This window comes from Motacilla alba, chromosome 3, assembly GCF_015832195.1.
Source record: "Motacilla alba alba isolate MOTALB_02 chromosome 3, Motacilla_alba_V1.0_pri, whole genome shotgun sequence".
Lineage (NCBI taxonomy): Eukaryota > Metazoa > Chordata > Aves > Passeriformes > Motacillidae > Motacilla > Motacilla alba.
The window spans coordinates 12,965,409-13,253,766 of NC_052018.1; the positions used below are offsets into that span (position 1 = coordinate 12,965,409).

A 288,358-nucleotide genomic window follows, 5' to 3' on the forward strand; every position below is an offset into this window, starting at 1 on the left:
CCAGCCTAGTCCTTGGCTGTGTGACAGACCACTTCTTAGCACAAGAGGGAATTTAGTGAGTCTTTCAAACAGCAAAACCACACACAGAGCCAGCCAACTAACCTGCAATTTAGTTATTCACATAAGTTCTTGTCAGTGTGCACAAGTAGTGTTATCACCTATAATTGACTAGAGGACTTCAATTACGCTGGTAAATTTAGCAATAATTACACATCTTTGCCACCATTCAGGAATTACCTCTCAGGGCATGGAATCTGTTTATACTCACTTCCAACACATTCAGCCTTGACGTGTTTGCTCAGCTACATGGGTTCAACCAACCATAACGATCTCATTCCTTACATGAAGTGCTGTACTCCAGGAAACAGCATCTTGAACCACACCGTGGTTTCTCAAAGAAACCAGTGTAACTAAAGGACAATTTTTTTGGCGCAGAAAGAAAAGCACCTTTCTCCTCCTGACACAGCAGAACTTATGAAAAAAAGCTTCCACTGGCATAGGAAATGGGTTTTGTGGTGGATAGAGTGGATGCTCAAAGAAATCCAGAATCATCTTAAATTTGCTCCTTTCTTCATTATGCTCATTATTTCTAAACCTCATCCTTCCTGTTTGTTCCTTCAAAAGAATGTTTTTGAGCCCTAGAGTCCATATCATTCCCTTCTGGGAGAGCAGCGAGGAAAATGAGCCACTCTTGACAGGTATCAAAGGTATCACTTCAGGAAAGCTCTCGTCAACCACAGTGGCAAAACAAGGGCTTTAGAAAAATAAAGCAGACTGCACCATGTGATTCACCATTTTTTCCCCTAGTCAAACATAGAATGATTGACAGCACCATTCCAGTACTGCTCTTAATTTTGCCCCTTCTTAGGTCTCATGCTAGCAAGTCTTCTGGGAGGAATGTTGTCCTGTTGTACCCTCCTTACCTGGCAGATATCTTTGGTCTTCCCTTGAGCACATCCCCTAAGCCGCAGGTAAGTGACAGCAATACCACAGCACCTGGCACAGGCAGGGGAACCAAGAATGTGATGCATCATGCAAAGGGAAGTCTGAAATAGGGTCAGTTCATAAAAAAAGACAGGGCTTACTTGTGACACACAGGTGGGTGTGAGCAGAACTCCAGGTAAAAACTTTTCACATCACTGTATCAAACTAAGCCTTGGATGGGCTGTCCTTGCCCACTGCTATCTTCCCCCTCCAGTTTTTTTCTTGTTAAAGGAACAGATAAAATTAGTAAAACTAAGGCAAATTCCTGACATTGGTCCTATAAAATGATACATATATAATACTTTTTAATACAAAAACTTTGCAGAATAAAACATTATAAAGTCTGTATGGCAAACAAAACAAAGTACTTTCTACTAACACAAAAAAAACCAAAACAAAACAATATAACTAAGATAAGTCAAGAACACATGATTGCTTCTCATAGCAGCAGCACCTCTGGAAATCAAATCCTTCTTTAAAACTTTCTTTCTCCACATCAAACACTTGTCGGGAGTGCTGTGGCTGCTCTCTTAGGAAACAACCACCTCTGCAAGACCTAATTTCTGTCTGAAGGTTAATTAGTTTAATGCAGGAAATAGTCTAGTGGAGTTGGGGATTTCTTCTTCAAATAAATGAGTTAGAGGTTTGAATTTGGTAAGTATTGCCTGAGAAATTGTGGCTGTTGGATGTGATACTTTGAAAAACAGAGCGTCACTATAGAAAAGGAGAAACAATAGCATTCCACAAGTTCTACCTGAGTTGGCAATTTGTTAAGTTTTTTATTAAACACTTAAAAACACTGGAATAGCCTCATTTGGGGGTGGAATTGCTTCCTGCTTACATTTGTTACACCCTATATTGTTCAGTACAAACCTAATGTGAACCAGAACATAGCTGAGGTTGGGATTTGTGAATGAGCTTCAGAGATTGACATCTTGCTGAAACACAGATGCTGCAGTGAGAGGATTTTTCATCATGGCACATCAAACCACATTACTTTAATTTGCCTTCAACAATAGCACTATGCAAGAGAGTAAAGAGAATTTGTATTTGCTGTATATTGATTTGCACCGTCAAGCTTATCACAAGGATTAAAGATTGTGAGACACTGATCTCTGAAGATCATAACCTTAAAACCAGAGCATGTTTGGGCACCACAAACCTAATTACCCCAAATCATGTAACTTATGGAAACACTTATGTAGAAGATTATTTTCAAGCTGGCAATTTAGGTCTCAATCAGGATTTGATTTGCATTCCTTCTTTAATTTATGGAGTTTGCATTTCTTCCTTATCTTACCCTGATACATTTTCTACCCAGCCCATAGTTGATTTTCAAGAACTGTAAACTAAAAGCCACCATGGAAACAAATCCTGTTGATATAGGAATAAAAGTTAACTCACTTTTCATCATCAGGGTAACAGGAGAGGCAACTGGATGCACACAGGGTCTAACAAGTAGAAAGGTCACTTTACTGGATGCCTTACAAAAAAGGAGACAACTTTAAAGGGGTATTATATAGGCTTGATGAAAATATTTTGTATACAAACCCATATTTCTGATTGTTTCAGTAGCCTGTGCAGTATTTACTTGGACAGTTTCCCAGGGATTTCCTGCTTTTTTAAGGAGACTGCATCCTGAAGCACAGCATTTACACAAGTTACCTACACGATAAATGAGATAAGTAAAACACATGGAGGAAGCCTCTGATACCATAGGCATTATTCAGGAGAAAACCCCAAGTTTAATATGGAAAGATTAACAACAAACTTTTTCCTCCTTTTGATATAAAGACTATTTTTAACCCATCAGGAAAAGCTATTTGAACATACCATAGAAAAGTTAAATCTTAACAAGAAAATACAGAAAAAGTAGATATATTTACCATATACTAAGCAATACATAGTTTTAGAAACTTGGACTAAATAAAGTCCATAGTTAAAAGAATCATCCGGCAACAATGGCTGTTGGCAAAACTCCTAACCAAAGTTCAGGCTGCTGACAGAAAACTACAGATGACCAGACTATTTTACAATTTTTAAACTGAATTTAAATTCTGTTCTCACTTTTTAGACCATCAGAAATACCACAGAAGATCAGTGTTTAGAGGTGAACAGACTATCTTTTTGTGAAACTTACTTATTTTTAACCATTTTAGCCAAACACAGCTTAAATTCTTGTTATAAGGAAGAGCAATGGAATTTGTTTTTTTTTTTTAAAAAAAGGTTGAGACTCAATAAAAAACCCAGAAACCTATTACTGCATTTGGTACAGGGCTGGTGAAAGCACAACTGGATGTGCTGTATACTAACAATTCTATACTTCCTATTTTGAATCACTTCATTAAAAATGCCATTATTGTTCAGTGGAACTGCAATAATGAAAAAACAATCAAAAAGTTTTTTAGTAGAATAGAACAGAACACATTGCTTAAAACCAAAATAACAGAGTGGCTACTTGTCATACTGATAGACACCACAGAGTCAGAAATGCCACTGAAAGCAATTTGGATGTAATTTCTAATATTATTTTGTTATCCTACTTGATATTCTTTGTTACTCATACAAGAAGTTTAGCTAATTCTAAAACAATTACAGCTCTGGTTAAAGGGATGCTGGTTCCCAACAAGGCATCTGTGGAAGGATGGTTTTAATTGATACCATCCAAATCTTCTATGAGTTTATCTTCTATGAGCAAAAATCAACAAAGAAAGAAGTTACCACAGGCCAATCCACAACATTTTAGTGCTCTTCAAAGACAGCAAGCTGAAGAGGCAACACAGTTTAGGAAATGTAAGTACAATGATGTTTCCATATGTGCTAGAGTTTTAAAATTCAGCTCTATTTTACACAGAGGATGGTTTAAGTTGTCTAAACACAAGTTCTCCATGCTCTTTAGACAGCGTACCTAAATTTTCTGTCCAGCAGTGGCAAGTCCAACTTAACACCTACAGAAAGGAGACTTGTAATTTCTGGAAAGGCAAGATTATCCTGTCACCTACAACAGTGTTAGCTCAATGTTAGCTAGAATCTGAATTCCAGCAATCTGTTCTCCCTGTATTAAGTTAGCTGTTTGTATTTTAATTTTTTCTGCTAAATAATAAATCAAGAAAATCCCTTCAGGACAAGGGAAGTTTTCTGCTACACACCCTAGGCACTCCAGTAAGCAGCAGTACTCAGCAGTCATGGGATACGCTTCATGAATGTACCTTTATGTTCTCCCATAATAACAACCATTATGAAAAAGACTAATTCATTCACATGCTGAGTATCTTGAAACAGCATTTAACATATTATTGCTGCAAAGATATTATGACAATTCTTGCTGGTCTTGGCTGACATTCAGCAGATTGCTACATCTCTTTACCTCAGTTTTTCCATCTGTGGATCTGGACACATTTTTTATAAAATAAGATACAGAGAAAAATCACTGCAAGAAGCACAGTGAGTTTTAGGCAAATTTTAATAAGAAATTATAAAGACCCTGCTCATCATTGATTAAATGCATCACTTACTGCAACAAGTAGCAGCTCTGAGAAGTAGCAACTTTTTGCTTTTAAACAACGCATAGAAAAAGCATTATTAGAGAATTCCTTGCACAAGACAGGTTTTTAATCCCCTTATCTCTTGTATAACTTCATTTTGTCAACAGGCAAGGGGTGGTGCAATTGCAGCAATAAAGGGTTGATCAAAGTGTCCCTAGCTGTTACACTTTACCCTACAGACGGGAAGGCAGCAGGCTACACTATTCTTGGCAAAGTTCATCCTTTGAATCTTCCACCCATTTCTCCTCTTTCTTACACATACCTAGTCTACTTGAGATGCAGCTATTTTGCTAACTGGCTTAAGCAGGAGCCCAGCTTACTGCATTATATGGATATTCACATATGGTAGTGACCACAGGCCAATTACCTCTTCAAATAGACCAGGCACGTTTATTTGTATGTGTGATTCCATAAACATGAGAAGACTGAAGTACAAGTCTGTGTTGCCAGCAGCAATTTTGTCTGCTTTCACAGTAGCAAAACAGAACCATACTTAAAGCGTAAGAGACCAGCAAACTCCTCCTGCCTTTGGAGCTTGCTAAAAGGGGGCCCCAGCTCAGCAGTTTGGACACTGAGTGGCAAACACCATCTGTATCCTTTTCCCTTCCATAAAAGGAACCTTTATAGGAGTGTAAAGGAAAACAAAGAAAGATTACTACTAGAAGTTATAAATGAATAGTTAATCATCCAATAAGAATGTGAGTTCTCTCAAAGACATTGTGCTAAAGCAAATTAGTCAGAAATACAAAGCTGTTGAATAAGGGTGCTCCAGTAGGCAAGTGATAAACTGAAGAAACCAAACAAAAATATCTCCCTAAGCCAACTTTATAGCTGTTATTAAAATATAACTAGTAAAAAAAGAGGCTAAAACTAGAATTTGTATTTTTTTCATTTTACTCAGGCTCATCTTGAATTTCCCATTCCTTCCTTTTGGTCAGAAAAGCTGAAGCGCAGCAAGAATGCCTACATGGGATTTGCTTCACAATTTTAAAGCCAGTAAATTGCAACAAATATTGCCAGGGACACTGATGAAAGCCTATTTTTTTGTTTCTGTTTTCAGTTCGCAAGCCCTAGAAATCAGCACTGAGAAGAAAAATAAACACAGTTTTGACATGTACAGTAACAAGAATTAGCTTTGTACCCAGACAAGGAACAAGCCCTTTAAAGCAGAAGTTAGTGGATTAGCAATCTGAGCAGCTCCCACTGCATGTTTATTGAAACTGCGACAAGAAGTCAGGCAGCGAAGCAAGGGCCCTGCATTGTGAGTTTGCGTTCCACACAAACAGCTCTAACAGCTTTAAGTTCTTTTTAGTTTAGGAGTTTGTTTGTTTCTAAAGAGAAAAAAAAAAAAAAAAAAGATAGGGAGAATGTAACTGACCCAGTTGGAAGCAGCAGGCTGGTGTAGGAAGGGGCATACGCGAGACGTGAGCACCACCACGAGGCGGGCAGGACGGAGCGGAGGGCGAGCGGCCGGAGCAGCCCGGGAGCGACACCCCGGCCCAGGCACGGATCACACGCGTGCCCAACAGCCCACCGGGGCAGCTACGTTTAGAGATGCAGACAAAAATTAGTTAAGTTGATTTCTACGTGAGATTTTTTCCCCCAATCATTTGGAGCATTCCGGTGAGATGTACAACATCATCTGATGCTGAATTTTTTTTTCCTTGGGTATCTGTTGACTTTTAACATTCAGTACAAAAACACCGTCATAGCTTTGACTGGTGTGAAAGCAAGTCAGTGCTTGGTTCAAGAGAGGCATTTAAAGCTTTTAACTGGAATCATGCCAGTCTATCTAGATGGGGCATATCACTTCCTGTAACCAGGTGTAAAGGCACGTTCATTCCCAAATAAAAATAACAAGAGGCAGGGAACATCATATCAAAATTGTCTGAACTTAATTCAGTGTAATTTCATTTGACTTTTTTTTTTAATAGCCATACTTGCTTCCTGGAAAAAAAGTCAAGTTTTCTAGTGTCCATCTTAGTGGTTTAAGACAGCAGTAACTGGAAGTAATATAAAAACCCCAGGCCAGATCCCCCAAAACGATTGCTAACTTATGTGCCATTTGATCTAAATACTTTTCCTAGAGATTACTGATTATGGCAGTGGAGATTTTCTGCCCTTTAGCACAAGACACAGTTAGGTTTTTGACATCTCACAACCTTTGAAGTCTCTCAACCAGAAACTGCCCCATACCTTTCATGCTACTGCACTTGAAGGCATATCAGCAAAACTCTTCTGAAAGCAAGTATACATCAGGCCATTGTAGTAATTTCAGCTCAAGCACCAAAAAAATTTTTAAGTAAGAATTGGCATGCCTAAATTGTATGCCTAAAGTAATTTTCATTTTTAGCACCATTTTTTTTTCAGCCCTAATTAGTCATGATTTGTAACTTGGATACCCAACAGCAAATCTTGAAAGATATCAGCACTTGTGGAATATGTAGCAAATTTACAATGTCCCATTTCAACAAGATCAACGCTCCTAAGACTTTGATTCCATCTATCCACCATTTCCCTGTGATTTAAAAATATTTCCCAAGATGTATGTCTAAACTAGATGAAACCGATTTTAATCTCAGCTTCAACTGGCAAACATGAATGATTTAATTCCTATTGCATCTAAATTATTTTAGGCATTACAATAAATTAATTTTGATTGACTTAGGATTGACAGATTTCATTACTTTTGTCTGACAAGACCAACGCAACACAATAGAACTTTTCTTCCCAAGTTCTAATGATAAGCATCCCATGTAACCTCCCCTCTCCTTGGGATCAAGTAGCATCACTAATTTCTGTAAATGCAATACTTTGTTTAAATTAATGAGAAATCTATATTTTTTATTATAATTCCTGGGTCTCTCAGGCTGCCCTCTCCAGGTAACACTACAAATCATTCTTTGCTCAACCTGAGTTTAAATTGACTGTCACAGCTTTTTCAAGGGGATGGGACATTCTGAGAAAAGATGACTTCACAAAGAAGACAGAAGTTAACTTGGATTTGTGGGTGTCTGGCATTCCCAATGACCTGAGATATTTGGATGACAATTTGCAGGCAAAGTCATTGAAATTGCTAATTATCATTAGAAGAGTCACTGGAGGAAAAAAAAGCTAAAAAGAAATTTCAAGCCAGACTGCAGTTAACATCAACTGAACAAATTCAACCTGTCTGAAAGCAGCACAAGAGGCATTAAATATTTCAGCCTATACTGCTGCATGAAAAAGCTTTTCCTCCAGTTTTATGAAATGCTTTGATATTCGCATGGTATTCCCCTATGAATTCAAAAGTATTGTAGAAATCTTTGTAACAATATTGCTACAATATTGTACAATCCATTTCAAAAATTTAAGACCCATTAACTGTGAAAAATCTAAAACTACAAAATCAAAATGCAGCTATCAGCCTAGATGTAGGGTTTTAGGATAACAAAGAGCTTCAAATACTACTTGAGATCTGGGTTTTTTTCTCATTTAGTAAAATATAAACAGCTGTCTGAATGAATATTAATCTAGCTTTAGTCAGACCAGCATTAAAAATTTACAGTACACAAATAATAATTTTAAATATAAATAAATAGAAATATAAAACTCTCCTCCCATATTTGCCTAACTACCCTTGTACTTTCAATAAATTAACAAACCATGCAAAGAATGATTCTGCAAATTAATCATTTAAGGCAAAAAAAACCCAAACAAAACCATTTGATCTTTGACTTGTTTTATTAGGAGAACAGCTTACTCAAAGCTAACAGTGCTGAACACTCTGTTCCTCATGCAAGAAGTATATTTAGTTTTAATCGCTTTCTAACTACCTCTACTCAGAGACAGTGTGGGATTTCTGTATTTGCAGGGCAGAGCATTTATTAACTCAAGCCTTCTCTCCAGTGTGGCACAATCAGAATGTTCTGAACAGCTGGTTAGGAAGATAGCCAAGATGCAAGAAAGACGTCTGAGCCTCCTTTTCAAGGGCAGCCAACTCTTGTACTGTAGGTGCCAGAATATCCACATGGCCTTTATACAGTCCACCTGCCAAAAGAGACACAATCTAAATTATGTGTTCAAAGCCATTTTTCAGCAGAACTAACAATGCCCAACCACAGTAATTCAGAAAGTCAATTACTTTATTAAAAAAAAAAAGCACAAAAAACCAGAACAGGTATGCACTTACACTTGTCACTTGCAACCCATAGGCTGCATGTAACAAATGAAGAAGACAGCAAAGAGCTAGCAGCTTTTTATAATCCATTTATTTATAATCTATTATTTTTTTATTTATAGTCTATTATTCTGTAGAGACACAGGAGACAACCAGGAAACTGAGCACTGCATCGCAAGGGAACTTGAGAGTAGCTCATTCTTACCACCCAGAGCTCTTTTCTGCCCATATGTAACTTTCCCATCAAAATCATCCACTGGTACTTTTATGTCTGGTTCAACTTGGGCAATAGTGCAGTTAAGGTGCTCTTCAATTTCCCCCAGCAACTAAGAGAAAAAAACCCAAGAAGTCTTTAAGTACTCTTATGGTCTAAGACCTAGTCAAACTAGTGCTCTGAACAGTCACATTTGAGTAGTTTGAACAGGAATGGTACACAAAACATGAACAAAACAGTTTGGTCACAGATACAGATACAGAAGACTAATACATTTTTATTATCTCAGACTACACAAGTTTATTTCCAGTTTTATCCGACCTAGAAGTCTTCATTTCATACACTACCCTACTTGTATGAATGAGGCTACTTTATAACAGAGCTCATAGTCCAAGCTAAGTTTACCACAGATGAGGTGTATTTGCCCTTCTTTATTAGAGAAAGAGGGAAGTATTGCTTTTCAACATGCATTCATAGCTGGTATACAAATCCCAATGAAAATCTACTTAAGTGACAAACTATTTCCAGGTTAGAGAAACAACCGTTTTAAGTGACAGTTTTACAACAAACCATCCAAACACAAGTGTATCATTAGCATCCTCTGAATCTTAACAGACTTTGATTAGGAAGACTATAAGGAAGCTGCAAGTAAGACTCCAACAACATTGGCTGGGAATATTAAAATAAGCTTTTATAATTGAGCAAAATATAGAACGTATAACTTGAAAAGTCTTCTAATTTCTTGTTTAAATGGGAATCAAAGGTTACAAACATTCTTAAGACTGGATTTGTACTTCAACTAAACAGCTGAAACAACAACTTTATTCCTGAGTCTTTTAGAGGAATTGGGGAACATTTAAGCAAAATTCTTACCTGCATCTCATTGTACCATATGGTACAACCTCCTTCTTCCTTCAGCCTAGTGTTGTAACACCCTTTTCCACGACTACTGCATACATGATACCAAACCTAGAAATAATGCAAAACGACTTCTAAACTTTGTTTTGACTAATTATAGCAGGAAAAAGAATTCAGGAACCTGTTTAAGTTCTTCAATTAAGCAGGGACAAAAAAGCAGTTTTTCAATGCAGGATAACGTCAGATATCAGATGGGGACAGAACCTCAGTAAATGTCTGCTAATGCTTGCTTTGGGGTACAATTACCTTTTCTTTTTCTTTTGCCACGAGGGAGATTGCCAAACCCATCCTGAAAGATTAGGAGACAAGGGAGGGAGAAATATATTTCAGTAACTATTGCCAACTTGTGAAACCACAACAACAAATATCAAGAACAACTGGTGACTCTCTGAACACACACATACCTCTCAGCTCTGCCGACTCTCCCGATTCGATGAACATAGTTCTGTTTTTCATCAGGGAGCGTCACATTGATAACTGTGTAACACAGTTCACAGAGAACACAAGATTTTTTTTAATGTATGAGCTAAGGTCAGAGATCAGACACCTAAAATATTTTGATTGCTGCAATTACTCTCCTTAGCCTTTAGACTTTATAGTCTATTACAACAGTTACAGGTGTAACATGTAATACCTGCAATAAAGGTTCTCATTCTCAAACTGCTTTCTCCCTGATTACTTTTTGGCAAGAATGGAAAACCAAATTATCAATTTCCAAAAATGCAGAACATCATCGAGTATTTGAGAACTTATGAACAACCAAATTAAATATTGCCTAGTTTAAGCCTTTAACATCTGTATCTCTTAAAATTATGCTATAGATCATATATTTATTTTAACTACTGGACAGGACCACCAATATATTGAAGCTCCAGTGCAATTCAACGGGTTAAGTTTAAAAAACTATGTCTTACCATATGGAACACCATGAATATCAATTCCTCTAGCAGCAACATCTGTGCAGATCAGGAAACGGACATCTCCTCTCTGCAAAAACAGAGTTGTAATGAAGTGTTGTGCCAAATATAGCAACAAAAATCCCAAGCAATGAAATCAGTCCTTTGCACTTCACCTTGAAGTGTCTCTGTACATTTAAGAACACTGCAAATAAAGCATGAATAGTTTGATGAATTTACATCCTTGTTTCTTTCCCCAGCACCATAAGGCAAGCAAAAACCAACAAACAGCTTAATCAAAACTAAACTTTAATATTCAAACTTTTTTTTTAAGTGACCAAGTAAGACCTTAAAAAAGACCTTAAAGACCTTAAAAACCAGTGCAATTACTATAGAATTTAAAGTTAGGTTTTTATATCAGAATTCAAACTCACAAATGTCGTACTGATTACCAGTACAGACTCCCACAGACAGAAAATGTGCCTTACAATTTCAGGAAGTGGGACATCAGGCATTTGAATGCAATTTAATTTTAAGAGAGAAATAGGAACACAAATTAACATACAAATTCAGATATTGGGAGGTGAGGAAAAAGCCTTCAAGAATGTGCTGCATCACCTTAAATCTTTCCAGGTTTTGCTTTCTTTCTTGAGGTTTTCTATCACCATGCAGACAGACACATGAGAACTGATGTCCCTTCCTATCAGGGCCTGAAAGAATTTATATGCATTAATGACATCACATATAAGCTATGACACAGAACCATATAGAACTGGAAAAAATTTCACAGGCATTGGGGTGGAAAAAAATATGCAAGACAAGCAGTAAAACAGAGTTTCTCCCTCCTCCCAAGACCACATCTGTGCAGGCATTTTTCCTTACTCCTTTTGCTCTAAATTTCCCCATTTCTAAAAATGTTCATCTTCACCTTTCTCCTCACACATCCCTTTCACTGTTCCTGTGTTTTCTTTCACATTTCTCCTATGTCTTTTTAGGTGTGAACATCTCTTCCCAAGTCTCTTGCCCTTACTGACTATCAATTTTACTAGCATGTTTCAGCAGAGGCACCGTATATCTTCTCACTGATTCAAATTTTGGTACATGATGGGTTTCCATTCATTTTTGAACTATCTGGAACAGATACAGTACAGTTCATTGCCTTCTTTGACAAAGGCCATCCCTGCAGCTGCCTGCTACAGAACTCTGAATTTTATGCCCAGTCAGTACATAAAATTGTGCTTCAGTTTTTTTATTTGTGCTGTGTCCCAGTACTGGTGCTCTATCATGCAGATTTGGTGTTGAAAAACACAGAAGTGAGAAAAGCAAGCTGAGTAAGGTTGACATGAAAACATTACCTCCACCCTGTTGGATGAAGTATTGCTCCATATTATCACAGTCTATTTTAGTCCTGCAGAAGATAATGGCTTGATCCATCTTATGCTCTTTGATTGCCCGAACAGTGTATTCTCCTTTTAGAATTTTAATAGCTTCAGACCACATTTCTAAATAAAAATAAAGAAGTAATTTCACTCAAATTGTTTAAAAACATGAAGAACCTTTGAACTGCATATCTCTGAAGTTCTCTAGCCTTCAAGTAGACAGTTAAACTTTTATTATTAAAGCAAGTAGGCTAAACCTTCAGTTTCTACCACTCCCTTCCATGCTCCTTTTCTCCAAGGTGATACAATACAGGAAGAACAAAAACACTCAGAAGTTTCAGGTTTCTTATACACACCAACGACCACTTGTCTACAAATGTGAAAAATATATATTCATATCTCTTTCCCACTTCCCAGTTACAGAAACACATTTCTCTTCAAGACTGTGAGAATGTAGAAATAAAACTTTGCAGGAACATTACTCAAGGCCAGTATCTACTACAATTTACCTTTAATTCAAAACATTTACAAAAACGTCATGATTTCTTAGTGTTGCTCATTACCTGGAGTGTTAGCACCAGGTCGTGTATTGTCTTTTGCATGTACTTCATCAGTCTAGGAAAAACACAAACAAAAAAGCCCCTCAAGTCAGTAGTCTACTCTTCACAGAGAAATACTTAACTCCATTAACTTGTTACTAGGAAGAAATAAAAGTTTAGAAGTCATCTTCGCATTCTGTTCTCCCACCAGCCATGTTTACCTATCCTTAGCTAAAGGAAAGTCTTGTGTTTAAGCATACAAAATTTATTCATAAAAAAGGGCAATAAAACTATTTATGTAGCCACTGATAGGAAATACCTTTGAACAAAGTGAAGAATTGAAAACATCCAAACAAACCAGAATAAAAAGATTTTGTAAAATATGGTTAAATCACACAAACAACAATTCCTTATCTTTTCCCCTATGCTTGGCTGAATTGGATATAAACTTAAAATCCAAAAGAAATTAACTCATACTAAGACTTAATGAAAAGGTACTAACTCATGACAAACAGGGGTTCCAAAGACAAAGAAAAGTAAAGAAAACCTATAGATCTGTAACTGCATCAGAGCTGCCAAGAACAAAACATGGTTTCAGGTTATTCAGAACTTGAATACTAAAGATCTGAACAACCAACACCTTCTCATGTGAAAAGGTGTCAGGTGAATGTAGAATCTGTACTCTCAAATGCAGTCTGATATGAAATCCATTCCTGTAAAAACTGCTCATCTCACATGGGTTGGAGACAGAACTACCTTACACAATGATCCATCTTGGCAGGTTTTTTCCCTCCTGCCAAGTCAGAAAAGAGATACTAAGTACAGTTAGGCCATGGATCATTAGCTGTGAAATGAGTGAAAGAGCACAATGCCATTGTTCTCTAGTGCAAATCAGACTTACTCTATCAAGCTCCTCCTCAGTCATGTTTAACACTGAGCTGTTCAGAAACCATGTTATGACACCACTGATATGATGCTGACCACCATGGAACAAACCATTTCAGATTAAGCTGTTTCAATAGCCAGCAAAGATCCTTCAATATTAGGCCCCTGTTCTGAAGGTTAAATAAGTAAACATGGACAAATAACCTCAATTTTCACTTACTCTGATATGATTTTTGCCAAGCCTTTCCCAGAGTTTATCAGCTTTTGGATTTACAGGCACAACTACATGGTGTACAGTTTCAGGGACAGAATCTTCTCCTTTCAAATCGACCCAGGTGGGAAAATGCATGATTTTTTCGGATAGTTTTTTCACATCAAAAGAATGCAGTGTTGCAGAGCACACAATCACCTGAAAAGAAGAGAGTCACATGGATACCACTGAAGATAAGATCCTCCCATTCCAAAAAGGTGGGAGTAGAACTGTATGAATGTTATGTAGTTGAATAGCATAATGTAGCAAAACAGAAAGTCTCTGGATTTGCTCATCACAGGAACCACTCAGCTGGCAAGAGTCAGGACACAAAATAAAAGTTGCTTAATTATTCTGTTACAGAGACTCAAAAAATTAGTACGAAGAATGCAAAACTATTGAAAGTTGATGAATCAAGATTATTAACACATTAGAAATCATAAAGTATGTGTTCAGTCACGTTTGCTAGATTTATATATAAATAATTAAAATTAAATTGAAAACTCCTGAACACTAGGCTTCAACATTTAGAACGGTAAAAATATTCTTCACGGGCAATTACTGAACTCTCTGAACACATGCTAGTTTTGGACAAGAGCTTTGGGGAAATCCAAAGAAGCATGCTCTATGCCAAATAATAGTCAACAACTGAAAGTAGAGCACACCACACACTCCCAAAAATATTTAAGCAAAAAAACCCCCAAAAAATCCCCACAACAGAAAAAAAACCAAACCACAAACATTTTATACCTGAAGTCTCTTTCCATCTGAGGTTATCTGAGGAATTTGACTATGGATCCTGTTTATGAAATCTGAATAACCTTGGAGGAGAAGGCCATCCTGCGTGGGGATGAAATAAAAGAGATGAAGCTGTAAATCTCTCTCATTTCTCAGTCTTTATACATGAGTTAAATAAGCAATACACTCCTAGTCTCAGAAGTTCTTGCTTTTAATTAGCTGGACAGGTCAATGCATGGCAGGGATATTATTACTAAGGAGAAAAAACCCCAGTAACTTACACTACCAAAAACCCCCAGCACTTACATTATAGCGGCTGAGAAGCTCAGCTGCTACTCCTAGCTAATACCTCAAGGCATTTGATCTTTGTGAATATTCAGATGTACTACAACAGGCCATAGAGACGCCCTTATTTTACAGTATATTGAGTACAACATTCACTGGCCTAAAGACCTGCCAGGTTAACTAACACTTATATTTTGTCTTTGTCCTTTGAGCTCCCTGCAGTGGCAGGGACAGATTTCAGTACCTTGTAAATATAATTTGAAATACATTTTCCTATCAGAAAAATTCCAAACAGATTCAACAGAGAGGCTAGGAAGGTGGGAAAAAAACAAAGTAGGTTACTATGGTTGCAAACAATGAAACAATGAGAGGATTAAGGTGGAACAGTCTACAGGTATCTAACTGTTCCAATGAATTATCAAATACTATAGAACAATCATGTTTCACTTTTTTGCAAATATCATATTGCATTTAAGAACAGAATTTCAGTAGCACTTAGTTCTCTACATACAGCTTCATCCAAAACCAGGAATCTAACTTGAGATAAATTTATCTTCCCTGTTGAGACCAGGTCATCCAGCCTTCCAGGAGTTCCAACAACAATATCCACCTATGAAGTACATAAAGAGAGTGAGTTGGTCCTGTAACTAACTAGAGACATGAAAAATTTTATCTAAGCTTAATATTATGAAACAATTATCAGTATAATGCTTTATCTTCTATTAATTATAACTTCATAAAATCCTAGAGTAATTTGAGTCTGAGGGATCTCTTGAGATTATCCGGTCTCCACTCCTCACCTTCACAAGCAAATCAAGGACAACTGCTAAGTTTCTCTAAGTAGTTGCCTAATACAATTTTCAGTACCCTTCTGGAAAGGGATTCTACAACCTCCTCTCTAGGCAACCTGCATTTTGGTTCTACAGTCACTTCATTAGCAAAATCTACCTTAGGGAGAGAGCCTTCCCTTATTTGGGAAGTGCTGTGCCCCGTTTTCCTTGCCTGAACCCCAAGCTGCATAATCTTGTTATCAAAAGCCAACAAACAGATTTGTTTTTCAACGTGTTTTGTTCGTCAAATTTGTCTCATGGTGGAAGGATACAAAGTCTATCAACTATAGAAATAACTTCAAATTTTGCCAGACAGAAAGGTTGACAATCAGGAATTTAGCATTCACATGGAAGTCAAATAATCTTCCAGTTCAAGTAGGCTTAACAGAAAATTTTTATTTTGGCAGCTAAAACCACTAGAAAATTTATCAATAGTGATGTGCTTTCACTTCCAAAAGTGAGTCTTAAATAAAAAACATGGCCTTGTGACTCTGTTCTCCCTACAGTGAGATTGAGTCAATTGTACATTACATGCTGCTGAAACCAGACCACTTCCTTCTATGTAGGACTGGTTTGTAGTGTAGGTTCATCTTGATAACTACAGACTATTTTTATTCACAAAAAAAGGACACAAGTTAATAGGAAAACTGTCTTGTTGGTTAAGGACAAATGGCAAACAATTACACATTTATTTTAAGATCTTCAGGAGCACTCAGGCTTCAACAGAACTTGACTAAGTAGCAGAGGTACTTGTATTGACGTGGAAGTAAAGGAACAACTGCTAGACTGGTACAACATGAGCTTCCTAGTAACTGTACATTTTCTTTTTAACACGTTTATTATTCTTATTACATGAGTTACCACCATTAATATCCTCTAGCAACATCATAAATTACTTGTAACCCAAACTAATAAATCATATGAAAAAAATACAACTTACACCTTGTTCCAGTACAGAGAGTTGATCTCTTGCAGCAACTCCACCAATAATAAGCAGTTCCCTGAAATCACATCAATATATTCAACATTTACCCATTTATTATATTCAGAAGGTATACTTAGAACCAGTCTTCAGACAAATGTTTTTATTGATAGTTGACAATTAACAGTTCTGAATAGTAATTTCAAGAACAAAATAATAGAAAAAAACTAATTTTCAAACTCATTCTTTCACACATAGTGTTCAGTTCAAGTGAAAACTTTGTTACCAAACTCTATTTGAATGTGTTTACTTTATCACTATTGTATTAAGCAAATTTGCACCTTAACAAATTTAATCTTACAAAAAATGTTTCTTAAAAATCTCACAAATAATGTAACTTAGTTCAATAAAGTTTCCTGTGTCCTTGAAAGTTAGAAATGCAAATAACAGTAAACTAAATGAGTATTTCATTGTAGCTTCCCCATTCCTATTGCTTGGTCCCAGCAATTCTAGTAAATCAACTTTTATAAACAGATTGCAGCTTAGAATTGGAAAATGTTTAAGTTTTAGAGGCACAGTCAAAGCAGAGACAACTTAAAACCAAACCAACTTATAGATGATTCATCTTTTGGAATTGCACCTCCATGATAATTTGTCCTGTAAGCACACCCTGTATACAACTATTTGATGGAGATGAAAAACAAACAAAATGAGGGGGTAGACGGAGATGGGGGCATAAGAAAATGTTTAGGAAAGAAGGGCAGTAAGCTGATAATATTTTTAGTCAAGAGAAGTATGTGAAGTATCACAGCAGTTATTGCCGATAATTAAAAAAAAACCCCTACCCACCATGAGAAAGGCAGTCCACTGATAAAACATTCCCAAAACCCCCTAAGTGGTCTAATTGCAGTTGCATAGTCAGAAGTTTGGTTGGTAGCAGGTTATTACTGATATTATTATCATCAGTAGCACTGCATATTATGGTTCATTTAGCTACAAAGTGGAACCTACGCCCCCATCTCCCCATGAAGTTAAAACCACGGAAAATACCACAAATGCAGCTAACAAATTCACTATTACCTTAATTTGGGATTATCAACATATTTTTTGAACTGCTTCACATTGTTCAATGTTTGCTCTGCCAGCTCTCTTGATGGTTCTACAATCAATGCTTTTGGAGCATTTGGAAGGTTCTGTGCTTGACCCACCTGCGCACTTCCTAAGTGGAAAAAAAATCACCATTAAGACAAACTACATTCCTATTCTGGAATTTTTTACTGGAAACAGATCTGGATTTTCTATTAGTAATTAAAACCTAACAATTCTAAATGCGCCATTGAAAGGTGAAGTGATTGCTCTCTCAATTATGAGTAACTTCAGAATAATGATCAGAACTTACAAGTGGATGTATGGGCCACACAGGATAACTCATTCCATTGTGGGGCATAAAGACCCACACATTTTTATGATAACACTGTTGAAAAATTTAACTGGACTTCTTTTATCTGATGTACTTCTAAATTCAAAATATTAAAGACTATTGGTGGTTTAACAGTAAGAAAAACTGGTATACTTTCAAAAAAGCATCAATATTTCTTCATTACTGCTGTATTTAAGATCTTTCTGATTGCAATTAAAGGGATCCAAAGATGCTCTGTAATACAACCCGAATATAGAAACAAGAGAAGTTTGTAAAAATCAAACCTACCTGAGTGTTGTGATTTTACAACACTACCCTCAGGAGCCTTGCAAAGGCCAACATAGCCATCTTTTGGTGGAAACTTGAAATCTTCTTCACCAAAATTGAATTTCAATTCAGCATTCTAGGTTTCAACGAAGTTGTGTCATACACACAGATTCAAGAGACCACATAAAATGAGAAACAACTCAGTAATGAAAAAAACAGATCAACAAGGAGATAGGGAAGGTCTTTTCTTCTCCCATCTTATATACTCCTCTTCCCAAGTTACTGGAACTTAAAAAACCCCAACCAAACACACAGAAAAAAGCCAACAAAAAAATGAAATCATTTTTTCTGAAGCTGCACATTTCTCTAACAACTGAAATGTTTTGCTAAAATCTCTACTGCTTGAGTGATAGACTCAAGAAGACTAACTCAGAAAGACATACTACTACCTTACAGTAGAGTTCAGAACAAATGAAACAGGCTGACTTTCAAGGTATGTGCTTGTATCAGTCGAATGGCAGTATACCACAGTTTAATACACACAACATAGCTCTGTTACTAGGAATTACTTATCCATGCTATTCTTCCTATAAATTCAAGATTAAAATTTTAATTAAAACATTTAGCTTAAATGGTACTCAAAGCTACGTTATTACTTTAGTAGTGAATACTGGTAAACCAAAGAAAACTGACTTTACATGCACAACTGCAATAATTGTAAGTGGCTATGCAAATTTTATACTTAAGTAGCTCATTAACAAACCCAGAAAAACTATAATAATCTTGGATATCTGCAATATTCCTGTTACCTTCAGTACACAAGCTGCAAAAAGAGCTTGGTTCCTTATATGTGGTGGGATTTCAAATGCAAGGCCAAGGTCCTTCCCTGAAAGTAGGGTTGGTTCAGTCAGACTCTGCAAGTGTGTGCATTCCTCTCCCCCCCTCCCCGCCAGTGAAAGCATCCAAATAAAATTCCAAAGAAAGACAATAAAACCTACCATTTTTGGAAAATTTTATTTGTCCTTTTTCTGTGTCTAGATAACAGCCAATTGTATCATGCATAGTGAATTCCTGCAAAAAAAAACCAAACAAAAAAAAACAAAAAAAAAAAGTTTGTGAAACTAAGACTTCTTCAGTGCATTAAGACATCTTAGTGCTTATATTCTGCCAGCTTTTAGTTTTCTCACCTCTCCCTAACAAATGCTGGTTCTTGAGAGAAGTCAAGCAAGTTCAATTTATTTCAGTCAGACCATTGTAAATAGAAGATATCTTTTTATTTGATTACAAGTCTTCAGTAAACTGCCCAATTGATCTTAGATATTTAAACATTTATTACAGCTTAAAATTTACTTCAAAGACCAAACACAACAATGATATATTTAAGTCATTTACCTAGAAGTAGTCTGCATTATGGAAAAGCACATTAGTCACCTATTTATTAGCCAATGTAAATCTAAGCTTAGAACACCAAACATGACATCAGAAAACTGTATTTTGACTATAATAAAAGACTAATTCTTGAAGATGATGCTATATGCATTTATGCATACTTAAGTGCTTTACTAAAGAATCTTGAGATCTGCTAGTTTTAAAGGTATTCAATAACATACATTATATATTACATATATTATATATTATATATTATTAAGTGCTTCTAATCAACAGCTCAAGAGTCACTATTAAGCAATCTACAGTAGTCATAAAAGTTTCAGGTTTTATGACATTGAGTTGTTATTATTAGCACAAAAAGACTTGAGTTTTTGCTTCAGTACTCATTTATTTATGTTTAAATATCTCAATTCCACTGCCACACTACACAAAAACCATTAAAGATATTCCCAGCAGACACTTCAGAAGTGTACATTAAGGTAATGGCAAACCCAACTAAATAGCCAGAAATAGTGCACTCCAACTATGTCTTAATAGCAATTAATAATGCATTTTGACAGATTACAGAGTTGTGAAATTACTTCTATTTTAACTTCTAGTAAACAGAATACGATGCCCTCACTTGCACGTTCTCAGTGTATACATATGGGTTGATTTATTCAAGCTAAAGATGAAGTAAGTCAAGATAAATCTCAAGAGATCAGTTAACTTTTAACCTGTAACACACAGCAAAATTTTAACTTCTAAATAAGAGTCCATATAATTGCAGTATAACCACTATCATGTCTCACGCTTATAACTGCTTTTGTTGAATTTTTAATAAGCTTTTATGCAAAAATGCTTCAATGTTCCATTGCCCTTTTGCCCGGTGAGCCTCCCTTAGCAGTGAGCACTATTTCAAAAGACAGTTGACTGTAATAGCACAAAACTAACATGTAAAAGTTTTAATAGTATTTCTACCAAATGCAATTCAAGCTTACCTCACCATAGCTGTCAAACTGCTTGTTGTGAGATTTCTTACCAGTGCCACCAAATCCAAAGCCAAATTTATCAGTGCCTGAAAACAAGACAATAGGCTTTTATGTTTTGGTTGACAGGTTACGCTTTTTCCTTCTGGTATTAGCAACTGAAATTTCCAACACTACTACATAAGCAAATAACACACAGTGCTAACTACAGATTTCTGACCTGGATGTACACCAAACTAGTACTTTTGCAGCAGTACATTTATTGATTTTACCAGTCTCCAGTCAAAAAAAAAAAAAAAAAAAAGAGACATAAAAGGCAGAAAGCCACAGAAGACAGGAAAACACTGACACCAAAGACTTCCCCTTACAGGAAGTAAAATACTTATACAAAACATTTTCAACTCCCCAATATTGGGATCCTGCCCAAGAAGTCCATTCTCTGCAACACTACAACAGCACTCTACCCATTCCATGTCAATATTAAAACTATCTATAGGTTCTTCAGAAGGAAACTCACCCAGATCCAGTGAAGCCTGCATAGTTGACCAACCAACTCTGCACAAGCCTTGGTCATGACAGGAAACTTCATAGTAGTATTTCCCTTTAAAAGAAAAAGAAAGGATCTAATACAATACTCAAGTTCATTAATGTGGTTCAGTCTTGCTACTTCCAAGACCATACAAATCTAACAATCCCAGTCCTGCTGCAAGTGTCATAGAATCCCCTACACTGTGTTTGTGTGAAAAGGTTGTGTGTATACCTATGTATGGAATGAAGAAAGAGCAGGCAAAAGAGACAAAGTACACACTGAGGGGTAGTGTGAGAAAGGCTCCAAAGGAGTGACAAGCAAAGAGAGAAGTGGTCCTACTCAATGCACAGGAACTGATAAAACTCAGGACACAAGGTTCTGCAGAATCAGTACCAAACCACCAGCACGCCCTAGCATCAACAACTACTTATGTCACTTGAAGAATATCCAGCTGGCTGTTATGTACATACAGATGACAGAATTATCTGCACACACCATTAAAGGAGACTGTTTAGGGTCTTTCTGAACACACACCCAATACCACTGGAGTATCAGGATGACTCTGCTTCTGAGTCAGGTTTTAGGGTTGGCCTCTCAACATTGCTACAACCACAGAACCATGAAATTTTTGCTCATCAGGATGAACTCTGTAAGGAAACAACTCAAAGTACTGTGTGCATAGCCATTTTCTAAAAAAAATGCATTCTGATGAATATTAGTTATGATTCTGCCTCCTGCAACTCAGTCTCCTATTAATGCCTGAAGATTTTTAGCTTTCTATGTATACTTCATGTATTTGTAGCTTAGTGGACCATTAAATGCCTAGGTATAACTTCTAGTACTTTTCCAGCTCTCCTTATCACAGTGAACAAACTCGTTGATACATTCTTAAACTTTTGTTTAGTCTTGCTTGTTTGTTTGACAAGGACATTTTATTTTGTACCACATATTGTAGACATAATAAAGGTAGAGTCTGAGAACCAGGGGGAGGACTCCAATGGGGCAGAACCCAGGGGGGAGGATTACCTAACCGACTGCTCCTCTATCTGAACAATATTGGCTGGATAATCTAAGTGCCTGAGCTTATAAAATGGTAGGAATCTAATTTACGGCATGGTTTTCACCATATTGTGCACCCGAAGGTTTTCAAGTAAATGTTTGCTTTACTATTATCATTTTAAGGTTGTTTGGGAAGGTTTTGTTCTACTTTCAGGCATCACTATCAGGGAAAAGGTAATTTACAACACAAGGAGAACCAAACAGAGGTATTTGTCATTTCCAAGTCTTAAGCTACTAAATTTTGTCAGATGGATAGAAAGTTTTTATTGCAACCATCTACATTAACAACGGCTGACAAGCAGGCATTTCAGCTAAAACTCTTCTAGAAGAGTATTAAAAACACATCACTTTATATGTACCTTTAGTCACTCCTCTAGTTGCTCTGCATCCATGCCATTCTTTTATCTCTCTGCTTTGGCAACACAAACCATCTGATCCAATTGCTGAAAATTACAAGACAGTTTTAGTTAAAAGAAATTGCCTAACTGCTTTTAAAAGAAAACTTCATGCATTCTTTCCTCCAGCTTATTCTTTTTTACCAAGCAAAAATTCTCAAGTAAACAGCAGGACAACTCACCAAAAGCTGATCCTCTGTCATAGGGGTTCATTTGCCATTTATTGAGCACTAAGTTTGAAAGACAGTAAAAGAAAAAGCATTTAATCAACAAAGCAAGCCTGAGAAACTCAAATTAGAAGATCAAATTGTTTCTACAGTGTTTGGCTTAATTTTCTGGGGAAATAGCTTTGTTCCAATGAAATTCATATAAGCTCAAATGAAGGCCTACAATCCAAAGGATTCTGCATTTGCTTAATGCAAAGGTATTCTATGGAAGTTTAGATTATTCCATTAAGAACAGATTAAGTTACTTAAAAATGCAACTGCAAACAATGAAGACTTTTATAAAATAAGGTGTTTCACACAATCACAATCAAATTCAGATAGAAAAAAATCCAAAACTGTATTAAGAACAACAAATCCGAAATGCACTATTTGCCATTTCTGTTCCAAGTTTACATTAAGGTTTTTACAGACTGTAAGTTAAAATGTCATTACTAAGGAGGTAAGATACATGCACATAGAATTTCTGACTTCATTTTTCATATGCCCAATAACATGCTGTAATAAAATCTATACATGATTTAAAAAAAAAACAGATGTCATTTCAATTAGGCTTACTGAGTGTATTTACGTTCTCTCAAGAAGGATTTCATTTAAACTTTTTTAAAGTTGACTTTACTGTCACCAATGTAGCAGGCAGTTATAATGATGACAACTTCTATAACATCTTCAGAGTGTTGTTTGTGCAAATACCATTCACTTCCATAAAACCCAATCTTATCAGTACCACAGACTGGATGTGGTTATTGGCTTTACAGTTCCAAGCTTAATTAAATGGATGCATAACAGACTATCAAATACTGCGAGGATATTATCATGGTTACAATCCATTTCATATAGCTAAGTTTCAGCCCTGTGCATTTCCTGCTCAATTCTATGTTTACTAGAACAAACAAGATATCAATTATTTAATTCCAAACCTAGGCAGTTGCCAAAAGGAACACAACAGATCTACTCAGCACACCAGAACGGAAAGATCCTACACTGTTACCCCAGCCACACAAAAATAAGTTTGAGCCTGGAAGAGCTTTCTGCTCAAGCTCACTTAAGAGGCCCAAACCAACTTCATAGTGTCATAGCTGGTCTCACCTAATCCTGCAACGGAAAGATATTTTTTAACTCCTTTTTTTAAGGTGGACTCCACCACCACTTCACATCTTGCAAAGCATTAACCTAGTACAGCTTTCAGAAGAATACTGGAAAGCCAGGTGTGGATCAGCCAGCCTCAAGCTGAAAACAAGAACATTACTAAGAGTCTGCAGTCATATGCACACCAGTTCTTCCCAGGATTCCACCAGTAAATGCATATTCTCTGTTTAATAAAACACTGAATGATGATATTCGATTTACATTATCCCAAATCATGGAAAAAATACTTATCTAATGGCAGGCTAACTTTACTTTTAAAAGTGACAAAATCAACACAAGTTAGCAGAGTTTTGAATTTAAGGAGTGTGACATATAAAAACTTACCTGCCCCTCCAGTTTTAATGGTGGCTTTTCCTTTCTTGCCTTCCATTTGGTCTTTCAGTGTCTCATAAACAATCTGGATAACTGGAATGCTGAAAGCCTAAAATGAAAAGTCACTTTCATTCCACAATTTATACACTTATTTCCAGCCTTGTTTTTGGGTGCAATACCCTCAGCCAGAAACACTGAAATACATTCCTACATATACTATTACTTAATGCTTAAACACATATAAACATTCTCTGCATATATGAAACTACTTAAAGACTTTTACTTTCTCACTTCTAAGCATTTAAAGACTTTTACTTTCTGCTAATATAAATTTGATTACTTACACCAGTTTTTCCACTCCCGGTTTCAGCAGCCTATAGGAAGAAAAATACAAGAGTTTTACCAGGACTGTAAGGACTGTTCTAGAATTCTGTTTTGATACTAGGTTTATTTTTTAGGAAGTATTATTTCGGTTTATGGAATGAAGACCACAGAGATCCATAAAATACATGATGAACAAGGCATGCTAATCTGATACTTTCAAGGTTATTGATACTGCAGCATTGGCTTGGGCAGTATCAGCCATGTTCCAAGAGCTGTGTCAAGTATTTACAGTCAGAAGGAGAGCAGATGAGATCAGACAGCCCTCATTCATGTGGCAGTGCCTGTCAAGAAGTCAAAAAATAAAGCCTAATACTCCCAGATTTCATCTGCAAGAACAGCTGGAAACACACTAGTAACTTTTACCTGAAGAATATCCTTTCTATTGAAGTAGGACAGGAGAGCTAGTCTAACTATGGGCCTGTCTGGAAAGCACAAAATTCACCACACAAACAACAATTGAAAGACACGGGATTTCTACGAATAGGGCTATCCTGCCTACATACCATGAGCACATCACCACCTCCTAAGATCAACGGGATGGATTCTGCTTGGATATCTGTAGGGAGACTACAGGAAAGAACACATTAACACAAGGCAATGTTCTACATCAGTAGAGAAAGAAATTTTTACTTATATAGAAATTGAGAGAAACCACAGTCATCTGCAAGATAAAGCAGGTAACTATTCCTCCTGGCTTGCAGTGGATTCAGCTGCACCTTGGTAAGAGCACTACATCTCACATCATTATGTTAAACTATATAAAAAAAAAGCTTATTAACTATATATTCCTTGTCTTCCTTTCTTCAAATGAGTTTTTCTTGAAAGTCACTTATGCTGACCTCATTTACATGATTCCTGTTCAAAACTGGAAAAAAAAAGTAAAGATAACTAAACTCAAACAGCATTTTCAGACAATCACACCTAATCAATAGTCATATGAGAAGAATTACATACATTAAGTTTGTCCATACTGACAACTTTCTGAATAATAATTCAAAACAAACTTTGAAGTAAAAACATGTTGGCCAAACAAGTACCCAAACACAAGAATAACAACTTTTTTAGAAGAGTGACACACATGCACTAAGTTTGAAAAACACAATCATAGACCACAGTCTGGAAAACACATACTACACTAGCGTCAATTATGTGACAGTATTTCATTCAGGAACTCCATGATACATATAAATAAACCAGAGGCACAGAGCCTTTTGTGAAACAAAAGAAGCAGTCATGCTCTGCCTGTCCAAGTTTAAATGTTACTGCTGCAGTCACAGTTTGTATTCTTCAGTCTTTCACACTATAGAGCAGTGCGTGAGATGCAATGACAGTAAAACACACACCCACTTTGCTTTAATGTCACAGCAGAGGTGCTTTAAGAAGCATGTCATACATTGCTGAAAGGTAAATTAGAGTTTGCCACACTCCTACTTACAGCCAGTCCATCTCCTCCACTGCTTGAGCTATCTCAGGCATAACACCCATTTCTGTAAGACAAGCAAAAAAGGATCAAGCAGTGTTATTAACCTCACATTGCCCTAAGACTGCCAAGCGTCAACACTTCCAGCTACAGCCAGAACCATGGAAAACCACTCCTTTGGGCAACAGCATGGTCAGCCTTCACTCCAGCACCCACTGATGGAGACATTCTCCCTTCCTCACAAGCAGCTTTGAGAGTTTCCCCACTCAGAGCAGAGTAAGTCAGGCATACGCAGGGCAGGGGCAGGAACAGACACAGCAGCAAAGCGAACACACTGGGAACAGAGCACCATTTCAAGGGCAAGGTACTTCTCTTTGCACTTTTAAGGAAGTTGCCTATGCAGACAATACGACAGACTTTGTTAATTACAAGCACCCAACTTTCTCTACAGCTGAGGTGCAAACAGTAGAAAAAACCTGCATCCTGCAAGGACTCTAGTTCACCAAATCTTGCCTGACAATAAGACAACAAGGCTTTGATTTTGATCAAGTTATTAATTACATCCACTTTTTAAAGTTTTTTTCTTGGATACCCCTTCTGGCAAACTCATATCAAGGTCTGATGGTTGTACCTCAGACACAAGTGAAATAGGGAGCAACGTGCTTCTATGCTGATAAACAAATCCTCTGTATTTAAAAAGGAAAACAAAAGAAACCTACAGGTATTTAATACAGCCAAGAGGAAAGCAGGTCCTAAGCAACCCAAATGCTGGTAGCGCACCATCAAAATTACAATTTATCTGTTGTTTATCTCCTTGGGTACATAAGCTTACTCTAAATCAATTCCTTCAACATGCACCTTTCCAAGCAGAGGTCTCACACACTGGCCTCTGCACTGCCACAAGCTGGGGCTCAGACACAGCACGCACGTGCACACACGCTGAGCTGCGCTGCTGCAGGTGGATGTGCACAGCCAAAAATTATTCTTCCACTTGCTATAATACCAAGGCTGTAAGAAACGCGTTTTATTTGTAATGTGGTTGCAGGAAGCTTTAATACTTTCAAGTGCTGGACTCTAATCCTACATAAGTAGACAATTCACACAAGCAATAAAATCAATAGTAATCAAAACCGATTTCTACTAATTCCAAGTTGGAAACAAACCCATAATTTTTCCCCATATACTTCCAACTCACACAGTTTAATTCAACATAAAGTACAAAAAATTTAACCAAACAATGACACCATGACATTTTCCTCAACTACATCCAAATTAATCCCGCTACCTAGCATCCAAACTGATCTCTAGATCAGTTTGAAGAAGCTTCAGCAGTTCTCCCCATGATAAGATGCAGAAAGTTCATTTAAAAGGAACAAATTAAAAACACCATCTACATTAAAACTTTACAGAACTTTGATCTTGGCTAGCTGCCTAGTTCTACAAATACCTACATGGGAAAGGGGACACAAAGAGTGATGCTTCTGCGTTTAATAGTAAGCTTTTGGATTACAGTTTACTGTTATATACACATATATAGTTTGTAAAATATATATATAGTTTGCTAAACCGTATCACCAAGCAGAGCTTCTCTTAAAAAGCCAGTTATTATCCACTGCTATACAGGAACAGTTATGATAAACCTCCTGTTACTGAAAGCAGTCAGCATAAGGAACGAGCCTAACTTTTAAGCAGCCCCTTTGCTAGATTCACACATGCACTAAAACCTGCAAAACCATTCCGATAACCACTTCTCACAACCTACAGAAGCCCGAGGACACGGGGAGAGGCACCTACACCCCCCGCAGGCCTCGCAACCTCCAGCCTGATCTATGGTCAGCCACACACTACCGCGAGCCAGGCTGGAAGGGCGGCCGAGGAGTTTCCCCCGGCGCCGCAGGGAGCCAGGGAGGCGGCGGGCAAAGGCGAGCGGCCCGCTCAGGGCCGAGAGGCCGCAGCCCCCGCGCCACGTACCCGAGAACGCCGCCATCTTCGCCCCGGGAGCGCCGCGAACAGCGCAGGGCGCAGGCGCGCGGCCCGGCCGCCGCTTTCTGGGGCCGGGTGGGCGCAGGAGCCGCCGCGCCGCGCGTTCCGCCCCAGCCCGTGAGCGCCGCCGGGTATGGACGGCCCCAGGCGCCTCAGAGAGTCAAACGCACCGCGCTGTGTGTCAGATATACGCGAACAATGATACTTTACTCTCCAGTTTTTATAGAAGCTTCCCCAAATTCCGCACCATCTTGTTCTAGGGTAACTTCTAGTGACATTAAACGGGAGAACCTTCGGGGTTTTGTAAAAGACAAAATGGGATTGCAAGTGCAGAAGTGCGGCGTCTACACTAGTTACAACACGAGCCAATGGGGCATCTGGCCGCTAAGTGGAAGGCACAGCATAAACTATTGCCTACTGTTTTCCATTGTGAAACACAGCTTCAATCTTTCTGAAGGCAGCATGAGATAGAGACACATCTGGTTCAAAGGCCAAAAAAATCCCCAAAACAACTATCTCTGACGATGTAGCTCTCTTGAGTACTGTGTTGCAATTTGAATACTTGTTTTGTCCCGGTGGTTTGTTTCAAGATTTTTTAAAAAACTTGCTGAGCCCTACTAGCTGTTGACTTACACTGTAGAAACTGGTGTCATGCAGAGAAAAATACAGCAGGGCATTTTATACCCTTCATACCAGGCTGTTTGCATTGCAATGGTTTCTCATGTATTAATAATTCCTTTGGGAGTATATTCCTTTGATGTGCCTCTTTTCTTTCACTATTATTTGCTATATCTGTCAATCATTAGTTTGCTTGCTTTCAGATAAATGACAAAAGTAGTGATATTTTAAAGGCACAGATATGAATAATGCACAGATTCAGCCACGTCTCTTAAGAAAACCTGTTTGTAGGCAGACCTTGATATCAATATATAGTGCTGCTTGTTGGTGTGGAACGTGAAGCGTAATTTACTATACCTCTCCCACAATTCTTTGAAACTTACAAACATGTTGTTATACTATTTACTATTGCTTTACAAGCTACATTGTCAAATATAGTTAAAAATATAGAAACAGTAAAAAGGTATTTTTTCTCAGTAGTTGTTTATTCTTGAAGTCTTTCCCAAGCATCCAACAGAGCTTTCATATGGCCCTGAATCCCTAGTTTCAAAATTTGAATTTTTGTTTAATCTAATTCTAGGCTACACAGTTGCCTATAAGAGCTTACTACCACACGCGAAAATTAGACTGCAGGAGCAGAAGTGTCAGGGTCTGAAGTAATTTTATTTCTATTTTACAAATGCTTTATAAAGTTGCAGGAAAGAGGCTGAAACATGAGTTCTTCATAATTATTTCACAGAACCAGGTTGGGTAAGACATCCGAGATCATTGAGTGCAACCTGTGATGGCCCAGGAGTGCCAGGTCCAGTCTTCCCTTAAACAGCTCCATGGACAGAGACTCCACCAACTCTCTGGGCAGCCCATTTCAATATTTAACAAGTCCTTTTGTGAAGAAATCCTTCCTGGTGAACCTCCCCTGGTGCAGCCTAAGCCTGTCCTCTCATCCTATGGCTTCTTGCCTGGGGGAAGACTGATCGCAGCAGGCTCCAGCCTCCTTTCAGGTGCTCGTTCAGAGTGTTGAACCTCCTGAGCCTCCTTTTCTCCAGGCCAAACACCCCCAGCTCCCTCAGCCGCTCCTCAGCAGACTTGTGCCCCAGACCCTTCCCCAGCTCCCTGTCCTTCTCTGGACACGCTCCAGCCCCTCAATGTCCTCCCTGATGTGATGGACCAGAACTTACAAACAAGCTCATTTTATCTGCTTGAGAGAGCTGAACGCTAGGAACTCATACTTGTAGGACTGAAATATTTAGAAGTCCTACGCAGCACCATTAAAGGTGGAAGAACCACTCGCGAGAAATCCTCCTTTTCCCTTTTTGCCCATTTTTTGCCCCTATTCGGTAAGGGCTCAATCCACATCCCGAGGTCTCGCCTGCACCGGGCGCTCCCAGCCCCGCGCGCCCTCCGCTCCGGGCCGGCGCCGCGCGAGTTAAAGGCGGAGCGGTTTGGGCCCCGCCGGGCGCCGTCGCTGTGGCGGCGCGGGGAGGGCGGGGCGGCCCGGCCCGGCATGGCCGCCACCGGCGGGGACAGCGGCGGGGCGCCCCGGGAGCGCGGCATGGCCGGCGCTGGCGAGCAGGCGGAGGACGGGGAGGAGAACATCCTGTACGACCTGCTGGTCAACACCGAGTGGCCTCCGGAGACGGAGGTGCAGGTGCGTGTGGCCGCGGCACGGCCGCGGGCGGGGGAGGGGACCGGCCACGTTGGCGCGGGCGGGGACGCGGCGGCGCCCCGGGGGCTGCGGGCTGCGGGGGTGCGCTGGTGCCTCCAGGGAGGCTCAGCGGGATGCCCGCGCTGTTCCTGGCGGGCACGCGGGGTGTTCGTGCGACCATTGTCCCCTTGTGCCTTCGTGTCACTTAATTCCCACCGGCGCTTGTGCCGCCTGGGATGCCTTCTAGGGTTTCCTGCTTATTGAACTATGTATATCGGGTTTTACTGTTGAGCTGGCACAAGCGAAGCTGCGGTGAATGGAGTCCAGGTCTCATCTCTAGAAACTACTGTACGGAGAGATTTGGAGTCTGTGCTGGTGAAAATAGGACCTTCGTTGAGTTTACCTTGTATGAGGAACATTAGGTCCTCTCTCTAGACTCCTGTATCAGTACAGTTGTGTCTCTATTTGCAGGAGTGGGGTAAAAGGGAAAAATACTTCACTTTATGTCCACAATGCACACAATTATCCATTTCAGATTTCTTAAGCCAGCGCTTAAGAAATCAGAAAACATTGTTCTTGTACTGCAGGTTTTTTGTTATTTCTAGCTGTTCTTCCTGGGTCACCAGAAAGGCTGAGAAGCTCTTTCATCTTCTCTTTTTCATGTTTTCCTCTGCAATGTGCTGAGCTTGCTGCCTCTATGTCTGCTCTTGACTGACTTGGGTATAGAGGATGCAAGCAATGTGTTTTTATTTTTTTCTTGTAGTGGCTTTTAAGTCCACTGACATTTTTAATGCATTTCCCACTGAAAGTTGGTAATAGAGGCATTTTAGCAAAGTTTTGTGCTTAATGAGAACAACTGAACAGAAAAGATGTAAAAACATAACAAGTGGAAGAATGTACATGTTAAAAATTACATGAGGCATGCTCAAAAAAGTAGGTTTTCATTTATCAGATTTTTTGTTGTTGCTCTTGATCTGTAAATCCTCAGTTGCAGCAACAGGTATGGATGTTTGGAAAACACAATTGCAGTATTACCATTTATTAGCTTAATAAGTTATTTGTACAGATGAATTGATAGTTGCATCTATTTTAATTCAACTGTGTTTTGAGAAATGGTAAATAGTCTTTTAGTAGCATATGGAAACAATTTTCCTGTTGCAAACCATGAGGAGGACTTATACATAACATAAGGCTGTGGTTCTTCTACAGCTGTGTTAAGGGGGCGCATTTCTGATAAGTGCCTTTTCTGCTGCCATTAGTGTTCTTGAGGTTGTATGGTAAGTTGATTAAAGAAGTGATTAGTCTGAAAAACAATCCTGTTGTTTCATCTCCTTTTGCTAAGTGGTCCCTTTAATACCCCTGTAGGTACCAAGGGGGCTGTGAACAGTATGTCAGTGAGGTGACACCTCCCTTCAGTGGCAGGACATGGGGATGCCAAGTTAAAGTGACTGTGTAACCACAGTCTGAGGGTCCTCATCTGCCCTGGTAGTCAGAATTTCTAAGCATTGTTGAATTCTGCTTGTCAGCTTAAGCAGATGGTGCTGGTTATTTTAAACTTGGTATTTCTTGCCTATTTGTTTTAAAGATAATACCTGTTTTCAATATCAGAAGTTGGAATGTTTGAAAATACTGTGCTGTATAGTTTGCTTGGATTTACATTCTCCTTGGAAACTGTCAGTACTCAAGGACACTTCTGATAGTATTTTTACCATTTTAGCGGGAAATTGATTTTATACTGACAACATAGGCAAACAGATTATTTTGTCAGTATGAGTCAGTTTTGGCCTTAAGGTGTCCTAACAGTGATATTACTTAGATGGTTGTGCTAAGTGACTAAGTGTCCTTAGGTGACTTTCCCTTTGGAACATCTGTCTCTTTTAATCCTGTTTTTTTCGCATTGTTCAGAAAAAAATCACACCCTACTTTCTTGTAGAACTGAATCTTTTGGAATAGGTGAGGTAAGGAATGGTAGAAAAGGAAAGAAAGTTGAATGCTGCCCTGGGAAATGAAATTAGTTGCCTTCCTATGCAGTAATTTAGGTTACAAAGCCAGACCTTAAACTTTCACACATATTTATTGACTTCATCTTTCTGTTATTTCATTTGGGATTATTAATTTTTAATTGCAGATTACTGGAACTTACAGCTCTAATTATTGGAAGACGAGTCTTTTGATGAGCATATAAAATCATGTTAAATTAAAGACATTGATTAAATTGGCATGCATCTCTTAAGTTGAATGCCCAAATTTGCTTTAATTCTAATTCTTGTCAGTATTGTCATTCTTACTGCACTGAACATTCCAGTAAGAGCTTTTTGGGGGAAGAAGAGGAGGGGCGGGGGGGAGGTTATAGCAGTTATTTGTGAAGGAAACACACAAGGAATTGACTACAGCAGAGAAGAGAGTGGTGTGGAAAACAAGCAGTCTGTGTTCAGGATAGTGATGTCATTGTATATAATGCACTGTTGGAGAACACTGAAATATATAATGAGAATAAAAGGAATTACTGAATAGTAGATCCATGAAAATAGTGAATGAGGCAGTGGCTGTGGGCAAGGTTGCAAGAGAAGACTTGTGAAATGATTTATGGAAACATAGGCTGATTGAACTCTCTTCTTCAATTTATTTTCCAAAATGTATCACCTGGTCTTGTGGGTTTTTTTGCATTACAGTCTGATGTTTTGAGATTTCCCCAACACCCACCAGCTGCTGTCCCCCCAGTAAGCTTGCAGGGTATGCCGAAAAAATCCAAAACTAAGTGGGTGTCTTGTCAGCAAGAAAGTTACTTAGATTTTATTTCTGGAATACTGTAGGGAAGGAGAAGTTGAAGTTGTTTTCCCAAGAAGGAATGAATTTAAAAAGAACTACAGCATATCTGGTAACCATTGCTACAGCTGAAATTATAAGAATATATTATAAAAAGTAAAATTCAGGTCTTCAGGATATAACAGATCAGTTTTGTGAAGTGTTGAAGATGTGTGGAATAGCAGCCTGTAGTTTAGGCTCGGGAGCAGACACTTAAAATATTAAAAAAAATTCTAAAGAATTCTAAAGAGATGAAAGCAGTTTTAGGAAGTGTTTTTTACTGGAAACTTTCTCATAATCCAAAAACTTTAAACAAGCTCTGCTTTTAAGGTCCCTAGGAAATTGCAGCTCTCCCTGAGGTACTAGCGTAGCTGTAAGAAATAATTTATGCTCTCACTTATTTTACTGTAATGCCTTGTTATTTCCTAGCTGATCAACCTGAATGTGGAATGTTATCTGTTAGTACAGCTGTGTTTGCTTATTACATGCTGTGAGATGACAGCCTGGTTATTTGAAAGACTGTTTATGGATTGCCAACTTTGCCTGGAAAACTAATCTTTACTTTAATAATTTAAATTTGGGAGCCCAAATATTATTTTTTAAGCATAGACATACTGCAGAATGTTGATAAATTTGTATGTCTTTCAGTGTTTACTGCTCTGTAACTTGGTGAGGTCTGAATATTTCAGTTAATGAGAAATTTGGTCTATGTATTTTATATTGAATGGAAGAGAAAATTCAGTCATTGCCTACTCTAATGCTCAGTTTGTGGTGCTCTAATATTCTCATTAGAAAGGCATAAGCATGATTGCTTATTTTGAGGATTTGTTTGTGGATTTGAGGATTTTGAGGATTTGTCCCAAAAACTCATTTCCTCTCAAACCACGACACCTTCCTTATTGGTTTTCCTTGTTCTCTTATCAGTTTTGTATCTTTTTTCTGCTTATTTCTGGCAAATAATTTTATCTCCTCTTCTAGATAAGAATATATGTCCTGTGTTGTTTTGTTTCTGTGTTTGGAGAGTGCTTTCACTTGTGTAGTGACTGCAATTGCTCCCTCTGCCTAAACTAAAGCAGGGCAGGTGGAAAGGTTCTGTGAGATGGTCTGGAGTATAGGTGATTATCTGAATGGCCATATTACATAGTACAAATTGATGTAAAACGGGGGCTTTTTTTTCAGAAATAATTTGTTTTTCTTGATGTTTCTGAAACTTTCATGGGCAATCTTTAGGTAGCTTAGCACTTAGATATTAGCATAATATGTTGCACACCAAGTACTTTGACTGCTAGGCATTACAGATCATTGTGGCATTTATTTGGCATATGAAGAATGCTTTATAATAGCTTACAGGAGAACATAATCAGAAGGCAATGTCTTTTGCTACTACCCAAAGATTGAGGCAAAGCTGAATCAATAGACAATCTGTAGCACATTTTGTTTATTGCATCTTGGCATTTAAATTATTTGGCATTATAACCAGTTTTAGCTTATGCAGTTAAAGTAGACATTATATGAAGTGGTGAGTAATAGAAAATACATAAAGAACTTGAAGGCTAGGAGCCAACTTAAACTTAATCAGTGAATGTATGTATGAGTATTGTATTTAAGTTAAAATGTGTGACATGCTGTCTGATGATTATTATTGTAATTGCAGCCAAGAGGCAGCAGAACACATGGTGCATCATTTATCATCACTAGAGCAATTGCAGGTAAATATTACTTGTTCCTACATTCATGACTTCTAGGACTGTGTGAATTGCTTGTAAATTTTACAATTCATGCCCTTTAGAGTGCCTAATGATGGAAGTAGAATACAGCATGTGTTTTCAGGAAGATGTTTTCTGATTGTGAACATGGCTGTGTTATTTTTATGTCAATTTTGTGAGCATTTTTTTCTCCATTAGTTTGTTGGGACAAACTAATAAACCATACATCTTAGAAATAACAAGCTCTGTGTTTTGCAGAGCTTGTTTTGCAGAGCTTTTTTGTATTTGTATTTGAGCCTTTTTTTTCCCCTCTCTTAACATCTCTTGCGTTGGGTTGTCGGCTAGTTAGTTCTATGAGGAAGTTTTAGTTTCTGATGATATTACATTGCATAGACCAAGTGTTAAATGGCAGTGACTGAATTGTATTTTCATCCAGTAGGAATTTCTCTTAGAATTTGAAAAAATATGCAGATTGGTTTTTTTTGTTTGTTTAGTTTGTTTTTTATTTGCCATTTGCATTTATTCTAACATAAGAATTTGTTGTCCATGTATAAAAGATTTTTCCCTCAATACCTTTCTCTTTAGTGAGAATTTGAAATTCCCTGTACAGTAACCTGGAGTGGGTTTTAAGACTACTAGAGATGTAATTTTTACCTCTTTCCATTATAGGTCCTGCATTATTTTTGCTTCGGTACATCTGGTACAGGTAGGTTTTACAAGAATACCTCAAAAAATATTTTGTAATATTTTTAAAGCTTTTTGATTTGATGGAAAGCAATTCCTAATGGGAGTAAAACTGAACACTTGTTTAGAGTATTGCCCAAGGAATGCTTAGAATAGCCACTTTTCATAAATTGAGTTGCAGCTGAAGTCTACATAGAAGAAGACTGGTAAGTACTAGTTTGACTTTGTGCTTTTATCAGAAGCTGAAGTAGCATTGCAGTTGGAACATGTTTCTCCAAACACAAATTTGTCCTTTCCACTCCCAGCTGAGATACTGCAAAGGACGCTCTTGTGAGGTTTTTTCTTAAGCCTCAGTGACAGATAGGATGGCATGACAGGGTTTGCTTCCTTTGGAGTAATAATTATGAATTTTTTTTCTTTGACAATTCAAACTCATATGAAAAGCTTGGTAACTATTTGAGCAGCACTCATGCCATTTGTAAAGTTTAGTTTTGATTCAAAAAACCATGAAACGGTCCCAGAAATTTATTGGGGTAAGTACAACGTTTCTGGAAAATTTCAGCTCAGTCATTATATGGCTCAGCAGGTTTGAAAATAACAAGGATAATCTGTTATGTGGAAAGGGACATTCATATGACTTCCTGTGAAACAGTACTGTGCTTGAATTTGGCAGGGAATGCTGTTTTCCCTATTGCTAGTGTTCTTCTTTATTTTTGTGCACCTACACCCCCCCACCCCTTTTCTCATGAGGGGGTGATGTTTATGGCCAACATACTGTCATGTGAGTCTGGTTGTAAGAATTCATTTGTAAACAGAATTCACTTACTTTTCTTCCCTCCCTGCAATAGTCATAGTTAAAAGGTAATTTCAAGCTTTTATAATTTATTCTAGTTGCTATTTTTATGTATTTGATAATAGTGTTTTGGAGGGAGCTTGGGAGGCCTCTAGTTTACAGTCCCACTGAAAGCAGGAGATCACTGAATTTTGACTGGTTTCCTTGGGGCTCTGTCTATCTAGGTCTTGGAAAGGCTGAAGGATGGAGAACCCAGAGAGTCTCTGGTCAGCCTGTTCAAGTGCCTGACTGTCTTCATGGTGAAAAAAATCTCTTTTTAATGTCATCTTGGAACCTCCTTGGTTTTGAAATTACAGAGACATTTGGGTTGGAAAGGACCTTTACAGTCATTGAGTCCAGCTGTTACCCCAGCACTTCCAAGTCCTCCAAAGGGTTGATCATAGTTTCTTGTGCTTCAGCCATGCACCTTGTTGCTCCTGTCTTCCTGGTATCAATGAGAATGCTGCTGTATTGTCATACTGAAGCTTTCCTTTCTTCAGGCTAAACAAGTACAACTCCCACAGCATCTGATTTATTGTAGGGCAAGTACTCCAGTCCCCTGATCATCTTGGTGCCCCTCCTGTTTGCTGGTGTTCTTCTTTCAGTGGATGTACCAAAACTGGCTGGTGACCAGAGTGTAAAGAGTGATAAATGAATGATCAGTTCCCTTAATATGCAGTTTTGTTCTGTTAGTAAAAACAAGGCTGTTGTTAGCCTTTGTCGTTGGCAGGGTGCAGTGTTGATTCATGTTCAGTTGCCAACCCTCAGGTAATTGATGGTTGCCTTGAAGCTGAGCTGTCTGGTGTGTGTATCTCAGGTGCTGCATTGGTTCTTTGTGAGTTCTGATTGAGCCTGATGGTTTTGGTATTTCAGCCCTGCAAAGTTTTCTCTGCCTGCTGGACTGGTTCGCCTGGTTAGTAAGCAGATCAACTGGCATCTCGTACTTGCAAGGTAACCAGCTCCCATGCTTTGCCATTTCTTTCTAACAGGAGTAAATGTATTTATGCCTCCTCTGCTCCCCCACCATCCCCACTCAGCCATGCTGAGTTGGTATGGTGCTAAAGATGTGCTATTCTTTCTGTTCAAGAGAAATAGTGGAGGCTCTCACAGGTGGCCTCAGTGTGCTGCCTAGGGGCTTCTACCTGCTTCCCTTCACTTAGTGCACCTCTCACTCAGGGCTGAATGTCTGTCTAGCTTTTGGGGCAAAGTGGCTTGCAGTGTAGTCATTTTCAAATTCAAGTCCTGAATTTGGTTGATTAAAGACTTACAGCTTGGCAGGATATATAGTTTTAAAATAAGCAATTTATATTTGTGGGAAGTGAATGCATACCCTCAAGACTTGTCTGCTATTGCATACACAGAGAAGTGAGAGTTCCAAGGCTAGAACCAACTGTTCTGCAGGAATTTTAGCAACATCAGTGAGATCACTGGCTTTTAAAAGTAAGCACAGAAAAATGGTTCAGTGACATGTTTGCATGAAGGTAGTAGGGAAGCTTTTAGTTTGTGCTGTATGCAAAGACCCATAACTTACTGAATTGTGATAGTTGTTTATACCAGATAAAGCAACACATAGTTGTGTACATTGCTGTTGTAAAATTATCTGACTCTGACATCCTGTACAGTGGCATTTTAGACATTGGGCTGTTTTCTTAGTGCTGCTGGAAAGGAGTGGCAGATAGATTTCTCTGAAATGAAGGGTATATCATAGTGTGGATATTATTTTCAATAAAAACTGATATTTCCCATTTTAATTTTTTTTTAATTTTTAAATGAGGCAATTTAGATCTAACAATAGAGAAAAGTGCCTAGGACTCTGATACACATTCTGTAAGGAGTGGACGTCAAATGAACTTTCACATCTGTTTTTTCTTTCAGCAATGGTAAATTGTTGGCAGTTGTTCAAGACCAGTGTGTAGAAATCAGGTAACTTCGCATTATCTGTTACTTCAGGTCTGGAGTTCTGACAAAGTGTTTCTGGTCATTTGCTGGCAATACTTTTACCAATTTTTTGTTGTTGTTGTTTTGCAATGTTATATATTGTGAAATTTATCCATGGAATGATCATAAAAGCAGGAGCCTTCTGTTTCTTTTTAGTTCTCAGCCATCCGTCATTGAAAAAAAACCAAAACCCAAACCCAACATAAAACGTCCTTGACCCCCCCCCCCCAATTTGTATATCTGTATCTCTCTGTTTTCAAGATGTGAAAGAAAAACAATCAAGATCCTCAAAAAGACTCAGCACAAATCATGGTCTTTCTAACCTTTGCCTTTCTGTCCCCTCTAGAAGTTCTCACCTAATAAATGGGACAGGGAGCTAGTACGTAGTGTTCTTCTCTGTGGAGTAGCTGCCATGTATAATACTTCACCTTATTTTACAAGTGGTGTGGATTGCTGTAAAGACTGATGCTTTCCCTTTTTTTGTGCTCTCTTAAGAACAAGCTCTCCTTTGCCAGTTCAAGAGCACATTTAGCTGTAGAACAGATCTTGATTGAGTGTGTTTACTTGCTTCGCAAAAATCCATTTGCTAGAAGGTCAGACCTTCCATTTATATGTAAAAGAAGCAAGTGTATGAAAATTGTTCAATCAAAAGTGGTGTGAGCACCGTAAACGTCAGCTTAAAGACTATAAAATAAATCTTGTGTTTCAACTGTATTAATGTAACTATATTCTTGAATTGTTTCTAAAATTGTAACCTAGAGAATACTGACTAGTTGGGTTTTTTTCCTAAATTTACATGAAGCACTGAAATGATGCTGTCGTATTTTGTACAGCATTACAAATAAATGAGGGATGTTGGTATTTATGCAGTTGGAGGGTCTGTAAAATGTTATTGTTAGTTACTGTAGCTGCCTAGAGGGTGAAAGTTACTATCTACTTTTTTGAACAAGTAGGTAGAGGCATGCAGGCCTTCGAATTGTGCATTGGGAATATTTTTCTAGTGTTCTGTTACAGAAAATTGAATAGTGGGGTTTTTGTGTCTAAATTCATGAGTCTTTTTCTGTCAGGTCTGCAAAAGATGACTTTGTATCCATAGTTGGAAAATGTCAAGGTATGGCAACCTCTTCATTATTACTTAGTGTCATTGTTGTTATTCATACATTGCTAAATGGTGGTGTTGGTTTACTCTAACTTCTTAAAATCATTGGAAAGAAACTTAGTAGTTTTGCTTTGTGATCCATTACCCTCTCTCTGCCACTTCTTTCTATGATGAATGTATGAAACCTGATTTTGAAATGAAATTATAGTTAGAATTAATGACTCTGGGAGACAGACATGGTTTTTCTTTCTTTACCCTCCTCTGAGATAAGCTTGTAATGCTGGTATGCCCCCTGCATTTTTTTGTCGCAATTGACTTTCTGTTTTGTTTAAGGGATTATATTTATTTTTTCCTGTTAATAATTTTATTCATTTTTCATAGTGCCAAAGGATCCTAACCCTCAGTGGAGGAGAGTGGCATGGAGTCATGATTGTACATTACTTGCTTATGCTGAAAGCAGTGGAACAGTCAGAGTGTTTGACCTGATGGGTAGCGAGCTTTTGGTCATTTCACCGGTATGTGCTCTCTTGGGTTATATACAAATATAGTAGAGCCTTTTTTAGGGATCATGGATAATTTCCACTTTTTGACCTTTTTGAAATCATGGCTTAGTTAGCTATAAGTGCTTACACTATGAATACCACACAGAAATGGACCATAAAATGTTACACTATAATACATCACCATCCAATCAACAAAAGTCATGTGTAGCCCTTACAACAGCATAAAAGGGTATGTTTTACATCTGTCCTAAGTTGTGGTACATCTGTAGGTGCATCAGACAGTGGGAGTATGGAATCACCACAATAGATGGAGTAATAGATAATAAATATGTACTTTGTATGCAGAGTCAAAGTGTAAACCAAGAAATATTTCTGCCAGAGTACTTTGCTGTTGACAGGCCCCACACAATATATTTTGTACTTTGTATGTTCAAAGGGCGTATTGAACTGGTTTGTGAAGGTGGCTCAAGTGTATTTCCCCAGTATATTGTCTTTGCAATTTTTGTAATGATACAATTTCTTTATAATCAAGATAAAATGTATTTAGTTTTAACTAAAACTTTATTTTTTTTAAATACAATATAGTTAATTTAACTTTCTAGTTGTTTCAGTAACAAAGACACTTCTTTAAAAATCACCTTTCTCTCTCAATGTCTGCCCTCATTTTTGGGTAAAGACAGCAAGTTTTCCAGGCGATCTGAGTTACGCTATTGCTGGATTGATCTTTCTAGAATACAAAGCAAGTGCCCAGTGGTCAGCTGAGCTCCTCGTTGTTAATTACCGTGGAGAACTGAGAAGTTACCTTGTAAGGTAAGCATAAATTTTGACTTGCTTTGAGATGGCATAGTGAACTTCAAAGGAATTCTTTCTACTCTTTAAAGAAAATAAATCTCAACTAATGCATGTATTTTTTTTTTCCTGGCATACTTAGTGTTGGAACAAATCAAAGCTTTCAAGAAAGTCATAGTTTCAGCTTTAGCAGCCACTACACCCATGGGATAACAACTGTCATTTATCATCCTGGTCACAGGTAAATGTTGTGTTTGCTACCTGACATTGGTATGTAAATGATGAACAACAAGTGGCAAAAAAAGCATTGAAGTGTGTTGGATAGGGAGGGGGAGAAAAATCTATTCTTTCTAAAATTGGTATTTAGGGCATCAGTAATAATAACTCATGTCTCTTTCTACTATGAAGGAGGAACCTTAGTTCATCTCACTTGACTTTCATTATTCCATTAGTAAAGTTATGTCCTTTTCTGTTTGAGTACATTGTGTAAGCAACATGCACTTTTTAGAATGTCAGGAATAGTTTCAAAGGAGGTTTCTGGATCTGGTGAAAGATGGGTAAAGTTGAAGTATAAATTTAGTTGATTTTTTTTCCTTCTTTTTGTTTTGGGGTTTTTTGGTGTGGTTTTTTGGTTGTTTTTTTTGTTTTGTTTTGTTTTTCTATCTGGAATTCATTGCTGGTCTTGTTGGCAAGCCCATTTTCCCTAGTGTTCTGAGTGGAACTGCCAGGCTTTGGTATTTGGAGTTGTCTTGTGATGTGTTTTCTCTAGTAGTAACCTGTTGAGTACAGAAACTGGACTTGAATGTGGACTGACTGCCTGCATACTCTTGAATCTAATGTAACTGGAATAGGTCCTGGTTAGCCTATTACGTATGCTAAAAATGGGTCTACTTTTTTAGTATCAATTTGTTATGTACCAGGATGAACTCAGCAACTCTATTTCTATTACTCTTCAACTGTAGAAACTAAACTTCGTTCTAGATGTTTTTCTTGTATTAGATCTGCTAGGATTGAATCTTGTAGTGCAATGTCATATCACTGTATTGTTTTAAATAGAAATTAGACTTGGCTATAAAATACCAGAAGAAACTCACTTTTGAAAAACTTCTTCTCATTCTTCAGTATTAAGTGAGCTGTCATATCTCTCGTAGGAAAATAAATTATTATTAATGAGATGTAATGTTCTTCTAGCTTATTCTTTTGAGAGATTAATTTTGTATATGGCTTTTTCTTTCCACCTAATTCATATTTAGTAATTTCACATAATTAATACTCAGTATACTAAATTTACAGTTTTGAGGTAATAGTTGTGGGTTATGGAGCTTTGGTAGCGCTACATGACCAGACAGCAAAACCAACTCATTGCATCCTTTCATCAGACCAGGGTTAATGGTTGTAGTAGTTCCTGCTATGTGCAGCCTGTTGAGTGGCATAGTAAAGGTGAAAAATTGACACTTGAAGAAATGGACAACTGGATGGAATGGATGGAAAACAACCAGTGTTTTGCCTGTGATGGATGCAAGTCTTTTCTGTTTTTGAATTTAGTCTGTGGGAGAAAGCTTGTAAATTTGACATTGTGAAATTCTAAATTTGTGGGTAGAGTCTCTTGCTGAAATTTTCTTATCCCAAAAAACCCTAGAAGGGCTTGAACACAACTACTTCAAAGTTGTGCATTAAAGAAAATTGTTGATACACCTTGAAGTTTTAATTTTCAATAATGTGTTTGATCACTTAACACAAGTTCAACTTTGTCATTTTGTGCTTTCTTGCATTTTATTTAATCGCAGGTGGTGAAATTATACTGATCTCTCTTTATTGCTTGTAAGGCTTGACTTACACAGTAATACAGTAATGCAGTATTTTCTCATGACCCATTATAGTGCAATAAAATAGCAGTTAAGAACTTAATTTACTTTTTCAACTAGATGTATGATAGTTGCAAAGAGAAGATGTCAGTAGGGAGTGTTTCTGAATCTGTAGGAAAACTTGAAGCTATAGCTTTGGGAAAAAATCCAATAATGACTTTAACTGTTTTGGAAAAGTATTATATAGCTTAAGTTAGTTACCTAGTGCTGGTGTTCTCCTTGTGATCCCGCTTTCATCTAGAGTGGAATTTATAGTGCATTTTAGTAGACAAAACTTAAATGTCTGCTTCAGTGTGAGCTCTTTGTAAACTCAAATCCAAGGTTCAACAGCTGCTTGTTTTGTTATCTTAATCTGGAATTGAGTGTGTCATTTCTGGGCTATCTGCAATCGCTGCAGAATACGTTTGATACTAAAGTGTAAAGTTTGCAATGAAGGGCTTGTGATGAAGGAGTTGGAGGGTTTCAGATTTATTTAAATTTTTTGTACCCGAATTGCTAAGTAAAGAAGGGCATATCAAGTTTTTCTTGGATACCTCAACTGAGCTTGTTCTCGAGACAGGTGTATTACACTGGTTATCTTCAACCCAACATTTGTGTAAACCTGTGGAGTGGAGTACAATTGAGATACTGCAACAGCAGACAGTTTTTGAGACTGGAGGAACCCTTGGAGATCATCTAATCCGTTCCCCTTCACTTCAGGGTCAGCTAGAGGAGGTTGCTTGGAGCCATGTCACTGCAAGTCCAAGACCTGCACCTCTGTGTCCTCGCTTAGGAGTATGGTCTGTAAAGACCTCTGAGGTGCTCCAGAGGGTGCTGGAGACTGAGCCTGGCAGCACATCACTGTGATTTTTTTAGATTATACACAAAGACAGGTTCTGGCCATCTTTTTCTGCAAAATGCTGGACTCTAGGCCTGGCATGTACATAGATCTTTTTCCAGGTTTTGTTGAAAGGGTTCCTCACCCCTGCTAATCAGATGTCCATCTGGAACAAAAGCTCAAAGTACCCTTTGGTTAGGAGCAGCTGGCAAACCTTGCTAAAGGTTTCTAAAGCATGCTAGCTAGCTCTTCCTGTCAATGACAAATATTGTGAAGTTCCTCGAAGGCTTTCCAGGAATTCTCTGATGGTCTCAGGAGTATGTAGATGTTTAAGAATCTAGAAATGAAGCCTGGAAACCACTGCATGTTGGCTGTGCTATGTGTAGAACACATGTGCAAGGAGAAAAAATTAGTCAAGTTCATGTCTCCTGTTGCAGTTTTTGCTAAAAGTGACTTCTATTTTACTGCTGTAGGCTATTATTAACACCACAGAATAACCAAAACTCTTGAGAACTTTAAGCATCACTCTCAAGAGAGATCTTGCCACTTTCTACAACTACGTGAAATGTGATTGTAGCCTGGTGGGGTCGACCTCCTCTCCCAAGGAGCCAGGAAGACCTAGAAGAAGATGAGGCTTAAGCTGTTCCAAGAGAGTTTCAGATTGGACATCAGGAGGAATTTCTTCACATTAAGGATGATTAGACATTGGAACGGGCTCCCCAGGGAAGTGGTGGAGTCACCATCCCTTGACTGGTCTACTTGACATGGTAGTGTTTGGTCATAGGTTGATGATCTCAGAGGTTCTTTTCCAGCCTGATGATGTGATCCTGTCATTCATCCATCGTATAAAATCATCCTGCTGTATGTTTGTGACTAGCAGGAGACCTGGCAATACTACATAAGCTTTACTGATGTCTTAAGAAGGATTAAATGTGGAAGGAAATTTTTTTCCTTTATTCTTTCTTCAACTTTTGTAGGTATAGTTTTGGCATCCCCAGCAGCCAGAGCTGTGCTGTGCGAGCAGCAGCCACTGCTAGGGGCAGAGCACTTTGGGGATGGTGCAGCCTCAGGAAAGGGATAATGCAGCATTCCCAGGGCAGAGCTTTGGCTCCTGCAGTTGTGTCTTTTATTGTAGATACTTTACCTTTTGATGGGTGATTCTTGATAAAATGAAGCATCATCTCATTCAATGATGCTTCCAAACAGACACCTTTTCTCAAAGTTTTCATCAAAGTAGTCATCAGTTTAATATAGAAGTGCATAAGGTGAAGGGGCTTCAAGGGCAAATACTGTGATACAATTTAGTGGTGATCAGCAATAGTTATAAGATTTACATAAAAGGTTTTAAAATGCCACCTATGGTGTGCAATGGAAGTATTACATGCACATGTATAATTGGTACAGTGGCTTTATAAAACAGAATTGACAAGCCTTAATGTGTTCAGTTCTTCAGTGGAAGAGAAGTAGCTTTCGTACCACATCTGAATAAATGGGAATCTGATGCTTAAATTGAGTGATTGGAACTTGTTATACACCTAAGCAGTAATTTTTTATCATTTTTGGGGGTAAGAGGGAACCCAAACTTGTGGCCAGACTTACTCTGTTCTAGATGTTGGGAATTATGACTTAACCTGGAAAGCTAGGGATGAGAATGAATAGGTATACGTGCTACAAATAACAAATGTTAATTGAATGTTTTTGAAGTTTTTTTTAGATTTCAGGGTATTTACTCACAGACAAAGTTCATTGGGCTGTTAAGTGTCTTGGTATATTTAGCCTTTTGTTACTTTAAGCAAACTGCTATAGATTTAAGAAAATTAAAAAATATATAGCAGTATAGGAGCTCATAATGCATCTTTATATATATTACAGACTTCTCCTTGTAGGAGGCTGTGAAACAGATGAAGATGGAGTGTCTAAAGCAGCTGGTTGTGGAATATCTGCTTGGAGAATTCTGTCAGGCTCTCCCCATTACAAACAAGTCACTAGTTATGAAGATGATGTTAGAACAGTAAGTTTGTCTCCTCATTTTACTGGATGAATATTGTCACTGGAAGCTCAATAAATATCTCTTTATGAAAGATTAATTTAATGGGATGTTTTGCTATTTTCTAAGCTGTGATACATATGTCTAAACAGTTCTCTTTTTCCCCAAAGCATCTGTTTTTTGCTTTTTCTGTAGTATGATTTGAACTTTAAGTTCTTAATTATCACTTGTGGTTTTAAAACCAAAAACAAGAAGAAAGGAAAATTTCTGTAAATTTCCAAGCTACAATATTTTTTGCTCTTAGTTGTACATTGGGATATGTTACCTGTCTTTGTTGGGAAAAAAGTTAGAGTTTGTGCTTCTTCAACTTCAGAACAAAAGGCAGCACACCTGAAATAAATATTTCAGTTTAATTCTGTTTCTTGATTTCTTTTGCTTCTAGTAGAAGTAAATGTTTGATTTGGTAACAGCTTAGTTATACTGAAATAAATTTACAATATTCCCGGATAAATTCCAGTGTTTACTCTTATGTAGGTATTGCTTAGTATTACAAGTGAGTTGTTAATTTAATTGCAAATGAGGAGTGCTTTTCTGTGACATGTATACCTACTGAAGTTGACAGAATTAAGCAAACTGGATTTTATTATGCTTGCATTATTTTAAAGTAGGCAGTCTTATGGAAGTTTAAAAGTAGTAACATCACAGAATAAGCTGAGTTGGAAGAGACCCACAAAGATCATCGAGTTTAACTCCTGGCTCTGCACAGGATACCTTGAGTCACACTGTGTGCCCAAGAGTGTTGTCCAAACATCACTTTAGCTTGGTCAGGCTGGTGCTGTGACCACTCCTCTGGAGAGCCTGTTCCAGTGCCCAGCCACCCTTTGGGTGAAGAACCTTTTTCTGATATTCAACCTAAACCTGCCCTGACACCCCTTCAGGCCATTCCCTCAGGTCGTGTCACTGTCACCACAGAGCAGGGATCAGTGCTGGCCCCTCCTCTTCCCCTCCAAGGAAGCTGTTACTGCAGTGAGGTCTGCCCTCAGTCTCCTCCAGGCTGAACAGACCAAGTGACCTCAGTCACTCCTCTCATGGCTTCCCCTCAGGGCCCTTCACCATCCTCATGGCTTTCTTTGGGAATGCTGATGGCTTAATCTCTGTCATATATTGTAGCCCTACTGGCTCATTCAACTCACTGTCAACCAGGACCCACAAGTCCCTTTCTGCAGCACTGCTCTCCAGCCTCTCATTCCCCAGTCTGTGCACACAGCCAGGGCTACCTCAGATACACAATGTGGCACTTGGTCTTGTTAAACTTCATATGGTTGGTGATTGCCCATCTCTCTAAGTTTTCAAGGTCTTTCTGCAGAACCTCTAAAGAATCTTGCAAAGTTATTTTAGTATTTAAATATGACTTAATTTTTGGTGCATGAAACTGTAGGAGATTGTTTTTCATTGTATGATTTGTTTCTGTTCTTACAGGCACAGAGAAGAGGATTATTAAGGATTATGAATTTAAGATTTTACAGCAGGCGAGGAACAGAACAGGTATTAAGATCTAGGTCTACCTCAGAAATATATTTTACTAACATAATGGTCCATTAATGACTACCTGAGAGACTGACTGCAAGTAGGTGTTAATTTATGCAACTGAGGAATTAACATTCTATTAAATTAATCAAAAAGCTTTAGCATTAAATGGAGTAGCTTGCCACTTATTTGGCTTTCTTAAAAATCCAGTTAGTTCATTTGCTGAACCATGAATCACTGGGTTTCAGGAACAGGTCTAGAGATATAGAGTTCAATATTAAATGTAAACCCTTATTCAAAAAGAAAGGTATAAGAAGCCACCTAATTATTTGTTAATGAATGTGATAATCAGACCATGTTAGATGTGTTATATATTCTACCAGAAAAAAAGTAGATTGTGATGATGTTTCTCAAGTATATGCCCAAGAGATAAAGAATAAGAACAAAACTCAGCCTTCTGCACTACACATATCCCACTAGAAACCAGCAAAAAAACTTCAGCCCACAATTTTCACACCATGTGGGGAAGAAAAAATGAGTGGATTCAAACTAATAATTTATGGCTTAAATAGAGCAGACACAAGGACTTTATTTTTACAGTCTGAGATACTATAGAAACATTTTGCTAAGTAGCTTCAGAAGTTTATTTTGGGTCAGACTTCAACTCCCAGGACACATGTGAACCTAATGAAACTTCTGATCAGAACCAACTTATTTGTAATAAACTCTGGGTATGGACCTTGTGTTCTCCTCTGCCATCAATGAGTGTTAAACCTTGAATGTCGTGGTGAAGTGTAGGTGTGTGCTCTCTGTATTTCTAAGGTGTTGTACATGGTGCTCATGGCTTTCTTCTACATGCCTTAGGAACTTCCCATGCAGTACTGCACTTCCTTTCCTTATCTCTTGTCTGCTCATCACGTGTAGCCTGGGTTTGATTCCTTTTTCTATCCCCCTTTCCCTTGTAAAAGAGTTTATTTTCCCTTCTTTTGCATTACAAGGATAGAACAGTAAAGAATCTGTCTACCACCTTTGCTCCGTGTCCTCCTGAGAGGAAAAAATGTCTGATCAGAGTTGGAAATGACCTTAATAAATTTTTGGGAAGTTTTAGATGCCTGGTTAAAAGAGGAAATTGTCTGCTTAATTGGAAAGGGAAAACAAATCTTTCTCAATCTTTCTCAAGGGTGGAAAAGGGAGAGATTTTATCTCCTTCACTGAAAATGCTAAAGATAAAGCTAACGAGCTTTTTTAGCTGAAAAGCTTGTATTGCATGTAGCTGTACTAAACTTCAACTTCATTGCACTTGCCAGTACTAAATTAATGAAGAAATATGGAAACTTATTTATCCTTGAATGTTTTGATTCAATTTCAGAGATTATGGCTTAAATATATAAGGTATAGTTCTTATTCCTAGTGTGAAATTAACATCATACTTAAAATATGATAGATGCAGCAGCTAGAGGACTTGTAGATGAGAACTGGCAGCACTGGGATTTGATTCTTAGTGTTGTTAAATGACACTTAAAAATGTGAAGTGCCAGCCTGCTGAGTTTCTCAGCATCTTCTTTTGCTGTTCCCTTAAGCTGATGAGCTGTTTACAGGGGCAGCATTGCCTGCTTTGGCGAAGGACTGATTAATTTTTATAGATAACAGGGCTTGGGTGATAAATTCGAGTGTGTTAATGGCCACCCAATATCTAAATCTCACAGCCAGAGAATTATTACTGACTGCTGAGTAAACATTTACCTCCTTTCAAGATCTGTAATGTATACCACTGATCACTTATCTGAACAGGTTATATATTTTACCTCTATGTTTGAGTCCTTTCACAGTCTTTTGTTCTTTGTCCGTTGTGCAGGCAAATTGACTTGTAAAGAGAGAAGGGCCATTAGAAGGCATGTACAATTCCTGGGCAAATTACAGCTGAAAGTGCAGTACTGCAGCTGCCTAAGAATATAGTCAGAGAATATGAATTTTTTCTAGTATTTAAATAATTCTTAATGGGGTTAAAAAAACCCCTTAATGCTCTCCTTTTCAATTAAAAACACATTTTAGGTATGGATTTTAAGGAGTGCTCTCAACAGCTGGAAGCCATTGTACAACAGTAAACATTTCTTGATTGTTACTGCTTCTATGGCATGCCTAGAACTTTAAAAAGGCTAAGAAATAAAATGAAAATAATAGTAAAAAAACTCCCGAGTCTCAACAAACACACTGACCTGAAAAGAATGTTTATCTTCAAATAACACCTACCAGTAACATTCTGTAGAAATGCCATTTAAACTTCTTAATTGATGGATGCCAACTAACCTTTCTGTGCTTTATTTGTGTTGGGGTATTTTCTGAGAGGGGTGGTGCTGGCCTAAAAAAAATTTGTTACCTGCATACTTGGAAAAATTTAACTGTGAATCTTTCTTAAAAGGTTTTTTAAAGTGAGCTAACAAAATGGAATTTTATGAACAATGTAATTTTTGGGAATCTGGTTCCTGCTGTCTTTCAGGGAAGATGAGACACTGAGAAATGAATGGTCTTTCTGAAAACATAGAATTTTGTGGGGAAAGGGGTGAATAAATGTAAAAAATATTTTCAGAAATTGTCATTCATTGCCAGTGTCACTAAATTTGACTTAAAAATTTAAGTGTGTATTTAGAGTGTCTTGTGGAAATAGCGTACAGATCCAGTTGTAAATGTGCTGGATTTTGTGAATCCCTAAGAAGGTATTTTGTTATAAGTATATTTTGCCTCTTCAGGTGTCCAGAGCTGATGAAAAACTTAATCCAGGAGAATTTTTGTAGCCCTAAAGAAGTTAATGTACAAATATTGAATTATTTTATCTGTATGGACTTAATCTGATATTTGTTATGTTACTACTTGGTCTCTTGTCACTCAAGAGGTTCTTGGATTCTGATTCAGTGTCCTGAAATGAACAGTGTGCTCCTCTGAGATCTCTTATTGGCTGTATTTCTTGTATCACTTTTTTGTTTTCCTTTAATTTAAGAATTTAATTTGTAATAATGCTCACGTATAAGTTTACTCTCAGGGAGGAAGAGTTGTACTGAGCTGTGGTTTGGTAGTAGTCTTTCTTGAGGACTGTTAAGGAGCAATTGGGACCAGAGAGTCAGGATAGTAGAAAACTGAGGCTGCTGGATGTTTTTTTTGTCAACCTGCGGTTTTCCCTCCAAGCAGCTCTGCATTGCTGTCAGGGTGTTCTCTTAGGAATGCTGCACTTCCAGCTTTTATTTGCCATACAACAACGTGATACAGAAGTTTACATTCCTAAAGATTTATTCATGCTAAGATAGTGCTGTTCCTTCATGCGGGTTATTTTTATTTTTCCATGTCATAACTGATCTCTTACCTTTTTCTTTTAGAATAAGGGTTTTATGTTTGATTTTAATTTAAGGCATGTTAACTTTTCAGAGTAGAAGGTTGTACAAATTTTTGTTTCACTAAAATATAAAAAAAAAACATTTGGAGGAATTTTTGGGTTATTCCTTGGTGTATATTTTTATTGTGTGTGTTTGTTTATTTGCTTGGATATCATGTTCAACAGGATGGAGTTTTCAAGATGAATCTTTCTCCTGATGGAGCTCTTTTGGCAGCTATTCATTTCTCAGGAAAACTGACGATCTGGTCTATTCCATCTCTCAGACAACAAGGAGAATGGGACCAAACTGCTCAGGTAAGAAGAATGTACATGTTTAGAAGCTTGAGTTATATATCTTACTCCTCTGGAATTGTGTATTTGTAGGAGATGAGAGGAGTTCAGGTAACTGTGTTAGCTACACACTAGCTTGCTTCCCAGTCAGTTCCATGTTTTTCAAGAGCCTGATGTCGCTATAGAGCGCGACACGGCGCAAGCACCAAGACTCAGATCAGAAGGCTGTAGAGGGCTATTTATTAAAGCAACCTGTTCCCTTTATAGTTTTACAGGATATTTACATTTGCTTAAGAAACACATACACTGCCCATTGGTCATGAGAAAGAAACAAAACTCTCAATAGGTGAAAAGGAGGCATGTCACTCTGTGAGCCAACTAAAGTCCGTATCTTTTGACTTTCTCTCTTCTTCACATTGTCATGGTGATAGCCTTGGTATCTTCCTTGAGAGAGGCTTTCCTTATCTTCAGGAAGCCTTCACTGGCTCACAAGAACAGTACAAAAATGTCTTTCCTTCACCCTATACTTACATTTATTGTAATCTTTCTATGTTATGCCCGTAAACTGTGAACTTGAAAAATTACGAAAAAGAGCCAATTATGTTGCAATGAATTTTTCATGAGGCATTTTGGTACCAAGTAGGTAACTGTTGAAATTAGACTACAACGCCATTAGACTGAAATGCAGTCACAGAAGAGAAGTAGAGGCTCACATGGCTCAGTTTGTTTCACTGGTTGAAACTAAATTCTGGATTTCTTAGTGTACTCTATTCCTCCCTCAAAATTTACCATACTTGGTTCCAGATGATGCTGTAGAATATTTTCTTAATCAGTTTGCTGTTAAGTCCAATGCTTTCTGCAGGAATTGTTTGCAAAACTAAGTAGAGGAACTTACATTAGAAATTGCTCAGACACTGGCAAACTTTTAGTGACTTGTGTGAATTTAAACACTGGGTATTTAAAGCTAAATAGTTTTCAAAGAAAAAAAAAACAACCCAACTTTATTTTAATGAGGAAATGCATTCTGAAAAGTGAGAAATCTGAAATGATGCACACTAGTATGTGAAGTGTTCTGATTTTCCTCCCATTAATTTCTTGACTAATAGGCTTTTCACTGGGAGTACTGTATGTTATGTTATAAACCTACGAGACATAAACCAATATCTGTTCCAAGCAGGGTAAACAAATGGGATCGAAATGTAATTTCAAGCTTATTTAGAAAAGCATTTTTTAAACAGCAACCAAAACAAACAAACGAACAAAAACCTCAAAGAATTTCTGCTGTAGTGTTGGGATAAGCATTGTGTCTATATATGCATATCTATTTATCTCTATTTTTACTATAAACTTCAGACAAATTTTGCTCACGGATGCCTGCAGTGAGTTGTATTTTTTCTTTGTTTTTAGCAATAATGAATATGTATTCTGAAGAAGCATTCTGGACTTCATATTCAGTGAGGGTGATATAAAGGAATATTTAGTGCTTGACTGTTCTCAAAAGTTTTTTTATAGGTGAAACTGGTGTCCAAATATAATGTGTATTTTCCTAATAGGTGTGAAATTAACTTAGAGTGGCCTCATGTTTACTTTTAATTAGTAGACTTTCCTCTTCCTACTGAAAAATCAAGTCTGAAAAACACCTTCTGCTTTATCCAAATGTGCTTCATTTATTTCAGCTTGCTGTATTTCAACTGCATTGCACTGGGGGGCAGGATTTCTGTCACTGCTAAATCAGGTTTAAAATAACAGCAACAAAATTCTAAACCTTGCGGTGCCTCAGTTAATAATGCTGCTGCTTTTCTTGCAGTAGTCTTGAAAGGGGCTTTATAATTGTGAAAATAGCTGGGGAAAATACTTACAGAACTGTGCTAGACTGTCACACAGGACCACTACACAGACTATCTTGGAAATTATTTTATGTGCCTGCAGTCCTGTGTATAGACATTAGAAGCAAACACTATGCTTTTGATTGCTGGAGAACCTTTATTTCAGAAATCTTTAGGATATGGTTACTGTTTAAAGCTGGTCAGGCCATGACTTGTGGTTTTGTTTTTATTCTTTTAATTGTCTGTAGAAAAGTCCAGTGGTACTGCAGCAGTTGTATGTTTATGCTTGAGAAGAGTTTGAATTTATAGAGAGCATTTTAATTGAAAAATGAGTGGGTCAACAACAGAGTAAATAAATGGATTCTGTGTTACAAAGATGTACTTGCATGTAATTTTTTTTTTTTTTTTAGCCGGGCTATGATGAGCTTAACCCAGACTGGAGACTCTCTAGTGAAAAAAGAAAGAAAATAAAAGGTATACAGTACAGTGAGATCATTATTTTATATCACTGGGCAGTTAAAATAGTAATGCAAATAAGTGAGTTCTGAAATAGCTGAATTAAATCTCAGTCAGGGTGCCAAAATTGCATTATTTGAATTTGTAGCATGGTAGATCTAAATGAGTGTCACAATAGGGTTTTTTTTTTTTTCAGATTCTCTTTTAGGAATGCTTTTGTAGCTGTAAAAAAGTTAATATTTCAGTTAGCACAGGATTTCATTTTTTCTTCCTGTAAATGTCTAATAAGTCTTGAAAGCTACTGTAATTTAAAGATACCAGTTAAAAATTCTAAAAACAATTCTAAAGCAATTTTGTCTAACTGGATTTACCTTATCATACTCTGTTATTTTCTGAAAGCTCAGGCCAATCTGAGCAGCCATTTAGCACCTGGTTATTGCATGGCTGTTCCAAGAGTGCAGAGATCAATAGTCATTCCATGATCCATTTGCTGCTGCTTATACACATCTATATTATTAAAAATTTCCTGCTTCTTTGTATATTTTCCTTGGAGATTCTGTCTTCTGGTTAATTCATCTGACCTTCATAGGTAGGCTGCTGGTTAAGCACTATTAAAAAAGGAATAGTCTGACCTGTTTCTTAGTGCTGTTTGGGGAAAGGTTGTTTTCATCAGAGGAGTGGGAAGTGACATGTGGGGAGCAGTATGAGCCCACTCTGTGATGAACATTTTGTCCCAACACCCAGTTACCATAATCAAGACAGTGACTGGAAATGCCATAGCGTCCATCCTCAGTCCTAGAGCCTTTCTTGTTTATTTGCTTTTTTTAGTTTAATATTCCTAACAACCTCCTCTTGGAATATGTTGATATGTTTATTTGTCCTCAAAAGCAGTGTAGTCTTTTCTGATTTTCATTACTATTAGGTTTGTTGTCATGTTGAGGATGGCCTGGTAGGTAATGAAGTAGATCTTTATCTTAGATGAAGAGTCTGTTTTCGTGAAAGCAAATCAGTTTACTGTGAATTTTTTCCAAATAATTTATATATATTATATTTGTAATTGTGAGGGTTTTTTTGTTCTCAACGGCTTTATTTAATACAAAAATGGTTTAGTAAAAGATAACTGATATAAAATACAGACTTAGTGAACTAAGGTTGCAAATATAACAATAAATATCTGTTAGATTACACTGTATTTCTTCATAATGGCAGTCTCCTTTGTTCTTACCTGAGGTTTAACATTATCTTTCTTTATATGGTGCATTCTTATTTTAGATAAAGAATCCTATTACCCATTGATAGATGTAAATTGGTGGGCAGATAATTCTGTCATCCTTGCTCGCTGCTCTGGTGCATTGACTGTGTCATCAGTCAAGACATTAAGAAACCTGCTGGGAAAGACGTGTGAATGGTTTGAGAGTTCTCCTCAGGTCACCTCGGCTCACGATGGAGGATTTCTAAGTCTGGAGGTGAGGAATGTGCACAAGCAGGTATCCTTTTGGATTGCAGTTTGCTTTTTTATATGTGATCCTAAGGTAGGGGGGCTAAAATAAAAGCTGTTACTACTAATAGGAAAAGTGATTCTTCTTCCTTATCTGTAGATAAGCATTGCAGGGGGATTCTGAACTTGCTGCAGCTTAACTGTGCTAAGAAAAACTTGATAAAACAATAAATAACTTGTGGAGGGTAGAAGCAAAACTCCTGAAACGTTGAGTCTCACTGAAAGGAAAATGGCAACAGAAAAGAATTTGTGTTGACAGTAACCTTGCCTTGTATGTTAGTGTTCTGAAGAACACTGCAACCATCCCTCTTCCACTTGGAAATACATGGCTCATAAAGAAAGAGTGAACACATTTCAGTTAGACATGAGAAACACAGTGAAAGCAGAGCCACATAAGAGATACATTTTTTGTTAATTTTTAGTCGGATTCCGGAAGGGAGTAGATTAAAAAATCAACCAGTAATTTTCTTTAAAACAGAGAAAATGACTCTTTTCTAAAGCTTATACTGAAATAGGTGTTAAACATCTTAATCAAAAGTTTTAACATTAGAATCAAAAAATCTCAGTACAAAGCTTCTGTGTATGTTTTTGGAAAAGTTTTATTATTCTGGAAATAATATGTAGAGCTAATGACTGGCATACCACAGCCTAAGGATGTAGTCTTGAGATTGCATTGAATAGAAAACCTTGATTTGAGTAGCTGAGAGTTGAAAATGCTCCTGTATGCTGCAGTAAGCTATAGAAAGTGTGGGAAGATGTCTCCACTGTTCTACCCTGTCTTGGCTGGTGCAGGAGGTGTAGGATAAAGGCAGGTTACTAAGAAGCCTTCACTTTGGTAGGTGAGGGATGAAACCTCACATCCAGGAGACACATGCAGTCAGGGTTTGTGGAACAGGTTAAGCAGACTGAGAAACAAAGTGTTTAAGGGAGAGAGGGCGGAAGGATGTTGATTGTGAAATTTGAAGTGGAAGATTGCTAAACTAGTTAAGGTGTACTATGTGTATACTACTTCTTCATGTTTTCTTGCAGTGTGAGATGAAACTCGTTCCAAAAAGACTGCGCTTGGAGAGCAGGCCTGGTGATGAAGATGAGGGAGATGATGACTCGGACTCAGATGAAGAAACTTCTGCTAAGGACAGATACTTCAGCTACCTAAAGCAAGGCCTGTACTTTGTAACAGAAATGGAACGATTTGCTCCTCCGCGGAAACGACCACGTACTATTACAAAGAATTTCCGCCTTGTCAGCTTAAGATCCACGACTCCAGAGGAACTGTACCAGAGAAAAGTAAGTCTGGAAGGAAAAGTCAAATCTTTTTTAATCAGCTTTATTTAGAAATACCTTTTTATTTTTCTTTTAATTCCTGATGTGTTGACAGAAGGATTTAGGATTTATTTCTGAAAATCTCTTAACTGACAGTGTTCTGTGTCACCTGATCAAAGGGATCCTTTTTAAAAACTAGCATTATAGTAACTGAAATGATGTGGTGTTTCCACTGGGAGACACTGTGAATCATTGGCTTGGCTAGACTTGGACGTGTACTCATGTGTTTGTATTTAGTTTGAGACTTGGCACATATGTTGAGTGAAATGGGTTCGACTTGTTGTTGGTCCAGGAGTGGGTTAATTTACAGTCTTTTGTGAGTGTTTTGCATGTTTTTTCAGATATATGTACAGATTAGGCCTCTGAGTCATTCTTACCAAGCAGATACTGCTCTGTTTTTATGGATCTTGGACAGACTGCTTTGTCTAGGCCATTCCAGTTGTTCTCATGGTAAACCAGCCTGCTCTGTAACTGTTACAGTTCCCAGGGAGTGCTGGTGTCAGACTAAATATGATGTATAACTGATATGATGTTACCTAAATAACATCTTCCTTTTATTTGAGGGGAAAAATCTTTGATTTTCCAAAGGTCAGATCTGAGTCTTATCTGTATCTTGAACCAGTCTCTTTCCTACCTGCAAATGCATACCCTCAGTAATTATCCCTCTGCCTCTTTCAACACAAGAATTAACAATTCATTGTTCAATATGGAAAATCAGATGACTTTCATTTTCATGTGTTTGCTTTTTAGATTGATAATGAAGAATATGGGGAAGCATTATCTTTAGCTCAAACGTATGGCCTTGATTCTGATCTTGTATACCAAAGACAGTGGAGGAAGTCGGCGGTTAATGTCGCTTCAATTCAAGACTACTTGGTGTGTTTGTGTTTTGTGATTTTTTTTTTTTTTTTTAGACTTTCTTGTCAGACTGTCTGTGTTATCTTTACAGAAATGGAATTCTCAGTTGTGTTCTGATTTATGCAATGTAAATTGGTGGCAGATTGAAGAATTGTTCTGAAAATTCCATTTCATGTCACGTGTAAGAGAACAGTTTAACTGAAGGCCTGATCTAGAAACCTTGGCAGTTAATGAAAGTCTTTTGGGATATCTTCTAACTTCTGTTAATAGCAACACACTTCCTGTGTGTAATCTCTTCCCCCGCATGTAGCAGTAGATTATTGCCTGGCAAATGAAGAATAGTAATAGGAAATATCAACTGTTTATACTTCAAGTTATTATAGAAAGTAAACTGGGAAGGTGAAGTTGGTATCAATAGCTGCATCACAAAGTTTGAATAACAAAATATACAGTGAACTGCAAACTGTAACTGAGCTTTTGAGTAGAATTCAATATGGGGTTTTTTTTGGCTTGGAACAAAGAGTGCTAACTCAGCAGAAAAATGGTGTTGAAGTTGTACAACCTCATGGTTGTGTTAAACTATTAGTAATAGAAATATAATAATACTATAGAACAGTAATATATAGTTTAGTATTAGAATAGTAGATAGAGTATAGTAGTAGATAGAATAATATAGGTATATTAGTGTGTATATATAGTAGTATAGATAGGTATCTTAGTCTAGGCTAAAGTATTACAAGAGATCAAGAGAAGTGTATTCTGTTGTTTTTTTCAAGTCAGATATTGACTGAATGTCAAAATTCAGCCATTCTGTATATGATCTGTAATGTCAACCAAAGATCAGCAGATAAGGCAAATCTATTTTGTAATTCTGGTGCCTTTTCTGTCACAGAATCTTAGTGCTTATGAAGAGGATGGTATTGAAAATTACTCAAGTGCTATTGTGGAATTTATACACTTGGTTTGTAAAACATGTATTTTACCCCTAAACCATCACATTTTATTTAGTGCAAAAAGGAGTAAAGTTAATTAGAAAGTACAAATAATAACTTCTGTTCCAGTTGTTGTGGAAGTTCTGCTGAGTAATTTGGTATTTCCGTGCCCTTTTCTGCCATGTATATATTCCCCTCTGAGGGAATTGTGTTTATTGTGTTCTCATCTCTTTTTTTGGTTTGCACTGTCAGTCACCAGGGGAGCTTGACATTTTCTTAAGTGGAAGAAATACATGAGAACTTTAGTGTGATCTCTGGTTCCATTGCTTTGGGTTGGACCATGTAACGTTGGCTGTGCTCTTGTTCTTGGACAGAGCAAAATCAAGAAACGTGCCTGGGTTCTTCATGAGTGCTTGGAAAGAGTTCCAGAAAATGCAGATGCTGCTAAGAAGCTGCTTCAGTATGGCTTGAAGGGCACAGACTTGGAGGCTCTTGTGGCCATTGGAAAAGGAGAGGATGGTGGCAGGTTTGGGAAGAGTATTTTTTTTTTGTTTGTTTTCTTTTTAAAGAATGGGGTATAAAGTATTTTATAGTGACTTGGTAAAATTCTTTTCTTATCAACCACTAGTGAAAGTACTGAGAAGCTTTTGCAGGACATAAAGCAAGGTCATGCTTTGACTCAGACTATTCTATAGATGTCCATAAGGTACCTGTAGATTTTATCTATGTATGTATATAAAATGCAGTGTTCATTGTAAGTACATGCCCTGTAATGTCTTCATCAGAGGGAGTTTATGATGTCAATATTTTTCTATGAGAATTTATTTCTCTTGCTGCTTCTGAAAGCTGCAACTAACCCTATAAATGTATTTGGTTATGTCTTAGTTGTATGGATCAAGCAGAAGCAATAGAAACACAATAGAGACAATTCTCCTCAGTGTTCAGTTTCTGATGGTAGAAATAGAAAGAGGCTGTTCTTTCTTTGTGCAGTCTTGTGCTGGAGAGCTGCTGCCAATCCAGTTGCTGGCTGTGGAATTTAGAAACTTCTATCAAGTTTGGTTTGTTTTGTTTTAGGGAGGGAGTGGAAACAGGAGTTGATGTCTCTTGGCTTGGGAAGAATCCCTGTTTGTTTAAAACACAAAAATTCAGTATTTTTCTACAAATGTGGAGATTTTTAGTCAAAACATAGACAAAAAGCTGTTTTAATATGTCTCTTCAAAAATGATTTCACTTTTTTTTCCCCTTCATTGCTTAGATTGTTGATTTTGTCTTCCAGATTTATCTTGCCAGGGGAAGTGGACATTGAAATTCCTTATGAAGACCTTCTGTCACCAGATGAAGAAATGGATACTAGAAGGGAAAAGGAGGCCAAGAAGCGTCAAGAACTGCTATTATCAATAAACTTCTCAAAGTAAATGAAATGTTAAGCCATGTTTTATTCAGAATTATAGGTTTATAATAACTACACAGTTGCAAGAACATAATTACTCTTGTATATTATTCCTACTAGAAAAGTGGTTTAAATTTTAATTGGCATTATATTGTGTCACAGTTCTCGGTTTACTTAATTTCTTGATATATCCCAGTGCATAAGGTCATTAAAATGTGTAACCTTTGTCTTCACATGCACGTGACATAAAATACTAATGGCAAATGTGAAAATTCTTGTTCTGAACACAGGCTGACCCTGGAACAGAAGGAGCTCTGCCGCAGCAGGCTGAAGCTGTTAACTTACCTTGATCGCCTTGAGACCTATGTGGTGAGTTCTTCTGAGTTCTCACACCACAGGTATTCCTGTAACTTCTGCATCACATCATCTTACCCTTTTTTGTTATTTATTGTGGTATTAATGTTTATAGCCTTGTTGAAAGGCTATAAACTCCAGTCTATCACTGGAGAAAAGTAAGATGTTTTCTGTTCGAGTCACGGTGTTACTCCTGCTTCACTGTTTCAACAGGACAGCTTCTAGTCTTGAGAGGTGCAGTTGGGCAAAAGCCTGCTTTGAGCATCCTGTGTCTGCAGGGAATATATGCAACTACATGGCATATAGAGTTCAGGCAGGGTTACTGTGATGTCCCTGTCAGTAAAATTGTCAAGTTCTGTGCAGGTTCTCTAGCAAATCTTTTTCTTCCATGAGTTTATGAAGGTGTAAGTTTTTGGAATGTCAAACTGTATTTTACTAAGTTTTTAAATTTAAAGTTTGCAGTTGTTAATGCACACACTCCCATTATGGCTTTTACCACATCCCTGTAATTAATGATGTCTAAACCTTAATTAAAATAAGGCAGAAAATTGTTTAGCTTATCAACCAAAAATGCATCTGTTTTTTTTCATACTGAAACAAAAAACCCAGCATACATTTCAGCATATATCTCATACTTACTCATCCTGGGATAAAAAGATGTGTGGACTTTTTGATGCTTTTGTAAATCTTGTATAAAAAGCAGTCTTTTATTTTTTTGAAGGAAATCCTTGGAGGGCCTCATGCAGCTGAGCATTATGATGGAGAATTCTTTAAGAAGTTCAGAAATCAGAATATTGTCCTTTCAGCAAGAACTTATGCTCGGGTATTAATATTTATGTTGCTCGAATCCAATGTTGTTTTGATACTGCTCTTTGCACTAAAGTGCTTTTTCCTCCTCCCTTTGAACTTGGTTGAATCTCAGTAGAAATTTAAGAGGTGGTATCTTTGTTTGATTTTAAATAAATAAATGCTGTGACCCTGACCTTGTTTTTTTTGTTGCTAAAGAAAATTTTAAAATGAACTGCGTTGTATGACCTAAACTTTCTTACTCATTTTCAGTCTAAATCAGTCTTAAGCTCTGCAGCTTACTGTTCTGTTCTTCAGGAAAGCAACGTCAGAGCCCTGGAAATTTTGTTCACTTTCCATGGATCAGCTTTACTTCCACACAGACAGGCAATTCTCTCGAATTTCCCAGAGACTACTTCACCACATGAGTATGCTTTGCTGTTACCTGAAGCTTGGTAAGGGTGCATTGATAGATACTAAATCAAAGAGAGAAGACTTCTAGAGTAATACGTAAATTAATTTCCATGTATGGCAGTCTGCTATTGGTTATTATCTGGAATCAAGAGAGCAATTTTGTCTGTGTGGGACTTGGCTTTGCCAGTCATCACTTTCTGCTTTACTTTGTGCCATTTGTAGAATCCTTTTGGTCATTAACAGGGAAGTAGGGAACTTAGAGGTTCTTTGCTCTATTGCATATCTAAGAGGGAACATGGACTTTTCTGACCTGAAACTGCCCTGATTTTCACATGTGTCGTACAGGTCTTTAATTGGTTTGTGATAACAGCCAGTGTTAGGAAAGGAATAATACAAGTGTTTAGGTCCCTGGAAGCAAATACCTTTTTCTGGATTTGTTTTGTAAAGTAATTTAACACTTAAGCAGTCAGTAACTTCAGAATAATTAATCTTCTTGATACTGATTCTTGCGTAACTTGGTAAGGTAGAATTATGAAAAGCTTTAAATACAGATTTTCCTGCTGTTTCATTTCAGCAAAAAATGTTATTTTCTGTAAATTTCATCTAAATTTTTTGAGTCTTCCTTAAACATCATAATTAAGTTCTGTATATTAATTAGAATAATTTTTTGCATTTAGAGTTTCTTTTCGACACTTCAGTTATGATATTAGTTTGGAAGCGTATTGTTCAGTGCTCATAAAGAGATGGACAGATTTCATCATTTGGTATTTTACAATACGACTTTGAAGCCTTACTTAAAAGGGAAAGTTTTTGGAGGAGCTAATAGAATTTTTTTTGTAGTCTTCCATTATTATGTTTAAGCTTTTCACTTCAAGGTTTTGCCAGTCCCATTTGGGCAATTCTCCTTTTACAATAGGGTTTTTCAATTAATCAAGTTATTCCTCTGAAACTTTTCCTAACTCAAAACACTTACCAGTTTTGTTGTCCCTGAAGAGAAAGAACAGTCTTTATTTCATGATAGCTAATGCTTCCCTTTTTATTTGTTGGTAGTATTAGGAAGACATTTAGTGATTTAATTAAGGTGTGAAAACACTTGTTTTATCCTTTTCTTTAAAGTATAAATTAGGACCATGAAGAGAAATTATTGAAGTGTTTACAAAATTGGTAAAACATATTCCAATTTTTCTCCTTTTTTAAAGTTTAGAATGTGAGACATAGGGAAGAATGGTCATCTTAAATGTGGCTATGATCCATTGTTGGTCATAAATAGGGTCCTTGTGTTTCTGAAGGGTTATTTGTTCTTGGTTTTGTTGTTTTTCTTTTTTTAATTTTTTTTTTTACTTTGTTGTTTGGTTTGTTTACAAAACTGACTTATGTGCCAAGAGACAAGATGACATCTAAAATAAAACATTTCACTAGTGATCTAGTAGTAAGGATGTGAAGTTATGGGATAAGAACTTAGTTTTGTCTGCTACTGAAAAATGAAAGTATATATTTTGAATCCTTATTCTCATAGCAGACAGAACTTTCTAGTGCTAGGATCAGGTATGTGCAGATTCGCACTTTTTATCCCCCAGATTGCAGAAGAGACAATACTATGTGTCTTGAAGTTTTTGTCTTTGGACAACTACAAAATGAGGATGAGATGAACACAAATCCCGTATACTTACAAAACCAAAAATATACTGTATATTTGATATAACCTTTTTTCTAAAACTGTTTCTCTGCTACAAAACTGATTGCTCACATAATATTGTTAAATGTACTCCCTAAACCAGTATTTTAGTAATGTAATTAAATATGTACTGGTGACAGTATCTATTAATGAGACTAATATACAAATGAAATAGATTTAAGTTGTATAAAATAAAATTTTCTTACTATTTTAAGGAGGCTTCTGGCAATTCTTGTTTCACATGAATTGAAGAGAATTTAAGTTCTTTGTAATTTTTTGGTAACTTTATTGTCCTTTTAGCGCTGGTGGTTGTTTTTTAGGGAGTTTATTAGTATGGTAAAATTACTGACATTCTGTAGATATGTTGTTATTGTTGTGAAATGTCATTAAATAAGTATGTTGTTTAGCTTTCTTTGTGTTAGAAGACAGTATGTAGGCGTAATTTTCTGTAAATTAACTGATTGAGCAAGATGATGATACAATTTATTAATTCCCACAAACATAAAAAAGTTGTAAGTAGTGACTGTAATTAATATGCTTCTGAAGAAAACAAAAACATTGCAAAAATATAAACCCGATGTTTTAATTGGTAGGAAAAATGTTGCAGCATTGCCACACAGTCTCTTGCAGCTTGTAATTACAGGGGTCTCAGGACAAAGAGTGAGTCAATCTATTGATGAACTTTGACTTTAGGCAGATAGATTCTGAATCAGAAAAGGACTGTCTGATTTTCCTTTTGAAATTTCACACTGATGTAGTTGGGAAATAGGGTGTATCCTTCAGGAGGTGAGTTTTTTTCCTTTCAGTTGCAAAAAAGGCTGCTCTCTAGTGATTTCTTTTAGATCCTTGTTTTTTTCTGAAAATTTTTGATTGCAATATTTGTACCAGCAGATTTCAATAGGGTGTGTGGCCACTGTGGTGCATGTGATGAGACCACTGACACAGATGAGCTGATGTCATGGCCTGTTTAAGAGTGCAGCCTGATCCAGTGGCTTTGCTTAAAGAGCACCTTGTTCATACCTTCTTGATGCCTTTGTTGCTCAGTTTCCTGCAGCTCAGACCCCCTGCTGATCAGAAACGATTTTGGTGGAGGTGTCTTCCGTGTCTACATATATGGCTCTGTGTGTGTGTAGGAGGAAGTACTGTTTTGAATTTACCATATTGTGTCTGTGTACATTGCACACTTTGAACAATAAGGGGGTTGATTCTCAGCTGGAGCTCTGTGAGCTGACACTCATCCCTATGGGAATTCATTACATTGCTCTATGCTCACTTAGTTCTTCCATCTCTAGGGGAGTCTGGCAGAAGCAGCACATGAGATTGTGTAGCAGGTGCTGCCTTGTTAGTGCATGGAGCAGGTGAACTGGGTAAACAGGCACCTCCATCTACAGCCAGGGTAAGAGCACTGAAACAGTTGCTTGCTGTGCACCCCCACCAACATGAATACACATTCAAGTGCTATAAATGAAGAGCTTCCTAACCTGTAAGAAATGTTTTTTTAAAGGTGTTACAACTGTTCATCTGCATCCTCCAGTTCAGCTGCCAATAGTAAATTCTGAGTACCTACTGAAAGAAAGGCTCCTTTGGTTAGTGCATTCTGTAGGCATAAAGCAGGTGTTTTTCTTGTACCTGGACATGTGATTTAAAGGGCATTGTCACAAAAATTTGAGGTCTTTTCAGTCAAGGAAGAGCTGGCATAACAAATGGAGAAAAAAAGTAGATTTTTTTTTCTCTTTTGTGACAGGTTATTAGGAAGTACATACATTTTTTTCCTGTATCTGCTTGTAAAAAGTCTCAAATGGTAGATATATTTTTGTTTCTCATTTTTGGAACGTATTTTATAGCTTAGCATCTTTTGGGGTTACTCAAAACAGTTCAGGAGTTCTGTGTCTAAGCAAGGAATTAATGTATTCATGAGATTCCTGCAAAAGTCTGTGTTTTAAGTAAGCTCAACAGCTCCCTAGTTGAGAAGGAATCTGAAATACTAAGACACATTGCTGTCTGCAAATGGTATTGACTTCAAATTGGTATTGTGATAGATGGACATTACTAAGTAATGTGTTTTTGCAGAATTTGGATTGTATTGTTTTCCTACTTCTTTTTGTATTATTTCTCATCTTCTTTTATGTTGATGGCTCTTTTGTCTCTGCTGTCTCTTATTGGGATTCATGCTCCTTCTCAAAGATCCATCAGATGCACAGACTACATCTGTTAGGACAACTAGAATGAAGGTGGTAAAAGTTTAGGTATTCAAAGGAGCTGATAGCTCTTTTTAATCTCTGTTTTAATAGCTATAGCTAGTGTTCTTAAACTATAGTTAAGACTGTTGCCCTGAGGTTTTTAAACGTGATCTAGGAAAACAGTGTTTCACCGCCATTATAAATACATAACCACAGTATTTTTCCATTTTTTAAAGTTTCTTATCTTTTCTACTAGGCTAACTGCTGTATTGTAACATTACTGCTCACATTTTCAACTCATGGAAGTCTGGAACTTCAAATGTATGCTTCCCTAAGCAGCCATAAGTCTGCTATATTGCACATTATGCTATAGTAAAAATCTTCCCCCTATAGCAACTTTTTAGGTTTCTGTGTTTTTGCTTCTTAACTTTCTCAAATAGTGGTGTTCAGTTGTGACATAAAGCGACTTTTTACTACAGAGTTCTGGATGAACTCCATTTGTCTGATGAACTGGGATGGGAATGTGAAAGTATCTCCTGAAAACTTAGTGAAGGTTTTAAAACCTGAAAATTTCCATGTAGTTGACTTTCGTCTATGAATGAGTAAGTACTACTAGGAGTTCATAAGCAGTTAACTTTGCCTTTCCATAATGATATCTTCTCCTGAACTAGGTTTTTAGTTATTGCCTGTGGCACTGCAGTTTCAATAAAGCTCTTAGAGCTTCATCTCATCCCTTCCTTGTATGTGCATGTAAATAGGCTTGATAGTGGAACGTTTGCAGAACTGTCTAATATATAATCCCCTCTTTTTCATATTATTTTTTTTCTTTGGAAGCTAGACTGCATTTGTTTTTAGTGTAATTCAGAGGTGTTCACGTTAAAAGAATTAATCTCATGGTCAGTTCCCTTTTTGAATTTGCTTGAATTCATTTGTTTAGTGCTAGAATGAAAATAATAAGGGCCTGTGGTTTATGTGCATGTCTTTTTTCTTTGAACTAACAGGAAGAAAAAAAAAAACAGTTCAGAGGAAGAAATGTAGTTAATTTCAAGGATGTATTTGGTAGAAAAAAAAAGCAGATTTTATCTTTTACTATGAAGTAGAAAAAATAATTTTTGAGAGAAAGATTAGCTTGTCATGATGACACTTATGCTCTTGTCTGGATTGACTTATGGTAGGGGCAGGGAAGGTTCTTGTCCATGTAAAAATAAAGCAGTGGTTTGGAGGGAGAGAGACACTCTTCTGCAAGCTGGTTGTGTGCAAATCTGTGATAACAACAGGAATAGCTCATTTATAGCCGGGAGGCTGCTGCAGTGAGCTGGCAAAAGTGCCATAAGATTGTTGGTTGTGAGGAGTTTTTGAAGAAGAGAATCAGTGCTTGAAGCCATGAGGGAGCTGTGGAAAACATGAACTGTCAGGGAGGAAGGAGCGAAGATTCACAGAACCTGCTGTGCTGCAGCTGAAGCTGAGGTGTCATTTAGCAGAGAGAGCTGAGTATGGCCAGCATGGAGAAGGTTTCAGACAGGCCAGTGGCAGCCTTCACATAACTTCCTGTAGCATGTGAGTTGAACTGTGGCTGTACTCTTGATCCACAGAACATCAGCAGGATTTCCTTTGTATTTTTGGCTAGTTAATGCCGGACTTGTCCTGACTTCATCTACCATGTATGTCTTTTGCCTGCATAGTCCTGAACTAGAGTTTGGCTTGCCTTGTCCAATCTTCTGATAAGGTGTTCCGCTGCCGTTGTCTCTTCTCTTCATTGTTCTTTTACAGGGTACAGAATAAAATTTCTCTCAGGAACATTCATTATGCTTTATAAATGTATACTTCTGAAGTAGTATTTCATGATTTGGTGGCAGATGGCTTTGATCTTACATGGAGTTCAACATTGTCTTTAAAATAGCTTTCACAAAATCAAAATGGGCTATTGCCTCATAATTTTAATTGTATACATGACAAAAAAAAAAAACCACAGTGAGCTTCTGAACTGTGCTTGTGTGGTGTTAGCTGACTTTTCTGATATTTGGATTATTCATTCTAGGTTGCTTAGGAGAGAAGAAAGTTTCCCTCTCCCCAGATTTTATCAGAGGTTAACCACATCATTAAAACATAGCTTGATTTGTTTATATGAAATCAGTTATAACTTTATCCTCTAGTGGCAGAGCTGCTTCAGAAGAGCTGTCACTGCAGAGTGCGCAGCACAGGGATTCTGAAGGTTAGCTAACTGTGGTGGCCAAAAGCTGTGGGATACCTTTTCCACCGGTTTATGCAGATCAGCTTTTCCAAAAGGCAGGACGTTTTAGGCAGCAGCTGCACTTCAGTCTTGATAAATTTGTCATACCCTACGGATATTTCTGGTAAATGAAGCACTTCTCTCTCTGCCCACCACTTCTGATCTTGTAGTATATTGAGCAGTTGGAAACCTAAAAATACAAATAATCAGTTCTGTAGTTGCATTTACTAATTCAGCGTTCAAATACTATAAAGAAAGAGAAGATTGTTTTCATGCAATATGAGCAATGCAATGCATATCACAGCTGTTTGAGACTGTGTATCTGGGATGCCTTTCTTGTATTTCATCCTCAGCTGTGGAAAAATTGTGACATAACAAAACTGTTTTAGAGACATAAGGATTGCAGAGCAACAGAAAGTGGTGTTGATTTCCCCATTGCTATTTGAGAAGATACAGACTTTGGTCAAATGAGTTTCTAAATTAAATGAAAAAGAATAGTTTAGTTATTTTATGTATGTAACACACATGCTTATGAGGAATAAATGAGTGTTTCTAAGTATTTTTCAGACAGGGAGACATTATGAAAAAAGACAGCAAAGATTAATCTACTTCCAAAATGCCCCAAACCTACCTCTAAAAACATCAGTATCTTTCACCAAAAAGATACTGTTTCATAAATGTGTTGGGGCAAATTGCACTTTGCATTCAATGTGGATGAGTTTACAAGGGAAAAGATTTAAAGAAAAAATATTCTGAATTTTCAACTCGAAGAGTCCTAGAGACAGACCTGTTGTATGAAATGCTTAAAAGGGAAAAAAAAAGCAAACCCACACAATTGGTATTGGTAATTGAGTGAATTGGAATCTGACCTTAAAACTGAGTTAGACCTTCCTCTTTTGAAAGCCTGTTCTTGGAGAGAAAATAATCTGCAGGTTTCAATAAATGCAGTTGGTATGATACAGAAACGACAATAGCATAGACTTCTTTTGTCAAAGAAAAGAATGGAAAGAATTGCCAAGCCAGTGTAAACAATAGAGTGAAAAGAGCAATATGGGAAAAGTCAGCTCTTTTTGAAGAAACAGAGTTGAATACCTCCATAATCAGTGAATTTACTGGATTCCAATCATATTTATTCTACTGTTGAAAAGAGAGAAGGTTAAAAGGTGGAGGAGAAGCAGTGGCTCAGGAAAAATAAAAAATACCCCACAGCCATGCTAATATTTGCATACAGTTGTAGTATGGCACAGCTGATAGTTTTGTTAGTTGGGAAAGAAAGCCCCTTGCCTTGGTGACTGCAGTGATCTGTCAGCAGCTGTGTCTGGAATTCCACGTGCATAGGAAAGAGGCTTAACCTGCAGTGTCTCTGACCTCTCTGGGGTTTCGGTTACAAGAACAAACCTGCAGAGTTGTGTAGCACAAAGAGAATGAGCTCTGGATCCAGTGTACAGTGCATATACAGCAGGCTGTCTGTGCATGCTGAATTCACCCTTCAGCCCTGCTAGATCTCTCTCTGGTGTGCAGGGCGTGTGTGGAGGTTCTGATTTGCCCCCATTCAGCTGCATTTGCTGTACAGGTGTTGTAAACAAAGCACTGTAGAAAAATGTGAGTTCTGCCTCTTCTCAGATACATGTTCACGTCTGTACCTCTTTGTCCCATCTGTATGCATGTTTTTGAATTTTCAGACTGCAATGGTATTTTGACACCTGAAGACTTTTTCAACTGACTTGCTTCCATTTTAACAACTACTTTTCCAGAGTTTGGTTGCTCTCTGTTTCTGCATGAGTCACTGAAATTACTGAGAATAGAAGTCCAAGGGAAAAAATGGTCTGTGCTAAATCATAAGTATCAGTTAAGAACAAACCTTGTGATAAATGTTGAGATAAATACAGCATTCTAATCTTTGCCTTTATGGAGGCAAAGGTACAGGGATGTCTCATCCTTTGTTTGTGTCAAGACTGGTTTATTCCAGTCCTTGTATCTAATTTCAAATACAAGAGTTTTTATTGACTCTTCAGAATGAGGAGAGATAGTAAAGACAGTTGGATACAGTCATGTAGGGAGCAAGAGGAAGTTACATATTTTATTAGTATTGTTGAGAAGGTGAATGGAGTTAGGAGTCATCTCTGAGTGCTGTGGGTTCTTTTTTTGTGTGGGTGTTTTGGGCTCACCAAGAAACTTACCTGTTAAGAGTGACTTTGCATAAAGCTGATTTATACTAGGATGAAAAATCTAAATATCTTGCAGCTGTGTCTTTATTGGTGGTGTTTTCTTTAAGCATTTATAGAAGAGGATTTCTAAATGCTGCTTGACTCTTGATGAGAATTTAAAAATCTAAAATTCCTCTCTCAGCTTTTTCTAGTGGTGAAACTGAATACTTTTACAAATGGAGCCAGAGCAGAAAATACTTTAAAAAGTATTTTCCATGGCTTATGCATACACCTGACTTATTTATCTGTAACTTTTCCTGCTGTGAGAAAGGAAAAAAGATAAGAGGTAGACATTTTGCAGTCAAGATTGCACTGCATGACAGTTCTTTCCCATGAAATGAAAAATCTTTTCTTCTTTAGTGTTTCACAGTGAGGTCTGTTAATAAGCTTTTATGAAAGACTTCTGAGGTATGCTTTTAGCACTTCTGGAACTGAGGTGTCTGGACGACTGTGGGATTCACTCCTGCAAAACCTTATGCTGAATCATGATATTGGTCTTGGTAGATTTGGCCACAAGGCAAATGGCCAACAGTAATTTTCAGGAGAGGAAAATAGGTACAGGCAAGCACACTGCAACATTTACTTGAAGTTTCTCAAGTGAGAAATAACATACATCTATAACATATGGCTCAAATATCCTCAACTAGATATTTTCTAGATGTAGTAAATTTTCATGAGACTTTATTCCAGGAATTCTTTCTAATTTTGAACCCAAGTACATGGTGGTTTATCTTCTATACTATGCAGCAGGTACTTAACAGCTCGGCTACATATTGTGTAAAACTGTATTGCTGCTTATTGTAAATGAGGCCCTGGTCTCATCAGTATTTACAGTATTGTCAGAAGTAAGTACAGTGAAATATCATTTCCTATTTAAGTGAAATGATAACATGAACGACATGGTATCAGTCTTGGCATATTGTTTCTTTCTTCTAGGATTCTTCAATATGCTCTGGCATTTAGAAAAGGGGCATCATACGCGTCTTGCCTCTAGTTATTCATATTGCTTGTCTCTGTACTTTTCACCTTTATTTTTATTGCACTCTTTTGAGAAAACAGCCAGAGAGACAGTTGCACATTGCTTTGTCCCTTGATGGATTTTGGAGTTGCAGGTAGGGAAGGAAGGGAACTTCCACAGAGGGCAAAGCCTGGGGACATGAATTGAGTGAGATCTCTTTTAACCATTACTTTTTTAAAGCATTAAATCTTCAGCTTCCGTTGACACTATAAACCTGGGATGTTAGGGAAGTTATTTTTAACGTAGTCTGTAAGTAATTAATGACTTCTGCTATTTGTAAAGGATTCTATTTTAAAGTCTATTTAAAAAAATATTTGAAACAGTTGGAATTTAGGGGCAAACCCAAGTGGCTTTTGTATTATAGGGAAGGGGAAGAAAGGGATAGGGAAGAAAGTATAAATTTTTAGCTGTGAAGAGGGAAATGCAAATTATTTTCTGAAAATATTAGGGATATGGGGTAATTGCATGTCTGCAAAAAGAAACATTTGCTAAGAACGGTTGACTGTGGGCCGGGGTAAGTAACGTTTGCATAAAAATTAAACTTTTTAGTCTCTAATAGTTGTATATCTGAGTGAGTAAAGTAACTCAACTATGTTATGAATAATTAGAAACAAGTAATTTGTATTGTTACATAATCCAGTTAAAAATATACAAGTTTTGACAAATTTAATGGTAAGCCTTTTGTACTACTGAATCTGTAAAGAAATGACTTCTTATTTGGAAGTATATGTCCTGGATGTAACTTCACCACATCTATGGCAAGTAAGCTGGATGTGACAGCAAAATTATGAAGAATGTGTTCAATGTGGTATTTGTCGTGGGCAGTCTTGGGCCAGTAGAGTTTTCTATAATTTTTTTGGTGTTTTTTTTTTCCCTTTCCAGTCTCATATGGAGGGATCGTACCATTAGGGTTGTGTGTGTGTGTTTTGTCTCATTCATGCAGAGGTGGTTTTAAATTTGCATTCTAAACATCTGTGTTTGTTTGTTTGTAGTAATTTTCTTTTTAAATAATTTTTTAGTCTAAAGAGGAAAATACTGAAGTTTAAATATCTATTAAATGTATGCACCTCTTTCACCTATTTTGCATGACTTCTTTCTCTCAATAACAACCAAAGCAACCACTGGAAGAACAGCCAAACCAAAGAAAATGTCCTCAAATTTTCTTCTGTGCTTCTGAGATTAGATAGGAAGATTTATTTAGGTGGGAAGCTCTTACTTAAGAGAGTCATGAAAGTGCAGGTGACTACTGGGAACAAGACTTTGCTTTCAGAGTAAATACAACAAGTGACATGTGCTGCAATTTTCTTAAGGGGTCTTGCTGTAATTATTTACTTACTGTGTAAATAATTGCTCTACTGTCAGGTAAAGGCATCAGAGACTCTTGCAAAAGCCAGATTTTGAAATACAGGGCTAGGGGCACAGTTTGTGTTCTCTTTAGAAGAATAATGGTATAGTTTATGTTGGAAAAGACTCTTAAGATCAAGTCCGGCTTCAAACCTAACACCGCTGAGTTCACCTCTGAACAATGTCCTTAAGTGCCACACCTCCAGGTCTTCTAAATACCTTCCAGGGGTGGAGACTCAGCCAAGAGGTGAGTGAGAGAAACTGAGAGAGGTTCAGACCTTGTTTTACAGGTTCCTTGGTACTCTTTGGGCTGTTCTTAGTGGAGCTGTGGGTAGGAATGGGACTAAGGGAAGGGCAGGTTCTAGTGCACATTCTTTGCTTTCTGATTCTTCAGCCTCTGAAACTACTCAGGCCCTCAGGCTGCTTTTAGAGCTTCTGTTGCCAGCTGGTCCTTGCCAATAGCTGATTATCTTCTTGCCCCTGTAGTTTATTAAAAGAAGCAATTGCTGTTTTATTGTTTTACTAATAAAGAAATAATCTCAAATGGGCCTGTAGGACTTGACTACTTTAAATAATTTTAACAAAGTGCCTTACAAACTTTGGGGACAGAATAATGGTTAATACATTACTATGTAAGCTAATGTTGGAGGAAAAAGCTATCTGTAATGTGAACTTGGAGTTGTTGCCTGAAAATATTTTCTTAATGTTATCTTCTCATAGTAGTTCTGCTACAGTTTTGCAGACATTGGAAACAGCTTTTGAAATGAAACCCTCCTCTGTTGTTTGCTGTATAAAAACACCTTTTTCCCATTAAGAAGGTGTGTTAATATTAGAAAAAATCCTCCTAATTCCTCCTAAAAAGAACAACATCAACAGAAAAACCCCAAACCCAACCAACCAACTGAAAAAGCAAACAAACCCCCTGTCACATGAAAACAGGAGGTCTTCTCAAACCCTTCATGTTTGATTAGTCTGAGACCCTCATGTCAGACCAGTCTGTCAGTGTCCCATTATGGAGACTCTTCATGGAGTGATGCTAGGTTGGAGGGCAGTTCTGTGCCAGAGACTCCTCCTAGGCCTGCACACCATTATTCAAGTGAGTTCCCCACTACCAGTGGCTGCCAGCCCCCTTGAAGGACTCAGGTTATGGAATGACACTCTTTATTAATAAAACTGTGACAGGTTAAGGTTGAAGGACTGCTGGTGGTAATATCTGACTGCAAAAACGTAATCAAAGCAGTAAGTATTACATAATGTAGCTCTGCTGCCTAGCAAAAGTTAGCTCGAGGTTCTCATTCGGTGTGCACAGAACATGGTTCTTACCCAGTGGACATCCCTGTGGGGGAGAAGACAGGTTCAGCCCATCACCTGATCCCAGAAGTTGTGATGGAGTCTTTCCTGACTTCTTCGATTCTTAACTTTTATACTATTTTTTTACATTTAAATGAAGAAATTAGTATAAAAGTAAATACTTTTATGCCTGTTCAGTGAGGGTTGGAGGTATCTTGGAGGCAGGGAATGTTGGTATAGTATCTGATATAACATTGGGATGGGAATACGCACTAGTCCAAGGAGAGTGTTTTTGCCACGGTTGATGCCTCAACAGCAAGACATCTTCCTTTATCTCCTTTGAGTTTTAGCTGCTCTGGGATTTATCATCTAAAAAATACTGCTGAATTCCCTCCTGCAAGGATTTCAGCAGAGCCTGGCCATGGTGTCTCCACTCTGCTCCACCCTTCATTTAGGCCCCCTTGGCACGTATTGTGTGGCGGAAATCAGGCACACTGACCTCATTCCATGCAGGGAGGAGCAACTGCATTTTCCTCTATAATTTCCATGCTGTTCAGCTGTGTCTATAACTTTCCACTTTTCTTTAATTTCCCCCCCCAGTCTTTTCCCCACCTTCACACCCCCTGCTTCCCCAAACAAAATAACCAACCAACATTTCCTTGAAATGTCTTCTTAAGCCTACTGGGAATGGGAAAAAATTTGCTAAGATATGAAATTGTCTTAGACAAATTTTGGTCTGCTTTTCTGTAAAATAGAACACAGAAAAGGAGAGCATTATCATTGAAATAGTGAGTCCTGCTTGTACTGTCTTGATTTTATATTTTGGAAGACATTATTAATCACACTTTAGTTTTTCTGGTATTTGACATTTCAGCTGATAAAGAATATTTTTTACAACAAACTGGGCTTTCCATAGTAAAATTTTCAGGTATGACATTTGAAATATGACTGTATTAATTTAATTTATGAAGTCAGTTTTAAACATTAAATTATTGGTAAATTATGTTATTTAAGATTTAAACAACTACAGCACCCCTTATCTCCAAAATGTATGGACTGATGATGAATCTTTGAAAAATAAGAAGGTGGCTTTATTCCTGTTTATACAACAAATGTTAGTTTGAAGTTTTCTTTCTGAATTATTATTAGTGATGTTGCTACATGGTGCATAATTATAAAGGCAGCCACAGAGTATCTTGTTCAGGTGAACTAGAATTGAAAGAAGGTGTTGCTATAGCTCTGGCTCAGGAGTTAGCAGTTTTCATCCTCAGCCCTTCATTTGTTTGACTTCTGTAATCTGCAAACCTGTCTCTACCATTTTACTGCTGGATTACTACAGCATGTATAATTTGAAAGGTTGGAACGACTGTGTTAAAACACAAGGTGTTGCTGGCTTATGCACAGAGGAGGGAGAGAAAAGAGTGGCCAGTGTTCTGGGTGAGATGTGTATGGAGCAGGGCAGTTTATGGGCATGCCTTGCTTTGTTCAGTGAGTTTAATGTCTGTTGCTAAATGAGATGGAGGTACTGATTTTTAGCTTTTTGTTTCAACTCTTACTATATTGTGAAATTGATTTGTTGGTTGGAGTTCTGTTTATTTTTAAGCTACTGAGTTACAGTGCTGCTCTTGAAGGGATGAGAAGGTTGTGTCAGTTGTTAGTTTATAAATAGGGATTGTCTGTGTAGTATAGCTGTTGCTATTTATTTTCAGGTTCAGGAAAAAATAAATTTAAAATAGCTTATTGTTTCGGTATGCTGCACCTCTAATGTGTCTACTTTGTACATGGTTTGTTTCCTATTTCTAAAAGTGCCAGAACCTATAAAGTTCTTCTCTTCCCCATTGGTTTATGTTCTGCACAGCTTAACATGGTTTTCTAGTGTTTTATGCTGCATAAACAGCTAGCCTTCTACACCAAGCCATAACTAATCATTCTAGTAATAATCCATGGTGTTCTTAACCTGCATCTTAAACAGTTTTTTTTTTTCATTCAACCTCCGTATTTAGTAGGTGTTTCATTGTAGAAGCTTGTAGTCAGAAACTCAGATTAAATTTGAGATCAGTGCAGCCGGGCCTGTGTAGTTTCAGTATGAAGATTTATGCTAAAATTTAAATGATTTTATTTTTGCTTTTCAAGTTGTGAATATCATAGGTTTTTACTCATTTCAGGCTTTTGTGACAGCATATGAAGTTAGTATACTTGTGAAATGGTAAAAACTCTGAAAGTATATAGTGAGTTTTTTTCCCTTTGTTTAAAGCATGGTCAGTAAGAAAATTTATTAATCTTTTTTATTTGCTCTTTAATGGTATAGGTAGAATATGGGTTTGTATGGATAACATGCAGGGAAAACCACACCTGTAAAGCTGCACTAACAAGTAATGAATCTTAAGTAATTGATATTGTAATTGACTGACATGCTTATCATGAATTCACTGAAATAATTTTGTATGCTTTATATTCCATTTATTGAATGCCATAACAAATTAAAAAGACATAAAATTATGTAAAGCTTCTCTTTTTTGTCATACCAGCTACAAGAAGGGGACATTGAAAATTCTTCCTTGGAATGAGCAGAAACATCGTGAAGAAGACTGGTGTGAAAAACAAGAATGCAGGTAAGTATATATAAAAGTGAAAATACAAAGAATTTATTTACTAATTCTTAAAAAAGCAAAAATATAAAGAATTTGTTTACTAATTCTTAAAATGTGGGAATTGACCCAGAAAGACTCACTTACTATTTTTGTGCACACTAACTTGTGTTTTCAGCTTTCTTAGGGACACTGACTGAGCCAAATGGAAAGCAGAGGTTGTGCAAACCTGGATCTTCAGTAGAGAGCATTCTCTTTCATGATCTGTCACATGTTTGAAATCTCTTACTAGTTCAGTAGAGAGGATTCTTTCTTTCATGATTTCTCTCCTGTTCAGAATCTTTTAGTAGTTCCTTTGCTGACAAAAACTAACACTCACTGTGGTAGGTTGATTGTATAATTTTCTTTCAGAAGTTTTAGGAAAAAGACTGAAGTTAAAAAATAGAGATAGATAAATACATACTTAACCATATACTTTTTTTTTTTTTTTTAAAGGATGGTTATTGAACCAACTTTGCAAGATGAAGGCCAGTTTCTGTATGAAAAACAACCTGAGTTACTGAAGTACAGGACTACTGACCTTTCTGTAGATCTCGTCACAGATTGGTATTTGAGCAGAGCACAGGAAATTGAGGAATATGCCATGCAGGTGAGAATAGCAGTGAGGAAGTGGTGGTGGCTGAGCAGCCTTCTTCAACAGAATCCTTAATAGTCTTAATGCGTATAATAGGACACTTTTCCCTCAGTAGTGTACACTCTGTCTCAACTTCATTATGGCTTTTGAAGTACTTGTTTTTATTCTGCAGTGTACTTAGGCTTGCTCTAAAGTTTATTCAGCCAGATAATTAATCCATATAAATAAATAAGGAAGCCACTAGATTCTGGTTTACCATAGCGGACAGTTGCTCTTTTGTAATCCATGAAAAGTGTTTACCATGGCATTTTATGTTTGTAACTAAGGGAGGGAAAGTTGTGCACAGTATGTTGGGAATGTGTTTTATGACCTGTCACATGCTGCTGTGTTATGTATATTGATACATGCCTGTCACGCATGTCACTGTCATGTCAGTAAATGGTACTGTCATGATTTATTCCTGGCAGTTCTGTTGTGTGTCTGTGGGACTACTGTGCAGCTTATTTCTGCTTGATTTTCTTTATATGTTAGAAGTGTTTGAAGCCTATTGCACATAAGACCAGAGTTCATCACTCTTGTGCTCTGGTATTTTATTGCTTCTCAAGCCAATTTAGCTGTATGAAAAGGAGGGTGACTGGAAATATCACTATAGGTTAGTTCTGATTATTGAGTTCTTCTATTCCACAAGTCTGCACTCCACCAGGGCTCTTTTTAATCATAGTTGCCTGTGATCTTAACAACCATTCAATAGGTATGGAAATGAAAGCAACTTCCAAGGATCAATGAAATTATATAACATACAAATTAAGTTGCATTCTGCTCTTCAAAACTTATGTCTGCCTCACTGAATATTTACAGCCAGTATTGTGTTCTTTGAAATCAAAACAGAACCTTTCATACAAAGGTAGTGTCAGTCACTGGAGAAAGACTGTCATTGGTTTTTGTGACTCTGTCATGGTTAGCTAGAAAAGTCATATTGTACGTCAATTACCTGATTGTTTTAGTTTAAAGCAATCCTTCATATTCCATGAGATGAGCTGTGTGTGATCTCCAGAAGGACTAATGTTCTAATTTACATGCGTCTATATGATGCATCTTGGTTGAAAGTATATAACAGTATCATCCCCTAAGATTAAGCATTTTGTGTGATCTTCATAAAACTGCGAAGGGCAATCCTTTTAGGAATATGCAGTCCACAAAAACTTCTAGGAACTTCAAATTACTTATTAAGCAACAGGGGAATAAAATAGATGCACAGACTGGACTCAGATTGAAGTTGGTGTTCGGCAAACACTTGTTCAGCAGTGTTTTTTTAATTATTTTTCAGGTTGACTGTGCTCTGTCCCTTGTTCGTCTTGGCATGGAGAGGAACATTCCTGGTCTGCAGGTGCTTTGTGACAATCTGATCACTCTTGAGACAGTGGTTTATGAGACTGATGGTGATCGAACTTTGACTTTGAAGGAACTTTTAGAGATGAAGGACATTGAGAAGCTGAGACTGTTGATGAAGAATGTAAGTATTTTGAATAAGTCAATAAGTATACCTTGAAATCCAGTAACTCAGATTACCCTGGATCCTGTGTATGTAAAGATGCTCATTTTTCTGTTGAACCTCCATCTTTAATTCAGTAAAAATTCCACATTTTCACTGTTCCTTTTTTTTTTTTTTTTGTGTTAGGGTTGTTCTTTTTGTTTCGTTTTTGTTTCTTTTTCTTTCTAACAAAAGCTAAATTTGCTGTTTTCTCAAAGACCTACTTTATCCCTGGCTGAGGACTCAACGTTAGTAAATTTTACTTGGAAAGCTGTGAATTGCCTTTTTATTGGCCTTTTTTGTAAGGATCTTCAGTATAGCTCTTGATGATGCTGCAGATACAACAACATGGAATGTGTTGCTTGGATGTTTTTTGGTGTCTTTAAATATTGTCAAGAAATTTTTATATTTGCCTCTGCACCAGATGTGTGATTTTGTCTCTGTATTGAGCTTGAGCATGGAATTTCAGAATAGAAGACGACCTCTTGGAAGGGTTGAAAAATAGCTAGAGATGGAACAGGGATCTGAAATTCAGTTGAAGAACACATAAGCACCAGAGGAAAATAGGAGAGTACTCAGAAATTAAATATAACTGTTTGGGATTTTTTGGATGGGGGTGGGTTGGTCTTTTTTTGTTTGGTTGGTTTTGGTTTTGGATTTATGTAGCCACTCATCACTTGTTTTTCTGTCTTGCATTCTTGCTGAATTACTGAAAGCAGTGCTACTCTGACATGCTTGCATGGTCTTTCACTCATTCTGAAGCTGCAGGAGGAAGACAGGCTTTCCTCACATAATGGGCTTTTCTCCTGTTCTGCTCAGTTTCCCCAAGCCATTGGGTAGCAGAAAGATTGTTTCAGTGCTTCATGATGTAGTGATCTGTTTGTGATAGGTGAAGGTAACTGTTTCAGTTATATTGATCAAAAAAGGTTCCATTTTTTTTTTGTTTTTCCTGCTTGCTTTGGACCTGTTCTTATATTTCCTCTCTGAACTCTTTGTGCTTTCCAGTCCTCAGATGAAAAATATGTGAAGAATGTTTATCAGTGGATGATCCCTTTTCTCCACCGCTGTGAAAACCAGTCCCCTGGTCTTGCAAATGCCCTTTTTAAAGAATACTTAGTAACATTGGCAAAGGAAGATTTGACTCTACCTCTGAAGATATTTCAGAATTCAAAACCTGATGTAAGTAAAGAGCTCTATTGATTGTACTGGTTTCTTTGGAAATTCTTGTCCTGAAGAGATGAATTCAGAAATAGTTAATCTAAGTCAGATCATCCTTCTAATCTTTCCTTTTGTCTTGGACCCAAGATTTGTTATGTTTTAGAAAACATTAATTAGAAATTTTTTTATCATAAATTATAATGCAGCTAAACTGTCTTTGATGACGCTGTCAAATTAATGTAATAATGATTCTAGCCTAGTAGAATAAAAATTGTTGAATGGATTCTTCTGCTAAGTAATTTCCCGGTGACCTGTTTAAAGTAAATTCCTGGCATATTTCCTTTATAAAAAGTAGATATAAAAGAGTTTAATGATCTCACTTTTTTTCTTGAGGAATTTTACTAGGAGTAGATTTCAAGTTACTTCCCCCTCTCCTGCCTTCCACAGCAAATGTAAAGAATAAATTGGGGGCCATTAGAATTGAGGTGAGAGTTGAATGAGTAAGGGTTGTAGTTGCCTTCTGTGTGAGGGTTTCATGCTCCTTCTTTGGCTTAAATAATTATTCCAGAGCACACAGGCACATATTTGCATGGTATTGAATGTTCTGAGTGTATGGACAGGAATCAACCAGCAAAGCACAACCACAGCTCTTTTATGTATGTTGATAATGTTGTACATATTAAATAAGTCTGACAAATGTTTGCAGCAGTTGCCTTCCTCTGTCCTGCACCCTTTACCTTTTCCACTTCTCAAATACAGAAAGGGTAAAATGGCATATCACTGTTCTTTCAAGTGTCTGCACTGCAGAAAAATAGCCAAGATAAGTTTCTGGTTGTAACGTTACCAGGTTGTTAGCAAGAGACATATTAATTGCACCTGAAGACGATTTATTTACTTGGAGTATGCATATTTTTATATTCAAAAGAAAATTAACTGTTGAATTAAAAGCAAGAAATAAAAACCAGTTTACTTTCTTTTCTTGTTAGTGTCAGCCAAAAATTATTCCTGATCAAGACCAGCTTATGATTACAGCATTGGAGTGTATTTACAGCTGTGAGCGAGATGACCAGCTCTCTCTCTGTTATGATATTTTGGAATGCCTTCCACAAAGAGGATATGGGTAAACATTTTCAGCTAGTTATTTGTAAATATTTTAGAAATATTAAATATAGTTGTTGATTAATGCTTTAAAAAGGGTTGCTGAATTACTAAAGGGCAGACAGAGTTACTGGAATATTCTGTTCACCTCTGAGTTGCCATGACTGTAGTGTGTGTATCTATAGACTTTGGCTGTGTACATACTCTTCCAGTTAATGCAGCAAAACAAGAGTTAAAGTAGCAGCCTAGACCAAGGCTTCTTTATTGTTTCTTAGACTTTTACAGTCTGATGAGTTGAGACCCAATGTTAGTGCTGTCTTACTAGTTTTGTTTCAATAGTGGTATCTTGCACTTAACTTAAAAGCAGCAATATGTCCCTGTGAGAGAAGGAAGATAGAAAAGCCTATTGAGGGACAAGTAATGCTCAAGAAAGTGAAAGCTTGAAGAGGAGATATCCTGTGATCTGTGAGGTGCAAACTATTCTTCCAGTATCTTTTACATGAAGGAAGGAGAGAGCCTGAGAAAAGTCTAAGGAGGAAGGGAGACATCTGCTCTTGGGAGACTGAGGGACCCTCTAAATTTTAACTGTCTTTACAGCAAGAAGCCAAACAGTTTTAATATTTGCAAGTAAACAGATTTTTTATTTTAATCAAGGAGTTTGTCAGACTGCTTATCTTCATAACTATGTAATACGAATTACAAGAGAAAATTATAAGGAGTATGTGTGTATGTATATATTTAATTGTGTGGTGTCATTGCAGGCCTGCAACAGATAAAACCAACACTCTTCATGATGAAGTAGACGAACTGGAACAAATTCTTAGGTATTTAATTTTGCTAAAATAAAAAGTCTATTCTTACAGTAATCACTAGGCATAGCCAAGAACTCTTTATGATAAGAAACCAGCAAAAATATTTGTCTTTTTTTAATGCTGTCAACAAGATTATCTGTATGTTTTTTTATATTCAGAACATAGAAATTTTGAGTGGTTTTATCAATTTGACTATTATAAGTCTCTAGAGATACTTTTATTCCAAGAAAAGTATGGGGGTTTGTGTTTTGTTTTTTCCATTTTCTTTGGGGTTTCTTGTGGGGGTCTTTGTTGGGGATTATTTTATTTGTTTGGTTGGGGGTTTTTTGGTTTGTTTTATTTTGGTGGGTTTTTTTTTTTGTGGGCAGCTTTGTTGGGGACTTTTTTTTTTATTTGTTGAGGATTTTTTGCTTTGCTTATTCTATTTTTGGTGGATTTTTTTTTGGCGAGCAGGAAGAGGGTTAACCTGAGGAATTTGTTTTGATCTTGATACTCTATAATGCTTTGAGTGATTAAAGACTAAAATTGTGAAGGTGTGTCATCAAGTATTGGTGGTATGTGTTTACCCTACAATATTATTAATATACATATATTTTTAAAAATGTAGGTAATGTTACTCTGGTTAACCTATACTGTAAGAGTTTTTTTGGGACGGTTTGCATTTGCAGTGCATATTTTGAGAGAGCTTTCAGAGTCCTGCTGCAGCAGCAGTAGCTGCACAGCTGTGCCGGGTTCTGAAAGGCTGGCTCTGTTTGCAGTGTGGCAGAGCTGCTGGAGAAGCACGGCCTGCAGAAGCCGGTTTTCTTTGTGAAGGACACCAAGGACAGTGCAGAGGAGGCTCGGAAGCTGATGGTCAGGCTGACCAGGCACACAGGTCGCAAGTTAGTATTCCAAGGGGAGTGGGGGAGAAGAGGGGAAGGGCAGTGAGGTAACAGAGCCTGCCTGCCTGCTTCCTGGCAGCAGGGAGCTGTGGTGTTCACCCTGCAGGCAGTGTACATAAACACTTTTGTTCAACTGATGGTTAATGTGATTAATGTTCTGGCTGCATTCTCCAGAGTCAAAAGTCTCTGCCTGCCTTCAAACCTGCTTTAGTATATTCATGTGCAAGTAAACAAGCTTCAAATGCATACTGGCTGCAAAATACTGCGGGATGATGAACTGTGAAAGTTAACATATTGTAAAAAAAATCCTTTAATACCTATTGAATTTTATTGAGAGTGTAGGATTTGTAAAATAATTCTTGGTTTTTTTGGCATGTTTTCTTGGAATCCTTATAATAGGGTAATTTATTGATTTTTAGGTATTGATTCTACCCATAGACTATATTCCCAGTATAATTTTTCAATTTTTCTAGTTTAACTCGTCTTTCATTTAACTTATCTTTCAAATGCATATGAACTATTAAATGGGTCTTGGTACAAGCAGATAAAAATTTTGAATTGTGGGAAAGCCAGCCATAACTGTGGGTGATTTGTCTTTCTTATTTAAAGCAAATATACACAACAGTTTATCCATGATGATAGAATGGTATTTATATTTTTAGTAGTCTGAAAGCTTTTTAAGACTTTTAGAAACCTCGCTTTAGAAAGATCAAGACAATGCCTCTGTAGGAAAAATGTCGATTTTTCCACTTCTGTTGGAGACCTTTTGTTTTGCCAAAGTAAAAGCTAATGCCACCTGAGAAAATCACTGTTAGCTGGAATTAGCTTGTGCAATTTAAAAAGGTCTTTTTTTTTAATCTGAAAGGCTCAAGATAATGTCAAAAAACATTCATAGTGTTTTTACTGGTGAAAGTTTTGCTAGAGCACAAGAAGTTGAAGTTTTGTGGATAAGCAGAGATCCACAGATCCAGAGAGTCAAGAATCTAAATACCACTCAATTTTAAGAAACAAAATCAAGTTGCAGCTTTATTCTCCTGTGATTGCATGCTATTGATTAGTCCTTTGAGATTGCCTGCAATGAACAGCAGTTTAATGATCCTCAGTTGCTGTTACAGACTTGGTTTTGACCTGCAGTTCCCAGATCAGTAGGAAGATAGCCCTTCCAACTTCCTGATGTATTGTGGAGCATTATCAAAACCTACTTGGGGGATCTTGAGAAATATTGCTTAAATCACTGTCTTATCCCACAGAAAACATAAAAAGAACTTTGGGTTCTGCATTGTTTTCAAACCATTTTATCCCACAGATACTGTTTTAATATTCATTAATATTAAAAGCCTTCTGTCTTTGAATCACTTCTGGTTAAAACTCTAATTAAATACTGAAATAAAGTTTGAGAAAACTTTTATTTTTGGTGATGGAAATCTACTGTTTTTCTTTAAAATTGTTGGGGAAGAGAGTATTTAATTTTAAAAAATATTTGTAGGCAACCGTCCGTTGGTGAGACGCAGTGGAAGGAGTTGCTCCAGGATATGTTGGACATGCAGCAGAAAGTGTATAAGTGCTTAAATTCAGATACTTGCTATGAGGTGAGTTTTATGTCTTCTTACTGACCTATGTCCCAAGTAAGCTACACATTCTTATTTCATATTGTTCACAGGTGCAAATACATTTTTCTGTGTTGCAACTTGGTTGTCTACTGCCTTTTTTTTCCACAGTATTTTATTTAAGAAAAAAATTTATGGTGGTTATTCATTTTATCTAAAGCTCCTCTAATAAATACTGTATATATCTTTTATTAAAATTCAACTTTTTCGAAATTGAGTCACCTTTGTGAGATTTTCTTACATAGCCTGTAATTCTTTGTACAAATATGTTTAGCAATAAACACTTCAGACTAATGAAAATAAAATGTGATCTTCACTCAAGCATTTCTTAAACACAGAGTTTTGGTTTGATGATATTATCCAAGATCATTATAGGATTATGGACTTTCTGCTGCTTGCAGTTGAAGTAAAATTACGTGAGATGAGAAATCTGATTTGAATGAAGGTAAAAACCCTTGCATGTGCATAAAGTCCAAACCCATGCCATTAGTATTTGCAAAAGACAGCTGTTAGACAGATGTAGAATTTGCTGTGACATATATTGTTTATTTACATTTTCACTTCAATGTACTGCAGTTTATTTCAGATGCATTACTATGTCACCTATAATTAGTGTTTATATCTATACAGAAGCCGGTTTTATTGCAGTTTACAGAATTAATTGCTTATGTCTACCCCTCTGATTAGCTCTTAGGAGAAGTTTTAAAAGCAAATTAGAAAAGAAAAAGACAATGCTATTCAATTTCTATATGAGAAAAATCACTCCTTTTCTGCAGCTGTACAGCTAGAAAAACTGCAACATGTTTAATAGCCATGATTTTGTGGTGGGCTACAACTTAGTGTACTTAATATTTTTTTTAAGTGCATGTTAACAAATTGTAATATTAGAGCACTCTGCAAATAAGATATTTCCTTCACTCAGATCTTAATGTAAGTTTTCTGTTAACATTTTTTTTAAACTCTGAAACGTAATTAAATAAGAAACTTAATAAAGGGGTTTGGAAAAAAATTATGGAGGAATGTTGAAATGCTTTGAAATGTAGTGCTGTCATATGCAATTATACTTTGATAACTTCAAAACTGATAAATTGATGAGGCAGTAAGGATTTGCAATCCCATGTGAGGTTTGGGTATTTTTAGCATGATGCTTACTCTCTTCTTTTTCCATGCATAGTGAATTCTGTTCCTCTTGGCTTCATAAATTTTGAGAGAGGTGAATGTTCTGTGTGTGATCTTTGAGGAGAATGGTCAGCTATGATATTTTGCATCTCTTGCTGTTCCTTGAGGGTTGATATGTTGTGAAATGGAAGATGATCTACTTATGTGATGTTCTTTAAGAAGGACTGAGCTGTTTTCCTTTCCAGAGCATGAGATGGTTTGGAGAGGTTCTTCCTAGAAAAGAAGTATCTTGAAATAAAGTATGCTTGGATAGAGTGCTAAATAGTCTCATTTATGCCCTCTTTCCCATGAAAAGTTGGACCAGATGATCTTTTGAGATACTTTCCAATCTTGGCTCTTCTATGATTCATTTATCCTCTTGAATTTGTTATAAACTTTTAAACCTTTGATAAAGGCCATATTGTTGCAGCTGTGATATTTCTGAAATGATTAAATTTTTTATGTTCCTTTTCATTAGCACAATAATGACTGTGCTCAAGAAAAAAACAGGTTTTTTTTTTTAAGGCATTGAGATTGAGTGTCTTAAATTGGGTAAAATTTCTACCTTGAAATAAATCAGGTGTTTTGTGGCAGATGCAGCATTATGTGAGTTTGCGTTCTTTGAAGATAGTCTTGATTGAAATTTAAAAAACATCTTATATACTCAGTCCTAAATATTTTTGGTTACTTTAGGAATACAAAATTTCTTTTCTTTCATTGTTGGTTTTAAGTTCTTAATAATCAACTGCCCTTTCAGATTCTTTCATTGTATTAACACCTCAGAATGTAGGTATATTTTGGTGTCTTAAGTCATACTGTAAAAAGACAGTTAATATGATTTTTTTCCTAACTTCCAGTAAATAGAAACTACCTACTAGTTAGTTTTAGCTTTACTTAAGTGCATTGTAGAAATACTTCCCTTGGTAGAAATTAGATTTTCTGCTTGGACTGAATATATTCTTTTGACTTCAAATATCCTTCTATTCAAAGGGGTTAATGCCATACAATACTGATAAACTCATTTGAAGCTACTGCTCCTGCAGGTTATTAAATTACTGTTCTTTCTTTTAGATATTCACCGAAAGTCTTCTATGCTCAAGCAGTATAGACAATATCCACCTGGCTGGGCAAATGATGCATTGCAGCGTTTGGTCAGTGGATCTTCCAAGTTCATCAAAAGGGAAGCCTCAGTACCGAGTCAGCTATGCCAGAAGCATTGAACTGGTTTTGGCTGCTGGTAGAGAATATTTCAATTCTTCGGCCAGTTTGACTGATAGCTGTATGGAATTGGCCAGGTACATTTACAACTATCATATACATAAACACAACTGATTTAATGTTATCATAGCATTAGGGTTTATTTGCTAGTGTCATCCCCCCGCCCTTCCTCCCCACTCAGTCTTCTGTTGAGAATCATTTTCATAAACAGGCTCTGGAAATACAGAGTAGTGTTGCTTTTAATGCAAGGAGTTAAAAAACCCCTTTAATGCCTAAGTGTTCTGTGACCAGCTTTTCTTAGGGTTTTATGGTGATATTTAAATATACACGGCTAATAGCTCAAATACTTGCTATAAATGTGTGACCCTGTGTTTATTCTGTTCAGTAACATGTTTTGATCCTCCTCTGATTTACCTTCAATCAGTTGTTTCATGGTAACTTATCTTGAGTTTCTGTGGGTGATTATCATGTGTAGGTCTCCTAGTAGCCTTTGTGTATGAGTTGGCTTAGGTAGAATGTATTCACAGAATCACTAGGGTGGAAGAGACCTTTAAGATCATCGAGTCCAACCCATGCCCTAATACCTCAGCTAAACCATGGCACTGAGTGCCACATCCAGTTTTTTTTAAACATATCCAGGGATGGTGACTCCGCTATCTCCCCAGGCAGACAATTCCAGCTTCTCTGTAGCTCCTTTATTCCGCTCCTATTTTAATCTTTACCCTGAAATATTTGTCAATGTGCCTGAAAAATCTAATGGGTTCACATGGGATGTTCAGCTAACATACAATTTTGTTTTTGATTTAAAATGTGTATTCTTAATTGATGAGTGGAGAAAAAATATGATAGACTGGAAAAATCAAATACTTTCCTAATCTCATGTATATGGTGATTTTAGCCATTTAAAATGTGTTGCCATCTGGACAAGCTAAGACGTGAAGCTCATAATGCTCATGAAGTTCCATGAGATGAAGTGCTGGTGCTTCACCTGGATCTGGGCAGCTCCCTATCACTCCAGGCTGGAGGATGAACAGATCCAGAGTAGCCCTACTGAGAAGGACTTGGGGGTGCTGTGGGTGAGAGGCTGGACATGACCCAGCCATGTGCTCTTGCAGCCCAGAATGACAAATGTGTTCTGGGCTGCATCCAAAGCAGTGTGGGCAGCAGGTGAGGGAGGGGATTCTGCCCCTCTGTTCTGCCCTGGTGAGACCCCACCTGCAGTGCTGCATCAGCTCTGTGTCCCCAGCACAGGAAGAACATGGATCTGTTGGAGTGAGTTCAGAGGGATGAAGCACCTCTCTTGTGAGGAAAATTTGAGGGATTTGGAGTTGGTCAGTCTGGAAGAAAGAAGGCTCTGGGATGACCTAAATGTGTCTTTCCAGTACCTGAAGGAAGCCTGCAAGGAAGACAGAGAATGACTTTTTTACAGGGGCATGTAGCAGGACAAGGGGTAATGGTTTCAAGCTGGAGGAGAGTAGGTTTAATTTAGATGTTTAAAAAAAATCTTTACTGTGAGGATGGTGAGGCACTGGAACAGGCTGTCCCCAGAAGTTGTGGATGCCCCATCCCTGGAAGTGGTTGGATGGTGTTCTTGAGCAACCTGGTCTAGTGGGATGTGTCCCTGCCCATGGCAGGGGTGTTGGAACTAGATGATGTTTAAGGTCCCTTCCAACCTATGGCCGTCCTATGGATCTATGATTTTGCATATTGATTTTCTTTGTTCAGTGTGTGTTAGTAAAACTACATATGACTACACTGTACCAGAATGCAGCTTGTATTTAAAAAAAACAACTATCTAAAAGCTTATTACAAGAATGTATTATTCATATGATTTAAAAAATATATTTAGAATAATTTTCTCTTAATAATTTCATGCATTAATTCATCTTCAGAGGAATTTAGTGGGGTTTTTTATTGTTTTTTTTAATAAGCTTTGTTTTATTTTCTGTACCTAGTTGAGGAAACAGAATTTGTGACAATGACTCTTAGCGTTTCACTTCCAGTCAACTTTTTACAGTATTTTGCTTTTATCTTCTACTGTATGGCAATACCAAAACACTGTAGTGGTAGGAGAAATATTTCCCAAAATAGTTTTGTATTTAAGTACATATACTTCAACATCATCTGTAAATTCATTGCAGATCTAAATTCAGGAGGGTTTAGGTGATGCGCTTATAACAACCAGTTGAAGGCAATGCTGAAAATAGAAATTTGTTAAAACATTTAGCCAGCTATAAGAGAGACTGTGTCAAACACCTCCCATGTGCATTACACAAGCAGTGAATATTCTGACATTTCATAAGCACAGTTAATTACTGCTGGTGGTTGTTCTGTTTTGTTTTACTCAACAGTTAACTTCTCCCACAAGTTTAATTTTAAATGCTTTCATCAGACTTCAGAAAAATGTGTTTCGTTCTTACTTAGGTGCTGTCTGCAACTTATTGAAGACAGTCCAAGTGCTGTTCAGGAGGAGCTGGACCTCATTCGTGCTCTGGGTTACCTGGAAGAGTTTGGTGTGAAAATATTACCGCTGCAAGGTACTGCATCATTTTATTCTTTATATGATTACTTGAATCACGGGCATAAATATGCATGAGAAATAGTTGCTATTACATAAGTGTGCTATGATTAAAATAAAGAGTCCATATACTGCCTCCAAGCAGTTTACAGACACATAGAAAAAAACTGCATTTTTAATAGAATTTTTTAGCTTGTGAGGTAGGAACATATTTGCATATGATGTCTTTGTTTTTTTGACTTTTAGCACAACTTTAAAATAGAATATCAAGTATATGAAACTCCTGGTCACTTGAACAGAAATTGAGCTCATGTTTTATTTTCCAAATAATCTGCACTTGGCTGTGTGCTTTAAAATAACAGGTAGGAGAGAGGTACTTCATGTCAGGCAGTTTTCATGTCTCCACTGGGCTGTTTCATTGTGAAGCATATAAAACCCAATGACAGTGGAAGTGAACTTTTACAAGGTATTTCTTCTTATGATGTGCTTAAAATGAAGTCTTTTGTAGCTCCAACTCCAGTGGAACAGAAAGTTGTTGGACAAAGGTTGGAAAGAAGTTGTGATTATGTACAATGAAATTGCACGAACCCTAGTCATGGAACTGGCAGAGATGAGCACTAAGCCATGTGATGTGGTGATGATAATGTTTTACTTCTGGCATTGTGCAGAGAAATACTGGGATTTATGGAAAGCGCTTCTGGTGCTTTCCACTTCATGGAAAATGAAGTAGATGTTCTCAGCAGCTGTTGTTACATTACTTTGGTGTTCTCTTTTTCTTCTCTTTTTTCCCAAGTATTTATTCAAGTGAATTGATGCTCCAAATGTTATAATCAGAAATCTTAAAATTTCTGGACTGAGACTGTCTGATTTCTAGATGTTGCAGTATTGGCCTGTTGATTTCTAGAGTAAAATTATTTTTCAGTCCGTTTGTTCAGCCTGTAAAAAAGTACATATATTTTCTTCAACTTTTTTTGATGTGGACATGGAGGTATCATTTAAAAAAAGTAGTGACCTAATGCTGCATTAACAGAATGTGTAATACAACTGATCTAGATTAATTAGAATATGTGAAATCATGCATGTAATTTCATTAATGGTTCTGACATCCTTGCTTCAGTATATTTCATGTAAATCAAATTAATCTAATAAGATCAAAATGATGTTTTCAAGTTTTAATGAAAGCCTTTAAATGATCTGTTACTTTGATAGAATGTCATTAAAATAGCACTAAGGATCAGCTGTTCTTGCAGCAGTAGTCTTTTAGCAATAGACTTTATCTGCAATTGTGTGTTTAGTTTTCTGTAGATCTTCCCCCACTTCTGTTTTTAGCAAAGTTAACAGTTTAAGTTTATGAACTACCATTATGCTATACTGTAATAAAATCTGGTTTGAAGACTCCTTATCAAAATAAAATGTGAAGACAAGTGCATCTTTAAGTGTTTGACCATCAGTATTGTATCAGATTACTTCTAGTTATATTATGTATTAAAAATTCCTGCTTAAATAATCAGTAACTGAAAACATTTTATTTTGAATACTAATATATAACTGTGATAGAATATTAAAAATGAAACTAAAAAATGATCTTTTCCTGCTCTTCCATTCTTATTCATTTTAGTCTAATTTTCAGAATTAATAGTTTTCATTACACTAATATGTCTTTGCTGTTATTGAGAGGCCTAATATCCTGTTTTAAGCCCAATATGCTAAGGCTGAGTTTATCCCCGTGCAGCCATTCACTCTTACTGAGTGTTAAGTGGGATATCTGCTTGCTGTTCCTCTGTGTTCTGAGAACTTGCATAGTATGAAAGCGTTACCTTTTAGAGCAGCAGGCTGAAGTTAGCCACCCACTCACGAGCTAAATGGAGCACTGGAATCAGTTAATGATATTAAATTATGCAGTTAAAATAATTGTTTAATTCTTGGTAAATTTTTTTTTGAAACACAGTAATAATTATAAGCTGCTTAGGATATGGTTGAAAGAACCTGGTGATTTGAAGACTATACTTCCACTTCCTCAGGAAACTTTTGAATAAATTAAAATGAGCTGAAGCATTTGCTAATGACAGTTCTTTCAGTCTGTGTGATGTATTCTTGTCTGTGCTAAATAAATGAAATATTACTTGCAACATTCTAAACAAACGTTAATGCCTGTGTTAGCACTTACGGGATGTTGCAAAAATTAGAATTTAAAAAAATTGTATAAAGATATATCAGTTAATTGTACACATTTTAAAAGAGTGAATGGGAAAACATGAAACAAAAAGAGTTTTCATTCAGGTCTGTTTTCCTCTTTTTGCTCCCTTCACAGCCTGACTTGCTAATGATTGGAGCTGGATATCCTGTGGTGTTATTTTAACTTTCTGTTTACAGGTACAATTGAGGATCTGCATGCAAGCAGCTTTGAGCTGGTTTTCGGATTGTGTTTGCATTCTTGTATTCCCCAGCACTCCTTCTGTCCTGTGCTGTTTGAGCAGGAACACAGCAGTCAAGTTCATTTGTGCAGTCTCTAAACCAGTCCTCCTTTCAACAGTGCGTTTGTGCTCCGATCGACTCAGTCTCATCAAGGACTGCCTGGCTCAGATGTCGACAAACTATAAACAGTCTGCTAAGCTCCTGGGACTGGCAAACCTGCTAAGGGTTGCAGGTAAGCTGTGCTAATAGGACACTGAATTGCAGTGCAGTGAGCATTTATGTTATGCTTTAGGACATTTGAGGTGATGATTAGAATATGAATTCAAAGATACCACTACAAAGTCCCGAGCAGTCATTGGGGAGGAATGAAGCATTTCACATGAGTGGAATATTTCATCTGTAAAACAGCTGAAATGGTCAGCTGCTACATTCTGCTAATACCTGAAATAAAAGTGCCTTGTCCAATCTAGAGTTGGAGTAAAGGCTGATTTCAGATTGGAGGAGTTGTGGCTGAGAATATTTTGTTTTACAGTTAATTGGTAGGGAATTTACTAAAATTACTGGGAGTTATCTCTGTCAAATAAGGTAGCCTGATTTAATAGTTGCATTTAAGATACAGGGGGAAAAATAATCTGTAAAGCATGAGTTTTAGCTGTTACATGCAGCATAGACTGAAGTCTGTCTCCTTTGGGCACTAAAAATAATGCATTGAGTATTCATTTGAGGAGCTGAACATCTTCAAAGATTGAATCCTGAGGATATTAGGGGGATTTGTAATGTCTTTTTTTTATGGCCTACCTAAATTATCTGCCTTTTGATTTTTTTTTTTTGTTTTTTTAAAAATACTTAATCAGTGCAGCTGTAAACACCATACTGCTGTATTTTTATGATCTAGAAATAGAATATAGAAATATAAAATATTTTATGCAACATGGCATATAAAATCAGTGCATTCCAGCTTTGTCACTAAAACATGCCTGGCTAATTCTTTTCTCCCTCTCTATTTGTTAAATAATTTAAGATTTTTTTTCTTATGTTTTCATGAGGCTTAGTACTGGCAATTTTTTGCATAATATTATAAATAGGAAGGGAGATACTCGAGACAGTTGTGTGAGGTTGAGAACAGAGGTATGGAAATTAGGCTGTTGACCTCCCAAGATACCTTGGTCCTAAGGAAAGGAGTCACAGGAAACGTCCTTACTCTGGTCAGCACAGCGCTGCTATGTGAAAGATGGAAGAGGGGATGGGATGGGACTGTGTTGGGTAGCTGGATCCAATCTACATAATAAATATGTAATCCACAGAAAAATTTGAATGACAGTTGTAACTTCTTTTTCTTTGCTTTTAAGGCTTTTGGGAAAAAAAAAAAAAAAACCCTCTCCCTTACTGGACAAGATTACTGTACTGCTTTTTCCTTCTTCTCTCTGCTTTGTCCTACACACATCAAGTTAAAATGCATGATTTTTTCTTAATATTCTGGGTTCTTTGTGTTAATGCTGCTGATTTTTGTTTTACCTTCTTTTTAAATCTAAGTCATTCTCTTTGAGTGAAAGAAGGAAAACCAATATCCAGAGAGATTCTATAAAGCTTTGTCCAGTAGTGTTATCCTAGTGCCTTAGCTGTAGGATTTACAGTGCCCTGGTATGTACCTTTTGAAAAGGGATCAAACTCGTGGCTCCCATCTCCAGAGACTGAAAGATTGCAGTCCCTGCATAGTATATAGAGAACTTTAGGGAATTTGTATAGAGTTCATTGATACAGTAGTTTCTGTGTGCTAGTGTTATAATCACAGTGACACCAGTGAAAAGAGAGATTTAAGAGGTATTTAAAGCCAGATGATGAAATGGCCCCCCTATTCTTCTCTTCCATGCACTTACCAGGCTAGAGAAAACCAGAAGATGAATATGTAAGATGGTTAATTTTTAAACAGGTGAATAATTTAAAAACTACTGCTTACTGTACTGGTGACATATTTATCTTGAGAGTGTCAGGAGTCAGAGGGCTCTCTGACTTTAGTGGTTAACCTTGAGAGTCATGCTGATGGTTCCTCCTGTGGTAGGTAGGGAATTTTAGTAGTAAAATTCTATTTCAAGAGTGAGTCTTGGTAAGGAATACACTATTTAGACACTATTTAGACACTTTTCTCTTATGCTAAATGTACAAGTAACTTGGTCACTTTCAAAGTAATCTTTTGCTTATAGAATAACATTTATTTATTTGAAAGGAAAATACAGCAAGACAACATTTTCAGTAGTGACTTCTGTGTTGGGGGATGTGATGAGATGTTTTTTTAAATTTTGTTTTAGGCTTTTGTGATTAAAAACCATTTCACTGTCACTGAAGTATAACTAGTTGTATTGCTTATATTGAAAAGCTGTTGTCTGTAGAGAACATTCATTTATGAGAAAGATAAGGATTTAGTATGAGAATGCCATAGTTGTGAATTCTATCTAAACCTGATTGTTGTAGGAGATGGTCTATTGAAAACATATTTATTTAATTAAAAAAAAACCTCAGTATTTTTAAAATGTTATTGTTTGCTTGTTTTTCTGGATTTGGAAGCTGTAAACAGCATACCACTATTACTGCATATTTTTTGTGCCTGACTCTCTAGCCCACTGACAAGTATCCACAAGATTAGCCAGTAGCATACAAAAGAAACATGATTGTCATAGTTTCAAAGCATGCATGTAAATGCAGTATTTTTCCAAATTATTTAAGAAAGGCTGTAGAGCATTAATCTTTGGTCCTCTGTGTACCTCTGATGAGTGATAGAATAGGTAACCTTACACTGAATTTAAAGAGTCTTAGAATTTGAATAGCTAGGTTATTAATACCTTTTAAAACAGTTTTTAAGTGAAATGCTGGTATAGCCTTAATTATAGTCTGTAATGAGGAGTGCTGTGTAATTTGATGGTAGAGATTAAAAACATAAATTGAAACAAGACATGTAGAAATGGTATTTATGTATCTGTCAACTTGTAATTTCAGTTACTGAGTTACGATGAATTATTAATATTAATTAGTATTATTAATACTGTTTTTAATATGATGAAGAATTATATTAGGACTTGGTAGCCCTGTTGTGTGATAACAAACACTAGTATTATTCCACAAATTACTTCATAGACAAAAGGGCAGATCCTGCATGCAGATTCTAAGATTTCTGAATTAGTATATTTTATTTTAAATTTAATATTAGAAAAGGTAAACCTTCCCTGCAGTTTTAATATGGATAGTCTTTGTTTGAAGTTGTAAAACTACTGGGAAAGGGTATAATTATTTCTAACAGCTTCTGATGAAAGCAAATGGTTTTATTGAGATATTCTGGGATGGGTCTGGATTTTGAAAAAGAGGATTGAACTTTATGGACTTAATGAAAAATTGGATAAAATGCTGCCAGGAGAAAGAGTTAATTTTTGTCCTTAATTGGTTTTCACTGCTTACACAATTACCCTGATATATGAGCCACCTTTGCTGTGTAAGAAGTTCTGATTTTGTCCTCTGGAACATACTTACTGGTATTGGTTGTGCATGTTGAAGTTGTGGTCCCTTCTGTTCCAAATCCACCTTGTAGGGTGTTGTCTTATGTTTTGTCTGCTAAGTGGAGGAATTTGTTTCAGTATTTTCCCCTCTTTGCTTCCCCTGCCACTCCGCCCTGTATAATTGGCGATTGGAAAGACCTGCTTGCTGCATCTGTCCATGTCTATGTAAATTTTTTATGTGTGTGTCCATATGGAGCATAAAGCATATGCTGTGTTGTATTGTATGTAATAGATATCCTATAAAATCCTAAGAACTTACATATCATACATAATTTAAATTTTAAAAGAATGCATTTCTGGTGGATGCAAGGGTAGATTGCACAGAGTTGTTATTAAGGAGCTTTGTGAACTATGTATTCTGAATACAGTTTGCTTTGAGAGCGCCACTGAAAGTGAGTAATAGAATTTATATTCATACTTACCAAAGTTAAAATCTTGCTTAGGTAATGATATATCAGCTAGCTTCTTAATTGCTTTAAAGTATTTGATTAATTACAGTGAACTCTACTTAAGCCTCATGTCACTACCTCTGTAAAGTAAGCCCACAACTGCTATCTTAATTTCACAGATGGGTAAAGTGAGTGAGGAAGAATGTGCTCAGCATGACAGCCAGAAAATCTGCACATGCTCAGGGAGCTGGAGCTGCTCTGTCTTGCAATACTCACTTAATTTGTGTTCTTTGTTAAGAATGGATGTGATGAATTCACTTTGTGCAATTACTTGAGTAGATGTGTGCCAAAAAAAAAGTAGGAAAAAAGCTTCTGTATCAGAGATCAGGAACATCTTCTCTAATCTTACTGTATGTCAAAAAGATCTACTGAGTGTTGGTCATTGTTTCCTTTGTCTGGCTCTCTAGAAATGTTTCCATTATTCCCTTTTCTCATAACTTTCTGTGGTAAATTTATTTAATATCTATAAGTGAATCTATTAGCTTTAAACTTTGCTGAAATTCCTTAGTTAAAGCTTATTTTTGAAATCTATCTTTCTTAACATTGACTTTCTTGCACTTGGAATTAACAATGTAGATGGCTTCTGATCTCCTAAATCTAGGTGACGTGGAATTTCTGAAGTACAATGTTGATATCATTTGACTTCTAAGTTTTAATGGCATGATTTCATTCAGGATAATGTTATTTTATCCACTCACAAATAGCATGCCATCTTACCCAAGATATTTCAATAAGCTTTTTTCTTTATATAATCCAGATTGGATCCAAGCTTTTAAAAAGTATTTGAATATCCTTTATTTCTCAAGAAAAAAAAATCTGTTATTTCTGAACTTTCATGTTTTTTCTCTTGTTATTTTTATTATAACCTCAAAATCATTTAGGATATCCTCTTCCACTTTCCAGTTTCTGAATTTGATTTGAGTCTGTATGTCAGGTGTTACCATTAAGGCTTGAAGCAGAATTACTATAATATAGTAATATAATCAGGTCGCCATTTGAAGAATTTTGTCATTCCTGTCTTGGTTTTAAGTCACGGATAGCTGTCAGCATGGCAAGGGAGACAATTTAGAATTCAAAATTTTTCATTTTATAAGAATTTATTATTAAAATGCCATCAAATGATGTGTTACAAAGCTGAAGCTGTGAGTTTTTCTATGTCTGAATAAAAGATGACGACTCAACTGCAGCAGTGAGCATTATCAGTCACTGCATGGTTAATGAAAGGTGTGTGGAAAAGGGCTTCACTCAGGGATTCACTGAGTAACACTGGAGCCAGAGATTGTTCTCTGCCTTAACAGTGAAGGCCAAGGTAATGGAAGGGTTAGTGAGTTATCCTTTTTTTTTTTTTTACAGTTGTGCTTTTGTAAAACACGCAGAGACGTATCCTCCTGCACCAAAAGTCCTTGGCTGAAACATTGGGGATGGGGGACTTGATACCATACAGCTGCTCAAGCACAGTTAAAGAAACCATTCCTTGGTCCAAATGTTCTTCCTTTCTTTCATTCAGTCCTGCTGATTTTTAAGTGGGCATAAATAGCAGTAATTATTTTGCCTGAAATCTGAGGGGTAATAGTTTGATTGTTTCTCTTGACTTGCCTTTGTGTCTGCTACTTAGTCAGATCTCTGTGTAAGAAGTCAAGCTGTCAGGGTGAAGTGGGCATCAGGAGTTGAGTGGCAAGTACGTGTCCCTCGCTTAGAGAAATGACAGTTCACATTTAGCTTGTGAGGATAGAAGCACCTCTTTGTCATCCGTAACTGCTTATGCCCGAATGAGAGGTTCCCAGGTTCCAGAGGGCATAATTTTGCAACAGGAGAGCCTTGAATGTGATTAATTTGCAGCATTGAGTGCTGGCAGTATATTGAGCGGGAAGCTGGAAGATAAAATGATGGGAAGCTAACCTGTTCTCCCAGCTGAGTTAGTCGTGATGTGCAGGGATTAGGGGAGCCTTGATTGAGTTCAGAAATTAGGGTAACTTCACTTGCCTGAATGTCATTGTAGTGCAACTGCTACAGCTTTCCTTTTGAGAAGGCTTTAAAAAGAGATTTGCTTTGTCCGTTGTGATGGATCTGCAAAGTGGAGCTAAAAATAACAGCTATGCAATTTAAGAACATGTACTCTTTAAATGGTTTTTGAAACTAGATCTCTTTAACCTTCTGAAATATTTGCATTTCACAAGTTGTAGTAATACAGTTTCATAAACCGGTGCCCTTTTCAAATTACTGTAACAACACTGAGTGCATAAAATTGCTTTTAATAATAGAGCAGAAGCATGAGCAAGAAGCTTGCATTTAAAAAAATCCACTTGTTTTTACTCTAAAAATTCTTTCTTAAATTAATAGTTTATTTTTTCCTGTGTATATTTTGTCACCTTCTCATAGTGTGCATGGACATACATAGCATTTTGAGCACAAAACTGGACAAACTAATGCCAGCAAATTGTTCACTCTAAATTGAAAAGAGCTTAAAAATATAGATGACTAGTAAAGGGTGACAGGTATAAATGTTATTTGTATTGACTATAAGTGGCTTTGAGATGGAGATGAGCTGTCTCATTAGATTCTCATCTGTGAATGCTGATGTATTAAAATTGAGGTCAGGACATTTTTCTACAAAGATTCTTGCTGAAACTTTGGTCAGAAGGCTTCAGTAATATCTGAAGTGTAACTTTTGATTCATGACTGGAGGAAGAGGCATTGTCCAGAAGGTCTGGTGACTGAGATGCATGTATGGTGTGGAAAAATTAGTTTCAGTTCTCACTCGCTCACTCAATTTATGAGGTTAGGGATTTTTAAATACTTAGATTTTCTGCATCTCATGCATTATTTGGAACCCAAGAAGTGGCAGTTTAAAATGGGTCTCTGCATATTATAAGAAAACAAACATTTCAATTATTTTCTTCTATTACAGTACATAGACTTTATTTTTTTCAGTGTCAGGATTTTGATTTATATGTCACTTACCTTAAATATCAGTTTTGATCCTTTGGCTGACACATAAATACAATTTTCAAAACCTTCTTATTTTTAACCTTGACATAACATGCTAATTGGTTTGGGGTTTTTTGCAAGCTATGGGGCCAGTGTTTTTTTAAGTATTAACTCCTTTCATTGTTTCCTTCAGGAAAACATAGGTAATTTTATTTTTGTTTCAGTTTCAAGAGGGGCTTTTCATGTTGTAGTATATAGTTAATTCTTAAGAAATAAAGTGGCAAGCTTAAGTTGACCATTAATTCCAATTAACTAATAAAAAGTTTGATTTTTTTCTTACAGGAGATGATCAGATGGAGAGAAAAGGTCAAGTTTTAATCCTTTTAGTGGAACAGGCTCTCAGTTTCCAGGACTACAAAGCAGCTAGTATGCATTGCCAGGAGCTCATGGCCACAGGTGAAGTGAATAAATAAGGGATGCATGAGGTGATGGAGGTGAAAATCTGAGTTCTGAATTTTGTCTTAATGTGAGGTGTGGTACTTCAGATTGTTCCATTTAATTAAAATAGCAGTTACATCTTATTAGTGGAAGTGCACTGGCATTGAATAAAGACACAAACAGCAAATACTGTGTGGAATAAGTGTGTACTGAACTACTGGATGTGTAACTTCAGGGAGCTTTTCTCTATGCCTCTGGGTACCACAGCTTCTACTTCTTTCTACACTGTAGCCCCTTCAGACAGGTAAAACCTTGTGACTGCAACTAGCAGGAAAGTGGAGGTCTTTTAGGAGTCTACGTATCTATCAAAACTCTTAAGATATATAAATATTTGTGCTATTTATATGATTTGTGTATATGACAGTATGAGTGGAGGCAAATGAAATACATGTGTCAAAATAATAAGGAAGATGGGATTTGTTTCTTTGGGTCTTTTTTTCTGTTTTGAGAATGAGGGGGGAAACTTCAAAATATGTTGAGATTTTTTAAATATATCAAGTAATATATTTTGTCCTTTGTTTTTTACAGGCACTCCAGTAAGGTGTTCAGTATCATGCACTGAAATAAATTAGGATTTTCTTATTGTAATATCTAAAAATACAGGATGTAAGCTTACAGATGCCTATTTTATTGTTATCTACAATAAGATAAAAATTAGTCTTTTATGTATTTATGGTCAGTCTGAAGTTAAGCTACATCTCTGTTTTATGGAGCCTTCATGGTTCGTTTTTCAGGGGATGTTAAGCCTTGACAGAAATACCACATGGCCTCCTTTATCTCATTCAATAAGAAGTGGGCAGCATCCTCCTTTCAGTTGTGATAGGAAGTGTGTTTTGTGTTCCCTTGTAGGTTATTCTAAAAGCTGGGAGGTGTGCAGTCAGCTGGGGCAGTCAGAAGGCTACCAGGACCTGGGGATGCGCCAGGAGCTGATGGCCTTTGCTCTGACACACTGTCCCCCCTGCGCCATAGAGGCGCTGCTGGCAGTGAGCAGCTCATTGCAAACACAGGTACCTGTCTCTGGAGCTTCTGTCATCAAAGTTCAGTGCCTACCAAAGTAAAGGGGACTTGGGCTCATTTTCAAATTTGTTCTCCTAAGTTGTACCTTCCAGTATATTTATATTTGTTCTGCTCTACTTTTCTACTTTCACTGTTATATTCAGCAAATGAGGTCTCTTTCTAAGCAGTTTTGTGTGATGAATTGGTTTCTGAATTGGAAGTGCAGTTGTGTTTTCTGTCTTTAGTACTTCTCATTTCTTGATTGATTGTCCGATTTAAACATTTTATTTAAAAATGCAGTTGATGAAATTTAAAAATATTTTCCAGGTATTTATGCTTTGTAATGCAACTTCATTAAATGCCCACATAAATGACTATTAAGGGTTTATTCTGTGATTTTTATGACCTTAACCCAATATGCAATTGAAATGAAATTACTTTCTCACAGATTTCAATGATGTAATGGTTTATTAACAACTACAAGAGGCTTTGTGTCTGAGCAATCTTTATTAACTCTGCAATGACTGACTTGATAGAATCACATGTTAGGTGTTGAGCTGATGGCAGTGTATGTGTGAGAACATGTAATAGTGGCATTTAAATACAAGTTTTGTCAAGGTGACATAACGAAAGTTTTATTTCAAATTGAAGGGCAGTAATTTAGGTTGTCAAAATGTTAAATTTCTGTTCACTGTAATTGTGGCTTGGCCTGCATGCTATGACTTGTTTGAGTTCATAATTGTCTTAGTTGTCTAAGAGTTCACAGTGTTCTTAGATTTATAATTGTGTAATAGAAACATCTTAGAGGTCTTTGGACAAAGAATGTAAGAATGGGGGAGAAGGGAGTCATAGCTACAGCAAATGTGCAGCTTGATTAAGGCAGCTGCAAGTGTGTAGCCTTTTCCTTAAGAAATCCCCTGAACAGAAGTGTCTTATGAGAATACAAGCAACATGTTAAGGTGGAAGTTCTGTGCAGAACTTCTGCTCACAGAACCACTGTCCTGTGGAACACTTGTCTTTGTGAGTTGCCCAGTGCCTCAGAGTCTCAGTTCAGATAATAGATGTTTTCATGACATTTCTTTGCTCTGCGTTGTACAGCACAGTACATAAAGTTAAAAAAAATATAAAATCTTAGATTGTGGGAAAAATATTGTACAAAATTCGTGGAGTAGGGAAGGTCATTTTGTCTAGGGACTCCCAACAGTAAGAGGATGTCAGGGATGCTGTGTTTTCTTCTTTGTGTCTTTTCCTGCCCCCTTTTCTGTCATGGAAGCCTTTATGTCAGTTTCTTGGGTTTCCTATGAAATCAGTCATAATTCTTTCGTTGCCTTATTTGACTGGCAAAAGATAATATTTATTTCATGTTTATAGATTCTTTATCAGGCTGTGAATTACCAGTTTCTTCCTTCTGATGGAGGTGAGAATTCAAGTATCTCTGGACCTTCTTTGTTGATCAGTAAGGATACAGAGGTAAGTTTTAATGTGAATTTTAAAGGTAATAATAACTTTGTTTTACATTACTCTGAAGAATGGAATTTGAGTTTTTAGCAACATATCTGCTTACTAGATAGAATGAGCAACATTAGACATACAGTACTTTCTATTGTGAGATTAACTTCAAGGTTTTGGTTCTGTATTTATACTTTGTTCTGATTTTTAGTTGCTTCTTCCTACAGTCTTAGCACCATTGGAAAAAAGCATAAACCCAGAGGCAGAAAAAGTGTAAAAAAATTTACATTAAAATAGACATTTATATTGGTTTAGTTTTTTTGTTTTGTTTTGTTTTTAATCTGTTCCGGTTGCAAAACAACCATTTTAAACCTGAAATGCATATTAACCAAAACATGTTTTTAATTAAACTTATTTTTCCCCTTAGTTCTGTGCCTCATGAAGTTTGACTTGTTACTTTATAATGTACATACATTGTGTGTGAAATTATTTTTATGTGTAAGGTCAGAAGGAACGTTGCATTCAGGCAGGACAACGGGAAACAAGTGGTCTATTATTCTTTCTGCTTTTATATTAATTATTTTATGTCTGTATGTGAGCAATTGAAAGTACTTTTCTCTCTTTAAAGATGTAATTATTTACCTATTTGTGAGAACAGGAATATTTTTCACACTCTTTGAAGTGGAAAATTCTATATTTAATTTGCTCTTTTCTCTGTGCTTTGTTTAATGAAATAGGTGAGTGATAAATAAATCTAAGGGTGAGGAGAGGGGATCAAAAGACTTTAAAAAATACAAGAAAGAAGAGATTAAAAGGGGTTAGTGAAAGAGGGAAGGAAAGAAAGAAAGAGAAGGTTCTTGTTGCATAGGTGGCTTTTTGAGAAATTATGAGAGTTCTGGCGTCCTCGGAAATATGTCCATATTTTGTGTATGGTTTTTATGTATGTACATGTGTATATGTGTGTGTAAATACACATGTGCATGTATATGTATGTAAATGCATGCATATGTAGACAAACATGTAGATGTATGTATTTGCATATATATAAAATACATCTCAGGAAGGTGAAATAGCACTACAAACAGTATTCAGAGGAAGAGGGCCAAATATTTTGTGTCTGCCAGAATCATCAGTATGAAGAACAGGTCTGTTTCACTGGCACAAATGCATTTTATTTTCTGGAAATCCATAGATACATCTCTCTGAGTGGGAGGTTATTAAGTAGATGTTAATAAAATTGATATGGGTGTGGATGCATATGTTTAAATATCTTAATGTCTATAAAAATTTGTCATGCATCACCTTTCATCTGCTGTAGTACTATATTGTGGCAGAACAATTAGACATGCATATAAATGATTCAAAAATTTATTCAAAGGTTTATCAGAGTTGAGTAAATTCACTAATTAACTTCGCTATCATTTCAGTTTGCATATTGGAAGCAGTTTTCATTATGCTGGAGAACTGACATACAAAAATTCCTCCAATACAGATTTTATTTCCCCACCCCCCTTAGTTGTGGTTGATTGTCTCTTTAGAATTTGAAGTAGGTAGACAATGGACCTGGCAAGTTTGTATGTTGCTGCACTGAGGTGTATTTTCTTTTTCTTTAATAAGGCTCCTTGACATGTCATGTTTCAGACTGTTACCCTAGGAAATGAAGTTCTGTATGTTTGCTAATTTTTTCCTTTTGTTCTCTTCCAGTTGACTTAATAGGGATTTATAGCTTTTTTCATTTCTTGGAATGACACAGCAGGAAACATAGCCAAAAATTTACTCACTGTAAAACTTTGCCTTTGTTACAGACATCTGTAATGTTAGAAAAGCAATATATTCAATAACTCAGTTTTTCTGACTTCACTAAATCCCTTAACTTCAGTCCTTGTAGTCACACTTCATCTAATTCCCTGTGCTTCACCTTCATTGTCTTGCACAGAATTTTTGTTTCTTTAAAGAAAAAAACAACAAACAAATGGGAAGATTTTTCTCCCTTTTCTTGTACTCCTTTCATTTTCACTTACATCCTGGTTAACTTACAGAATCCTTATTTCAGGGAATTGACAAATGTTTTTTCTCACTTACTGAGACCTTTTCAAATTGGTGCTCTAAGTGTAAGTTTTCTTATCTTGACTTGATTAAGGTGTGGCATACATGTGTTTGGGCATGCATCATGTATCAAAAAGGGCACATCCCTTTTTGTGTTACATTCAAAACACCTATCTGTAAATATATCACTTTTGCTTTTTGAACCTTTAGTGACCTTTTTCTATCCCTCTTACTTTTGTCTAGCATTGAATTTTTAGTCTCCACTACCATTTCTTCCTTTATGTCAACAAACATCACCAGCTGGTCATACTTTTTCATCAGCTTTCTCTTGGTGAACTCTTCCCTAGTAATTTCTGATATAATTTCAGTTTTATTCAATTTTCCCTCCAAATTATTTCCCCTAAAACTTGCAGAAATCTTGATAGGAGCTGCCTATATGTATCATAGACTGGTTAGAAATGGTTCATTTAATAATCCTCTCATGATGACTTCAGCATACCTTTTCTTCAAGTTTTTGGTGGTCCTGCTCTAGAAGAAATTAATGAATGCTGTCATAAAGCTGCACGTCATTATTCTGTAGGAGCTAATGCATGTGCACAAGCTTTGTGTCAGCTTGTCACTGTTGTTTGAACTCATGAAGTCCATTTGAGAAGTTACGCTGTGGTAGCTATGATGATTCCAATGTACCAGATTGTTTCTAAGCAAAATGTTAAGTTTCACCAATCCTCATCCTTCTTACTTCGTCATCCTTTTTACTTGTGTGTGCTACAAATGCCTAAAAAATTAATCTTGTGCTTCTCAACCAAAATATCTTGGTGAGAAGATTAAGCTCTTGATTAATGAAAAGCATTTCAGAATATTAATGGTAAAGTTATTAAATTCAAATAAAATGCTTAGACATGAGATGCTGTGTTGTGTATAAGCACAAAACAATATTAATCAGTTGCCTTGTAAGTGTGCTCTGAATCTATTTAATCTGCATAATATTTAAATTATGTTTACATCTGTTATAAATCATTATTTTTTACATATCTGAATATGGAAGCGTAATTACTGTTACATGGCACATCAACCCAAGAGAAATTAAGTTTTAAGTTGTTTTTTTTTAATGAACTCTTGATAGAAAAGCAGATGTATTTTCTAGACATTTTCTAGAGAAATTTATATGTTCAAATTATAAGAATGATTTTCTTCTAATTTGAACATATGTTCAGCTTCTAAGAATTATTTTCTTAATGGGTTCTTAAAGAAAAGAAAATTTCTGATTAACAGAGCATTAGTGTCTTTGCTTTTCCAGTTTTCCCAAGCACTATATCTGGGAAAAGACAGGATCTCTTAGAACATTTGTTTGCATTAAATTGGTAGGTCACATATTGTTATCACAGCTGGTTAGAAATAACTAGAGAGTCATGATCAGTTATGCTCTTGTCCTTTAGCTGCTGCTCCAGAATGTCTCTGTCAGATCTGCAGGTGTTAAGCAGCTGTCCTAATTACTGCTGTATATCTCAGGCTCTCATCAAAGCCTGTGTTTCAGCAGCTGAATCAAAGGCATTGTGTCTGCTTGAGACTGGTTACTTCTTTTTTTTTCATGATGTTATGACCCTAGTAAGAGCCTGAACATTCAGTGACTCTTGAATATTAGTGTTGTCATCTTGAGCTGAATCTTTTCCGTAGTCTCTCATTTAGGGTCTGGTTTATCATTGCAGGACTGGAGCTTTTACTTCTGTTGGTTCATAGCTGTAACAGACATTGAAAAAAAGATCTAAAATCCCTGATACAAAATCCTCCAAGGCACTAAAAAAATACATGTAGGTTCTGTATGAATACTTATGTAAAGGAGACTATTTTAAATTCCTGTTTGGCAATGGAAGTACCAGAAAGAGAAAAGGAAGACTTAATGTGTGATGCTCTGTTTTTGAACAGATTCTGTTCTACCTCATTTCATTTCCTTCATAGTCTTGACATAAAATGATTCTTAACATACGAAGTGTATGCAGTGTATGGTTTTGCAAGTTTTAATCCTTGCACCTTGACTAATTGCCATTAAAGACCAAAACCAATCCTAAAATCCATGCTGCTACTGTTCTAATTTTTTACTGTCTCTTGTGTGGCTTGTCTCACAAACCAGTTGTCTTTGTTATTTGTCCTCCCATTAGACCGTTTGGAATTATATAAGTGTATGTAGGAGCAAAGTTGTATATAAATAGAAACATATGCTGTATATATTTATATAAATATTTTAGCTGTTATTTTAGAGTAACTTGATAATTCAGAATTTGTTGGTTGTCTTTTTTTTTATACCATTTAGATTCAAGCAGATTTTTAATCTGCTAATTTGTCTTCTGTTTGATAAGTTGTTGCTGCTATTATTTTGATTTTAATCAGAAGTGCTTACTTTATAAAGAATGTCAGGAAGAATTAATAGAAGAAAATAATTTCTCCCAAACACCTCTCAGAACCCTCAAAATATAACTTCTCCCTAAAGATACAATTAAATGATACAATTACAGTTGTTTTCTTGAGATGAGATCTCCAACCTTATTTAAGAAATAACTTCTTTTGTGAGAGATTGATTTGAGATAGCAAAAAGTTATAACCTGTAAGTGTTGCTGCTCCAGGTACAGAGTAAAATGGCTTCGCAGCAAACAGAATTTCTATTTTTGCTGAAAAAACTGTAATTACTTGCAAGAGTGAAATTATTTTTAAATGAAAGTCAGTAGAGTTTATCTGATAGCAGTAGTGCCATAAGCATTAACACCTGCATACAAGTTGGCTCATTAGTTTTCGTACTGCTGAAGGAGGCTGATTTAAAGAAAAGTTCTTTGCTCAAATACAGTTGACAACTTGGGTGGGATGTTTTTTTCTCATTCTGTTTTAGTTTGGTTTAGTTTTGGTTTATTTTTCCTTCATGAAAAATCGGCTAGGTGTGTTGCAGCATTACTTGAAAATGGCAAAGAGGAATTAGTATTCTGGATGTAACATTTAAAATAAATCACAAAAATTTGTCTTACTTAGTACTTAAAATGGTTTATTGAAAAAGCATATGAGCAAGAAATTCTCCCCCCGGGCCACCAGACCTAGGATTTTCAGTTGGTTTTAATTTTTCAGAGCAGCAAAAATTCTGACAGGTTGTACTTGGCATGTACTTTCTTAATTTGGTGAAGCAAGAGCTGAAATTCCCAGTTTAGTCAGTTGATTCATTAATGGTGCATCTGTGAAATGCACAATATGATTTCAGAAAAGATTAAAACAAATGCTGAAGAACTTAAGATGAACCTGCTACTTCAGTGGTCAGCTTGAGGCAGTAATTTACTGTACGTTATAGTAAAAGATACTAAAAGTAATGTTTTCTACATGAAATTCTATCTTATGGAAGCTGATACATTTTTCCTTGAGGTTACAGTGGGATGTATTTCTCTTCAGCATAACTTGACATCCTTTGGCTTTCATAATTGTCATTAATTAGTAAGTTGTAAACTAATACTTCCCATGCCGTAGAATTTTTCTGTTCCAGTATACTTCAGTGTATGAGGAAATTAATAGTAGAGTTGTTAGGGATAAACATATGGTTGTAAAGTTTGCTATATGGAGAAAGATATTTGTTTTTTGTCATGAAAACAGTGTGTTTACCTCTGTATACTAATTATATGTTTATGATTAATGGGCAAGCATTGTAAAGCATGCAATTAACACAAACCTTTGAGAACTGGAATAGCACAGATCAGACAACATGGATGTTCTGGGTATTATTTATATGCTTTACATAGGAAGAGCTGGTATAGAGAGCCCCATTTATGGATCATGTATCTACTTTTAAGAGTGGAGCTATCTGTGAGTTCATACTATATGAAGGTAAATGTGCAGGCATTGCAGAAGCAGTTTTTGATTGGGAAAAGGTTGGGTTTCTTGTAGTCTTTTAGGCTGACTGTTTTTTCAGTATTTTTGTGCCAGCTGCAAAATTTCAAAGCTTGATGATACTTTATCACTTGGTCTAGAGATGTATATTTACATCTCTACCATTTCCCCTATTGGGAATTCAACTTATTTAATGCTACCTCTGTAAAAATACAAGATTGTCTCTAGTATCAGCTTTCTTGAATTATCGAAGATTAACTTTAGTATACTCAATCCTCACATTTGTAGAGAGGTGATTATTTTAGTGGAAACATTCAACATTTAGGTAGAACATTGTCATTATAAACTTTGGAATTAAAACCAGTGCTGTCTGTTATGCTCTCATAATTGAGTAAGGGGCCAAATGTTGTGCTGATCACACCGCTTACTTCACAGTGAAACTCCTAAATCACTTTGTTTGTCTTTTGCTTATTTTTGGCAGCTGCTGCCTGAATTAATGGTCATTCAAATGTGTTATTAATATAGTATGCCTGAACTCTAATGCATTTGTTTGGCTTTAGGTCACTAACCTAATTATAGCAGGAGTCTAACCCTGGCATTGTGTGTTGGATATGTCACAGGATGAAAGCAGCGTCTCCTCTGGCCAGTCTGCTGATTTGTTTTACTGGACGACATCCAAAACCATGAAGGTGTTGTCCAACACAACTCTGACTACCAAAGCCATGCTGCATGCTGTCAGTGATGGGCAGTGGTGGAAGAGATCCTTAACTTATCTGCGACCATTACATGTAAGGGATTGCTGATGTGTCCCCAGATGTTTACACATTTGTGATACAACAGTATAAAAACTCAGCTCCTTTGTAGGACCTGACAGGTGAACCCTCAAATCAGTAAACAAACTACAGACATCACAGGACTGTTTGCAAAGAAATCCCAATGAAGGAAGGGGTCTAAAGCTGTTTTCTACTCTGTTTTTTTCTGCTTTCTTTGCATAGCGTAAGAAGGTCTAATTTTGGCAGAATTTTAAAACTTTGAAATTTGGCAGAATTTTAAAACTTTGGGGAGCAAAGCACAGTAAAACCCACTCTTTAAATACTGTCATCTTGTATTCAAAGCTGTTCCTTTGCAGTTTCTTGTTTCTACTTTCTCCATTTCAGTGACTTTTCTCTAATGTTTGTGCCACTATTTTCTGTGATACTACTTTTGAACATGATTCTCTTTCCTGTTTTAAGAATGCTGGACTTCATTCAAAACTGGTTTATGTAAGATGACTCCTTTGTTGCTCCCCAATGAATTCAATGATCTTTTCATTTACAGTTCTTTCCCTTCTGCATAGTGTTTACAGCATTTTTATGATGTTTTTTACAACTAGGCTCAACTATACTTATTTTTCCCAGGGCCAAGAATTTGGAGATGTATTAAAAAGTGGTTCTGGAGAAAATGCTACTGTGGAAAAACAAGGCTGTCATCCATTTTATGAGTCTCTAATTGATGATCCATATGTTGCAGAAGTAAGTTACAGTTACAGAAGTCTGCAGTTTTTTGTTGAGATCTTATAATCAAGTGAAAATACAGAGTTTTTGTTTATATGTGTGACTTGAAATTCTGTACCATAGTAGGGAAAAATCCATAATTAAACAAAGGAAAGCAAATAGAGGACTGAAGTAAGCAGCTGTGTGTGATGCAGGTGATCCAAATAAAAATGCAGGTGTAGAGTGCATACATCAGTTGTCTTTTTACTTCCAGTCCGAAGTCAGCTATGGAACATACCAGAACAATTCTTTGGAAAGCTTTGCAGAAGTGTTGCTGAGAACAGGGAAACTCGCAGAGACAAAGAGTGAAGGAAAAGACCTGCTTCCAACTACAGAAGGTATGGACATACTGTATATGTTCATTCCATATATAGTAAATACGGAAGTATCTATGGGTGTGTTTAAGTGTGGAGAATTGCACAGAACAATCTGAAGTATTGTCTGGGTGCTTTGCATGAATTGTGATCTGGTTCAGCGGCTCTTGTTGGTAAGAAGTCTTGTTAGACATAGGTGCAGAGTTTTCAAGGGAATTGGTGAATTTAAGAGGAGTTGCTCAGCAAAGACTAGATAGAAAACTGAAAACTGAAAGTTCTCTTTAAATAAGCAGAAAGTGTTATTTGAGGGTTGGCAACAATAGGAGGAATTGTTGAAGGTTTCCTGAATATTACCATGTACAGGTAATGGGAATTTGCAAGCCAAATGTGAGTTACTTCTCTGTATGCCTGCATATTCAGTTGGTCAGATTCTGTGCCACTGTTTATCCAGGTTTCAGTATTGCAGGTTCATTGTAGTATATTTGCCAATTAATGCTTAACTACAGCTTCTGGAATCATCAGAACTTTTTGTCTTCTAAAATGTCTACACATTATAGTTTATACTTAATAATTTTTTCAAGTGAAAAAATTTACTTTAAAAAAATGTTAAACAACAAAAAACCACCTGTGGTTGTATATCTTTCCTTTTGAATATCTCCTGCTGGATTACGAAATTAACTGTTTAAATATTATATGCCCTTAGTGTCTTTTGAAGGAAGATATATTTATTATACTTGGCTTGTGGTAAATTCTGTCATGAAAAATGAGTATATTAAATCACTTGCTATATGAGAAGTTTCAAGACAGGCTTTCTTCATAAGCCACACATTTACTCACTGTTTCATGAAAACCAGCATATTTGTCTTACAAGTATATGGTTCAGTAGTTTGAGAGATGTGGTGTTTGTACAGATAACCTGTGTTGTTCTAATATAACAACACTGTGAATCAGAAAAGGTTAGCATCAGCTTGTATAAATTTGGTGTGTGCATGGTTTTCTTTTTACATGCTCTCTTAATGCAAAAAAAATCCTTTAAATTCAGTACTTAAAATCTCATTTGTTGCATGCCAAATGCCCATAAGCCTTTAGCTTTGATTCCTGTGTCTTAAAGGAGGAGGGGGGGGCAAGGATTAAAAAGTATTTATTGCTTCCTTAGGGAAAATTATTTACTTGACAGATCTGTGGTAATAGTTCCTGCACGAACTTGAGTAATTGGAAATGATTGTTTACAGTTCAGTGGCTGCTTTTGAGATGGAAATTTCAGTGTTTGGGACTTTTGCTTAAAGAAGAAAAGAAATTTTAGACTCTAGCTTCAGTTTTTGAGCATCTGTCTCCTTCCTCTTAACTGTGCAGAATAAAATTTTTTGCCATTTCATACTTCTCTTCTACCACTTTTATTCTATAGTCAGTCATCAGTCCTTCTGTGTACTCAGTAAAGTGTTCTTAAGCATAAATGTAACATAGCTTTCTCTAAATAATTGGCTTAATAATTTACTATTTGTGGTGTGTTTAGCCCTGCGTTAATGGTATTGGATCGCACCTCTTCCCCCTTAATTCTCTTCAAAGTCTTTATCATGAGTTAACACAGGATTGTGCAGATTGAAAATACACATATTGATAGCACACTGCTGAAGTTTAAGGAATCACACAGATATGAATCCCATTTATTATTCTGCATTTTTATCATTTTCAGGCTTCCTGTACGTTTTCGGGAGGATTTTGCTGTACAAAACTTGAATGCTGATATGAGGTGTCAGCTGCTGCACTGGTGTAGTAACTGCAAGCGTAGCAGGTTTCAGTTGATTTTGCTGACAAGTTTGAATCCCAGCTGTTTGCTTCTAGCTGTCTTCTAGGATAGCTACCGCAGCAGGTTTCAACTCCATCAAAAGAACTGAAGAACCTGGAGGGAGATGCAGTTTAGCAAAGAAGTGTTCATTGTACCTGGCACTTTGTCTTAGGCGAGGCTGGAGTATCCATCAGACCTTGTTTTCTCTAACAGTGCCATGTGCAGTATGAGAGACAGGCTAAACACTTTCCCCACTGACAGCGTGCGTCGTTACAGAAGTGTAGAATGGTTGGAAGGAGTCTTAAAAATCATCTAATTTCAACCCCTTGCCATGGGCAGGGATGCCTTCCACTAGACCAGGTTACTAAGAGCACCATCCAGTCTGGCCGTGAAAACCTCTGTAATAAAACTCAAGATATTTTGCTGCTTTGATGGATTTGGTAGTGTTACAAGCCTTGAACCTTGACTTTTCTTGTCCTTGCTATCTGGATGTAGGTGGTAAACTGAGTATTTCCAAGTGAAATGGTAGCTCTCATCTCCCTGTAAAGCACTCCTTCCTCAGCTGTGGGCTGATGGTGTGACAAGACTTGGTGTAGCTGGGGCTGTGTTGTGTATCTCTGTTTGATTGGAGTTTTCTTTCTCCATAGGCCTTAGGGATTGATCAGGAGGCTGAAGATGCAATTTGAAGTTATGGTGTATATCCTTCTAACCAGATTAGGCACTAAACTTGGAGTAAACCCAAGATAGATGGTCATACCTATTAATCCTCAGAGGTTTTGGAGCAAATAATACCTTAATATTTCCCATAATTTTGTAGTTACTTGTGGATATGGCTGTCAAAATGCAGTATATACTTCTAAGTTTATTGAGATTTTATCACGGGCAAGATGAACAATTGAAGACTCAAAGCAGTTTTTGCATTTTTTTCAGAGGAAAATCCATAGAAAGTGAGTTGGATCTTTATAGGTATGGAGAAATTCCAATTTTCACAGATAAATAATTTTTTCAATATTTAGTCTTTCAAACAGGCTGTGGCATAACGACCTGCACAGGAAACAAAAATATTTGTAAAATCAAAATATTTTTGTGTTTCTCTGAGAAAGTTGTGCTTGTGGGACAACAGGGGAACAGCAGCATTGGCATTTCGCTTGTCACTACCTGCCCTCCCTAGTTTGCCGACCCTGTATCCCTTTGGCAAATTCCAGATTTGGTAGTGGTCTGAAATGACGTTAAGTTCCTGTAAATTTTCTGAAGATACTTGACAGGACAGAATGGCATCCTGCTGATGTCTGGAGCCTGTGACTTGAACTCAGCCCTGTTAGACTGCAGAGGATTCTTGTATGGATTCACTGGGAGAAAGAAAGCTGTATGAAATTATTTTTGTATACACGTATTTGTATGTATGTAAAGTGCGTATCTAAGTATGGATGCATGAAAACCTATCATGAACACACTAGCATGCAGAAAAGTTGTTGCATCAGTACAGCGGAATTTTTTTTTTCTTGGAAGGCATGACAGTGGAGGCAGTTCTTCTTACATAACTTCTGGCAGCTGGGATGCCATTGTGTCACACTTCATGCAAAAGTATGAAGAAAATCATGTTGTTTTCTGGCCCTGTATTGGTGCCATATTCTTTGTAATTATTGCTGTCCCAATGGTGAAGATCAGTTTTTGCAAGTGTGTCAGTTGTCATGTTGGGGATGTTAAGTTGAAATGGAACCCATATTTAATTGTGTATTCAAGAGGTTTTACTAACATTAATTCTCCAAAGAAAGGGGAAAGAGAGCAGAGCTGAAACTTCCTTCCTTCTCCTTTTTTTTTTCTGTTTAACTAGAGGTGATTGTAAGAATACATAAAGTAACTTATTGTTATCAGAGGAGGTGCCACCAATTTTCATCAAGATTTTAATATTAGATATTTCTAGAGTTCTTACTATCTTTGTTTGGACAGCATACAGGTTATTTAGAGTGTAGCAGAAACAATCTGTCAGCAGCCAGAACTTGTCTGAAGCACAGTAAAAGCCATTTCAAGCATAAAGGATGGGTGCTATCCGACAGGCTTATGTTGCAGCCTGTGTGCTGACTTGTCACATAGAAATTTAGTGCTTGTACCTGGCTGAGGGCCAGCATGTAAATCCACTTCAGGCTGATGGCAAATTAATGATAATCTTAAAATTGTAATTGGTCATTCAAGCCTTTTATAAGTCATTCTTTGGAACAAAGAATTCACTGTGGGAGTGTGTGTAAAGTAATCAGGTTTTTGTCAGCATGCCTTGCATAGGAGTTTATGTAATGTGGGAATTAAGAAACAGGTGTTGGAGGCTGCCTTGAAATAAACAAAGAGCTAAGCTGCTGAAGATAGCTTCTTCCTATTGAAATAATGTTGTTAATAATTACAATTGTTGTTAATTATTAGTAATAATGGAAACAACCCCTTCCCCCCAAGTTCAGTATCTATAGTGTAGGAAAAGCAGGTGATTTTTGTATCAGTTTTACCAGAAGTAGATGTGTTTATAATCAGAATACTTATCCTTTGATGAATTGATTACAATTGCTGTAGTACGGATACTTGTTTTCAGTATGTGGCAGAACCTTTTTTGTGGTGCTTCTTATGATACTTGCGGTTTTTGGTTGTTTTTTTTTTTAGTTAAGGCAAAAGTTTTTAATATGATTTATTGTATTCAGTGATAAGGGAGTTTGAGCTCAGGCTTGAAGAGAAGGCATTTTTTACCATTCCTCTTCTTGGTATCTTTGAACCCTTACAACATTACATTACTTCCTTGATTTTACAAGCAAAATATTTACTTCTTGGAAATCAGTTCAGCTGGCTTTGTTTAGCATCTGTTGCTGCATAATCTCATTCTTCTTTGGTTAATGAATCAAACACTTTGCCTGGAATTTAAGGTAAAGCACTGCTGCAGTTTAATTATGTATTATCTCTTTCAGGATTGCACTGATAAGTGTTTAATTAAGTATGTCTGGAGTGCTTCAAGCTGGTGTCTAATAAAATATAGTTGCCCTGAAAACATTTAATTTGCTAGCTCTCAAGGCCAGGTGGATCAGTAATCCAAACTTTATGTCTGCTCCCTCTGTGTTGCAGTTCTGCTACAGCTGGCAAGTGATGCTTTACCAAAGGATGCAGCCTTGTCTCTTGCCTATCTGCTTGCACTGCCTCAGGTATGTTGACAGGGGCTTTGTTTGTATGTTTTTGCCAGGAAAGACTATTCATAGCAGAATTCCATTAGCACATTTCATTTCCTTAAGGTTTTGAAATCTTTAGTATTCAAATTCATTTTAATACACATTTTTACAGACTGGGCTGGTGCATATAAAAGAAAGTGAACAAATGCCATTGGACTGTCCGTTAAGCATGGCACTGCTGAAAAGACATATTTTCTTACTTAAAATAGAAGTTGGGCCACTAGACTGACAATTTTAATGTAATTCAGAAATGTGGATAATAACCTTGTGGTATAGAAGCACCAATAGTGTAGTTGGAAAGACGTTTTGGTTAGTTGTTTGTGCAAGGGAAAAAAACCCACCATAATGTAGAATTATCTTTATGTATGGAGGTTACTGATTTACTTCCGTGCCAGAAAAGCATAGAGCTATTTCTAAGTGACAGCAAGTAGCTTTTTAGAAAGTTTGCGCACTTAATGTTGTATGCTTGCTGATTCTTTCATGTAAATTAATTCTCTATTTCTTCTAGGTGGTAGATGCCAACAAATGCTTTGAAAAGCAATTACATTCTGCGTTATCTCTCCAGCTGGCAAGTTATTACTATAGCCTGCAGATCTATGCTCGTTTGGCACCATGTTTCAAGGACAAATGCCACCCTCTCTACAGGGTTAGTACTCTTTTCTTTTTAAAGCCACATTCATTAATGTTCAGCATAAAAGCTATTCTAAAAAGCCAGTACATGAGTTAAGCCTGTTAAGGAGCTGATCTGACTTACACTGTGAGCAGCCTGTTGTGTTATGCATAATTATTCTTCTACAGTGCAGTAAACAAACAAGTGCTTCACAATTTGTGGAGGAGTTTTTGAAGCACAATATCAAATGTCATTTTTAGGTAACAGCACTATCAGTCTTCAAAGTAGCTTATAAGCACTGAGCAGTAATGAGTACAGCTTATGCTGTTACCTTGCAATACTGTGTACAAGTCAATATAGTACTTCCCAGGAAAAGTGAAGTCCATTTCAACAGAAACAGTGCTTTTCAAAAAGTTTCCCTAGCCTCCCTTAGGGTGTGTTGGATTGAATTTCAGTTGCATATGGTGTTTTGAAGATTCATACTCATTCATTCAGGAATTTTTTTATTTCCTTTGACAAGTTTCTGGTTTTGGAATAGCACTACTTTGCCCGTTCTCCATTGCCAGTGGTTAAAGCAGTTTCACAGTGAAGTCCGTACTAAATGGAAGAGGTAACATACAAAAGTTTAATAAGGCACCGATTGCCATTCTTACTGAGGTACCTGCATAAAACCCCTTCTTTGTGCCAAGAGAGCCTTTCTGAATTTTCACCAGTCCTTTCCTCCTGTGAAGAAGCTTTCTGGACTGTTTGGGTTTCAGTCTGTCTCTCAACTGTAGCAAAAAGAGCACTTCTGGTCACAAGTTTTCTGAAAATGAAGTAATCACCGCGGTGGCATGAGAGAATTGGTTTTTTCTGTGTTAAGAATGAATCCTGATTTATAGAAGAAAGCCTGTTTTGATATTCGCCCAATTCTGCAATTAGGAAGCCTTTCATGTTCCTGCTGAGATGTTCATTTTACTGTCTTCTGTTTAGATCCTAAAGGAAAATGTAGCCCACAACTGTGGGGCTTGAAAAATATGTTGGTTGTGAAGAATTCCTGTTTGTTAAAAAGCTTTCTTTGAGCCTGTAAAACTTCCTGCTGCAAGATAACTTTGATGAAAAAAAGTTTGTGGGTTTTTGTGGTTTTTTTTTTTTCTTACTTTAACTTTTTTAAACAGTCCTATTTTACAGCAAGATCTAAGAAGCCTTTGGAAAGTGCAGGTTACAACAATGAGGACAGAGATGTTAGATTGAACTGTTTGCACTCCCATTGCCATTTAATAAGCAAAGTCTTATCAATGGCACCGTGCAATTTATCTCTTTAACTGTGATGTGATCTTTGGCTAATCTTTTGTTCCATCTTGGTAAAATACTGTATGTGACTGTGATAAATACTGGATTCTAAGTTGTATGCTAGCAATAGTAGGCTCTGTGTTAAAGCTACTCTTAAACAATAGCATTTGAAAACAATTGTATAAGAAGATTGAGTATAGAGCACACCAAAAAAACCAAGAAAAAAACCCACTAAAGCTGGCCTGGATGCCAGTAAAAATACAACATGGGCAAATACTAATTTATAATTCATTGTTACTAATTCCCAGGGTATTCAGTGAAGGAATGTCACAGAGGTAGAAAACAAGAAATAGAAATAGATACTTTTGACCAAAATAAAAATACTTGTTTTTTTTCCAAAAACCCAAACCAAAAATGCTAAACTTAAATGCCAGACTTAAATGCCCAATTTATGCTTAATTTTTATGCAAAACAGACATTTGCTTAGGTTTACATCTTAGATGCTGGTAATAAAGAATGGGTCCAGCTGCAAGTTGGTTCATCAATGCCATTCTAATTTCTGTCCATGGGAGTAGATCTAGCCATGAGTTTTGGGGGTTTTTTTTGTGTTTCTTAAGAGTTGTATGGGAGGAAAAGAAAATAGATCTCCAACTTCTGTGAACATGTTACACTCAGCTGGAGGTATCATTCTGTAGTAGATTGTCTTCTGACTTGTGGCACTGGCTTGCATCACCTTCTCTTGTGGCTGTTTATGAAAGCAGAAGTGCATCCCCAGGTCCTTTGCCTGCCTCAAAGCTGTACATTATTCTTAAAAGGTATCTGAGTGCATTTTTGTGGGTGAGGGTGTACAGCCAATCCTTGTTTTTCCCCATTCTTACTCTTTACATGGCCAGTAAATCTGGCACTTCAGCTACATGCTCAGAAGGTGAAACCTCAAGATGATAGAGCATTTACTTCTGCCTACTAGCATCTGAGTCACAGTAGCTGTGATTTTTCTAGTCCAGTGAATCGAGTATACTGTTGGAAAACTATCTGAATTTAAAGGAAACTGTATGGGACCATAGAAAAGTCTACACATCCTGTGTTTCTCATTTCAAAATGACATTGTTTGAAAAGAGTTCATGAGTACCTCTGGCAGAACAGGAGAAATGCTGGTAGAAAGGAAATGACAGAGCATAATGTTACGAGGAAAATGGGCAATGCGAGGAGAGCTCCTCTTACATTAGCTAGGACAGACTTTCAAGACTTGCCAGTTAGTCAAGAAAGATATTTTGAAGCAGTGATTGGGTGAGTTGCATGAAGGCTTGTTTCTTTTTTTGTTTGTTTTAGTTGTGATGTGAAATACTGACAGCTGTAGATATCTATGCATCAAACCAGAGTCATAATTTGTCAGAAATTCTCACTGTAACTTGTACTGCTGATGCCCAAAAGGAAATCATCTTAATAATTTCAGTTTCTGGTAAAGTTATTCTTTTGTTTCTAGGACAAACAAAGGGATTTGGCTGTAAAGTATTACTTTCATTTTGTGCCCAAGACAATTTCAAATTTTAGTTGTTATGGTAACATAAACATAGCAGTCACAGTTTGAGGCATCTGAGCTATATTACTTTCTTGTCTTGAGGAATATGTTAAAGGAGCTCTCCAATGTAAGAAAACTGCAGATAAAGGTCAGAAGAGTAGAGCAAAATTTCCAGAAATGGAATATGTGTGGAATGTAGCGGTATAAGGAGACTAATTACCCTTTGAGGACCTGTACTGATTTTTGGTTTAGGTCTGTAACAGGGTGGGATTGTCTTTTATTGCAGCCCCTGTGGTGCTGTGCTTTTGCATTTGTGGCTAGAAGGGTTGGTAATATGCCTATTTCAGCTCTTGCTGAACCTTGCTTGCACAGCATCCAGGCTATTGCCCTGCTGCCACTCTGATTCACCTCTCACTAATTCACAGTTTTGATGAACAAGAAGAAAAGCTGTAAAACTGACCAAGAAATTTGCTGGCTAATTCTTCTTGTTAGCAGCTTATCTTCTCATTTGGCCTATCCTGGTGATCTGATAATTGACCAGAATAAATTGTTTACTCTAGAAGGGAGTGAAAATGCTTAATTATCCTGAGGTTAATTAATATGTTACATTCCTGTCCTCAAGCTAATACTCTGTTGCTGGTGTTTCTGTTGTTTTGAAGAGGATTATTTTACTGACCTCAGCTGAGGGGGCAAGCTTTTTCTTGGAGCATCAAACAGCAGGTACAACAAATACTGCCAAGTTGCAGAGGGGAGCAGGAATTTGCACATAATGGCAGATGAGAAAAAATGCTGTTAGCAGAAAATTCTTAGTGTTTTATTTTCTTCCCTTATATATGTTAATTTTCATTCAAGAAGGTGAGTTTGATTCCTGTCCTTTTGTGCATGGCAACTGACAGTATGTTGAACTGGTAAGTTCAGAGATTCTCCTTAGTGATGATTCTCATGTTGTGGCCTAGAATTGGTGAAGAAGCTGGGAGTTCAGTCCCACAGAGTTAAATACCCTGATAAATATTTAGCCTGATCTGTATTTAGCCACTATGACAAGGTACATTCATGCGGTGAATTTGTGCTCTGTGCACTTAATCTGCTTCCCTTTTGTGTTGCTTGCTGCTTTGGAAAGCCTCTATCAACATCTCTAAGAGGCAACATTTGGTCAAAAGAGGAGTGCCTTGAACTTAGAATGAAATGTGTAGAAATTTCTGTTGGTCTGCCAGGTTTTCATTCTGCCAGGTTTTCATTCTGCCAGCTTCACCTGGCTCCCAAGGTTTTGTGCTTATTTGTGTAAGGTTGATATAAATTATAAATATGTATAATATTATAATTAATATTAATTATTAATATTTTAGAGAGAGAGAAGTAAAACTCCCAGCCATGGTCTGTATTCTACGGCTTTATGTAATATTCCAAATATAGGATGTTGAAAATAAAGACTTAATTTGAAATGGAAATAGATAATATATAAGAAGACTGCATACAGGAAAAAGGGAGTGAGATCTGATGCATTTGATAACAGATCTATTACCCATACTAGATAAGGTCTTAATGGCTTTAACCTGGCACTCTAGTGCAGCTAAAGCTTAAGTCTCTACACATGAGGTAATCTCTAAATCTTTTACGGGGATGCTCATTAAACAGTTGCATATTGTTTTGCATATTCTGTCACATTCCTAAATTACGACTTCAGTTTACTAGAGATAATATATACATTTTTAATCTCAACTTGGATTTATGTACATAATGTTTTACATCATGTGCATAACTAACATGCAAAACTGACAAACTGTGTCAGGCAGTCTTGTTTCATTTTGTCTGGACATTCAGCTTTCCATTCATAAATGCAATGGCTAGCACTAAGGCTGCTGTAGATGGTAAAATGGCTCTTTTTTAGGCCTATGATGGACTTAAAACTTGTTTTTTTTTAATTCCTGATTCAAGCCCTCATCTCCGGCCCTTCTTTGTGTTTTGCTTGTGATGTTGAAAACTATCAAGTTTCATTTGGCAGTGTAATTTTTCCCTGTTGTTTCACTGTTGGAAATTTCTGTTGTATGTTCCGCATCAAGTTCAAGTTTCTTTGCTGGTCTTTGGGTTGCTCCACTTCTCTTTCATGCTGCTGGTTATGCCTAATACTTCCTATTGTTTTATATCCTACGCTACTGACATGTTAATAACAAGTTTATACATGTTCAGGTACTGATACTGGTTAACACTTGGCAGGTGAATTTATTGAATTTGATGTATGTTTCTGTTTCCAAGTCTAGTGCATACCTGATAGTTAGAAAAGCAAAACTGGGAGAGATGAGTGTATAATTCCTTGTATTTATGTCGCACTATTGACTCTCCCATTGGTCTTCCTTTGTGTGTGTAGAGTCTGTGATGGAAAGGAGAACCAAGGAAAAGGAGGGCAGTGGCAGAAGGCAGAATGAATGGGACTACCAGGCAGACTAACAACTGATCTGGGGAGAATTCAAAGACCCTAGTATCAGAATCCTTCTCTAGATCATCAGTAATGGATTCTGAATAAAAGTGTTCTCAAAACCTGCCTCTGCAGGACTTGCTGTTGACTCTTTCCTCTCTGAAAAGTGATCTCCAAGCTTCTATCTCTTGTTTCACCAGATTTCAGTTAGTGAAAGGACAATTCTTCCAATCCATTAATCACTTCAGTTTTCTGGTTGGACTTCAGTGTGGAAACTTGTGAAAGTATTTTGCAAGATTTCTGTGTATTTGATTCAGTTTGTCTGTGTGCTGTTTGATACCCTCATAGCCCTCCAGCCAGTGAACAGAGGCCATGCTGATCTTTTCTCACCTATTTCTTAATGCCCAATGATTTTAATATTTGTTATATATTCTGCCGTCTTACTAGGGATGGACATTTGACATACTGGGCTACAATCCCTATGAAGATCCCTTTTATATCCTATGGAATTTGCACTCTGGCGTGTTATTTTTAAAAATATTTGTTAATATACCTTGGCCTGCCATTTAACATAATTTCACATTTGTGTTCCTTCAGAACTGAGGGATGAATGCCAGCTGGTCAGGTGTGCAAGCACGTAACTGACACCTTCCAGATTGATTTCACTCATGGGGCTCCTCTGAGTTCTCTCCCCACACCTTCAGCAGTGAGGGCTGACACAAAGATCTCGTGATTCCTACTGCTATGGACTTACCTGTGACTGCTCCTTCCACACCTTTTCTCCATGGGATCCTGCCACTTCTCTAGCTGGCTTCCTGATTTTGAGCACTTTTCAGAATTTTTTCTATCAGTTTATCATTCTTTATAAAACACATTCCTGGTGCTTTATTTAGCACTAAAAATTTCCTTTCTAGCTGGTCATATTTTGTGAGTTTTCCTCTTGATTTGCTTACTTTTCAGTGATGTCTCAACACATAATCACATATTTTAAAAATGAGTGAATATCTAAACTAACAAAAATGGAGAACTCACTAAACTGTGGTGTTTCGAAAGGCTTAAAGCTCAATTAAGCTCTCCTGAACTACCTGCAAATTTGGTTAGTTTTGAACATCTTGTGGTATGATCCCTGAAAAACTAATCCAGCAATTAGGGACATCACAGCCAGATTGAGACAAGTAGATTCTTTTGGTTGTGATGTGTTTGATACAGATATGCCAGTGTTTCACAGTTCCTCATCTTCCTTGGTACCAAGTAATATTTAGGTGACTCAGAAAATACCTATTGTTAAATAGTTGTTAGGTGTTGCCCACATTCCCCTATTTCATTTCTTCAAGATAAAGTGTACTTACAAAATGAGATGCTTACAGTCTTGCTTATTTCTGTTTCTCAAGGGTTATGTGAGCTATTCTGTCAAATCCTACTTCTGTTTCTCAAGGGTTATATGAGCTATTCTGTCAAATCCTACTTCTGAAAGCAGAGTAAGTGTTGTTCTTTAGACAGCTGTTCAGAAATTTTCTTTTAGAAAAGAGGATCTTCAAACTAGCCTTTCATTTCAGCAGAGGGTTGAGTTTTAGCTTGCTCACGTTTCTCTGGAGACGTAGTAGTGATTTTTCATTTGAGGGAGATAGCTGGGATAAGTGCTAATGTTTTCCTTCTTGTGAAAGGTTTTGTTCCTCTCTGGGAAACAGTACAGAAGTGATCAACAGCTTTTTGAAGCAATCTTACCCTAGTCAAGTGACTTTATCTTCTCTTTTACATTCCTTTTCCAAGTTTCTGTGACTGTTTTCTCCAGACAGTGAGCATCATGGATTTTGCAGGCAACCTGCTTGAAATTTGCTAGTCATCTAATTATTAAGAACATTTTAGCAAAATTTCATTCATCTGAGTTGGCAATATAGGTTACCTTTCAACTGCTGAATTGCCATCGAGTGAGAGAGTAGGCTTCTCCATTCCTTTGTTTTTCAGTTGTTTGACTCCTTGCTGGTGGGGTTTGTTGGTTGGTAGGTTTGGGTTGGTGGTTTTATTTTTTTACATCTTGGAGAAGTGAGGCTAAGTACTAGATTGGCCTCTGTATTTAGCTGAGGAAACTCCTAATGAAAATGTATATCCCAATAACATAAGGATTGGGATATGCAATGCTTAGGTGGTCACTGAGAAACCTGTACTTCTCAGAAGTGCTAGCAGTGCTCTTGGATCAGGATGAAAAATGACTTCTGGCATTTTAATAGCTGTCAGGGAAGAGGAAGTTAAGTGTTTTTGTAACTCATGGGATATCTAGTTTTTAACCTTTAAATTAGTAAGATATAGGAATATTTGCATGTATCAAGTCAAGTAACAGTACAAATTAAAAAGAAACAGTATTGTACTTAAACAGAAATTACATAATACTGCAGTAAAGTTTTGCAGTAGGAGTGTATGCTTCTCCCAAAGTCTGTATATGACTACAGTTGCTGCCATATAGGTCAAGATTAAAGACACATTCTGAAAGAATAGCCAATTACATCATTTATTCAAAAAGAAAGCACAGTGATTTGTTTTTTAGACAAAAGGGAGATAGACAGAAGGTTAGGATTATTACCAAAAACATGGCACTTATTTACCTAGAGTAATGCTGACTGCAGATGGCAAATGAATTATATGCTATGAATTTAGTAGGCACTTCACTCAAAACCATGTAGTAATTTTCTATTTTCAGAAATGTTCTTTCAGTTGACACTAACCTTTTATATATCATGTGTTATTTTCACTAAAAGAGCTGTCAGATGAAATGATGAGATTTTTCTACCTAAACCTGACTTATCAATCAGAAAATCTGTAAGAGAGTACAAGGTAGGAAAAAACCTATGAAAACATTTACTCTTGGGAGGAATTATTCCTCATTGTTTTTGGAATAGCTGATAGACATCAAAACAAAAAAGTGATTCTGTGAGGAGGAGCCCAGCATCAGCCAGTGATGTGTGCTCGCAACTGAGAAAGCAAATTCTGTCTTGGGCTGCATCAAAAGCAGTGTGGGCAGCAGGGCGAGGAGGGGATTCTGCCTCTTCACTCTTGTGGGACCCTTCCTGCAGTGTTGTGTCCAGCCCTGAGGCCAGAACCTCAAAATGGACATGGACCTGTTGAAATAGGTCCAGAGGAGGCCACAGAGATGCTCAGAGGGCTGGAGCACCTCTCTTACAAGGAAAGTCTGAGAGGGTTGAGGTTGTTCAGCCTGGAGAAGAGAAGGATCTGGAGAGACCTCACAGCACCTTCCAGTACCTGAAGGGGCTACAAGAGATCTGGAGAGGGACTTCTTACAAGGGCATGTAGTGACCAGACAAGGAAGAATAGATTTAAACTGAAAGAGGGAAGGTTTAAATTTGGTTTAAACCGAAAAGAGGGTAGATTTAGATTAGGTATAAGGAAGAAATTCTTCAATGTGAATGTGGTGAGGCACTGGAACAGGTTGTGTTGAAAAGGTGTGGATGCCCCATTCCTGGAAGTCTTCAGAGCCAGTTTGGATGGGGCTCTGAGCAACTTGGTTGAGTTTCAGCTGTCTCTGCCCACGGCAGGGGTCTTGGAACAAGAGGATCTCTAACGTCTCTTCCAATCCAAACCATTCTACTGTTCTATGAAAACGGCACTAGAGCAATTTGTTCAACTCTTCAAACACAAGTCACTTAACATAACTGTAGAAACAACTGCCCGGACCACATTTCCAATTACTTTTTTTTTTTATTATGGAACAGCAGCCTCATGCCTTTTTTTTTTTTTTTTTTTAATTCCTGCAGCAACAGTCATACATCTGGAATAAACATTCAGGAAAAAAAAAGATACATCTGCATGAAATCTGTGGTAAAGGAAGGAAGGGAGGCTAGGGAATTTAAATCCACAGCTGCCTTCCTGTATCTACATAATCCAGATACAAATTTTTTAGTACAGTAGGAAATACCTTGTTTGCAAGTACCATGTACCATACTGTGGTCAGAAGCATTTCTTTAAGAGTATGGACAGGCTTTAAAACCATTATAATTAATTATAGCTGAGACATTAGAGTATGTTACAAAAAAAAAAAAATCTGATTATTTAAGATTTTAAATCTGAAACAGAACATTGTTTTAATGTCTGAATGTGTAAAACTTAGAGGTTTAAGAATAGAGATAAGATGCGCAATAGATTCTCTATTTCATTTTTTAAATAAGTTTGTACAACTTGATCCTGATGCATCTTGTAGCTTACATTAGGTATTCTGGTAGGTATTCTTTTATATTGACCTCGTGTGATTTCACTGGTGAGTGATGAGATCTGCTGCTTCCTGTACCCTTTTTAAAAATGGTCGTGAAAGCTGATCCTGAGCAAAACTGTTGTCACACAATGCATGTAGCTGCATCAGTGGAAGGACAATAATCTTGAGGTATCCTTGCAGTTGAATGGTGTGACAGTAAAGGTTTATTTCTGAGATGTTCTGGTCTTCCGATTTAGCCACACGTTTTATCTTTTGCTTTGGGCAGGTCGAATGTGAGACAGTTGTGATATGGAAGGTTGGCTACCCCAAATTCATGTGATGCTGCATCTAAGTTGAAGTACTTTTGATTCACGGCATGACAAAAGTTACAGTTGAAGATATGTGTCAATAATTTAATTAATCAAAAGCTGTCCTGTGGAGAGATGGAGTGTATTTCTTGAGTGAACAGGCATGTTCCAGATTTTACTTCTTGGGTGAACTATTTTGTTCCTGTAAATCTTTTTTTCTGCTTCAGTATGTGAGGAAAATTATTGTCTTATGTGCTTCACTTCATTCTTTTTTTCTTGCCTTCCCCTCCATCAAATTTGTTGCACATTGAATCTCTTGCTACAAGGACTGCGGCAGTTGCTGCAAGGATTAGGGAGAGTTCTTCTTTCTGAAATATGAATGTGTTCTGGAGGTGTGGTTTGGTTCCCAGCTGCACTGGTGATGGGCAGCAACTGCAGAGGCAGGGAAATGGGCAAAGTATACCTGTGTCTGCAGCAGGAGCGTTACACGCTGCTCCCTGGTCGCCCTTGCTCATGTGCTGTCATCTCCTTGTTTTGCTAACCATGAGGATTTTGCTTGGTGTATGTGTCACCTTCTGGAGCATGATACCTTTCTTAGGATTGCTTAAAATGGTGTAAAACAAACCTGATGTTACAGGGATCTGGGCACAAGGGAGCCTGTCCTCTGCCTCCCCTTTGGATTTCTGTGGCTGACTGCAGTGGCAGCTTTTGCCCATTGCCAAAAGATTAAAAGGTGATGGAAATGCTCTGCAACCTCAATCCAGAGAGATCCACAGTGTCAGTTTTGTCTTTGAGATGATTATGAGCAGATTGGCCTCTGATCTAAGCAGTTTTTCTGATCAGTTTTTCTGATCATTTCTGTATTGCAGTCTGTATATTATTTACATTAAAAACAGAATCAAAAGAATAGTATGTAATTTAAGAACAGTTGGATGGATTCTTGGTCTTACAAGCAGTAAGCAAGCCAAATAGCCTTAGAGTGATCTATTATTATAGATAAAGTGTTCACAGTAGAGCATTTTATTTTTTCTTTTGTTATTTTATTATTTTTTTTTATTAATATTACCATAGTTGTAAAATTATTGCCACTTCCTGAGCAGGAGAGGAGCAGCATAATAGCTCATACATTTTTTAATTTTGTTTATTTGTTTCTGATGTGTATGACTGAATTAAGTCTTAAATAGATTGGAAGAGGAAAAAAGACATACCAACTTGCCAGGAAAAAAAGCCACAAAAATTGAAGATTAACTCAGGCATAAGAATGAAGACATTCCAAGATCAAATTCTCCTATTTGTTTATAAAACCAGTGTTGCTTTTATACTATCACAGTGACATACGTATTAAGAGACTTCACTGATGTCACTTCCAGAGGGTGATCAAAACAGAACTGCTTTAAAACATTTACTCAGGTGGACCCTGAATCCCTGCTGAGGCTTATTGGTAATGACCAGTGGGGCAATAGGGATAGAAGCCTGACCTGTGCTGAGTAAATCATATCTAAGAGCATGAAATTAAATTAGCTTTATGCTAAAGTGATGTGTGCTTTTTTTCCCCTCTTAATTTTGTGGTTTTTTCTTAATTCCTAAGTAAGGCCTCTGTCAGCACATATATGGTGTTAGCCCAAGAGCTGAGTGAAATGCATTGACAGAGGGTTCCTGTGGGTTTTCCCCTGGCAATGCCAGGGAGGCTTCTGAGTTAAGGGTTTAATACATTTGGGTCAGCTCTTGTGACTTCTTTGGAAACTTACCCTGTGTTTACAATGTATGCATGTAAAATGCCCTTCCTGCATGATCACAGGAGAGAAAGCTTTTTTCAAACATTTGTCTAGAAGTACTGGAGAAGATTATCTGGCAAACTGGGAAGTTGGACAACTAAGCACAATTTCTAACTGACTGAAGGACTCTGGAAAACCAACAGAATTGTGTAGTAGCTCTTTGCGGGTTGTTGGTGTGGTTTTTGACAGGTGATGTTATAAAGGGAGCAAGTTGAATATGGCATCTTATTGGTCTTACTTGTCAAAATTATTTTGTATTTACACAAATTGCTGTCTGTTACAATTTGAAAAATGTCTAAGGATTGAAAACTCTGTGAATGTTGCAGTAAGATTCAGACTTGATTGATTTTGCTGATTTTCTTCATGGCCAGGTACTGTTACTAGCTAGTTGTTACAGTTTTTTCAATCAAAATTTGTTAAAAAACATTTTTTGAAAACTGGTGATGCAGTTGTAGTGATTTTTCTCTCTTACTGTTCATTAGAACAAGCATCATGTCTAATTTAATTAGCTATCTAATGGATGTAGAAACAGTTTTGCTTTTCTTCTAAAAGATATGTATTATTAAAAATGTGAAGATGTTAAAAAATGAATACTTAAGAAATACAAGTTCAGTGCATCTTGATACCAAACAGAAGACTGTGGGATTTCTCGAATTTCGGATTCATATGCTGCGACAGTTTGGGCCGTAGGTTTTTTAAGAGATAAGAGGATAACACTTGATTGAAAGATTTCTGGTGGAAATCTACTTGCAGTAAAATCTACTTGGAAACTACTTGCAGTAAAAAAACTTCAGTTGTGTTTTCTTAATCTAAATGTGTAATTTTTATCTTCTAGATTGAAGAGTTTGCACTTTATTTTGCCATATATATGTGGGGTTATATACACATGGGTATTCACATAGTGTAAGATTCTTTTATTCTAAATTTGACATTAGTAAGTAGCTTCCAAGACATTATTTCCAAATAAGGTCCTTGGGACTATAAACAGGCAGCAAGGAAGATCACACACAGGTGCTTTTACAGAAATATCACAAATGGGGCCTTAATGGAGAGAGAGGAAAGCTAATAAAAGAGAGCAAATTTACTCCCGTAAGTTGTCTGAGGAACCTGCCTTTCTCAGTGGACTGGAGGTTTTAGGCAGTTATGTTAAACATGTTTCCCTGTCTTGCTCTGACTTACTCTGTCTCCATGCTCTGTTTTCTAGTGTATCAGATAGAATGAGATACCAGGGTACATAATAAGTTGTGGATGGGTTTCCAGCTGATATAATTGTGTTGTAGAGGCACTGCTCTGCTTGCCTGTCTCTTTTTGTGAAGTTTTATTATTCTACTACCAATCTCCTAAGCAGCCTTGAAAGAAGTGCTGCTGTTGTTTATAAAACCAATGGGTTTGCAATGTTTGGAGGGCTTCAGAAGTGTAGAATGGAGAGGAAAAAGGATGCCCTGTAGCATTTAATGTGACTTGGTGAGCAGACTGTCAATTAAGATACTTGGAAAAAAATCAATTTAGAATGACCAGCAAGTCACAGAAAAAATAAAGCATGCCTCAAGGTTTAAACTTTTGGTGCATGTTTTACCCAGCTGTGCACTCTAGTCAATGTTCACAAGTTTATCTTCTCATGTAGCAGAATAATTCTGTAGTAAAAAGCTGAAGTATATTGCTTGGGCACAATAAACATTTTTGAGATCACAGCAGTTACATCAGCTGTTTCTCTTAAGGAAATATTTCATCCACACTGGTATCCCAAGGTATTTTTTAGTGGCTCTTTTGGAGGTACCCCTTCCTCAGTGGATGCCACACAGAAGTCACAGTGCATTTTTGGGCATTGAGCTGCAGGTGCCCTCATTTTCTATGGAAGAGAGAAATCAAGGTATCGAGTAAGCCAGGTGTTTAGATGTTACACACAGCTCTGTTCAAGTGGAGGTGCCTAGACATAGCTACTGTCCAGATGCTGAGATAAATTGGCACACTCCACAGTACATGCATTCATTTTTCATGCTTCGTGATCCAAATTGTTGCTTTGCTATGAGGATTTTTGGCTACAGAAATTAATGAGATTATAAAAGATGCACTTGGTGTGTAATTTCTAACACAGAAAAGTAAGTTTTATTTGTGATTAGGGTATTTTGAAAAGTGAGGTTGCTGTAGTCCATAGATGATCAGTACTTTATTCTTTGAAGATTCACGGTGTAGGCAATGCTTCGAGTAATTTCTGGATCCTGCAATACTTCTGGATCCTGCAATACTTCTATACTAATACTTGAAAGTATTAGTTCTCAACACTTAAAAGCTACTCCTCTCTTCAATCCTGTATAATAGAAGTGTATCAGGAATTCAGTAACTTTTCTTTAACTTTAGTGTTTGATGAATCAGTTGCCTAGTTCAATGTAAATAAAAATGAGGAATTTAAAAACAAATAAATTCAGTCATAGTGAAACATTTGTTACTGTTAATTTGCTGAGGTAAGTTTGGGGTTTTTTAAAATATTTGTATCATATGGAATAGTCTAAAACATTCCAAAAGGATAAATTATAATATCAGAGCACATGGGCCTTACAGAAAATTTTAAATTTTGTTTACTTAAATTTTTTCAGAAATGAAAACAATTCTCCTAGTTCTTAACACAGGGATCAGTTATATAATGATAATTTTTTGTTCAGAATTAACAGGGATTTTTAGTTTGTTGTCTGTATTTTTGCAGGCTGATCCAAAAGAGTTGATTCAGATGGTCACAAAGCATGTTACTCAGTATGCCCAGACAGACTGGCCTGAGGAAATCACCAGTTTGATAAATCAGCTGCATTACTACAATGAACGGCTGCTGGACTTCACTCAGGCTCAGACTCTGCAAGGACTTGGCAAAGGAGTGGACGTGCAGAGATTTACAGCAGATGCACAGTACAAGAGAGAAACAATACTAGGATTGGCAGAGTAAGTAATGTGTATTAGGTTTGTTTTCTCTGTTTCAGAATAGAATAGCTTTAAGCTTTAAATTAGGAGAGTAAATTGAAAGTAGTGCTGACCTTTAAAGAGATAATTTACTTGCTTTTGAGATTTACACTGTAATGCTGCTACAATTGGAGCTTTTTCTGTGTAACTGCTCTACTTAAATGAAATGTTGGTCAAATAAATGGATTTATAATTGAATCTATAACTCTTTATTTACTAACTGCTAATATTAAAGTTAATCAGGGATTAATAAAAGCAGAGCATAGGTGAAGGTTTGGTCTCTTCCTTTCATCTCCTGTAAACCTGCCCTAGCAATCTATTAGGGTATGTCCATGCATCAAATTTTGGAATGAACTATAGTTGAAAAAAAAAAAGTTGTTAAACTGTGTTTTATTCTTAATAATTTAGTTAGAACTGCTGTACATCACTGTATTTTTTCCCTGTGGTCATTTGGAAGTACTTCACCACATATGTTCTGATATTTAGCATGCTTTTATCTCACTTTTCAGAAATCTAAAATAGAAAAAAAGTAAGATATAGGATAGTATTTTTCATAATAAAACTACACTTAATTAATATCTGCATGCAGGTACTTCAAGCTGTGAACAAGTCATGAATATGACTTATGTTTTAGGGACAGTCACAGCTGACTAGTTGACAGACTGTCAGAGGAAGAGTGAAATCTGTACCTGCACAGACTTTGTCACTGCATTCATAAAAATAACTTTTAATCATCCTTTAATATTTACATTGGAATTGCCTTCTTTGTATATATTGTTACTAAGCATATCTGTCTAGTGTGTCACTAGGCTACATCTTGATGACTACCTACAGCAACTTCAGTACAAGTAGTCTTCTCTTATTACAGATACTTCCTTTGATTACAGAAGGGTTACTTACATTGTCATCCAAGAGTTTATAGATACTGTCTCTTGTAAAATAAATATGAAGAGAAAATTCCTTACAGTAAGTAGAGGTGAAAACACAATATGAAAAGGTTAGAAGTGGCACTTCCATATTGGGCAGTTGCAAAGATCTAGGTGATTATTTGTTCAGCTTGCAGCTTCTTTGCTTTAATCTTCTCAGTGGAGTCTTAATCTGCATTTTCTAATGGAAAAAATGCACAAATTCAATGTAATTGTGTAGCATATTTGTTCTTATTTTTTTTTAAGCACCTCATGTTTTTTAATCTTTTATGAAGTGCTATTTGAGGGAACAACACCTGGAAAAGATTGCATCTTATTTACAAAACATCTGTGTACTAGAAGGAGCAATTTGCTAAAACTAGCTAACCAGTAGCTGTCTGTTTTATCTTCTGTATCTGGTGTATGTCTTTGGAGGCTGTTGTTTATTGGGTTTGCAATAGTCTTGGGGAGACAACACCAAAATCCATCCAAAGTGTGCCTGTGCTCACCTTCAGTGAGGATTCCTTTGGCAGTCCTTGGGCTCACACCGACAGGCAGTCGTGGCTGGGATTGAAAAGGGGCGTGTAAAAGAAAGTTATCTTTGCAAAGTAATGGACATATTTTTCAGCTTTTCACTGTGCAATAGCTGCTTGCTTTTGTCATTACCTCAACAATGAATAAATTGCTTGTACTGTTCTTCATTTATATGGTATAATTTCCCCAAACCACCACTGCCTTAGGTTGCTACTGCATGCCACTCTTAGACAGGAAGGGAGGATTGTGGTATAGCTTATAAAGTTCCAGGAGGAAAGGATCCCACTAGATCCAGGAGCCACTCCTGATTTGTATGATTGACTGGATTATTTTACAGCTAAAGCATTCATACCATCTTCCTCTTCCACTGAATCACTAGAGTGCCTCAGCGTGGAAGAGGCCTCTGGAGGTCATCTTGCCCAACCTCCCTGCTCAGGCAGAGCCTCCTTAAGGATTCACATTAAGTACATTTTAAAGAAGTTGTTCATGACAGCCTATGAGGAAGTAATTACACAGAGATAGTGTTTTTATTGGAATTATCCTGAAAAGACCCAACCCAACCAAACTGAAACCAAAACCCAAAAATCCCAGGATTAGCCTTATTACTATTGCTTCTATGCCAGCCTAGAAACAGGAACCATTCATCTCTATTTGTACCATACTAGACTAGGTTAGTAAAGATTAGTATGAAGTTAACTTTAGGCTTTCATATTTTACCATATTCTCCATCTATTGTTTAGCAAAGAGGGGGTTTATGCATTAACAAAGGGTTTTTGCATTAACAGAAGAGCAGTTTTTAATATTTTAGGACAGAATGAGCTGGACATCTTCACACCTTTTAGTCTACAAATACTAGGAGTGGTTTTGTGTGTGAACTACGAGGAAGAGCTTTGAGGATTTATATACCAGTTGTGCTAAAACATCATTGGTGTTGCAACTAAATCAAACAAATGCTAACTGTGATGAGTTACATCCTTCATCACTTTGCAATTAAAATGGAATGAAAACTGAGATTTTTGCTTTAGCACAGCGTTGAGTAGAAATTGCCATTGAGAACCAGTGTTTGTGGAGTAGGTTCCTGTCTTTGGAATATATTTGTAGCTTTCTTTTCTTCTATTTTTTCCCCAAATGGAGCACCAAGTATAAGTAAATGCAGAAAGACACACTTAATCTATTTTTATTTTAAAATTTTTATATGTTCTTGTTTTATGAAAAAGACATAGTGAGTTTTCTAACGTAAGCATTATTTTCATATTACATGAAAATGTTCATATTCATATTACATTATATTCTTTCATGTCTCATAGGGCTTAACTAACTTTTCCTTATTTTCTCTCATGTCTCTCCTCTACCAGGACACTTGAAGAAAATGTCTATAAAATTGCTGTTTCTTTGGCTCAGCGATACAATGTTCCACTTTGGGAAGTTTATATGACCCATCTGGAATTTTTGTTCACTGACAGTGGGTAAGTTGTCTCCTCTGCAAATGCGCACACAATTCTGTTACACAGAAGTAAATGCTAATGTGTGGCAGAATTGAATTATATTGGAGGTGGAATTTGGGTTGTGTGTTCATTTGTCTTGTGTTGGGAATTTTTGTCTTTTCCACGTAATGCTTCTGCAGCCAGCTGTGAAAACTGCTGTTGCAGGCAAGGTTAAAAGTCCATGCGTGTCTTACTCTTCTTAAGAGTATTCCAGGACTTTGTTTCAGTGTTCAAGTTTCCACAACTTTGAATGTTTAGTTTTCTTCCAGTAACAACTTATCCTGTAGTTACCCTTACAGTCCTGTAATATATCCTGAAGCCTGATAGTTTCTCTATCTTTTACTTTTTTTTTTGTTCTTTATTGACCTCTAGTCTACATAATAGAGGAAATAAATATATCCCTATTCACATTGTGCATCTGTACATATCAGTTTCATTTTTTGATAGAAGCAAACTTTTTCTTTTAACAATGTTTTACTGAAACTGTTCTAGCCTAAAAGATTATGGCAGACCAAACCTGGCACTGGTGTGGCATAAGGGGACGGGTGCTTATAATATCTATTCCACAGTGGCTTCAGGGCCTTTATTTTAAAATTTATTTATTTATTTTAACCTCTTACATCATGTCAGGCAGTTTTTGCCTACTGAAAGAGGAATAAACCCATTTGATGGAAGACCAAGCTACTTGCCTGAATAGCACATGCAGATGACAGTGATGTAGAACTCTGTGTTTAATGCAGCAGCTCTTACCTACTGTTCTGACAGATATGATAAAATTAATTTGGTTTGTTTCAAGTGTTACATTCTTAAAGCACTTTTACCTTGCAGCAGTGCTGGTACCTTTCTTAACATTAACTATTAATTAAAAAGCATTGAAACATATTATGAAATATGAGGGATAAAAAACAAAGCCTGATGAATTGTCTGGAGAAGATGAAATAATGTTCTGAAATCTTCTTTACTTCCTCCAGAAAGCAGAGAAGTCATACTCTCTGAATTTTTATGCTGCTAAATTATTTACTGCTATAAACAAAACAGACAGTCAGGATATAAACATGGCAACACTGGGCTGAGTGTGAAAGAGGCAGCTGCCTTCTCTGGGACTCGAATATTACCTCAGGTGTTTTGTAACAGTTTTCTATTGTTTTCTTTGTTCTTGTCCTCCTTGAGTTAGTATTCATAGAATTCTGAAATCACAGAAGTACAGAGTAACCATATTTTCTCTAGTGAAATTCAAAGAAAGTCTTAAAAGTTGATGTATAATAGCATAATATGCTACTGAGTATATTTTTGTATCAAAATCTCATTTTAAAATTGATTGACAGCAAATGACCATTACAGTATATTTGAGTCTTGGGATTATGGCATTAATAATAGATGTTTCATTATGCATTCATTCTGAACTGAAATCAAGTTTATTCTAAGACTTAATCTCTTTAACCAAATATGCAGTATTTCTGTAAGCCACTTTACACAGGGAGAAGCTCAAAAGAGCTTCATAGTTTGAATTAACATAGTTTGTATTAACTATTTTTTGATTACTTGATGACAAAGAATTATGACTTTTTTTGTGGAATATGAGTCTGAAAATTGTTAAGAATGACATTTTATAAAAATTAAGAGGAAATTTATTTCTTTTGAGAAATCTGATCACATTTGATTATCAAAACTCTATAAAATGCAATTTATTATTTCAGCAACACGAACTTTTGTCTATCACAGAACCTCTTGTTCTGAACAGCACCATAAACTCTTCCTATCTGCAGTCAGCCCTGCCCTGAAAACACTGCAAACATCTGCCAATCTCGTTCATATAATTTAATGCTCAACTAGCTTTTAATTTGAACTTGGGGTATGAACACAAAAAAATAGTCATATCACAGTCTTGAAATACATCAGGTCCAAATGTCTGCTTTCCCCAATATGAAGAGTGAATGGTACTTTATTTCTATTAATATCATACTTGTTTTCATTAATATTGTAGAAAAATTAACAAATAAGAAGAATCTGTAGAATTAAAAGGATGTTTGCAACGTTAACCATCTTGGGATAGGTCACAGATGTAAAAATAACTAAAAAATATCCTATTCTCCCTAAGAAATCAGTTGATTTTTAAACTGAGAAGGTTGTGTTTGTGGTGTTTGCTATAACAAAATCGCCTTTAAGAATGATACAGAGACATTTTACTTGGATATTAAAGAGAAACACTAATAGCATGTGTATTTGGGGAGGGAAATGATGAAATTCTAATTTAATCAGTTTTAAAGTACAGGAAAATCAAATGGTGTAAGAAGACATCAGATTTCCAAATTAAATGTACTATCTAATGTGCCATATGATTGGGCTCATGAGGGACTGAAGGTGGTAATCATCTGTAGGTTACTTCTTTCCTCAGATTTAAGTAAAACTTTCAGTGGAGAAAGATAAACTTAAGATGATATGCACCCATTTTTCTCGCAGCTGAGGGAAAAAGGAGTGATTATCTTTTATCTAGTCAGCTGGAGGTGTCTGAATTCATACTGTGAAAGAGCTAATGTATTCTTTTCAAAAGATTCAGGAAAGAATTTCCTGAAGCAGTGAGACTGACTGAGGTCAATCCAAGGCTTACTGATACTTTCATAAGCATTCGTGGATGACAGTTTGAGAAGCAACTTGTTAAACTGTCAGAGTCTTGGCAAACTGTCCTAAGCATGAATAATAGTGCCTAATAGATTAATTGCTGGACAAGAGCCAATTTTCAGTGATAATATCTCAAGTTGAGCACAGGTACTCATCAGCTATAGAAAACAGAATGTAATGGATAGGGACAGCTTCTAACTGGGCAGTAGGATCTTTGAACATCATTCAGCCACAATCAGCTGGTTAGTTTGCTTAATAAAGTCTTCCTTTACACATATCCTGGATGTATTTTTCCTTTTACATATAGCTATACTCACAGATGTGAAATCCTGCTTAAAATTCCACTTCAGGATTCATAACCCTTAATCTGCGTGTCCAAGGTAACAGGATCGGGAAATACAAGAGTCGCTTAGCTTTTGTTTATAGAGTGTACAATTATCTAAATGTTTGTGAGTGAGACCCTAAAGAGAGGGAAGGATTGTCCTGTCTCCCAGCTGTGCAGCTGTAGGAGTCTTTCATGGCACATCCAGGCCTTTAAGCAAAAGTTACTTCTAAACACAGGTTATCGACACTGCAAATAGAAGAAAGAGCACAAAGTCTTGGTCTGTTTGAGACTTTGAAAACCAGCCCTGAAACTTTTCATGAACACATGGCTAAATATGTTTACCCAAGTATTGAAGGCCAAGATCACCAGCGCTTGCTTTACTATTTTACACTCCTGGAAAACTGTGGCTGCTCAGACGTGGTGAACCATAGCCTTAAACCTGAAACTCACATCCGACTCCTGAAAAAATTCAAAGCAGTTGCACCAGGTAGGAGAGTACCTGTTTGTGTTCTTCATAACTGTATTTATTACTTTATTATGTAAGTATTGGCATGATTATGCTCAGCTAGTTTATGTTTTCCAGGTAATTGTTTTTTTTTCTGTGAGCAAAGGAGATGAATACCATTAATATAGTCACGAGTTCCTTCTCTTTGTTTTACTGGAAATTTATTTGATCACGGCAAGAAAAAACAAGAACAGGTTTCTGTTAGTGATGCAAGTTAAAATTATTGGTGATATTTCATAGTGAAATGTTAAATGAAAATTATCAAGTTCCTAGAGTATAATTTTTAACATTACAAGTTTAACATGAACATTCTCAACGGGCTTAAAAAAATTTACCTTTTGAGAGTCTGAATTTCAGAATATATTAGGGACTTAATGCATTTTGTGTTTATTTGTCTGAAAGAGAATAATTTTTTGTTATGTTTTACCCTTGATATTACCTTTTCCTTTCCCAGAATTATAGCAAAGTTTGTAGCCCTACATTTTCAGACAATTACTGTAAAATACACTGCTGCTAAGCATTGTGAAACTTGAAATACTACTTTTAATTTGCTTGTTAGTTGGATATGGTCTTGAATTTTAGTTGTACAACTCCAAATCCAGTTTCAGAATGAAAAATACACACTGTATGGCATTACCTTCTGTGAGGATGAATTCATTGATCAATATTGGAACCTAATGTGTATTGGACACTAACTGTGCTGCAGAGTTTGAACAGATGTTGCATATGAATTCATATATTGCAGGAAGAAAAAAGTCAATCACTTTTTGGAGAGGAGGGATAACCCTCAGTTCTTACTGATGTTATTCAGCAATCGAGTTCTGTGATGCTTGCCCAAGAAAATTCTGCCATGAAATTACTGTTTGCCTTCAAAAAAAAAAAAGTCCTGGGAACATATGTCAGACGTAAATTAGTCAGTTTGTGTGGCAAAAATTTAAAGCTTTGTACTACATGCCTAATCAAAATTCTCAGTGTTCAGCATAGTTTAGAGACAGGAGTGAAGGAACAACAGCTAAGTGTTTACAGAGGTTGCAGGCCCAAAGTATATGAATAAGAACATGGCAATAGAAGTCAGTTACTTTAAAAATTATATGCAAAGAAAATAAAATAGTATCATTTCTAGAAATACTTCTGTTGTTGGTAAATTAATTGTAAGGATGTTCTTCCTGTGGGAAGCAGAGTAGTAACATAACTCTTGATTATATAAATATTGATGTAAATGAATCTACATGTCCTATATCTAGCTGACCTTATTTAGTTTACTTGTGGTTAGTGCCTTGCAATTTTTCCTAAGTGGTAATCAGTTGTTACGCAATCAGAATACATATTTTAAATTAATGAAGACTTATGGCTTGACTTGCATGAGATTTTCTGGGGTTTACATTTAAGTTCTAGCATGATTATATGTACTATATATGTGTTCTTGCTTCTTTGAGAATCTGCTTTTTTCAGATTGCATCACAGACTCATAGAACGATTGGGGTTGGAAGGGACCTTAGAGATCAGCTAATTCCAAATCCTCTACCATGGGCAGGGACACCTTCCACTAGACCAGGTTGCTCAGTGCTCCACCCAACCTGGCCTTGAACACTTCCAGGGATGGGGCATCCACAGCTTCTCTGGGCAGCCTGTTCCAGTGCCTCACCACCCTCACAGTGAACGATCTCTTCCATGTATCTAATCTAAATCTACCCTCTTTCAGTTGGAACCCATTCCCCCTTGTTGGAGCAATATATAATGTTAAAATATGTTCCATGGATTGAGAAATTTCACATGCACCAGGACATCATAAAATCTAAGTCTGACAGTATATATCTTTGTACAAGGGGACCGGCTAAAGTCTTATTAGTTCTGCAGATGCTAATGTATTCATTATTTCACATGTAATTTTGGAGTGTGAGTAGATTTAATTATGAATAACTTTTACCTCTTTCTCCTTCTGTCACTAGGTCTTAATTACAAAAAATTAACAGATGAAAATGAAAACCCTCTGGAAACATTGGAGCCCATCCTTACAAGTCAAAATATCTTATCTATTTCGAAACTGGCTCCCAAAATTCCCAAAAAAGATGGCAGCATGCTGTCACCAAGTTCTGTTTATGCTGTGTGGCTGCAAAAACTTTTTTGGAATGGTGATCACCATCTCATTAAAAAAATCCCAGAGACCATGGATGAGTGGCTACACGCGTATGATATGTGTTCAAAATATTTTGATAGACTTGATCCAGATGATATTGCTACTTTCATTGATGAAATTACTTTTTCTTCCAAAGCTGTCACAAAGGTAAGGAGATATTTTTTAAGAATTTCAGTCCTCAGGTGACGCATATAGTATGAGTTCAATATAGTATCAAGAAGAAAGTCCCAGGAGATGTTACAGTTTTCATTTGGCAGTATTTAAAGATAAATTTGTAAACCTTGCTCTACCTACCTTTTCTTTTTATGACAGCCAGTATGAAAAGAAGGGATTTTATTCACTTAGTGGAGTTAGATCTGTGGATATGAGAGTTTTGATGGAACCCCGAAGTCCCTAGTTTTGTGGCCAAATACTTTACTATATCAGTTTCCTGTTCCCACAACAGATGCATATTTATGTATTTCATGGAAGTGCTGATACTTAGTCAAAATGCAAAAAACCCTGGTCATTATCATGAAATAATCTGTACTGTCACTGAGATAACTGAACTTTCTCTCATAGAGGAAATTTGAGAGGAAGCTTACAGTGAGATAGTGAAGTGGGTTTTTTAGGAGTGCTGAGAGGTGAACTGGCAAAAAAACCCAAATGTTGGATACTCTATCAGCTCTCTCTCACTCCTTCAAAATGTCAGAAGGGAAAGGTGGGAAGGAAGAGAGAGAGAATATTCCAGAGAGATAATGAAATACACTCCACTGATACTCTTGTGGAACAGTATCTCCATGGAAAAACCCCTTTTGGTCAGAAACATCTGAAGTGCTAAGAAGTAATGGGACATTGGTTACATAGCCCTGTAGGCTACACAAGCTCAACTTCAGAGGTAGCGTTTCTGTTATCACCATGTTGGAACTTAGGAAACCAACATCAAATTATCTCTGCTGTTCCAGTATTTCAGTAGAAGTAAGGAGAGGTAGTGGTGGATCAGCAGAGCAGTAGGCAGCTGCTTCTGCTTGTGTCTCACTTGGATATGGCAGAAAATGTGGGAGCAGAATGTGTAATTATGCAAAAGGGAATGAAAACACAGGGGTTCAGTGGTGGCTTCTGCAACTCCTTGTTCTTCCTGACAAAGACAGGAAGACTTTAATTCACCTGTTCCTTTCCACAAACTCTGTGTTTTAGCTTTCTTATTAATTGGGCCAGCAGTGACTGAATGAGCAGTGCTTGACTGGGCAAAGGGATTGAGAGAATGTCTAAATTTGGAGAAATGGATGAGGAGTTTGCATTTATGAAAAGGCAACTAACATTCTTATAGTGATTGTAGTTCAGGATGTGACATGGTTTTAGGTACTTCTAGCTCTAAGAGGTCAGAGATTCTTTTCTACCATGTTTCTTGCAATCAGTAGAAATGAGTTATCACCTGGAAGAGGAGATTCAGTTCCCAGGCCTTAAGGGGTCATGCAGTGGTCACATTGTGTGGTGGGAACTGTGTGAGCAGAGATGCATCATAGTGGGACTTCAGTAAACCATAGACCTAAAGTCACATGGTTAATGTAGTTGAAGAAGGTACAGATTGATGCAATATTTTTTTGTGTTTGTGGTAAATGAAACAGGCAAAAACCTTAAGGCTTTGTCAGTGCCTTCCTCACACATTGAAGGGCTGGTCCCTTCACCACAGAAGCTCACTGCTGCAAGCAGTTGAGAAGGTTCCTGCTTGTGGCACTTCTGTGCAGATATGATTTTAACTCTGTATAACTGTTTAAGTCTTTCTGACTAAATAATAAATCATTCAGTCTCAGTAATGTTAAGAATAGACTATTTGTGTGTATGGAACAGATTTCTTCCTAAAAGGGAGATATTCCAAATATTCATTGGAATGACTGCTTATGTTTTTGCATGCATTTTGAACATCATCTTTTTTTCCCAGCAACTGTTTGCTTTTAAATAATACTGATGTCATAGTTTGTTAATTATAGCAATGATCATATCAACTTCTTACCATGATGATTTCCCATTTGTTCCTGTTTCTGTGATCTTCATGAAGCATTTTAGATAGTTTGGGGATTTTTTCCCTAATTGCTTCATGGCCAACGTTTTGGTCATTGTGCTAGAGAGTTGGTTATGTCTTCAAAGAACCATCTGTTGTAGAGCTCATAGGTCATTTCTCTGATGTTTTTTTGATTAACAGTACTCTGGAAAAAAAGGCTAGAACAACAAAAACAAAACTGAAAACAATATTTTTAAATCACTTTGTTTTCATTATTGAACACACACTACAAACAGAGCTTGGCACAATATGTTGATTAGACGAAGTAAAGGCTACAGCTTTGGATGGGAAAAGCAGAATAAAAAGCAGTGGTATCATCAGTCAGGTCTTCTGCAGAGAAAGAGAAGCTGAAATTTTCCTTACATGTAGTCTTCCATAGATTCAGCCACATTCTTTGAGACTACAGCTGATGATGTTTTTTGTTTAACATTCCATCTTTTATAACTTCTTTCCCAAATTCTGATTTAAAAGATTTAAAAGAACTTTTCTTGCAACTTAGTGATTTCAGTTGAAAAGTCGATTTATTTTCTCTGAGTCAATAGTACTCTTTTGACCATTTTCTCTTCCTTTTTGCTTCCTCAAGCAGGAATACAATGTCCACATTTTGACCACATACAAAACAGGTGTGGAATGAGAACCTGGACATTACCTGCATCATTTTTATGACTTTAAAGACACTAAATGCTGTTTAAAATAACTGTATAAAAAAAGCTCAGTTAAAAAAAAACAAAAACCCAGAATATTGTTCACTATGTTTTGTCTGGCTGATTGACTTAATGCTATATAAAACACTAAGGAAAAAGACAGGGCATGACCTTGCCTGAAGGTGTACAAGAAATGTTCTTACATAGTGTGACTGCATTCAGATGTTACTTTTTGAATTATTTGGCTTCATTTTATCACTATGTTCCAGTTCAGTTGGTTTGCCTTGCCTGACCTTGTTTTGTTCATGGATATTGACTTTTTTCCCTAGTATCAGTGCAAGGTACTTTCTTGTGCCTTTCATTTATACAGTTATTTTAATTAAATCTGCTTTGAGAGTGTGTAATAGGGAACTTCACTAATATATTTTCTTTAATTGGTTCCTTAAACTTCCATTTAAACTTCTTCCAGATGAATTTTACAGGGTCCAGTAGGAATGAAATTAATTTTCATAATAGCAGCCTCAGTGGGGCTGTCCTTTGGATTTGTGACTGAAACAGTGTTGATACCATGCTAGGATTTTGACTTGTTGAGCGCTGCTTGTATGGTGTCAAAGCTTAATTTGTATCTCAACACCTCAGCCCTGAGTAGGCTGCAGGTAGGCAAAAAGTGGTTAAGGGACACAGCCAGGACAGCTGACCTAGGCTGGCCGAAGGTGTGCTCTGTGCCATCTAATGTCATGCTCAGTGGTAGCAAACAGAGTTGGGTGAGTTTAGAGGGATGGAGCACCTCTCCTGTGAGGAAGGACTGAGAGAATTTGCATTGTTCAGCCTGGAAAAGAGAAGGCTTTGGGGTGACCTAATTGTGGCCTTCCGGTACATGAAGGGAACCCACAGGAAAGATGGAGACAGACAAGAGCATGATGGAGATAGGACAAGAGGAATGGCTTCAAAGTGGACAGTAGGTTTAGATTAGACATTAAGAAAAATGGTTACCCAAAGAAGCTGTGGATGCCCCGTCTCTGGAAGTGTTCAAGGCCAGGTTTGGTGGGGCTTTGAGCAATCTGGTCTAGTGGAAGGTGTCCCTGTTCAAGGCAAGGGGGTTGGAACTAGGTGATCTCTAAGGTCCCTTCCAGCCCAGGTCATTCTGTGATTCTGTGATTTGGCAGCAGATACAGGAACTGCACCCAGCTATTCCATCTGAACATCAAAACCCATTTTTCATTGTGGGGGTGAGTGAACACAGGTTGCACAGAGGGGTTGTTGAGTCCTTCCGCATTGGAGATATTCAAGAGCCACCTGAACGTGGTCCTTGGCCCCTGGCTCTAGGTGGCTCTGTTTAAGCAGATGCCCTTCACTGGCCCCTTCCATCCATTCCTGTGTTTCAGTGTTGCTGGGATCCCAGGTTCCTGTGCCATTAAAGGGAGTGGAGCTGTTGCCATAATCTCACACTTGCATGTTAATCACAGGCAACAAGACTAGCAGGGTCAACATCTTCTCATACAAGTAATTGATACTCATAATATATTAAGAAGTACTTATATACTCTGAGGAGAATAGGCTTGTGAGATGAGTTTTTACCCTGAGGATTAAAATCTGTTGAGGTGAAATAGTATGTGATGTTCTTTGGTTTGAAAAGAGATTTTTAGAATTTTTTATTACACATTATAGCCTATAGATTTTAAAATCTTCTTAAACTGTAAAAGCTTTTTAAATATAAAACTTCACTTCACATGCAAAGAAAGCTTGAACTAACCCCTAAGCTACATTTTTATCACTGGTTCTGATAGCAAATCTCATTACTGAAGCTGACTAGAAGTATGGAGGAGAGCTATTCATAGTTTGGAATAAAATAACCAGAGAAATTATATGTTCATAGTGCTGCATTTTGGCACTATGCAAATGTGAATGCAAAATTAAAGCAGGCTTGCGAAAAAGCTGTATTTTCTTTCTTAGTTCTTTTTTCTTATCTGAATGCTTTATCCTGCATGTGCTTATGGCAACATCACTTCTAAACTGGCAGTATATTGACACTGTTCTCTGGGATATAAGTTAGATGGAACTAAAGTTGTTTGCTTTTTTGCATCACTTTTAATTGCATTTTGAATATTAGAATGTACACTAGAAGAGAAAAAAAATGTAGCTGTTTTCTTCTTTTATCATGTTTATAAAATGGATATATAAATCCAGCCGTGGTTATTAGATTTTAATGTAATGTGGAGGCTATGAATTTTTTCTTGCTTAGTGTAAAACCTGATATTGAGGCCTTGTTCACAGTAACAAACACAGTTAATTTGAGTGGGAATGGAACTCTGTTGCATTTGAAACTGTATGGTAAAATTCCCTTTGTATTGTGTTAAAACTGAAAAACTTTCTTAGCTCTGACAATTATGTCCACTCATTTTGCTTTCATCCTTAAAATATCCAGTAGACCATTAGTGTGGTTCACAGTAATAGCACAAAAACCCAGGAGTATACTATAGATCTTTCACTTGTGACTTTTTATCTAGGGGAAGGAGGGGGAAGTATGTAAACTGTAAAGCTTTCCACTAAATAATCCCTATCAAACTTTTATGGCTTTAGAAGTAGCTAGTTAAATTCATGCTGTAAACATCTCTTGGACTTTGTATGAATAATGCTGTAGCAGTATATTTGCCCTCTTTTATGATAATTCGTCTTATTTCCTATTCACTCTGTCATACAGATTCAAGCATTTTTTTCTATTTGTTGTGTATTTCAGCTTGAAAGTTACAATTGTTTATGTCTTTGTTCAGTATTCCAGTAACAAAAACACCTGATGTTAAAAGTACCGAATGATTTGGGTTTAGAGTTCCGGCAGAGAACACCCCCACCCATTGGAAAGTATATTGCAAGCATTGTTAAAACTGTACTTGAAGTTATAAATAAGCAAATCATACATGAATGACTAAAATCATACTTCAGACTTTGTTTTGGTCTTTCAGTCCAAGCTGTGTCTTTCCCCAAACAGGAAAGTCAGACTCTGTTTCAGTTTAATGCTTAAACACAGCTGGTTGTACAGGTCTTTAAAAGTACTGTGTAGTTACTATTTTGTATAACTTGGCCTTTAAATAGATTGATTTAAAAATTCTCAGTCCTTATGGAGTTTTTGCTTATGGTTATGGTCTTATATTTTAAATGGGGTCTAAACCTGACAAAACTAATCTTAGGTGAGTAATCAGTCCGTCTTGTGAAGCAATTCTCAGACATGTCTCAGTGATGAGTTAAAAATCAAAGATTATAAGGTGGCAGTCTACAAAAATAATGAATATAATTAGGAAAATATGTTCATATGGTTTAAAATGAGCATGAGTCACTAAAAAGAAGGACAGCAAAAGAAAGTAAAGGAATACTGATCATTTTAATAAATGACAAGTCAGAAACAAAGTTGTTTCCCATTAAATACTTCATTTAGTTTTATGCTGTGTTGTGGAGCTGCCTGACCTCTTGGCACTATTGTAATACAAATAATAGTGTACAGGTAATGAATGAATAAATTATTGAGCAATCTTTTTCAGCTGCCAGTTGAAGCCAGGATAGAAGTGACTAAGAAGGCTATTAAGGCAGTCAAACATCTTTCTGAGAAATCAAGAAAAAAAACTTCAGATAATGACATGAAAGATGCTGAAAACCCATCTGCTGCTTATGAAGAAACCCTGAATCATTTGCAACAATCTCTTGCTCATCTGGAAACACTCACTCACAGTTTTATCACTTATTTGAAAAGCAGCAAACAGGTAATGATTACTGATCATGTGCTTGCTTTGAGTGTTACCATGACTAGCAGTGATAGACATCAATCTTCTGTCATAATTTATTAATGTTTTCTACCTTTTGTTGACCTGGGTTTTGAAAATTCGGTTCCATCAATCTTTTTTTTCTCAGTATATGTTAATTCCTATCAGACAGGAAGACTGGTACAGCCCTGTAAATAAGGAGTACACTGATTAGTGTTCCAAAAACTGTCTGTTCACAGGATACACTACAGAAGTATGGCTATTTATATGATCTGTCAAGGTCAGAGAAAGAAAAAATCCATGAGCAAGCAGTAGCCATGTGTATAGATGGTCAGCCCCTGGACATGGTGCAGCAGTTGTTACAAGTGGCTGTTGGAGATCTAGGCCTTTCTTCTCAGGATATTGTCCAGTGTGCTATCAAAAAAATTGTAGGTATATTAAGGTAAGCACACTTCCTTAATTAAGCACAAAAATATTTCTTCTGGATTTTTGGAAGGTATTTTTTGGATGGTTGTGTTGGTTTGTTGTGGTTTTTGGTTGGTTGGTTTTGTTTATTTACTGTGAATACTTGTTTGCTTTTAATGTCTCGATTTTGCAGTATCAGGAAAGTTCTTTGATTTTGTTTTTGTTTACCTATAATTTCATATTTTGTTGTATTTTTATGAGTTGGAGAAGCCTGAGTAATTTGAACAAAGTAAGACAGAGCTTATTCTGTTCACTGGTGCTTTTTAGTTGAAAGCATTGGCTTTACAGCATTGTTCCATTATGTGTATGTGCCCTTGGGAATTTTTGTAACATTTACAACAGCACATAATTCTTCTTTCTTAAACAGAGTTAAAAGGCATGTTTATTGTAAAGGGTAACTCATGCAGGCATTTGGGCAGCAGAGGCCTAGTAATAGCTTCTGCCACAACAGTCTGTCCTACCAGAAGTCATACAAATTTCTGAAAAACTTTGAGCCATTTCTGAGACGTGGGGTTTTTTTTGTGCTGGTTGGTTTGGTTCATTAGAAATATTTTATTCCCCCTCATTTTTTTAAGGGAGCACAAGGAAGCAGGAGGATAATTTTATATCATCCATTTTAAATTGAACAGATACTTCTCATTTTACTATTAATGCAAAACTTTCTTCTGAAGTATTTCTGTTTCAAAGAGATGTATACATGCAACGAGTATAGAAAGAGTATCCTGCTGTTAGATGTCTGGTAAACACTGTTTAGCACTTCTAAGACCAGTTTAGAAAGATAAAACTTTGAGAATTTATCCTGTTGTTCTTCATGCAGAAAAATTATATGGGCGGGATAATCTGAATGCATACACCAGGAATTGGAAAAGAAGTCTAGCATGGAAAGTTTGCTATGGCTCTACTTTTTCTTCGGCATGCATATATATATTACAGCAGATTGAAGTGCCACAGATGAAAAGAAGGCAGCCTGTCAAATTGTTTGCAGTCCTCTTTGGCAGAAAATTGATTTCTCCAGTCACTCAGTTTAAAAGTGTTCACAGCATCCTCAATGATGATAGAGCTTTTGCACAGCAACATAAGTAATAGTCTTTCTTGTCTGGGTTTGTCCATTTAAAGAAGAATAATTTAGCTTTAGATAATAACTGTCCTGCTGTTCCTGACTAGCAGTGTGATGTATCTGGATACAAAGCTCACAAAGTCCAGTTATTTTGACTATAATGAGTCTCATTAACATGCAGGGTGTGAGAAACCTATCAAAATTCTCCTTTCTACTCTGCTTCTTATCAACACTTTTCTGTGAACTGAATTACTTCTTCTTTATATGCATTGCAAGGCTGGGGATGCCTGCAATTCTGAATTGGGACAGTGACCATCTCCAGTAACTCCTATGCAGCACTTGACTAGAAAGAGGGGAATGACTGTCTCATAGAGAAAACTGTAGTGGCAAAGGGGGGCAAATGAGTTGAAATTTTCAATTAAGATGGTTTGGTGTGTGTGCTGTGACCATGTGGTCAGTAGAAATGTTCCACTCCCACTCTGCTGTGTTTTTGGGAAAAGAAGAGAAAGATAATTTTATATCATTCTGAAGAATGGAAGGTTTGTCTACTACAATGATAAAGATCATGAAGTGAAAACCTAGCATCAGTTAAAATAGAAAATACTTGAGATAATATCCTCTCTATGATGAAAACAGAAAGGTTAATATTATAAAGTTATACATATAATCTAAATATAGGGAGGAATTAAAAGAAAGGTTGTTACTTGACATCTCTTAAGCCTGCTGGTATTCCTGCTCTTGTTGTGAATAAAATTGGATTCATCTTTATCCTGTGCTCAGATGTTCACTTTCAAGATACAACACAAATTACAACATTTTGTTAAATACTTGCATTTCTAAAATTAAAGAAGCAGTCTTGCCTGTGTAGCTGGAAAAGCAAACTTTTACTCAATAAATGCAGCGTTTCAAGGGAATACCTTTTCTAGGTTTATTTACTTGAACTTTGATATGTTACGTAGTGTGTTATTTTATACAATAGTTTTGAAAGAGATTTTGTTGGAAAATTCCTTCTTTGACAATTAACCTTCACAGTAGCAGTTGGAAGGCTGTGACGCTGAACTTGGATTTTCTATAGCTGTGGTGACAAGGAATGTAATTAAGGTACTGCAAACATAAGTGGAGGAGGCCTGTATGGATGTGAGAAATTATGGTACTGTCAGTGATTTGCCTGAAAATTAAGCAACAGTCCACCACTTCTGTGACTGAAAATACGCATCCATTCTTTCAGTTGCATTAACTACAACCGCCCTTCAAACACAGTAAAATATCTTTTGTTATTAGCATATATAGTCATTCTTGCAAAAGAACCTTCTAGAAAGTAATGCCTTCATGAAAGCTGAAGTTACTTTTTGGCTTTATTTTACAGCAGCGTATGATATGACAGGCTTAACAACTTTGGTACCTTCTCAGAAACAGATTTTTTGTTAAATATAACATAGTTATCTGACTAATCTGGGATTTTGTAATTTGTGAATTTGTAAATCATTAAATTGCAATTTTAAGAGCAGTATTGTCCTCCAGTTCTTTCAACTATTTTTGTCTTCCTTAACTCTAGTTTTGCACACAAAATTCAAAATAGAAACTCTTGCATAGGTATGTGTAAAAGCTCTCCAGCAGAGCATGTTTTCATATTTTACATGATTTACGTATTGTGCACTTCCTTGTTTGTCTGTAGAAACAGCTACTATAAATAAAAATCAGTTGCCTCTTCAGTAGAAACCATGAACTTGTGGAAAACAAAACAAAATATTTTAGCAACTATGGTCTCCTGATTAGTCTTTTTAATCAATTAGTCAGTTTAATTCCTTGCCGAAGATCACTGGCATGGTGGATAGGAAGCGTTCCATGATCCATGACTGCAGGCATGTCCATGGCTGGTCAGTCAGGAAAGGCAGTTTGTCTGTTGAAGACTTCATGGTCTCCTTCACCTGCTGCTCCTAGAGTTCTTCTCTTAGATGTCCACAGGGATATATTGTTTCATCAGATTTCACCAGGCAGTGAGCAGGAAACGTTTGGTGAAATTTTGAGTTCCTTGTTTAATGCCCACTGTTTTCTGAAGAAGGTAAATCCAGCTTTGTTAGAAAGAGTAGCTACATTAATGGGGGAAAAAAAAAATCAGATTTTTTTATTACCTCATCTCATTTGAGCAGAGGTAATACAGAGTAATTTTGTAACTTGTATATAATGATTTTGTGGTATTTTAGATGGAAATGATGGTTTACCATTAGGACATTTATCCCAGCTTTGAACGATAACACCATTAGCCTGTTATTTCCTTATTTTCCTCGTATTTAAATATGACAAAGCGCAATCAGAAGGAGGAAAATAAAGCAGGAGTATTTTCAATGAATACAGTAATTAGGTTAAAAAATTTAGATTAAGTTAATTTATTCTTCCAAGTGTTCTTTGTACTTTGTTCTGTTTGAGGAATGTGATTAAATATGCATCACTTTTTCTGACACTGAACTGAAATCAAAATAAGCCTTTATCAGTGTAATTACAGCATGCTCATACCTAGGAGTTTTGAGGTGAACACTAAATCATGTTCTGTTGTTTAAAACATGCATAAAATAGCATATAATCTATGTGGAAGACTAATCCTTCATTAATTATATTTGTTTATGTTAGTAGCTGCTTATTTTTAATCATTAATTATTAAGAAAAGAACAAGGCAGTAGTCTGTGGAAACTTGACAGGATTATTTGTCTCAAGAGCTGTCATGTCTTTTTAGTTTGTCTAACCATAGGCAGTAAAGGCAGTATTAAGCTTAAAAAATGGCTAGCTTTCAGTCTTTCTAGATTTTGAAAATATTTCCTTATTCTAGATAAGTGTAGTTTACTGCTTAGATTAAACTTTTTTCTCCTTTCCTTGTGCTTAGTAAAAGACGCCCGTCTGTGTCTGACAAACTTGAAGCTTCCTGTAATGTTCATACATCTCTTGTTCTGGAAAAATCAGCTTCACAGATGTATTGTCAGAAACAGAGATTTTTTGTTTTCAGAAATGCCCATTAGCTCTTGCAGATACATTTCTTTTAACCCATTTTGGTTTGGGTTGGGTTTGTTAGTTTGTTTGAGTTTTTGGTTTTTTGGGGTGATTTTTGTTTTGTTGTAGAGTATTTTTGAGGAGCTCAGAGCCTGCTTGTGACAGGAGCTAACAACTTTCATTTCTGATTAGAGAGATGAAGTTTTTTTGAAGAGCAAGGGCTAGGACTGTCCAGAACTGATCTTTAAATTGAGGATACCCAGAATAAGGTTTGCTGGTTGGTTTCCTTTGATATGATAGTTGTTCATGTACACTAAACATAAGTAAGTGCAAGTAGAGCAGTAAGAACTCACTTTCTGTACACTGTACAATCACGTAATATTTGGGTTGGAAGGAACCTTGCAACACCCTCTACAAGGAGCAGGGACATCTGCACCTAGATCAGGTCACTCAGAGCCCATCCAATCTGGCCTTGAATGTTTCCAGCAAAGGGGCATCCACCACCTCTCTGGACAACCTGTGCCAGTGTCTCACCAGCCTCACTGTAAAAAGCCTGAATTGACTCTCTCATCTGTCACTGTTTTTCTTATAATCCCCCTTTAAGTATTGAAGGGCTGCAAATGTCCTGTTTGTTTCTGTTTCAATACTCATTCTCTTCTTAGTGTGCAAGTTTTACAAGTATTCCAGTTTCCTTTTCATATGCCATGTTAATGCCCTTTGTAGATGTGTTTTTATTATGAACTTAATTGAAAAAAGGGCACAAAAAATGGAGAATTTAAATCTGGCCTGTAAACAAATCACTAACAAAGTGGCTTATAAAAAGAGCATTAATGAAGTGCTTATCTTCACTCTAGGGACATATAATAAATTTTTTTAGCTTTTCATCTTTTAAAGGAAATTGAAACCATCTCCTAATGCTTGTAGCCAGTTGTATAAAATGATTATTTGAATACTAGTCTGCTTTTTACATTTCCACACTTCTGACCTAAGGGTATATTTTTTTTTTCTTTTTCCTAAACAGAGTGTTCAGTTCTGTTACATCTCCTTTCTGTGAAAATACACTTTTTTTTCTTTTTTTGCCTTCTGAGAATGAATTTTTTATGTGTTTTGGTAATGGATTTTATCTTTTGGAGACATATCATGTCTCTGAGAATTTAAAACCCTGAATATTTCTAGATATTCTGCACTATAAATTATAATTTAACTGTTTCCAGATAGTCTGAAGATGTTTAGAAAAATATCGAGATTCAAGCTTCACTCATAAAGTTATTTAGCTACCATATGCTAGTACTGGTACTAAGAACAGCATTTTTATCAGTCATATGTACAGCACCTTTTGAGAAGGAGACCTGTGTTAACAGCCTTCTACTCCTATTTCAGACTTTAGGAGTGCAAGATAATAATATAAAATGACTATGCTGAATTTTCATCATGCAACAAATCATCTTGCATCTGTTCTGAATAGAGTCACATTGATTTTTAATCCAGTGTTGTTCACTGGAGTGCTGGCCACTTACTAAGATAAAAATAGGAAAGATGAGAATTCTGAATGCAGGAAGACATTAAAGGTTATAAAGATTTAGGTCTCTATTCTGTATGATACAATCACTGTCCAGGAAATATATTTATTTTTCTGATGTAATAAATGACAAAACTGTAAATATTCTCTAACTCTTGACAAAAAATATTTTGGAATATCATGATTATTTTTGCCCATTACTATCAGCTGCGAAGTATTTTGGCTTTAGGTAGAACAGTCAAAGTAGTCTGGGCATGTGTTTGTTATTGGTAAGAGCAGGTCCAGGGAGAGGCTGACATTTTTAGTATCAGAAGAGCTTTGATATTTTGATGAACTATAGGGAAAATACACTTTTTATCTGGGTTTTTCAAATCATCTGCAGTCAGGTAACTTGATATCTATTTGCCTTTTTTTCTCTTTCTTTAATGCAGCTTTGACAAACTAAGCCAGGCAAAGCTGTTGTTTTTGCAGTTCATCCAGGCATCATTGCTGCTGCGGTGGTTTCTGTGGGGAGACACTGTGTGTTGTACCAGTGCAAAATCTCCCTCTCTCAGCACTGAGTCTGATTAATGGAAAAACTTAGCTGAAAATGTCACTTTCATTGAGCAAAGCTTGCTTTCCTACCAGAGTGGCTTTGGGGGTTGTATGTTTGTTTGTTTCTTTTTTCACCCAATTTTTACAACATTTTAACCTCCAGAAGAAAACTGTATTTTAATTGAAACATCTGATGGGAGTGGTGGACACTTTTCTATTCCACACATGCACAGAGGCTGCTGTTCCATGGTGGCTTGACCCCAGAGAAGTCAGCAGATAGGATACTATTGACTCAGGTTACAGTTGAGCTAATTTAAGCCAACACAGATGCTGCAAGAGGATTTGGACAGAAAGGGTGGTGACATTTGTGTATAACTATAGGTCTGTTTAGTTCATATTGATCTTTAAGGTAGTGAGATTACAAGTGAATATTCTGCTGACCTAATTAATCTGTGTTAGAAGCACTAAACTTTACCTATGCTTTTCCTTTCAAATTTCATTTAAGAAACTTGAGTTTTAGTATTTTTTCCCACTCTTTCTTGTTGCTTTTTGCATTACTCTGACATAAAAATAAAGGTACTAGTTAAGAAGCGAAAATGGAACATTCTTATAATTATTGAACAATTCATATAAATCCTACAAGTGCAAAAAATGAGATACAGTATTAGGGACCATTTTAATTGTAACTTTGTCTTCCCTTAATAGTGGAAATGGTGACTCATCTACAACAGAGAAAGATCCACTTGGAATCCTTGAAGGTATAATTTCTGCAGTGCATGCAAGTGTTGAAAAAGGGTAAGAGCTTCCTGTATGGATTCTTTGGGTAAGACTTTCAAAGATGCTTCTCATGAAATCTTTGAAGGTACAATACTGAATATGGATGATTTTTCTTCATGGATATATGTAATTGGTTTGCACTTAATTTTCTAAGACTTTATTCTAGAATGGGCTATCATTTTTCATGTTAGAAATCTGAACCCTGCCTGACAGAAGCCTTTACTTGATCATTTGGAAGAAAGCACTGAACCTAAAATTTAGATAACCGTGTATTATAGTGAAATGAGAAAATGGTTTTTCAGCTGTGACTACTGCAGATTGTATATCTACCAGGAGCATGTCACTGCTTTTGTTTGAATTTAGTTGATAAATTGCAAATTATAATAATTCACTTTCAGATATCGTAATTTAGATATCTAAGTTTGTCTGTATTTGTAAAGTGTAGTGCAGAAATAATTTCCCAAATGCTATATGATGCTTCACCACATTTTTTCTCCTCTTTTGGGAATGTCCTTATGACATTTTCCATTTCACTTCCTGTAAAGAAAAGGAAGAAACAAACAAAAAAAAAATCAGCTTTTTTTCTCCCAGATGTAGAAAAGAAGAATTAATGTATAATAATGATAATAAGATCCCATACTTTCGGGTAGCCATACAAAACCAGTTTCACTATTTTTTTGAGGCTTCTGCAATGAAATTAAATGAGTTGAATGTTGGATACAGAAGTAGACTGAATTAATGTAAAAATTTGCAATAAATATAATTTGCAGTATTCTAAGGATGAGTCAGCACTATTTTATTCTGAGATGCACTTTCTGGAGTCTTTTATTTGTATACTTCATCAACATTTAACTGCTGAAACAGTAAGCTGGAGTGAAAGTAATTATCATTGCAAGAGATTGTTTATATTCCTTTAAATATTTTTTTATTACCTTAAAACTCAGTTACTTAATTTACGAAACAGAAATATTTTCCTCAGGAAAACATATGTAAGCCTCAAGTGCAAACTCTACAAACTCTTGAAATATTCCAGCAAGTCCCTTTAATTCCCAGACTTTTAATTTACAGTTTGAATGCCACCTGTTCAGCAAAGGCATGTCTAACTTAGCTGGAGTTTTGAGCTAACAGCATCATTCAGACAATAAAAAGCCTAAGTAAATTGAAATACTTGTGAAATGAAAACCTCAGATGTCAATGTTTATTATTTCATAGCTGCAGGACAGGTTAACTTGGTATTTTCTGTCTCATATTACTTTCTCATCTGTCTTGTTAAGACAAATAAGGGAACATCAGTTACAAATCACACTCCATCAGGAGCCTCTTGCTCAGCTTCTTTTTTTTGAGAAAAAAGTTTGCTTGAGTTTGAGACATTACTGAAGGTTAAAACAGCATTTACTGATTTGGTACCTGTTAGTTTATAGCCTCCAAGGGACAGCACAGATGATTCTGTCTCCAGCTGGGAACTGCTTGGTCAGTTCATGGTGATCTGTGAACTGTGAATGCTTCCACACAGTTAGAATGTATTTGATAGAATTCACTTTCTGAATCAAAGTATATACTTAAGAGTTTTTATAATTAACAAAGTCCAACCCCAAGGTTTAGGGGTTTTGACATCTCTCTTTTTTTCTTTCTAAGGATTTTGGGCATATTGCAATCATCATGAACTTAGAATGATCAAGCTGGCTAGAGATGGTACAGGAAAAAAAAAAAGAGGGCTAGATCTGCAAATGGGGGAAAATAATTTGTGTGTGTGGAATGGAAAGAAAGGGCTTTTAAAGGAAGAAAAAGAGTGCAGGGTGACAGTATGAATAAGCATTCCAAGATAAAAGTGTCGTACTAAAAATGTAAGCATTCAAGCTGGTTTTCCATAAAGTCAGATAGTGTGGTATCAGGCATCAGTCAGGCCCAGACCCCATGAAAAGGCTTGGATTTCCAGATGCTGAAACCCAGCACCACTGTATGGTACCATGGTAGTTTGTGAGAGAATATGTAAGTGTACAGATGGATTCCTATGGTATTACGTGGTTATTTGAAGTCCAGAAAAAGTTCTTAGGCCACACAGCTGTGGGCTCCTGATTTACAAGGGCTGATTTCCCTGCAACCTCACAGAGGTCAGATCTTCCATTTCCTGGTGTTAGGTATTTCTTACATACTGAATGTGCTTGTTAAGTTTTAAAAATGCATATAGTATTTTCATTAGGATTATTACCTGAGATTGTTTAACACAATGTTGTTTAATTACAGGGAGAAAATAGTTTCTTCAGATGACCTTCTGGAGTGGTTGAGACCTTTCTGTGGTGATGACTCCCTAGCAGTGAAGCCTCGCATCAGGGTATTGCAAATTCTGGAGCAAGCCTTTCATCTCAGTGATGAGGATAGCAAGCTGCTTGTGTACTTCAGGACACAGGCTGTTCTCAGAGCCTGCTGGCCTGAAACAAAGGTATTAATACTGACTGCTTCAAATTACAGCATTAAACTGTTTTGTGTGTGAGGATTACATAATGAAATGCTGCTCTGCAGTATATGGTTGTGATGCATCCTGTTGTCTGGAAACTAATCTTACTTTCCTTTTTAAATCAAGTTTTTGATACATTCTGATTCTTTGACTAATGAAGTTATATAAAGGTAAAGGACTTCTCTAATTTTTGTTTAGGGTCAGGAGTACATAATACTGAACTTGATGGAACTCTAGTGATTTTCCTCCATGTCAAACATTGACTTTGATGTTTTTGTACCTTCTTTCTTTTCTGACCATTTTTTTCTGTCAGTTTTACCTTCCCTCTTTATCTTCCACTTGGTGTCACATTTTACTCAGAATTAGGATGATAATTACTGGCCACTGGCTCTTTTTTTCTTGCACCTTTACATATTATCGTATGAATGTGTAGTAGTCTTGAAATCATGTGAATAGCTCTTGCTGCATGTAGAATTGTTCAGAAGCAGAGTTTCTTTTTGTTCATTTTCTAAGTGCCTCCCCCCATGCCAAGACCTTACAGAACAAAAATAGAATATTTCTAATAGTTCCCAAAAAATCTATGAACAAACCCACTTTATATTCATATAAAACAAAAGCAGTATCTCAGTTTTGACTTGCTGTGCTAAATTCATCCAAGGGAACAATCCTAATAAAAATCTTAAAAGGAAAAGAAAGTACTTATCTCTTGGTTTCTTTGGAAATTACTTTTTCTCTTGTATTTACAGTAATACCAGCATTTAACTCCTCAACTACTATTCAGGTGTCTGTGATTGGATTCTTCATCTTCAGTTCAATCCTTTGTCAGTATTTGTGTTGCCTGTGACCTGCTTTCCAATTCAAAATCATTTCCAATTATAAAACATTCAACTAGAGTATGTCTTAAGAAAAAAAGATACAGGCAGATAATAGCTTTCAGCCATGTTTGTAGAAGACAGCAAAAGAACCTGTATTTAACAGAAGCCTTATGAGACTCATTACACTTGTGATTTTACCTTAAATATTTATCAAAATTTTATTTTCTCCCATAATCTTCTAAGTCAGGATGTATAACTTCGCAAAAAGAAACACCCATCCATTTGGTTACAAAACCAAATTTTAGGACTTAGTTGAGTGCATTTCAAGTGCTGCTGGCTCATGTGTAGCTCACTGCCCACCAGAACCCCCAGATCTCCCTCAGCAGAGCTGAGACAGCCACAGCTGTGCTGTCCCCACCTGTGGTGTTCCAGGTGCAGCACAGCTGTTAAACCTTGTGCAAATTTTGTTGCTTCAGTCTTCCAGCCTGTTCAGGCCTCTCCATATAATCAGTTACTTTCAGTTTCCTGAAGGGATTTTTAGAATACTCCTAGTTTCAAGCGGGAAAACCTGGTTTTCTTTTGGTGAGGGAAGAAATTTGTACTGGCTGAGCAACAGTTCATCTACTCATCACATCGTTGCTGATCACCTCAGTGCTTCACACTTTTGCTGATGAGTAAGCAAGTAGTACAGGAAGACGTGTAATAAAACTTGAAAAATGCACTAGATAAGCTCAAACCTTTCAGAGATAAGTGTATAAAAATATGTACACAACACCCTAATACTAATGACTCTGTGTATACCATTTATTGTTTAGCTTAGTGTAGAAATAGCTTTCATGCTTAGCAATAGCGAAAGCAGTGCTTAAATGTACATACATAAAAATCATTGTTTATGCACCCCAATTTCTGCTACAGAGTGCAATTATAAGAATCCTATTGAAATATGTTAAAAGTTATTCTCATTTTCATGACAGCTCAAGCTCAGTGTGGTTGATAAGAACCCTTTCTTTTCTTCAAATATTTTGTGCTAGGTAACTAACCTGTTATTTAGACAGAAGAGTCTTGTTGGTTTGTCCATTAGATACCTGTCACTGAAATGCAAAGTTCTTCACAAATGTCCTAGAAAATAAATAAGTGGTCTTAGATGTATTTATTTTGGATTTTTTTTCCTCTTTCAGTCAGCTGATGTCAAATGCTAGTCTACAAACTGATACTAGAAAAGCAAGTGATGGCCGTGTTTGAGGTCTTACTAAGTTTGCATATTTTGTGAATTAACAAACAAGGAAAATATAATCATAAAATAAAAGATTGAAAACTATACATTTCCCAGTCCTTCAGGTATGTTAGTGGAACAAGAGCACTGCTGAAGTCAGTGCTTACATGGCTACTGAAAAGCAAAGAGAGAGATATCTATATGAGCTTTGGCAGAGCATTATGGTTAAGACAAAATTTTCTCATGCAAGTTCACACTTCAGGTACAAAGGGAGTATTGAAGGACAACTTAAAAGTTTAATCAGGTTGCTGAATAATCCTGGATGAAGAAGTAGACAGGAGGAATCTCATCTTTCAAACTATGTCAATCTGCCTGCCTTGTCTGTAGACAGCACTTTCTCTAGTATCACTACACCTTTATCAATTTGGCCATCCTTTCTCATCCAGCAAAATAATTTTTAAAAAAATCACATCTAAAGTAAGTGGGGAGGGAAGGGGCTGTGGATTGAATGCTGGTTTTGGATTTTACAGGAATGTTTAAAGGTTGTTGGTTTTCAGGGTTTTTAAATGAACTTTAGATTGCAAATAGGTCAAACATGCATTCATTATCTTGCTTCCAGATTGTTTTATTATTACTTGTGTGGCATTTCTTACATGCTTTTAGGGGATCCCTCTTTTCCCATACCAATCCTTGACACAAAAAGGGATAGCAGATATTATAATGTATGAATGTGGATTTCTGTTTAATAAAGATCATTTTAGTGATATTGCAGTGTTCAATTACCAGAAAACGTGTGAAAGCCACCCTCAGTGTGTCTGCTAATCCTCTTAGACAGGCTTTGCATACATAAAGGAGGGACTTAATATTTAATTATGCTCTAGGTGCTGTAAGTAGTGGTCCCACAAATCAATATGCTGGGAAGCAGGCCAGCTCTTACAAAATTAAAAAATGTACTTTATGGAAGCAGCTACCTATCAAACACTCAGAAACACCATGATTTCCACTTGTCTAATGATTAGTTAACAAAATTAAAAATTCAGGGGTCCTCATTTTTCAAAGGCTTGAGAGTCTTTAATTCACATTCCAGTAGCATCCCATGCTGTGGAGGAGGAGGAGGCATGCCTTGTTTTAATCCCCTTGATGAATTTTATCTGAGCTCTTCAGGTTCTGTAATTTTCTAGCTAACTGGTGCATGAAAAATATGGGTCAAAATACTGACTTTTTCTATATTAAAAAATGTTGGAGGGGGAACAAAGACATAATTTACAATGTTGATATCAAAATTTATCTTTATTCATCTAAGATGGGAAATCCATTTCTTTTCAAATAATATAAAAATACAGTCTGTAATGACTCAGTAGTGTCTAACAAGCTTGAAGTGTCAGCTAACAGGGGGTGTGTGTGTGTAGTTAGCTGTTCAGCTCAGTGACCAGTTATAAGGCATAGGTTACAGAAATGAGTGCGGTTTGCCCCAGGAAGTTACAGGGGCACTAAAAAGCTTGTGGAAGTAAACAAAGGCTTACTTTCATATACAAAGTTATTCATTGTGAAGCTTCTATAAGACACACCTTTTCTGAAAAGGATCGTTTCATTATTATGCAAATGCAAAATGTAATTACTACTTGCATGCCACTTAAATGCAAATAGCTTTGTCATTCAGAGAAGCCTTCCCCCTCATATTGTTATATTATGGTTTTTTTCATGATCTTGGGGTATAGAGAGCTGCTGAGGGCTAAATGTTTTTGAAAATTGGAAGGAATGTCTATTAAGGATTTAAAAGCGTAACTTTGGGCGCTTCTCTTATTTATTTTTTTTTCTAAAGTTTAGCTTTGAGAAATTGACTGATTAATTGGTGTTGTGTGTGTGGGATGTGTACAAAATATTTTCCTTCCTTCCTGCCTATATGACAGTTGATGTATGGCTTATGCAAACTTGTGTTTCAGCAACCTTAGTAATGTCTGCATTGACTTTTTGAGAACTTGGGGTGACTGTCAAGACTCCACTGCTGCTTTGTTCATCTTTGCCATGTTAATGAAAAATGTGTTAATGAAAAATGGTGTTTCTTCATACTAGTTCCTTGAGAATAGTCTCAATGGGAATGTCAATGTCCAGTGATTTTCAGCTTTTTCCCATTTCCTCTTCTCATGTCAGAGATTTAAACATGAGAAGTCATTTTGCTGAAGCCATTTATCAGGTAATGATGACCTGTATTTAGCTTGATCTGGCAAAACTCAAGTGAAGGAGCTGTATCTGTTTTATCCTCAGCCATCTTTTATTTGTGAAAAATGCTTAATTAGAAGAAAGATTTATGTTCCTATCAACTCTGAGTAAATTTGTTATGATGTTGTTTATAATTCTAGAGACATTGTTTCTCTGCTGGTAATGCATAAAAATTAAGCTTAAGAAATTTAATTTAAGTTTTAATTAATATTTTAAAACACTAATTTCCATTCCTTGAAGATGCAATTTATCCATATGAAAACATGTGAATTTTTTTTTCAGGGAACATAAATTGTAGCGTGTATGATTAATTAAATACTTTTAGATGCAAATGAAATATTTTCCATTAACTATACAAGTATAGTAGATAAGACAAAGTGGAGAGAAAAGCAGCATAGTGTGAGTGCTCACAAGTTTTGAATTGAGCCCTGCAGTGCTCTGTGACCAGTAGCAGTTGCTTCAAAGGAAGGTAAGAATGCTCAGGAGGGGATTGATGGGGGATCATTCACTTTCTCTCATAGGTCTTTTGTAATGAAGGTTTAAGTGCAGAATAGTTGAAACAGTGTATACTCAGTTTTGATCCCCGTTTCAGAAAAATTAAGGGCTTATTAGCGATATCATCAGACTTCTGTTATTATGTTTCAAAGAAATTGGTGGATAAAGTGCGATTCAACCTTGGGTATCCCTTGCTAAATTTTCAGCATTAGGACACACCGTGCATCGCTGAGCACAAAACATGCCGAAACTTTATGAAGGAGGGATGCCATCCAGAGGGACCTGGACAAGCTCAAAAAGTGGGCCCATGGGAATCTCATGAGTTTTACAAGACCAAGTGTTGGTGCTGCCTCTGAACTGGGGAGGCCCCTGGTGTCACTCCAGGCTGGGGGATGGACAGATCTAGAGCAGCCTGAGAAGGACTTGGAGTGCTGTGGGTGAGAGGCTAGACCCAATCTTGTTCCCTTTGCAGCCCAGAAAGCCAAATGTGCCCTGGGCAGCATCCAAAGCAGTGTGGGCAGCAGGTGAGGGGGGGGATTCTGCCCCTCTGCTCTGCTCTGGTGAGACCCCACCTGCAGTGCTGCATCCAGCCCTGGAGTCTCCATGAGCAGAAGGCTGTTGATCTATTGGAGCGAGTCCAGAGGAGGCCACCAAGATGATTTGAGGGAGGGAGCACCTCTTTTGTGAGGAAACCTGAGAGAGTTGGGATTGTTCAGCCTGGAAAAGAGAAGGCTCTGGGATGGCCTAAATATGGCCTTCCAGCACCTGAAGGGAGCCACCAAAATAGACAGAAAAGGACTTTTTACAAGAGCCTGAAGTGACCAGACAAGGGGGAAGGCTTCAAACTGGAAGAGAGTAGGTTTAAACTAGGTGGTAGGAAATAAATCTTTACTGTGAGGATGGTGAGGCACTGGAACAGGTTGTCCATAGAAGTTGTGGATGCCCCATTCCTGGGAGTATTTTAAGGCCAACTTGGAATGGGCTTTCAGCAACCTGGTCTAATGGAAGGCATTCCTCCCCTTGGCAGGGGTGTTGGAACTGGATGATTTCTAAGGTCCCTTCCAACCCAAAGCATTCTGTGTTTCCATGACTTAACCTTTTTATGCTATTTGTTAAGTTCTGTGGTTTTTTAGGATATTAAAATCCAGAAAATCAAGTTTTCTATTCACTATGCTTTCCCTTTATTCTGTTGTTTACTCTCAGTAACCAATTCCAGTCACACCACCTCCTCCTCCACAGCTTTTCCTCTCTATAAGTATCCTCTCCTCTATCTCAGAGCCCACTGTGATATGTAGTACACCTCCTGAGAAAGGTAATTGGAGAAGTGACTATGCTGTCCGTTTGGAAATAAACACTCCATGGTTATGCATCCCAGCACCTTGATTGTTCTCTTGACTTCATCTGTACATCAACCAGAGGTCTCTGGATTTCATTCAGTGAGGCTCAGGTTACTGTTTTGACTTGATTAGACTAATTTAACATATTTTAAAATGTAGGAGTGTTACCATCGTTACATTTTGCCATCATATAGTCATTTACTTACCATAGGCTTCTTTTTTTTTTGAGTCTATTAGAGGTTTCTTTTAACATAAACTAGCCTTAACAATCATTTGTCTGCATTTTTGTCTGTTCCATGCTTACAGTCTCCCCAAAACATAGTTTTTGTAATGAAGGAAGCAGCCATAAACCCATAAGAAATTCTACTTTTTACCTTCACTATTGGGTTATAAACTGATTTTTTTTGTTTACATTTTTTGGGTTTTTTCCTCTTAGTAGATTATGCTCTTCAGTGTTTCTAGTCAAGAATGTTGTTCTAAGCCCTTTGAAAATATAAGTAAATTGTAAAACTGGTTTTCCTTTAGGCATTATTAGTGTTAGTATCTTAAATGAGTGTGTTTTTATTAATAACTGTGACAGTAGATGCTGTCCTTCTTTCCAAACAGTTTTCTTACTCCATTAGCCATTGTACTAGTTGACAATTCTTATTTAGAGATCTGCAAACTCTGTATCATCTGAGGGACCTCACTCAGGTATTCTTAAAATAGTTCTTACTTTATAGGAATTTGTGGTATTTCATGTTTATTGAGAGAGTGAGGGGTTCTTTTTCCATATTGCTGCTATTGTTACTCAGAGACCCAGCTATCAAGACTGTGATTGCATCAGCTACACCAAATCAAAAAGAAAACCACCAACTGCAGTGCTTTTGCAATGCCATTTGGTGTGACAGGTGCAGGATGCTGCCTACCCTATTCGGATTATTTTTATGGCTGCAACAGAGCTACTCACTTATTTCAGTTTTTACAGCTTAAATAATTTTGTGATAACCATCCACCTGGTATTTTAATTGCTCCTGGCCTAGATCATAAATATGGATAAATAATGAAGGGATTTTTCATTTTTTTGACTGGAAAGAGTAATACTAAAATAATTGGAGTTTACATCAACAACCTCTTGTTCCTGTAAGACAGTGTCTTAGTTTCGTTAGAATCTTTCTTTTTAGAAATATATCTTTGACTTTTCTAGTCCTGCCTATTTGCAGAAAGATGTTTTGGAAGTACTAATTTTGAAAACGTTCCAGTTGTAAACACCTTTTAAAAGAATTTTTCTTTCTTAGGAAGAATTGCGGACTTTGGTTATCAAGGCAGCAGTTAAACATAGGGGTGAATACTGTGAGCTTGTGGATGCATGCTGCTTGATAGTAGTGATTGGAAGGGTAAATTAAAAACCACTTGTGTATGGTATGAAGGAAATGGCTGATGCTGAGTTAATCGCTTAAAAGACATATTTAAAGATTAGAATCTTGTCATTTCTAGGCTGTATCTTCTAATGCTGTTTTCTGCTCTGTTAGAGTATTTATATAATACATAAATTCTGAATTACAAAGCAGTGATTAGTAGTTGGTACATACACAGAAGATTACTTAATGTGAGTCCCTCATGTTGCACAGGTGTTAGTTTTAACCATACATGCATCCAAATTTTTAGATATTAACACACCCTTAGTCAATATGCAATTTAAATAATGTACGTTAGTCCTGTCTCTTTCAGCTCCATCTAGCTAGCTATAGGAGTCTTTCAAACGCATATTTTTTTCATTATTTGCCCTTATTCTCCTTACCAGTATCTATGTACAGTTCTCAGAGGTTTTCTCTGTGCTGAAATGTACTTGCAGATTAGAACATAGTCTCCTGCAGAATACAAATGAATGGATTTTATTTTCTGCACAAGTTATTCATTTTTATGCATTAGGCAACGCATTTGTGTTTATTGAATCTATATGCATTTCTTAGTGAGCTGCATATGAAGCAGATAAGGAATTAAACAATATATAAATCACTTCAGAAGAAAAAAGTTCTTGGGTATTTCTATAAGAACTCAACATGTGACTGAGCCTTAGTTTGATTCATCACCAGTGGGCTTCTTGTTGATTTGGTTTTTTAACTTGAATCCCATAACTTGCATATCTTGTACACTGCTTTAATTTGAGCAGGATTTTACCTGTTCTATTATGTGCATCTCTTTAGTTTCTGCATGCAGCAGGCTTGCATACGTGCTCAGAATTCAATAGTTTTAATATGTGAAGCCCAGCTATTGGGAAAGTGCAAGAACGCCTGACTTCAGAGTTCTTCCTCCTCTGGGATATAAGGCATGGGTTGTGAACACTGAGTTTGTTCATGCAAAACCCTGGACTTCAGTTTTAATTTTGAATTGCTTGCTCTAAGATTGTAGTTTTGATAGCAGACACTTCCTTCTGGTCTGTCAGACAGTGTTTATGGCTTTCATCTAGGTCAGAGCAGCCCCTGGTGAATGAGTCCAGCTCCTGGCCCTGCACAGGACACCCCAGGAGCCACACCCTGTGCCTGAGAGGACTGTCCAAACACTTCCTGAGCTCTGTCAGGCTCATGCTGTGACCATTTCTCTGGGGAGCCTCTTCCAGTGCCCAGCCACCCTCCTGGTGAAGAACCTTTTCCTTATATTCAGCCTAAACCTCCCTGACACAGTCCTTGGAATGTGGTTGGGGATTTTTGTATGTTTTTGTTGGTTGGTTTTGTTGTTTTTAAGTAACTATTCCTTAATAAAACTTGCTTTGCATTAACTGGGAAAACTCCATAAGCATAGTTTCAAAAAAGCTGCTTTTTTTAGCAAGGGAATTTAACCTGCAACAATATGGATCATGTTTTAGCTGCTGTGTTTTTTCATTAAACAGGAGCTAAATCCTGTTATTATACAGGAGCATTTTGTGGGGCCAATGGAATTGTTTTTTAAAAGTTGCCGTCTCTCATCTATGACTTACTACCACATAAGTTCCCATTTACCAAAATGGGTTGAAAGTAGAATTATCAAAATGTAAACTAGGGTAGATGGAGAAAGTAAGATCAAAACAGCCTGTTTAAGGCTGACAGGTTCCTTTGCCCTTGGCTTTCTCCATCCTGTTTGCCCTTGTCCATATCCTGGTGGACCAGTGGCTGAATGATACAGTGGTTTGTTTTTCCAAGCCTGTCATTAGTCTCCCCAGCCTGACCCTGTTGTGTCCTGGAGGATATTCCCCTCACCCACAATTTACAAGTTGTTTAATGTGGATTTTTTAAAAAGAAATAATAGTTTAGAAATAATGGGATGCTGGTAGAGTTGCAGAGTATAGCACTTGTGGTTTTGCCTTTAAAAAGGGTTTACTGTTGCTCTGGCATGTGAAAATCTTGAATGAGATGTTTAATATGTGCTTGTGGTTTTGCATTGTTTCACAAGTATATAGTGTGTCTAAAATCAAAGCTGATAGGATTTCGAACATCTTGAAACAGTTTGAAGAGAATGAAATAAATAATAGCCTTTAAAAGCTCCTAATCTTTCATGTGCAGAGTCAGTAGCTGTGCAATTTCAGGAACAGTTGTATAGTGTTGCAGCTTGTGTTTGTTTTTGGGGGTTTTTTTGACTGATTTTTGACATTTGTGTTCATATTGGGAATAATTGACTTTAAAATTTCTATTTAATTTGTAATTTTATATGTCCTTTGTAAAAAGGACATTTAACTTTGCAGCCTTGTACTGGAGGTAGGTTTCAGTAACTTATATTTGTGCAGACTTTCAGTAGCTCCCTAGATACCAGCAGAGCAGGGAATGACAGATATTACAGCCTGACCTGCAAAGTGGCAGGACTACTTTCTTCAGTGACCAAACCCTACTGGCCTGTTGTATAGGAAGGACAGTATTTTCTTTGCTGATTTAGTTAATTAGATTGTGAACTCTTTGGGGCAAGGCTATTGAAGTTTTGAGCTATGAACAGCACATCAAGATGGCAATTACAGGAATGCAGTCAAATTGCTACCAATCCTCTTAGTTTTTGTTTACAAACCACATTAAGCCCTGTGTAATGAGTGGAGGGAAATATTGACATCAATGTTCCCTATCTCAAATCTGAATAAAATCTTTGATGTCACATCTGCCTGTTACTTTGAGATGCAGCACAGATAAATTCTCTACCACTACAGCTTGGGCAGGGGGGTGGGGAAATATATAAAATCAGCGTTTCACAAGGAAGTTCTGAGAAATTGCAGAACAATTGTATATTGTAACAATAAGGGACCAGTCAAATGCCCGCGTAGTGCAGTGTTTCTATTTTCGATGTCATTTTAATTTAAATTTATGCTGCGATGTCAAACATGAACACATTTTGAAATACTTACATTTACCATCTGGTAGATGTAATAAAATTAATTTTATAATCATGTAAAACAGTAAGTTTTTGGTTGCATTCCTTGGTAACGGCAAATTTTTCTGCCTTGAGGACAGGGAGTTGCTTTTAAGCATGGATATAGCTATTCTCAATAAACAAGCAATTATAGTGAAAATATTTTTCTGATTTCATTTATAAACATCCTTATAATTTATTTCCTTTGTAGTCAGCAAAATCCGTTGATGAAAGCTATGGCTCTGTCACACTGACACAGAGTAAAAATTGAATTTGCAGAATAGATTCCAGTGGGCAGAGAGAGGTCGGAGTCTGTCTGCATTAGTTTTCCTGCTCACCATTCTCATACAGAAATAGCATTTTTCTGTTATCTCAGAGGAAGGAGAGAGTTGAATTGACTGGATCTTTTTATTGACATTTCCATTTTTTTTCAAACAAAAGGCACTCTCATCAACCAAGTCAGTCAGCACCAGACTGTCACATTAAATAGCTTTAGCATTAAAGCATTTACAAGTCTATCAGATGTGTCTGTCCTGTTGGATCAGGAGACCATTATATTAGTGGATATCTATAACTTAAGGATGCAGTTCAGATACAGCAGCATTCTAAAGTTGCTGTAAATACTGCTTTTAAACTAACTTTGATTTCAGGAGTGAGATAATGTACCAAACTAAACCATTGATACGGCAGTGTTTCTGGTTGGTACATTATCTCACTCCTCTGCCATGCCAAAGGCTTTTTTTTCAGTCATGTGTGATTTCCACAGTTTAGTAAAACTTTATCATTCTTCAAGTGCATCATCTTACAGTTTTTGTAAAACTTTAGGTTTCCAGAAGCTACATAACTTAATTTGTGAGGCAGCTTTTCATATTTGGTCTCCTTCATCCATACCACTGGTGATGAGTATGAAGCAGTAACAAATCTGTAGAATAACATTATGAGTCAAAACTTTGTGCATTGAAAGTCCATAAACTGAGTGCCTTCAACATTTTGGGCATCTAATAGGATCTAATCTGTGAGGAAAGAGTCTTAAAAGATTTAAGGTAAGTCCAAAAGATTTGATCATAAGGCAGAAAAGTTGGATTTATTTGAGGAGAAATTCTAAGTGTGCAGAGTTTTTAATTCAACACTGAATCTCTCATAGGCTATGACAAGCTCATGCTGTTTGTGTAGCCAGTATTTTGCTTTGTGGGTTTCCTGTATGATTTTTTGAAGGAACTATTAACATATGCAGATGTTTGTATATTCTTGATTCTGAACATATGTAGTCCCTCGGTAATGAAATTGTGTGTTTTAACAGTTTAACATAAGGTTTGGCTTTACTTAATTTGTATTTTGTTTTATAATCTATCATGAGTATAATTTCTACAATTAATTCCTCTAATTGACTTTCCCATTGTGGTAAATATTTGTGCAGCCTTGTAATGAGAAACATGATGCCAGCTGTGTTCTACTGCCAAAGAGACTGCCTGAAACTGAGGACAATCAAGTCCAATTGAGCAAATCTGTTGTTAAAACTGAAAGCCCTTGCTTTCCTTTTCCTTGCTTTTGTTGTTTTGTGGTTTGTTTGATTTTCTTTTTTCCACTTGTTTTTCATATTTCTTGGGGTCATCTGAAGTTCATGCCTGGCTATGGACCTCATTATTCTGTTTATTGACAAGTTCTTACAGGCACTCGTGTTACCAGGGCTCCGAGCAATTGAGCAATTCGTGGTGGGTTATCTTGGCATGATTAGCCTCAGTGTGGTTTAAAAAGATGTTTTGGGGTTTTGTTAAAAAAAAAAGAAAAAAAAGGGGAAGCAGAGTGGTATTGTCCCAATACCCTGTATTACAACATTCACAGTAATCTGAATAGATCATCCAAAATTGCTACAAAGAGAGTGTTCAATTAAAAGTGGATTTTTAAAAATCTGTTATTACAACAAAACAAGAGGCTTGACTAACCAACAGCAGCTCATCTCAGCTAGCTTTCACTTTATGAAGGTGAAATTTCTACCTTTTTACACAAGAGCATGCTCCGTTTCTGCTGTAGGAGGTGTCTTCTTCCTCACTGTGCTCTCCCTCACTCAGAAACCTGAGATAGTAATACAGAGCAAAACTTAAGTTCTCTCTATGTGTTTTATGTAGATCAATCTATCTATCTAGATATATATGTATGTATATACATACACACACGTAGTAAATATAAATTAAAAGTTCATTCCTGTGTGCTGTTTCAAGGTATTGCTTCCTTCTAGCAAGGAACTATCACTGAAATCTCTCGTTTCCTGTTAAAGGGAAGTGACACGCATCTAAAATGTCATATAAAGAGTGAATTTTCTCTAGTCTTCCCAAAAACCACAAATCAATAACCCTATGGAAAGTTCACTTAATTTTTATTACTCTTATTGAGAAACATAGGTGACTTGAAAAAATGCCATTGTATAGAGAAATGCTGCAGAAATGCTCTCTTATTTGAGAATAGAAAGGTAATTCTTCTGATTGACTTCAGTTGAATTAGCATGTGTTCTATCATGAGCAATCATGTTGCAAGGATCCAGCTGTCCAAAACACAAAATTATGGCACTAGATTATTTAAGCTCATAAAAAAAATGTAAACCAAAGTCTGTAAAGATGCATTATTAGGCAGCATCCTGGAATTCAGTTCATGTTGAGTAGGATGTCTGATCTACTCTCTCCTACTAGTCGGGGACCTTCTCTGACAGCTTCTCTCATGTATTGATATTGTCTTCGCCATTTATTGCTGTTTTTATGATTATCATTAGAAAGATCTTAAAATTTAGTCTGTGTTTTGAAGTAATGTGCTGTTTGTGAAGATATAGTAAAATGTGCTCAGTGGGCTGACCAGAATGGTATGTACTTGGTTTCAGTATATAAAGAGCTAGTTTTCTGAAAAATGGTTTGGGGATGGGTAAGCAGTGTGAGAACTTCTGTTGACTAGCTAGTACTTAAATTACTAAGGTGGTAAATTTTTTGTAACCTTAGAGGTTAACGTCTTTTGTCCCTTTTTTCCTTTCTTGTTTATCTCCTTTCTCTTTTCAACCTTGTCATTTCAGTATCTAGTATTATAATATTATATGTTATCAAGTATATATATTACAAGTGGGTAACTGATGTCTGCTATGTGACATTTTCAGTAAAGAAAAATATTTCAAGTGGACAGATCTAGGGAAGATTTTTCACTATCTGAAATGTATGGTGCTTTCAGATATACTCTGGAGACAGAAGCAAACAGTTTTTCAACACTAAATATTTTAAAGTCACATATTATGTAGGCAACTCAATAAATGCATCAGTAATGTTTGTTTTCCAGCCTCTTTTGAAAATTTGCCCTTGATGTATCAGAGCCACTTTGAAGAGATTGGGATGCGATCTTTAATCTTTCAGAGTAGCTGTAGAACTAAGGAAGACTTTGTCCATGGTTGATGTCTTAGAACTACTTAGGCTGAAACAGAAAAGTTAACATTTAATGCTGTGTATCTTCAGCAGAATTATAAGATGAAACTGAAGTGTTTGGTATTCTGAAAGTTTCTAGACTCTGGGAGAAAAGTTCAGTGTTAGAATGTGTTAATAATACAGAGGGAGCTACTTTGTTATTGTAACAAATAATTGTTAAACTCTAAAAACTTGTTTCTGTCAGGTAGGCAGTGAATTGCTATTCCATTTGTGAGAGCCCTCCTGGTGTGATATCCAAACTTTTAAACAGCAGTTATTTCTTATTTAGTAGCAAGTTGGTTCTCATTTACAGCAACCTTCCTTCGATAGTTGGACCTTTTACCTTTTTTACCATGAAACTGCAGGAAGTAATTATGTTTAAAAGAACCTGTCATCAACTGGAGTGAATTCAAGTCCAGGCAAAAGCTGCAGGTTTGCAACAGAGATAGGCACTTGTCCCAAGACAGAATTGTCTGGGAGCTGATAGGGCAGTGGGGTTTTGTTTTTCCCAGGTTCAAACACCAGTGCAGAGAAGCACTGTATTACTTGTTAGCAAACATTGTTTGCTGGGGAAATTAATTGAGAACCATCTTTTCACAGCTCTTTTCTAGGTGAGAAAAGATGAGGTGCTGTAAATTCAGATCAAACTATTGAATTTTCATGGGTGAGGGAGAGTAGTACATATTTGGAAAGCACTGGACATAGCCATTCTTTGAAAATGTATGTGTATATGTCTGTACATTGTGAAAAAGAAATTTAAGGAATTTTTGTTTGTTTGAAGAAGATAGAGATCTGATTCTCTGCACTAATCAAAGAATGTACTTGTGTGAGATTACATTGTTCTAGGAATGTCCACCTAAGTCATTCCACATCTTCTGTGTTCTCACATTTTATTTGTGTGTAGTTGAAAATGAGAGATAAGAAAATGGGTTTCTGGGAAAATTATGTTCACTGTGTTTCTGCATTATTTTGGAAGAGTGATGTTCTTCACAGATAGTTTGTCAGTTGCTTTTGAATAATTGATTTCTGGGGGTAGAAAAATAATCTGGTTTAGTTAGTTTGTTTGGTTTTTGTCTCCTTCAGGTAGAGATAACAGATATTGAAAATGAAGAAAAAAGATACCATCTCTTCCTGGGACTTCTGGAGTCCAGTCAGAGTCTGTCTGAGTTTCAGCACTTGGTCCTGCTGCTTCAGGCTTGGCCGCCGATGGACACGAGCAATGGGTGAGTGTGTCTTCAAACAGCCATATAAGAAAAGAGTTCAAAGTCTTGCTTGATATAATGTTGTTTTCAGTCCAGTAATTCAAACATGGCTGGTAAGAGTGCGTCTTTTGGAAAGGGTCATACTGGGAGGAATAAGTGATTTATTTAAAGGAGAGGTGAATCAATCAGTTTCTTGTAAAACCTGTATATACACATATGTAATCTCTGTCATGGAGGAGGGCAGAAAAACATTTTATTGCCTGAACTGTTGCGCAGGAGAGTGTTCTATCTACTTAAATTTCAAGCTACGTGTTTTGCTCTTGTTTTTAGCAGTATAAACAGAGTCCACAAAAAAAGAACAGAAAGTTCTGACTGTTCTTTATATTCAAAGTTGCACTTTGCAGAAAGTGTAACTCTCAAAGGTGATGATGTTCAGATGGATGTGGCAGACAGTCTGCAGGAGGCCTGGGAAGGTAATTGTACCACGAAATGGCACTTCTCTTGTCTAGACCAGTACCTATTATTTCTGTCTCTGAATAAAGCATCCAAACCAATTTACGATTAAAATAATTATAAGACTTTAGAATTGCACCTGTCAAAGTGGATATTAACTGGAAGTAGTAATTTGGAACATCCAGACTATAGGCAATAAAATATTTTATCAGTTATTTGGGTTTTTTTTTCTGTGACTTTCTGTATAAATTTGAAAGTATCGAATACAAGAGCTTAATTTTTTAACTAATTTTTTAGCTAATTTTTTACCTAATCATTTCTAAGATATAAGTATTCAAATAAACTCATGTGGAAAGGCAAGGATCACGTATCTTTCAGAGAGCAGTAATATTAATAAATTTTTTTGGCTAGCCATGTCTGACAGTAGTTAGGTTAGAGTCATTAAGTGGTGTTTATTTTGGATTACTTAGGGGTATTGATTGCAACCTATTTTAACTTGGGGACTACATTAACACACAAAGTGTTTATGTGCATTGATATTTCAGAGAACTTAAGTCTTATCTTTTTCTGAAAAGTAACTATGTTATGTTCTTGTAGAGAACTAGTGGGTTACAAGGTAATCTGTAAAGGTTTTTCACGTTCAAGCTTGCACTTTGTTTGGAGTTTCTGGATAAGCATTAACCTAAATTCTTTAGTGACAGTTTTACAAGCCAAAAATTGTTTTCAGTACATTAAGAATTGCAAGGACTGCTGTGGAAACTGTCACAAATTCATGTTTCAACTTCCATTTTAAGTTTCAGTTTTGATTGTAGTTGAAAATTGGATGCCTCAGTGTGTGGGACCTGTCAATTTTTTAATAATCTACACACTACCTTTAACAAAAAAACAAAACTTAAAGAACAAAAGGTCAAGTGAAATACTGCTGCAATTAGCAAAATCTCTGTTGTCTTTCTGTTCAACACAAAGAAAAAAGAGTTTGTGAAAGGAGAGCCCTTCTTGTATATGGGCAGTTCTTGTCTGTGGTTCTGTTACAGAGGACATAAAAAAAATAACATAATTATATCTACCTCTTGGTGTTATGTTCCTTCAGTCTGACTTCCTAAAGTGAAGTCTAGAAAAAAAAAAAAAAAAGTTGTAGTCACAACTAACTGTGGATAAAATTTCAGAGGGGGGGATACCTCTTTGACTTCAGCAATCTTGGAAGTGAAAATTTCTTCAAATACTTAGGTCACCTGTATCATAACTCTTTTAGAGTCTAAAATAGTCATTATGGCTCCTAAGCAATTACACAGTCACAATTCTTCCCTCTTCTCCCCTGTTCCGTAATTCCACATTAACAGCATTCAGCTATGCTTAGCAGCCTAGGGGTTTACGTATGTATGTTTGCATGTGTTCCTGAAAAGCCTGTCTTTAGGATTATTTGGAGTAAAGAACAGGAACTGTTTTGTTAGTGGTATTTTCAACAATTTCATTTTAAAGCAAGTTGTATTAACAAATTTTTGAGCAAAGAGGAAAGCATCAAGAAGTTAAAACTATATGTATTAATACGTTTGTTTACTCTTTACTCTTTTTTTCCTCCTCTCCTTTAGAAGGAGGGTCATTATTGCTTATTGTTTCCAGCCAATGTAATGATCCCTACAGGACCTGGGGAATTTTAAGTGTGAGTCATGTGAATACGTAGAATTTAGATTTTCAATCTAGCAGTAAATACCTAATACTTAGAATTGAGTATAAAGGTGGAAAACACAATTTACATTCTGTAAAGGTTTTAGAGGAAGGAGAAATAAAAGAACTGTGGTTTGTGGGGGTTTTTGGTAGGCTTTTAATTTTTGTAAAATTTAATTTTTTTGTAATTCGATGTTAGCAAGTCCATACTTAATGTTTTTTTTTTAGTTCTTGTTTTTTAAAACACTACACTGCAGTTAAAATAATACTTATTATCACAAGTATGATTCTCTTCTTGTCATAATATGCTGTCTTTACTGTGAGAAAACAGATAGGTAGCTTGGTTATTTCAGTCAGCATTCAAAGCCGTACACTTCTTAAAATTTTATTTTCATACCCTTATTATGCATGCATGCTTCTCCACCCAGATAGTCAGATGTCATTTTAAACATTTCATAAAGGTGTTTCCTAAAAAAAATTATTGACACTACCTGAAGCTCTGCAGTCTTTTGGAACTTACAGTCAAAAGGCATTTTTTATATTTATTATAAATATTGATAAGGTGTTTTGGAACTGAAATAACACCAGTGTTAGAGATTCAGTACTTTAGTTCACTTTTTTAGTCTTAATCCTGGTTTTTCCTCTTTTGGCTTTGGGAAAAAAATTGTGGTGTTTCTGCTGTGATTTTGAAGTAATTGCATTTTTTTGTGATGAGAAATAATTTTTTACAATCACAGTTACTAAAGTAAAATTCAGGAGAGAAGAAAACCGAATTTTGCCTGTAGGTATCAGATTTTGGTAACTTAATTTTGGTTTGAATTAGAGATAGCAGATAGTTGTTAACAGGGCACAGAAGTATTTGAAATAGTTATAAGGAATTGTGATGAATAAAGCTTTATATATGTAAACTACATAATCTGATACTTAAATAAATTTGCATGTGGCAAGCCTTCCTGGCCTTGCTTCTTTCTGTTTATTTTTGTGTTTTGTAGTGTAATTTTTATTTCCTTTTTCTAATGGAAAATTCTTAGAGATTTTCTTAATGTGCTCCAGGGGCAGCAGCTATAGAAATGGAAATTCATTTTGACTCTGTTCCTCTAAGCAAGAAATGGATCACAGAGCAGGAGCTATCCCTTTAACTAGTGGCAAAGATGGAGTTGCAGGGATTTTTTCTTTCTGCTGCCCTGGCTGGGAATTCGCAGATTCAGTGCCTCATGTTGTGTTTGTTGAATAATCTGGCATCTTGGGGTTCGACCCATCACATTGAAAGGAGTGGAGAGGAGGAGCTCTGCTGTTCCCAGCCAGACTTCTGACAGCTCTGTGCTCAGTGACTGTGACTGATGGAAAGGCTCAATTAAGTTGTCAGAAGGAGGAAAGACAATGACTTCTATTTAATTTGCATTCAGAGTTTCCCACTCCTAGCTTCTCTGTCTGGTTTTTGTGTTGGACTGTAATGACAGCTGCGTGTGGGGCTGCTTTTACTTGTTTACAGTGTGTACTTTTGGAAGTGGACGATGAGCAGGAGAGAGCTTTTATGTATGAAACAGTAGATATTGGTGGTTGTCCTCTCCAGAGCTGTCAGACACTTGGTATGTCAATCCAACAGACTCTCTTAACAGACTTCATTTACAATTATATTAATGTGTTGCTTTAACAATTGCTGAAAAATAATAACTTTGAAAAGCAGCACTTTGACAGCACTTTACTGCTTCTTGTCACATGTACTAAATGAGTATCTTAATTTTCACTAAATTATACTACTAAAATGCCATTTTTGGTCCTGCTGTGAGTTGGTTCTTTTGTTGTTTTTTTAAGCTAAAGTGGAAAGTTTACCATGTCTTTCGAATGCTGATTACTGACCAGAGAAATTGATGGGGTGATTTTGAAAATGCCTCATGTGCCTTCTTAAGTTTATGCACAGATGAACATAGAGTTTGTGTTATTGTGGCTTAATACAATCATTATATAAGCTGTAATTGGGCATGCTTTTAGCCCTCTGTAGGTGGGAATTGAAATGCATCAACTTAATTTACATTAGAAAAGTGGCAGTGTAGGTGTGTTCCAGTGTTGTGCTTTGTGCTACCAGAAAAGTGGTTTGTTACCATTTCTGTCACTACATCCACTCCTAGCCAGTACACCTATTCCTAACAAAAGTATCCAAAATATCTCCATGATCTGCCAAATAATGGCTGTAGGTGAAAAAATGTAAAAATGTTGCAGCAACAGAAAAAAACCTCACAGTAAACACTGTGTTTTGTATCCTGCATGATGAAATTTACTTGTATCTACTGTCTGCCATCTGTTAATGTCTGATTCTGTAATGGTGACATAGCATGAGGTTCTGTGAGGAATTAGAATAACATTTTAAATATGCAAACCAAATGTAACTGTATCCATATCTACTAGCAGAGTTCAGATGCACGTAACTTCCCTTCCTTACCCTTTTGGATGGGCTGTGGAGAAAAGTTTCTTTCTGTTTATACTCATTGGACCTGAAAATTAAAATGTGAATCTGGCTATATATTTTCTTCTCAGAAGCAAGACAGATACTTGAGAAACAGAAGCTGTTAGAATGTGATCAAAGCAAACAAAATTAGGAATGCTGGATTCCTGTCACCCCTCCCTTGATAGCACTGTGCTTGGGAAATCAGCTGGTGTAAAGTCAGGAGAAGATCTTGTGCTATTCCAATTTGATCAGTCTTTATCTGGTGTCTGAATCCTCAGGGTTTGCAATAAGCATGTCATAATTCCATGTAATTTTAATTTCTTTGTTGTATTGAAAGAATGATGGCATTATGGACAGTTACTTGTCTCAAAACTTTCACCTCTCTTTCATGAAGTTGTGTTTTTAAGTCGCACACAAGAAACAACCTACAGAAAATGGTATATGTATATTTATATTCTATATACATCTCTTTTTTTACTGGGCAGATCACGCACAGATGATAATCCCTGGGTGAAATTGGGGACTTTTATGCTGCAGAGATGCCCACCTGAGGAAAAGGAGAAGACAGGAAATGAAATTTTGAAAATCTGCCGTTCTTTGTATGAGACAAAGCACATGCTCCCTGTCAAGGTAAGTTTTAACTTTGGGTATCATGCTTATGAGTCCTGTTTCAAGGTCCCAGCTACAGATAAGATGTTGCTGTACCGGATCAAGTCCAATGGAGAGCTAACAGAGAGGCTGAGAACTGGATTCAGTCTGTCTTGAAAAGAGATGACTACGGGAGATCGTGTCTTTAAGTAGTCAGATGAGGAAACAAGGAAAGGAATTAGTCTCTTTTCAGACATGCTCAGTTATAGGACAAGAGGCAGTAGAGACATGTTGCATCACCAGAAACTCTCATTGCACCCACGGACAACATTTTTCATCTTTAAAGTAGTTAAACATTAGAATGGGTGGATGCCTAGAAGAGACAGGGAGAATCTACCTTTGTAGGTATTTAGGTCTTGACTGGATTGTGTCACAGGCAGTTTGATATTGTTGAACTTGCTTCGAGTTGGAGGCTGGTTGGATTAGCTGATCTTTGTAAGTCTGTTTCAGTATAAATTATTCTGTAATGTATTTGTAGAAAGACTTTAATAATGTATTTGCATTTAATCAGTGCTGCAAAAATTGTTACTTAAATTATCAGTAATTCTCTTACTAATAAATCCTTAAAGATTTAGTGAGGACCTCCTGAAAAACATGGTGATTGAAAAAAATCTTAATATACAAGTAATTGCTAAGTAGTAACTATGATATTCTAACTTGTCTTCCCTAACTATGTATGCATACTTCAATACAAACATCTCCTAAGTAGAAAATTATTGAAGTGTTTTGTATGTAAACACTGTATATTAATGAAGACAGACTGGAGAAGTTCTTAATAAACTTCACACAATTTCAGAGTAGTCATGCACATTTTTAGTAGGCTGATTAATCTTGTATAATTATCTTTATGCAGTCACTGTCTGTAATAGAAAACAGCTGATGTTAGGAAGAGAAGCAGAATAAAAACAACACATTCTGTTTAAAATACAAACAGGTGGATATGTGGGTTTTTGTTTGTTGTTTGGTTTTTTTCCTAGTCCAACACACTGAGTCAACTTCAGAAATCTTTGTAAAACATGATTCCAGAAGGTGGCAGTAAGCTGAAATGATAAATACATTTATTAATTTATTAATCCCACCAAAACTCTTTGGTGGAAGGCAGGTCCCTGGGACTGGTATAATTATATGTAGCTTTTCTTTTTAAGCTGCTGAAATGATGCATTATAGCTTGTAAACTCACAGTCTTAATGTGCATAGGAGTAACTGAACTTTGTTGAAGTAGAATGTTCTGCCTCACCTCAGTGACCAAGGGAGAAAAATCCCTGTGAGTGTCACTGTCATACAGCAGTCACTTCACCAAGAGTTCTGCTCAAGAAGGGTCATGGTTTGCGTAAATTTCTCCATGATCTGCATGGCAAGTCACTGTTTAAACAGAGTTTTGGTATTGGTAGATAGCTTTGGTTGGAGATGCCTTCCTTTGTTTCTTTTTTTTAACGATACAGGATGTTGAAAGAGCTCACCATGTAGGTATGACTATACAGGTAGAGATAACAAGTTATTTCCATCTTCATGGTTTAAACAGCCTTACTGATGTAAAATACCTTTTTATGGCTAGAATGCTGGGCAGTAACAAGGAGTTGCAGTAAAATGTGTAGCTGTACAGTTACTTACAAACACAGGCTGTGTTCCTGTAAGTCACTGCTTGGGAAGAGGGGGAACGGCATGTATGAATTTAAGTAATTTATTTGTATGTATGGTTACAATACTTAGGTGTTCAGATGACAGATTTGCAGTTATGTGGCTGAACAGGATGAAAATGTGACCACTGACAATTAACTTGTTTAGATTATTTGACATTTGAGTAAATAGACTGATTAAGATGACAAATCTGAAATGATAGAATTCTAAAAATTGAAACCAGTTAATTATCATGAAAAATATTTGCCATTCAAGTTCTTCCCCATTACAACTGTGCCAAGTTCAAAGATTGTAATGTAAAACACATGTAACTTCAATTCATGTGGTCTAGAAGTTAGAGAAACCATCTTTGGATATAGTCATGAAGGATTTAACTCTTTTTTTTTTCATTCCATATCCTACTGGTCTATCTAGTTTTTTTAAGCCAAGTACTTTTTTAATGTCTTTTGGATAGTTACATAGCTTTAATTGTTGTATGTGTGTTGGTGTTTGCTTTGCAGGGGAGTATTTTGTGGGGTTGTTTGTTTGTTTAGGGTTTTAATTTGCATTATTTAATGTATAGATACCTCCATCATTTTAGTGGAAGAAAGCATTGTTTTATTGCCTGGAAGACACATACTTGGACTGTCCAACATCTGCACTGCCTGATTAATCTCTTTAGAATGGGATAAATCCTTCTTCCCCTGGTAATTGTTAAAAATGTGATTCCTCTGAATATCTCATGTTCTTCTCTCAGCCTATGGGTCGTGTGTCAGTTAACATGGGAGAATGCATCTAGTCTCTTATCTGTAATCACCCTGGGGTTCTAGAGGCTGAGATACTTATCTCCTAGAATAATACAGCAGACAGTTGGTCTCCTATTTTTCTAATTTTTGTAGCTAGTTTTTCCTGGGGTTTATATACGATTTTAGATTGTGTGATTTTGTCCATACACGGTTGTGTCTGCTAATTTTCTTCAGATAATGTTGAATGTAAATGCTGCTTTTCAGTCTGTTTTTAGCCTCTCCAGATGTAATGCTGTTTGTACTCATTATCCAGTCCTTCAAGCCATCCATGAAAATACTGAATAATACTGGACCCTAAACAGACTCCTATGACATACGGTTTATTTGTCTTGATGGTGTCACAGTGAGCCACTGATAGCTGCATAACTAGAGAGAAGGCAAAAGTTGTCATACAGAAGTTTCAACTAAATCATGGTAATTCAGATTTTGAATTGGGTCTTCCCTTGACCTTCTCACAGATAACATCAAACCCCCTCTAAGCAGTGCCTCTCATGTCAGGCAGCAGACACTTGAATGCTTTCGACTGCTCACTGCAGAACAGAAATCCACTTATGTTGCTCGGAGAAGTGCTGTGGGTGACGACTTCCTTTCTGGGCTTGGGTTTTCAATTCCTGTCCAGAGCAGCCCTGTAGTCATTAGTGGCAGTGATACAAGTTGATACTTGTACTGTTTGGACAGTCTTCCTTGGCTGGCAAGCTGTCCAGTACCTTCCTGTGGAAAAAGAAATGCAGTTGTTGGAATGTGTATTTCTTCTTTAGGAGAGATTATGGCTTCTTCTGTACTTGGGCATGGTAGTTAAGACTGAGTATGTCTGCTAGACATGCTACTGTCAGGCAGAAAGTTATTCTGCTTGTCCAGCTGGTTTTGAGAGGGAAATCTTACCAAGCATGGTGAAATTGCTGTTTTGCTAAGATTATGTATTTTATGACTCTCAGAATGTATTTTTCTGAATATTGCTGTGAATACATGTTTTCAAGAAAAGAAGTGTAGAGTGAATCCATGACTTTTCATTAGTGTGTTTGCTGGAATGGCAGGTATGCAGCTCAAAAGAAATCCAGTGGAATATGAAATTACCAGAAGTTTAATAATAAGCATATGAATGCTCAACAAAGCTTAATGTATTTATTTAGTCTTCTTATTCCTTGATCCACATCATATCATTCACAACAAACATGCCCATTCCACTAAACTGGGAGGAGCTGTTGACTTCCTCAAGGAGAGAAGACCTGGACAGAGAGACCTGGACAAATCACAGGGATGGGCAGTCACCAACTGTGTGGAGTTTAACAGGGGAAAGGTGCTGGATTCTGCACCTGGGATGTGGCAAGCCTGGGTTTACAGACTGAGGAATGAGAGGCTGGAGAGCAGCACTGCAAAAAGGGGCCTGGGGGTCCTGACTTGATGGCAAGCTGAACAGGAGCCAGCAGTGCCCTGGCAGCCAGGAGGGCCATCCCTGTCCTGAGGGCATCAGGAACAGCATCGCCAGCCAGGCAAGGGAGGGGACTGTCCCTCTCTGCTCTGCACTGGGGCAGTTTTGGGTGCCACAATACAAGACATTAAAGTATTAGAGAGAGGCCAAAGGAGAGCCATGAGAATGGTGAAGGGCCTGGAGGGGAAGCCATATGAGGAGTGACTGAGGTCACTTTTCTGTTCAGCCTGGAGGAGACTGAGGGCAGACCTCACTGCAGTTACAGCTTCCTTGTGAGGGGAAGAGGAGGGGCAGGCACTGATCTCTGCTCGGTGGTGACCAGTGGCAGCACCCAAGGGAATGGCCTGCAGTTGTGTCAGGGGATTTAGGTTGCATATTAGGAAAAGGTTCTTTCCCCAGGGATGTTGGGCACTGGAACAGGCTCCCCAGGGAAATGGTGACAGCACCAAGATTGACAGAGTTTACAAAACATTTGGACAATGCTCTCAGGCATGTGGTGTGACTCTGGGGGATGGTCCTTTGCAGGGCCAGGAGCTGGACTTTGGTGATGCTTGTTCCCTTCCAACCCAGTATATTGTGTGATTCTAAACATTGAAAATCAGTAGCAATACTGAATATGCGTTTAAAGGAACAAGTCTGTATAAGAGAACAAGGCTTGCCTTAGTGACTCAGACCTTAGTTTGATGGAATATATCCTTCTGGACTGTTTTTCTTGAAGGTGTAAATTTAGAAAAGACTGAGCAAGTACAGCCAGAGAGCTCCCTGTCCCACGCTAAGCCACATATCTGTGCAGTACATTACATTTGGAGTATTTAATGTCTCCTCATCTTCAAATAATAATTAGACTTTTAGGCTCACAGCTGCTGAAACTATGCTACTGAATGTGTGGATCATCTTGGTCATTAAATTGTAACAGTTATCATTAAAGTTCAAAAGACATAAAAAATACATGACTTGCATTCTATTAGCTTAATATTTAGCTGATGAGCTCCTTTGACAATTGTTCTCAAACTGTTAGAGTGAAACAGAGAGCATCTCTTAAGAGATGGATACCGTTTTCAGTGTAACTACCAAACAATATCCAGAGTCCCTAGGGTAAAGTGCCTTGGAAAATGGGACATCTCTGATGGGCCTCGTTCAGAAGTGGTTGTGACAAGCAATCTAAATTCTCAGAAATGACAAAAAGGGAAAGGGAAGTTATAATTTGATTTATAATATAATTTGTAGGGTGAAATACTTTTTGACGTATCAATGGGCAAATCACTACAATATTGAGGAAAATAAAACAGCTCACATGTAGGGCATGTTGTTTGGTTGTTTAACTAAGGGACAAGGCAGAGTTTTGGAAGTGCCCAACAGATTTGTTGAGGGATGTTTTTGTTTTTATTTCAGAAGGTATTTCCTGGACAGTTTTGTCTTGAAGTGGTGTGATGCTGAATTTATGGTGTACTATCAAATATAGGAAACTAGATGAATGGCAGAAACTTAATTTGCTAAACCTTAATTGTATATAGACTATTGTATAAAATTTTGAAGCTTTTTACAACAGAAGCATTATTCAACCCTGGTATGTACTGTTATTTCTTCTTTATTTTGTTCTACTTTTCTGATTGCATAATTGAGGTACAGAATTGTCACAGGTGTCTGTCAGTGTTTCTTCCTGTGTTTTGCAGTATTTCAGTAAGCACAAATATGTTAGTCCCGCAGAGAGCTGTGGGACTGCTGTTATTTTTCAGTAAAATTCCTCCTTGTAATGGTGATTCTTTACCTGCCTTGTCTTAATCTAGCAAATGTTGCACTTTAACCAGTATTTCACATTTTTAAAATTTGTTCTTCCTAGTTTCCAAGGATGTGTTTCCAACAGGGAGTTCATTTGTTGTGGAAGTGTGGTTTTCATTTTGTATTTGACATAAAATTTTCATAAATGTTATTGTGAATGATGATGTTAGTGTCTTCAGAGATCACGCTGAGAGAATTTACTTTTTATTTCAGTGTATAAAAGAATTATGTTTGCTGCTGCTTAACCAGTCCCTCCTGCTGCCATCCCTGAAACTGCTGGTAGAAAGCAAAGACCAAGACCTTTATGCTGTGGCACTGGAGCAGATAACAGCTGTTGCTAAGGTATGAACAGTTGAATGAACCACTTTTCAGAGGCTGAGGTAATAAGTTAGCTCTTTTGTCTTGGTGTAGTAAGCAGAGACTGCTGAGACGCTTACCATTGTTAAGGTTTTCCACAGCTATTGTGTCCACAGTGAGCAGTAAAACAGGTCTGGTAAGAGCTTTTGTACAAACTTGAGGTGATTAAACCTCACAGCACTTCCTTTAAATACTTGGTATGCTGTTTTATGTCAGTGTGGTGGAACAGAAACTATTCTGATATGTGAAGTAGATTGTTACCTCTGTGTTCATATTCCTTCACTATGGGATTTTTTAAGTGATAATAGTATGTCAGATGACTCAGCTTGTTTCTGACAAATGTGGCATCTGTTTATATACACTTGGAGAGCTGTTATGTCACTGGCTTTGATGTGATGGTATGTTCAGGGACTTTCCTGCCATTCTAAACAGACTTGATGCCAAAGTTTCTGGAGAAGAAATCTAATCTAAGTCTTTTTCTTTGGACAAGAACTGGAAGACATTAATGCATATTTGTCAGTTGCTATATAACATTACATAACTGTCTTTTCCTTATGTATTTGCTTTTCAGCAAATAAGAAGAAACACCTAAAAAGATTAAATTTAGTCTCCTAACCACAAATTTTCTGAGTTTTTTACAAAACAATTGCATAAATATTTAGCACCAAAAACACTAGTACATTGATTGTTTTCTTTTACCATCTGCAATTTTAGATTTTATTTCTACAAGACAAGGCTTTTTGGTAACTTTTAAACGAGATGATCTCATTGAAAAGCAAGCACGAATCTGATAATCTGATATATGCATGTACTTTCTCATCTCTGTGTTCTTGTTAGCCTTTTAAAATTGGCTTCTTTGTTAACAGATGAAGGCTGCTAAGTGATTCTGAAGCTTGTCAGCAGGAATAAGCATCCAAATACATTTTATTTAACTGTTTTTAAAAAATAATGCTGTGCAGTAGCACTTTCTGAATGGTTACTAATTGTATTACTTTTGAAACTGGCCATTTCATTCTAGTGTGTTCCAGCTTTCAGTTTCCTACACTCTAGGCTGATTACATTATATTGGAGTTTTAGGACCAGGAATCTTGTTAGCTTCTTGCTAGTATAAAGCACTTGGTATACCTGTGCATACCCAAAATAATTTGGGGGTTTTTTGCCTTTCTTATACAGGACACGGCTTGATAAGTTGTTTCTAGTTTTTACTTCTAAATTCAGTGTTAATTTCAGCATATAGTTCTGTAAGACTGCTGAATAACCTAGAATTTCTGAAGCAGTTAGCTTTGGTCTAATGTTTTACTTTAAGTTAATGAAGATTTAACTGTTGACTTCATTGCATCAGGCATAGAGCTTAGCCTGTACCTGGAATGTGACAGTGTTAGAAAAGCAGCTAGTACAAAAGAGTGTTGGGCTAAATGTAAAAGCTGTTCCTATATTGTATAAAAAGTATCTCTTACTCTTTGTTTTGTATGCATCTCTTATGATTACATTGTTTGCTGTTGCACTGAAAGAGCATATATTACTTAGCGATGCCAGTGTTGTTTATTCAGTATCATTTTCTATGCATACTTTTTGCTTTTTAAAAAACAGTATTCAGACAGTTAATGCTTTTTGTCAAATTCTAAATTAATTTTTCATTGGAAGGCCATTTCTGCTTACATTAAACAGGAAACAGACAAATAACATCTGGCAGAGGGGAATCATGGCTATTGATTCCCCAATCCAGTGCTAACACAGTTCAGAAACATGGCTGCGAGAAAAATACAGCACTTGCTTGCTGATAGGATGTATTAGTTAGCCATTTGTTGTATGTTGCTGACAGCTTTATGGATGTTTACAGTTAAGGATGATGCTGAAGTGCTGATACTAGAAATTGTGCAGCTTTTGCCTGTAATAAACCAACCAAGTTTTTGCGTAAGCTTTTTTGAAATTGCAGACCCCTCTTTTTATTGTGTATCTTTAAACGAACTGCCACTTGTCTTTTCTGAGGAACAAAAATAACTGTTCTTCCCCTGTGTTGTGTACTGTGTGAGTAATTTGAAAAAACAGTTTACCTAAATAACCTTATTACTGCCAATAGAGCCCTTAAAAGTCAGATTGTTTTTGAGAGGGATTTCAGTGATGTCTATGCACTGTGCACTTTCAGAGATGAAAACTGATTTTTATACATCTGAGAGAGCAAGTAAATGCTCTGTTGCCTATTGGTAGCTATAATGTTAAAATAGCTAACCAAGTGGGGGTTAATATAAGCAGTGCAAATACTTGTTCAGTCAATACTTTAATAGAAAGTAGAACAAGAAAAATGCTGTAGTCTGAAAAAATACCTTAGCTTTATTTGCATGTTATAATTTCAGTGATGAAGTACTGAATCTACCTTTATAACATGTTTTACTGAAAAATGTAATATGAAAAATCACACATTTTGTGTGGAATAATGGAATTTCTAGTGTTCTCCAGTGTATGCCATTTATGGCTATTCACTTAATGGGGCTTAATCTTTAAATAGTTAAATTATAAGCTAATGATGATTATGATAAAATATCTTTCTCCAGTTTATATTTCCAGGATTTTTTATGTCACTGGTTTACTCTTCCCCTTATTTATTTGTTCTATAGATGTATACTACAGGAAGGAATAAAAAGAAAAGCATTTTCATCTCGAGCACTATTGGAGAAGGCAATATTCTGGGAAACAGCAGTTTCAGTTCTTTACTGCTGTTAGGTCATCAACAGCCCTTCCCTTTCATAACTTAGGGGTTTTCTGATGCAGAAGTTATGGGTGAAATTTTTTGCCTGTTGGTAATACCAGAGCCTCTAGATGCCTGCACAGACAATGCTGATGGGGAATTGGATCATCTAGTTCCAAACCCTGTGTGGGGTCCACCTGCCACTGGACCAGGCTGCTCAAAGCTATCCTGGCCTTGAACACTTCCAGGGTTGGGGAATCTACAACTTTTCTGGGCAACTTGTTCCACCCTCACAGTGAAGAATTTCTTCCTAATATCCAATCTAAACCATTTAAAGTAAGAGGATTGGTTTAGATTGGGTATTTCCTCTTGTCCTATCACTCCATGCTCTTGTAAAACAGCTCTCTCCAGCCCTATTGTACTGAAAGGCTGTTGTATGGTCTTCCCAGAGCTTTTCTTCTCCAGGCTGAAAACCCCAACTTTATCAGGTAGTCTTCATAGGAGAGATTGTCTTCATGACCTTCTTTGTACCTATGCAAACAAGTCCATGTCTTGTGCTGTAGGCCCCACACCTGGATGCTGTACTTCCAAATGCTCTCATAAGACCAAAGGTACCTCCTGAATGCCTGCATTTCAGTGCTTGAAAGCAGATATTAGCCAGTACCTAAATAGGAAAGCCAAGAGAAAAAAAGTCAGTTCTCCCTAATATATTATCCCCATTAGATCTTTTACTCGTAACCATGGACATTGTGTGTGGGGATCATGCTAAATCTACACTGGCAAATTCTGCTGAAGGAGAGATGGACATGAAAAATGAAAGCTGCTCCCATTTAAACCTTACGGATTTTACTGTAATGAAAAATTTATCACCCTTAGCATGGAGTTCTAGATAGGCTTAATGTTTTTTCTCTTACATATACACTCTGATTCTGTCATTATTGTGGGTCATAGTTTATTCACACAATATGGAAAGTGCTTGAGTGTTAATTTGTGCAGAAGATAACCTGCACCTCTGAGACCTTAAACTGCAGTCAGCTGCATTCCATATCACTGGAACAGTGATTCTGGGATTAGCAATAGTCTTAGTTTTATGGCCTAGTTAGGGTCTTGGGATAGCAAGGCTCTGCATCTGCAGGCAGATCAGAAGTGATTCATTAGTAAGATCTTGACTGAGCTGTCTGCCCAGAAAAAACAGCTTTTTAAAATCGGGATAGTAAGGTGGTTGTTTTTTACTTGTTGAGTTTCACTGTCTTACAGACTCAAAAATGATTTTGAAAATGAAAATGTAGTGTGTTTAGGAGTCTGTATCTACTGTTGGCTAATATTTGGTATATATGGCAAGCAAAAATAATTCTGGAGGTTGATTTCCAGTAATATTTTTTAAAATGTTACATTTTGAGGATCAAAATGCCATCTGGAACAGCATCTTGGCTTGAACAGATGGAAGTATTACAAGTCTAGTGAGGAGTAAGAATAGGGCTGATGTACAGGCTCTTTCTCTGAAATACTACTTTCCAAACTTTTGGTTATTTTCAGCTGTATGTATCTGCAAAGTAATTGTCAGAGGTTTTCTGTCTTGGTTTTGTGCAATTTCTCCTTAGACTTTTATGAGCTTTTACGTGTTGAAGTATCATTTGACAGAGAATTCAACAGTGAAAAAAGCCTAGTTTTTTTATTTTCTCGTAATCTGATCCCACTATGTTAATTTGATGCTTCATTTTTTTTACTTTCTTAATAAGATAATGTTTTTAATTAATTCCTTTATCATTTTGGTGATGTTGCTATCTGCCCTATGCCCTTGAAGCTGTCTCTTTTTTAGGAGAGTCACAGTTTTGCTGAGCAATTTCCTGCATAAAAAACTTACTCTACTCTGTGTGCTGTATTTTAAAAAAAATATATGCTTTCTGTGTTTGCCTTTTACATTGTTTCAGTAGTTGTTTGGTTTTTTTTTACTTTAATGCTTGTTGTTCTGATTTAAAATGAATTTTAAATAAATGTGGTCTTAAGCTACATTTACATTGATTTAATTTTAAAAAATCTTACAGTTCTATTTAAACAGAGCTGTTCAGTGTATAAGGTATCTCAATTAAGGTTTGTAAACATGTATCAATGCATTGACAATCTCTGTAAGTTGTTGTTTTTATTTAAAATAATGACTAGAAATGTCTCTATATGTGCAATTGATACCCCAAAAATTGGCATGATCTGGAACTGTAAAACTGGTAAATAGTCAATTGAACTTTCTTTGCTGCCTATTTTTAAATGCAATTCTCCTTTAAACTTGGTGTCTCTGTGTTCTTCCCACACCTGCCAGACTCTACATGCTTTACCAAAGAATGGTGGGACAGACAGTGGCCTTAACTGCACGATATGCATTCACAGGGTCTGGTTGCCATCATGTGTCTCCATCCAGTTGCCTGGAGACAACTAAATCACAAAAGTTTCCTCTTCCCTACCAGGTCTTCAGACAGTTTGCAAGTCGGAAAATAGGAAATGTTGATCAATTTAAACTTACTGAACTGTTTGGGCCTAAGAATGAGCTGTGGGGCACAACCCAAGAGCCTTTTTGTGAGCTGTTTTGTTACGTGTGAAACCACACTGATCTCATTTCTTTGTGAGTGAAGACAGGTTTCTCTGCTTGTGGGTTGCATGGGTACCTTCATCCTCGTAGTATAGCTCAGATGTTTCATGGCTTATGTTAGGAACAGTCTTCTTTCAGATTTGTCTCTCTCAGTGTTGTATGTTTCTAGTATATAAAATCATGCTAATCTATAGCAGTTTTTCTTAACTGAATAATAGCCTAAAATTTTAAATTAAACTTTGGATCTGCTCTCAATCTCACTACTGTAATTCCTATTTGCATTTTATGTTCATAAAATCAAACAGTGAAGCCCTGTGTAAAGTCCCATTCTACATACAAGTTAAGATTAGAGCACACAGAGCTTCGAGGTGGGAGAGAATATCCCTTCAGTCCCATTTCAGAAGAGATGGCAGCTGTTTGGATAATAGCTTAATGTGCTGCATGGTGTGCTGCAAGATGCCAGCACTAGAAATTTTGGCATCAGAATTGTTTAGGTTAGAAAATACCTGTGAAGTCTCACCAAGTCCAGCTGTTAACTCAGCACTGCAAAGTCCTCTCTAAACCAAGTCTCAACCACTTCCCTGGGCAGCCTGTTCAATGCTTGACAACTCTTTCCATAAAGAAATGTTTTGCTAATATCCAATGTAAACCTCCCCTGGCACCCTGAGGTCGCTTCCTCCTGTCCTATCACATGTTAATTATGAGAACAGGCTGACCCCCATCTGACTGTAACTTCCTTTCAGGCAGTTGTGGAGAACAATGTTTCTCCTGTGCCTCCTTTTCTCCAAGACAAGCACCCCCAGATCCCTCAGCAGCTCCTCATATGACTCAGTCTCCAGACCCTTCCCCAGCCCATTGCCATTCTCTGGATGTGCTCCAGCACCTCAGTGTCTTTCTTGCTAGTGCGAGCGCCACAACTGGACACAGCTCTCGAGGTGTGGCCTCAGCAGTGCCAAGTGCAGGGGACCATCTCTGCCTTGGTCCTGCTGGCCACTCAATTGCTGATCCAGGCCAGGATGCCACTGGCCTTCATGGCCACCTGGGTACACTCTGGCTCATGTTCAGCTGTTTGTTGACCCATTTTATTTAATGATCAGCCTGTCTTCAACAGGAAAACATTTCCGTAGTTAACTTTTGGCAGTTACTAAGTAATTGAAGACTTAAGATTGGATATCCTGAAGGCTGGACATCCCTGCAGTTCTTAGAATTGTTTTGTAAACTGGACCTTCTGTGCTAATTAGATTAAAAATGGCTTGATTACAATTGTAAAGTGTCACTGCCAATCACCCTTTGTGCAGTAGTCATTGCTCCTCAAGGGTGCTAAATAACTTATCATAGGGTGTATATTACTTGCTGGCACCCTGGTACCAATCATGTGTGTTGGCACATAACTTTTATAGAAAGTTAAGCAGAAAGTAATCAGACAATTTTCTTTTTCCTTTTAAACTGGGAGGTGTTTTTGTAAATGTATCATAATTTGATTAGTTTATTTGTAACTTGATAAGGTCCACTAATTGAAAACTATTGTCTAGCCCTCCTCTGGTCCTGTTTTTATGACAGAATCACAGAATGGTTTGGGTTGGAAGAGACCTTAGAGATCATCTTGTTCCAATCCCCCTTCCATGAACAGGGACACCTTCTGCTGCGCTGTGTCCGCAAAAGGCTCTACTCCCACTCCTGGGAGGAGGCTTGTGCCAGGTGGGAGCACACGGAGCCCAAGTGGCAGAGGGGGCACTACCTGGGTGAGCTTTGGGCAAGACAGCCCTAGGCTCCAAGCAGCACCTTGTAGGAGTCAAGCGATGGCAGAAGGAAAGGCAAGGCAATGAAAAGAAGGTCTTAAGCCGGGGTGCAGTCCAGAGAATTTATTCCTCCAGGGAGGCCAACCAAACAAAAGACCAAGTTTACAGAAGACAGCAGCTTCTATAGGGGGTAGAATAAAGGGCGGTTACATTGAATGGAGCAATAAGGAAAGGCAAAAGGGGTGGTACTACCATAATCGACATTCCGGCTAGCAAATGGACAATAGGATGGGGTGGGGTGTTTTCCCTTGGTCCAGTCACCTAATGTACATGAGAGAACATTCTGGAACAAGGGGCAGAGTCATTAGGTGACGGACAGGGACTTAAGGAGGGGCGAACAGAATGACTAAGCAAAAAATAATAGTAACGGGGGTGGAGGAATATGACTGACAACTTGAACTTGGGGAACAAGGGACCAGTCAGAAAAGTGGCAGGAAACCCGGGACTGAGCCAACACTTAATTATAAAAGAGGGGGGCTGGGAGAAACTATTTAAACCGAAATGGTTTAAATACTGCACTACAACAACCTTCCACTAGACCAGCTAGCTCAAAGCTCCATCCAGCCTGACCTTGAAACACTCCCAGGAATGGGACACCTGTGGCTTCTCTGGGCAATCTGTGCTAGTGCATTGACACCCTCACAATAAAGAATTTATTGCTAATACCTAATCCAAACCTGCCCTTTTGCAGTTTCATCATTCCTCCTTGTCTGGTCACACCCTCCCCATGTAAAAAGTCCCTCTCCAGCTCTTTTGTAGCTCCTCCTAGGTACTGGAAGGTGCTATGAGGTGTCTCCAGGGCCTTAATGTCTCCAGACTTACCATCTTCTCACTCTGTCCTCATAGGAGAGGTGCTCCAGCCCTCCGAGCATCCTGGTGGCCTCCTCTGCACTCTTTTCAAAATGTCCATGTCTTTATGTTGGGGAATTCAAAGCTGAATGCAGCACTTCAGGTTGGGAGAGCAAAGGGACAGTGTGTGCCCTGCTGCCCACACTGCTTGGGATGCAGCATAGGATATGATTGATTGGCTTCCTGGGATGTGCGAGCACATGGAGGGTCATGTTGAAATTCTTGTCCACCAACATCCCCAAGTGCTTCTCTTCAGGGCTGTACTCAGTCCATTTTCTGCTCAGCCTGTACTTGTGCTTGGGATTGCACCAACCCAGATGCAGGTCCATGCAGGACTTGCTGAATTTCATGAAGATTGCTCAGGGCCACCTCTCAAGCTTGTCAAGGTCCCTCTAGGTGGGGTCCCTTTTTTGGCTATATGTAGATGTTCAATTGTGCTTCATTAAGTGGTAAGTTAACACAGTCCTGTATTTCAAAGAACCCAGGAAGGACATATCAAAATTAACTGAAATAGAATTTAAAGTATTCTATAGTGCTACAGACAAAATTCTCAAGAGAGTATTATGCCCTCATATATCAAGTAACCACATTTTTTGTGGCATACGGGATGTCTCTCTGAGGTAGCAGCTCTGTTTCACATCTTTCAATATGTTATATTCTTTTGAAAATCTCATCCTTGCTGTGGGTGCTGATTGAGTCTGTGAATGTTGCCTGTCATATTAACGTGTGAAATGTAATGTAATATATTAATATAAAGTGACTGATATTTAATATACTCTGCTCTGACCTTCCTCAGAGTGTCATTCTTGATATGGAACTAAATAGTGTGATCTGTGCTGCACTGGGACTGAAAACCTGTGAAAAGTCTATAAAGCTGGTGGTGTAATCCCAGACTGTTAAGCATTCTTATTCCTTAACTTTGTGCAGGTCAGATATTTATATTAATGTGGTAGAGTGTTAAAGACATACCTTTACATATTCTGACATATGCAAAGCCTGTGTCCCTGTAGTTAATCTGTGGGGAATACTCCTCACACTTTGAAGGTCACACTGTGCAGTCAGAATCGTCATGACATGTTCTGGCTGATGGCTGTATTCGGTAATTAATTTTTAATTACTTTGAATTTCTCTTTCTTTGTAGGTTGATGACTCCACTTGTGATGCTGAAATACTCTCCTTGCTCCTCAATGCCAAGCTGGTGGTGAAGTGCATGTCTACTGCCTTCTGCCCACGCCTTCTTGACCACCTCCTGGCTAACCAGGGGCAGGGAGGCTGGGATGTGGAGGAAATTGCACAGCAGCTTAAGGAAGCAGGGTTCAGTGCAGAGGCTGGGTCTCTCCTGATGGCTCATCGTGGGACCCATCCTGCACTCAGGACTTTTACTACTGCCCTCCAGGCTGTTCAGCACTGGATCTGAAAATGTTGGATTTCTGCATTTGTCTGCATTTTTGCTGGAGATCTCACACAAAAGAGAGAAATTGTTGCTCTAGTAAAGTAACAAAGTGAGTTATTACCTACATTTTGTAGAAAACACGCAGCACACAGTAAATTCCCATATACTTCTAATTGTTTAAAAAACTGTTGGTGCAGACTGTATCATTCTGTTGTATGATTAGCAAAGCATTGAATCTGATCATCCTCTCAGATCAAAGTTGAATGGTTACACTCAGTTACATATAAATGAAACATTAGTAAGGTGGCAGGCTATATATAATTTGTCTTAATTTCTGTAAGTAATTTACTCTTGTCATAATGTAAAACTAATGTAAAAATATAAAGATATATATAGAGCAAAAAAAGTCACAAGAGTGATTTTTGAGAATTTCAAAACCTTAAAATTCAGTATTGTGCAATGTTGTTATCACGGCTTTTGTTTGCAATAAATAAAATATTTTGCATTTAATGTACTATCTCTTTCAGCCTTTTAGGCAGATAAATATTTTCTTTCTTCAGCCCCTTTTCTGAAATTCCTCTCTCTCCTTTGTGATGTTTATTCATGAGGACAAGCTAAAGTCTAAGAGATATTTTTCTCCACCATTCGGGAAGCCCCATCTTAAATCCTGAACATTTGTTAATACCTTTGTGAATGTACTTTCAAAGTATTTAGTTATATTTTTCCTGAGTTATGAAAAAATGCATAAATGTGTATATTTGCAGAATCACAGAATATGCTGAGTTGGAAGAGACCCACAAGCATCCTTGAGTCCAGCTCCTGGCTCTGCACAGGACCCTGTGCCTGAGAGCAGTGTCAAAATGCTCCTTGAGCTCTCTCAGGTCACTGCTTTGGCCACTTCCTTGGGGAGCCTGTTCCAGTGCCCAGCCACCCTCTGGGTGATAAACCTTTTCCTAATATTTGACCTAAACCTCCCCTGACAGAACTTCAGGCCTTTCCCTCAGGTCCCGTCACCATCACCACAGAGCAGAGATCAGTGCCTGCCCCTCCTCTTCCCCTCACAAGGAAGCTGTAACTGCAGTGAGGTCTGCCCTCAGTCTCCTCCAGGCTGAACAGAAAAGTGACCTCAGTCACTCCTCATATGGCTTCCCCTCAAGGCCCTTCACCATTCTCGTGGCCCTCCTTTGGCCTCTCTCTAATACTTTAATGTCTTGTATTGTGGCACCCAAAACTGCTCCAGTGCAGAGCAGAGAGGGACAATCCCCTCCCTTGCCTGGCTGGCGATGCTGTCCCTGATGCCCCCAGGACAGGGATGGCCCTCCTGGCTGCCAGGGCACTGCTGGCTCCTGTTCAGCTTGTCATCAACCAGGACCCCCAGGCCCCTTTTTGCAGTGCTGCTCTTCAGCCTCCATTCCCCAGTCTGTAAACCCAGGCTTGCCCCATCCCAGGTGCAGAATCCATCCATTTTTCTTGCTGAACTTCAGGTGGTTGCTGATTGCCCATCCCTCTTGATTTGTCAAAGTCTCTGCCTTCAATGGAGTCAGCAGCTCCTCCCAGTTTTGTATCATCTATGAACTTGCTCAGTGTCGCTTCCAATCCTTCATCCAGGTCATTTATGAAGATGTTGGAGAGCTCAGGGCTGAGGATGGAGCCCCTGGATGGAACCCCACCAGTGACAGGTGACAAGTCTGATGTCACCTCATTCACTGTCACCCTTTGCGACTCACACATGAGCTAGCTGCTCACCCATCCCATGATGAGTTTATTCAGCTGTGTGCTGGACAATTTGTCTGGAAGGATCCTGTAGAGACATCTCCTGTAAGAGAGAGAGAGTATCAAAAACTTCACTGAAATCCAAAAAAATTACAATGCTCATCCTTTCAAGGTGGGTTACTTTGTCATAAAAGGATATTGGGTTGGATAAGCAGCTCTCATGAAGCCATGCTGGCTGTGAGCAGTGACTGCATTGCCTTTTAGGTGTTCTCAAATATCTCACAGAATAAGCTCCATAACTTTATGAGGCACTGATTCCAATTGCCTTTCTGTCTTATTAAGACAGAACAATTTTTTCTGTTGTTTTCAGAGGTTTTTTAACAAGGGCACTGTCTATTACACTGCATTACCCGAAGGATATGATGTTTTGTGTTTACAGACACTCTTAAAATTAGTCTGTAAATCTTCTGCCTAATCTTGTGTTCTAATTTTGATGTAATAATGCACAAAAACATTGTATGTTATAAGATCCAGAGGACATAAAATACATTGGAAGCAATGTCTAGCGTAATGTAATGCGACCTCCTGCTTAAGGCAGGATGCCTGTATGGCTGGAGTAGGTTGCTCCAGCCTACATGCAGTTGAGTCTGGAAAACCTCCAAGGATGACTGTGTTGGCTGTTCCCATGTTGAAAAGCTTTTTGTTTGTCCTCTTGGGATCTGCTTTGTTTTACCAGCTTTTACTGACTGTGAAAATGGCTCAGATGTCAGCCTTACTTCCCCATTGCACAGGGTTTGTAATGAAACTTTTAACAATGCTTTAATTCTTCAGATTGTTAACTTATCTTTTGTGTTTGCTAGTCCCAGCTGTCCTTCAGTGTTTATGGAAGGTTATATCATCCATGTATTAGCATACATTCCAAATTCCAATTTCTATCATTCAGCTATATTGTCTTAATTCTGTTCTCTTATGTTGGCAGTCCCAAGAGCCCCAGACTAGTAAAACAAGTATATTGGAGTTGCAGAGGGAAGAAATGAAAAATTTTAAAAAGGTAATATAAGTGGCAGTCAGTAGATGTGGAGAAACATGTACACCTCCAGCAAGAAAACCTTGAGTTATTCTGTAGAAGATATTTCAGTACTTTACAGTGAAGCATTTTGGTCTGCAGGTTTTGTTCTCAGGTTGGTAAATCCAGTGCTAGATTTTCTGGCTATTCTTGTTCAGGATCATGAGGAGTTTGTATTTAGTGTCACTTTAAAACTGAGCCGTAGATAAACCTCTAATGAGTGTTACTGATCTCCTGTCCATTTTCTTGTTTGCTGTCATTACAAATCCATGATCAATGCTTTCCTTGCAGCCTGGATTATTCCTGATTTATTCTGTATTCAGAACTTGCACCTGTAAGAAAAAGTATTACTTTAGTATATATATCCCAAGTAATCAGCCTATATTAGTGTATGTTTCAAAGAAAATTTAAGAAAAAGAAGAGGCACATAACAAGAACCTGTATCCCAGAGTCAGCCTTTTAGTATATTCTGTATTTTAGAATAACGTTTAATATGCTGGGATTGAGCAGGATACATTAGCAGGCACTATTGAGTTTGGTTTGGATTTTGGTTTTTGTTTTCTTTTGTTCTTTTTAAAGATTAAGAATCTCATCTTGGTAGTACTTTTAGCCAGGTTATTGTTATACTGAGCACGGAACAGTTGTGTTCTGTCAGTTTATTTGATTTGCAGTTGGGATTTGTTCATAATACAGCATAAGCGGATTTTCTTTTTTTTTTTAACCTCAAACAATTCCACGTTCTGGAGATATTTCTGCTCCCAAAAGCAAGTGAATAAAGGGTTGAGTTGTGTCTCCAAGAGCAGTGCTTCCTGGGCAATTAATCCTCTTTTGTCTGAAAGACACTGATAGCGTTTGGATCTTTAAGGAGCTTTTAGCTGCTTGGGAGACAGAGCAAAGCAGCAAAATATATCACCTTTCTTTTGAATAATTAGAACCAGAGATTAGGAAAGAAAGATCATAACTCAGAATTTGTTTTTCTGCTGGAAATACTAAGCATAGCCAGTATGACATTGCAATACATGCAGAGTAGACACTTCTGTTCATAAACAAATGTTGCAATTTGTTAACAAAATAAACAAAAGTGCAAGTCAATGAATAGGGTGGCTACATATGATTCGGATATTTTCCTTGTGTAATGATAGTTCTTGTGATTTACTGTCTGTGACATTCTGCACTGTGAGAACACGCTTTGAGAGTGGCCATCTGGTGCCAGAGTATGGCCATCCCCAGCACAGGACAGACATGGACCTGTTGGAGAGAGTCCAGAAGAGGCCACAAAAATTATTAGGAGGTTGGAGCACCTCTCCCATGAAGACAGGTGGAGAGAGATGGGGTTGTTCAGCCTGGAGAAGGCTCCAGGGACACCTCATAGCACCTTCCAGTTCTTGCAGGGGCTTGTAAGAAATATCTGGATAAAGTTTTTAGTAGGGTTCATTGTGATAGGACAGAAGATGATAATTTAGAAGAGGGTCGATTTAGATTAGGTATAGGAAAGAAGATTTTTACCATGAGGATGAAGAAACACTGGCACAGGTTGCCCAGAGAGGTGGTAGCTGTCCCATCCCTGGAAACACTCAGAGCCAGGTTGGATGGGGCTCAGATATCCAATTGAAATTGTCCCTGCTCAGTGATGACCTTCAAAGGTCCATCCAACCCAAACTATTCTATCAATACAGATACTTGTGTCATAGGGGTAGGAATATCTAATTGACACAATAATTTTTTGTATTTTTAGTGTTTTTTTTCAGACATGGAAGGCAGGAGCAGAGCTGTGCCTTGTATCAAAGGTTGCAGACGTACCAAAAGTTCTGGGGGCCTGCAAATGTTTCTCAATTTGATTATTTAGCTATTACTGAGCACCTGAGGTAGTGTTTGCATAGGATTATTTCGTTTGACACTGAGCTCCCTTTCCACAGTGGTAGCAGTAATCTGAAACTGCTGTGTTGGTTCCAGTTCATTTATGATTATATTTCTCTTGTACATCTGTGGTGGTAAAACTGCCCTCTCATCCTTGGGCCACACTGTGATCTCAGAAATGCTCATTAGGCCTCAGCCTTGATGAACAGCAGCTGGCTGAGCTTCTCTTGAGCTTTTCAGAAACACTCCCTGCTCCCAGGAACTTACACCATCTGATGAGCTCCTGGTTTTAATAACAGCTTTAGAAACTTGTTTTTTATTGCCTGAATAACAACCCAAATGGAACAATATTTTTGTAGCTGAACTTTCAAAGAAAGTTACTGACCTGAATTGTGCTCAGGATGGGAAATTACTATGACTAAAGCCCACCCTCCTGTGACCTATGAACAATGGTCCCAAGTAAGATCCACTGAGCTGTCCCAGACCACAGTGGGCAGTGACAGCATCTCCCTCTGAGTGAGACACCACCCAGAGAACTCTCAAGTTTACTTGGAGGACTGCTGCCAGAAGCTGACAGAGCCTGGGCTGATACCCCCACTCCTCAGGGATCAACCCTTCACCCACTGAGAAGATCCAAAGGCGTCCAATGTGAGTACTTCCCTGAAATTATGGGGAATTTTCACAGGGATATATATGCCTTGTACATACTCCTTTAAGTCTGTGTGTGGGAGTATGAATGCATCAAAGTCTTATGAATGTTTCTTAAATTCTTAAGTACATTAGATTAATAAGTGAATTAGGTCTGTAAGTGAGTTGCCATTGTGCTATGGTAAATTCTACAAGAATCTTTCATTAAATTGTTTAAATTAAGCTATTGATTAAGTGCTCTTAAGTTTAAGTGCTGTTAAATACTTCAGATCTAACTATTGGTGATATGTGGGGCTAAGTTTGGCAAGGGTGTCCACTCTGAACCTTCTGACTCAAGTGGAAGTTGATCACCCAGAAAATATGTTTCATGAAGACTTTAAACAGTTTTTCAACAAGCTGTAGTTCTCAAAAACTTGTCTTCATTACCACCCCTCTGATCTCTGAGGACCTGCTGGAACGTTCTGATAAATTTCTATACCCTTAATGCAACAGCACTTTGATGATGCCTTTATAATCTTTGATGCCCTTTTTGTAGACACAAAAAATAGTACACCTGAATCTCTTTGGCAATTGCCTGTGCTTGAAGACAGCCTGCTCATTTTGCTGAAGACGTGGCACATGATAAAAGCAGAAGTATAAAGGTCCTCTGGATGTCAGAAATAGGCTCTTTGTTTTAACTTGGCTAAAACATCTGCTGCCGTGGTTCTATTCTCCACAAGAGTTCAGTGCCCTTAGCTTTCATGTTTGTCCTCAGCAATGCTCTATTGTACTGGGTGGAGATGGAATATTGAGTTTGCAGAGTGAATGAGCATCTCATTATAGTTGAGCAAGATTTTAGTAATAAAAGGACAGAACCTCATCTTTCCATAGTGCTTAGGAAAGTTGGGGTTTAACTACAACTTTCAGTAGATAATTATGACAGCTAAAACTTTATAAAATATAAATCCCTCTCAAAGCCTTTCTGTCTACCATGACATTCAGAAACATGAAAATCTTACTTACTTTGATTTCTTCTTTGGTGATAAATTTCATCTGTCATTTTACTTCACTTGCCTTAAGATTGGCTAACAAAGGGGATGGCTTGGTGCTCATGCTAATGACTCTGCTGTTGAACAAAGCAGGGTATTTTGTCATGTTGATTGAACCTTCATGGGATACACTAAGCTGTGCAAACAGAAGATAAAGTCTGACATTACGTCCAGCTCAATCATAGCTGGATCTGACAAACTGGTCAGCATTTCTACCTAAAAATAGAGACTCTGCTTTCTGAAGCTGCCTGGGAGCAGGTGGAAGAGAACCTGACAGCTTCCCTGTTGCACAGCCACGTCATTTCCATATCCCAGCTTCCTGTACCACTTCTCAGTACCAGATACACGACAGTTAGTGGAAATTTTTGGTATATGCTGTGGGTTGACCCTGGTTGGGTTGCAGGTGCCCACCAAAGCTGTTCTGTCACCGCCATCCTCAGCTGGGCAGGGGAGAGAAAATATGAAAAGGGTCTTGGATCAAGATAAGGGCAGAGAGAGATCACCCTGCACTGATCATCACAAGGAAAACAGACTCCCCTTGAGAAAATCAGATTAAGTTATTGCCAATCAGACCAGAACAGGGTAATGGGAAATAGAAACCAAATATTAAAAGTTCTTCCACCCACTTCTCCTGTTTTCCCATGCTGAGTTTCACCCCTGATTTTCTCCCTCCTCATCCCTGGTGGTGCAGGGGAATGAAGAAAGAGAAAATTCATCATAAATAAAATTTAACATAAAGATGATGATTACCACTGAAATGGAATTGTCTGCTCAGCATGTGTTCCTCTCTCTCTGACATCAGCATCTTCTGCCACGCTGTGCTGGCACACTGAATGTCTCTGAATGTCCTTTTACACCACCCTCCTAAGCTTCCCATGCTTTCAGGGCACAGTAACAGGAAAACCACTCCACATAGAGCTCGGATTTATAGTCAAATGGCCTCTACAATCCAGGTACACAAACATTCACACCAGCCTTTTTCCTTGACAATCCTTATCTGTGTAGTGTGTATATAAAATAATTATTCTAATGAGCAAAACAGATATATGCTGTTTGAAATAAAAAAGTAATGTTTGAAAACAAATAAGCAGAAGGAGTTTAGTCTAAATGGGAGAACAATAAAGAACACAAGCTGTGAATGAAACAGAGGGGTGATTTTAATTATTCTGATAGTACCATCTGCACTGGTTCTGGCTAGAGAGGAACAAGGACACAAATGCAAATTTCAATAATAAGTGTGTATCTGAATGTAAATTTCAGTAATATGTATGTGAATACATGCAGTATCCTATGTAATGTTGAAAAGGAAATGGAAATGCAATTTAAGATCCAGTCCTGGGATGTTTCTTTAGTAACATTTTCCATTCAATTAGACATTTAATGACTATTTTGTCAAAGTGATGATTTAAGTGTTGCACTGGTGAGGTCACACTGCAAGTCCTGTGTCAGTTCCGGACCCTTCTAGAAAGATGTTGAGGTGCCTGGAGCGTGTCCACAGAAGGACAATGAAGTGGTGACAGGTCTAGAGAGTGAGTCCTATGAGCAGTGGCTGAGGGATCTGGGGGTGTTTAACCTGGAGAAAAGGAGGCTCAGGGGAGAAAACTACTTGAACTCCCTGCAACTGCCTGGAAGGTGGTGGTAGCCAGGTGGGGGTCGATCTTTTCTCCCAGTCAACAAGCAACAGGGCAAGAGGGCATGGACTCAGGCTGTAGCAGGGGAGATTCAGGCTTGACATCAGGAAAAATCTCTTCACTGAAAGAGTGGTTAAGCTTTGGAATGGGCTGCCCAGGGAGGTGGTGGAGTTACCATCCCTGGGAGCGTTCCAGAAGTGACTGAATGTGGCACTTAGGGCTATGGTCTAGTTGCCCTGGTTATGATCAGTCAAAGGTTGGACTTGATTTTGGAGGTTTTTTCCAACCTAAATGATTCTGTGATTCTGTTTTTTCTGATAAAGACATTGCAGAGAAAAACAGAGTGAAAACAATCAATCCTTGGTGATCTTGGACTTTGGAGCTATAAAATTAACACTTGTTCTGTAGCAAAAATGTTCCTAAGATGTGCTTTTTTTCAGTCTTTGGCATTTTCTTAGACTGTTCAAAATTTCTGGACATAAGTGGATGAAAAAATAGAAGTGGTTTTGAGATACTGCTTCCATATGAAGTTTGAGATGGTTCAAGATTCAAGTTACAAGTTTTGGGTTATTGTTAGCATTATATCCCGGTATAATCTATATCTCTTCAATGATTTGATAGGTCTCCATAGAAACAAAACACCTAGGTAACTGTTTAAGTTCCATGGTTGCTCTTTTATTGAGCATACTGATGGAGAAACACCTGGAATGACCACAGCAAGCAGCTCTGTTTAATTGTGGGATTTTCTAAAATATCTGCAACATTCAGGAGTCTGAGGATCTTGGTCTGGAGAGGAATGACAGTATGGCATCTTCCTCATAGAAATGAGCAATGAGCAAAGGCAAATGAATGAAGATGACTACAAGCAACCATTTGTAATTAGAACTCTAGGTTTTTTAATTACTTGTTGATTCCTTCAGGTTATTTTGCTTTTAGATGGCAATGTTAATTATGGTAGTATTCCCAGGACACCCCAGACTGTGAAAGCTCTGCATCTACATGCAACAGAATATTTACATTATGTGTTAGAAATGATGTGCTTAGAGAAAACAAACAGTGAAGGCATTGTGACAAAATGATCTTGGCACAGATTCTGCTCAGCATCTTCTTTGCTTTGCCAATATGAACCTTACCAAGTTGAAGATACAGTTTTGGTTTTGTTCACCAGATTGGATTTGTTTCTTTCACCACCTTTATCCAAATATTCTTAGTTTAGACTGAAGTTTGGTCTTATGTGCCAATTATCAGGGAAAAATATACTGGCTAGGAAGGATATGCTGCCTCTGGTTAAATGTCAGCACTCTGTTTATGCCCTGGATCTGGACAATCTGGCTCTCTATTTCTTTCAGAGGAAATGAAGGACTATCAGTGGCAGCTTTAAGAAATCTCTGTTTAGAAAAGGGCAGGAAGGTATTTTGGAACTTTTCTCAGTGGTTTTCAGGAGGATGTGAAAAACACAGTATTTCTTCACATTTTAATATGTATCAAAGAATATTTTAGGAGCTAAAACAGAGGGACAGACTTGGTTTTGACTCAAAAGGTTAGTTTGCTGAAGTCTTAGTACCAGTCATTAGTCTTCTGAAGCCAGAGGACTGGTTTTCTTAACATTCCACATTCATATTTATGTATAAAACTGTCAGCATTGAGAAAATATAGGGTAAAGCAAATAACTTTTGCACTTAGCATTTTACTAGCTACAGCAGCATTTGAACACATATATAACTAATTCCATGAAATGCCACTAAAATATTTTCCAGTTGCCTACATGAGACCTCTAAAAATAGTTAGCATTTTGATAACTTCTCTATATTCTGCTTTAAATGTGGTGAATTATTATTGACTTTAAAAGCTGGGTTTCCATCCTGTGACCTGAAAAGTCAGAAGTAAGGGAAGAGAGCACAGGTCGTGTTTATGCCAGTATCTTAGTTGTAGCTTCATCGAAGAGCAGTGACTTATACACAAAGCAAAGTGTGACCAGATGCAGCTCCATCTCTTAAATATCAAGCCTGAAATGCAGGGAGCACTTTTGAAAGTCTTTCCTTGCTCACTTAGGTTCTCACTCATCTCAATCTATCTAAAACTATTGGAAAAGCCTCAAGGTCTTCAGGACTATCAACATGGAATAAAATAGGGAGCAGAATCATCTCTCTGTGTTAAATTCCCTGCTATTGCTGTGGCTGAAGGGACTGGCAATGTTCTGCATATTTCATTTTTTTTCACAGCATTTTGTGGCATTTGAGATTTTCAGCAAGGATTTAATTCTGTTCTATGCTGTTGAGAATTTCCACTGACAGCACTGAGTGAATGTTCTTTCTGCTCTGATCCATTGTGCCATGGATGTAATGTGTCCCAAGAGAAAACCAATTGGTACCAACAACTAAAATTAGCTGGGAAGATCCATTTGCATTACCCTATTACTTATTGCAGCTGCTAGTTTCAGCTTCTGGTTTTGACCACAGTTCAAAAATAAGGATTGCATCTGCAGGTGAACAGAAATCAGCAAGCTAGATTTTGTTATCCCAAAACAGCTGCATGCTCCATCAGATCAAATTTCAAACCTACAAAGACTTAACAAGAGGAATACTGTAACTGTGGGGAAAAGAGTAGAACAATTCCTGGCATCCCTAGGATAAGCTTGAACAACACAACCTCTGGTGTTTACAGAGCTGCCACTGAAGATTACTGAGACGCGTCACACAGCCACGGATGGGAAGTGGTGGTTGACAGCCAACATCTCAAAACCTTGCTTTACTGATGAGTTTGGCTTAACCCTAGGCCTGAGAGCTCTCTCCTCGATTAAGGGCTAGCATTTAGCACTGCTGTAGAAAAGAGCTTTTTGGGGGTGTTTGATGTCATGGATGTTAGCTTTGAGTGCTTGGAGCTGGCAGCTTTTCCAGCTCCGAAGAGCTGCAGATCACTTTGCATTGCTGTATGCATTTGTAACTTTGCGACATTGGCCTTACAGGATGAAATTGCCCTTCCCCATTCTTTGCATGTGGCTTGCACACGAACTGTTAAAAGTGAACTGTGGGGCAGATGAAGGAGGGCTTTGTGTTTGCTTCTTCTCTTGCAGTATGCCAAGATTTTTCCTTACTGGCTTGGGGAATTTTAGCAGTTGTTATGGCTGCTGTGGCCCCAGTGATGTAGAGTCACAGCCTCTGGCATTACCAAAAAAACTGGCAACCTGAAGTAGGGCAACATCTGTGTATCAAAACTGTAACAGTAATTTTATTGACTTCTTTTTAGGAGTCACGTTTTGAAACACCCTCTGAGGAGTAATTTAATTGTAGAGACCAGCAAAGAGGATATGTAACTTCAAGACTGACTGAACCAACTGAAATTTGAATTCTCCTTCCAATGACTCTCTACCTTTCCAATGAAATTTTTATTAAGACTACTAAAATTACATTACCAGTGTAATTTTAAAAATTGGATACTACTTATGTATTCAATTTCCTATTTGTAGAGTTCATGAGTGAGAAGTAGGTGATTTTCCAGCGGTGTCCAGAAACTTTGCTGCTTGCCCAGCTGTTCCTCTCTTTTAGAGCAGCCAGTAGGCTCAGTCAGATTATGGATGCTTCTTCCAGAGATTCACCAGAAGAAAGAACAGATCCTTTGGCTCATCATTCTATTGAACAAATGGAAGAAATTTCCTCTTTCTAGCACTATTCCAGACATTTGTGCTGGAAAATCAAATGAATGAATGTAACCTTACTTTCCTGTTAGAGTTTCTTGCAGACAAGCTTAGATTTTTCCTTTCTTTAAGATTTTTCAAATATTCAAGTAGCTATTTTATATGAGTTTTATTCTACAGATTGCTTATCACAAATTGTTACTTTTATGAGCTTCTAGGATTTTTAATTAATGCTCATTTGGCTAAGAGGATTTTAAAGGCCAATATATGCCATCATTTCACTCCTGGAATACTTAGCTAAAGCTCTTTTAATTTTTGCTGCTGAAAGTGCATTAGAATCTGTTTTGTGTAAATTCCATAAATATGCCTGTGTCTAACAGCAAAAATCTCTTTTATAGATGTTTAGAATAAAATGAGAGGATCTTCAGACTCCTTGGCTATGAATTCATGGCTTGTATCCTAAAGCCTGTTTGTGAGTAGTTTATGGCTCGGCCCGGGAGGGCACTGTGAAATAATCTATCTGCCAATAACCAGGTGATGTTACAGAGATGTGTTAGGTCTCTACTTGGATTTAGAAATCATTTGTCTGGCCTGGAACTAACTCCATATGGTGCTTCTTATTAACCTGTTGGAAGGAGCAGGGCTTGTCCAACCTTCCGTCTGTAGCCTGCCAGCAAAAAGATGGGTGAAAGCTCTTGCTCATAAGAGGGTAGATGTAGTGTCAGCTCGTCCTGTGGCTAGGCTGAGTTTAACAAAACATGGGTGTGATGTCTCCTTTCCCTCCTAGACCTGGTGATTCCTGTGAGTCTGAAGCTGCATGCCTGAATGGTCCCAGGCAGGAGTAGGTTGACTGACAAAAGACTTCTTCTCTGAAATTTTTCAGCAGGACCAGTCTTGGATTGATTGGACAGAGGATGAGCCCATGCCTTAGGTTTAGTTTTTTCTTTTGGGCTACTAATGTGGCTTCTTAGTTAATGTGCTTCCAAGTTTTTCCCCACAATATTTTGATTAGGCAGCTTCTAATCTGGTTGGTTTCCTAAGATGCAAACAGAAAGGACATCCTGTGTCATCTTGTGCCCCGTTGTAAAATATTATAAAGTCCTTTAAAAATATTATTAAGCCATGATAGCCTTTTCTTTTTTTTTTTCCCTTACCAATTCTTTTCTTGTATGTACCCAATACAAAAGCTTATCCCTTACTGGAAATAAATGTATGCAGGATTTGGGGTTTTTTTGTGGTCTTGTTTTTTGGTTTGTTTTTTTTTTTTTCTTTTTTTTTCAAAATTTAATACCTTTTAAAAATTCTAGTTCAGCCTAAGTTTTGTCAAGTATCACTTTATCCTTGAGTGTGATCTCAATCCTGAACTGTAAGATGCATCTGTCTTTTCTAATTGAGCCTGTTCCTTATCCTCTACTTTGAGATATTATTTTCTCTGGTATTATTTTCAAATTCATGTTTTCATGGATATTCTGGTATTTTATTTGACATAACAGTGGAAAATGTGTAGTTAAGGTAATAAAATCTGCTATCTAGAATGAAAAACCTTGAAAAAACAATGCCCTTGGTAAGTCAGAAGGAAGTGGCATGCTCTATCACTACCACTCTGCTCCTATACCATTTTCAATGTTAACATCAGAACTCAAAGTCTGATGCATTTAGCAAATAGCTAATTTGCCCTTAAAGTTTGTCATTTTAAAAATAGCACTCCCAGCCTCTTGTAAACAAGCAATTGCAAATACATAGTACAAATAAATTCTCTGCAGATCCTTTTTCATCCCAGTCATTAACCGAAGAGAAACCAGGTCAAACATCTTCATCACTTAGAAAGTCAACACAGGGTAAACAGACAGGTGCTGGGCTCTGCACTGGTGGGTATTTACCCTGCCACTCTGTTTTGAGCAGGGGTGTGACAATAATAGAGGCCAAATTAGAAGCTGTGCTAGGTACTTTCCATGTTTAATTACTCCTGGTACCTAACTGACATCATGTTGAAAAGCTTTGTTTTGTTTAAATTTCCTAAAACTGCAATGGAAAAAAATCCCTTTCTCAAATTAAATGTTTGCATATTGGGAAATACCTCATTGTTGCCTCCTTCATTATTATGAAATTTATATTTTGAAAGGCTTTTAAAAACATTGTCTGTAGTTTCAACAAATATAATTCTTTATTTTTTCTGTCTTCATTTTTTCTTCATGTTACTTTTAAACCATCTTCTTTGGTTTCTTCTTGAGTTGCCAAATTTTATTTGTTATAGTTATGGTCTTGTCAATACTTTGCAGAATGGAACAGCGACTTTTCAAGACCTTCATTAAATACTTCTCTACCTTCATTAGAGAATTACTTTTGCTCTGTACTCATGCTCTCAACTCATTTTATTTGTGGTTTATTGTAGCCTCAGCTATGTTTCTGCAGTGGTTCTGCTGTGTAAACAGTCTCATTTTTATATTTACTAATTTAATTCTTCTTTCTCAAGTGTACCATTTTTTGGGTTAAATTTCATGGCATTTTTCTGATAAGGGGCTTTAACCATGTCCTTGAGAATCTTTAAGGTGTTTTCAGCATACAAAAATTGGTTTTGCTTTCAACCATATCACTACAGAAAATTCAGAATATAATTCAAAACATATGACAGATCTCCTCTTTCATCTCCCACTATTCCAGGCTAAAAGTAACTATTAGTAACTATGCTATGAACATGTTGTTCTCCTGTTATTGTCACTTGGTTGTGCAGGCAGTTAATATTATTTTTGCCTAAACTATACATCCCTAATTTTCCTATATAAATATCAAATTCCAAAAGTTTTACTAAAGACAAGATGCATAAGTTAAACTTCTTCCCCCTAGCCTGATAGACCTGTGTATTTGGCTTGTGTGGCAAGTTATTTGTGGCTGGGAGGGGTCACAGGGGTGCTTCTTTGAGAAGCAGCCCCATGTCCAGCAGAGCCAATGTCACCCAGCTCCAAGATTCACCCACCCCTGCCAGGCTGAGCCCATCAGCAGTGGTGGTAACACCTCTGGGATAACAGAGTTAAGGGAAAAGAAGTTATTGTGCAGAAGAAATTGTAGCCAGAGAAGAGAGGAGGGAGAATATATGAGCAGAGCAAGCCCACAGACACCAAGGTCAGTGCAGAAGGAGGGGCAGGAGATGTTCCAGGTGCCGGAGCAGAGATTCCCCTGCAGGCCCTGGTGCAGCACATGGTAAGGCAGCTGTGCCCCTGCAGCCCAGGGAGGTCCATGGGGAAGCAGAGATCCACCTGCAGCTCATAGTGGACCCACATGAGAACAGGTAGATGTCTGAAAGGGGCTGTGACCTCATGGGAAGTCTGTGCTGAAGAAAGCTCCTGGCTGAAGCAGCTTTAGTGGGCTCCTGGTCAAGCCAAAGTCAATTCACCTCACCTTGTCAGAGAAGTAAATTTCATTATTGTGGCATCATGTGCCTTATAAAATCCATTTTTTTATTTAATCTCCATTTTTGTATTTAATCTCATGTTAATATAGTGTCCTAACTATAAAAGAATTGTTTCAAATTTTTTCCTCTTTTAGAAATCAGGGTTTGATCTTCAATTCCCTAGTGACTGATGTATTTTTATATCTTTTTGTGTAAAGGTAAATACTTTTTTCCCTCTGGAATGTATCTCACCTTCCTTGACCTCTTGCAGGAAACCGTTAATGATTTGGAGGTTGTTTGGCATGTTCCTGACATTCATTCAGATACTTGATATTTATCTGTATATCTTTTAACTGCATTATTTTTAGCAGTTTTAGTTATGCAGTCTGGGCAATACAAACACTGACCTTACTGGTCTATTTCTCCTTAAAACCTATGTCTCTGTTGATTTCTTGGCATGAATCTGTGTCAAGGGAGGTTTAGGTTGGACATGAGGAAAAGGTTCTTCACCCAGAGTGGCTGGGCACTGGAACAGACTCCTCAGGGAAGTGGTCACAGCACCAGCCTGACAGAGCTCAAGAAACTCTTGGACAGTGCTCTCAGGAACATGGTGTGATTCGTGCAGGGCCAGGAGTTGGACTGCAATGATCCTTGTTGGTTCCTCCACACTCAGGATGTTCTATGATACTGTGATTCTTTCCTGATAAGCACAGTCATAAAAACCTAGTTTAGATTTTCTGCTGAGGCTATATCTGTTCTGAATGCTTTTTTTACACCTTGATCGTCTAGTAGCCCTAGAGACACTCTTGCTAGACTTTCTACTTCTGTGAAGGAGTAGTTTCTATTTGTTTTTATGCCTTTAGCAATGTGTTCCTCAATTTTTTTGCTTACCTTAATTTTTCTTTGAGTTGTTTTCTCCTTCTTTATTTGAACATGACTCAAAAGACCATCTTATTTCTAGCAGCTTATGCTTCATGCTCCATCCCTGCAGAAAATCTAGTCTTAGTTTGTGTTTCAGGAATGGCTGGTTATATTTTCAGCTGTTAGGATGATATATTTAAACCATTTCTGTCATAGCTCCAAATTTTGCATCTTTTGAATTTCATGTGTTATCTAAAAAACCCTTTTTTTTCTAATTTTATTTTTATATGATGTCTCTTTTGCGATAAACCACTTCATTAAGGCTTTGGGGGAGGAGACATTGCATGTTTTAACCTGATGAGTTAGTGGATGCATTATGGAAACCAAGTATGCTGCCTAATATAGCTGTGTTTTGGATTTGTTTGGGTTTTATTTGGTTTTTGTTTTGCTTCGATTCTGGGGTTTTAGTGTTGTGGGTTTTTTTGGTTTTTTTCATTTGCTGTTATTGTTGTTGTTGGGGTTTTTGGGGTTGGTTGGTTGGGTTTTTTTGTTTGTTTGGTTGGTTTTTTTCCCCTTCTCTCTTTGTTGAAGTCTGGCCAAAGTCTGTTTTCCTGTTTGAGTTTCGACATCTCTATTCTATTCTGTATTTGAAGGAACACAGGCCTTATAGCTTAATTTGTCATTTTTGCACTATGATTTCAGCTTCTGTCTGCTTTTCCACTAAGGGGTAAATGCACGGGTGCTGTCAGGGCATTCTTTAGTGTTCTGTGTAGTAACTTGCATATTGCCTCCAGAAGCTCTCTCTTTGCTGTTCTCTGGATTATGGCGTGTCACTGTGCCATAGTTGTTGTCCCTGGATTTGCTGTTCAGCTGCTGTCTAGAGCAGCACATTCTTTCCTCCTGGTCAGAAAAGTCACCAGAAGGCTTTCTAGCATCAAAACTCTAGTCACCAGTTGTCTTGGTGACTGGATCCTTCACCTGTATAACCCACCTTTCCTTGCTCTGTGAAGAGTAAGGATATTGCAGGGCAGTGTGTGACCATTGTGTGTGGAGTAGCCATCACCACAAAGGGGCTTGGGGACATCATGGGCTTCTGAGACTTTTCTTTTGCATCATGAATATTGTGAGCCTGCAATGAAATCACTCCATGGCATCCCCAGACAGCATTCCTCCTTTTGCTCATAACCTCTACAAATAGGAAGCTGCATAGATAAATGTAATCTTAATAAAAATGGTATTGATAATGTGTCCTATAGAGTCACTTGAGAGAGAGAAACAAATTAAAATCTTGGTTGGTTCAGTAAATCCCAGAGCTGCACATCACTGTAGAGGGACTTCAGGGTGCCAGTAGTCTCAGACAGGCAAGGTGAACATGAGGAACATCAGTTCCACTGACGTGAATGTGAATTAAGTGCTCAGCCTGCTCAGGAGCTGAGCAATTCCCACCAGCTACAGTACTGGGACTCTAAATACCTTTGAAAATCAGATCCATCAGATTTGCAATGTGCTGTACATAGATGAATGAGCTGTTATTTTGGGAAAGGTCGGTGCATGAGTTATACAAGTGGGAGACTTGATGTACAAATGATTTTTGGCATAAGAGAACTAGAACTATGTCAGGCAATCCAAGGGGTCCTGATTCCCACATCAATTTCTGAACTGTTCTTTTCTTATGTTGTTTTTTTCTAAACACAGTGACCTGTAATAGATTTTATTTCTGTTTCAGTGCCCTCTGGTGTCTGTATTTTCTTTTGTTTAGTTCTGATTTCTTCTTCCTTTTTCTGGCATACTTATGCACTGAGATATCTTTCAGCTCAGTCCCTTTGTCCCCTGCACTGTTCTCTCTGACAGGTCCCATTTAACAATACTAGTCTGTCCTTCTCTCAAAAGTGTTTGCAATGTCCTTGGTTTTTGTTGTTTATTTATCTCTGTCTTCTTTTCATTTCTTCCTTATTTTTTTATAAACTCTAAAAATCCGAGGTTTACAATTCCTTGGACCACGCACCTGCAGCGGTTTCCATGGCAACATGATTCTGCAGCCCCCAGCTGTTTCATTCCTCATTCTTATTAGCAGTTTGCTGGATGCTGGTAAAAAATGCTGTGGGTTTGGAGAGGCAACCTTGCAGCTGAGAGCACGAGCATCTAATTACTTTGAAACTGCTTGTCTGGTTGTAAGTCCAGTCACTTTATCTGGGCTGAGAACACCAGTCAGCTATGACTATTTTGCACTCTCATCTCATTAGTTGTGCTTCCTTGTAATCTTTGCATATCTACCTTATGCTTAAGTTGATAGCTCATACTCAATACAATTATTTCTTATGATCTAAGCATGTTCAGATTGCTCTCATTTTTCCTATATCTTTCAGGAAACCTGAAAAATAACTGCATTTCTTTAAATGAAATGTTTAAAAAGCTTACTGTAGACAAGCAGAAGCTGGGCTGTCAGACCTCCTAAGTGCTGTCACAAAAATACCTCCATCATGTCCCTGAAAGAAAAGTCCTTATTACTTTGTGATGGGGTCTTGAGCAGAGATTAAATTGAAAGAATATAATGATCTTTCCATCTGCAAATCTGTCTTAGTTTTATGCCCCTCATCACAGTGGAACTTGAATGTCTAATGAAGAGAAATGATTGGTGAGGATTCAAGGAGAAAATCAATCTTATTTTACTTGGGTCTTACCTAGCTTCAAGTAATAAAAGTGTAGTGAATTAACACCTGTTGTATTATTGCCAGTAGAAGTAGTGCTATCTTAAGGAGACTGGCTTCATATTTGTTTTATTATTCCCCCAAGAAAAATGCAAAACAAATACTATGAAAAAATAGAAATAAACTATTCTGGTTTTTTGGTAACTGAACATAACACAATTATATATTTAAAATAATGGATTAAACAAAGATACACAATTTGAAGTACCAGTAACATGGAAGATATGGTTTAGCTAGAAGATGAATACTTTTGACAGTCAAGCAAAAAGGAAAAAACCCCTCACACAATAAACCCCTGGTGTCAGAATTTGAAGAATCAAGTTATAAGAGAAAGCAACAGAGAGGAACTGTCTGTGAAAATAGGAATTTTAAGATGGCCAAGTAGAAGTTTTTTTGAAATCCAGACAGATGCTGGATAAAGCCAACTAGATGAGCCACATTTGTATCTGGTTCATGAAATACAAATTTATTGAAATAAAAACATCATTGAAAGGTGTTATTTTGATAACTCTTTAAAACAAGCTTTCAACATAGTTTAAAGACAAATGTAATCTTTATTTCTAAACTACTTCACTGAAATAATTATTATGGCTGCTTTTATGGCTACATTAAATTGTAAGAATTATTCAAGTGTGATATCATGAATGTTATAAACAAGAAAACTGCATTTTGTTAGGGCTTTTTTTTTTCCTTTAGAATTTCTCTTATGATTACCTCAAAAAAATTATTTTAAATAGACCAGAAATTCAGTGTCCTGATTTTAAATATATTTTTGAATTTGCAGATTAAAATTTTTTTTCTTCTAAATTGTTAAATAGACCAATTTATTTTGTATTTTACATGAAGAATTTATATCCTATGTACTCTAAAAAAGAAAAACTGGAGGGAATGTGAAGGATCAGTTACTTGCTTTCCTAATGTGAAGGGAAGAATTAGTAAAATTGTTGGTATCTTCCAGTTTGCTTTTCTCTTCATGTTGGAATAAGGACATGATTTTGAATGAAGAATTGTTCCCATCCTCTTTTTTTAGTTTTCACAAAGCAACTAGGAAAAAAGGCAGTGGTCTCTTCTAACTGCAGCTTGGGATCTGCAGGTGGAGCTGGATTCTCCTCTCATGTGGCCTGCTGACCTGTAAAAAGATTCAGCACCTACAGAATAACTGAGGGGTCTTATGAGTTTGGGGGTGTATTTCCCACCCCACAGACTGTACTGTAGTTATGCCTCTTCAAGTGAATTCTTGTGTATGTCTGTGTTCTGAACAAGGGGTAATGAAGATATCCTACAAGCCTTTTAGTGGAGGGGAGGTAAAAAAATCCCCTGAAAACTGTCTATAGAATATAGGCAATACAGGAGTTTTACAGTTCTTGGGTATACAGCAGATATCTAATTGATTGAAAGTCTTTATTCTGTGTTTTGCATATGTACATATGTACGCATTTATTATAGAATTGGTGATCAATAAGCACCAGTCACAGTTTCTGTGGAGTGCTGAGAGACCTGCACAGCCCTCCACAAGCTTGCAGTGCCCCTGGGGGGAGGATCCTCTGCACAGCTGAATGTCTCAGTAGGTTTAGTGTTTGTCCTGAACAGATGGGTCAGGTTGATAGGAAATTCAATAGTTTGGGTTGGAAGGAGATTTAGAAGGTCACCTGGACCAAGCCTTCTGCAGTAAGCAAGGACATCTTCACCTAGGTCAGGTCACTCAGAGCCCTGTCCAACCTGACCTTGAACACTTCCAGGGATGGGGCATCCACCATCTCTCTGGACAGCCTGTGCCAGTGTCTCACCCCCGTCACTGCAAAAAACTTATTCCTTATTCCTGATCTATACCTACCCTTCAGCTTAAAACCATTACCCCTTGTCCTGTCACTACAGGCTCTTTTAAAATAAAGTCTGTCCTCACCTTTCTTACCAGCCCCTTCTATTTACTGAAGGGCTGCTGCAGCTGGGGCTGAGGACATGAGCACAAGGCCCAGAGCTCTGCAGCCAACAATGGGTGTCCAGGACGCCAGGAAGAATGATCACAGGCTAGAGAAGGAAAAGACTGAATTTTAAGACTGTATCTTGTGTTTCCCAGGTCTGCATTGCTGTGCTGTGTACTTCTGTTTTAGTGAAAAATCAGAGCGGTGTGGTGTTCTAAATAAATTGAGCTATCTGCTTTTTGAGTCATTATTTAATCACTGAAATTAATTTTGTTTTCAGAAAGGTGCAGTGTGTGATTTGGGCTAAAAAATATCAGCTTTCATTCACTAAAACTTCCTCTGCTTCAACATCTTATTTTTTAAAGGATTGTCCAGTAGGGTGGAAACAAGATCTGGATAAGTAATTAATTAATTGTTCTAAAATTAATTCTAATTTTTGCTTTATAAAGGAGAAGTTCTGCAGGTTTTAATGTATTGCTCTATGTCAGCCCCAGTACACTCAGAACAGTATAGCTGGAATGTATTGAAAAAAACTTAGTTAATGATTCAGAACATTTTTCAGGGCAAAATGGACTTGCTAATTGTGGAAAGTGGTGATTTATGTATATATTCCTATGTGGAGTACAATGGTTTATCTATCTGTGCGTGTCCACACACTATGATAAATACAGGATTCAAAAGTTAAATACTCGCAAGGAAAATAAATGGTACCTGTACTGAATATCCCTTTCTGCAACCACAAAATCCATAAACATTAGATTAGATTATGGAGGTAGGGAGGGTGGGAATGCCATTTATTTTTTTTTTTTTTCCTTGTCTGCCAGGTTGGAAAGAGTCACAGCAGACAGAGAAAATGAGTGTGGATTGACCATCCACAAACACTACTTTGACCCAGCTGCCCCTGCAATTTCAGCATGGTGTTTGTGACTGAACTACCTCTTCCAGGTAGCAAATAAAATTTTTGTGTCAAAAAAGTCCCAGTTCAGCATTTGGCTTCTTTCTGCTGAATTTTTCTTGTTGAATGAAAAATGATCCTATCTATGTCAGTTGCAGAATTCAGACCATCTGATGGGAATGAGAGAAATAATAGTTGTAAGCTGACAAGGCAGGCTCTGAAATAGTCACGATGCTGCTTTACTGATATTTATGGGAACGTGCTTCTACTGATATTTTTTCTTAAATGTGTATAGTATAAAAAAAATATCACAAGAAAGATTTGGATTCTGGCATGAGATGAGAACAGCTGCTTTTAGAGATGAGAGCAGCTAAGAAAGGCCACTGGCATCTTCTGTGATATGACTATAATATCTGTGATATTATGCAACCGTGTCTTGTGCCTGCACTCTGAATTTGCCTGGGCTACAAAAATTTTCTGGTTTTTGTATTTTTTTTTTTTTATTATGGTGATGTAAGTGACCCCTGCTGTGCGTACAGAGGATCACACTCACTTGCCAAGGGGAGAATGATGCCATGTATCCGATGTGCACTCATCACACAGTAAGGAGTCATCGTGTGGTCAATGTGCTGATGGACCTTGTCACAGGCAGATCAAGACAGAAACAGCAAAACACACTGAAACTAAAAAAGAAATCCCCAGGGACTTGCTGAGCACTATGGAACAATTGCCGTATTCATGCTGTGTGAGGAACAAAAGCAATTACAACTTAACTGGTTTAATTGGTTTGGTGAAATAGAAAGGAGATGCTGTGTTGCATGCTGAGAGGCTGCCAGCAATGCCTGCCCAGCTGGGGCTGAGGAGGAAGTGACAGCTGTCTGTCACCTTGAAATGATACTTCATCCTTTGTCTTCGATCTGCCTGACACCTCAGCACAAGGGGTAGTTTGGCTTTCTGCTTCTTTGATTCTAAAGCACCTTCAAAAACTTCTAGTGGGGCTGCCAATATTAACAAAGAGGATTGCTGTGTAGTGAACATCCATACTCATGGATGCTGTCCTGGCAAGAGATTTCCATGACTTAGTGTTATAGATATATTAAAATTTGTGCTCAAATAAATTATAACACTAAATAAATATATATATATAAAACATAAATATAAGTTAAAAATCATGCTTTGGGGTTTAGCACAGAAGGGGCATCTGGAATCCTAAAAATCCTGCACAGGAATTGAGACATCGGTTTCCTCATCAGCTTGTAGCTCACACAGGTGTCCACTGAATAGAAACTCTAATTAGCAAGTAAAGAGGAACTTTTTCTATAGAAGTTTTGAGCAGATCTCAGGAACATCTGAGCCATCATGGCCCTTAGTGATCATAGATAAACCAGAGAGGTGTAATTCCAGTAAAATATGTTGTGTGAGTGCCGAATTCCAGTAAACTTACCAGCATGTAAAAGGGGATTCCAGTAAACTCCATTATGCATGTATGTGTTCTCAGATGTGTGATGTGTATTCCTCAGCTGCACTATCAGAGCGAGAGACAGAAGTCTACAGCCAACAAGAAAAGAACAAGAGGACTGCATGAATATTCCAGAGACTCCAGATTCAGCACTGTTTATCCATCTGATAGGATTCTTTTACACTGGAGAAACATCGGAGAGCTCGTCAAACAAAGAAAAGGACAAAGAAAAAGTAGCTTCAGGCAAGAAAAAGAGTATAAAAACTGGACTCACTTGGACAGACTTTGTGAACTCACCAGCTCTGATGAGCAAGAGGGTCAGAACTGCGTTCGCCCAGAGCCAAGTCCTGGGCTCAGCCCTGTTCCTTTGATTCGTGGCTGACAAAATTTACGATCTGATTCACTATATAAATTCTATTTTTGTTGCCCCGTAATTTGACTCTCGCAAATTATTTGATTTGGCATAATTGGGCAATTTATCTATAACACTTAGCAATCTTTTAAGCCTCTCCCCAGTCTTGGTTGAAACAAAAGTTTATTTGCATTCACAAAATCTTTTCAGACTTACTGGGACAAGTCTCCTGTCCCAATAGATAAGAGTGCTGCATCAAGCAGGTGATACTCGATTCCAGACTTGGATGAGCATTAGATTTATATAAGTATGTGCTGTCTTGACAGGATTGTGTTTAAAACTTTTGCTTTTAATTTCTGAGACTAGAGTCTGCCTGTCCCCCAGCACAGGCTATGCCCCATACAGGGAATAACCTGGCTCAGCTCTCTGAATACAGAGCTAGCAGCTATGTTTCTCATCAGATTGCTGGGGCTGTGATTTACATGAATTTGGACAGGCTGTTAGGGAAGTCAAGAATGGTCATGAGAAACGTGTTTGGTTTAACAAACTAGTTAGAAGTGCTGATGCTTCTGGAAAGAAAGCTCCTTTATATTGTCCGTGGAACACCTAGTGAGATCCAGGGTAACAGCTACCCTTGTGAAAGAGAAGATGAAATAAAAGATTATTTTATTACCTGAGAAACAGCTTTATTTCAGTCTTACCTTTCCACAGTGGCATATAAACCTTCTGTGGGTTTTGGCACCAGAAACATATTAACAACGAATAGTTTTTGTTGTGGTGGTTTTTTTGCGATACCATCTGTGCAATGAAATGCAGATCTGCTGGAATGCTTACATTGTGGAAAACAGAGCTGGAAATGGAGTTGAACTTTACAAACAGTTGGGGTTAATCTACATATAGCAATTACTTTTGTTGTCAACAGTTTAGAATTACTAGTTCAGAAAGGTTTAAGAGAATTGGACCTCTTTTAAAATGAAGTGTCAGCTACATGTAAATGAGCCTGCACTGCCTCAAACTCCCTTTCAGTCCTACCACGTAAGACAGGCTTACAGGGACTTCTTGTTAACCACCTTCGTGTGGCTGTGGCAGGAAGTCCCAGCAGAGCTGAAGGTCCATTCCACTAGTTTATGCACAAATACATTGTCTGCTGTTGTGTGTACCACGATGACAGAGAAGGGATTTCAGTCCCAAGGATTCTTTTGCAGGAGGAAAAAAGTTTCAGACTGAGATGTGCACTAATCACGCACCATTTACTTATTAGTATTTACTAGTGACAGCAGCAAGTGTGCTTGGCTGATTAACAAAGTCAGAAGGAGCAGAATGGGACAACCCCTCAGTACCATCAGGGCAGGAAAGGGCCCATTAAAATGATAAGACACAGTGACTTTATCTGTGACTCAAGACTTAAAAGGATTTAATAGCCACTAAGCACACTGCTGTTTAGTAAAAGGTCAGAATGACTTTACCATGAATGAGATAGCAAATTTTGCACTGTTTATGTTTTGAATGCTCAATACATGCATAATAATAAAATCTCCCAGACATCTGACACCATTCCAAACTACTGTTGAGTCTGCCTCTAAACTATCCCTGATATTTTTGTAAAGAGGACCAGGCACAGACATATCTAAGTAATAATTCTCTTGAAGGAGCAGGAAGTGAAAGTCTATTCCCTCTAAAGTGAACCCAATGGTAAACTATGCAGCAAGAACCTGATTTACTCTTGTATTCTACATTTGTCTTAAGTGCAGTGCAAATGAAATGAGGCAAGGGACCTTTGTAAGCTCAAGTTGCCATCTGTAGTAAGAAAAAGAATCTTAGGCTTGAAGTAATTACATGACTTTAGGGATCTTACAAAAGGAATATCCAGAGGATCCCCTTGGTGATCCATTTGTTCTCACAAATCAAAGTAGGTGAAGAAAAGAAAATCCTGGAGCTCAGCCAGGGGTTATGTGAATGATTTAAAATCAAAGGTCTTGTTTCTGAAAAATGGCAGTACCCTGGTCTGGTGCTTCAGCCAAAAATGGTTGTAAAATTGAAATTGTTCATCTTCCCTTGAGGGCACTAATTCTGTCAGCCAGCAACTATCTGGGACAGCCACAAGTGTCTTAGAACAGCAGCCTGAAAGGAGACAAAGTGGGTGTTAGACAAACTCAGTCTTCCATGAATAAGTTGAACAAAGAATCATTTGGCTGTAAGTTCTTGTTTCCAGGGCTAAGGTGTTTCATGCAATGAAGTCAAGCAAGGCAGCAGTGTTTTCTTCTACCTAGTTAGAATATATATTTGCTATGGTTATAATAAATATGAAATATATTTAGAACTCTTTAATTTTTCAAGTTTTTTAATAACGTTTTTTCACATAAAATGTCCAGTTTTTCACTAGATGAAGTGTTCCTAGTTCTTCTGCTGTGGTGGTAAAGGTAGGCTAGATCCTTGGGTGCTGGATGAGGATAGTAGAGAGTAGGAGAAGAAGGTAATTTTCATCTAACATTGCCAAGTCAGTGGATTAGTAATTTAAATCTTTACAAATACAATAAAATTACTGAGAACTTAGAACTGATTCACAGCTGTCTTATAGTGAGAAGCTTAGGCAGATGAAAGTTCTGCAAAAGAAGACTGTGAGGTGTTTTGATATTTGGGCATAAGACTCTCTTAAGTAGAGCAAATGGAGGACTGAAAATATTTTATTTTTACAGGTAAGTGTAGAACTATCAGTATGTCAAAGGTTTTGGCTTAGTCAGACTTTTTTTAAAAAATAGATATAATTAACCACTTGAACAAATATTTTTTTAAAGTGATTTCTTTAACCTTTTAGTATTTTTGTTGATATTTTCTCTCAGATCACCAACCTTTAGAAAAACTCATTTACAAATTTCTGCAGTAAATGCATGGGATAACATCTTGTCAGGTGAGCTGATCTCCAAATTTGTTTCCTTTAGAACAGAACTAATTTATCCTCATCTTAGGCTCAGTGCCCTTCTGCACATAGATGTAGATTAAGGCACACACATTCTACCTTACCAGGTACTGTTACTCACATATAAAGTTAGCTAGAAGGTGTTCATTCTTCAGTATCTCTCCTATATTAATTTATATGGACAGTTTTCAAGGTTACTTTTTAAATTATTTTGTCCACTTTCTATGATTTTATCAGCTGAAAAAAAGCTTCATTGTGCTTTCAGATTATACTATCTGTACTTGTGTGATTTATTTACATAATTGTTTCTATTTAGAATTCACTGCTCACTAAAACTGGGATGTGTTATTGCAGATTTATAACTGAGAGAGTTCAAGAATATAAGGTTTACTTTGAGACACGAGCTAAGATATTGAAAAATATTATTACCGCCATAACTTCAAGAAATACGTTGATTAATATTTAGCAGAAATAACCCTTTATTTACTCTGATACTGCAGAAATCTTGTAGCATCAAATTAAAGCCATTTTGGCTGGCCATGGAGTCCCTCGTATAGGAGAGCTATTTAGAAAAGGTTTTATTGTCCCTTAAGGCTGAATCCTATTCTGTTCTTCATGGCTGTGATTCTGCAGTCACCCAATAGGAATGTCCTGGAAAAAAAATCCTACCCATAACAGGAAAGTGGTTGTAAGCATTGTAAGCCAACCCCAAGAAATGGAAAAGGGAGAAATATTGAAAGTCCTGATGGCTCCTTCCATTTCCAATACTGAGGTCCAGACACAGTGTAACATGTGTCTTGTAAGTCACAAAAGCAGTCATTTCTCCAGAGGTTAAGTAGACAAGAGAAAGGAGAAGAAAGATGTAATTGCAAGGAGAGATGGAATGATTCACCTGCTCTGACACCTGGCAGAGGACGAATGCTGCCTTTCCCCTGCTCCTGAGACAGGAGCAGAGGCAGGAGCTAGCAGCACTATCCTGGCATCTGGGAGTGAGAAGGTATGGCTGCTCTGCTTTGCACATCTGGTTTATAACATAGGTGTCTATTGCTGTTAAAAGAGCTGTGAGAGAGCTCAATAATTACAAACATGTTGGGTAAAACTTTTCAAACTCATCTAGTTTGTGTATGCATGCCTGCCCAGCAAGGCAGGAGCCTTGGAGAGAAGAGTACACAGGCAAGACACATGAAGATTGTTTCAAAGAAAAGAGAAGGGATCTTTTTAGAAAACTTTTTTTTGGTGGCATTCAGTGTGTGAATCTTGTGGGTAATGTCATGCCTTCTAAAGGAATTAAAAGTGCTGCTGGGTTTCTGTGAGAGGAGGCCCAGCAGGCTGAACCCAAGCTGGCTGCAGTGTGAGCTGGCTGGCAGCACAGCATCAGACCCATCTGCCTCAGCAGCAGAGCCTCCCACGCATCCTCTGGTCCAGCCCTTGTGCCAGGCATCAACGTGACAATGATTTACCTTAGGTAAATATCAAAGGGACACCCTCTTTAGGGTAAAACTGAGTTGGGGCAATCCCCAATGTTATATTAGCAAACATTACCAGGAATAAGAGGTGGGCTTTATCTGAAGTGGTCAATTTTGTGTCATTAACTGTCTTTGCCTCTTGAATTATTTTGGATTTACAGTTTGATGCAGAGTTGTGTTGTCATTTTCTCTCCTTTGCCTTTCCTAAGAATTTAAATGCCTGTTTGCAAAATTCAAAACACACCATGTACAGATAACCCCCCACTTTTCTCTTTAAGTACAAAATCCTAGAAATGAGAGCTGGAAATTGTTGCCATGTCCTGTGCGCCAGCAGGAAAGGTGACCATCTGGAAAGCAACTTTGTAGCAAAGGACTTCAGAGGCTTCATGGATCCGAGACTGAACATGAGCCAACACTAAAGGCAGCAAACAGTGCCCCTGGCTGCACTAAGGAGTGGTGGGATGAGGGATGTGACCATCCCCTGGACAGAGCACGATGTAGCAACACCCAAAGTGCTGTGTCCAGTTACAGGCTCTCCAGTCCCAGGGAGGTAAGGACATAGTGGAGAGGGTGCAGTGAAGGGTGTATACATACCTGAAGAAACACTCCAAAGAAGACGGAGCCAGATTCTTTTCAGTAGTGCCCACTGGCAGAACAGGAGCCAAGAGACACAAACTGAAACACAGGACAGCCCACCTGAACATCAGGAAACACTTTTCTCAGACAGGGTGACTGAGCACTGGCACTGACAAGACAGACCTAGCAGAAGAGATAATGGATCTTGATCTGTGTTTTAACCTCTGACTAATTTTGTGATGGGTCTTTGTTACTTGTGTGAACAATTTGTTCATTTCTGAGGTGAGGGACATCTTCACAGTATCTTCAGAATTAGCTTTATGCTTTTAAAAAGCTTGAAAGGATTAAAGAGCAGTAAAAAAGAAAAACATGAGGATTCTGCTTTTGGAAGTTTATTCTGTGGTCAGAAAGAAATTGTATTATCCATTTCATATGTGCTTAACCAAATCTGTATAAGCCTCCTGAAAATAAAGTAAAATGTCCCTTTCTGATAAAAAGCACTTCAGTAAAACCAGTTAGTGTGATTATTATGAGTTTATTTGGATTCAGACAAAGTCTTTTCATGCTAAAGAAATTTTCTTTGGCAGTATTTAAAAAATGACAGAGGAGCTGGTGTTCAAAATGCAGTATCACAGGAGATGAGAGTTTGGAGGGAAAAGCAGTTGATGTTTTTCTCCCCTTGGCTTGTCTAATGCTGTTTTGTTTTGTATAATTAATAACAATAATATAGCCTCCCTGGTAAAATGACTATATTCAATTTTGTGGATCAATAATAAACACTACATATATATATATATATATATATATATATATATATATGATAGCATATCTGTAGGCATTATTTAGACTCTAATGAAATTCAAGGTCTTGGTTCTAGTAAGTTGCTTGATAAATTGAAGCTGTTAAAAAGCATCTTTTCAAATACTTTTAGAACTGTGGAGGAGAAATACTGTAATATCTAAGTATTTTTATCATAGTAATTTACATTTCATCTTTAAACTTTTCATTAGGGCAGACTTGAAAAAATACTTATTTAATACTGTAGCAAGTTCATTTCCATTTGCAGTTCATTTCAATTTATTTGCAAATGAGTATTCAATAATTTCTGTTAATAAGTAACCCACAAATTTCTGAAAACACTGCTTTTAAGGACTCTACAGGCAGCAGTGAGCTTTTTTATTCTTAAGTTGACATAATATTTAAAATCTTACTAAATATTTGATTTTCTCTCAATTTTTTAAAAAGTAAAATGATATTCTCAAATTCTGTCTTCTTACAAACTTGCCCATGCTACAGATATTAGGAAGATTAGCATATCATATCAATACCAATAGTCCAGGGATATAAAAAATTCAAAAGAGTTATAATTGTGGTCTCCCCTTACCTGTCTGCCTAAATTGAATTTTGATCTGTTAAGCACAGAGTCTTAATGCTGTTGCGTGTTTTTATTTTTGGAGCATTTGCTACCGAACCTCCTGGGGAGGTTTTGTGCTGTTCTAGAATGAAATGGGTTCCACCTCACCTGGTAACTGTAGCAAAGGTTGATCCTCAGAGCTGAATCAGCTGGAGAAGAAAAGGTAGAAATCTTAAACTTCTAAAATTGTAATAAATTACTAGAATACAGAAATAATTACAGAAAAGTAAAAAAACATAAGAGGTGCTTTCTCAAAATGTTAATTTGCCACAAATCTTAAATATTTCATGCTGAACATTTTGTAAGAAATTTACATTGCAAATAATGGCATCATTCTGTGACAGCTTGTGCAAACTGAAAACTGCATTGTACTTGGTAATCTGGCATTAAAATAGTTCTTTATTATAGCTTACACACATATCAGTAAAGATAAAACTCTGAAGGAGTCCCTGGGATGGCAGATTATTGCCTATCCTCTTGTCTCATGTGTCCATTGCAATGCTTTTTTCTGTCTTTTTTCTTTGAAAAATATCAAAGAATAAAACTAAAGTCACTGATAATATAGGGATATATTAATAAATATTGGGCCCTGGAAGCTATTCCATAGATCTACCTGTTTCAGAAGTAGATTTGATATGTTTATTTCTGACTTTAATTTTAAAAGGAAGGATACAAAACAAAATGGGAAAGATGATTGCTAAATAAGAAGTCTGCAACTACTCTAAAAGAATGCTCCAGAATAATGTTTATGAATGTTCCCCGATGGTTGAGTCTGTTCTGTCTCCTGTCTATACATCACTGTTTCTCTGAGTGAGGATAAGGGTGGCTGTGATCTTGGGACTGGCAACAATCTATGACTGCCAGTTCATGCACTCTCCCAAGTATGTGGGTTGCTTTGGGTTTCTTAGGGGTGCTGGGATTGTTTTTAAGTTTGATTTGGGTTTTTTTTTTATTTTTTATTTAGTATATGTCAGTATATGTCTTAATGTCAGTAGGGCAAAACTGATGGCTTATGGCTGCCAAAAGAGTTTGATAATGAAAGTTCCTTATTTTTGGTGGTCTCAGAGCACATTTTTGTCTTCCTATACAATGTGTATGTTGTTTGACCTGAACCTACCTGAAGATGGCAATATGAAGGAGACTGACACACATTATTGTGTTCAGCAGACATGATGACAAATATGTACACTCCTGCAACGGCCACAGACTGAATTGTGCATGAAGAAATATGATTTCTGAAAACTATGAACACTAAATAGTGCAAGCAAGCCCATAGTTACAGAGAGATGCTGCAGAACCCCAACAAGTTGCTCTTCCTCCTCTTTCCCAGGCCAAGAGTCAGCTTTCTGCAAAGTGTCTCAGCTCTGGATGCTTGTTTCTCAGGCCTCTGTATGTCACATTCCAGCTTCATTCAGGTGTTGCTGCTGCCTGGCTTTTATTGTGGCTTAAAGTGGACCCAGGTGCATTTTTGAAATGTATATTTAGAAGAGCATATTATTGGCATTGCAAAGTCCCTGAATGAGGAAAATTAGCTTTCTTCTGCTCTGTTCACTCTGGCACCACTTCAGCTTCCCTCACAGAGTCCCTGAGGGAAGTAGTGCAACCTTACCTCTTGCCCTGGAAGTCGTGGTATGTGTTTTCATTAAGGTAGAGGGAGGTGGTGGGAATTCTAGAGGGTTTTTATAATTTAGCAACCTTCTAATAACCTTTGGCTGTGGGGAAATGCTGTGAAACTTGCAATTCTTGATAATAATGGCAGACAAATAACATGATTTTTGATCTGTATTACTTCTGAGATTGTTATTTCTCCTATGAAATGCCATTAAAATAGGAATGCTTTTTTCTTCTCATGGTTATCATCTTCCTATAGTAATTTTTAGCAGCAATTGTCATTGCTTGTCTTTTTATTTAAGAAAAAAAAATTGCTGTCTTAGTTTCTATGTGATTGGGAAAGTTATGAGCTTCAGGGGCAAGTTATTTCCTTTGTCAGAGTTGTATGCACACAAATGCATGACATTCATCCTTGCTGTTGTTTTGAACAAAAAAAGATATATAATGAAAAAAATCTCCTGATGACAAAGTCAGAATGCTGGAGAACAGTTATGGTTTATCCTGTCCTTGGCTAGAGACTTCCAGTTTGCCTCCAGCCCCAAACTGCCATAACCAAGTCACAAGCACAACTTCAAAGGAGGTCACAAAGCCATTGGTAACACCAGCACAAAGTGTGGTTTTCAGTACGAACTCTTGTAGACATAGCTGAATATTTTTACATAGTGCAGACTTTTGTATTTATTCCATTTTCCTCGTGAATCTCAGCTTGACTGCTCCTCAATTCCAGCAGCGTCAGGGCAAAGTGAACCAAACCAATAAATGTGTTTCAGCTCAGTGGAGGAAGGGAAAGGCTCCAAGTTTCCATGTAGTAGGTTTTGAAATCATGGTGCCTCGCTATAGCAATTTCAGGCTCACTGCCATTTCTTAATCCTCTTCAAAGACTTTATTATTCATCATACTTATTTTATTTATGTTATTATATATTTTGGGAAATCTCTTTTACTATTTAATACTATGTACCACCTACACCAGGCTGATGGAAGGGAATAGCTCTCTTCCTGGGATGGAGGCACACTCAACATATCCATGTTCATTTCACTTTTTGTATTTGTGCTGCTGTTTGAGCTGAAATTAAAAAAAAATTAAAAAATCCGTTACTAAAGAAACCCCTTCAACAGTTGAAGAATCTGGCTTAAGCAGAGTACCATTCAAATTCCTATGACTTTAAGGAATTAAGCCCAGTTTAGTGTTATTCCTCTATATAGGTTATAGTGAAATAGGAAAGCAGATAAAAGTTTGATGTCATAGAATCATAGAAAGGCTTGGTTTAGAATGGACCATAAACATGATCTAGTTCCAGCTCACCATGGACAGCTTCCACTAAGCCAGGTTTCTCAGAGCCCCATCCAGCCTGGCCTTGAACACTTCTAGGGATGGGGCATCTACAACTTATTTGGGCAACCTCTTCTAGTGTCTCAGAAGTAAAGACCTTCTTCCTAATAGCTAACAGCTAATCTAAACCTACTCTGTTTCAGTTTGAAGCCATTCCCTTTTCTCCTGTAACTACAGGCTCTTGTAAAGAGCCTCTCTACCCTCTTTCTTGTAGGTTCCCTTCAGGTGCTGGAAGGTGAAACTAGGTCACTCTGAAGCCTTCTCTTCTCCTGGCTGAACAATCCTAATTCTCTCAGTATTTCCTCATAGCAGAGGTGCCCCATCCCTCAAATCATCTTGGTGGCCTCCTCTGGACTTCTTCTGACAGGTCCATGTCCTTCCTGTGCTGGGAACCCCAGAGGTGGATGCAGAACTCCAGACTATGTGTCATGAGAACAATATTCTCTAATTTAATATTGCTTCTGGGACATAAACTGCTGTTTCTATCCAGCATCTGCATTATTTCTATTAGTGTGTGTAGATCTTCTGATCACAGAACTGTTGATGGAGGTTGAATCTCTTACCACGGTTATGCCAAGGGCCAGGTATAATTTGCAAGTTAGTATAGATGAAATATGTTCTTCTTCCCATCACAGAGAATATAAATCCTCTGCATATTCTGCATGTACAGGTTGATTTGTTAACTCTGAATGCTCATGTTCTCTCCTTTCAAAGACTCTTCTGTCAGTGAAGAAGGGGATCAACCCATAAACAATGTCATTTACTAGTATTTAAGAGGATTTAATGTTTCTTTTTTTGTGCCAGATTTTTGCCACTTGCTGAGAAATAATCCCCCAGACTGGCTCTTGCCATGAGGATTAACATTCCCCTAAATATCAATATTAAAGTGTAAAAAAAATAATTCATGCCCATATCATATGCATTGACCTTAGTTTAGCTTTTTCTTTTCTACTGCTTAAGCAGTTGAAAATGAACTGAGCTTTCTAATCTAATTCCAGAGAATTTGCATGATAAATACAGAATCATATGTATTGAATTATGAGCAATAGTCTCAAACTATTCTCAAGTCTCAAACATTCTAAAGACTGATCTTGAAAACTACTTGTTTCTACTTTTTTTTACTGAAAATTAAAAGCTGTTTCCCCACATTTGCTGTACATATTCTACTAATTAGGGTAAAATAAAATTCATTTTGGACCTGAAAAAAAGCTATTTCTTTCCTGCAGTCTGCATTTATAAATTGAATTAGCTCATTTCAGTCAACTGCACCTTCCAATTTAAAACTGTCAGAATAAATCATAATCACAAAAGATATCTCAATAAACAGGCTCTGATAATCTAATTCCTAAGGGGAGATTTCAGAGTCAGCAGACTTTGTTTCACTATCTTTTTTCTCAAGGAATGTTTGAATATATGCTTCTACAAGTGACACTTTATAAGTGGTAGTCCTGAACTCATTAGAAGAGAAGAGATTTTTCCCATGTATATTTGACCATCCTATAAGTACTTTGAAGTGAGCAGATCAAACTGTGCTCTTACTGTGCTCCATATATTGGTTTCAATAGCTAAATGCTCAGACTAGTACAGTTACAGCTCAGAGAGCTTCTGTTGTTGACACCGTTGTTGAGTTGATTTTTATCTGGTATGAAACGAGGTCTTCATGAAATTAACTTCTTAGTTTGATGAGAGGATTTGTGTGAGGAGCAGCAGAGGGAGCTGGGGGTGTTTAGCCTGGAGAAAAAGAGACTTAGGGGAGACCTACAACTCTCTGAAAGGAAGATGTAGTATGGTGGAGGTAGGGCTCTTCTCACGAGTAGCAAGAGGCAGAAAAAGAGGAAGTGGCATCAAGTTGTGACAAGGGAGGTTTAGAATAGGTATCAGCAAAAATTTCTTCACTGAAAGGGTTATAAAGCACTAGAATTTTCTCCCCAGAGAAGTAGTGGAGTCACCAAGCCTGGAAGTGTTGGAAAAATTTATGGATGTGGCACTGGAAGACATGGATCACAGAATCACAGAATGAACTAGATTAGAAAAGACCTTTGAGATCATCAAGTCCAACCTGTGACCTAACACCTCCTCATCAACTAAACCATAGCTCTGAGCGACACATCCAGTCTTTTTTAAAACATGTCCAGAGATGGTGACTCCACCACCTCCCTGGGCAGACAGTTCCAGTGCCCAATCTCTCGTTCAGTGAAGAATTTTTTCCTGATGTCTAACATGGTGGTGGTGCTGTGTTGATGCTTAGACTTGATGCTCTTAGAGGCCTTCTCCAACTTTAACATTTGTATTATTCTATGATTTAACTCGCTTTGGAGTCTTCAGATTTTGCGTGTTCCATCTTGGACAGAAAGGCTACAAATCCCTGCAGTCCTCAGGGGCTAAAGCCATCTGTGATAAAAACAGTTGTTTGAGAGCTCTGGTTTGGGTTTGTTGCTGTTCCAGGAAGACACTTCCATGCTCCAATCTCTCACTTTATGCATTGTCCTGCTTCTTGGCAGATGAAGTTAATGTATTCCCCCATCCATTTTAGAAGATGGATGTTTAGAATCCACAACTTTACAATATTCAGTCCTCCTTGAACTGTCTCCAAGCAGAAGCAGGTAAGAATAAAGACATGCTTATGGTCACTTCCTTAACCACCTCTCAGTTATAAAAGCATTATAATTTATGTTGGAGGATGCCTTTGGGGTCATCTTGTTCAACCCACTGCTCAAACTAGAGCCATTCCCAAAAATGTATCAGTTTATTTGGAGCCTTTTCCAGCTGAGATATGAATATTTCCAGAAACATTGATTCCTTAACCTTTAGGGGAATCATATCCCAGCAGTCAGTAACCCATTGTGAAAAACATTGCCGTAAGTTTAGGATCTATGATAGAGGTGACTTAAGATATATTTTGATCTCTGATTTAGGGTTATCCAGAAATTTCAGACTCCAAACTAGGAGGCACTGAAGCCTAGGATTAGGATTTTAAATGTTGTGGGACTGTAAATTTACCTAAAAACTGGACTACAGCCTATTCTAATAACCATTTTGACTGCATTTGTCAAGGGCTATTTCTTCAATTCCAGTCCACTAATTTCTATGAGGTCTTTTTTTTTTTCTTTTTTTTGTAGTGCTCTCTGCTGAATTAAATCTTCTTGCTGACTCTGATACATTCTCTTCCAAAGAAAGGATGCAACAGAGGGGTGAGCAACAGAAACTCCCTGCTAAACAAAGTGCTCAGGCTGCCTGTTGTTTTGGTGTATGGAGATCAGTCCCTGATTTATAAAGAAATGATGAGGTAAAAGGCAAAGAAGTGGACAGCTGAGTAGCCACATAGTGAACGGACTTGAAAATTGAATTTATAAAAGCTGAAGGTGTGAGAATGTGAGGAGAAAGAAGAAATGAGCCAGGAGACAATGCTGGAAAGAAGATTAAATGGCAAAAAATAAGAGTGGTTTGTTCTTGTCATATGGAATATAAGATAGCTGTATACTTGTTTTCATAAGCAGATGGTTTCACTTCTTGTAGCATGTTGTACTGCAAATTGGAAGTGCTTCCAAATACAGTCAGGTAATTTTAAACATAAATACAAAGAGTGTAGCATTGACACTCTTTAAATATGTGACTTTGACTTTGGGATTCTGTTAAATCTGAGAAATATAAACCTTTATGCAGCATGGCATATTATAATCCAAATAATTTGACTAAAATGGGTTATGCGGTTCACTCCTTCTGCTTCAATGTTAAGAAAACTGGATACCAAAGGCATAAGATGATGCTATTTGACTTTCTTCCTGGCCAGTTTGTTTACAGCTTGTCACTGCATCTGTAGCACTGCACTTTGAGGTTCCTGCATGGAACGTCCTTGAAATGTGTACAGCCAAGCACCTCTGTGCAGCTCAGAGTGGAAATAAAAGACAGACTTTGTTCGTGCTAATTTGGACTTAACACTCAGCCAGTAATGCCAAGACAGGGAAAAATATTGAAAACTGAGTTGCAAAATGAGGTGTATGATAATCCTGCAAAAATATACAGATGTCAAAACTTTCCATATTCTGAATTAAAAAGCCCTATTTTTCATAAACTCAGTTTCTTGTTGTATCTCTCAGTCATAGCAAGGGGAAATGGAAAGTAAAGTAAGTGAGAAAATTGGGAAGTAAAGAGAAATAGAGATAGACTGAGCTTTAAAATAGGAAAATTCCAATTTTAAAGGAAAGAGTAGGAAATGAGGAAACAATAGTGGTAGCATTTTCTAGACAAGATATCATAACATTGATTTTCTATCTTACTAATTTTAAAAAATGTATTACTGATAATTAATTGTTTTGTCACATGAAAGTTAAAAAGTGAAAATATTGAAATAACTGTCTGAGCTGTTGGGAAATTTCATATTTTTCAATATGGATTTGTTTTTAAATTCTTATATTTTTTAATTCTGGCAGACATTTAGTGAATTTATCATTGAGCACTAAGTGATTTCTTAGCCAAATGTCTGCTGACTATAAACAAGATTTAAAGAAATTGAATTTTTATTGTTGTTTTTATCAGTGCTTGAGACATTAGAACACCTCTTCATTTATCTTTTTTGTATAGTGTAAGAGCATGAATATATAAACTAGAATTAACATATAAAATAAATATATGAAACAGAAGAACAAGTCTTCTGAAGAGGTCTTGTGTATTTTTATTATCTTTTCATCATTTTAGACCTTTAATTTTTATCTTTTTTGACAAAAAATCTTGTGTATAAACTGAGAAATTTAAGGCAGTAGGCTTTCCCTTCTGTTTAGGATATGACTTTTTTTTCAGCCCAGAGCAATATATCTAGAGAGGAGAGATGATGAAGAGACAGATCTGAAATAAGAATGACTGTAGCACTCAGAACCACATTATGTTTATAGATTTGTGCAGATTCCCAGAGTTATTTATAGCAAAATGTGTAAAGTGGCAGGTGGATGCTTACTTAAAAATCTGTATCACTTTGAGAAAGATAGCAGAGAAGCAGCTTCACCTCTGGCTGGTATTTTTAAAAGTCTTTGTTTTGGTTTTGCTGTCACGTGATTCAGCAGTGAATAAAGAGTCAGGTATTATTTCAGTTACAAGTAATGAAAGTTATATAAACTAGAACTATCAAAGACTTGAATTTTTGTGGCTCTGGGTTTTGTGTCTATGTGCAGACTGTCAGTAGTGGTGGTTCCACGGGCCATCTTTTCTAAAATCTCAACATAATGACATATATATTCTTAAAAGATCTTAATTTAAATCATAAATATATTATATAAATATAAATTAATCCCTTTTCCCATTCCAAATTTTTTTCCAATAATTTCTATTTATAACTTTTAGCCATCTTTTAGTTTGATGTCCAAAAATACTGTTGTGCTTCTTAAGCAGATAGATATACCTTCCATTACTTTATGTACATAATTAAAGAATATAGACAAAAAACATCACCATCATTTTGGGTCAGTTTTCTTCTGTGACTTACTGCACCCTACTGATCGGTTTAGTTGCAGTTGCCTACACTTTATCCACCCACAAGATTTTACTGATCATTGCATATTGAGGTTAAAACATGTGGAGGAAAATTCCAGACATTGTTAAACGTTTCAATATGCAGGTTAATAAAAGGGCCTTTCTGCAGTCTAGGATGAATTTCACGAGCAGCTTAAGGCTGTGTAGTTCTCATCTTCTGCAACAGTGCCCACACCACCGTGTTTGCATATCTGTTTCCTTGTGGACTTCCACGATGGAGCTCTGCTATCGCAGGTTAAACAGCTTCCAAGTTACTGATGCCTGGGATGGGCTTTACATAAGCTTGCACATATCTTGTTTCTAAGACAAATGGAATATATATAAGATCTCCCAGCTGTGTAAAACAGTCTCCATTTATACACAAAGGTGTGGGTTGTGATGCCATCCTTGAAGCTCAGGGGGTTGTAAGAGGATGGCAAAGTGTGTTTCACTTTGAGAATGTCAGTGTTAGGTATTTCCTCAGTAGTAACTGGGGAAGCCTCACCTCCCATGAGTGCCTACAAGAATTGCTGTGGATGGATGACCCACTATTAGCTGGATTTGAGCTGATGACCTTGACATAAAAGTCTTTATATCTGAAAATGAATCTCCAGGTTTAACTGGCTCTTGACATGTCTGCTCTTTATTGCCTGTTCTTGCCTGTACAGTGCTGAGAAAATGCTGGGGTCATTCACAAGTCATTAAGTCCTGGGCTGGTGATACAGCTCCTACACATTTTTGCAGAGCTCTTACCTCTTTCAATAGTTGCAGACTTTGTCACAGTCTGCACATCCACAAGCGGCAGCAGGACAGCTCCATGTGCCTGGTGACTGCCTGAACAGAGACCAATGCTGTGGGACCAGGTGTGGTGTGGCAACCTTCAAAGGCCAGTTCCGACCTTACTTTGCAGTTATGACCGTTGCTTTCATACCTCTCTCGTCGCTAGATGAGCTCTTCTACATTTACATGTGTTGTTTGTAGCTTTATAGGATTTCTGCTATGGTAATGTCTTGCCATCTTTATTGAATACAGCAAATTGCCTTTGTACCTCTGTTAGTTCAGTGGCTCAGAAGAAAGACTTCATCCCCTCCATACCTTCACCAATGGTATAAACAATTAAATTTCTTTGGATTTGTCAGACTATTTGGGGAAAGAAACTTTCAAGGTAATGCTCAACTGATTAAAGATTAAGTACAATTTCATAGCTATTTCCTGAGATGAAGTAAACAGAAAGACAAAGTGCTCTTGAGATAAAGCAGGTGGGATGTGACAATCTGAAAAGAAAAATTCAGTTGTGTCCTGTGGTTCAACATATAAAGCACATGATTTGATGGTCCTGATTTCCCAAAGAGCCTTCTGTTAGGTCTGATTCTGAGTTTGTTTACGTCTGTTAAGGACATCAAGCCTTTTCTGTGTCCCAACGAAGAAACATGGAGGAATCCCATTATTTATCGCATTTTCCCATGTGCTTTCCTCTATAAACTAACAGCTACAGCCAGGCTGATAAATGAAATTATAGAGGGGCTGCTTTCTGGCCTGAGGCCAGCTGGCATGGCACAGATATATCCCTCCAGCTGGATTCTCTGACACCCCCAGAACAGGATGACTGCACAAAAATTGTCTGTTGGGGCTCAGCCAACCCCTGAGCTGCATGCAGGCACTGGGGGGAAGCCTGTGCTGATATTGTGACACAGAGTTCACTAAATGTCAAAAAGTAAAGACAATTGCATGCTATTGCTTCAGCCTGTGCTCTCAGCCTTTTATTGCCAGAAAAAGATATGGGTAATTTGGATTATTATTCCCATTTCATCCCAAATACTTCCTTTTCATTTTAAGATGTTACATAAAAAAAATTATAATGATTCAGTCTTAGTTTAGGGCTTAAATACATTAAAAGATTTTTTTTAACAGGATTTTGTCTTCCTTCCTTGTATTTCATGAAAAAACACACAATTCTTCCCCCATGAAAAGCTTGAACCTGTTACCAGCCAGACTGCAGAAATAATGAATTCCTAACATAGTACGACAGTTATCTTTGCCAATTAGTCCACCTGAGCGAGTTCAGCTAACAGGTGCATTTAAGCTCAGTGAGACTGCCTTCATCACTCTCTCAGGGAAGAGGACAGCTATGTTGGTTTCTGAATTAGACATTGGAAAAAAACCAAACTACCTAGCTCTGTTGCCTAGCTGTCTCTGTGATTGAAAGCCAGTCCTGCAGAGGCTGATGCAAAAAAAGTGCCTGTGACTGGGAGCTGTGTGTCTGTCTGAACAAAGAAATGGAAGGCAGTGAAAGAATCACTAATCCGTTCTTATAATTGTTTCTGATTTTAAATTACCTCTCGAGGAAAAAAAGAAAATCTTTCCCTACATTATAATTAAACTAAAGAATAAATAAATCTCACTTCAAATGTTAAGGAATTTGTAGAATTTCTGTTGATTTTGCATACAGACAAAGTTAATATAGATGTGGTAAGGAAATATCAATCCTGCATCTTTGCAAATGGATTTGAGCAGACACATTTTATGAGTAACTAGCTAGGCAGCAGTTTGTATGATATAGCATGTAGAATATGTCACTTAGGTTTTCTCCAGTATGCCAGGCAGAATATAAATACAGAATGCAATACATCTCCATTGGTATTTACAGCTGTAAAACATGACTATGGGGGAAATAAAAAAAATACCCTGTGGTTTTAATGTTATTTTCTACATGCCTACCCATCTTTGAACTTAAATATTAATAAAGCCATTTTACATGAGTAAATTATTAAAGCCTTCAGACCTAGTCAGAACAAAGACATGTCAGAGATAGATTTTGATTTGAAGCTTTGTCAGTTTTGAATGTAACACTCAGGTTTTGTTCTGTGTCATTAGTCAATTTTCTCATAGCTTTGCTGTCAGAAAATACAGCAGTGTTACTTATCTCCCATAAAACAGATTTTGGTACCATTCCTTGGCTGGGGCTTCTTTGAAAGACAAATTAATTTCCAGACAGGGAAGCCATGCAATCCCAGTGTCCAGTTAGTCTGCAGCAGCTCCCCATCAGACTCCACCTGGCTCCACAGCAGCAAACCAAGCACAATCAGGGGACAGTGTGAGCACACTGTCTGATCATGTTGATGAACTATTATCATGATCCCTAGTATGCTTTTGGCTTTGTTTTAAAGCAGAAATATTCCAAATAATGGGTGGTCATGATTTAGCAGTTTGCAGGGGTGAGGGGTGATTCCCAGTGCCAGTCTGCGCGTGGCCCCCTCATTTGGGTGGGAACAAATTCATGTCTGCCCTCTCATCCTCAGGACTTAAAACTGGAGGATTTTTTAAATTTCCTTTTGTGCATACACCTTCTCACATCATGTCTACCTTCCTTCACTTTTAGAGAAAAAATATATTTCATAAAAGCACTTAGAGGCATCAGGCATATTTGCAGGAGAGAGTAGAGCAGTGTAGTGACTCCACTATGAGGCTGACATTCCCAATTTCTGCAAAAGAACTGTTAGGTGAAGACAAGCCCTTATGAGGTAAAAGTCAGGAACAATTTCCTTAGTGTAAAAAGGCTATTTACTTAGACAGTTAAAAGGCATAAGATAATTTACTTTTAAATTGAGATATTTTGATAAGAAGGTCCAATGATAAGGAATAAGGTCTAGTGAGCAGTGATAATCCATAAATACTTCATTTTGTAGGCAGAACAAGTCCTGCATTTCCCTACTTAATTGTGATTTTTTTCCAATGTTGTTGTTGTTGTTTTTAAGCTTGAAAACTTGGTCAGTCCCAGTTTTGATCATTCAGATACATTTCTGTTGAGTTCCCATTTCTAGAATAATTAAGTAGAAATGCTATTTCCTGTGAATACAAATCTGATGTGCACACTTCTGCACATGATAGCCTGAAAACATTTGTGAGCTGTGGGCTGATTTTCTAACCCTCTGTCTTGCATTGCTGAATCTTGTACTCACTAAAAGATCTGCTGAATGTCTTGTCTTGCTGTGCTAACTCACTGCTGTGTCATCCCAGGGTTACCTCTTGTCTGCAAAACCTTGTTCCTGGTATTTCCCACAGCTCATGTTATTAACTCACAGAAGGAGCAGATTGAATTTAGTTTGAAGATTTTGAACTGACAAGTCCTTAGAAGTCCAAGCCTTTTCTTTCTCTCTCTGTATTTCCTGATACTGAAGGTGAAATCTAGGGCAAGGAAAATTCTGCCAGAATTTAGTATTTCCCCTTTTCCCCTATTTTCAAATTTTGTGCCAGGAAGACTTATCCTATTAAATGACACTTAATGATTTAGATAGAGAAGCTAAGGATGGTTCAGAAAAATATTAAACTATCCATGTCCATTATAAGAATATTCTAAAGGTGGCATTGTCTTATCTGACTTAAGATATTTTATTGCAGGATTCACTCTCTTTGAGTTCTCATTTTAGTTATTGAGGGCAAGATGATCTGATTTAGATTTTCAGCAGGAAAAGAATTCATAAAGGTCAGATCATGGTGCAAGCCATTCTAGTCCCAGAGTTGACCTGGGATCCGGAAAGTTCTTTATCTCTTCCATCAGACACACATATTACTGTTGCTTGGGCCCAGCTGATCAATCGAAATAAACCCAGATTGACATGTAGTTTACAGAAAGGCAAGGACCATATATCTTTACAAGGACTGGTGGACAATGGGGCGGATGTGACGATCATTCCCTCCCGGGAATGGCTGTCACATTGGGAATTGCAACCCGCAGCTGGGCAAGTTCAGGGTGTAGGGGGTGTCCAATTAGCCCAACAATAGAGGAGTGTCATCAAAATTGTGGGGCCAGACGGATAATTAGCTTCAATACGTTCGTTCATTTTAGAGTATACGGATCCTCTGTGGAGAGGAGATCTCTTGGCCCAATGGGGGGCCAGAACTGACCTTCTGAGAGCCCCCCAGGATTTTTGGGCGGCGGCCACTGAAGAGCACCCTACCCAAAAGCTGAATTGACTTTCAGATAAACCAGTGTGGGTAGAGCAGTGGCCACTCAACAAACAAAAATTAAAGGCGCTTCAAGAGCTCGTTGAGAAGCAACTACTCAAGGGCGACATAGTGGAGTCCACATCTCCATGGAACTCCCCTGTGTTCATCATCAAGAAGCCCAACAAAGAGAAGTGGCAGCTCCTCCACGATCTCAGGCAAATTAACAACATCATAGAAGATATGGGATCTCTTCAGCCAGGGATGCCATCCTCCTTGATGCTCCCCCAAAACTGGAATCTGGCCGTGATTGATATTAAAGACTGCTTTTTCCAAATTCCCCTGCACCCCAAAGACGCCCCGTGGTTTGCCTTCTCGGTTCCTTCCATCAACTGGGAAGCCCCAAGGAAGCACTACCACTGACAGGTTCTTCCACAAGGGATGAAAACAGTCCAGCTATCTGCCAGTGGTATGTAGCTTCCTTGTTGTCCCCAGTCCATACAACCACTAGGGAAGTCATCCTTTGTCATCCATATGGATGACATTTTAATTTGTGCACCCAACGACAACATACTTACCCATGTACTTGAACTGACAACCTCTTTGTTGATTACTGCAGGGTTCAAGCTGCAGGGAAGACAAAATTCAAAGGATGCCACCTTGGAAATACCTTGGTCTGGAAATCACAAAGCGGTCCATTGTACCGCAAAAATTTGCTATATAAAACACTATCAATACCTTAGCAGACCTCCATCAGCTGTGTGGGTCCTTGAATTGGGTGAGACCTTGGCAGGAATTCCCACCAACGTCGTAGCCCTTCTTTTCAATTTATTGAAAGGGGGAGAGGAGCTTAGTTCTCACAGGTCCCTCACCCAGGAGGCACAAGTTGCTCTAGAAAAGGTCCAAAGTCTTATTTCTAGTAGGCAGGCCCACAGGTACCAGCCAGGCCTGCCTTTCAAGTTCATTATATTAGTTTAGCTGCTACACCTCCACGGAATTATTTTACAGTGGGAGAAAACATCTAAGGTAAAGGATCCAGGCTTGAGGGATCCCCTCTTAATTACAGAGTGGGTGCTCCTCAGCCACCAACGATCCAAATGGATGACACAGCCACAGGAGCTGGTGGCTGAACTGATCCAAAAAGCGAGATCTCAGATCAGGGAGTTGGTAGGCTGTGACTTAGAGTGCATCCATCTACCAATTCAGTAGAAATCAGGCCAAATTACAGAAGCTATGTTAGAACACTTTCTCCAAGAGAACGAGGCATTACAGTTCACATTAGACAGCTATACTGGGTAAATTTCCATTCATCAGCCGGCCCAAAAATTTTTAATTCAGAAGTTCAATTCTCTTTGGCACTAAAAAGTATTCAGAGCCAGAAGCCCTTGAAGGCCCTGACAGTTTCCACAGACGTGTCCGGAGAGTCTCACAAGTCTGTTACAACTTGGTGAGACCCTCAAACTCGACGGTGGGAGGCTGATGTCGTAAAGTAGAAGGATCACCTCAAATAGCCAAGTTGGGTCAGTCATCAGAGCCTTTGAGAGGTTTTCCAAGCCCTTCCATTTGGTGATTGATTTGCTGTATGTTGCCAGTGTAGTGTCCCGTTCAGAAGATGCCGTGCTGCAAGAGGTGTCTAACTCAGCTTTTTATAGTTTGCTCTCAAAATTAGTTAAATTAGTCTCCCACCGAGAGCAAGCCTTTTATGTGATGCATGTCCAGTCCCACACTGACCTGCCGCCAGGGTTCATCGCGGAAGGGAACAGGAGGGCAGATGCTCTTGAAGGCCCAGTCATGATGGCCCCGCTCCCAGATGCGTTTGGCCAAACGAAGATCAGCCACCAGCTATTCCATCAAAACGCGCATGGCCTGTTTCGTCAGTTCCATCTTACACGCGAGCAGGCCAAGGTGATTGTGACAACATGTCCCCATTGTCAATCCGACCATCTCCCTGCTGTGAGTACTGGGGTAAACCCCAGAGGTTTAAATAGTTGTGAGGTGTGGCAGACCGAGGTAACACACATAACATTTTTTGGGAAACTTAGTTTTGTCCATGTATCTGTGGACACCTTTTCTGGCGCAATTTATGCCTCTGCCCACACAGGGGAGAAGGCAGCTGACATTCGTAAACACTTTATTCAAGCCTTCTTTGTTTTGGGCGTCCCCAAAGAAATTAAAACTGACAATGGGCTGGGGTACAAATCTAAGGAATTCTGAGCTTTCCTACAGCAATGGGGAGTAGGACATAAAACTGGCATCCCCTACTCCCCGACAGGTCAAGCCATGGTGGAGCGGGCCCACCAGACTTTCAAAAGAGTGTTAGAACATCAGTGTGAGACCATAAAGGAGGACCATCCCCAAATCCAACTTTCCAAAGCACTGTTCATGCTGAACTTTTTGAATTGTAGTTTTGAAAATCTAAATTCACCCATGTCACAGCACTTCTGTCAAAATCTGCAGCTGGACCTGAAAGACAGGCCTTGGGTCATGATAAAAGACCCTGAGTATTGTGGTGTGTTAATGGTTTTATGTATTACTTTAGTCTATGTTGGTATGTTCTGTACACCCCCAGTTACTTGGTTCTGCCCTGGTTTTCCCTTCCCGCCCAGGATATGTCAATCCTCAGGTCTCCTCCCCTGTTGTCATACATTTCTGCTTAGTCATTCCCCTGATCCCTCCCTAGGCCTCTGTCCATCACTCAGCAGTCCCTTCCTTCCTTCTGGAAGTTTCTGCCTTAGCCGTCGAGTGATTGGTTCAGGGGCTGGGTCCCTCCTCCTGGTTGAACCCATTGGTCTGTCCTAATGTCAGTCCCTTGTATTCCCACACCCTCCTGCTTTCCCATTGGCCTTGGAATTAGCTCTGCTCCAGTTTCCTCCCTCCTTATAAACCCTTGCACTCCTTATTTCCCTGCTTCGCCTGGTTGGCTCCCCTGGAGTTTAATAAACCTGGTCTGTGCCCCCAGACAGAGTTGGCTCTCTTCTTTCTTTTGCCGCTGCTGCCGCTAGCTGAATTCCAGCTCCTGTCTGATGAGGAAATTGCCAGGCAGGCGACTTTCCAGAACAGGGCAGCAATCAACTTCCTGCTACTGCAACACAACCATCAATGTGAAGAATTCAAAAGGCTCTGCTGCATGAACTTGTCATCCAAAGCTGAGGACGCCAGAAAAACCATAACTCAAATCAAAGACATGGTCCATCAAATTAAAAAAGAGAGCACAGACTGGCTGGGAGACATTTTCTCTAAGTGGGACCTATCAGGCTGAGTGCGCTCTGTTCTGAAAACCTTGCTTTTAGTTTCCTTTGTTATCTCAGTGTTTTTAATTACAACAATCATCACCTGGAAACTGATCATGAGAATGCTGTCCAAAATAACATCTCCCCCAAGTGTGAACCAAGTCAAGATCTCGATGCTTGAAGAAAAACCACCGGCTGAAGAGAATCCATGGGCTTCAGCTCCGTTAGCCCAGCCATGGTTCGGGGACATTTATACTGACTCGGAGTTCAACAACCAGATTGAATTTACCTCATTTTGACAGACTACTCTCCTTTTTCATTTGTTTTGTTTTAAAATAAAAAAAGGGGGAGATGTTGTGTTGTGTTCTGTAAGTTATGGGTGGTTCAATTTTCCCCCCTTTTCACTGTGTTAATATGGTTCTACCCAGGTTGTCTCCTCCCTCCCAACCTCTGTCAATTTTCTGTCTCCTCCCCAGTTGGCCTAGGTACACATGGATCCCTTGTTATGTTCCCTTCCCAGTGGCCTGTCCATTGCTCGGCGACCCATCCTCTCCATCCAGAAACTTCTCCCCAGGGTGTTGAGTGATTGGTTCAGGGGTCGGGGCCCCTTTCCAAGTTACTCTCATTGGTCCTCCAATGGTGTCCTTCTTCCCTTCTCCACTCCCCTCTACCCTGCTATTGGGTGGAGGGTTGGCTCCACCCATGTTCCCACCTCCCTTCATAAGCTGCTGTCGACCCTTGCCCGGGGTCTTCTGTTGGGACTCCCTGGGTTCGCTCTCCTACAATAAACCCAGTTGCACCCACAGTTGGAGTCTGCTTCTTCACTTCTGCCTTTGCAGAAGTGAAGTCCTGGAAAGGCTCTGAGCCTTAGGTGCCCTCTCTGCAAGGCGCCAAGAGGAGAGAGTGGCCCCCTGCTGTAGCTTGCGTGCCAGAGTTAGTTGGGGCTGTCCAGATCAGACGACTGGATGCACGCGGCTGCAGTCTGGCTGGCGATGCTGTCCCTGATGCCACCCGGACAGGGATGTGCCTCTTGGCTGCCAGGACACTGCTGGCTCATGTTCAACTTCAGCCAGGACCCCCAGGTCCCATTCTGTGAGACTGCTCTTCAGCACAGACAGTAGAGAATTCACATGTGAGGCAATCCTTTTAGAACCAACCCGATTTTTAGAAAAGATACAATCAGTCAACAACGGGTATGAATCCAGGTAAACCAGGTTTAACTGGCACTTCTGTGATCATGGAATGATTTGTTATATTAAGGAAAGTCTGTGATTGAGATGAACTGAAAATGAAGTGTTGAAAATTAAACATCATGGTTTAAAAATGTGTTCTACTCAGTACTACCAGCATGTTTGAAATAGAAAAATAAATGATTTTATGAACATGACATTTTGTTTAACACAATTTTTTTCGCTGAGTTTTTCCTGTATTCCATCTCATTTCCTTTGAAACCCAAATTACAAGTGGAGAGCTCTCTATGAGCCACCATGGTCCTGACATGCTGTTATGACCAGTGCCTGACTCTCATAAAGCGGACATTAAGCCCATCTGTCCTGGAACGTAGAGATACAGAATGGGAGCTTATGCTGGGGTGTTTTTTTCCTTAAAGTGTAATTTCTCATTTTGACCGTAAACTATAATTAATCCCTTTGAAAACTCTTTCATTTGAGTATTTGTAAATCACTGTCTGAGGTAATTTCAGATGTGTTCTCATTGATAATGTCTGAAAGGTTTATAAAATGCCGGAAGTCTGAAACCAGACAAATGTAGTGTGCAAGTTTGAAGAAGGAGGAAAGGGAAAAGGAAATGGGGATTATAAACCTGACACTTATTTTCAATTTCCTCAGTAATTCTGGATGGTAAGTGTCCTTTCTACAGAAATAAATTGTAGAGATTATATGTCTTAGCTTCAGAAAAGCTTTTGGCACTGTTTCATCCATTTTAGTTACAAGAAAAACTGTTGAGATGTTCTTGAGGAAAGTACTATAGCACGGGTGAAAAAGGGTTTGTACAAATATACAGAGAGAGAAATTTCATGGTGGGCTTTTTTGGTTGTTTTTTTTTTTTCTTTGTGGATTTTTTTGTTTCTTTTTGGTTTTGCTTTGTAGATTTTTTTTTTTTAATGGAAGTGTAAGACAGCTAGATCTTGTACTGTTAAGTTCTTCTATTAATCACTTCAATTATTGTTGTTTCAGACTACCTGAAATCGGGAGATAATGAAATTATTTTGAAGTACAGATTAGAATTCAACAGGTCTTAAGACACTGAAGATATGATACGAAAATAAGACAAAGCTCTTCAAGACAATACAAGGTGCTGTAAATTGATGGGAACAACTAACTGCAGATATGGATCTGTAAAGTGATATAACTGCACTGTCTGTTACTCAAAAGGCTTTCCCAGGAATGGTTCTCTTCTGGATGGGAATGGACTTCAGGAAAGCTGAACAGGAGGTGGTTAAGGCAATATGATATGTACAGGAATGACTGAGGTTGTGAATGGGGATGCAGTTACTACCCACAGTTATACAATTTTGTTATAAAGAAGGGGAGGTTACCTTTTCTACAGATTCAGGGTAGATGAGAAGTAATCTGTTTGAGTTGCAGCAAGAAAAAAATCAGTTTACACATTTTGAAAAAATATTTGAACTGGAACTGTAATGTAATACTGGAATAAATCTCCTGGGAACGTTGGAGATTTCCTGTCACTGAATAACTTTTACAAAAGAAAACATTTGAGAGTTGTCAGCTAAGATAAGTTTTTAGGTCCATTTTTGTACCATTTTAACTGAAGTCTGTAAATTTGGTGGATTGTGTTTTCTGTGGGAAGCATAACTTGAAGATTTGCTGAGTATGTGTGAATTGCTTGGTTTCATTACTGACTGAACAAAACTTTCAGCATTGGCCAATTTTCACTCCTTATTTCCATAGAAAAGACTAGGTAGCAATAGGTGTGGATATGTGCTTTCTTGAAAAATACTTGCTACTTTTTTATAATCTATTGTTTTTATGAATAATACTGAAAAAAATTAAAGAGTGGAAGTAAAATCCAATGTGACAATTCCTAACTGGAACATATTTCCTTGTCCAAGCCAATAATTTACATTCATTGAATAACAAGCTGGGTTTTAAAAATACTCATTTGTTGCTTACAAGGTAGCAGGTGGTTGACTTGTTACCAGACTTTTTTAGCACTTTAAATTTTAGGATCTTTGCTTATATCATACTATCTTCCCTAATACAGTATTTTTTATCAGCTTCTTGTAGGCTGGAAATAACCTACAGTTCAATATTATTTTCAGTGAAAGTGAATGTTTCTCTCAGAATATTTTTGCTGCTTCACTGGCACAGGGAGTAAATAAAATGAAATAGGGAGAATACAGGATGAAAGAAATACAGCTAAAATTTTTTTTAAAATAAATGATACATGGTACATCTTTTGTGGGATAAGCAGGATCTATCTATTCATAAGTCAAAGCAAATTTCTTTAAAGTATTTCACAAGTGCTCATTTGCTTAATGATAAATCCTCATTAGCTCTTCATACTGATCCTCAGCTGCCCTACAGACCTTGGTTCCAGTATAGGATCCTGCACTTGTCCATAGCATCTAAGATGATGAATAACAGCTATTTTTACACCTTTTTGAATTAAATATAGTTTACAAAAGGATGTTGGTGAGGGGGTGTTGGATTTGTCTCTGTGTGTGTGTGTGTGTTATGAAGAAAAAAACGGGATGTTTTTAGTATGTTTTTATTTTTCCTCTGGGTCTGTAATGAAGAAAGATGTTGATCCACCTTGGATGAAGACCTGCAGTCATGATTGTCTTCTATGCCTTTACATATTCTTATGGTGTTGATAAATCTTTTCTAGATGGTGATTAGATGTTTTCTTCTCTATCTGTGAACGACACAGCTACTCAGCACCTCATCACATGTAAGGTAATCCATCATTATTTAAGGCAGACAATTTGAGTTTTATAATGAAATTTAATGTTTTGAAGCTTTAGAGTAGAAAAGGAAGGAAAATTTATACTTTCATCTACTTATTTTAATTTAATAATTTACATTAGATTTCTGTGCATTTTTATTAGTATTTCTTGTATATATACTGGTGCCTTTCTAGAATCTGAAATCTGTGAGGAGATTTTTTGAACTTCTGACATTTGTAAAGGAGAAAGCTCTCAAGCTTTATTCTGTAGTTTCTTTCATATGTACTTTCATTGCCTTGCATTCATTCAATTATACACCTTTAGAAATTGGCCTTTCCATCCCCAGTTGCATTTTCCAGAAAGGGTTTAGCAGTTTAATAGAACAATAGTAAAGAAAGACAACATTTATAGGCCTGAAACAGACCACTTCAAAAGCAGTAGTAAGAAAATTTATTGCACTGGAACTTTGTCAGAACAGTTGTCATGGGACTGAGGTTTGAGTGGACATAGTGAAAACAAGATTGAATCTGTTCCTGAACCTCATGTACAGCTCCAGCTTCTCTCACAGGAATTCCCCATCATTCTCTGTGAATGTTCTTTGTTACAGCAGAAACTCCTTGAAACTGGGTTGGGTTCTCATACTCATACCTGGAACAAGAACCATATCCTCTCTTTAAGTTAAAAACCTCCTGGCCACAAATGCATGACTTGTAAAGACAAGTAGTCAAAAATTAGAAAATGAACATATCTATTTGGCCCTTTCCCCATTTCAATTAAGAAGCTATGTGGGTATGCAGTGTGTTGTAAACTCTACATATACACTCACCAGTCTATTTTTGCCTAAAAAAATACCTGCCTCACTCAGTGAAAAGAACAGAAATGCAAAGGGAAAAAACAACTGAGGTTGTACAGGTTAACACAAATCTTACATTTCTTTTTAGTCACTGAGAACACAAACAACTGTTTTTCATTAACATTAGTTTTAGCTATGTAAACAAGCATATAGTAGTTATAAGGAGTGACTATATTCAGCAAGAAATCTGTGCAGAGAACACAATATTTACCAGGGATTTATGAGCTACTTCTGATAGTTGCTGTAGACTTCTATGGGGCTTCCTGTGTTCCCCAAAGTGAACCATATTTTTCTTTCCTGTTTCTTTGCCCTGTTCTCTTTTTCCTAAAAAAGAGAACTGCATAGCACACCTGGGACACAGGTCTCCACCCTACTTATGTTTTATAGTTCTTTGCCTTTAGCTTGGACAGCTTTGGGGCTTGATTTTTTTTAATGTCTTATGTACAGTATAAAAGAGCAGCTAAAAGAAGAAATTGGGGAGTTTGTGTGAATCATGACATAAATATTAATATATGTAATAAACACTCTGGTTTTGGGTTTGACGTGTCTCAAATGAATAAAATCAAACACAGTAAGCTACTGATGGTAGAAGAGGAACTGTTTAAAGTTTAGAATAGAATGAGATGTGCTTTTGGAGAAGAGAGAATTTCACCTGATTTTTCACATAGTTTCTCCATATTGTGAGTAACAAGTCCATTAGGGAATGAACTGAGACTCCAATTCTCTTCACATTAGTTGTCTGATGTTTTTAATAAAGATTTTAGTTGTTTTTTAGATGGCCCAGTGTCATGACAACCAGCTTGGAAATAGATTTCATAGACAAAGAGATTTCACAGAGAAAGATGTATGTCTCATTAATCTCTTGATAGTATATCTATCTTGGTACAATGGGAGTTTTGTTTGGTTTTTATAATAAATAATTTTTATGAAAGCAGTTGGTTAGCCTTATCCCCTCTCTTTATTTTCCTGGGGGGGGTTTTGTTGGTTTTTGTTAGTTTGCTTTTGTTTGTGCTTGTTTGTTGTTGTTTTTATTTCTTTGTGTTTTCCTGTTTGCATTTCCCCCATGCATAGTTTGAGATATATAATCGGGTACAGAAGGGACAGTTATTAATTTATTTAGAAAGAAATTAATTTGACATGAAGTGCCTTTGTTTAGAAAAGCATGATTGTATTGCCTTGCATGCTGTGGGGTTTGTGCTTTGAAAATTTATTCCTTTGACAAGATTCAATTAAAGTCTATTCCACATATAGTTTAATATTTTACATTTTACCAAGAGTATGATTACTAGTGGCTGCAAGTTTTGCAATGTAATTGCCTTGACAGTCTTATAAACAAGAGGCTATGATTTCCCATTATAAGCTGGAAGGAGGAGGAGGAGATAAAGATCTGATTATATGACAGAGAGGAAGTTTTATGTCATGAAAACACTGTCTTAATACCTAACAAACTTTGGAAAGTAAGTGCAAGAAATCCTATTTGTTGCTGCAGAAAAGAAAGTCAACAGGATGCGTCAAGAGAGACATCACTAGCACAGAGGAAAGCATCATCCCACTCTACTCAGTGCTTGTCAGGCCGCACCTGGAACACTATCTTCAGTTTTGGTCCCCTCTATACAAAGATGATGTGAACAGATTGCAGAGGGTCCAGAGAAGAGGTCCAGAGATGATCCAAGATCTGGGAAGCCTGACATATGAGGAAAGGCTGAGAGATCTGTCTGGGTGTGCTCACCCCTGAAGGATGACAACTTAGAGAAGGCCTTGGCACTATGTTCCAGTATTTAAAAGGTGGCTACAAAGAAGATGGAGGCTTCCTTTTTAGAAGAGTCACATGGGAGAGAAGAGGGGTGATGGGTACGAGTTAATTCTGGGGAGATTCTGATGGGACACTAGGGGAAAAGTTTTCACAGAGAGAATCATCAGCCCTTGTAATAATCTCTCCAGGGAAGTGGTGGATGCCCCCAGATTGGACACCTTTAAGATTTAGCTGGACAGAGTGCTGGGCCATCTTGTCTAGACCAAGATTTTGCCATGCTGTTACCAAGAAAGGTTGGACCAGACGATTCTTGAGGATCCATTCCAACCTGGTATTTTGTGATTCTGTTAATAAATAATTTAAATGAACATTAAATCAATACCTTGTTTGATGCTTTTATCTTTTTCAAAATGGTAATATACAGATGTATATTTTTAAGGAGTGTCAGCTGTTAAAAGTGTGTATCTTGAAATATCTGTGAATATTTACCCAGTGATATTCCTAAATATCCACTCTGCTTAGGATCACACCAGAATATGACTTAATAACAGGACTTAAACATTATTATTCCTATATTATGGTGTAGTAAAAGGTTACTGATTAAATTCAAGGCTAAGTGGATAATTTGTAGTGAGGGGTAATGAATCTTTCCAACAGGGCAGCTTCAGCCATAACTTATCATCTTTCAGAGCCATCGTTCTCAAATGCCATTGTTGGGCATCTTTCACATTTTTACCAGGGTCACCCTCCCATCTGCTGCTGCTTCTCCCTGCAACACCAGCATTGCCATGGGCTGACATCCAGCCTCCTCTGGAGTGATGACCGCTGCTCCCCATTCCCTCGCAGAACTGGCCTCTGGCACATCTGGCTGTGGCCTCAGTGTAGTACAGTTCCCTGAGAATTCTCACAGTCCAACTCCCAGTGTTTCCTCTACTTTCTCATCGATAGGTTACTTTCCATTCTCGCACTCAAACATCCATAGCCCATCCAGGCTATGTTTGGGGAGGATGGACACTTTTCTTCAAGGACTCTATATGTACAACTACTCTGCAGCCCTGTTTCCTGCAATGTCCCTGACTCCTGCAGCTTCTTGCAGACTTGCACCAAAACTGTTTTCTCCTAGACAGGAAACTTGAAACTGGTTACACCAGAAAAAGAGAGAAAAAGTTTTTGATATCTTCTTATCTCATTGTTGCAGGTGAGATGGAGGAGATGGTGATTAATTGGAGCTGCTTTAGTCCCTACTCACACCATTGTCCCAGCGTCTGCTGTCTTCAGTTAAATGATGGGTTCTTCCTATGGAAGTCACAGTAGAAAGTCACAAGTAGAAGACTTCCAGTGAACAGAGTGATCCAGTGAGAGAGATTTGAAATAGAAAAGAGCATAGATGAATGTTGGATGGAGCATTCTTGGGGTTTCTTACAATTTGGAGAAGAATCATGTCCCAGTTCAGTGACTTAGACAATCTTTTCGTAAGGGATAAAAGGCCAGATGTCATACCATAGGACAATCAAAAGGACTGTTTGAGCTACACCGAGTCCAGACTGGGGAATAATTTTTTAGGCATACTACATTCCCCTTCCTATGTTTTGAAAAATAAGAAGTCTAGAGCTTGACATGAAAATTTGAAATACTTATCTGTGTAATGAGCATATAAAACTGAACAAGGTAACAGGATGTTTATCAGCCTGCAGTATAAACAGAAAGGCTATGACAAAATGAAAGGATCCCAACAAAGTAAATGCTAGAAAGATTTTTTTTTTTAAGTTCCATGAATGGCTAAACAAATTCAAACTTTCTGGTTAGTGGAAGAATTCCAAATTAAAGATAACTCCAATTTTAAAAATGTCTTCAATATTTATCAGCATGAAACATCACTTGCTTTTTTAAGTTATATGCATATAAGGTGTTTCTGATCTGTTGATACTCGTTCATATCAATCTGTATCTTATTAAGTGTATCTATAGAGATTACAGAAATATAAAGAATATTTTTTGTAAATGTCCCAGTCTAACATTGAATTTCACATTTCTAAACCCCAAAACCACTTGAGAAAATAATAGGGGTTATTTTTCTTCCCCTTCTACATTCAGAAACTAAACTTCAGTGAATCCTACACAGATTTCACAAACTGTCAAGGCAAAGCTAAGATGACAATCCAGCTTTCCCCTTCAGTGATCTATACCTTGACCATGGTTCCTTGTTTCCCAAGGCATGTAGACTGGACAAATAGGATGAAATCTTACATTCCTTGTAAAGTCAATAACTGTACTGAAACAACTAAGGCAGAGGTAGAAGGAGAAATGGAAGCTTGGAGTTGAAAAGAAATTGTAGGATAGAGGCTATTAATTTTAATTTGAGGTTCCTTCCTGATTTAAAGGTTAAAAGCTGTAAAGTATTAACAGGTAGTTGTTAAAAAGAAAAAAAAATTATGACTACCCTGTGTATTTTGAGAGAGAAATTCATGCTCATGCAGATGCCAAGCCACAACTCCTCTGCTCAACATCAACTTATATAAATTAAGCAGGATATAATGAAAGAAAAAACAATGAAATTATACTTAATCTGTAGCTGAAGTGAAGGTGACCTTTCCTGTTAGCATGATTGTTGTTTTGAAGGACCATTTGCCACATCTGAGAAAAGGACCACATCCATTAGTTCTTAGAAAAATAGGCTCTTCAAAGAATGATGCATCAGTTTTTCTATGACACTGTATGAACTGAAAGTGCAGTAAAAATATTTTTGAATTATCTTAAGCTTTGTATCTTAGATTGTCCATATTCAAAAACAACAAATGTATATATGAAATTATATTTTAAGAACTTGTAATTATTCATGTATTTGAGTATTTAAAGAAAATTTACTGTTGCTCGACACTGAGAAACAAGAGACTTGATTTGTCAAAACTATGACTAATTTTAGTACGGACATGGATCTTTAAATTTGATACCAGTGCAGCCAGAAGGAAAGCAAAGAATTGTAATACATTTTCAGACTAAAGAATAAAGTTGGAGTAACTACTTTCCTTTGGCAAATGTGAAAGTTACCAATCTCTGCCTTAAAATAAACAAAGCCTTCTATCTCTGTTTTTCACCCAGAATTTCTGATATTTCTCATACCTAATTATATCATGCATTTCCCTTTAATCTGTGGTACATAATTTATTTTGTCATGCTTATAAATGTGCTTTTCAGGCATGATTATTGAAATACATACAAAACATATTCCTATAAAATATATAGTGATAAAAATGCATAGAGATTTCAGGCAAAAATAGTTGTAGCTTTCTAAAGAGTATTTTCATTTTTACTAGTAATACTTCAGAAATAGAATAGCAGACTTCAGAAACAGAAATCAGCCTTTTATTCCTTAAATTTAAGGTATAAAAATACATGAAAGTAAAATAAATTTCTAGAGATTTGTGTCCTATGTGCATTTATAGATGTAAATCTGATGACAAAAGTGACAAAGAATATGTTTTAAATTTTTTTTCTTGATTTTCTTGGAGGCATCTTACACCAAAAACAGAGCAGGAAGACCATAATCCTATCAACAAAGGAAGTAATGGTTAGATATCAAACCAAGGGCATCATTATAAGATTTAGCACTGGATAAGGTGTTGCTAAGGGAATTGATGCTGAATATTAATACAGTGAAATTAGAGCTCTATTTTATGTCCTTTATTTTGTTATAAATATAAAAGCTGTATCTATACCATTAAGCTGAACAAGCCCAGGACATTGTCCCAGCATTAGCATGGGAATGTTCATAGTCTTTAAATCATTAGCACATTCCTTGGCATATTTTTTGGTTTTGCTGCTTAGCACTAGCCCAAATAATGCTAGTTTTTGACTTAATTAAAGTCTATTCTACCTATAAGGTAGAATAGATGAAATTACCTTATTTTAGGAAGAACAGAGTTGATCTGTACAGAATGAAGTAGACTGAACTGCTTGGTCTCAGGACAAGCAGACAGATCACTACACATTTTATTTCCTAGTTCCAGCTGAGGTCACTGCTCAGACCCCCTGGCAGGCACCGGCTCTTTACCACACAAACCACACAGGAGGGAGAATCACCACATCACCACATCACCATCAGAATGGCTGACATTGGAAGGGGCCTCTGGACATCATCTTGCTCAACCTCCAGGCTCAAGCAGGGCCACCTAGAGCCACTTGCTCAGGACCATGTCCAGATGGCTCTTGAATGTCTACAAGGAGGGAGAACTCACCACCTCCCTGGGCAGCCTGTGGCTGTGCCTGATCACCCTCACAGAGCAAAGACCTTTCTGATGTTTAGACAGAACCTCCTGTGTTTCATTTTGTGCCTGTGGCCTCTGGTCTTGTCTCTGGGCACACTGGAAAGAGCCTGGCTCTACCTTCTTTGCATCCCCCTCCAAGAATTACCATACATTGATGAGATCTCCCCTGAGCCTTTGAACAAACAGACCAAGCCCTCTCAGCCTTTTTTCTTAGGGCAGAAGCTCCAGTACCATCACTTTAGCTGCTCTTCTTTGGACTCTCTCCAGTGTCCATTTGTCTCCTGCCCCACTGGGGAGCCCACAACTGAACACAGTATTCCAGATCTGACATCATCAGAGCTGAGTAGAGGAGTAGAGGGAAGACTTTTCTTCCTCACTGTGAGCTCTAATATCTACAAAAATGCTCTCAAAAATCCTAATTTTATATTCTTAAACTGTATTTATTTGCCCTTCTGTTGTGAAGAAGTGTATGGTACATTTTGACATTTATCTAATTCAGGATTTAGCGAAAAGATAGAAAGTTAGTATTTTCTGTGAGACGGTCTGCTGGTTCTGGGCTCTGCCACTGTCACAACTGTTTGACACTGACATCTCACTCAGATACTGCTGGGGATAACTTCTACATTGCTTTCTCTCTGCACTGTGATCCACACCTGGATTGTACAGCTTGGTTTCCTGGACAAATTTCCTCCTGGTTAGGAGGAAAATTTACTTTCAGAATGGGTTCCATGCAAAGTGGCAGACTGAGCAGGCAGCCTGCTGAGGATGAAGATGACTTCCAAGTCTTACTCCTTTTTGCATTGAAATGCTTCTGTAAGTTCTTATTTTCAGCTTCTTTCTAGTCATGAAGTGCTGCCTGCTGTCCTCTTTTTCAAAATATTTCAGAGAATCAGGCTGTGCTAAAGAGAGCAATTAAGAATATGTATTTTTGTGATATTGCACAGCTTGTTTTTCATGTATGCAAACAGATGGAAGACATTCCTGGTCTTGCTGAAGGAGCAGGAGCAGTGTGAGTGACACAACAAGCAGGGATGTTGTCCATGTTGGTATTGGCAGTCTCCTGCTGGACTCTGAGGCAGCAGGTTTAATTCAGTCCTGGCTCTGCATTGTCTTCATGGGAGCCATCTGAAAATTACGTCTGTCTAAACTTCTCCAGATGGAATGACTCTGTGCCGAGGAAAAAATCACCTTTGGAGGGCCATCATGTCTCCAGTGACAAGGAAACATAGATGACTAGTTTAATTTGGACCTTAATTAACAATCCTGCCAGGTTCTATTTCCCACTGGGAAAAGCACCAGCTACATTTACAGTCCAGTTTAGTCAAAAACAGCACATATTTAAAGTGATTTTTATCCAGACTCTTAAGCACATGCGTGAGTCACACAATATAATTAATTCAATGAAAGTATTTGAAGCTAAGAAAATGTTTAAAGATGCTTTTGAAGAGAAGCTCAGGCAGGAACCATATGAGATTCAGCTCACTGCTTTCCTAGCCTTGTATAAAAAAATGGGTTGAATACACATAACATTTTGCCAGGGGTCTTGATATATTTCATCTATCATTACACAGTGTGCAGGGTTTCCAGTTTTCAAGGACAAATTTTATTTTTTATTTTATTTTTTATGCTTATTTTTTGCATACAGCTTAACCAATAACAGCTGTTAACTACCTATCCAAATTCCTCTTCATATATGTATTCAGACTTCAATAGTGTGCTGCTTCATGTTCTCTTTTTAAGGTGAAGTCACTTCAAAAAGTTTCAAATCAGGAACTCTTGGTTTTTTGACTGTTTTTTTCATTGACCTATAGTTTATCTGAAAATGTAGTCCTCTTGAAATCAGATGCTGGCATAATAAGGTAACCTTGTTCCTCCTAATTCTGCCCTTTCTTCACATTAGATGTTGCCAGGAATTATTTTACATGTAGTTATTTATAGTTATATATATTTATATACTATTATCTTCACAACCCATCTTCTTCCTTGCTACTCAAGTGAATCAGCTTACTAATATATTTCTATAAATGACAGTTCAGAATTACTTAGCTCAAGACTCTGCTCATGAGCCAAACATACTTAATGAATCAATAACTTAGTTTGCTTTTTATTATAATAATTTGGTCTATTTTTGAGTAATAGAGATTAAAGGAAAAGATAATTTTTTTGGCTGCCAGGAATACTTTTGCTGTCAATATAGAAGCCTAATCAAAACTAACAAAGTTCTATACATATTTGGCTTAGATCTGAGCCAAAGAAATGCTTTTCTGATTCCTCATCTCAGTCTGCCCTTTCACAGAAAATGTCAAAAGTTCCAGAAGATATGCTATGAGTTGTTGATAATTTTGAACAAAAATGTTTGCTCACATTTAGCAATGTGTGAGCAATTTTATCAGTCTGAAACAAACCTCTTAAATTAGAGCAACAGATAAAATACCATGCAAAATGTAATTTTGTTTTGTTTTTTAAAGAAAATGCATGCATCACTTGAAGCGTGTAAAACTTGAACCCTTGGAAACACTTTGTTTTCACAGTTTAAAAAAACCTAAATGCAAAGATGATGTTATCACAGTAAGTAATTTCATTTTCCAGTTGTTTTACAGGCAACAGTGGTGTAGAACCCTGAAAGAAAATGGGGTGGTGGTAGTGGTAAGGATTATTGATCTGTGCCTGTGGTAAATGCAGCAAGCTTAGCCCATGAAGGAGGGATGACTCCATCCTCTGGCAGATGTTCCCTTAAAGCAAGTTATTGCAGGCAGTGGGAAGTGAAACAGAATTTGCCTCTCATTTACCTTTCTGTGGCATCAGACTTGGCCCATATGTAGATGCTTAGAGAAAAGGCATCTCTATAAGGATAGAGTACTCATTAATCTGAAAGTAGCTCTCAAAATGAACTTTTACTTTTGCATCTTTAGTCGGCTATAGGTAAGCAAGGAATGGAAAGGGTAAATGCAAAAAATAGTTTCTTAAAGAGGAGAAGACTTCCTGGGCTGTGCCCTGTTTTGCATTATCATGTGCATGCTGAGGGGATGAGAAAATGAGCTTTTATGAGAGGAAAGTAAGAAGAATGTTGATCTTACTGTTTACAAGCATATAAAGAGTGTGGTCTCCTTTCCACTGGAGAAAGGGTAAAGGACAACACAGTAATCAATGCAATCAAACTGCCATGATTAACAAAAAGTGTATTTTGACCTGAGAAAGAGCGTGCAGGGAGAAGGAGAGGAAAAAGATAATTGAGATATGAAGATGGAAACCAGAGTTTTTACATTTTATAATTTTGTTACATTATCAAATCACAACAGCTCACTTCCAGAACAGGCAGTCTACACCTGATAGTTAGAGAGGTTTTACTGAAGGCATCAGGAGAAGGTATGTCTTATCATGATAAAAACCAAATCACCAAATATGTGCTGTTTTTGTGCAGTCACCCCTCTGAACTAGCAGCTGAAGGTTAGACCCTGTAAAATCTGTCTTAAAATGAAACCAGATGACCCTTCTGAGGCAACTCAATTTTACTCAGGGGCTGACATGCAAGAATATATAAGTTCCTCTTATAGTTGTTGAGCTGGTAACCCTCCCTCACTGTGTTACTGGTCTTTGGGTGCCTTTTACCATGCCTCAAATTACTTTTGAAGCAGAACACAGACAGGAATACAGAGCAGTTTATGTATGTCATGTGACAAAGGGAGGTTTCCTTAACCCTTAATGTGGGGAGATGGACTTGACCATTAGTGTTTGATTTGTCTTTCAGCATCCCAGGAAAGCTGAGACCCTTGTGCCTGACCAGTCTGTCTCCCCCCCTTAGGGGGACCCTTCACTGAAGAGTCCTGCTGGATCGAGGGGTGGTTTGACTGACTTGTTCAGGGAAATATGGCAACAACATAAGGGAGACTCCTCAGCAGTTCTTCCTTTTCATTGTGGTCTGTTCCCTGCTGCCAGTGACTGCCAGCACCTGTGAAAGACTCATACCAACAGTTTACGGAATAACACTCTTTATTAATATAAAATTGTGACAGGTTAAGGTTAGAGGACTGTTGGTGACAGTATCTGACTGCAAAAATGTATTCAAAGCAACACAGACAAGCTGTAATCCCCAATATAAGCATTCAGCACACACAGAGTGTGGTTCTTACCCAATAGGTGTCTCTATGGGGGAGAAGACAGGTTCAGACCCTTGACTGATCCTAGCAGCTATGATGGACTCTTCCCTAACTTTTCTCCATTCTCATCTTACTATTTGTCTTTAGGTGGAGCTTGTGTGACTCCACACATGCATACCTTTGTTACTGATTGGTGTAGAATTCTCTTGCTTTACTTTTAAAGATACAGTCAATAAAATTTAGAGCACATGATGGTGAGGAGCGGCTGTGCCTTGGAGGTGCTACCTTTGGGTTGGAGGTGTGTGTTAATGTTACAATTAGGTTATAATGAACCAAGTCCACTTGAGGAGAGCAATTTCAGGACAGCTGTTGGCTCAGCAGCAGGACATCTCCTCCTGTCTCCCCTGGCTGACAGGTGCTGGGTGGTTTTTCAGCTGCAAAGCAGCATTGAAATCTCCTCCCTGGGAGGATTTCAGCAGAGCCTGGTCTTGGTGCCTCCACTCTGCTCCCTGCTCTGTTCCATCCCCTTTAGCAGGTGCTGTGGCTGCAGATTGTGGGTGTGGGGAAACACCATGGAATAAATTACAAGCATGGCAACTGCATTCCATCCAGGGAGCAGCAACTGCAATTTACCCTATAATTCCTGTGCTACTGTAACTTCTGTTAGGATGTGAATATAAATTCTCAGTTTTTTCTAATTTTACCCCCATCCATCTTTCCACTGTGTGTTAACATGGGCAACATATCTGGGACTTGTGGTGTACCAGACTGAGCAGGAATATGCTGGTCACCCACAGCACCCAGCTGGTCATTTCTGGTCAGCCAGTCACCGGCATTGTGGGGAGGGGTGGGTCTGCTTTGCTCCTTTGAACAGACTGGTAATACTTGGTTGTCTTACTTTTCTCTGCCTTTTTTATTCCTAATGGAATTCCTTCTTCACATCAGTATTTTTTCCACTTGGGTTCTAAAGCAGCTTTTACTACCTCAGCAATTCCCTTCCATGTTTCCATTTAGCCTGTCTTGCAGAGCTGCAGTTCACACACTTTCTCACACGTCTGCAACAAATTTATCTTGGTAAGGCTGAGCTGGTGCCACACAGCTGTGTTACAGCAGTGCCATCTCAGGGCACCTCCTCCACTGGGCTGAGGGCCACCAACTCATCCTCCAGGACATATCCAGCTGATGATCAGCTGAGGGCTCTTCAGGCACCACTGACTGTGTTGAGAAAATATTCATCAACTATGATGATGCTTAGACAATTTCGACATATATAAATCCCCCAGGTAGATACCCTGACCTTGAACTGAATCTTTGTCTATTTGGTTTCTTTCTATCCTGTTTTTTACCCATAGCCCTGTCCCAGAGGTCTGATTACACTCTCATATATGCTATTACTTACTGGAAGTCTTTAGTACAGGGATATTTATGAAGAATTTGTTGTCACCACATTGACAGCATTCCCAAGAGGGTCATTATCCTCTATGCTTGTTTTCATTGATTATGGAATTTTAGTGTTGGTGAATTTTCTTTTAAGAGCTTTCTAGAGAAGTGCTTAGTTTTCTCTATTGAAAAAGAATAATTTTTTTTTGCTAGAATAAGGCAATTTTCCATATCAATTTGGATAATTTCTCGTATCTCTTAAGTTTCTCTCCAGATTTTTCATCTCTTTCTACTAAGGCTTTCTGTATATAGTATTTATACCCCCTCAAATATTAATTTGCACTTTCTATACCTTTCCAAAAGAACCAGTTGATACATTTTACCATTTTAATATGTTTATTTTCTTTTTTTTAACTTAATTGTATCATGAGCAGGAGAGGTCTCTGATGATGCAAGAAGATGTCTGGGAATGACCATCAATCCTTCACCATGGGCAAATTAGCCTGGCCAATGTAATTTGCCAGATGAAATGCTTTTGATGTAATCTTCTATGGCACTCTTACACCCATAATTATGAGATACAGTTTGAATGTAAGGTGGGCAGGAGACTGGCTGGTGAGTACAGGAGAGGACCCAGACAATGAAACTTCAGGTGCTAAGCACTCTCCCACTTTGGGGACTTTGGTTGTGCTGAGCTCTCATCTGACCCAGGGACTGTATGCCTTAATGACAGACCAGAGTCAGAGTCCACATTCCTGAAATGCACCTTCCTGTTTTGTTTCATCTGAGAAGGCTGAAATTTGCCTGAACAATCTGTTAGGAGAATTTGGAGATTAGCTTGGCAAAATTCACTTCTTGTCTGAGCTAAAGCAATAGGTGGAGTTGTGTCACAGAAACTAGAGAATTTTTCTCCCAGGAATGATGTTTTCTGAAGACAAATCTTCAGTAGTTGCATGCGTCATCAATCTGGTTCAAAAAACACACAGAAATTCTAGCCTTCTTTCTCATCCACTGGTTCTTTCTCTCCAGAGTTTTGGTATCTTTAACTCAGAAGCTTTTCTGACTGTAAAGTTTTGGGTTTGTTCTTGGTTTGTTTTCCAAAGATAGCACAAAACTGTTTAGTTACTAGCTCACATCACTAGAAACAGCTTACACTGATTGAATGCAACTTCTCTGGGGAGGAATGGGACTGACACAACAAAAAGCCAGTAAGAATTGTTTAACGTTGCAGCTCAGGACACAGGCATCTGTAGATATCTCTGGTTTCTCATGAGACTTCTGTGAAAAAAAAACAACCTCGAGAGCCACTGAGAAGAAGGCAGACAGAACTTTAATAGAACAGCACAGGTTGCATTTGGTCAGTTAGAAAAGTGCTGCATGCAGCACTTGACTTTAAAGCACTTTGAAATTGAGGGACATGCTGATAGATAGCATTCCAGTTCCTCCGTAGTAAGATACCTAATAGTGCAAAAAGAGCTAGGAACATTATCCTTGTGATTTTTATTTTATGAAATACTTGTGTCTTTTTACACCAAACAGTATATTTTTTACAGAAATGTTCCAGTGTTTTATTTTATACTTTGCTCATCTGCTGTTTCTACATAAGTAGGTCCTTAAGTCTTTTAAATCTCTTCTCTTGGCAGGTGTGGGTGAGAAGGGGAAAATAAGGGAAGGGACATAGTCTTTCCTGGAAAAAAATGGTGAAGAAAATGATCTCTACTTCAAATATTACTGGTGAAGAAACTTTAGATATCATCTATAAATATTTTCTCTGTATTTGAAGAAAAATAGCATCTGCTTGTACACATCTTGGGGAAGAAAAAAAAGTCCTGTATAGACAATCTAAGATATCATTAAATGTGCAGAGATTCCATAATTGTGGTTTTTCTTAAAAATTTCCAGTTAATTTATGTGCAAAAGCGCTTCCTCAAAAAAAGGACAAGCAACCAACCTTGCCATTGTTCAGCAGGTGAATATAATCAGCGTAAAAAACTGAAAGACAGAGGGGAAATTACAGTTTTCAGGTAACTATTAAATCTGGAATTGGTGTTAAACAGACCCTTGTTATCCCCTCTTATCACTCAGTATTTGATGAGGTTTTCCTGATTTTGCTTTCCGCCTTGGAAACTATTTGTTACACCCAAAAATTCTTAACCTATTCATTTTCTTTAACATTGAGGAATATTGCCAATAATTATCTGAAAGTTCAAAGAAGTAATAAATGAAAGTTCAAACAATTCCCCTGTAGCTTTTTGATACCTATAAAAATCATGACTTATCAAAGAAGCAGGATTTTTCATTTAAAAAGACAGACTGTTCTTCCTGTTACACAGGGTTCATTTAGAAATCTTTCTACTTTAAATGATTATTTTAATCAATGCTTCTGAAATTCACTAACATATAATTCACAGATCAGCTACATTCCCTCACTTTTAAACCTGGTTTTGTTTAAGTTAAAATACTGGCTCTAGTTTTGTTAGCTGTAAGCTATCATGAAATTCACAAGTACATTTGAGGGTTATATCTCTACTCTTGCTAAACTTTGAAAATTAGAGGGTTTTTGGCTCTGTACTGTGTTTGGTTTACACAAAAGCTACAATGGTGAATTCCTGCTTGGATCTAAAACTTCCATTTGATGGATAAGAATTCTATTTCATGAAAAAGAAGTACTTTGAGAAAATGTTACTAGGTTTACTGTCGTAATCAGCACTGATAATAGTGATGATATGAATTATATTAGTTAGTATTTATTTTATTTATGTGCTCTGGAGGGATCGTCAAAAGATTAAAACATGGAATGATTTAGATATTTCTTCTTATTATTGGCCAGGTTACTGCTCACATTACTGAGAGATGTTTCACCAAAAAGTGAAGGGAGGGGTTATTTTTGTTAGAGAGACTAGATAGCACTGTATAGGAAAAAACAGAAAAATGTTTGATGAAACAAACATGAAAATATGAAAATAAAAGAAATATAGGAATTTCTTTCTTCAAAAGGAAATGCAGAGACATAAACCATTGCTCAATATCACAGAAAATGCTTTCTGGATATCTGAGAACAGACTGAGAATCTTTCAGTCTGGTTCCTTGCCTAGAAAACCATCAATGACTGCATTTCTGAGCCTGTATGTTTCTTTGATAATCATCATATGACTATAATAATGTCTTCTTGGGAACTAAGGGTTGTCTTTTCTCACAAACAAACAAAGCAATGAATTGAAAGTATTGGGATGAAATCTTTATACTTTTCTTAGAGTGTGCAGTACTGTACCTTGAAATTTACAGAATTAAGAGAATTTCTAGTTATGGAAGAAATATTTTTTGATTTTATAAGGATTTTATTCCCAATTGAAAAGATGTAAGGCAGGATTACTTTTCATAAAAATGTAGTATGGAAACACCCCAGCACTGAAGCAGACTAAGCAGCTTAATTGAGAATTTTATGAACAGTGATATAAAGGTATTTTTTTGAGCAACTAATTGTAACTGATGAACAGTTCATTCAGCTACAGCCCACAGTTTTGGGAAGCAGGAGTCTGATAATGCCATAAAAAGAAGAAAAGAAACAGGACACACCAATTAAATAATCTCCCTCAAATTTCTTCTTTAGAAGTTATTTAAAATACAGATAAATTGTTTCCTGTATGATGAAAAAAGAGGTTTAGGAAAAAATTGGACAAAAAATAATGGATATGTGAAATAAAAGCCAATGAAAACAGTTGTCTTTTGGCCATGTTATGTAAAATATCTCTATACTCACTGGGGAGTGTAGGGAACTAGGTATGCTGCCTTAGCAAGTGTTTGGAGCACTGCCCAGCACTTACTGAAAATGGTGATCCATTGTTGTCCAATACCATCCAATACATGCATTCTCTAAGTTATTGGAAACCTGGTGGTCTTGGTTGGGAATTCTGTGTAGGAATTCTGGCTTTGAGTCACTATAAGCAGCACAAGCTCCTAAGCAGAAATGAAACCCTCAGTGCCAAAGGGTTAGCTTTCTAGTCCACTGATCTGTTACTGGAGAAAGATAAAAACCCTCAGCCACTTTATTTCCTGTTTAATTTAATTTAATTCATTTTTTCCCCCTGGTTACCCCACCATTCATGCTCCTCAGCTGCTGTTTTTGTGCTTTCTCAGCACAGCGGAGGTGAGACTTATTCAGGTGACTGATTCCATCTATTCTGTATCACAGGGATATTTTCACATTATGCAGATAGGCCATTACTGTTTCATTATAATGTGTCATTTTTTTTCCTTCATATATTCTGCATCATTAACTGAACCACTGCTCTTTAAAAGTCTTTGGAATAAGTCTTCTGTGAGGTTTAGATACACATTCTCTCAACAGTCTCCACCATGCTCAATTCATTTAAGAACATTCATCCTCTTTTCCCTCATCCTGATGTATTTAATATGACTGGAAGGTGGAGCTGGAAGTTTAGGATGGTCTTTTGACTTTGCTTATCAGCACCTGACAAATCTCTGTAACTGCAGTGATACTTCTGGTGAATCATTTGGCACCATTTGTGTATGGTGTCACCCGTGGAGCTGCACACCCTGGCTCCACAGGTGGCCTAGACACTGTCACACCGATGGCAGTCAAGCTGGAAGAAAGTTCACTGCATCTATTTGGTGCTACATTGGCCAGCTTAATGGAAATAAGATCAAACTAATACTTGCTTTTCTCTATCGAAATCAGGAAACCTGATTCCAAAATAAATAAAGTATATGTAGTGTTGTTCACATTTTACTACATATTGAATTTAACCTCCACAATCCTCAGGGGTACTGCTCTGCTAAAAACTAAATGTATCCAGAAACATTCTTGAACTTGGGTTCAAATCTTTGATCTTGCCAATGTAATCCTGTAGAGAAATAGATTTTGATTGAGGTAGAGAAATAGGAGGTATAGAAATTCTCTAGAAACAAAAACAAACTAAAATGGACACAGTTCAATTACTGCAGACCAAACCACTATTTCTGTGTTTTATCCAAGCAATGTGTCATTTTAAAAGCATAACAAGATGTCGTAGCTGGAAGTCTAATCCAGATACTTTGCCCTGGTCTGTAGTTTAATAACCTGATCACTAAACTTAAAAGATCATACTGTTTGTGTGTTACTGGTCTCCTTGCACCACTTATATATGGGATGAGGAGAGGCACTTCTGTTCAGAGTCTTTAGGTCACTGGTACAAACCCCCCTTTCCCTGGGAACAGAGAGATAAATTTGAATTTCCCTATGCTGATTAACAGACAAAACCAGGTGCCTCTCTGTATTTGTTCTGAATGGTAACAAGGGGCTGTGCTAATTGATGGATGCAGTGCTGTTTGTGTGATTTTCCATGCTCCTAGTATGCTTTCAGAGGCTCAGGTTCTCTGCACTCTCTGGATTACAATGAAGTTTAGAAGGGAGGAGTATGTGCAAAATGTTGGAATTGTTAGAACACTGGAGAAAATAGCAATTTTAAAGTCTCTCTCCTGTATTTTAATAGGCACAGGAAACACTATTCATTTTCCTATCTTGCTCTTATGTTTCTGTTTCTTATCTATTTCTTTTTTATCTTGACTGAAACCACAGTCAGGGTTGTAGTTCTAGCAGTGAACCATAGCTTCCTAGCTTAGTGATCTGAAAAATAACTGAAAAAAAAAAAGGAACTTATTAAAATGAACTGAAAGATATTCTTATGTTGAAAAGGTGAGGGTTAGAGGGGTGAAGGAAGAGGAAAGCAAAGTGTTATACATGGGACTGAAGAGAATCTGCAACAAGTACAGGAGACTTGGCAATTTTGGATTGAGTATTACTGCCAAGCATTGTAACTAAAACATTGCAAAACTATTTTAAGGATTTCTGCATTTTCTACAGTAAGCAGTACAACAAACAAATGTTTAAAGGAATTCTTTCTGAGTGTTCCAACATTCTGTCAATGATGGTAAATAAAGAACCACTCTGCATAAGACAGAAAATCTTATACATTTATTGAGGTCTGATTTAATGGTCTAAAATTAAGTGTAAAATTGAAAAGGAGAAAAATGTAATGATGAGCAAAATTTCATAGCTAGGTTTTTCAGTTGCCAAGTGCTTCAGAAGGCTGCAATTTCACAGCAGGGTTAGTTCCAGGAGTGGAAATTGGACATAAATAATTCCAGACAGTATAAATATAAATTTAAAAAAATAATTAAGATGCATATTTTGTCCTAGTACATTCTCTATTAATAATTGTAAACTAATCACAGAGCTATGGTTTAGAAATTAACTTATTAAAAAATCTTTAACTAATTTACTTCAATTTTAAATCTGTGAATAAGAATATTTCAAACAGTTGGTCAGTTCTGGTGTATTATTTCATGATGACTGCACATAAAATGGTTGGGGTGTGTTGGCTGCAGAACAAGAAAAATTAAGGCTATTACAAATCAGTTATTTTCAGGTCTGGTAGAAATAATCCTGCACCCTAACACATCTGTTGTCACTAACTAATAGTGCATTTATGTATTTATTCTTTTTTGTTATTGTTTTTGATCAGTAGTCTGTGTTTTTCAACAAGGGATGTTGTTATCATTAGATCCTATTTATTAAAGAAAGTTGTAGGAGAGAATGACTCTTTCTTTGTTCCCAAACTAGCTTTACTTAGGGGATATACTGAATACTAAAGCAGTAAAAAGGAATTACTACTCTACACTCATGCAATCGACTCGGAGACCAATTTAAGTCTTCGGACTGGCTTTGGGGTAGGTTTATTACAGTGCCAAATCAGCAAGATGAGTGTTTCATTGATGTATTTTTATCACGAGATGGGAGCACTGTGGGGCCTCTAGGACAGGTAGCAAAATGAATAGAGATTGTGAAAATAATCTCTATTCAAATAAGGCAATCCACCAGAGCCAGGGATGAACTCAATATGAAAACAAGTGCTCTTAAAACAATTTGTGTCAATACCATGTGTATGATGTATTCAAATCTCCTGTCAAACAAAAGGGCTTTGGCACAGAAAAGTGCTGATTATAGGACATAGCAATTGCCACAACTCTGTACTATTTCTCTTATTGATGGGACAGAATCATGGCCTGGCTCACTGCTGGGCTGAATACCAGTAGTTTAGGAGCCAACCTTATTAACTGGTAGTTAAGTGCATCAGTGTGTCTGAGATTGGAAAAATGAAAGAATGGAAACAGTACATTTGAGCATACTAATACATCATGAAGAAGGAGTCCCAAAAGATTAAGAGTAGCTGAAGGTGAGCAAATGTATGATTTAACTGTTCTGCTTAATAAGCTTCTACAATGTTTTTTTTTTTCCAAGCTGTATTTTAATTAGAGTATTCCATGCTTTCTTGTGGAATGCCTTAGAATTTTTTTAAATATCTAAATGGATCAAAATTATTTTTTGAATGGAATGAAGAGCTAAAAAGAAGAGACAGTGAACCAGAAGCAAATAATGCTTTTATGGACACCTTTATGTAAAATCTAGATAACTACTGGAAAAATTTTTCAGTGGATGAGCAATTTTGGTAAATCCAAATAACAACAAAAATGGGTTTACAAAAGAAATGAACCTTCAAATACTTTTGGCAAAGGACTTGGTACTTCAGACACAAACTATATTTTCTGTATATTCCTTCTGCTTACTTATCCTGGATTTTGAGGATGAATTATTTTTATTTAATTATGTGTTTCCATTGTTTTAGTATAGAAAGGATATAACTAAGCTGAATGCCATTTCCAACACTATGTGAATATGAGTCGGAGGGACAGTTGTGACAGGTGATGAAGGTAAGATTATTGATAGCAACAGAAGTGATAGAAGAAAATTTTTGGGAAATGTTAGTGTCTCAAGAGGACTTCAGAGTTTTTCCTAGAGAACCATTACGAAATGAGACAAATTCCATGGGTTAGCTTCTTCTTTCCCATCACCATATCCTCCACAGGCTCAGACAACCAAAAGGGCTTTACTTTTCACTGGTTGGGACTGTACAATAAAACTGGACAACATCCTAAAGTTAACCACAAATGCTCATTTTGCCACAGTCATCTTTAAATCTGGCTGGCTTAAGAATACTTACATTTACAAATTTATAAGGAAACTTTCTAAGTATAAGGAAGTTTTATAATGTATTTAAGAGGAGGGCAAAGTTCAGCTAATGGACTGCCTATGGCTAACAAAATGGCTGATGTGAAAATTCACTGCAAATGCTGTCTTATTTTTTTGTTTTGATTCTTGGACTTCAATCAAAGGTGTGGATAAGTCCATCATTCGAGCGTGTGTCGCCCTGTGAGTCCCAATGGGCACTCATCTGATTTCACAGGGTAGTTCACTCTACAGCACTCTGGTTGTGGCTGTAATCTCATTTTGGTTCGTATCCCAGTGTGACATGTGAAAGAGCCTGATTCCTAGGAGATGTTTCCACAATCTAATACATCTCTGGAATACTTTATTTATTCATAATTGCATGTGTGTGTATAAATATCTATATATAGAGATAGATTCTATTTAAATAGAAGCTTCTCAGTTCAGGTATCTTCACTTACTTACAGGTATCTTTACTTACTTTTCTCTCTCTAGAGTTTGTTAAAAAATCTAGACATGATGGAAAAATTACTGTGTGCACAATAATGTCTGAGCATTTAGTCATAAGAGCCTCTGTCTAACATTAGCTAATGTATATTTCCTAATTCAAAGTACCAGAAGTTATTATAATAATTGTAATGGATGTTTTGTTTTATAATACAATTGGGCATACGATTCATTTGTAACAACACTGTGTGTGTAACAAATATAAATGGAATTTTGCTTTAATATCTTATTTGAGAGAAGTCAACATCTCCCAACTTTTAAAAAAAGAAGACAGCAGCTTTGTGGCTGGTACATGAGGAAGAAGAATTCAATGCCAGACATAAAATTAAATTATGCAATCAAACTAGTAGACCAATCTTAAGATGAAACCTGGTGGCAGCTATTTACAAAGTCTACAGGCAAACATCTGGCTGTGTTTTTGTCCTTCAGGTATGATAAATTTTGCTAAGAACAGCATCATGAAAAACCCCTCAAGAGCAAACTGGCCTGGGAGAAAACCAGAAGGTAACAGAAAAACATCTTTATTTATTCATCTTACCTTGACTTTTTCTGATGCTAGGTTTGCTTGAAGTGAAACAGTTCAAAAGTGAATTCTGCTTAGTGCTTGCCTTAAAAATTATTTTGTTCTGTGTAGTTTTTTTAATATTTTCTGCTGAAAGGAAAACGTACTAGTACTTTCCAATAATTGATGTCAGTTAGCATTCAGTGTACTGGGGCTCTGGTTAGTGATCCCACTAAAAACCTAAAAATTTATCTCAAATAACAGATAGATCTTACTTTCTGAAAGGAATGGGTATTGTGTGGAGCCTAGAAACTGTCAGTTATTGCAGACACATTAAGGAAGATTACAGTAGCATCCAAAATCCATTTCACCATTTCCATGGAGTGCACTATGTATTTGTACTGTATTTACCTTCTGTATAAAATGGAAGTGAATATAGTGAAACCTTGGTTCAGAGCACAAGATTCTGAACTGGAAAATGCTCAAAACAGACAAAATATTTGAAAACAAAGTGCTGAAGCTCTGGGAAGCATGTACAGCACAAGTAGACGTCAAGATCAAATTCAGACAGTCCATTCTAGATTTCAGTATGATGGCTGAAGTGGGTTTTGCCCTGAGACATTGCTTGCTGGCTAGACTTGACTGGCCCTTTCCATCTGAAGATGGAAGGACTGTTTGAGATCTTAAAATTTTCTATGCTATCTGTTCATATTTGGCTGATTTTGTATGAAATGGATCAGACTGTATTTACATTGTCTTTTCTACCAGGAGTAGCTCACTAATGTAGTAGTGCATATCTGGAGCAGGATTCTGTTATCAGCACAGTGGATGCTGTCAAATTTCCAAGGGAGTTTTATTGTGATCCAAAATTTGGTGATTTTTCGGTAGTTAAAAAAATGGTCTGAATATCACATTCAATCCATTCCCATTTTTTCAGTTCTCCTATTCGCATCAGAGGCACTAATATATTTTTAAAAGCTAGCAATTCTCCTTCATTCCCCAGAGGAATCTTTCTAACTGAAGTCTAAAATAAATTAGTAAATACCTGCTTGAGGCAGACATCCAGAGTGCAGGCTTTCAGCATCACTGGTTGCAAAGGTGATCAGTAAGAGGAAACACGAATTGACAGTTTGAGGTGAGGCATAACCAGCTATAGTTTCAATAGTTTTGATAAGTAGGTGAAGCTAGAACAGGTATTGGATATGTTTGTCCTCTGGAGATCTGTTTTAAATTCATTGTTTATTTTTTCTTGCCTAGATTTAAACAGAGAGGATGAAATAAGTAATTTCATCTGAGGTCTGCTGTAAAACCTAATGAGAGCTAATCAACCTAAACCTTGAATGTTCAGATCGATTATCAGGAAAATGTTTTCTGACAGTGACATATATTGTGCTTTGGGATTGTCCCAGACTGAAAATCGCTAAAGCCAAACTTCTTGGATCATACTGGCAAGGAGATAGAGGTTAAGAAAGTACATTCTGTGAAACAGCTGCATAAAGCAGGAAAATGAAGTGATGATCTGAGAATCCTCTTCATCTTTTAATGTTGTGATTCTATTATCCACCTTTATTTACTTTAGAGACTGTTCAGTTCTTCATGTATTTTGATGCACTTTCTTCATTATCAGGGCAATATGAGAGGCACTAACACAACAGAAAGAAAAAAGAGCAGCAGCAAGAAAAGACCTCTCAAGTTACTAATTAATCATAGTGTGGGTTTTCTTCCAATGCACCTTCTTTCCAACTGCTGACATATGGTGCTCATACAACCAGTTGATTTGCAGTATCACATCCATACATCTGCCTGTCAGATAGGTCTTCTGCTTTTGTAAGCTAGCTGGTGGCCTGGATTCTGGGAGGCAGTGCTTAAGATAAAGGCCATCCTGAGGGACCACATGGGTTTAGGAAAGGGAAGGCAGAGGAGAGGAAGTATTCACTTAATCCTCCCTTCTCGTATTCAGTCCATTATTCTCATGTTTTAGGGGCAGATGTGCAAGCTGGGAAGTTTTCCAAATTCATTTTTCAGAACATTAGGTCCTCTCAACATTAGGCACACTAAGCAAATCCCTCTTTGTAACAATTTTGCCACCAGCACTGAAGATGGGCTGCTTTCAGGATGAAAATAGATGGCTGAGAACTTGGGCCAAACCAAGCAATTTGGAGATAAAATTACTTAGAAAACTTTTTAGCTGGTTTTCACACCCTCTCTGGTCTACTTAAGAGTTCTTCAAGGCTTTGAGCACTTATATAAAAGCTCTTTTTACATGGACTGTTTCTGAAAAAATAAGAAAAAAACCCAAAACATAGAACATGACAAGAGGCTGACAATTTTTTCTAGAAAAAGTCTGTGTATTAGGCAGTGACTCACACACCCAAAGCTATTGATCTGATCACAGGGTTTCTAAATATCCAGATATTGCTACTTAACGATGTTATTTTTTTATTTCCTTGGGGTTCTTTCTGCAGTTTTGAATAGTCTAGAAGAGTAATTTGTTTTCCTAATAAAGAGGACAGAATTTTGGAAGATTAAAAAGAAGTATTGATTCTGCCTTTCATTCAGCCATCTCAATTTTGGTTTTTCTTTCCTACTACTTTGATGAGACTCCTAGTGGAGTTTAGTTTCTTACTGCAGAGTCCTTGAGTTAGACTCCCCTCCATCTGCAGTAGATCAGATATGCTGGTATTCAACAGACTTCAATTGTTTTCCTGTGCTTTTAAATAATAAATTGAAGAGACCGGATTATAAATCAACTGTTTTTTTCCATTTATTTTAAAATCTGCCTTATTTATTACTATCTGTATCTACAGGGAAACAATGCAGAAGAGTGGTTAGTTAGATGAATAACTTTTTGTTAGTTTTTTTTTGGACAAGGATTTTAAAATGTAGGGTTTGCAATGAAGGTGAGGGAAAGACAGACAGATGGATAAACTTGGAATTATTGCTTAACCCTGCTCCTGAGTGGTTCAGACTGTGAGAATGCCCAGGTGGGGGACAGATTGTAGATGCCTTTGTCTTTCATAGGTTAACACAATGTTGAGCTACTTGATTTCTCCAGTACTGGTTGTACATATCTTTTGTTCTCAACACAATTTATCTTCTATATCCTCTCAACCAAAGAAGGAAAATTAACTTTTAAAACCTTGGTGATTTTAAAATGGTGATGAATATATCTGAAGGGAGATACGGGGACTCTAAATCATCATAATCATAAATCATACTTCCAATGATGGGTCATCCACAACTTCTGTGGGCAACACGTTGGAGCGTCTCAATACCTTTATTTTAAAAAGTGCCCTAGTAAATATATATATATATATGTGTATATATGTATACACACACACCTTTTTAAGAAGTCCCCTTTGTGTATTGAAAGGCCACCATAGGGTCACCCTGGAGCCTCTCTCCTCCAGGCTGAACAGCTCCCAGAAAATGGCTTATAAACATACCCACAGAACAACCTTCATAGGTGTTCTATGGAAATACAGCAGGTGTTTCCATAGAACAACCTTCCATTACTTGAGAACCTTATCAGTCTAGTAGAGAATCTATGTGCCTTTACATCAGTAACCTCAGTAGTGCCCAGAAGCCGTTGATTTATTCCTGTACTTTCAAGTTAAAGACATGACTAAACATTGTTTAAATGTGAACTGTGTTCAGCAGAGGGAACAATGGTATTATAGGCAAATATTTCTTCCCAATAAATTTAACCCATCTGTTGGCTTCTTAATACTGTTCACTGTATAAAATAATTAAGAGAGGATTCTACAGAGGTTTCAACAGTAATGAAAAAGATTCCCTGTGTTTTATAACTGGATCACATTAAAGACTTGTAGTCACAGCATCTCTAATAATTCCCAGAGCTGAAACGAGTCCATTCCAATAAGTCCAAAAGGGATGGATTCTATGTTTACACAACTGCATATGCAAAAAAGCTATGTAGTCCTCTAAGGCTCTTCAGCTTTAACTAATTAAACAGGGATTTTGCTGCTTGTCAGAAAATCAGCCAGGACACAAGCATCTATGGGAAGCTCTTCTATACATGTAACTGCCTTTGGGCACCAGAGAAAAGGGACATGGGAAATTGAGCTGGGGGGACTCCAGTCACAAGCTATAGAATTAATTCCCCTAGGATGAAGATAGCCTCAAACATAATTGCTTACTGCCTCCAGTTTGTGGCATATTTTATTTACTGTATAATTTCTATTACAAGAGTATGCATATAGATGTTATTAAAAAAGAAAAAAAAAACAAGAAAAAACCCAAACTAACCAACTGAACCAAATGAAAATGAAAACAGTATGCATCCATATTTTTCCCTGGGAAGGTGGTATGAGAAGTGAGCCATGCGTAGAAGATGTTAGAAACTGTGCTTTCATGCTGTAGTAAAAAGTAGAGCTGAAACTGTTCCACTGTGCATAAAAAACAGAAGTGATGGATGGGGATTTACACACAAAGTAAATTAGCTGTTGTCCACAGTTCAGTCAAACCTTTAGTGCATTTAGTACTACAGCACTGTATGCAGTTCAGTTATACAGAATACACGAAATTAAGGTCCAAAATGCTGAACTTATGTACATATCCAAGAAGTTACCACTGTTAGATGTCCATTTTCCCCCTAATACTCAGGGAGTAGGGGAAAAGGGGTCATGACAGATGTATATTTTCAGTAGTTAGTTCTGAGGAGAGCTTCCATAACCATCCAGAAGGGAATAATGTGGGAAGAGTTTGGTGTAAATAGTGTGATGAGTAAAATGTGGGCTAACTCAGAACAGGTACTATTTTACCTCCCTTTTTCTAGGCATCCAAAACATGAATCTGCTTGGAATGTAAATCAGCTGATGAAAAAAAAAAAAAAAAAAAAAGAAAAGAGAGAGAAAACTACTGCTTCAGTACTTCAAATAGTCTAATAGTCTAATGGCTAAATGATCCAAATGTGGGAATGCAAGTTCAAATTCCTTAAAGAGAGTTTGGACTTGAATTATATAGTTTAATACCCTCAGGAGTTTATTTCTCTGACTACCAACCTATTTGACTGCAGCTGGTAATTCTGGGTGTTTCACTTCATTTAGCTTTAGACATTCAACATCTCGGCAAAAATTTAGGAAAATATTTTGGTGTTCTTCTACTTAAAGGACCTAAAGAGAGATTCAAGTGGCTCATTTTGAGTTCAGGTAAGACATGCAGAAAAATAAGCTTCCTTTTTGTTGTAAGATTGAACAAACCCTGATAGAGGTTGCCCAGAAAGGCTATGGGGTCTGCATCCTTGAATAAATTCAAACTGCAGTTGAAATGCTACTTTACACCTGGTTTTTTTTTTCTTTTTTTTTTTTCTGCAGAGTGTACTTACTTTAGTTTTTGTTTCCTAACACAGATGAGATGAATCTCAGCTGATATCAGCTTTACCTGAAAGCCAGACTGGCATGCTGAGAGACAGACAGAGGTGGAGGAAAATTGTTAGGTATATGGTGAACTGAAGAACACAGACTAAATCTGTGTTCAGACAGAAAATTAAAGTCTTCTGAGATTCAAGCTACAGCATTCTCATAGCAGAACTACACTTCCACATGTATCATGTGTCATGGTTTGACCCTGGCCCAATGCCAGTGCCCCCATGAAAACCCATCTTCCCTGGTGTCTGCTGTGAGATGTGATCAGAGACAGAGCAAAGCAGGCCTCCACTTGCAAACAAAAGGAAAAAAACTTTATTACCACACAATTATAAAATTAACACACAGAGCAGAATGGAAAAACCTGTCAAACATTCCTCCTCCCCCCACTCAATTCTCACACAATGACACAAAACCTCAATTCTTTATCCAGTCCATCACACTCTTCAAATAATCAACACAGTCCATCTCCACCCTTCCGACAATCACCTCTCATTTCATTGAGGAGAGAAGAGCCCCCCCCTTGTGCCACAGGCCAATCCCCGTCACTCAGCACCTGCACGTCGTGACTTCTTCCTTCCATGTTCAGTGCTCTCACCACTGCACATGGACCAGAGCTGCTTTTAGGGTTTCCCTTTCAAGGATGCCTTGCCCAGTTCCAGAAGAGAACAACAGTCTCTCACCTTTTTGGGACACCAGTCCCCCCCAATATTTCACCCCCTGGGGCCGAGGGGTCTCACCATCACTCATCACCTGTTGTCTCCGCGCACATCACTCCTTTGGCACCACCTCCCTTTTTCGGGACACCAGTCCCCCCCAGTATTTCACCCCCTGGGGCCGAGGGGTCTCACCATCACTTCTTTGGCACCGCCTCCCCTTTTTTCGGGACACCAGTCCCCCCCCAATATTTCACCCCCTGGGGCCGAGGGGTCTCACCATCACTTCTTTGGCACCGCCTCCCCCTAAAATGCAGTCTCTGTATTACAGGAAAAATTCTGCTCATGGCTATACAAGAAAAAGTCCGGCCAAAAGCCACTCTGTCATCTCCTCCACCTAGGATTTCCTCAGCTTCTCTCCGTCGGTCTTCACTTGCACCGCTCTCTCACCCTTTATATTTCCTCTCATCCGTCTCTCTCCTCCCTCGACTCCCGGAGGATCAGCATTTGCCAGGTTTCCACTGTCCCACAGAAGGGTTAAAATCACAGTCTTTGCTCATCTTGAACTCCCACACCAGCTCTCCGCCAGCTCCTCTGGGCACGGTTCCCATTGCCCCCCCCCCACTTCTCTTCCTCGGCCCGGCCGGTACTATCAAGTTCAAGATAGCACTGGCACCTCTCTCTCACTCTCTCTCTCCCGAGGAGGGGGGGCTGCCTGCTGCTTCTCTGAGTTCCTCCACCCCTCCGTCTCTGTGGGGAACTCGCTCTTATCCAAGCCATCACCTCCCGTCTTCGGCCCATGGCTCCGGCCTACCTCCTTCGGCCGCGTGGCCTTTCCCCTCCCCCACCCAGCCTGAAGCTGGGCAGGGGAGGTCTGAACTCTTCCATCCACCGGAACCAAGAGAGCGTTCCCGTTGGGAGCTCTCGCTTTTAACCCCTGTGTTCTCAGAGGCGGATCCATATGCTCAATGGTCAAACCAGGTGCCAATATCCACATCTGGGCACCTATTGGTTTGACCACTACCACCTCCCAAAAACTCATTTCCTCTCAAACCACGACATCATGTTAACACATGGTTTTCAATTAGAAGCCTTAATATGAATGTTGTATACAGGAATAAATCATATGCACTTTGGAAGGGCACAAGGCAAGACACACACAGCAAAATGACTTGCAGTTGTTTCAGTGCTGGAATGCAATAATTACAGAGTAATTTTAAAATAAAATAATAACTTTATTTAAAAATAAAATTATTATTAATAATCATCTGTCATGATCATGACAGATACATCACACTGAAACTTTTTCTCTTCTTTCACCCTTTCTTCTAACTAGATGAGATTTCATAAGTAAGAGACCTTTTCCATATCTGACAGTTCTTATTATATTCTTCTACAAGGCAATTAATTCAGACCAAAATCAGAACAAAAATTAAAATTTGATATTAAAAAAGGGAGAAAGATAATGTCGCTGATTCTATATTATGTATCATGTCTATTTTGACTGTAGCAAGGTATAATTTCTTAAAAAATGATGAGTGAAAGTGATTACTAAAATTACTGCTTACATTTCTAAGGATGTCCAAGAATAGATTTAGAAGAAATTCTCATATGATTGTCTTTTTAAGGCATTTCTTTCTTTAATGACATACAAATGGTATTGCAATTTCACTTTCTTAAATTATATCAAATTTAAATAAATTTGGGAAGTGGGTTTTGACCACATCTCCAGTCTAATGCATGTATAACTATTTGAACGAATCAGAGGAACCTAATTGAGAATTGTGCGTTGCTTCCTTTGAACATGAAAGGTAATACCTTGCATGAGGACAGACATTAAGCAGGCAAAACTAGATATACATCAGTATTGAAGCAGTCTGATAAGGCAAGATTTTTTAAAAATCTATTTCAAATCTGTGTTTTAAATTTATATAGTAGTGGGAAAGAATTTTGGTTTTGTTTGTTTTTTGTTGTAGTGGAAGCTTCCATTCATACACAGTAAATACACAGTTTTCAGATTGTTATGTGAATCTAAAACCTGCTGTCAAATGAATTTGGCTAATAGCACTAAAAGCTTCTAATTTTTGCTTTCAACATAAGAAAATCAAATATACTTGTTTTGTCTGCTGCAGGACTCACTTCCCATGAAGCTGATAAATAGTACAGCTGTTTTGTATCTCTGAATAGCAGGACAGGTTTTCTGTGACCGACTTTCTGTACAGAAAAAGTGCGCTCAAACTCTCCCTCATTTCTTGGTTCTGCCATTCCCTGCATAGCTTAGGGCATCTCACTTGGCCCTTTCTGGGACCTAAAATAATTACCCAGTCTCTACAGAGTTTTGAATGGCTTTCCTAATTTAGATGAAAGGAAACAACACTATGATATTGCAGAGGTCTATTATCGTCTTAATAAAACAGACAAATACTGCTTCAGGGATTCTACACTCCCTGCTCTTCTTTTTCCAGGAAAGCCTGCTCAAGCCGTACCAAACTCTGATGATCTGTTGCCACATATCCTGGGCATGCACATCCAAAAATATCTTGGCAGTAACTGCGTTCTGTGGATGATTATTGACCTTTACTGAATCACTTCCCTAATGTTTGGTATTTATGCTTTTAATTTTAATAGATAGTACAATGTTCCTACCTTTTATAGCAATAAACAGCCTTTCAGGCATGGTAACAAGTACTAGAGCATTAAAATGATTTTATTACTAGCAGTCCTATGGTCCTCGGTACGCTGGGAGCCAAAGCAGGTGAAAAGGAACTGAATGTATCAGTGCTGCTTTTTACAGAGCATCTTTCCAAATGTCACCAGTGAAGTTTTTGGATTCTCTAAGTGGGAGAGACATTCCTATTGGCATCAAAAATTTCTGGCAACTGTATTTAGGTAGAAATAGATGTGAATTTTTTTAAATCTCAGATAAATGCTAATAGACACAGAGTCTTCTGTGGGAGAGAAGTGTGTTATTTTTAACCTGAGAGAAAGCTCATGAATTTCTGTATTTTTTTATTAGATATGGTTATCTTGATAGCAGGTTTATGGATAGACATTACAGGAAAAAAATGAACTAAAAATTTCTGGTTTTCATTCAGAGTTATGGGCTGGATCCTAATTAGCCACAAGGGCTCAGTGCCTATGAACAGTCCAGAGAATATCCCTGCAATGTAAGATCTGAAAGCAATTAGTGCTGCCATTGAGAACCATGGTGCCAGTCCGGTTCTCACTGTTGAATTTCAAGAAGCAGATGAGATGAGTCATTGCTGTGAATAGAAATCATTGATATCACCACATGCACTCCCACATATCTAGGAATTAATCTGTCATTTAATTTGATCATCATTAAGGCTCACATACTTGCTCATGGTAAAAACTTCTGAGGGCTGGGACATGGGAACAAATTACACCTTGTACCATTCTGCCTGCTTTTTATTAACCTGTTTTTTCTTTCAATCCCATTTTATAATTTCAGAGATCTTTAGGACATTAATGCACCTTAGAAAAGCAGATCCTGCTGAGCACACATCAATTCACTGTGATTTAGGCAGTTAATCCAGATTTAGAATATTTATCTCTGTTTCCTTTTACATCTAATGAACAGGAATAAATTACAGTGAATCTGTACACATATGTGACACTTCCACATGTATGTAAGTAGAAATATTATACTAGTAAAAACATATTCATCCCTATGATGTTTGCTTCAGAAATGCTTTAAATAAAAGACCATGTACTATTATCCAAAAGGGTGGCAACTTGGAATATTTCTTTTAAAAATAGAACTCTTAGCATCACTGCCTTTTTGTGGCAAAGTGAAAGCTGGCTTTGGATATCCAATATCTCCTAACCTTTCTTATTCCATCTGGCAATAAACTGAGTCTGAGAAAAAAATATTATGAGCTCAATCTTTGGTTATGCATTTTTGGAGAATAAAATGGTACACAGTGGTGCTGCATTAATCAATGATATAAGCAGAAATTAAAAAACAAATATTCTAGACAGGCTACTGAATCTTCAACCAGTTATGGTGTGTTCCTCCGTGGCAAACTGGGCAAGTCCTATTACCTGTCTACAGCAGATAGTAAAGATGCAAGTCTTACATGAAGACCAGCCTGTGGTCATGTAAATGGAATGTGCTAATAGGGAAATACAGGCGGTCTTTCTGCTTTTGCCCTTCCCCAGGAAAGCACCATTTGGAAGATCCTGATGAGGGGTGGTGATGAGGCTTGCTTACACTCAAGGTGTCCTTAGCAATTCCCATTTTGTGGCACTTGTTATGTTTCTGATGGCTGAATGGCAACTGAGGTACAGCTCCACTCCCGATGAAACACAGTCTGAGCTGGCTGATGCAGAGATCAGTTTGAAAAAGTGCTCATGGTGGGTGGTGAGGGACTTTTCAGTCACAGATTGATGGAACAATTGATATTGGAAGGCATCTCTGAAGGTCATGTTGCCCAATGTTGCTGTTCAATCGGGGTCACCTAGATCTGGTTGCCCAGGACCAGGCTCTTGAATATATCCAAGGAGGGAAATCCCCCGCCTCTTGACTTCCCTGGGCAATCAGTACCAGCACTCAGCCACCCTCACAGTGAAAAAGTGTTTCGTGATGTTGAGGGAACTTCATGTGTTTCACAATGTGCTGAGCCCTCTCTATGTGCTTTTATTTATCATCCATGCCAGATTTTTTTAGGCAGAGAAGAAAGCATACTGGTTACATGAGTTGCACTTTTGAAAGGAGAAGGACTCATGATAGTTTTGTGTATTGGTGTAACCTTCACTTTAAAATAGGCTGATTGCTAGACTAAGGTAGGGGTAAAAACAATCCAAGACCTTAAAATAATGTCAGACCTCATACTATTATGCTATGAAAAAACCTGAAAATATGCATTGGTTAAACTGATTATTTTGAATTGATCTATCTCACATTAGTCCTCTGCAGAGCAACTCAGGTACTTCAGTATCCAGAGATCTATCTACAGTAGGCATCCCACATGTCAGTAACAGTCCTGTTATTGATTCAAAAAGGGCTGTAAATTCTAGCCTCTGTATTGCTGCTGCTGCACTGTGATCAGTACTTGAGCTAGCTAAATTAAAGATGGCAGATGTAGCTAACTTCACTGCAGTCCTTTGAATTCTATGGCAAACCCATCCTAAAATACAAAGCTTTTACATGGACACAGGAAATGAAAAGTAAAACAACAATTAATACAGAGCAGTACCAACCAGCACTGCTCTTTCTAAAACTGGTATCAGGGTAGGAAAAGTTTTGGTTCATTATACTGGTCTGACTCAATTTGGTTAGGAAAGAGTCACAAACATTCAGTGCACTGTGATGCTGAGTGCTGCTCCAAAAGGCACAGGGCCCATCCTGGAAGCATCACGTTCATGCTTTGGTCAGAATTAGCATTTATAAAGCCTCCATTTTTAACATGCAGTGTGGCTGTGTTTTATAGGTGATGCTGATGAAGTCTGGCTGCCTTCAGTTGATGTGTTTGTCCTGGGTACCTCTCCTGAGGTACCTGTTGCACCTGTGCACCTCTCCTGAGCTCCACAATGTGTCTGCCTGAGGACAATTAATATGATGTGCACAGTCCAAGTTCATAGAAAGATGTTTTGTGGTGGGGAGGATAACTACGTACAAATTTTAAGCCCAGCTACTCATGAATAAGGCCAAAAGACTTTTAGAAAAATTTTTTGTTATTTTTCTATTTTTCTCTTCCAATTTTTTTCACTGGAAGATTTTCCTTGTGGGATAAACTCACCAGGGAAAGGCACAAGTAACAAACACTTATCAAAGACACTGTAAGGCTTTTAAATTAATTAAGAAGAAAGAATATGTTAGAGAAATTTCCTCCTGGACATATAAAAAAGGAGCTGAAAGCCACATCATTATCCATGCTTGAACAGAAGTCTTTCAAAAGATCTTGATTATGTATATTCTTCAAAATCCTTAGCCTTTTTAAGAGTTTTTAATTCCCAAAGGAGTAAAATAAAAAATCCATCAGTGACAATTAGATATGGGGTGTGTGCCTCCAATCAAGAGGTGACACTTTACCAAATCCCTGGTGTCTGTGAGCTAATGTTGAAAAACACTGCTCTTTGCTTGCTGGGTACATCCAGACTTGGATTTTACCAGAGGGGACAATGGAGTTGGTGTCAACAGGTACAGCTATTCATTATTTGGTTGGCCCACTTCCAATAAATAAGAAATATAATTGACTTGTGACAGGCGCACTGAAAACTCAGAGTGTGTGTCAGAAATGTGACAGAACTCCAATTCAGTAATGCTCTGCACACAACAGAAATGTTGCCCCAGTCAGCTCTTTGCAGAGTTCTTTAAATGCTGCAATTCCAGTAAAACCCACTTTTTACTATCTTATGGCGACATTTACAAAACATCCCAAAGGTTTTGTAAACTGAAAAAGAGGAAAACAAAAGCTTTGACTGCCAGTGTCAGAAAACCTCCCCACCTGTACTTTATCCTCAGAAAATCATAGTCTGCACACTCAAATGGTAGGAATATTGTAACATACTTTATTACTCTCTTGAGTAGTGTAACTTCACTGAAATATTCTGCTGACAGGCATCTTCCACACAAATGCACCTGAATAAAAGCCAGTGCACTTAGTTTTTCTTCTTCTTTTACATTATAATAATATCTATAGTAAACCAGAACACTGTCTGTGAGAAATAATACAAATATAGCAGAAAACAATGAACCAAATCAATCTTGCCTTGCTTCATACAAGTTTCTCATACACAATCCATTCTAAAAAATTAAAATGTTCAAGCAAATAAAACTGACATCAAGTTCTGCAAGAAAGATTTTAACAGTATCTGTGTTGTTTGTATTTAAGTTTTCTTGTCTGTGTTTTAATTATTAGCTTCATTTATTTTCTCCTTTGGGAAACAAAACTATAATTTGTACTTCCAGAAGGTTTCTCATTGAAATATTTTGAAGTAATTCTGAATTAGTATTATAAATGATTACCAGTTCTCATCTAAAGTACATACTTGTTGGTAACCTTGTGTCAAAAGGTCCTGGAGCCAGCAGTTAAAAGAATACCTACAGCACCATAGAAAGACGTTTAGTTTATGTGATATGAACAAAATCTGCCATCAAAAATTTGTTTTCAATGTGATGGAAAGAAGACCATGATAATGACTTTGCCTCTAGTCTTAGGAAGTCCTGACACGTAAAACTATAAATTAGATGTTGAAGTGTTTTTTATCATGATAGGTTATGCCTAAGGAGTTCATAGACACTGGTAGGTATTCTGCAGACTGGCAGCTCCTCAACCCAAACTTTTCATGAATACTTCCACAAATTAAACATTAATTCATTATTTTATGTATAATCATTGCTAAATCATATAGAAACCTCAATATACCTTTATTTACATACCGTTGATTTTCTTAAAAATATAAATGATATTTAATTATGGAACAGTAGCATCTTTTTAACACCTTGCTAAAATATTACACTGATGATTTCAGTCATTATCAATCACTTTGTTGTCTTATTGTATCTTTCAATCTAACTCAAATTTTTTATAAATTGTTTAAAAGTACATTATGTTTCTGGATGCAGATTGATTTTCAGCTGATTGGGATGCTATAAGTATATCCTTTAGTGTTTATCATCATGACTGAGCTCCACCTCCCACACAAGATTTACACCATGCACAGTTCTAAACTTTTTGATAGTAGTCTCTAAAATTCTAGGAATGAAGAAAAGACTGTAACTGTCAAAGAACTACAATGTGCATTATTCAGAAAAAAATCCCCAACTGTGTAAATATCTAAATAAACACAGAATAAAATAATCTGGAGAGCTTCAGCCATATGGCTCCAAGCATGAGGGCAGAACAGCTATTCTGTTTTCCTCTGCAAAAAAGGGAATATTTACTTTGTCACACCCATTATAATAATTTATATCCATTAGTACAAGACACTTTAAAAGACACTTAAAAAATTCAGATATTGCTGTCCACAGGATAATGCCATTAGGAATACTATTTATGGAACACTATCCCCAAACTTATTGTTTGCATGTCACACTGTAGGTGAAAGGTTCTAGATAGAGCTAAAAAATATGTTTTATCACAGATTAATCACAGCTAAATTAATCAGGCTCTGGGAATAAAAGCTCAAAATTCTGAGTGTTATTATTTCATGTCTTATGTGGGTAAAATTAAAATTACTTGAAACTTATGTATATCCATTTCGAAGGCTACACACCACTTGGAGAGAAACCAGAGAATCATATGAATATTCAGAGCTTTAGGAGATGTGACCTAGTACAGCTGTATTACCTAGAGAAGACAGGCAGGAATGAATAATGTTAATGGATCTCAAGTGCAGAAAAGTTGGCTGCAGACAGAAAGAGGATAAAGTGGTCTTCATAATTACCAAGCATACTACAAGAAGTAATGAGATCGTATTTCAACAGAGGAGAATCAGTTTAAAGATTAAAACCCCTTTCTTGTTGCAGTAATAGAGGAGCAGTGAAACAGACTGCTGGGAGAGACTGCAGCATCCCCATCACTGGAGGATGTTATGATCAGCCTAAGAAAACATCCATTTTTAGGTTAGTACAGGTCATCTTCCAGGGGAGAAGGAACTGGTATCAAAATTTGTTCTGTGATGTAGTTCAGACTATATATCAAAGGACTACCTGGTGTTCAGAGCAAATTATACAATGAAGAGGAAGATGCTAAAGAAGGACCACCTCAACTCATATCTAGGTTGTGGACTGACTTAAAGTAAGAGTTTCTGGCAACAGTTGATGGCTGAAAAGGTAACATGACAGGAGGTGTATAACAGAAGACCATTGCTGTTTTTACTGCTACAATTTCTTTTCACTACCAGGTGTAACTTTTCTCATAAAAATATATAAAAAAAAATCATTAGCCAGAAAGAAAACCCTTCAATCTTCTTACAAAAATTAGCCCTATGGTTTTTTAGCAGAGGGCAGGGGTGTAGGCTGGGTGGGGGGGTGGGTGAGAAATAATATTGAGAATATTTGCAGTGAATTGATCAAGTTCAGCTTTAATGTCTTTTTATTTTTCACTAAATAGTAATCTAATTAATCTGCGTAAATTTAGTCAGCAAATAAATATAACCTGACTTGGAGGCACCCTGCAAAAGCCATCCACACAAACAAAAAAACAACTACAAGAAAGGAACAAGTTTCTAAGTATAAAAACCTTTTCTCCAGTGGAATAGAATAATGGAAGCAAGGATCATCTAGTTGCAACATCCCTGCCACGGGCAGGGGTGGCCTTTCACTAGACCAAATTGCTCCAAGCCCAATCCAACCTGGCCTTGAACACTTCCAGGGATGGGGCATTCACAACTTCTCTGAGCAACTGGTTCCAGCACCTCACGATCCTTTGAGTAAATACCTTCTTCCTAACATCGAGTCTGCACCTGTTCTCTTTCAGTTTAAAATCATTCCACCTTGTCCTGTCACTATCTGCTCATATAAAAAGCTCTCTTTAGGGAGGAAGGTGCAATAGGGTCTCCCCAGAATCTTCTCTTTCCCAGGGTGAACAATCCCAGATAATGCCCTCACACCTACTCCTTCATGAAAAACTACAGAATATTTCAAAATGACTTGAAAATCATCTGTTTCAATCATCCAAGCTACATACACCTCTCAGCAGATCTGTGCATCAGCTTTTATAACTACTGGGTATCTCCAATGACTGGAAGTGCACATTGCTCTGTTTCTGGCAATCTACAAAAGGGCTGTTGGTTTTTTAAACTCCAGTTTAATACTGACAGCTGATTTTGACTGTAAGTTAAGAAAAATATTGAGTCCTTTTGATGTAACTTGATACAGATGTTTTCAATTCTACAATTAGTGATAACTGTGTCCCACCTTTTTCTGGAGATAAACTAACACAAGGTCCTCTTTTAAAGTACATTTCTGAAAAGCAGCAGCTTACATTATATTGAGACTTAAAATTATTATAAACCTCCACCGTAAGAGATTAGATAATCTTTGGAAAGAAAATTACTGTAGTGGTTACCTGTGTGCAAGAGAGTAGGGTACTGATCAATACTACTCAGCACATTCCACAGTCAATATACAGAAGTAAAAAAGAATTAGGAAAGAGAAAATGTATCCAAAAGGTTGGGTTACAACTAAGCTTTATTATATTGACTGCAGAATGGAGAAATTAAGCAGCTATTAAAAACCCCAAAACGCAGCAAAACCAAATAAAAACCAAAAAACCAAAACTCAGCTGCTCATCTCTTTCTTGTCCTTTTCAGATAAAATATGACTTCATAATTAACATTGATAAGTCACATACAGTACGATGAAAAGCACCCAAAAGTTTCTGAAGCCTTACCACTCCTGGATGCACAGGAGTGCTGAAGTCTTTTAAGATGTGAGAAAAGCTCTATAGGTCTGACACCTTCTTCGTGGTGAAAGGATTTTTTGTGATTTGTCAAAAATAGTGAAGATTTCAATGGAAACACTATGGTTTCCTTAATACTTTCCCAGTGGATCTGTACTTGTCAGTGGCAGTGTGAAGCCAGAGGATTAGGAACATGGCAGGGGAACAAGCAGCCTTGCTCTGAAGGATCTGGTGTAAGATTAGTATTTCCAGCCTGGATCTCAGAGATAAGGAAATTGGATGGATGACTTCCAGCTTCCTCACTAATATGCTTACCAACCAGGAAAAGGGACTTCTTTTTCTGCACTATCTTGTTTTGCTTATAAAAATGCATGTTAAGTTTTTGCCCCAGTTAGACAGTGATACTGGATGCCTATTTGGATGTCTGTTCAACTTCAACCTTATAACCAGGTCTTTTTATCTTAGAATCTTGTTTCTGGGTGTGCTGGTTTTGTCTGTGATGGAGTTAATTTTCCTCATAACAACTAGAATAGTAATGTGGTTTAGATTTGTGATTGAAAATGTTTTCAGTGATGCTGGGCAGTGCTCACACAGCATCACGGTTCTCTTCTGCTCTTCCCCACCCCAGAAGTGAGGAGGCTGGGGTTGAACAAAGAATTGGGAGGAGGGACAGACAGGACAGCTGACCCTGACTGAGACACAGAATATTCCATACGAAATTATGCTCATCGTATAGAGCTGGAGGGAAGAAGAAGGAAGGAGGGGGACATTCGGAGCAATGGTGTTTGTCTTTTCAAGTCACCGCTACTTGTGATGGAGCCTTGCTCTCCCGGGAATGGCTGAACACCTGCCTCCCCATGGGAGGTGGGGAAGGAATTTCTTGATTTCTTTGCTTGGTTGTGTGGCCTTTGTTTTATCCAGTAAAATGTTTCATATCAACCCACGAATTTCCTCTCTTTTACCCTTTCAATTCTCCCCTGCATCCCACTGAGGGGCAGTGAATCTGTGGCTGTGTGTGGCTGAGTTGCTGGCTGGGGTTAAACCATGACACTGGGATAAAACTAAGCCAGAACTGTGACATGATAGCAGTTGCTAACAGCACACACATTGAAATGTTCATGCATGCAGGCACACACTCCTCAGCAAATTGAATTGTTTTCTGCAGTTTGAAACAGATGAATATATTCTTGTGTTTTTAAAATTCTTTCCAGGATTTGTGGAGAAAGTTATAAAATAATGCCTTTGGGAGAAGGATAATTACAGAGTTCAAAGCTAAATAAACAGATGTTAACAGCATCTTTTTATTCTCAGGCTCAGTCTCTTTCTACAGTCTGTATTTAAGGGGCACAAAGTATCTCTGTTTTCTTTAGTATTGATTGATTTGTATTTCTGCCTGAAGCAATCAGTAGTTTTCGGACACTACTTTTGGACACCATTTCTTATGAATTCAGAAAACTGAAAAAAAAAACCCTCAAAGTTTGACTTTAGTAATACTGCACCACCTAGTCTGAAGAAATGCATTGTTGCAATACATAATCTGATCAGATATCATGACTTCAGAAAGTATTAAAATTAGACTTTTATAGAAAAACTCTGGTCACCAGAAGTGAGTGCATAGGTAAATAAATTTCAGTGATTCAGATGCCATGTTCTCAAGTGGCAACACTTTGGAAGGCACCAGAAAAGAGACAAAGAGCTAACGTATCATTGTGGATCCCTCGTTCCTTCTGTGGCTGAGCAGAGCCCAGGGATATTCATTGCAATGTGCTGACTTTACCAGCAGCTGATGATACCTGAACACAGGTAAATGCTGCTGTTCAAAGGTGAGAGAGTGGCAAAGTCCCTGTGAGCACCCAATATTCTGAATCTCAGGTGAAAGGAAATTATAATTGTGAAGCACTCAGTCAGACATGGCCTGGTGCTCACATACCAGGTGAATTTAAGATGCTACTCAGTCGGGAGAATCAATACTAGATATCAATAACTGGCTGATTTCCAGAAAAAGTTAAATGTTGCACCACCTTTCCATTTCTCCCCACTATACAAATGTTATCTGGTTTTGGTGCTTTTAACTTTTGAGTCACTTATTGATATGAACTCTCCATGAACTTCAAGTCTCCAACTTTCTGAAGTCTTGGCATGACTCAGCATAAGACATTTTTACTTCAAGCCACTAAGTAAGAACAGTTTAAGGAATGCTTAAATGTCAGTGATGAGACTGACACAATGGTCTGACTGTGCCAAATAGCAATTTTTGATAGAAATTTGTGAGTCCTTCACTATGACTTTGCTTCAGTAAAAAGGGAAGAGGAGGAAATTATTGTTACCTGAACACAGGGTAAAGAAGGTACCAGAGTCACAAAAGCTTTTCATACCTAAAGCAGGATACAGGAATCTCAGTCCAACATGACATTTCACCTCCAGCCATACTATTTAAAGTATTTTAGAAATTTTTCTTTTTTACCTGACCCATTTTAACATACCTAGAGCTGTGCAAAATTCTGGGTGCCTCACCTGTCACAGATGAGTTTCCTATAGCTGTCTGCTGTTTGATTTCTCCTGTGCATAATTAGATAACTACTTTCACATTTCAGCCTTAGACAAAGGGTGAATGGAGAACGATAATTTGGATTTTTTTTTTAATAATTTGCCTGTTTTCAGCCAGTGATTACCACTGAGGCCTCCGGACATTTCTTAGGCTTAACTAAAATTAGCTAGTAGGTTCAAAAATTACTATGGTTGGCTGGGAAAAAAGCCTGACAGAGGAACAGGCAGTCAGACCACCACACCCACAGATGGATGAGGAAGCCACACAGTTCCTGTCAGTAGCCAAGTACAGGAAGGAGTTGTAACCAAGGAGTTTATTTCTGATTTAACTGAATTAAGCAGCTTAATGACAGATTCAAACTCTCTGTTCAGACAAATGAAAGTCACAAACATGGTTATGGTAATTTTTTTTTTTCTCTTCTCTGTTTTGTTGGTGATGGTTTGGTTTGGGTTTTGGCTTTGGAAATGAGTGCTAAGAATTTCTAATCATCCAGATAAACATTCATTGCCATGAAATACACTAATAATGTGGCCACAGGGGAAAAAATAATATGTGAATTAAAGAAATATGTATGATTGTACCTGCTCTTTTCATATAGATACTGCCAGAGGAATTCTAATGAAAAAATGTCCAACCTCTTTCAAAACCATACAAGTTGGTCCTGGAAGTTGAATTATGGTAGAAGGGCAGACCAGTTTCTTTCTTTATGCACATAATAAGTAAACACCTCAACAAATAACAGCACATTATTTATAAATTTACCAATATTGATAAACATATGAACAGATTACATGCTTTTGCTTGCTTTAAACTAGGAAAAAATCCCAAATTACACCTAGCATTAATTAAAACCTTAGTTACCAGTCTCAAGACCTCAAAATTATATCAAGGATTATAGTTCCCTTGCTAATCATTCTCAGTGGCAACTGAGCATTCTCATTACACAGGTAGTGAAATACTACAGCAGAGCAAGGAGATTGTGCAATCTCTTCAAAGAAAATTCTTACTGCCAGGTGAACACTAGTCTGTTTAGGTGAAGAAATGATCTATCTGTATTCAAGCACACTCCAATGCAGATAACTGGGGAAAATTATTTCCTGTAGTCTCTCACAGGTCTTTATTTTCATAGTCTTGTGTATAATTCTTTATTGCCTACAGATTTTGCACTACATTATTTTTTAGCTTCAAACAAATTTTTTACTCTTATTTAAAAAAGAAGTGTGTGTGAGGGGACAGATTTTCTATTTAAGAAAATTACTGTACAGAAATCACTCTTCTGTACTTGATTCTCCTTTGTTTAATTTGACAGTTAAACTGCAATTTTAGCAGAAAAAAATTGGTGATCAGAAAAGCAGCTTGACAGTTTTCAAACTGTTCTTACATATTGCAAAATGAACAGCAACAGACTTTTTGTCCCCCTCAGCTCACTGCAGAGGTGAGAAAAATAGAGCACTACAGAGAGAAGAAAAAAAAATATTTACAGGTGTTCCCAAAAGTTCCCTTCTCTACCGCATCTCAAAAAGGCTAGCAGAGTTAGAACAGTCTTATGGTATGCTCAAAAGTGAGATTTGGGCAATATGCAGCAATATTACAGCTTATTACTTGCTGTAAAGTATTTCCTAGTGAGTGACTAGCTATGACTTCTGGCCTCTGATTCCTAACAAGATAAATATTTTTGGATATTAAAGTTAACAGATTTCTGATCTAAGCTCTGGAAAAAATAACTTCTTTTCCTGTGTTTTCTCCTTTTTATATGTCTTACATAAAATCTAGAAACATGTTGGGAAAACTTTTGGGAGGGTCCTAATGCAGTACAAATCTATAGCCAAAACTGATATGATATTGTCATTTACTACATTTTTTTTGACTAATGAAGCTTAGTTTACTCATTGCATTTATAGATTGAATAAAGTATGTGATAGAAAACTTTTATCTAGCCTCCTACATGAAGAGAATAAAAAATAGTGAGTCTGAGTTCCTGAATCCTTATTTGTGGTCTGTTAGCTATAAAAAAATCCTTTAGATTTTTAGACCTTGATCTCATCTGAAGGGCTTGTGATTAAGAAATATCACATTTGGTTGTTAACTGCTATGTGCTCGATATGGAATTTTTTGTGATCTTTGGTATTAAATGATGTCCTCTTTTAGAAGCAATACATACCAGCAGTGTAAAAGGAACCAGAACAGAAGTATATTTGCCCTTAATTTTAACTTTCTAAATAAAATATTCAAATAGCTGAATGCTCTCGTTATTCTATATTCAAGTGCCACCTTTTAATGTTTTTCTTGATCATCAAGCATTTGAAGAATGATCTCACCAATCTTGACATCTAAAATGTAGAATTCATGTAACACACATGACACAACAGGCACCCTTTCTACCCCATGTGAGGAGATAAACATGTCTCCATTTAGCATTGTAGAGGGATAAACAGAAATCAAGTTTATAATTCTACAGAAGGTACTTAATAGATGTTGTATGAAATGATCCTTGGAAGTCTCTGTCTATCCTAGGTGATGACTTGAAAGAGAAGTGATAACTCCCAGTTTAGATAAACCTAACTTTTGCTGCTGAATATTTTTCTTGTGTTCTAAAGAAGACTTTTTTCTCCTTCACATATTCCTTATATAGCCTTTCTATCGAAACTGTTGGCAGAGCATTGACTCTTTTACATTTCAAGTCGATTACTCTCAATCTTAAAAGTTCATTTGCTTTCTCATTTTGTCCCTGCCTAGGATTTAGAAAGGTTTATAAAAGGCCTTGCATAAGCAAAGAACTTCCACTGCCTTTTTTTTAGGATGTAAGTAACCTATTAGACAGAGAAAGACACAGCTATTAACCTGTCTTTCCACTTTCTTTCAAATTCTCAGACAACTGGGAGTCAAATGTTCTTCAGCGAATAAATTGGAACTATATTATGCCATCTCAAAAAAATCAGGCAGGGATAAGTAAAATGATATTACAAATAAACTGAAAATGCCTTCATGTATAATAATAATAATAAAAAAGCACTTTTAAGTAGTAAGATAAAGAAAGTGGAAGGTTGGTAGGCAATTGAGGGAATACTTGGAGATTAGATATACTGCACATCAAATCTCCAATATTCTAGCACTAGCCTTTCTAGGCCTGTGCTGAATATGAAATCTCCATGGATTCCATTTATTATTTCTAATCCCAGCTGATTTCATGTACCAATTGTATTCCAGCACAATATGATCTGATTGTATCTCACAGTTACATCGGTCTCATTTTGCCAATACGTCTGTAAATGAGTAAGTGCAAAGCAAATTAGATGCTTAGGATAGAATGTCTCATTTTACTTAGTCCAAATTTAATCCATTTGAAATACTTTATATTACGTCTAGCAGGAGAACTCCCTACCAAGTTCTACCCCTACTACCTGAATTCGGGTAGTAGGAATTAATTGCCTATCATGCAAAAGGAAATGATCTAAACTTGTTACCTCAGCAAAGATATCTTCAAAAGGACTTGCATAAGCTCTTGTAACAGGAAATTCTACTCCAAGATTTACATTTGCTTCATAGATTTTGCTGCTTCCTTCAGGAATGTTCATCATTTCTTTTCAGCTCTATTTTTGCCAGATAAGGGAATTTCAGCCTTCAAGCTTATCAATAGACTGTTCAGTCACTGAATGAGACACTGTGCATATGAGAAATTGTCCTAGAAAGCATTCCAAGAGAAGAAAAAGTAGATTGCATGGGGTGTATAGAACCACAGAATAATAGAATCATTAAGGTTGGAAAAGACCTCTAAGATCATCAAATCCAACCAGTAACCCAGAACTACCACCATGTTCACCACTAAACTATGCTCTCAAATGCCATATCTGCATGGTTTTTGAACACTTTCAAGGATGGTGACTCTACCACTTCCCTGAGCAGTCTGTTCCAATACTTTACAACCCCTCCCATGAAGAAATTTTTCATAATATCCCAACTAAACCTTCCCAGATGCATCTTGAGGTCATTTCATTTTGTCCTGTTGTTTGTTTCCTGGGAGAAGAAACCAACCCCCACCTGGGTACACCCTTCTTTCAAGTAGTTATAAAGTAGTTGTAAGGTTTCCTCTGAGCTTCTTTTTCTCCAGGCTAGATATCCTCAGCTGCTCTTCATCAGACTTGTGCTCCAGATACTTCCCCAGCTCTGTTGCCTTTCCCTGGACATACTTCAGTACCTCAATGTCTTTCTTTTAGTGAGATGCCCAAAACTGAGCACAGGATTTGAGGTGCAGCCTCACCAGTGCTGAGTGGTGGGAGATGGTCACTGCCCTGGCCCTGTTGGCCGCACTGCTGTTGATACAAGCCAGGATCCCATTGGCCTTCTTGGCCACCTGGACACACTCTGGCTCATGTTCAGCTGCTATTGAACCTGCAGGTTCTTCTGTGACAAGCAGCTTTCCAGCCACTCTTCCCCAGCCCGTAGAACTGCAGGAGCTTGTTGTGACCCAAATGCAGGAGTGGGCACTTTACCTTGCTGAACCTCAAACTGTTGGCTTCAGCCTATTCATCCAGCCAGTCCAGATCCCTCTGCAGAGCCTCCTGACTGTTGATTGCTGTTTCTATATTTACTTACAGCATCCCATTCCAAAAGACAGTTGCTATTTCAGTCTTTGAGTTCTGAATATTTTATTCTACTTTCATTTCTGACAAGTGAAGTGGAATCCCAAGGAATGATCTGTGATCAAGAAAATTTCTTCTCTTTTTCCAAGGTGTTGTTAAAAGCATAAACTTTTTGTACCATCCAGAGAATACTAAAATTCATTTTCCCTGGATTTGGTTTCTAACTTTAATTTGGTACGCCTTTGAAAGCATATGTTCTGACCTGAATACCATGGGTCACAGAATTTAAAAAGTGAGAGAGGTATTAAATCCATTGCTTCTCCTTCTTGGCCTGCTACTTTTCTGATGCTTTACTTTTATCATTACAGAATTCCCAGCTTCAACATTATGATTGTGCAGATCTCTTAAAGATATATTTACTCTTTCTTGAAATATTTCAAAGCTATGTTTTCAGGATGACACACATTTATATAACATTTTCAGTAATAACCTTAAGCCTTATTGAACAAAACCAAGTAGTGAAAAAAGGAGTTTAAGTTTCTTTTCATTGCTGATAACAATAAAAAACAGACTTAAAAATAAATTGTCATCTGAACAGAATAGAATTTTCCATTGCCTTCACTTAGCCTCTCAACCTAAATTTAGCTTGTTTATTCCCAGGATGAATTAAATGCACATTTTTTTAAATGGGAACATTCAGATGAATGATATTAAATTTTCATATCACAGTAGATTAAAAAAATAAATGCCTGTGAAAGGAAAGCATTCATCCTGACAGTGCTACTCTCTGCAGTATAGCTCTTCTCATCAATCATTAGGAAACAAATGCTTATATGCTTTGTTAAGCGTCTAGCATGTCTGCGCTCCTAATTATTTATAAAACTTAGATCTGGCTCTCCTTCAGATAGCCCAGGTGTGGAAAGCCTAACTCTTAGCTGGGATTGTACACATTGGTACCTCCTCTGACAGTCAGTAGGGAACTTTAAATATGATAAATTTTAAAACAGCTATTTTACTCTTGGTTAAAGAAAAAAAGGCAGGAGCTATGAGATTTTAATCTGAACCTTGCTTCTACTCAGCCAATTAAATGTGGGGTTGACTGTTGTGGTGTGTTACTGTTTTATATGTTAGTTAACTTCATGTTTGGTGTTTTCTGTACACCCCCAGTTACTTGGTTCTGCCCTGGTTCACCCTTCCCACCCATGACATGTCAATCCCCGTGTCTCGGTCCCTGTTGTTATGTGTTCTTGCTTAGCCACTCCCCTGATCCCTCCCTGGCCCTTTGTCCATCACTTGGCGGCCCCTCCCCTTCTTCTGGAAGCTTCTGTCATAGCCATCAAGTGATTGGTTCAGAGGCCAGGGTCCTTCCCCCAAGTCAATCCCATTGGTCCTTCACAATGTCATTCCCCTGTCTTTCCACGCCCTATTCCCCCCCCCCCCCAATTCTCCATTGGCCATGGAATCAGCTCCTCCCCAGTTTCCTCCCCCCTTATAATCCCTTGCACACCCTGTTTCTGGGCTTCCCCGGGTCAGCTTCCCTGGAGCTCAGTAAATCTGGACCGTGCCTCTGGACAGAGTCAGCTCGCTTTATCTCTTGCTGTCGCTGCCACTTGCCATTCTAGCTAGGTGCCCTCCAGGTCCCTCTGGGTCCAGGAGAGTGCCCCCCAGTGCTGGCTGTGTTGGGGCTAGCCGCCGTGATACTGCTCCTCCGGCTAGGAGCAGAAGGACACAGCAGCAGTTGAGTTTTCAAAATCACACACAGTTTATTCTTTTACAGAGATCTTAGCTATCTGGTTTTGGCACTATACTGTCTGTTTGGTGGGGAGGACTCCCTGCTTTAATACACATTATATTTTGCAAAGATAATGAGCCCAGTTTCCTGTGATTCCAGGATCTGTGAAAACTATTTCCCACTGAATGCTATTATGGTCCCATCCACATACATCATTAAGGACTTCCAAAAGATGTGTGACTACAAGAGCCACACTTATCTGTGGCTGGCCCTGTTTGAAGCATGGCATTTTGATGGATATCTGCAACTGTCCTGTGGTAGAGAATTGTTACTCACATAAACTAAGTTTCTAAATACCCCAGCAAAATAAAACAATTTAAAAATATTATTGTCTTTGCTTCTCTATGTTGATTTCCACTTACCACCTATTACAAATGGATACTAGTTCCTTCATATAGTGCATGTCTATTAGAAAACTGCCAGTAAAATATACATTTAAATATAATAAAGACCTTTTTGAAAGATTCCAAATGTTTCTGCTTCTCTCTTACATATGTAGATGTATTCATGGAGATACTTTCTAATTGGCTAATGCTCTTGTGCTCGGACACTCTCTTGACTTTGTTTGGGTCCTTTTGTAGTACCTCATTTAATGCATTAAGATTTGTTTGCAAGATTTGTTTTCCTGTGATATATTCTGATTTTAGGATCATCACATTCAGAGAACAGATGTGTACCATATTCAAAATGGTGTTTGGAGCCTTATTTATTTTTGTCTCAGTAAAACTCAGACTGATTTCCCCTTCTACCATACCATCACTTATAGAGTCATTAGAGTTGATGTGAAAACTGACTTTTCATATAGTAGCTGTTGCTGATGATTTACTTCTGTAACATATCAAAAGGATCTTCTTTAGCAAACTCATTATCCTTGGGACTTTTTAATGTGCATGCAGTCTACATCTTCCATTACAAAGGCATTCAAGCCTGAAAAGTGATTCTGGATTCTCTGATATACAGCAAAAAACCCCAACATTTCTTTGATTGTCGATACTTAAAGCTCTGGACAATGTTATTATGCAGCATACTTCAGTCTCTTGCCTAATACATGAATTAGAGCTTCATTAATAAATCATTCTTATGAATCACATTTATCTGTAATGTCACACTTGCTCTCTGAAAGTCTATGAAAATTAGTGGATATGGCATGTCAAAGCAATAAACAATAGTACTTATTTTATCATCAAACCATGCTTAATCATAGCTCATAATGCACAGACCTTTAGAGTTCTATCACTTGTCAGCTGTTCCTTTTCTGAGTGGTGAGAAATGTCAGCTTATGAAAAATTACTTTTTAAGCCTACCTGTATTATTTCTGTGACTTCAAATTTAAAAATAATTCTGTTGTCTCTATTGCTTATGACTATAAGGTGTTATTAACAGACTGTTTTGATGATGATCCCTGAGAAATAAATTGAGTTTTGGCCATGTCATAAGTGCGGCTGTTGACAGCATCACACTGCTTGCCATTACAATTAACAACCCCTCTGGCATTATGTTTGAGAAGGGTTCTTAAGCAGTTCAAAATGAGTAATGAATAATATAAGCCAGAGCTGCATGGGCATACCGACCAAAATACATTTAGGCCCTAAAATAAATTTCCTCATTATTAGAATGAGTCATCTTGGTGAATCAAAGTGAAGACCTATATTGTTACAGCTCTAGTGTTTTATTTTGTCCTGTCGTAATTGAAAAGTTCTTTCTCCATTCCTTTTCATTTTGAGCACTTTACATAAATTTGAAGCTCATTTACAAAGACCAAAACCTCCCTGACTCTTGATAACAGCCACTTTATTCTATAGTTAATAGAAGACAGACTTCTGGTCTGACTCTACTCAGAAATGGCCTGGAGTTCTGCTATAATACCACACATTTTTCTCCTCAGACGGCACATATAATATGAAACATCTGTGAAAAGCATTATTCTGGACAGAAAGGTCCTGGTTTTGGTCTTATCCTGGAGGCTATTTGTTTTATTTCAGCTTTACAAATATCTGCAGCCCTTTCTGAGGCAGGCTTTTCTCAATAATGCCAAGTGAAGCACCAGAAGCAGTAGGCACAACCTGAAATATGGGAGGTTTCCTGACCATCAAAAACCCGTTTTTTGCTCAGAGGGTGCTGGAAAACTGGCACAGGTGCCCTGGTACGTGGTGTAGTCTATCCTTGAAGAATTCAAAAGCCATCTGGACAAGGTCCTGGGTAACAGACTAACTGGCATACAATGAATCATATTGTTGCTCTGAGATTTCAGGGCACAAAGATGGGCACTAAATAATTTAGTTATCATAAATGAGTATTTATTTTTAATAAATAAATAATAACAAACCTCTAAACAAGTTTATACTATAGGATGTCTGAGATAGATTACACTTATATTTTTTTTTAATAAGAAATACTGCTTCTACTACAATTTTGATTTTCTGTCATTTTCATTCCTGACTTTGTTTTGAAAACCATGTAAACAACAGTGAGTGTTCTGTGCTCTCTCAACTGCTACTGCTGTAAGCATGTTTATCCATAATGCTCCAGATGCTCAGGTGTGTCACACTAGTAGATTCTGGGGAAGACATTTAAATAGTTTTCTGCTACCTTTCTGGCATGTAGCCTGACTGCTGCAGCAAATTCCAAGCTGTTGAGCTTTTCCAGCTAAAAAAGTATCAGTGTTTCTTCCTAGTTCCCTCTGTACGTACTGATTCTCCATCATGACTGGGCATTACACCAGAGCCAAAAATGGGTGTGAATGTTGGTACAAATGCCCAGAGATGTTCAGACCAAGGATCAGTATTGCCCAAAGACTGGAAAAGCCCAAGGCTCTGGCCTATAGCTGAGAAAGTCACATTCTGTGAACAACTGATTGGGATGGTCCCCTCCTCATGGATGCCTTTACCTTTAAAAACTAATGCTGCAAAGCTGCCTTGCTTGACTTCAGGCGGAAATGAACCCACATTCTTTATGAAGTAGATTTCAACTGTTAGCATACTCTCATAGTATCTAGGTGATCACTGTGAGGAAATGAAAAAGTTTTGTCCCAGGGGAACTTAAAAAAATCTCATTCCAACAAAACAGCACAGCAATAGTGTGGATCAATCTGTTTAGTTAAACTGTAAGTAGCCTGAGAGCTACTCAAGTGTTTTTAAACACTGAGAGAAAATACTTAGAAGCTGATTACAATGTGACTTCTGTGGATAAGAAATTGAATTTTTATTCTATGGAGATGGTAAAGTTAGATCCGCATGAACAGTTCATTAGATCTGATCCTGAGATTACTACCAGGGGATAATTTTGCAGTCATAGTCCTTGTTTGGTCTGTTATGATAGGGGTTTGTTCTTTTTTATTGGAGTGGTTATGTGGTTGGGGTTTTTTGTTGGCTTGTTTGTCTGCTTTTTTTTTTTTCTGTATTTTTTAAAAGAACATGGCTTAGCATATAATTTGCTGATTGTGAATGTCTTTGATCCACAGAATAAAAACTGAGGGTAGTTCAAACCCTCCTGCATGTGAGGTAGCTGAGATCTGAAAGATTAAGAGAGTGACTGCATAGCTGGAAAATTAATTTTTATTTCATTAAGTGAATGCATTGCACTGTGCCTTGGAGTTTACATCCCTCCAGAGGAGTAAAGGATTCATTGTGTGAGAATAATTTTCAGCAAGATGCTACTTG

The 288,358-nt window shown here is 37.5% G+C and overlaps 2 protein-coding genes across 4 annotated transcripts; one reads left to right on the forward strand and one right to left on the reverse strand.

Moving 5' to 3' along the window:
• Positions 1 to 8,233: 8,233 nt before the first annotated feature.
• DDX1 (DEAD-box helicase 1) lies at positions 8,234 to 28,065 on the reverse strand. Its single transcript, XM_038133113.1, has 26 exons — positions 28,032 to 28,065; positions 26,076 to 26,127; positions 25,144 to 25,207; positions 24,601 to 24,630; positions 24,269 to 24,365; positions 22,754 to 22,801; positions 22,536 to 22,619; positions 21,106 to 21,189; positions 20,601 to 20,677; positions 19,230 to 19,302; positions 19,041 to 19,117; positions 18,253 to 18,367; positions 17,625 to 17,763; positions 16,563 to 16,623; positions 15,304 to 15,402; positions 14,520 to 14,609; positions 13,740 to 13,928; positions 12,659 to 12,710; positions 12,072 to 12,218; positions 11,335 to 11,426; positions 10,735 to 10,807; positions 10,225 to 10,297; positions 10,067 to 10,109; positions 9,776 to 9,871; positions 8,894 to 9,014; positions 8,234 to 8,558 (listed from the first exon to the last, which is right to left on the reverse strand). Exons 1-26 carry the CDS (start codon positions 28,045 to 28,047, stop codon positions 8,428 to 8,430), a joined length of 2,223 nt encoding a protein of 740 aa, XP_037989041.1. The 5' UTR covers positions 28,048 to 28,065; the 3' UTR covers positions 8,234 to 8,427.
• Positions 28,066 to 30,130: 2,065 nt separating this feature from the next.
• On the forward strand, positions 30,131 to 188,905 carry NBAS (NBAS subunit of NRZ tethering complex). Of its 3 annotated transcripts, XM_038130266.1 has the most exons (52): positions 30,131 to 30,309; positions 34,766 to 34,820; positions 35,487 to 35,523; positions 37,207 to 37,284; positions 38,209 to 38,256; positions 39,339 to 39,382; positions 39,752 to 39,885; positions 40,550 to 40,683; positions 40,805 to 40,903; positions 45,217 to 45,355; positions 46,811 to 46,876; positions 50,409 to 50,537; positions 52,750 to 52,813; positions 54,068 to 54,261; positions 55,323 to 55,580; positions 56,367 to 56,492; positions 57,781 to 57,932; positions 58,683 to 58,817; positions 59,087 to 59,165; positions 59,872 to 59,973; positions 60,255 to 60,391; positions 74,823 to 74,906; positions 75,378 to 75,531; positions 76,844 to 77,029; positions 78,053 to 78,226; positions 79,192 to 79,325; positions 80,065 to 80,127; positions 80,874 to 80,996; positions 82,483 to 82,585; positions 84,833 to 85,056; positions 87,404 to 87,516; positions 90,031 to 90,144; positions 97,177 to 97,290; positions 98,182 to 98,339; positions 99,700 to 99,798; positions 106,299 to 106,466; positions 107,076 to 107,189; positions 107,425 to 107,548; positions 112,410 to 112,486; positions 113,019 to 113,156; positions 127,310 to 127,539; positions 130,352 to 130,462; positions 133,661 to 133,911; positions 135,879 to 136,213; positions 142,285 to 142,503; positions 142,743 to 142,945; positions 149,766 to 149,855; positions 152,082 to 152,277; positions 167,237 to 167,376; positions 172,405 to 172,549; positions 178,412 to 178,540; positions 187,612 to 188,904. In XM_038130266.1, the coding sequence occupies exons 1-52, from the start codon at positions 30,166 to 30,168 to the stop codon at positions 187,885 to 187,887; spliced, it is 7,143 nt and encodes a 2,380-aa protein (XP_037986194.1). In that variant the 5' UTR covers positions 30,131 to 30,165; the 3' UTR covers positions 187,888 to 188,904. The 3 variants fall into 3 exon arrangements, with proteins under 3 accessions (XP_037986194.1, XP_037986196.1, XP_037986197.1); XM_038130268.1 differs by lacking the exon at positions 178,412 to 178,540 and having other exon boundaries at positions 187,612 to 188,905; XM_038130269.1 differs by lacking the exon at positions 106,299 to 106,466 and having other exon boundaries at positions 187,612 to 188,905.
• The last annotated feature ends 99,453 nt before the right edge of the window (positions 188,906 to 288,358 follow it).

Bases quoted from the DNA above. Each gene is read 5' to 3' on its own strand.
- DDX1 (XM_038133113.1), bottom strand. The intron at 25,208-26,075 runs GTAAGTAGGAGT...TCTTTCCTGTAG, and splicing joins GTGGAGGAGATGGACTGGCT to TCTCCCTACAGATATCCAAG. The intron at 21,190-22,535 runs GTACATATAAAG...TTTCTTTTAAAG, and splicing joins AACTAGAGGAGTGACTAAAG to GGAAATACTACTATGAAGTT.
- NBAS (XM_038130266.1), top strand. From the start codon at position 30,166: ATGGCCGCCACCGGCGGGGACAGCGGCGGGGCGCCCCGGGAGCGCGGC. The intron at 30,310-34,765 runs GTGCGTGTGGCC...TTGTAATTGCAG, and splicing joins CTCCGGAGACGGAGGTGCAG to CCAAGAGGCAGCAGAACACA. The intron at 79,326-80,064 runs GTAAACATTTTC...GTGTCATTGCAG, and splicing joins CTTCCACAAAGAGGATATGG to GCCTGCAACAGATAAAACCA.